Below are 228121 nucleotides of genomic sequence, written 5' to 3'. Positions count from 1 at the left end.
GCAAAATGAAGTGAAAATGAAAAGTGAAATGGCTTATTCAATATCCGTTTTACCTTGTGCAAATCTCCCACTTTACCAGCACCAAAGCAACCCCAGACCATCGCATTACCTCCACCATGCTTGACAGATGGCATCAGGCACTCTTCCAGCATCTTTTCAGTAGTTCTGCGTCTCACAAATGTTCTTCTGTGTGATCCAAACACCTCAAACTTGGATTCGTTTGTCCATAACACTTTTTTCCAATCTTCCTCTGTCCAATGTCTGTGTTCTTTTGCCCATATTAATATTTTCCTTTTATTAGCCAGTCTCAGATATGACTTTTTCTTTGCCACTCTGCCCTGAAGGCCAGCATCCTGGAGTCGCCTCTTCACTGTAGACATTGACACTGGCGTTTTGTGTGTACTATTTAATGAAGCTGCCATTTGAGGACCTGTGAGGTGTCGATTTCTCAAACTACAGACTCTAATGTACTTGTCTTGTTGCTCAGTTGTGCAGCGAGGACTCCCACTTCTCTTTCTACTCTGGTTAGAGCCTGTTTGTGCTCTCCTCTGAAGGGAATCTTTAGTTTCTTGGCAATTTCTCGCATGGAATAGCCTTTATTTTTAAGAACAAGAATAGACTGTCGAGTTTCACATGAAAGTTCTTTTTTTCTTGCCATTTTGAGAGTTTAATGGAGCCAACAAATGTAATGCTCCAGATTCTCAAATAGCTCAAAGGAAGGTCAGGTTTATAGGTTCTCTAATCAGCCAAACTCTTTTCAGCTGTGCTAACATACTTGCACAAGGGTTTTCAAGGGTATTCTAACCATCCAATAGCCTTCTTACACAGTTAGCAAACACAAAGTACCATAGGAACACTGGAGTGATGGTTGTTGGAAATGAGACTCTATACACCTATGAAGATATTGCATTACAAACCAGACGATTGCAGCTAGAATAGTCATTTACCACATTAACAATGTATAGAGTGTATTTCTGAATCATTTAATGTTAGCTTCATTGGAAAAAACTGTGCTTTTCTTTCAAAAATAAGGAAATTTCTAAGTGACCCTAAACTTTTGAATGGTAGGTAGTGTAAATCTGTCATCTTTGTAATCACACTAACCCGAAGAATAAAGTCGTCTAATCCCTTATACCGCACGAGGAATGGCATAAAAAATAAATAAAACCAATTCTTCATCTGCTGTTGATTTTTTCATTCTGCCTCCCAAAGATCGCTGAGCACTTGCACCAGGGTTTTCGGGTAAATTTCTGAAATATGTGATTCAGATGGAACCTCTGTCAGAAGATTCCCCATAATAATTGCCATGTTCAGTAAAAATCGTGGTACAAATTTTTCGTGCCATTTTTTTACCCACTTCTTGTATGAAAATGTAAAATCTGGGGCTAAAACAAAATTTTGTTGGTAAAAATGTAGTTATTTTTTCATCACTGCCCAATGGTATAAATTCTGTGACACACCCATAGTGTCAATATGATCACTGCTCCCCTAGATGAATTAATTGAGAGGTGTAGTTTGTAAAATGAAAAAATACTTTTCTGGCACCTCATGGTCTCTCCCAGTGGGTCTTGTCTTCTGAGCTTTGCACTGTGCCTGAAAAATATTCCCGATTACATGTAGGGTATTGGCGCACTCAGGATACAAATGGACCTCAGATTGTTTTACATAAATTCCCTATTAGCCCTTACAAAAATTAAAAACTTGGGACAAAAAGAATATTTTAGTGGTAAAAATGTAATTTATTCTTTCTTCACCGCTCAGCGGTATAAAATTCTGTGAGGCACGTGTGGTGTCAATCTGATCACTGCACCACTAGATGAATTCATTGGCGAGTGTAGTTTGTAAAATTAGTTCACATATAGGGGGTTTCTGTTCTGGCAGGGGCTCCCCCACATATGGGGTATCGGCGTACTGAGGAGAAATTGCACAACAAATTGTATAGTGCAATTCCTGTTACACTTATGAAAATGCAAAATTTGGGGCCAAAATAACATTTTTGTGGAGAAAATTTGATTTTTTTTTAATTTTCACAGCTCAACTGTATACACTTCTGTGAAACACTTGGGGGTGCAATGTGCTCACCACACATCTAAATAGATTCTTTAATGGGTCTAGTTTCCAAAATGGGGTCACTTGTTGGGGGTTTCCACTGTTTAGGCACATCAGGAGCTCTCCAAACGTGACATGACGACCCTTAATGATTCCAGGAAATTTTACATTCAAAACATCAAATGACGCTCCTTCCCTTCCGAGCCCTGCCATGCGCCCAACCAGTAGTTTTCTCCCTCATATTGGGTATATTGGGTATCGGCATACTCAGGAGAATTTGCACAACAAATTGTATGATGCAATTTCTCCTGTTACCCTTTTGAAAATGCAATATTTTGTGCTAAAACCATATTTGTGGGGAAAATGTTTATGGCTCAACGTTATAAACTTCTGTGAAGCACCTGAGGGTTCAATGTGCTCACCAAACATCTAAATCAGTTCCCTGAGGGGTCTAGTTTCCAAAATGGTGTCAGTTGTCGGGGATTTTCACTGTTTAGGCACATCAGAGGCTCTCCAAATGTGACATATCGTCCACCAATTGTTCCAGGAAATTTTGCTTTCAAAAAGTCAAATGGCGCTCCTTCCTTTCAGAGTTCTGCCGTGCGCCCGAACAGTGGTTTTTTCCTTCATATGGGGTATTGGCATGCTCAGGAGAAATTACACAACAAATTTTGGGATCCATTTTTTCCTGTTAACCTTGTCAAAATTTAAAAAAATTGGATCTCAAGTAATTTTTTGTGGGAAAAAAAGATAAATGTACATTTTTTTTTACACATTCCAAAAATTCATGTGAAGCACATGAAGGGTTAATAAACTTCTTGAATGTGGGTTTGAGAACCTTGAGGGGTGCAGTTTTTAGAATGGTGTCACTTTTGGTCATCTTCTGTCATATAGACCCCTCAAAGTGACTTCAAATTTGATGTCTTCCCTAAAAAAATGGTTCTGTAAATTTCATTGTAAAAATTAGAAATTGCTAGACAACTTTTAACCCTTAGAACTTCCTAACAACAAAAAAATGTTGTTCTAAAATTGTGCTGATGTAAAGTATACATGTGGGAAATGTTACTTATTAACCCCTTCATGACCCAGCCTATTTTGGCCTTAATGACCTTGCCATTTTTTGCAATTCTGACCAGTGTCCCTTTATGAGGTAATAACTCAGGAACGCTTCAACGGATCCTTGCGGTTCTGAGATTGTTTTTTCGTGACATATTGGGCTTCATGTTAGTGGTAAATTTAGGTCGATAATTTCTGAGTTTATTTGTGAAAAAAACGGAAATTTGGCGAAAATTTTGAAAATTTCGCAATTTTCACATTTTGAATTTTTATTCTGTTAAACCAGAGAGTTATGTGACACAAGATAGTTAATAAATAACGTTTCCCACATGTCTACTTTACATCAGCACAATTTTGGAAACAATTTTTTTTTTGCTAGGAAGTTATAAGGGTTAAAATTTGACCAGTGATTTCTCATTTTTACAACAAAATTTACAAAACCATTTTTTTTAGGGACCACCTCACATTTGAAGTCATTTTGAGGGTTCTATATGGCTGAAAATACCCAAAAGTGACACCATTCTAAAAACTGCACCCCTCAAGGTGCTCAAAACCACATTCAAGAAGTTTATTAACCCTTCAGGTGTTTCACAGCAGCAGAAGCAACATGGAAGTAAAAAATGAACATTTAACTTTTTAGTCACAAAAATGATCTTTTAGCAACAATTTTTTTATTTTCCCAAGGGTAAAAGGAGAAACTGGACCATGGACGTTGTTGTCCAATTTGTCCTGAGTACGCTGATACCTCATATGTGGGGGTAAACCACTGTTTGGGCGCACGGCAGGGCTCGGAAGGGAAGGAGCGCCATTTGACTTTTTCAATGAAAAATTGGCTCCAATCTTTAGCGGACACCATGTCGCGTTTGGAGAGCCCCCGTGTGCCTAAACATTGGAGCTCCCCCACAAGTGACCCCATTTTGGAAACTAGACCCCCCCCAAGGAACTTATCTAGAAGCATAGTGAGCACTTTAAACCCCCAGGTGCTTCACAAATTGATCCGTAAAAATGAAAAAGTACTTTTTTTTTCACAAAAAAATTATTTTAGCCTCAATTTTTTTCATTTTCACATGGGCAACAGGATAAAATGGATCGTAAAATTTGTTGGGCAATTTCTCCTGAGTACACCGATACCTCACATGTGGGGGTAAACCACTGTTTGGGCACATGGTAAGGCTCGGAAGGGAAGGAGCGTCATTTGACTTTTTGAATGAAAAATTATCTCCATCGTTAGCGGACACCATGTCGCGTTTGGAAAGCCCCTGTGTGCCTAAACATTGGAGCTCCTCCACAAGTGACCCCATTTTGGAAACTAGACCCCCCAAGGAACTCATCTAGAGGCATAGTGAGCACTTTAAACCCCCAGGTGCTTCACAAATTGATCCGCAAAAATGAAAAAGTACTTTTTTTTCACACAAAATTTCTTTTAGCCTCAATTCTTTCATTTTCACATGGGCAACAGGATAAAATGGATCCTAAAATTTGTTGGGCAATTTCTCCTGAGTATGCCGATACCTCATATGTGGGGGTAAACCACTGTTTGGGTGCACGGCAAGGCTCGGAAGGGGAGGCGTGCCATTTGACTTTTTGAATGAAAAATTAGCTCCAATCGTTAGCGGACACCATGTCGCATTTGGAGAGCCCCTGTGTGCCTAAACATTGGAGCTCCCCTACAAGTGACCCCATTTTGGAAACTAGACCCCCCAAGGAACTTATCTAGATGCATAGTGAGCACTTATAACCCCCAGGTGCTTCACAGAAGTTTATAACGCAGAGCCGTGAAAAAAAAAATAATAATTTTTCTTTCCTCAAAAATGATTTTTAGCCCAGAATTTTTTATTTTCCCAAGGGTAATAGGAGAAATTGGACCCCAAATGTTGTTGTCCAGTTTGTCCTGAGTACGATGATACCCCATATGTGGGGGTAAACCACTGTTTGGGCGCACGGCAGGGCTCGGAAGGGAAGGCACGCCATTTGGCTTTTTGAATGGAAAATTAGCTCCAATCATTAGCGGACACCATGTCGCGTTTGGAGAGCCCCTGTGTGCCTAAACATTGGAGCTCCCGCACAAGTGACCCCATTTTGGAAACTAGACCTCCCAAGGAACTAATCTAGATGTGTGGTGAGCACTTTGAACCCCCAAGTGCTTCACAGAAGTTTATAACGCAGAGCCATGAAAATAAAAAATAATTTTTCTTTTCTCAAAAATGATTTTTTAGCCCACAATTTTTTATTTTCCCAAGGGTAACAGGAGAAATTGGACCCCAAAAGTTGTTGTCCAGTTTCTCCTGAGTACGCTGATACCCCATATGTGGGGGTAAACCACTGTTTTGGCACACGTCGGGGTTCGGAAGGGAAGTAGTGACGTTTTGAAATGCAGACTTTGATGGAATGCTCTGCGGGCATCAGGTTGCGTTTGCAGAGCCCCTGATGTGCCTAAACAGTAGGAACTCCCCACAAGTGACTCCATTTTGGAAACTAGACACCCAAGGGAACTTATCTAGATGTGTGGTGAGCACTTTGAACCCCCAAGTGCTTCACAGAAGTTTATAACGCAGAGCTGTGAAAATAATAAATGTGTTTCCTTTCCTCAAAAATATTTTTTTAGCCCAGAATTTTTTATTTTTGCAAGAGTAACAGGAGAAATTGGACCCCAAAAGTTGTTGTCCAGTTTCTCCTGAGTATGCTGATACCCCATATGTGGGGGTAAACCACTGTTTGGGCACATGCCGGGGCTTGGAAGGGAAGTAGTGACGTTTTGGAATGCAGACTTTGATGGAATGGTCTGCGGGCATCATGTTACGTTTGCAGAGCCCCTGATATGCCTAAACAGTAGAAACCCCCCACAAGTGACCCCATTTTGGAAACTAGACCCCCCAAGGAACTTATCTAGATGTGTGGTGAGCACGTTCAACCCCCAAGTGCTTCACAGAAGTTTACAACGCAGAGCCGTGAAAATAAAAAAATCATTTTTCTTTCCTCAAAAAAGATGTTTTAGCAAGCAATTTTTTATTTTCACAAGGGTAACAGGAGAATTTGGACCCCAATATTTGTTGCCCAGTTTGTTGTGAGTACGCTGATACCCCATATGTGGGGGTAAACCACTGTTTGGGCACACGTCAGGGCTCGGAAGGGAAGTAGTGACATTTGAAATGCAGACTTTGATGGAATGGTCTGCGGGCGTCACATTGCATTTGCAGAGCCCCTGATGTGCCTAAACAGTAGAAACACCCCACAAGTGACCCCATTTTGGAAACTAGACCCCCGAAGGAACTTATCTAGATGAGTGGTGAGCACTTTCAACCCCCAAGTGCTTCACAGAAGTTTATAACGCAGAGCCGTGAAAATAAAAAATAATTGTTCTTTCCTCAAAAATTGTTTTAGCAAGTAATTTTTTATTTTTGCAAGGGTAACAGGAGAAATTGGACCCCAACAGTTGTTGCCCAGTTTGTCCTGAGTACGCTGGTACCCCAAATGTGGGGGTAAACCACTGTTTGGGCGCACGTCGGGGCTTGGAAGGGCGGGAGCACCATTTGACTTTTTGAACGCAAGATTGGCTGGAATCAATGGTGGCGCCATGTTGCGTTTGGAGACCCCTGATGTGCCTAAACAGTGGAAACCCCTCAATTCTAACTTCAACACTAACCCCAACACACCCCTAATCCTAATCCCAATTGTAGCCATAACCCTAATCACAACCCTAACCCCAACACACCCCTAACCGCAACACACCCGAAACCCTAATTCCAACCCTAATCCCAACCGTAACCCTAATCCCAACCCTAACCACAACTGTAACCCCAACACACCCCTAACCCTATCCGTAACCCTAACCACAAGCCTAATCTTAACCCTATTTCAAACCCTAGCCCTAATTCCAACCCTAACTCTAATTCCAACCCTAACCCTAAAGCTATGTGCCCACGTTGCGGATTCGTGTGAGATTTTTCCGCACGATTTTTGAAAAATCTGCAGGTAAAAGGCACTGCGTTTTACCTGCGGATTTACAGCAGATTTCCAGTGTTTTTTTGTGCGGATTTCACCTGCGGATTCCTATTGAGGAACAGGTGTAAAACGCTGCGGAATCCGCACAAAGAATTGACATGCTGCGGAAAATACAACGCAGTGTTTCTGCACGGAATTTTCCGCACCATGGGCACAGCAGATTTGGTTTTCCTTAGGTGTACATGGTACTGTAAACCTGATGGAAAACTGCTTCGAATTCGCAGCGGCCAATCCGCTGCGGATCCGCGGCCAATCCGCTGCGGATCCGCGGCCAATCCGCTGCCAATCCGCTGCGGATCCGCAGCCAATCTGCTGCAGATCCGCTGCGGATCCGCGGCCGATCCGCTGCCGATCCGCTGCCGATCCACTGCGGATCCGCTGCGGATCCGCGGCCGATCCGCTGCCGATCCGCGGCGGATCCGCTGCCGATCCGCGGCCGATCCGCTGCCGATCCGCGGCCGATCCGCTGCCGATCCGCGGCCGATCCGCTGCCGATCCGCGGCCGATCCGCTCTGTGTGCACATGCCATAACCCTACCCCTAACCCTAACCCTACCCGTAACCCTAACCCTACCCCTAACCCTACCCCTAGTTCTAACCCTAGTTCTAACCCTAACCCTAGTGGAAAAAGAAAAAAAAATATTTTCTTTATTTTATTATTGTCCCTACCTATGGGGGTGATAAAGGGGGGGGTTTATTTATTATTTTTTTATTTTGATCGCTGTGATAGAACCTACCACACCGATCAAAATGTACTTGTAATGAATCTGCCGGCCGGCAGATTCGGCGGGCGCACTGAGCATGCGCCCGCCATTTTGGAAGATGGCGGCGCCCAGCGAGGAGACGGACCGACACCGGGAGCCTCGGTAAGTATAAGGGGGGGAGATCGGGGCACGGGAGGGGCGTCGGAGCACCGGGGGGTGACATAGGAGCAGGGGGGGAGCGGGCAGGAGGACGGGGGAGCGGAGCACAGGACGGAGGGGACCGGACCCCATAACGGAGCACTGGGGGGGCGATCGGTAGGGTGGGGGGGGTCACTTCAGGTTTTCCAGCCATGGCCGATGATATTGCAGCATCGGCCATGGCTGGATTGTAATATTTCACCAGTTTTTTAGGTGAAATATTACAAATCGCTCTGATTGGCAGTTTCACTTTTAACAGCCAATCAGAGCGATCGTAGCCACGGGGGGGGGTGAAGCCACCCCCCCTGGGCTGAAGTACCACTCCCCCTCTCCCTGCAGATCGGGTAAAATAGGAGTTAACCCCTTCACCCGATCTGCAGGGACGCGATCATTCCATGACGCCACATAGGTGTCATGGGTTGGATTGGCACGGGTTTTCATGACGCCTACGTGGCGTCATGGGTCGGGAAGGGGTTAACTACTAGATGGTGGCCTGATTCTAACACATCGGGTATTCTAGAATATGCATGTCCACGTAGTATATTGCACAGCCCACGTAGTATATTGCCCAGCCACGTAGTATATTGCCCAGACACGTAGTATATTGCCCAGTTATGTAGTATATTGCACAGCGACGTAGTATATTGCCCAGCCACGTAGTATATTGCCCAGTGATGTAGTATATTGCACAGCGACGTAGTATACAGCACAGAGCCATGTAGTATATTGCCCAGCTACGTATGTCACAGGTTAAAAAATAAAAAAATAAACATACTCACCTTCCGATCTGAGGGCGCCTTGTAGTTCTGTCGCCTGTGCGCGGTGCAGGCGGCAGCTTCCGGTCCCAGGGTGTGATGACGTCGCGGTCACATGACCGTGACGTCATGGCAGGTCCTTCTCGCGCAGGCGCGCAGGGCCTGTCATGACATCGCGGTCACATGACCGTGACGTCATGACAGATCCTTTTCCCGTACCATCGTTGGCACCGGAACCTGCCGCTTGCATGGAGAGGTCACCGGAGCGTCGAGAGGAGCGGGAAAGGTGAGTATATAATAATTTTTTATTTTTTAAATTATTTTTAACATTAGATCCTTTTACTATTGACGCTGCATAGGCAGTGTCAATAGTAAAAAAAACTTGGTCACACAGGGTTAATAGCGGCGGTAACGGAGTGAGTTACCCACGGCATAACGCGGTCCGTTACCGCTGGCATTAACCCTGTGTGGTGACTGCGGGGAGTATGGAGCGGGCACTGACTGCAGGGGAGTAGGGAGGGACTAATCGGACTGTGGCCGTCGCTGATTGGTCGCGGCAGCCATGACAGGCAGCTGCCGAGACCAATCAGCAAATTAATATCCATGACAGAAAGAAGGACAGACAGAAAGAAGGAAGTGACCCTTAGACAATTATATAGTAGATTTTCATGACTTATCTCTGTGATTTAAGGGCATGAAAATTCAAAGCTGGAAAATTGCTAAATTTACGGCAAATTTCCATTTTTTTCACAAATAAACACAAGATATATCAAATAAATTTTACCACTGAAATAAAATACAATATGTCACAAAAAAAATCCCAGAATCACCGGGATCTGTTGAAGCATTCTAGAGTTATAACCATATAAATTGACAGTGATCAGAATTGTAAAAATTGGCCTGATCATTAACACGCAACCTCCCTAAAGGGGTTAATAGTTTAATTTTATTAATAAATAAAATGCAAAGTGTAGTAAACAAAAGAAACATTTAAATCACATCATTATTTGGTGTGACTGCCCTTTGCCTACAAAACAGCATAAATTCTTCTAGGTACATGCAGCGCCCCCACTGCCGCAGGGCCAAGGGGTACCCGGTACCGGGCCTCTGAGTCTCTGCTCTGGGGTTGTCACGGTGGCTAGGCCCGATCCGTGACCCTGCCGAGGGGCGCACAGTGAATGATGTGACGGATGTAGATGGTGCGGTGCAGTAAATAACGAGGACACCAAGTTTGCAGTCTCTTTACCTCTTTACTGAAGATCTCTGGGTCCTCAGTCCGGAATCTGGATAACCAGGCTGCGCAAGTCCGGCCGGCCCAATGGCACCTCCAGAGTTCTCTTAGCAGGTGGAAATCTGTGCCTTCCTTCTAGCGCTATGTGTTGCGGTCCTTCCCTGCTGTGCTTACGGAAAGTCCCCACAACTGTTGTGTCTGTTTCTTAAGTTCCCTCACAACTCGATTAGATGATGTTCTGCTAATCCTCCGTCCCTCCCTGATGTTACGGTTAGGACGGCACCCGTTTGACGGGTAGGCTCGGAGCTCTTCCGGGACCCTAGAGTCGCCCCTCTCCACAAGTTGCCCCCCAAGACTGCATAGGTGATTTAAGTGAGACAGCCCGCCTTAGACTGACTGTCCTGCCGCTGTTTAGAGTATTACTTGAAGCTGAATATTGTAATACTCCCTCGGCGTTCCGGGCACCGGTTGTGCGCCTCAGTAGGATGTTGCCTCGGTCTTACAGCACGACTCCTACTGGTGTTCTCCTTATTGCTTTGATCTCGTTTCTCACTCAGCACAATCTATCTCGCTTCTGATCCTTCCTTGGGCACCGCCGCTATCCTGAGCAGGCACGGTCCCGTTACGTTCGCTCAAGTCGCCAAGTCTCTGTCAGGATCCCACCCCCGACAGAGACCCTACTGTATCTTCCCCCCACAACACCCTCTGCCACAAGGTGTTGCCTGGTTCCAACCCAGTCAGCTTTCTCCAAACTTCCTGCCTGACCCCCAGTTTTACCAGTGTGTGAGGAGTGGCCTAATGAATAGAACCCTTAGCTCCCCCTGGAGGCCCGGCGGTGAAATGTATTGGTGTCTGTGATACCTGATCAGATGAACTCCTTCAGTGCCATCAGACGTACCATAGCTCCCCTTAGTGGCGGAGCCACAGTACTGCAACGACCAGGACTCTGGGGCGCTGCACTCCCCCCTGGTTAAACACAGTACTCCGGGACTGGGAAGAAAACAACAATACAAGTTAGCAAAAAGACATACAGTTTTGTTGAGTGCAATAACAATAAGTATATTTGAACAAAGCTTCCCTTTATGGGAGGTGAGGACACTTGAACGTTACAAACATGGTTAACATGATAAATTACAGGCTATAAATAACTCCTGTTACCCAACCGGGTATTCTACTTAGTGCAAACTTTTGAATAATAAGTTAACGTTGTCCTTAAGGATGTACACTCTGAATCCGCTAAAGACCTTCTTATAATCACATTATAAGGCAATTTAACTTTTACATTCTCCTTCTTTAAATCTGCAGGACCGCCTGTCCTAACGGCACCAGACCTACTGCCTCTCCTTTCTTACAGGACCGCTCCTTTCAGCCCGAGCCTTCTGTCTTTTCAACTACTATACACAGTATAGAACATAACACTACTTTCAGTTTAAGAGCACTGAGCCATCTCTATATGGCTCCTAGGAGGACTCAGGGTTCACCTTCTGTCCTCGTTGTCTATCAACATTATCAAATATTTTCTATATAACATTAAACCTTCTCATTACTTTCTTACTAACACGTATGCAGGACACTATGTCTACCCCTACGGGCCCACTGCATCCTTCTTCTAGCTTTCACTTTCTTTCAGGGAACATTATCAGCATTTCTTTACAATTAACTAGTTGGATACATATAACTTTCTCATACAAACATTATCATCACTTTCTTTTCGTCAAAACATTATTGCTACCTGTCGTAAAGCAATATCACCATTTAAGTGCAACAAATGAACATCCCCTTTAAGAGGGGACCAAGTCTCTATGAGGTAGCATATCTTCTCAAGCTACCAGTCCGTATTCATCAAAGGTTCCAGTGTGGTATCTTCACAAAGAGTTCTTTTTGAAGTAAAACCAGCAGGAAGCACCTTTAAGAAGGTGCAAACTATTTACAAGCAGTTTGTATCATGCACTGTTCATGATTCAGCAGTTCTTTTCAACAATGAGGAAACAGGAAACAAAAGCAAAAGCAGAGGAAGGGATCCCGGGTAAACAAAGGGATCCCTTTAAGAGTTAACCCTAGTCGGGTTTAAAGCAGCAAAAAGCAGGGAAACAAACAGTTAACTATGTACAGTTTCAGGTTTCCGAGGTTTAGTGGGACGGCTTCCAGGGCTGCACCTGGCACTTAACCCTTCTTGGCCTGGGAAGAGTGAGGTCCAGGGTTACACCCAGTGCTGGACAAACGCCGTTAATCCGTCTTGCATGTACTGTTAAATCGTGCGCAGCGATGGAGATCTGCGCAGCTTGAGTATGGACATTTGCTGCAGCAGAGGTAGCGGCTGCTGCAAGATCAGTCACTGGAACGGAGTCAGCAGCTGTGGCACTAGCAGTCGCGGGAGTGGTGTCAGTTGTCAGGGCAGGGTCGTCCTTCATACCTGCTTCAGATGCGGTCCCTCCGGTGCCGGTCTGCTCTGCCTCCGCTGGGGTCTGGAATGCTGGCTGCAGGGCCTCGTGCTGCGACGTTGTCATCTCTGCTCGCAGCATCTCGCTTTCCGGCAGGGCCTTGCTTTCTGGCTTCGGAGCGCTGGAACTTCTTTCTTGCTCCGGACCAGACGAGACTGCCGAAAGATGTCTGGCGAGGCTCCCGATGATGGTCTTCTTCCACCCGGCCTCAGTGCTCAGCTGCGTCTGCGGGAGTTGGTGGATCAGCTCGTCCGCTCCGGTCTGCAGGAGGTCAGCGTCAACTATGGAGGTCTGGCTGCGGTGCCTCTCCGGGTAGCTGGGGGAGTCCTCGGCTCCGACCCCACGCTCCGGCTCCGGGCGACTGGCCATGGCGTCCTCCATGTCGCTGACTTCTTCTTCCTGGTCCTTTTCTCGCTCTCTCCTTCGTGGGCGGTTTCGCTTTCGTTGTCTCCGCCCCCCATTGAGGATCAGTAGGCGGATCTCGGCTGCTGACGGACACGTCCTCAAGGGGCTGAAATATTTAGACTGGGCGGCCATTGTTTTTCGCGCTCTCCAGCTTGTCTACGCCCACTCCACGCCCTTCTTCTTCTCCTGCGCTCTCCTTAGCGCAGCAATGGCGGCGGATTTTGGCGGCAAATGGCGCGGCACAGTCTTTACAACAAAGTACAGTCCAAGCACAATAAATCACAGTTCCAAGGCACACATGACCTGATTCTTCAGGCTTAAGTAGATCCTGTTCGTGACGCCAAGTTTGCAGCGCCCCCACTGCCGCAGGGCCGAGGGGTACCCGGTACCGGGCCTCTGAGTCTCTGCTCTGGGGTTGTCACGGTGGCTAGGCCCGATCCGTGACCCTGCCGAGGGGCGCACAGTGAATGATGTGACGGATGTAGATGGTGCGGTGCAGTAAATAACGAGGACACCAAGTTTGCAGTCTCTTTACCTCTTTACTGAAGATCTCTGGGTCCTCAGTCCGGAATCTGGATAACCAGGCTGCGCAAGTCCGGCCGGCCCAATGGCACCTCCAGAGTTCTCTTAGCAGGTGGAAATCTGTGCCTTCCTTCTAGCGCTATGTGTTGCGGTCCTTCCCTGCTGTGCTTACGGAAAGTCCCCACAACTGTTGTGTCTGTTTCTTAAGTTCCCTCACAACTCGATTAGATGATGTTCTGCTAATCCTCCGTCCCTCCCTGATGTTACGGTTAGGACGGCACCCGTTTGACGGGTAGGCTCGGAGCTCTTCCGGGACCCTAGAGTCGCCCCTCTCCACAAGTTGCCCCCCAAGACTGCATAGGTGATTTAAGTGAGACAGCCCGCCTTAGACTGATTGTCCTGCCGCTGTTTAGAGTATTGCTTGAAGATGAATATTGTAATACTCCCTCGACGTTCCGGGCACAGGTTGTGCGCCTCAGTAGGATGTTGCCTCGGTCTTACAGCACGACCCCTACTGGTGTTCTCCTTATTGCTTTGATCTCGTTTCTCACTCAGCACAATCTATCTCGCTTCTGATCCTTCCTTGGGCACCGCCGCTATCCTGAGCAGGCACGATCCCGTTATGTTCGCTCAAGTCGCCAAGTCTCTGTCAGGATCCCACCCCCGACAGAGACCCTACTGTATCTTCCCCCCACAACACCCTCTGCCACAAGGTGTTGCCTGGTTCCAACCCAGTCAGCTTTCTCCAAACTTCCTGCCTGACCCCCAGTTTTACCAGTGTGTGAGGAGTGGCCTAATGAATAGAACCCTTAGCTCCCCCTGGAGGCCCGGCGGTGAAATGTATTGGTGTCTGTGATACCTGATCAGATGAACTCCTTCAGTGCCATCAGACATACCATAGCTCCCCTTAGTGGCGGAGCCACAGTACTGCAACGACCAGGACTATGGGGCGCTGCATACACATCCACAAAGTCAGGGATTTTATAGGATCGTAGTCAGATGTATGAGAAACAAATTATACCAAACAGGTGATAATGATCATCATTTTCATATGTAGGTTGAAACATAGTTCTTAACTGGAACAGAAACAGCTGTGTAGGAGGCTGAAAACTGTGTGAGGAACAGCCAAACTCTGCTACAAAAGATGAGATTGTGGAAGACAGTTTCACGTCACAGGTCATACTCCATGACAATAATGAGCACAGCAACAAGACACAAGGTAGTAATACAACATCAGCAAGGTCTCTCCCAGGCAAAGATTTCAAAGCAGACTTGGCTTTCAAGATGTGCTGTTCAAGCTCTTTTGAAGAAACACCAAAAATTGGGCAATGTTGAGGTCCGTGGACATAGTGGTTGGCCAAGGAAACTTAGTGCAGCAGATGAAAGACACATTTTGCTTACTTCTCTTTGAAATCTGAAGCTGTCCAGCAGTGCCATCAGCTAAGAACTGGCAGTAAGCTGTTATCAGCGCACAGTTTCTGCATCTCTGCTGGTATGGGGTTGAACTAGTGCCTATGGCATGGGCATCTAAGGCTACTTTCACACATCAGGTTTTCGCTGTCAGGCTCAATCCAGCTAAATAAAAAAAAAAAAAAAAAAGGATCAGGCGAATATTGCCGCCGGATCCGTTTTTTCCCATAGACTTGTATTAGTGCCGGATGACATTGCGTTTCGTCGTTTTTGCCGGATCCAGACAAAGAATTGACATGCTGCAGAAAATAAACTGCAGCGCTTCTGCGCAGAATTTTCCGCAGCATGGGCACAGCAGATTTGGTTTTCCATAAGTTTACACGGTACTGTACTTCGCATGGAAAACTGCTGTGGATCCGAAGGGCCAAATCCGCTGCGGATCTCCAGTGTGTGCACATACCCTTAAAATTTGACCAGCGATTATTCATTTTTTCAACAAATTTTATAAAAAAACATTTTTTAAGGGAGCACATCACATTTGACGCCACTTTTTGGAGTCTATATGAAAGAAAATACACAAAAGTAACATTAAAAACTGCGCCCCTCAAGGTACTCAAAATCACATTCAACAAGTTTATTAACCCATCAGGTGCTTCACAGGAATTTTTGGAATGTGTAAGGAAAAAAATAAACATTTACTTTTCTTTCACAAAAATTTTTCTTTAGACCTAATTTTTTTTTACTTTTGCAAGGGTAAAAGAAGAAAATGGATAATACATTTTGTTGTGCAATTTCTCCTGAGCATGCCGATACCCCATATGTGGGGGAAATCTACTGTTTGGGCACACGGCAGGGCTCGGAAGGGAAGGAGCGCCATTTCACTTTTTAAAGCAAAATTTGATGGAATAATTAGCGGTTGCCATGTCACGTTTGGAGAGCCCCTGATGTGTCTAACCAGTGGAAACCCCCAACAAGTGACACCATTTTGGAAACTGGACCTCTTAGGAAACTTATCTAGTGTGTATTGAGCATCTTGAACCCACAGATTCTTCACAGAAGTTTATAGCGTAGAGCCGTGTAAATTATAAAAAAAAAAAATCAAATTTTTCCCAAATAAATCTTTTTAGCTTCAAATTTTGCATTTATATGAGGGTAAAAGGAGAAATTGAACCATATAATTTGTTGTGCAATTTCTCCTGAGTACGCCAATGCCCCATATGTGGGGAAAATCTACTGTTTTGGAACACGGCAGGGCTTGGAAGGGAAGGAGCGCCATTTGACTTTTTAAAGCAAAATTTGATGGAATAATTAGCGGACACCATGTCACGTTTGGAGAGCCACTGATGTGCCTAAACAGTGGAAACGCCCCAGAAGTTACACCATTTTGCAAACTAGACCTCTTTGGGACCTTATCTAGATGTGTATTGAGCACCTTGAACCCCCAGGTGCTTGACAGAAGTTTATAACGTTAAAACGTTAAAAAAAAAAAAATCACATTTTTCCCACAAAAATATTTTTTTAGCTACAAAGTTTGTATTTTCACAAGGGCAAAAGGAGAAAATGGACACCAAAGTTTGTTGTGCAATTTCTCCTGAGTTCACCGATAACCCATATGTGGTCAAAAACTACTTTTGAGGCACAGTACAAAGCTCAGAAGGGAAGTAGTGCCGTATTACAGTGCAGATTTTGCTGCACTTGTTTGAGGGTGCCATGTTACATTGGCAGAGCCCCTGAGGTGCCAGAACAGCAGAACCCCCCATAAGTGATGCCATTTTACTAACTAAACCTCTCAGTGAGTTCACCTAGGGGTGCAGTGATTATATTGACACCACAGGTGTGTCACAAACATTTATATCATTGGGCAGTGAAGAAAAAATAATTTACATTTTTACCACCATAAAAATGGCATCAGAATTTGTCCCATAATTTCTGCTGAATGTAGAAATACCCCATATGTGGCTGTGCAGTATTACTTAGCCATACGGAGTGACTCAGTAGTGGATATTGCTGAGTGAAAATTGCAAACTGCCGTTGCAGTCACCAGTACACTATGCCCAGCTCAAGTTTCTGGAGACACGCACCTGTAAATTAGGCGGCTCTCATCACTAAAAAATGCCAAACGTGGGCACTATATGTGGTTTACGCACACTGGGGCTCAGAAGGGAGTGGAAAATGTGCTGAATTTCTTTTGGTGGGTGAGGAGCCATTTCGCTTTTCCACAGCCTTTGTGCTAACAGTAACTTGGAAGGCCCCAATATTTCCGTTAAGAGATGACAGATCTGAGTGGGGACTTACTTTTTTTGTGGATTAAATGTAAGCTTTTATTGGGAACATTTTACATAACATTTGGGATAACATTTATCCGGTGCTCTACGCTGACCACTTACTTTGGGGCTTCCATCTAAATCTCTGAGTGACATGATTCAGATGAAACCCCCAATTAATTCATTCCCTATAGTGAGACAGCAGAGATACTCTAGACTCTGTCTGGCCTCTGTTCTGTGGCCGACGACACCTTTATGCAATCCTAAAAAGACGGACACCGCCAGATCACAGGTCAGATGGCGTCCACAGTGCCTCCGTCTGCCTCATTATAGGGAATCTTCCACCAGAGGTTCTGTCTGAATCACGTATTTCAGAGATTTACACGGACACCTCACTGTTAACACTCAACACAGCGCAGGATAAATGTGCGCCACAAGCCTTACTGTGATCTTTGGGAGACAGAATGAAAAAAATCCACAGCAGGTGAAGAATTGGTTTTATTTTTTATGCCGTTCCTCATGCGGTATAAGTGATTAAGCGACTTTATTCTTCAGGTTGATGCGATTACAGCGATACCAGATTTATATCGGGTTTTTATGTTTAGCTGCGGTCACACACTAAAAGATGCTTTTTATTGAAAAAACTAGCATCACCATATTTTGAGAGCTATAATTTTTTCATATTTCAGCAGACAATCATATGAGGGCTTTTTTTGAGGGTCGTTTTTATTGTTACCATTTTCGGCACATGACATTTTTTGATCGCTTTCTATTCCAATTTTTGGGAGACAGAATTAACAAAAACCAGCAATTCAGGAATTGTGTGGGTTTTTTTTATACCGTTCCGCGTGTGATAAAATTGATAAGGCAGCTTTATTCCTCAGGTCAGTACAATCACAGTGGTACCTCATTTATATCATTTTTTTTACTTTTATTAGCTTTTACGCAAAAACTATTTATAGAAAAAAAATATTATTTTTGCATTGTTTTATTCTGAGAGCTATGACATTTTTTTTTCCTCTGATGGAGCCTTATGGTGGCTTGTTTTTTTTGCGGTACAATTTTTATATGATAAAGCATTGTTTTTTGCCTCTTTTTTTTACGGTGTTCACTGAAGGGGTTAACTAGTGGAACAGTTTTATAGAGCGGGTCATTACAGATGCGGCGATATCAAATTTGTGTCCTTTCGTTTCTAGTTTTTCCATACAAATACTTATTTAGGCCGGTTTCACACGTCAGTGGCTCCGGTACGTGAGGTGACAGTTTCCTCCCGTACCGGAGACACTGACACACGTAGACACATAAAAATCAATGCATCTGTTCAGATGTCATTGATTTTTTGCGGACCGTGTCTCCGTGTGCCAAACACGGAGACATGTCAGTGTTCGTGGGAGCGCACGTTTTACACGGACCCAATAGAGTCAATGGGTCCGTGTAAAACACGTACCTCACACGGACATTCTCCGTCTGGGGTCCGTGTGCGTGCAGGAGACAGCGCTACAGTAAGCGCTGTCCCCCCCACATGGTGCTGAAGCCGGTATTCATATCTTCCCTGCAGCAGCGTTTGCTGTAGAGAAAATATGAAGAATAGTGTTAAAAATAAAGATTTAGGTGTCCGCCGCCCCCCCACCCCCTGTGCGCCCCCCCCCCGCTGGTCAGAAAATACTTACCCGCTCCCTCGCTCCTTCCTGGTCTGGCCGCGCCTCCTACTGTATGCGGTCACGTGGGGCCGATCATTTACAATCATGAATAGTCGGCTCCGCCCCTATGGGAGGTGGAGCCACATATTCATGACTGTAAATGATCGGCCCCACGTGACCGCATGCAGGAGAAGCCGCGGCCAGACCAGGAAGCAGCGAGGGAGGCGGATAAGTATTTTCTGACCAGCGGGGGGGCGCACAGGGGGTGGGGGGGCGGCGGACACATGGATCTTTATTTTAAACACTATTCTTCATATTTTCTCTGCAGCAAACGCTGCTGCAGGGAAGATATGAATCGCAGCTTCAGCACCATGCAGAGTGGGTACCACACGCTCCGTGTGGTACCCACTCGCCATACGGGCGGCACACGTGTGCCACACGTATGGCCTCCGTGAGTTCCCAGGCACACGGACACGGATAACTCCGGTACCGATTTATTCCGGTACCGGAATTATCTGGACGTGTGGGACAGCCCTAATAGATACAATATTTTTTTATTTTTTGTATTTTTAATATTGTTTTTTTATTTACATAAATAAAAATACATTTTTTTTCTCTTTATTTAGGGATTTTTAAAAATATATTTTTACTTTGTGACATTTTTTTAACTTTTTACCTTGTCCCAGGATTGGACATTACTATATTACAGCAGATCGCTGAGCTGACACTCTGCACTGCAGAGTATCAGATCAGCGATCTGACAGGCAGGGAAAGAGGCATGCCATAGCCTGCTCTCAGCAGGCGCTCACAAGCCACCTTCCCTGCAGGACCCCGTGGCCATCTTGGGGACAGAGGTCTCCATGAGACCATCAGGACAATGTGATCGCATCACATTGTCCTGATGGAAGCGCACAGCCCCCTCCCTGCGTGATGCCCCTCTATGTTGAGGTCACTACTGACAGCGGCATCAGAGGGGTTAAATGCCCACAATCAGTGCTAGCACCAATTATGGGTGTTGCTGCAGGCTGTCACATGGTGTAATTTGGAGATTCCTCAAATAGTTTTTTTGGATAGAAGCAGAGCAGATTCTTCTGCCATGAGTTGGGCAATGTATCTATGCAAAGGACACTTATTTTTAAGCTTTGCACTACATTTCTTAGGTCTTTCCTAATAATTAAAAAATACAAAAAGGGACTTTATTACCATGGTGAACTTTCACAAAGATCACTCACCACTCAGTCACTAAGTGTACCGGATTGGGACACTGGATGAAATCATACGATTTTTCTCCCCCTGGAGGCGGTGGATCTATCCCAATCCTCTCAGCTTATCTGGCTGGCCTTACTGTCGCTCCATCACTCATGCGACTGCTGCATCCTCTCTGACGCTGCCATTGTTGCTGCTGCTCCTCCATAACCACAGTGGAAAGGAGAACCAGAGCAAAACTCGCTCTCTGGCGGTTAGAACCAGCCAACAGCTTCCCCTCCACGTGGACGCTTCCTCCGGATCCCCAAGAAGTGAAGCTACCAGCATGCTAGTCATCCGTGCACACCCCATGCATGCGCAGACCGGGGATGACGCATGGAAGATCACCACTTGTATCTGCATTCCAGCACAAGCCCACCATTGGAGCTGTGGCGGCGACTCCAGAACTACTAGCATAGTGCCTTTCCTCCAGGTAAGCAGTCTGAGGTCTTTCTTCTGTTCTCCAGATACATGTTGCCCTGAAGGACAGGAAACCAACTAATGCTGGGGAGATGTTCCTCCCATTTATTCAGTAGGTTACTGTTCTTGATGGGTAGATCCCCTCACATGTGGTGCCATAATGGGGGAAACTAAATTAGGAATTAGTCCTACTTATATTTCCAGGAGTCCATCAAGACAGCACATCAGAGGATAGTCCTACTCAGCCTCTGGGGAAAGGAAACACACGAGGTTAAAAGCCTTCCCCACCTCACCCTCAGTGTCTTAACCAATCAGCACACCAGGGTGGATGCAACTCTATTTTATTGAATTCTTACAAAACAAATGTTAATCTCACATAGTTCTCAGAATTCAGAGAAGGGAATGTAATGGTGTGGTCATGATGGAGTCCTGGAAATATAAATACCGGTAGGATTCATTCTTAATTTCCCAGTATGTCCCCCATAACAACACTTCAGGAGAAATACCAAATCAATGGCATCTCAGGGCAGGATTTCTGACTGAAGGACTTTCCGTCCGTAAGCTAGCTGTTGACCTGATATTATGTCTAGCTTGTAGTGTTCACACAATGTTGCTATATTTGACCAAGTTGCGGCCTCACAGATTTGGTCTATAGCTGCTACTGCCCTCTCAGCCCGGGATGCTGAAATTGCTCTAGTAGAGTGTGCATTAATGTTAATTGAAGGCTTTTCCCCCCCCTCAGATTCATAAGCCAGGGAAATGGCCAATGTAACCCATCTGTCTAGGGTTGTCTTTGAGGCTTTTTTTTGCCTTTATTCTTTCCTGAATGCTGCACGAACAGGTTTGAGTCTTGTTTCCAGGCCTTAGCCGTTTCCACGTAACACGTTACTGATCTCTTTACGTCCAGGATATGAAAAAGTCTCTCTTTATAATTGCTAGGATTTTGACAGAATGATGGGAGGACAATCTCCGGGTTCAAATTTGCCCTTTAAACTACTTTTGGGCGGAATGAAAGGTTAAGTCTCAGTATTAGACGGTCCTCCAGGATCTGCAGATAAGGATCTTTTACTGATAGTACTTAGATCTCCCCTAATCGCTTTGCAGAGGTGACTGCCACCAGGAACACAGTTTTCATGGGCAGTAACCTAATGCTAGCCTCTTCCTGTGGTTTGAAGGGTGATTTACAAAAGGCACTCAGCACTAGATTCAGATCCCATGGTGGAACAGTTTTCCTAATCGTGGGTTTCAACCTGGTAAATGCTCTAAAAAAATCTCATAACCCATCGGTGATCTGCTAGAGGGCAGTCTAGAAATGCGCTAAGGGCCAAGGTCTGAACCTTTATCGTGCTGGGTATCAAACCCATATTGAATCCTATCTGGAGGAACTCTGGGATATTAGGAATATCCGGACAGGATGATTCTGTGATGGATTCTCCCATATATGAGCAGTACCTATTCCATATTTTGGAATAGATGTCTGACGATACTGGTTTCCTGCTTGCATAGTTGTTTAGTTGTTATTACCTTATGTGATAGCCCCTTGGAGCTCAGGATCCAGGCTGATAGGTGTAGAAAATGCGTGATCTGATGTAGAAGGGGACCCCGAGACAGCAGGTCATACCTGTCCGGTAGAACTGGCTCATCCAGGGCCATGGGGCGTAACATCGGGAACCAACTTTTCTTGGGCCAAAGGGGGGCCACCAATATCACTGTGGCTCGGTCTTCTTGAGTATTTATTAGGACTCTTGATGTAAGAGGGAATGCATAGAGAAGATCTGCTTCCCCACTTCGGGACAAAGCATCTACCCCTTCTGGGCTGTCCCCTCGGTTTGAAGAAAAAAATCTCAATACTTTTGCATTCTTCCATGTTGTGAACAGGTCTGTGCATGGAACCCACACCTCTGGGTTAGCTGGACAAATACTTCTTGATATACTTCTTATTCGGGTGCCCAAAATCTTTGCTGAGAAAGTCTGCTACTTTGTTCTTGGAGCCCTTGCGATAAACTGCAGAGATGCAAAGAACACTTTTCTCTGCCTATTGAAATATTTGACCTGCCAGGGGCCTGTAGGAATCAGCCTTTCGGATCTCCCTGGCAAAGCAGAAAGGACAATGTTGTGACGTTGTCTGAAAAGATTTTGATATGGCAATACCTGATCATATCCTGACATTTTTGCAGAGCTTCCCATACTGCCTTCAACTCCCTGTAGTTGGATGATTTTCCTCAATCTTCCGGGACCCATGTACCCTGAAGGTACTGACCTTCCATTTCTGCTCCCCAGCCTATCTGGCTGGCATCAGTGGTAATGCTGATGAAAGGGAACAGAACCCATGGCACTACTTCCTGAAGTCTTCTGTATGATGTCCACCATGATAAGGACTCTCTCAGGCTTGAGATCTTCATGTTTCTGTCTATCCCTGACGGACATCTGACAGGATCGTTTCTTGTAGATGCCTTGAATGGGCTTGTGGTGAAATATGTGTGTGTCTATATATATATATATATATATATATATATATATATATATATATATATATATATATACACACTGTGTATGTGTATATATATATATATATATATATATATATATATACACTGTGTATGTGTATATATATATATATATATATATATATATATATATATATACACTGTGTGTATATATATATATATATATATATATATATATATATATATATATACACTCACTGGCCACTTTATTAGGTACACCATGCTAGTAACGGGTTGGACCCCCTTTTGCCTTCAGAACTGCCTCAATTCTTCATGGCATAGATTCAACAAGGTGCTGGAAGCATTCCTCAGAGATTTTGGTCCATATTGACATGATGGCATCACACAGTTGCCGCAGATTTGTCGGCTGCACATCCCAAAGATGCTCCATACAAGGCAGGATGGATCCATGCTTTCATGTTGTTTACGCCAAATTCTGACCCTACCATCCGAATGTCGCAGCAGAAATCGACTCATCAGACCAAGCAACGTTTTTCCAATTTTCTACTGTCCAATTTCGATGAGCTTGTACAAATTGTAGCCTCAGTTTCCTGTTCTTAGCTGAAAGGAGTGGTACCCGGTGTGGTCTTCTGCTGCTGTAGCCCATCTGCCTCAAAGTTCGACGCACTGTGCGTTCAGAGATGCTCTTAGGCCTACCTTGGTTGTAACGGGTGGCGATTTGAGTCACTGTTGCCTTTCTATCAGCTCGAACCAGTCTGCCCATTCTCCTCTGACCTCTGGCATCAACAAGGCATTTCCGCCCACAGAACTGCCGCTCACTGGATTTTTTTTCTTTTTCGGACCATTCTCTGTAAACCCTAGAGATGGTTGTGCGTGAAAATCCCAGTAGATCAGCAGTTTCTGAAATACTCAGACCAGCCCTTCTGGCACCAACAACCATGCCACGTTCAAAGGCACTCAAATCACCTTTCTTCCCCATACTGATGCTCGGTTTGAACTGCAGGAGATTGTCTTGACCATGTCTACATGCCTAAATGCACTGAGTTGCCGCCATGTGATTGGCTGATTAGAAATTAAGTGTTAACAAGAAGTTGGACAGGTGTACCTAATAAAGTGGCCGGTGAGTGTATATATATATATATATATATATGTGTGTGCAGTGACCTATGCATAGGTATGGTGTGACTAGGAACATCTGTCCTGAAGGCTGCAGGTTCTCACCCAGGTGTTAATATGTATTTTCCTGAGACAAGCAAACTTCTGTCTCCAAATCTCACCAGGGGGTCTAGCTAGGACCAAAGAAGAAAGGGAACATTTGACACCTCCTAGCTCTTGGAAGAAAGATGTCAATTACGGCCAGTCTACATTTTGGACCTCCTGTACCTGACCCTTTGATTTAGGGGTTTAGATTTACAATGGTAAGGTATTTGCCCAAAAACTTTTTGAAAGGGATTGAGGTCTGGTGATACGAAATTGTTGAGGTGGGAAAAATCTGTCCGTAACCTTCCCCTCTGGTTCGCAGGATCCATTGGTGATTTGTGATGGTCTGCCATTGCATCAAGAAATCCTACAGTTAAGACCCCCCACACCACAGCTTTCTGGCGTCAGGGTCTTCCCAATGGGATGGGAACTCCCACCTTCTCGTCTTCGCTTTCCCCTTATAGTCCTGTTTATAGGATTGATATGGGATATGTGGCCTACGAAAGGAATTATATCTTTTAGATTTTTCCTCCGGGAACCCCTTTTTTTTAACATCATCAGAGGCCCTCTGTAGAGGACCAAAGACATGTGCCTGAAAATGGAATTGAACAGGTTGCTCAGGCTATCCCCTGACCATGTCTTGAGCCAGTGGCCTGTCATGCGGAGATAGATAATACATTGCTCTTAGCTTCAAACCTTACTGACTCAGCTGAGGAATCAACCATGAACTGTGTTGCCATCTTTAACATAGGGAGTCCACGATGACCTCTCTAGGGGTATTGAGTTTTTAGCTGGGTTGTCAACTCATCAATCCATATGCATATCGACCTGGCTACAGAGGTGGCGGCTATATTAGCTGATGGCTGCTGAAGATTCCCAATTTCTATTAAGTAGCCCCTCTGTCCATAACATCCCAGCGGCAGGAGGAATCCTCAAAAGGTATTGAGGTTTGGTTTTTTTTAGCCACTTTGGCAGTGTAAATATCCACTTTTGGGACTTCCTCCAGGTTGAAGGGAAGCCGGGCCTTAATTTTTTGGGATAACCAGACATTTCTCTGTCTTCCCACTCTTCCAGGATCATTGCCTGTGCTGTCCTGCTAGGGACAGGAAAAACAGTGATGTGTGTGTGGCTATTAACCTCTCATGTTTCCCGTCCCTAGAGGAGGACTACCTCCTGATGTGCTGTCATGAGGATCGTCCTGGGAAGCTTTGCTTTACCAACCTAGATAGCCTCTTGTATTGTAAGGGTATGCTCAACCGTGTTTTGCCACAAAAAAATATAGTTCTTACCGATAACGGTATTTCTCTGAGCCCATGACGGCACCACGGAGAGAGGGGATCCGCCCACCAAGGACAGGAAACCTACAGATAAAAAGACGGTACCTCTCTCCCGCATCAGTTGTTTACTAGAGAACGATGGGAGACTATGAATAGACTTGCTTTTAACATTACTTAAAAACTTAACTGAGATACCGCGTGACTATTTATGCTATTAGCATAAGGCACTATATTAATGTGCACACCCAAAAAGTGAAGGGAGGGAATGTACGGGTGCCGTCATGGGCTCAGAGAAATACCGTTATCGGTAAGAACTATATTTTTCTCTGACGCCCATGACGGCACCACGGAGAGAATTGCAGAGATTTGTACATTAGGGAGGGACCACCGCTTCCAGAACCCTTTTACCAAAGGTAAGGTCCGAAGAGGAGATAAGGTCCAATCTATAGTGCCTATAGAATGTGGACGGTGAAGACCAGGTAGCAGCTCTACATATCTGATCAATTGAGGCTCCGGCCTTCTCCGCCCAAGAGGTTGCTACTGCTCTCGTTGAGTGCGCCTTGATATTTCCTGGGACGGGTACGCCACTCGATGAGTATGACAGGCTGGTGGCCTCTGTGATCCACCTTGCCAGGGTGCCTTTAGAATGCTTTCTTCCCCTTCTGGGGACCCTGAAAGCATACTGTCATGTCGGACGCTGTTCACACTAGGGCGTCCGACAGACAGCGGTAATTCCTCCTTCGTCCACTATATGCTCAGTGGCGCCGGCTAGATTGATCCAGATTGTCCGGGGTTAATCTGGCTGGTACTCGGGTTGGAGGCTTAGTCACGCCCATTGCCTTTAAATAGTTTTGCTGGGCTTTGGGCGTCGCCGATTATAGCTTGTGTCTTGTGCCTGGTGATCTCGGTCTGGAGTGGTGGTCTAGGAGAGGAAATATTGTATCTGGTGGTGTATTATCCTTCGTTATATTTCTCCTTCCTATATTTGTATTATTTTTGCCCTGTGCACATTATAGTGTTTTCCTGTGTGTCTGCGGCGTGGTGCGTTGTTTAGTTTTCCCTGTCTGTGCTTTCTGTAGGGGTTGGTGTGAGGTTTTATCACTGGGTGGTGGGTGGAGGTTTCAGCTTAGTACTGAAACAGGACTCAGGGTCAGGCCTGGCGGCCCAGACATGCACACCTTCAGTGTAAACTCTGGGAGAGGGACAGACATGGTTTCCCTAGTTTGAGAGATATTGCAGGGGCCCGGGTAATCAGCTGTAGTCTACCCAGTACCCCCGTGACACATACAAAAAGAGAGACATCCTCCCTACTCTCCCTAGTGGCTTCTATGTAATGCATCAGGCATCTCCTCACATCCAATGTATGTAATGACTCTTCCTCTTTGTTTTTAGGATTAGGACAAAAGGAAGGGAGACTTCTTGCGTCCTATGGAAAACGGATGCTACTTTTGGGAGATATGCCGGATCAGTTTTTAGGATGACCCTATCATCGAGGAATTGCATGAAAGGGGGGTTAGCGGATAGGGTCTGAATGTCACTGACCCTACGTGCAGAAGTGAGAGCGAAAAGCAAGGAAGTTTTAAGGGATAAGATTTTAATTGGAGCATCCGCTAAGGGTTCAAAGGGAGGTTTAGACAATGCTTTAAGGACCAAATTTAAATCCCACTTAGGGGTAATCTTCACAGGGAGAGGCCTTGATCTACCGGCTGCTTTGATGAATCTAGAAATCCATCGATTTCCTGCCAAATCATAGTTGAATAAAGCTCCTAAAGCTGCTACATGGACTTTCAGGGTGCTTGTGGCCAAACCAATCTCTAATCCATTCTGCAGGAACTCAAGTATGGCTTTAAGAGGGATGCCCTCCTCTATTTTGGCACCTGAGGTTGAAAGGAATTTCTTCCATACTTTCCCATATTTTTTGGTTGTAACGGGTTTTCTGCTTTGTAGCAGTGTAGATACCAGCCCTGGAGAAAACCCTGTTTTCTAGTAACTCCCTTTCAAATGCCAGGCTTTCAAGTGTAAACTTGCCACCTGCGGATGATGAACTGGGCCCTGAGAGAGGAGGTTTGGGAGGTCCGGTAGTACCCATGGATCGGAGATGGACGTCCTCATTATCCAGGAAAACCAAGGCCTCTTCGGCCAGAACGGGGCTATTAAGATTATGTGAGCCCCGTCCTCCCGAATCTTCCTCAGCACTGCCGGAATCAGAGCAATAGGAGGAAAGGCATATGCTAGTTGATGGTACCAGGGAATCAGGAACGCATCTAGTGAGACAGGGCTCCCCAATGGCGTTATTGAGCAAAAGGTATCCACTTTTTTGTTCAGATGGTTTGCGAAAAGGTCTGTTTGGTACGCCCCACTTTACTGAGATCTGAGTGAACACTGATTGATTTAGCTCCCATTCCCCCTGTTTCAAGCGAGAACGACTCAGGTAATCCGCTCTGTAGTTGTCCACCCCCTTTATATGAAGGCCCGATAGGGATTGAAGGTTGCTCTTGACTATATGGAAGATTGATTTAGTTATCTCCATCAGACTCCGAGAACGGGTACCCCCCTGGTGATTTAGATACGCTATCACCACTTTGTTGTCTGACATAATTCTGACGTGGTGGGACCGAAGGGGATCCAGGAACTCCAATAGTGCAAACTTGACTGCTAGTAGTTCCTTCGTATTGGAGGACACTTTTTTTTTTTAGATATGGTGGCCAAGCCCCCTGAGCTAACAGGTCGGTCAGGTGTGCCCCCCACCCGCTGGGACTCGCATCTGTTGTTACTATTTGTGAGACTGGAGTTACCCACGGGACTCCTTGAGAAAGATTGTCTTGCGATGTCCACCAATCTAGTGACCGAATCGTGTTTGGAGATAAATTTAGCCGACTTTCTAAATTCCCTTTTAGAGACTTCTTCTGACAAGATTTGCCATTGAAGGTCCCTTGAATGTAGTTGAGCCCATTGGACTGCAGGGATGCAGGCCGTCATGGATCCCAAGAGGGACATCGCTTGGCGGAGGGTTATGGAGGGGGCGTCTCGCCTTCTGGATACTAGTCCTATGATGTTTTGATTTTTTTCCCCTGGAAGACGGCATTCTTGTTTTATAGAGTCCAGAGTAAGCCCCAGGTACTCCTGGATTTGGCACGGTAACAACCTGGAATTTTTTAAGTTCACTAACCAGCCCAGTTTTTTCAATGAATGCATGATCATCTGTAGCTGTTTTTCGCAGTGTTGTGGAGAGGAGCCGATTACCAAAAAGTCATCAAGGTATGGCACTATCAGGGTATCTTGCTCCCTCAGGTGAGCCATTACCTCTGCAACTAATTTTGTGAAGACCCTAGGGGCTATAGCCAGCCCAAAGGGGAGGGCTAAGAATTAAAAATGGTATATCACCCCCCTGATGTAGACTGCTATCCTGAGGAATTTTTGGTGATCTTTGTGGATAGGGACGTGATAGTAGGCATCCTTTAGATCCAGGACTGCCATGAAACAGTGGAAAGAACATTTTTATCGAGGTTTTTATTGTTTCCATTTTGAATGACTGGACTTCCAGGAATTTGTTTAGACTTTTCAGATTTATGATAGTCCTGAAAGATGCATCCGGTTTCTTCCTCAGGAACAGAGGGGAGTAATATCCTTGCCCTTTTTCTTGTAGGGGAACTTCCATGAGAACCCCTTTGCTCATTAGTCCCATGACTTCTTTTTCTAATGCTAGTTGTTCTTCCTCCAAAGACCTTAGCGATGTCATCAATCATGAAAGAGGGACGAGGTTTTGAAATTTCAGCTTTAGTCCTGATTGTATTATATTCAAAACCCAAGGACTGCTGGTAATTTTCTCCCAGGCTGAGTGGAAGAGGGACAGTCTTCCCCCCACCTGGGGCCAGCATTCATTGGGCAGGTTTTTTGTTGTCGTTAGGGTTCTTATTGAATATGAAACCCTTGTTTTTGTTTCGCTTGTCTTCCCACTTATCTTAGTTTTTCCCCGGCTTCCTTCGGAAGAACCTCTTGCTCCGAAAGGGCCTCCTGTATGAAGGGAAACCAAGGGAGGGGAATGATTTCTTTTTATCACCCGCTTTCTCTAAGATATCATCTAGAGTGGGCCCGAATAGGAATTCTCCTTCACATGGGATGGTACACATTTTAGACTGTCTGGAGATCTCCCGACCAACATTTTAGCCAAAGGGCTCGTCTTGCGGCATTAGAAAAAACCGCTGACCTAGCAGATAGTCTGATTGAATCAGCAGAAGCATCTGCTAAGAAGGCAGCAGCTCCACGCATAACTGGTAAAGTATTTAAGATTGAATCACGAGATGACCTGTTTTTGAGCTGGCTTTCTAATTGGTCTATCCATATCATATTAGGGAGCGGGACGTACATGCGGCAGCAACTGCTGGTTTAAGGCCTCCACCAGCTGCCTCCCATGAACCTTTGAGGAAGGCATCTGCCTTCTTGTCCATCGGGTCCTTTAAGACCCCCATGTCCTCAAATGGAAGGGCATATTTTTTGGATGCCTTAGCGATGGCAACATCTAGCTTAGGCGCCTTATCCCAGAAGGAACAAGATTGGTCATCAAACGGATATTTCCTTTTTGGCGTAAGTAGTGTCTTTCTTATAGGTTTTTTCCACTCTTAATTAAAGCCTGGATTTTCTCATTAAGGGGAAAGGCCCTTCTCTTTTTTTGGTCGAGACCCCCGAACATTATGTCCTGAACTGATCTTTTTGGGTGAGGGTCTGTCAGCCCCATAGTGCTCCTAACTGCTTTAACAAGACTGTCCGTTTCCTCTAAAGGAAAGCAACTACGACCTCCCGAGGAAGATGATGAAGATAACGAGGAGGAAGAATTAGACGTGTCCGAATCCATATTTTCCCCCGAATCACCGGACTCAGGAGACGGAGATCTGTGCTTGGTCTTCCTTCGTTTTTTTCCCCCCTTTAAGAGATCTAAAGGTCTCTTCCACATGGACCCTGATCAAGATTTTAAAGGTCCGCTGCGAACCCGGGAAGGCCTTGACACTGTCTGTTGAATACAAACACTGCAGTCTCTTTTCCCACGAAGATGGAAGATCCTCTCCACACAGGGCACATATCTTATTCTTAGATTTGCCTGTGCTTTTCTTCCCCTATAGTAAGAAAACCCAAAGATACGCCCTCACTATCACTAGCTTTCACAGTGATCACTTACCACCTTATGGACCCATAAATACCGGTTGGGGACGATCCTTGTCTGTTATCGGTTTATCCCTTGAGCCGGACGTTATACTGGACTCCTTGCTGTGTAGCGATCGAGCGCCCTTTGCCGGTAGTATCCTGGTGTCCTTTTTGGGGTCTTCGCTTCTGCTGCTGTGGCGGTGGAGATGCCCTGGACAGGGAAGATGCCTGCTCTGCATCGCTCATGGCTGGTGAGCGCTGGCCGGTCTCCATTGGAAGCGTTTTCACCCAGGTGTGCCTTTGTTTAAATATCAGTGGATGGCGCCATTTTTTCTGCCCACGCATGCGCAGTTGCCACGCAAGATCGTGCACAAAATCCCGCGCAGAAGTGAGAACTGTGGTGCGCGGAACTTCAGCTGGCCGCGCGTGCCCAGAATCCCTGCGCCACGCAAAATCTCGTCCGATCTCGCGCATGCGCAGATGGAACCAATATGGCACTGCGCATCACCGCATGTTGCTGGATTCCCGAAACCCCCGGGAACTACAGCCCGTAGACTGACGCTAGAGGAGCAAAAGAATGTATTTAACCTTCTAAAATGTCATGCATGTTATTTCATGTTACCTATTTTTCCTGCAGAAAAGTCTGGAGAACATACTTCAAGAGAATCAGTAAGAAGGTTTTTGCTATAATTTGACAGCAGCATGATGTAGGGCAAGAGATCCTTATACCAGAAATGTGTTAGTTTACTGGGAGCAACAGAATAGTTTTTCCGACGCAGAGCTTGAATGTTGAGCAGCTTGTAACTGTCCGCACCGCTTTGCAACTTTGTGTCTACAATCCGTGATGAGGGCATGGTTAAACCAAAACATTCAACTACTCTAGTTAATCTCCTGCTGATAAACACTTTTATTATGATTTATTATTATTATAGTGCCATTTATTCCATGGCGCTTTACATGGTATACATTATAAAAACAAGTACAATAATCTTAAACAATATAGGTCAGAACTCGTACAGGAGAGAGGACTCAGCCCGCGAGGGCTCACAATTTACGAGGGATGGGGGCGGCGAGGATACAGTAGGCGAGGGTAGAGCTAGTCGTGCAGCGGTTTGGTCGATCGGTGGTTACTGCAGGTTGTAGGCTTGTCGGAAGAGGCGGGTCTTCAGGTTTTTTTTTTAAGGTTTCGATGGTAGATGAAAGTCTGGTATGTTGTAGTAGAGAGTTCCAGAGTAGGGGTGATGCGTGAGAGAAATCTTGAATGCGATTGTGGGAAGAGGAGATAAGAGGGGAGTAGAGAAGATCTTGTGAGGATTGGAGGTTGCGTGCAGGAAAGTACCGGGAGACGAGGTCACAGATGTATGGAGGCAGGATGTGGATGGCTTTGTATGTAATGGTTAGGGTTTTGTACTGGAGTCTCTGAGTAATGGGGAGCCAGTGAAGGGACTGACAGAGGGGAGAGGTGGATTAGTCGGGCAACAGAGTTTAGAATAGATTGGAGGGGTGCGAGTGTTAGAGGTGAGGCCACAGAGCAGGTTACATTTGTCGAGGAGATGGTGAGGGCATGGACTTGAGTAATAAGAAAAATAAAGATTTGCAGATTCTTGGTTTATGAATGTACAGATCCGTGAAATATTTTTGAGTTGAAGGAAGTGGAAACGTCTTGGATATGCGGTTTGTAGGACTAGGGAGAGTGGGCAGCCATTTACTGTAATGGATAGGTTTGTTGGGGTAAAGACAATGAATTCTGTTTTGCCCATGTTGTTTTAGAAATCTAGCGGAGGATGAAATAGCGGACACACATGGAGGGATTCTGGTTAGTAGGGTGGTGATATCTGGTACAGAGATGAAGATCTGCATGTCGTCAGCATAGAGACGATACTGAAAACCGTGAGATTCTATGAGGTGTCCCAGGCCAAAGGTGTAGATGGAGAAGAGCAGGGGCCCTAGAACTGAACCTTGCGGGACTCCGACAGATAGGGGGCGAGGGGAGGAGGTGGTGTGTGAGTGGGAGACATTGAATGTCCGGTCTGTTAGGTATGACGAGATCCAGGATAGGGCCAACTCTGTGATGCCAAGAGATGAGAAGGTCTGTAGTAATAGGGAATGGTCCACTGTATCAAAGGCAGAGGACAGGTACAGGAGGAGGACAGAGTAGTGTTGCTTGCTCTTGGCGGTTAATAGGTCATTGGTGACCTTAGTTAGGGCAGTTTCAGTGGAGTGGTGTGACCGGAAGTCAGACTGTAATCGGTCGAAGAGGGAGTAGGAAGAGAGATGGGAGGACAGTTCAAGATGGACATGTCGTTCCAGTAGTTTTGAGGCATAGGGTAGAAGTGACGTAGAGCGATAGCTAGATACAGAGGATGGGTCAAGAGGGCTTTTTGAGGATAGGTGTGATTGAGGCATGTTTAAAGCTTGAGGGGAAACCACAGTGGTAGATTGAATAGATGGGTTAGGGTTGGGATGAAGACTGTGTCGAGGTTTGGGATGACATGGGAAACTTCAGGACAAGTGCACGTGGTGAAATGCGATCTTGAGAGTAGAATTGATCTTCTGTAATGGTAGAGAAGTTGGTTTTGGAGGTGGAGGGCTGGGCAGTTGGGAAGAAGGGCTCTGGGGGTTGTCGACTAAAACTGTCTCTGATGTTATCAATCTTCTGCTTGAAAAATGAGGCAAAGGCTTTCGCTAAGTGGGGAGGGAGGAGGTGCTGGGGGACGGAGGAAAGAATTGAAAGTGTTGAATAACTGTTTAGGGTTGTGAGACAGGGAGGATATGAGATGAAAAGTAGGTTTGTTTAGCTGTGGCAAGTGTGGTCTTGAAAGTAGTGAGGGACTGTTTGAATGCAATGATTTGCTCGTTGGAGTGGGATCTTTTTCATCTCCGCTCAGCAGCCCTGGAAGCTTGCCTCAGTTCTTTAAAATAAACCTAGGACCAGGTTTGGCCTATACAAGATATGACCAACTTTCTACAGCATTATAGACTGCCATAAATCTGCCTCCAACTGATGAGGGCAGAAATGGTAATAAAATGGAAGGCGCCAGCCCAGGAACGTGTGCATATATATAGTTAATCTTCTTACAGATCAGGATGGCAGGTTATATACAGCATTATAGGATGCTGTTCAGCTCATTACCAAAACCTGGCGACAGGTCCGCTTTAAACAAAACAGCCTAGTATAGTCATACATTAGAGTGCTGTCTGCCAGACAATGCTTCAGCCGATCACTCAGCTGACTCCCATACAAAGGAGCGCTCATTCAGCCAAACATTTGTGTTGATCGACTCTCGCCAGGTGGCAGCTTATCATTGGGAGAATAGTATCAGCATTCGGAAATCAAACATGTGAAATCCATATCTCCCTTTATCAGTGGACACAAGTGGGGGCAGCCAACATTAGCCTAATGTAGATAGAGAGCCTTTAGCGACAGGACAGTGAGCAGCATTCGGTAGGATCTGATTAGAGCAGATGCCATAGCAAGATACTAGCTGACAGTTTGCCTTTAGGCTATGTGCACGTCAGGATTTCTAGCAGAAATTTTCCTGACAAAAACTGGACATTTCTGCCAGAAATCTTCATACGTTTTTACCACGATTTTGACACGTTTTTCATGCGTTTTTTCCAAATGCATAGAATTGTGGGAAAAACCGCAAAATTAATGAACATGCTTTTTTACCGCGATGCGTTTTTTTTTCACACCATGTGCACAAAACATGCAGAATGCATTCTAAATGCTAGGATGCATAATGTATGCGTTGAGTTTTTACCGCGAAAAAACCTGAACGTGTGCACATACCCTTAGGGTATGTGCACAAGTCAGGATTTCTTGCAGAAATTTTCCTGACAAAAAACGGACATTTCCCCGTGTTTTCACGTTTTTGCGGTTTTTCCCCAATACATAGAACAGCAGGAAAAAAACCACAGAAAATCTGCAAAATTCATGAACATGCTCTTTTTTTTTTTTTTTAACCGCGATGCGTTTTCGTGGAAAGAACGCACCATGTGCACAAAACATGTAGAATGCATTCTAAATGATAGGATGCATAATGTATGCTGTTTTAATGAGTTTTTATCGCAAAAAAACCTGAACGTGTGCACATACCCTTAATGTGTGCACAATTCCCAACAGGCCATTTGAAACCCAAGAAGGGCTTATATAGCTATAGGCTTTTCAGAAATAAAGACCTTTTAGGGCAAGTTCACATTAGGCTTTTTTCAGCACTTTTTTCTCTGCAGCAAAACCTGGTATCTTGACAAGAAAGCAGCTTAGTTTTTAGTGTTTTTGTCTCTTGCGGATGCTGATAAAAGTTTAGTATGGGGGGGGGGGTAAGGGTCATTCCATATCAAGTGATCCAAATATGAATATTTGTTTTACCTTACGTCTTTAGATTTTTATGAAGTACAACTTTAGTTAATTACAAATTAAAAGTTTAGAATTTTTTTCTTCATCAGTCAATTTTTTACAGATTTTTAAAGTTTTGAAAAAGCGCGGATTTTGGCCTGGCATGGCTTTCCATTTTTTATCATATCTCAGGCTAGAATTAAGATATAGAGGTGGGAGAAGCATCATTTTTCTCAGAACGGTACCGGCTTTCATTTGATATGTCACAAGACTATGTTTCTTTATATTTTGTTTTGGAGAAATCAAATTAAAAATGTTGATGCGCAATTCTGAAAAAAACGTATGTTTTAAAATTGTGAAAACATGCATGTGTGTTACTTGTGTCCTTGTTTATATTTGTACAGGGATTCAACTTGGGATCTATCACATTTGTATTTTTTTTTAAGCCTTGAATCATCTGAATTATGTTTGTGTGAGCTTCTTCCTTTTTTCTTTTCAAATTACAACTTACTGCATTCAACATTTATATGTAACAATAAAGAAACACAAAAAACAAATACCGAAGTGCCAGAATAAATACATCTTAATCATCATAACAACTTGCTCAGCATTTTCAACCTGAATTCATTGAACAAGCCAACAGATAAAAGGTGATCACATCCTCAAGTGTGCTTTTCTAAATACAGTCTCATCCTAATTATATGTTATAAACAAGATTAAAAGAACCAATATTTTTACCACCTATTTATACATGGAACAATTTTTTTTCTACTATATCACTAAACATGTCATTTATGAAGTGTTTAAGAAGAATAGTCCAGTAGTTAAATCCTCGTACTATAAAATATGAACTAATCAAACAATTAATAGTAGGTTTTTACACTGGCCTGTTATCATCAATGTGACCCTTCTAGTGGGTGAAATGTCATCCTGTCCATAAGCGCTAACTAGCAATGGCCGTTTCCTTCTGTGTCAGAGTATGTGCGGCTGTCATGGTGCTCGGCTCCACCTGACTTAGGCTACGTTCACATTTGCGGTCGGCGCCGCATGCGTCATGCGCCCCTATATTTAACATGGGGGCGCATGGACATGCGTCGCACTTGCGTTTCGCGCCGCATGCGTCACTGCAGCGCACGCATCCGGAAAATCAATGAAAAAAAAGGACGCATGCGGCGCAAAACGCAGCGTTGTGCATGCGTTTTTGTTTGCGTTGACGCTGCGGCGCACAACGCAAATGTGAACGTAGCCTTATATCTGATTTTTGTTCACTTTTACATGTCTGATTTTCTTGGATACACAAAGGATGGCGCTGGACCAGGAGGTGCAGAAAAGTCACTTCTACGTCTTCATTTTCACAATCTTTGGAGAGTCCAGTAGCCGCCAGAGCCAATCATATTCACAGGTCACATAGCCAGTTATGTCATCCATTGCAGATCTTGTGCCGCCTTCTACCACTTCATGGACGTCACTGTCTTTATTTCCACTACATGGGATGACAGTGTGATATTGATGAGTCCCTGTGATGGGATCTGCTTCCTGTAACCGATGTTATAACAAACTCTCCTCCTCTTCGTAGTCCTGGTTTGTACAATACATGAACTGGATGTTAAGAGTATTTTTCTCCCTCCATTTGAGGAGTTGCCTAGGTGTTCAGATTTGGTGTGAATACAGCCTCTGGAGACCCGAGCTGCCGGCCGGTCATCAGCTCTGCAGTCACCGTCTACCCCTGGTCATTCTCAGCCCTAACAAAGCTTCTCCTCTGCCCTCTCCTGCTTCTAAAACTCTGTAACATAATAAATAATACAGTAATATCTAGCAATCATGGATTATTTGGTAAATCTAGACCCCACACTGTTAGACCACAAGCTGAGCAGATCTGAAATCAAGATTTTTGAACTGACACTGTAATAGTTTTATTTTTTAAAATATGATCCCATCTTGTGTTTTGGTACAGATGTGAATAGGAGCATAGCAGGCAAATGTGCAGTTTTTGAAATTTTTAAATGAAACGTTTTTTTTCGGAAATGCATTTTAAAGTTTTGTGCTTGCGTTCGCATAGGTAAAATATTATCAAAGATACTCTTGTGACATATCTGGTGAAAGCCTGTACAGTTCTGAGTAGAATGGTGTTTATTTTGTTTCTCTATCTCTTTTCTAGCCTGAGTTATGGGGAGAAATGTAAAGGCAGACAACACCGAAATTCGCACTTTTTCCGAACTTTGAAAATCAATAAAAATCTAGAATTTTTTTCTTGACATTTTGCATTCTCTGACACACTATTACCAAATAACAAAATCTCAAAAGAATTAAAAATATAGTGGTAAAAATCATTGGTTCACTTGACATAGAATGACCCTGTAGCTGTATATGCTATATAGAGCTTGTAGCACCACCATTGTATATGAGCTGATGCTATATTGGTATCCAGTGGTTTGGCAGTTTTTATACAGATTATAGATGTGTAAATTACCGTTATTAAAAAAAAAATGCAAGAAGTTTGTTTTTTATTTCAGACATTTTATTTTACACATCAGGATAATAGATAAACCTCCACCCAAGCAGGCAGTAATCTTTGGTTCCTCATCAGAAGCAAATTTCCACCAAGTAGGTAGATCCAAAGCTTGAAAACTCCACTGTCCCAACACAGGGTGAAGAGAACCATCAGCAGGGGGGTGGGGGGCGCAAGTCTGTTTTATTGCATTCCTACTGCTTCACTAAATACTCTATGAATTTAAATAAAAGCCTATATTTCAAACTATAGTTTTTTTTTGTTTTAACTTGTGGTCTTTTCCAACAGGACTCTGCTCACAGTAATGTAGAGCGCCCTAAAGACATCCCAGAGGAACATGTGAGCCGCACCCCCTTAGTAAAAGGCCAAGAGTTAGCAGCACTAAGTAAGGCCCATATTCCAAGGGGAGGAAAAAAAAAAATAAAAAAAAAAAGCTAGCCACTTGGCGTGGCAACAGGCCAATTCATTCCAACACATGAAATTATGTTCTTAAATATACATTGAGGGAAATCTTTTGATTTCCAATTCGTATTAGTGATAGTAAAGTGAATGAAAAACCTAAGGTCAGCATGGGGCAGATAATTCTATTTAACACATGAATGTAAATTGAGCATTACATTCAGATTTTGTTTTAATCGACTCACTAGACTATAATGGGAGCATTCACATTTCTCAATTTAATCAAAATCAATGAATTCATTCACCAATATAACCCAGTGGGCAGAAATAGGCAAAACATTTCTTCTCTTACAACTAGGAGCACAATCTGACTCACTATAATAGATATTGGCCACTTGGTGATATTGTGTATTAAGTTCATTTTGTAGTCCAGCTAATAAGTTTGGTACAGTTCCTTCAAAAAGGTTAGAGAGGCTGCAAATTACTCAGTCAACTGCTTCTTGAAGAATACAATACCAATAAAAATACAATCCTGAAAATACACACCCTCAGCACCACATCTCCCTGGGCTCACAATATTGACTTCAGGCCTCCCTGCAACAATGTCACCGCACCAGATCTCCCCAGGAATTGCTGGAGCAGCACTGGTATGGAGGAGTTTGAAGTTGGTGGATTTTATTTATAAAGGCATTGTCTGAGAAGTGGACAACATTTTTAATCTAATCTGCGAAAGGACATAGCGGTTTGTAAAGGGTAATTCTGTTTCTCCGCACACTAAAGTGCGACCAATTTGACTTTTAGGGTACCGTTACACAAAACGATTTACCAACGATCACGACCAGCGATACGACCTGGCCATGATCGTTGGTAAGTCGTTGTGTGGTCGCTGGGGAGCTGTCACACAGACAGCTCTCCAGCGACCAACGATGCCGAAGTCCCCGGGTAACCAGGGTAAACATCGGGTTACTAAGCGCAGGGCCGCGCTTAGTAACCCGATGTTTACCCTGGTTACCATCGTAAATGTAAAAAAAAGCCCCAAACCGTACATACTCACATTCCGGTGTCCGTCAGGTCCCTAGCCGTCTGCTTCCCGCACTGACTGAGTGCTGGCCGTAAAGTGAAAGCAGAGCACAGCGGTGACGTCACCGCTGTGCTCTGCTTTCACTTTCCGGCCGGCAGTCAGTCAGTGCGGGAAGCAGACGGCTAGGGACCTGACGGACACCGGAATGTGAGTATGTACGGTTTGGGGCTTTTTTTACATTTACGATGGTAACCAGGGTAAACATCGGGTTACTAAGCGCGGCCCTGCGCTTATTAACCCGATGTTTACCCTGGTTACAAGCGAACGCATCGCTGGATCGGTGTCGCACACACCGATCCAGCGATGACAGCGGGAGATCCAGCGACGAAATAAAGTTCCAAACGATCTCCTACGACATACGATTCTCAGCAGGGTCCCTGATCGCTGCTGTGTGTCAGACACAGCGATATCGTATGGATATCGCTGGAACATCACGGATCGTACCGTCGTAGCGACAAAAGTGCCACTGTGAGACGGTACCCTAAGTTATCCGCAAGAACTACATCCAGCAGAAGTCTCGACTTCAGCTTTTTAAAGGCCAGACCCACTATCACTAAGGGAGGCACGTTTTCCAATTAAGAGACAGGTTTTATATTTTGATCTTATTTTACCTCATGAAGTATTCCAATACGTGGCAGTCTCACAAATGCAAAGATGTGCAAAATTTAACTGGGTCTCTCCACTGACCTGACTCCAGTCTCCTTAACACTTGAAATCTAGTTTGTGTAGGGATTGCAAAAATTACACTTGTTTGTGGTTTAAACAGCAAGTCATTGTTTAAGGGAAAAAAAAAAAACTAGTGAGTTTTTGGAGGCAGGCTCACCAACAATGATTTACCTTTACTAATTAAATCCAGACACTCTTCAAAGTTTTATTTTTTTATTCAATTTTCTTGTTTCTTTACACACAATTAAGCGACAGCAGTTAGCTTAGGTGTTGTACTGCTGAAAACAAAATTTAAGCCCTTTTAAAAGAAATAACCCATCAAACAAAAGCTTTGCTCATTCACAGGGCAACTGCCAGCCCGTTTACACATGCTAATAATTGGGAAACCATTGTTTCTAGAAATATGTTAGCATGGGCCCTTAAATGGGTTTTCCCCACAAAGTACATTTTAATTAATAGATTTGAATAAAAAAAAAAAAAAAAGTTCCACAATTGGTAAAAAATAAATATATATATATATATTTTTTTTTTCCTGCGCTGAGATTATCTTATAAATGTGACGCTGCTGTGTAATGTAATGGCTGTGTCTGACCATACAGAGACATGTCTGATCATACCACAGCTTCTGGGAAAGGGAGGAAGCAAAAGTATACAGACCGGACAGTATGGATTCACGGCTGATTTTTTTGTGAAGTAAAACACTTCACTGCTTGTTTTAAAGCCATTTTACCTCAAGGAAATATCTGTGCTGTCCTATCTATATTCTCTTTGCATCCTTCCCTTGCCAGGAGCTGCGATATGATCAACCCATGTTCCTGTACATTCAGAAACAGCCAGTACACGGGCATGTTTGTAAGATTATCTTTGCACAGGAATTTAACACCAATTATGGAAGTTATTATTACGATCTATTGGATTAGAATTAAGTTTGTGGGAAAACCTTAAAAAAGGTCACAATATTGTTAGCCAGCTAGTTTTTCCCAATATGGCTGCATTTTTCATATAGACCGTGGATCTTGTGACCTAAAGTAAAAAAGCAATATAGTAAATTGCTGTTTGTTCCCAGACCAAGCAAGTGTGATGTGAACTGTATCAGGTAAGGTTCACATGACCTACTCTAGAGAAGTCATCAAGCCATACCAGTTATAAAATCTAAAAATAATGAAAATGTTGCATTTAACTCCTTCAAAACCTTGCCCTTTCATTTTTTTGTTTTTCGCTCCCTTTCTTCCTAGAGCCATAACTTTATTTTTGTCAATAAGGCCATGTTAGGGCTTGTTTTCTGCGGGACAAGCTGTGCTTTTGAACATCATTGGATTTAGCATGTCGTTTACTAGAAAACAGGAAAAAAAAATCCAAGTGTGGTGAAGTTGCAAAAAATAAAAGTAAAGGCCCACACTTGCTTTTTGTTTGGCTTTTTTGCTAGGTTCAATAAATGCTCAAACTAACCTGCCATCTTGATTCTCCAGGTCATTACAAGTTCGTAGACACCAAACATGTCTAGGTTATGTTTTATCTAAGTGGTAAAAATTCCAAACTGCTATAAAAATTGCACAATTTTACGATCTCCGTAGCATCTCCATTTTTCATGATTTGTGTTAGGGTGAGGGCTTATTTTTTGCATGCCGAGCTGATGTTTTTAATGATACAATTTTGATGAAGATATGTTCTTTTGATTGCATTAAAATGCAATAATGGGCAATGTCACGGCGACCAAAAAAATTCTGGTGTTTCAAATTTCTCGCTACGCCGTTTAGCGATCATGTTAATCCTTTTTTTTTTTTATTTTGAAAGATCGGGCAATTCTGAACACTGAGACTCCAAATATGCTTATGTTTGATTTTATGTTTTATTTTGAATGGGGCGAGGGGGGTGATTTAAACTTTTGTATACCTTTTTTTTTTACTTTTGCCATGCTTCAATAGCCTCCATGGGAGGCTAGAAGCTGGCACAACTCTATTAGCTCTGCTACATAGGAGTGAAGCTCAGATTGCTCCTAGGCAGATTTACTGCATTGCTATGAGCACTAACCACAGGGTGGCGCTCAGCAATCCGGCATCAACAACCATAGAGATCTCAAGGAGGCCTCTGGTTGTTATGCAGATGCATTGCTGACCCCCTATCACATGACGGCAGTCAGTGATGCGCTCATTTCCGGCCCAATAGCCAGAAGCACTAGTTAAATGCCGCTGTCGGCGTTTGACAGCGGCATTTAACTAGTTAATAGCAGCAGTGAATCGCGATTCCACCCACTGCTACTGCGGGCACATGTCAGCTGTTCAAGACAGCTGATATGTCCTGGCTTTGATTGGGGGGGTTTGAGAGATTTTGGGATATCTTCATCATTTACAGTTTAAAGGTACAGAGAAGACTAGTTAAAGGGGAACCTGTCATTTTTGGGTCATACTAGCTAAAAATACAATCTCTCGGTGTCTGCTATGCATTCCACAAACACTTATGCAACCCCCTGTATAGTGTAAAAATTTTTTTTTTTCTCCAGCGCTGTATTTTAACCCCTCTCTGACCTCGGACGGGATAGTACGTCCGAGGTCAGATCCCCCCTGCTTTGATGCAGGGCTCCGGCGGTGAGCCCGCATCAAAGCCGGGACATGTCAGCTGTTTTGAACAGCTGACATGTGCCCGTTAAAGGTGCGGGCAGAATCACTATCTGCCCGCGCCTATAACTAGTTAAATGCCGCTGTCAAACGCAGACAGCGGCATTTAACTACTGCTTCCGGCTGGGCGACCGGAAAGGAGCGCATCGCCGACCCCCGTCACATGATCGGAGGTCGGCGATGCTTCTCCATTGTAGCCATAGAGGTCCTTGAGACCTCTACGGTTACTGCTGCACGGTAGCTGTGAGCGCCACCCTGTGGTCGGCGCTCACAGCACACCTGATTTTCTGCTACATAGCAGCGAACATAAGATCGCTGCTATGTAGCAGAGGCGATCAAGTTGTGCCAGCTTCTATATAGAAGCATGGCAAAAGTAAAAAAAAATGTGAAAAATAAATAAATAAATATATATATATATACACATATACAGGTCCTTCTCAAAAAATTAGCATATAGTGTTAAATTTCATTATTTACCATAATGTAATGATTACAATTAAACTTTCATATATTATAGATTCATTATCCACCAACTGAAATTTGTCAGGTCTTTTATTGTTTTAATACTGATGATTTTGGCCTACAACTCCTGATAACCCAAAAAACCTGTCTCAATAAATTAGCATATTTCAACCGTCCAATCAAATAAAAGTGTTTTTTAATAACAAACAAAAAAACCATCAAATAATAATGTTCAGTTATGCACTCAATACTTGGTCGGGAATCCTTTGGCAGAAATGACTGCTTCAATGCGGCGTGGCATGGAGGCAATCAGCCTGTGACACTGCTGAGATGTTATGGAGGCCCAGGATGCTTCAATAGCGGCCTTAAGCTCATCCAGAGTGTTGGGTCTTGCGTCTCTCAACTTTCTCTTCACAATATCCCACAGATTCTCTATGGGGTTCAGGTCAGGAGAGTTGGCAGGCCAATTGAGCACAGTAATACCATGGTCAGTAAACCATTTACCAGTGGTTTTGGCACTGTGAGCAGGTGCCAGGAAGCATGAAGTGCTCCAAAATCTCCTGATAGCTAGCTGCATTGACCCTGCCCTTGATGAAACACAGTGGACCAACACCAGCAGCTGACATGGCACCCCACACCATCACTGACTGGGTACTTGACACTGGACTTCAGGCATTTTGGCATTTCCTTCTCCCCAGTCTTCCTCCAGACTCTGGCACCTTGATTTCTGAATGACATGCAAAATTTGCTTTCATCAGAAAAAAGTACTTGGGACCACTTAGCAACAGTCCAGTGCTGCTTCTCTGTAGCCCAGGTCAGGCGCTTCTGCCGCTGTTTATGGTTCAAAAGTGGCTTTACCTGGGGAATGCGGCACCTGTAGCCCATTTCCTGCACACGCCTGTGCACTGTGGCTCTGGATGTTTCCACACCAGACTGAGTCCACTGCTTCCTCAGGTTCCCCAAGGTCTGGAATCGGTCCTTCTCCACAATCTTCCTCAGGGTCCGGTCACCTCTTCTCGTTGTACAGCGTTTTCTGCCACATTGTTTCCTTCCAACAGACTTACCATTGAGGTGCCTTGATACAGCACTCTGGGAACAGCCTATTTGTTGAGAAATTTCTTTCTGGGTCTTACCCTCTTGCTTGAGGGTGTCAATGATGGCCTTCTTGACATCTGTCAGGTCGCTAGTCTTACCCATGATGGGGGTTTTGAGTAATGAACCAGGCAGGGAGTTTTTAAAAGCCTCAGGTATCTTTTGCATGTGTTTAGAGTTAATTAGTTGATTCAGAAGATTAGGGTAATAGGTCGTTTAGAGAACCTTTTCTTGATATGCTAATTTATTGAGACAGCTTTTTTGGGTTATCAGGAGTTGTAGGCCAAAATCATCAGTATTAAAACAATAAAAGACCTGACAAATTTCAGTTGGTGGATAATGAATCTATAATATATGAAAGTTTAATTGTAATCATTACATTATGGTAAATAATGAAATTTAACACTATATGCTAATTTTTTGAGAAGGACCTGTACACACACACATATATACAAATACATACATATATACACACACGTTTAAATCACCCCCCTTCAAAATAAATCAATTAAAAAAATTTTTTTTTACACATATTTGGTATATTTTGGAATTACTTTTTTTGGTCGCCGCGACATTGCATTAAAATGCAATAACGGGCGATCAAAAGAACGTATCTGCACCGAAATGGTATCATTAAAAACTCGGCACGCAAAAAATAAGCCCTCAACGGACCCCAGATCATGAAAAATGGAAACGCTACAGATATCAGAAAATGGCGCAATTTTATTTTCTTTCTTAGCAAAGTTTGGAATTTTTTTTCACCACTTAGATAAAATAGAACCTAGTCCTGTTAGGTGTCTATGAACTCGTAATGACCTGGAGAATCATAATGGCAGGTCAGTTTTAGCATTTAGTGAACCTAGCAAAAAAAGCCAAACAAAACAAGTGTGGGATTGCACTTTTTTTGCTATTTCACCGCACTTGGAATTTTTTTCCCGTTTTCAAGTACACGACATGGTAAAACCAATGATGTCGTTCAAAAGTACAACTCGTCCCGCAAAAAATAAGCCCTCACATGGCCATATGGACGGAGAAATAAAAAAAGTTATGGCTCTGGGAAGGTGGGGAGCGAAAAACGAACACGGAAAAATGGAAAATCCCAAGGTCATGAAGGGGTTAATTGGTTCCATCCAGTCCGATGGGTGTTTTGTGCCACTCCACCCCGCTGCTCACCATCCTGGATGTTGACAACACCACCTGCATCATGATCATCGCTGTGAGAAACTTTGCGCTTGTGCAGTATGCCACGTTTAACTGTGTGCAAAGCCAAAAACCATGTGCAAAAAGCGCATGTGCCAGCAAACATATTTCTGGTACATGGAAGTAGTTCCAGTACATAAGCCGCAAATACGTTTGCCAGCGCAATGCATGCGCACTTCTGCTTTTTGGCTTTCCTCGCAGTTCGGTACAGCATACTGCGCAAGACACGATTAGTCTGCGCAGTCACAAAATTTCTCATGGCGAAGATGATGCAGGAGTCATCCGCATCCAGGAAGCCGAGCTGCAGCTGGAGAGGAGTGGACTGGAGCCATGCCCATCAGACAAGACGGACCCAATTAGAATACATAGCTGGAGAAAGTTTTTCTTTAGGGCTATATACAGGGGGTTGCACAAGTATTTTGGGAATGTATAGCAGATGCGGACCATGATTATATTTTTAGCTGGTATGAAAAATGGTGACAGGTTCCCTTTAACAGCTTTCTATATCAAGGCATCCAACCAACTTGTCTATGGAAACATGATGGCTCCATTTGCAGCTCATGGGAATAAAAAGGTATTCTCATCTTCAAGATCCTATCCCAATATGTAGTAGGTGTAATATTAGCAAATACCTCAAGTTATTTTAATTAGCCATGTTGCTTACCCCATGTGCAGGGAATTGCAGTAGCTTGCACATCAATGTTTACAACCACTCTAACTGCTGTTAGTGGTCATACCCATGGATACCCAAGCTACTGTAATGCCCTGCACACGAGGTAAAGCCATAGCAACAAAGAAGAACTACACTACATTTCCAATCAGAGGCAATATACCTACTCCATAGTGGGATAGAATCTTTGAGACAATACCCCTTTAACCCCTTCATGACCTTTGGATTTTTTGTTTTTCCGTGTTCGTTTTTCACTCCCCTCCTTCCCAGAGCCATAACTTTTTATTTTTCCGTCAATTTGGCCATGTGAGGGCTTATTTTTTGCGGGACGAGTTGTACTTTTGAAAGACATTAGTTTTAGCATGTCGTGTACTAGAAAACGGGAAAAAAATTCCAAGTGTAGTGAAATTGCAAAAAAAAAAGTGCAGTCCCACACTTGTTTTGTGTTTGGCTTTTTTGCTAGGTTCACTAAATGCTGCCATTATGATTCTCTAGGTCAGTACAAGTTCATAGACCCCTAACATGACTAGGTTATTTTTTACTTAAGTGGTGAAAAAAAATTCCAAACTCTGCTAAAAAAATAAAATAAAAAAAAAATTGCGACATTTTCCGATACTCGTAGCGTCTCCATTTTTCATGATCTGGGGTCAGTTGAGGGCTTATTATTTGCGTGCCGAGCTGACGTTTTTAATGATAGCATTTTGCAATGTTGCGGCGACCAAAAAAACGTAATTCTGGCGTTTCTAATTTCTCGCTACGCTGTTTAGCGATCAGGTTAATGCTTTTTTTTATTGATAGATCGGGCGATTCTGAATTGCGGCGATACCAAATGTGTAGGCTTGATTTTTTTATTGATTTATTTTGATTGAGGCGAAAGGGGGGTGATTTAAACATATTTTTTTCACATTTTTTTTTTTTTACTTTTGCCATACTTTAATAGCTAGAAGCAGGCACAGAGCGATCGCCTCTGCTACAGAGCAGCGATCTGCTGTTCGCTGCTATGTAGCAGAAAATCAGGTGTGCTGTGAGCGCTGACCACAGGGTGGCGCTCACAGCTGCCGGGGATCAATAACCATAGAGGTCTCAAGGACCTCTATGGTTACTATTCTGAAGCATCACGGACCTCCGATCATGTGACGGGGGTCGGCGATGCCATAATTTCCGGCCGCATGCGGTAGTTAAATGCCCCTGTCTGCGTTTGACAGCGGCATTTAACTAGTTAATAGGAGCGGGCAGATCGCGATTCTGCCCACGCCTATTACGGGCACATGTCAGCTGTTCAAAACAGCTGACATGCCCCGGCTTTGATGCAGGCTCACCGCCGGAGCCCGCATCAAAGCAGGGCTTCTGACCTCGGACATACTATCCCGTCCGAGGTCAGAAAGGGGTTAAGCCGTCAGGCAAAGGTTTATACCTCCATAATCTTGAAGCGTCATTGATCGGGTATGCATAGCTCTGTATCAGCCTACAGCTACACTTGTCAAGAATAGGCTCCACTTCCGCTAGCACATTCAGAATTCATTTTAAAAGGAGGCCTGAAGAGTCAGCGCAATACTTTTACCCATCATATGGTGGGGGAAGACCACTTACTAGGTATCCCCACAAAATTAAGACCACACCTACATCCTTTCAAAGGGATAGTTCTTCACTTTGAGACTCCACATGTCAAGGTCACTCTGCAAAAAGTAGGGAAAAAATGATTTTAGGATGGATCCTCTGCAACATTGATTACTGTGACCCACTAGCTTGCTTTTGAGAACTTGTTCACATTTAGACCACCTATTTTCCTATTAAATCCCCATAAAACTATTTTCTAATATACTTGAGTTAAAGATTCCCTATACTTTCCCCAACAGCTTTATTTCTGCCCCACCTATTTTGTCGTAACAGCTAAAACCATCACCTTATTCAGCACCTGTGCTGCATTCCATAAGTGCTTATATAACCCCTGTATACCCCCAAAACCTTTACATTCTCCTGCGTCTCCTACTCCCCTCCCCCCGGTGGCTGCTTGCCACCCTCCGATAGACATGGATGACTCATCAGCCACATTGCCAGGTGAAATCTTGCACCTGCGCTCAAAATCGTGGCTCACGCCTGTGCACTATGCTTTGTCTTACTGTGGGAACATGCTCAATTTTCAGCTTTGCTTGCAATAGGGAAAAGCCTAGTGTGCAGACAAGCTGCCATTTCTGTGCGCAAGATTTAGCCTGGCAGTGTGGATAACAGCAGGCCCAAAACCACGCCCACTGGACAGGACAGACCTGATTTCTATAAGGTGCGTGAGAAATGAAAAGTTTTTTTGGAGTTCTACAAGTTTTACATTCCATGATTACAGGCACTGAATAAAGTCACAGTTTTAGTTATATGAAGAAAACAACAACAACAAAAAAAAAAAAAGAACTGGTGACTGGTTCCCTTTAACAATTGTTTGGAGAATCTGTGCATGCCAACATCCCCTGAATGACTCTTCATTTGAGTAAGTGGCTGGGGTAACAGCTGCAGCCCCCTCCCTGTAAATGGAGTCCAAACACTCGTTTCAGCATTTTTCTTAGTCCCTGCATGATGTGCAGTGACAGCAAGCTCTGCTGCCAGCTCAGATCAACAGTAATGAGCTGGCAACAGAGTGCACTGTCAAGAGGATCCTATGTGCAGAGACCAGCACACCGCCCCCACAAGTGATGTCACTGGCCTCAATATGCCAAGTATTAACGGTGCGCTCTGCTGCCAGCTTGTTACTGCTGATCTAAGTTGGCAACACAGCGAACCATGTTTGTGCACATTGTGCAGAGAGTAGCCCAGCCCCTAAACATCATAACTGATGAAGCTTTGTTTCAAGGAAGGGGTTGCAGCAATGAAAGCCTCTAACCCCTGATGTTGGGATATGAACACAAAGCATCGTGCACTGGTATTCTCAAACCAAGAGTCAAAAAGTAGAAAAGCAGCAGTTTGGGATTTTTAAATTTAAGGGGTGTTTTTTTTTTTTTTTTAGAAAATAGTTTAGGATTATAGCTCTATAGGGTTTTAGGATGAAAAGGTTTTTGAACCACCTCTTTAAGGAGCATGGAAATTAAATTCGGAGGTTTGACAGTAAAGCTCCAGCCAGTGCCATATGGATTTGAACTAGTCCTTGGTATTAAATATATGCACAAAGCCACAGTATGTTTTTTTATTAGAAATACAGGTATATTCACACTTGGCAATTGTGGCGGAAAAAAAAAAAAAAAGTTCACTTTTCATTGAACAGACTGTCATAGGTGCCAGGACAGGCACCGTATATACTCGAGTATAAGCCAAGATTTTCAGCCTTTTTAGGCTAAAAGCTACTCTAGTCACTGTCCCGGGGGGGGGGGGTGGGGGTGGGGGTGGGGGGTCGGCAGCTGTCACATTACTCACCTGCTCCCGTTGCGGTCTCTGCTTCTCCGATGGTCTCCGACACCCACAGCTCTTCCTGTGCTCAGCGGTCACGTGGTACCACTAAGGCTACGTTCACATTTGCGTTGTGCGCCGCAGCGTCGGCGCCGCAGCGCACAACGCAAACAAAAACGCGGCAAAACGCACGCTAAAACGCTGCGTTTTGCGCCGCATGCGTCCTTTTTGGCCGAAAGTTGGACGCAAAAAAAATGCAACTTGAAGCGTTTCTTGCGTCCAACGCTTGCGGCCATGCGGCGCAAAACGCAGCACAACGCATGTCCATGCGCCCCCATGTTAAATATAGGGGCGCATGACGCATGCGGCGCCGCTGAGGCGCTGACCGCAAATGTGAACGTAGCCTAATTAAAGTTTTCAATATGGAAGACTCCACTCCCATAGGCGGAGCACATGTTACTTTAATGAGTGGTACCATGTGACCACTGAATACAGGAATAAGCTGCCGAGACCATCAGAGAAGCAGGGACTTGTAGAGACTGCCAGGAGGGAGTGTATGAGCCATGCGATATTCACCTGTCCCCGTTCCACTGCCATGCTGTGTCTTCCGAGTCTTCTGGCTGTGACGTTCAGGTCAGAGGACGCAATGACGTATTTAGTGCGCGCCCTCTGCCTGAACTGCAGAGACCTGGAAGACACGGCAGTGGAACAGGGACAGGTCAATATCGCAAGTGCCAGAGGCCTGAGCCAGCGTAGACACCAGCACCTCGCCCCCATATCGTGCCAGTGTCCCTGACTGCTCAGGACCCTGGCACCCAGCCCCCAGCAACAAGAGGAGCATGTTTTTTGCTTTTTTTAATCGCAGCAGCATATGGGGCATAATATTCTATGGAGCATCTTGCGGGGCCATCATCTTTTTATGCAGGATTATATGGGGCATATTTTAATATGGATCATCATGAACTTTATGGAGCATATTATATGGGGCTCCTGATTCAATATGGATATTCAAAAACACTTTAATTGAGACATCAGTAGGTTTACTTTTATTGGTATCTATTTTTGAAATGTACCAGTAGCTGCTGCATTTCCCACCCTAGGCTCACTCGAGTCAATAAGTTTTCCCAGTTTTTGTGGCAAAACTAGGGGTCTCAGCTTATACTCAAGTATATACGGTAAGCTGTAATGTAGCAGACACTGCCAAATCCTGTATTGCAGAGGACTGCAATCTGATGAACATGCAACAGCATCCATAAAAGTCCAAAATGCAATTAAAAAAGTGATAGCATGACATTTAAATCCAGTGAATTGCAGAAAAAAAAAATTATCTAATACAGCACCAGTAAAAAATATAGCACATCAGAAATGTCAGTTGGGGATGGGGTAAGGGATACAGCTTTTAAGGAGCAGAAGCTATCAGAAAAGCACCACACAGAACAAAGATGACTGCAGCTTGATGAAAGCCCTTCCCAGCTGAGTGCTTCTGCCCTTCAACCATCAGTTGTGAAACAGGTTCCCATCTAGAAGCTGAACTAGGCAGAAACTTTTTTTTTTTTTTAGTAGCAATAGTGCACCAAATAAAAATTATAAAAATCATACCTCAAGTACTCCTGGATGACACAAGGTCTGTTCACATCCAGATGCTCTCACGAATGTTTAACCTGTAAGAAAACCGTTATAAGTAGGTGTTTAAAGGCCACAGCCCCAAACCAAGCACCCCTATCTGTAGCTTCAAATGACATCCAGGAGCCACTTGTTTGGAAAGGAACATTGGGATGACTTAAAAACACGTAGCTTCCATTGTGCACTGCCATGATTAGAGTAGGCTTTTTTTGTAGATCTCCAGTATATTCAAGTTTGAAATGTCAAAAGTTGATGTGTCAAAACATATACATGTGGCAATAAGCTGCTTTTTTGGTTTAATTTTTTTTTTATTAAACAAATCTAGGCGGGCGCTGGTGCTTGAACTTCCAAGGCTAAAGGAGAGCCAGAGAATTTCACTGCTAATCATTAGTTTAAGTGAAATCTCCCCTATTGAAAAAGCTGGTGTCCATTTCCACACTAATTGATTTATGTTACTCCGAGCATTACAGGGTTTGTATTTAGTTATCCAGCAGTGCCTTTCCAGGTTTAATTTCCATAATGTAAAGAACTCTGTACCAAGAGACATATGCAGCGCAAGTTTGACTTAAGACTGAAAAACAAAAAGGTGTTTGTCTTTGCTTACCCTCAGCAGTCTCTCAGGAATATGGTGGTTTACAGTGGAAAGATTCACTTGTTTTAGGTTCTCATGTTCTTTGAGAAGAGACATCATTTGGTTCTTCATTAGCCTTTAGAGTCAATCCTTTAAAAAGTGACACTACAGATTTGCAAACAAATTGAAACAGTAAAAGTACATTTGGTTTGGAAGCTTCTTTGAATGAACGGACTATGTTGTTTAACCGTGTGTCAAATTCATTAGGGTGGGTGTGCAAGGAGTCCTTTTTGGTTTGACAATTGTTGGCAAGCTGGGTATGCATTATCCAGGCTTAGTGTATATCTTAAGATCCTTTATATACCCATTTGACATTAGTTTGGAGAGACAGGGTTTGTAGTGTTAGCAGCACTCCTTTACAATTATACAGATGAGCTGCATTATTTCTTATTTTGTAGTTTCCATTGCATCTGGTGTGTGCTCAGATATGGGGGAGGTATGAAATACGCTGAGATGGGGGCGTTTCACTGAAACTTTACTTGTTGAAAAAAAATTACAACACTAATACACAACTTTCACTACACATTGTACATTTCAGAGAAAGGCTAACAAAATGTGAAGATTAAGCATTTCAACTTCCTCTAATGAACACAAGATTCATGGGAGGATGGAAAAAAAAACTTACAGGTTAAAAAAAAAAGTAAAGATAAATAAAAACCAAACAAACTCCTTTATAGTCGTCCGCTGGTGGTAAAGGCAAAGCATATGCCACATGTCATTCAATAAAATGTCTTTGGTCCATTGTTTAGGATTTGTTTTTACTTTAATATCGGCTTCTGCCACCTCCTCTATCAGATCTGCTTCCACCTCGCCCGGCACCACGGGGGACACCGCGACTTGAGCTGCTGTATGAATCACGTGGAGGTGGGTAACCTCTATCCATTGGTGGTGGCATGCCACGTTCCTGTCTGCCAGCTCGTTCCCGTCCACCACTTGAGTAGATGTCATTTCTGCTGCTGGAGTAACTGTCTCTGCCTCCGTATCCATCTCGAGTGCTGCTGTAATCATCATAGCGACTGCTGCCACCATATGATGGAGGGGGGCCTCTGGCAGGTGGGGCACTACGTGAGTTACCTGCAGGGTCAATGGTCAGGCAATAGGGCAATACTTTGTTACATATCACATAGAAATTTGATATTTGCAGCTTATTTACGTTTGCTTGTATTTTTTTAGTAGTTTGACTTTGCATTGTCTGCCTGGTTCAGGAAATTTCTATTGAATAGATCTGAAATGTGATTAATTTAAGGTTGCATATAACTGTAAAGGCACAAATCTCATTTCTCCCCTCCTTCCCCCGCATTTCTCACATGTCCTGCACGTCTAACCTTTGTCCATGGCACGTATGTGAATAAAGGACTTTTGGATTTATCTTCATGCTGGTGAGTGCTACACTTTTTTCGTTATACTGTACAAATCTCATTTGGGCACTGATCTCCAGCTCAGATTGCAGATTCTGCCACATGTTATCCATTGAGTTGTTTTTGCTTCACAGATTTATTGTATTTATTTATTTTTTTAAATCTTGCTGTAGAGCAAATTGGCCTTCCATGTAGGAGAGTATAATTTGACTGCCCCAAAATAGACTAGAATTTGTTCTTAATTTTATCTTCAGCATGGGGCAATTATGTATCCTGAAAGACAGAGCAATGTGCAAAATGACACCTTACCGTAAGGCTCATAAGAGTCTCTGTATGAACCACTAGCATGATCCGAATAATCTCTATCTCGACCCCCGTATCCATCACGATCACTAAACAAAGTGAAACAAAGTTAACCTTCCATGTTTAAAAAACAAACAAAAAAACTTGCGATCATCTAAGTAAACATACCCATATCCTCTGGAGCCATAATCGTCACGGGAGCTTGAGTGGCCATAGTCCCGATATGCATAGTCTCTTGGAGGTGGTGCGTAATCTCTGGAGTCCCTGGAGCTTCCATAATCTCTGCCAGAGTAACTAGACAACAAATCTCATTAACTGATGTGTAAAGTTTTGTCAGTCTCTAACCCAGGTATAACAAACCCTCTCTTACCCGTCATACCGGTCTTTACCACTGTAGCCATCATCTCTTGGTGACAAGTACACATCTCTACGAGATGGCATAGAGTCTCTACGAGGAGGTCCTCCATAGCCGTCTCTTTCACGTGATAGCTGTGCTACAAAGAACAAAGTTATTGTTATTTTGATTTAGTACAAAAATGTGAAGTAAAATATGTAGTGTCGTGGCCAAAACTGACATGTGGAACCTAAACATCCCCCACAAGAGAAATTTCTCAGAACAAGTCAGGAGCAATTTGCTCAAAGAATGTCCCTACTTCACCCTGTTTAAAACCAACACTAGCCAGCTGGATAGATGACCCATGTGTCAGGGGAATTCATACAGGGAATATAGGACTTACATGGACTATACAGTATAAGCACCAAAATATACAGGCAAACACCCAACTGCTAGGGTGCCAAGTTAAAGCAAATTGGCATCAGGATTTCACCAACTACAGGCACTGTCAGATTGGTGTTACACTGATTAAAATGATAACCGGGTTGAAGAAATCGATCTTGTGGCTCTTGTATAATCTGCGTTCGTAGTTTTCAGTTAATGAGATGCCACATGACTGAACCTTTAGTGACCTGCCTCCCAATTTTTTTTTTTATTTAAACAAAATGGCACCAGCAAGGACCACTGCAGGAGGGTTGCCATATTCTGTAGCGACCATTTCCTCTTCTTGTGTGCACTCCTGCACTGGTCCTTAACACAGTGGGTGTAGTGTGCAGATTGAGAGAATCGCTTGCCGATAGATACTTATGAGCATGAGCTGCCATTTTGAAGACCAGAATATTAAGTGCACAGGCGCAGTATTTAAAATAGGAGGCAAGTCAATGAAGGTTCAGAGACCTGTTGCGCAAGCACAGGATGATGAGACCAGAAAAAAAAATAAATCCAATATTTGTGTCAGTCTCAAGACTTGGCTTTGACTACACATACGTTCAGTAATTGTACTACTAAAATAGAGTTAGTTTATAAAATGTTATCCATAGAGTAAAAAAACTGGCACTACATATACTAATATAAAGCCACAGTTTGGACTTAAATGTAGATAGCTGATGAAGTGAACAATTCAAATATAAAAACATTTTATTGATAAATATTAAAACATAATAAAACTCTCAAAAACAGAGTGCCCAGGAGGAAGAACCAGTCAACCTGTAAATATTAGGTAGGTTACGTAATAATAAGAGTCACAAGACCGGATAGAGTATAAATCAAAACAGACTCAGTCAGCTTGCGCAATGTATGGGATCTGGCAAAATTTCATAAGGTCCATATGACCAATGAAATAATGATTAATGTAACGCTAGAATACCAAGCAAGATGATAGAAAATTTCCTAGGCAAGCGCAGACAAAAGGTGTATATGTACATCAATATTGCTTTGGTAACATGGACATTATGCCTTTGAAGTTTTGACAGATCCCATATATTGCGCAAGCTGACTAGAAGAGTTTTTTGACTTGTATGCTAGCAGGTCTTAGGACTTTTATAAAACAAACCTCCCTCATTTAGTGATTGGCTGGTTCTTCCCTTTTGGGAACGGAGAATTTTATTATATGTTATTTTAATCTTTATCAATAAAATACAGTTTTATATTTGCGTTCTGTGTTCGCTTCATCAGCGATATACATGCAAGTCCGAACTGTGGGTAAAACAGACAAGCAAATACATACTTCTTCCACCCATGCCACTGCTTCGAATAGGACCAGATGGTGCAGATCTCTTTGGTGGTGGACCTCCACTTCTGGGTGGGGGCCCTCTTTTCAGAGGCATTTGCCCCCTTGATGATCCACCTATGAAAAACCCCAACACACCATGAAAACTTGTACTACTGTTCACAATGAGAAGGCACAAACTGCCCACTTCACAAAGGCCTCAATTATTCAGGTATACTGTACTACTGCTACAGAAATCGGGTCACAAAGTACACTTTCAGTTGCAAGCTCATCTCACACATGCAATGCCATACAACCTATTACACTATTTTGGAAGCAGACTTTCTGGATAATTCACTGACTCACTAGTTTGGAATGATGATTACAGCAACAAATCTACAGGGTTAGTAGAACACAGACTTGATTCAGCGCTCTGTTATGTCCTTATGAGAGAACATTTATAGGGAATTTATCACTTGATTTATACTGTACAAACCACAGGCAGCATGAATCAGGCAGATTCAGCAGGGAGACTATAGAGGCAAGTCAGGCACCATCCTACACCAGCTTCTCCAGATGCAGATGTTGAGAGGACTCCTATAGTGAGACCCATCAGCTCTAGCAGAAAATTGATTTTTTTTTTTAAGCCAATAAACTTTAAAATGCTGAAGTGTTTTAGAGAAAAACTACACCAGATTGCAATCATGCAGCCAGGTTCTGAATCAAGCTGTCCATGGTGTAATCCAGGGACAGCACACAATAGACTCAAAACATAATGTTTAAGTGGATAAACCTCCCTTCACCCTTAGGGTACCGTCACACTCAGCAACTTTCCAACGATCACGACCAGCGATACGACCTGGCTGTGATCGTTGGAAAGTCCTTGTGTGGTCGCTGGGGAGCTGTCACACAGACAGCTCTCCAGAGACCAAAGATGCTGAAGTCCCCGGGTAACCAGGGTAAACATCGGGTTACTAAGCACAGGGCCGCGCTTAGTAACCCGATGTTTACCCTGGTTACCATTGTAAATGTAAAAAAACCAAAAACACTACATACTTACATTCCGGTGCCTGTCACGTCCCCGGGCGTCCGCTTCCCTGCACTCCTCCTGCATCCTGTGTAAGCGTGGCCGTAAAGCAGAGCGGTGACGTCACTGCTGTGCTCTGATGTACGGCCGGCCGGCGCTGACACAGGATGCAGGAGGAGTGCAGGGAAGCGGACGCCCGGGGACGTGACAGGCACCGGAATGTAAGTATGTAGTGTTTTTTTTTTACATTTACAATGGTAACCAGGGTAAACATCGGGTTACTAAGCGCGGCCCTGCGCTTAGTAACCCGATATTTACGCTGGTTACCAGTGAAGACATCGCTGCATCGGCGTCACACACGCCGATGCAGCGATGTCAGCGGGTGATCCAGCGACGAAATAAAGTTTCAAGCGATCTGCTACGATGTACGATTCTCAGCGGGGTCCCTGATCGCAGTAGCGTGTCAGACACAGTGAGATCTTAACGATATCGCTGGAACGTCACGGATCGTGCCGTCGTAGCGACCAAAGTACCCTTAAAGGCAAAGTGTCATATCCCCCCCCCCCCCCCATCAGTTATCACTGCGTATGTAAACACCCTGCTAAACAGTCACTTTATTACACAAACAGCTCTTTAGAAAAAGCACTTCAAGAGTGAGTGAATTAGATTACGAGGGCCACATATTTAAGATCTCCACTACGCTAACAATACTCATGTTTCCACCTTGTAAGGCTAAGTCCACATTTGCGTGTGCAGCATCGGCGACGCAACGCACAACGCAGCATTTTGTGACGCATGCGTTCATTTTTGACGCAAAAAAAAAACCTGCATCATGCAGCGTTGTCTGCGCCGACAGTTGCGCCAAAAATGACGCATGCGTCACAAAACGCTAGACAACGCATGTCCATGCGCCCCCCCATGTTAAATATAGGGGCGCATGACGCAAGCGTTGCCGCGGCTGCGCCCGACGCAACGCAAATGTGAACGTAGCCTAAAATAAGAACTATGCTCACCTCCAGTGTCGCACAGGCTCACCCAGGGAATATGAGAATGTCACCCTATCCCTGCAGCCAAATGGTGCCATTTTCACTCTCCCTGCCTTTGGGCAAATCACATACATCTAGAGGAAGTGAGGGAGCTGCCGCAACTCTTACATGAGGAAACATAGGTTTGAGAAGGGATTGTTTAAGTAGTGGACAACCTCTTAAGATCTTAGATTAAGAGGCTTTTGGCATTTATATTTCAAGTACATTCAACAAGGACTAGCCAACCATGTGGAGGGGGAACAGCATTTTCATACAGTATATTTTAGTCTTGCATTAGAAAGGAGTCAAGTACTTATTGTAGTATAGGCATGGCTTTAGTATTTTAGCCAAGAGTTACCTCCTCTAGACCCTCTTAGACCTCTGGGAGCACCTCTGCTTTTAGGTGGAAGGGGTCCTCTCCTACTGTCTGCACCAAAAGATGGCTTAATGGCTTGTTCAACCTTAATTGGCTTTCCATCTAAAGCCTAGAGGGGGAAGAAAAAAAAAAAAAAAGATCAAAAAACCAAATGCAGCCATGCACAGTTAGGGCAAAACCTTATTAACAGCAATGTCCTGGTGAAAGATGGAGGGGAGAATAAACTGCTGAAATATGGATCTGCTTAGATAAAGATTAAGGGTATGTACACACACTGCGGATTTTGCTGTGGAACCGCAGCGTGTCCGCAGCGGTTTCCCATGAGTTTACAGTACAATGTAAACCTATGGGAAATGAAATCAGCAGTGAACATGCTGCGGAAAAAAAACGCCCATAGGGGTGGAGCCGCATATTCATCACTGATAAGCGGCACCACGTGACCGCTCATACAGGACAAGCTGCGACGCTGAGAGGACGCATCGTCGAGGGAGCTGGATGAGTATTTTATTTCCAGGGGGTGGGAGGGGGTTGGTTACAGGGTACTTCATTTCAACCGCAAAAAAAAAAAAAAAACAAGACGATTTTTTCATTCCTTCTCTCCAGAGAACGCTGCTGGAGAGAAGAAATGAATGGCGGCTTCAGCACCCAAAGCAGGGGACAGCGTGTCTCCTGCACGGTCCGTGTGGTACCCAGTCGGCACACGGCTGCCGCACGTGTGCCACGTGAGCTCACGGACACGGATAACTCCGGTACCGATTTTTCCGGTACCGGAATTATCTGGACGTGTGAGACTGGCCTTAGGGATAAGTTTTCCAGCACAAGCATGTTAAATGCTGCTGTCAGATGACAGCGGCATTTAACACAACAGCTGGGGGTGGATCACGATTCCACTTGAGGCTGTTAGGGGCACATGTCAGCTGACATGTGCTGGAAAATTTGCAGGCTCAGCAACGGAGACTGCAAGCAAACCGGGAGTGCCAAACTTATACATCTAAGATGGTAAAGGGCTTAAGGGTACAAAGTGTTTTGCCTTTACCCAAGTCAGACTGGTCTTACAAAGCACATGCAGTTTGGCAAAGCCCTCCCATCAATTTCAGAATTTTAGGGCACAAAAGTCAGTAATATTTCAGGTGAAGGTGCACACCAGTTATGTAAAATGCAGAAAATCCATTAAGAATGCACGAGTCGTAAAGAGAATGTTACCATGTTCCATATGAAAAAGGCACCACCTTTCAGCCCTGATATACAGCATACTTATATGCTGTATATGTGCCCCAAACCAGGCCTGCAAGACAAGAAAAACACTACAATACTCACCTACGGGGTGGTCCGATGGGCGTTTCCATCTTGGTCCACTGCATTGTTTTGCGATGCTGTGTTGTGTTGATGACTTGTCCTACGTCATCCACTGTCCAGCATAACGGGCTCCTGTGCAGGTGTACTTCTCTTCACTGACCAGGGCAGAGAAAAGTAGTGCAGTGCACACAAGTCCTTTTTGGCCTTTTCCAGCACATGCACACTGCAGGTTTGCTTAGTTAGGGCAGAGAAGAATGCCTGCGCCAAAGGGCAATGCCAGGGACACACTGGATGACATAGGACATATCCACGCGAAGCACAGGAGGACGGCATCGCAAGAAGACAGGAAGCACCGGACCAAGACAGCAACGCCCATCAGACCACACAGTCCCGTAGTAGCATACACCAAAAGCTTTTTCATGTCTTGCAGGCTGGAGAGGGTGCATACATACATCATATTAGAATGATGTCTATCAGGGCTGATTTGTCCCAAATGAGGTAAGGCCAACCTGGCGACAGGCTCCCTTTAATGAATTTGGCACATATTACAACAGCACAGTGTCCACAGCAGTCATTAGCAGGAATTCACATGGGCCAAGCACTTGCTCTACATACCTGTAGAGTAAGTGTTGTAGAGAATCAGCACATTACCAGAGCTCACCTCTGGGACCTTACAGGGGTTGTCCACTAATGGCACCCCCAACTGGACTTAAGTAGCCCGTAAAACAAAAACAGATACTAGTCTTGCACAGGGGTGTCATTCCTGCACTGACTGATGCTATTCTCAGCAGATCTGCAGCCTTCATTATTCCACTTAAAGCGGACACCTGCTGTTGTCATGTGCCCATCGCAGGCCGTCCGTACTCTATGTTATGTGAACCAAAGACTAGCAGCACTGACGCTGCAGGAAGAGTGGATCAACTTGTTTTTTTTTTATGGGGCACTGAAGTGACTAAGGGTTGTCCAGTAGTACACAATCCCTGTAATAAAACCTGCAAAGCAGATAAAAATCCCAATTTTGGATACATATACCTGCAGGATATGAATCTCACAAGCAATGCAGAAGCCCAGGGATTAGTAGATTGCAATGAATTTATCTACCTTTCCATTCAGTTCCCTCGCTGCATCCTTGGCATCTGCTGGGCTCTCAAATGTGACAAAGGCAAAACCTCTGGACTTGTTTGTCTCCCGATCTTTCATCAGAAGAACTGGCAGGAAGAGAATGCTTTGTTATACATGCTTTTAGGAAGGCCCAATTTATAGATCACCACTAGAAACGCTCAGAGCTTCTTAGAGGACAAAAAGGCTTTATCAGCTCAAAACTTGATCACAGCCAAAAGAATTCATCACAGCGCTTTCAGTTCCATCGATTACACAGGCCAACAAAAAACAACTTTTTTTATGTTTCTTTGATGAAAATAGGCAAATATTACTAATTTTGGGTCGAGAAACTCAAATATACCCACAGAATTGTTTAATTAGCTCTCGTTTTTTAGATACACGCCATGGAAGTATGTGCTGTAGGTAGCGAGAAGAATTCATTACAAGAGTATAAATTGCACAGTACAGTACACATATTTAGTATCGCCGCGTCCGTAACGACCCAACCTATAAAACTGTCCCACTAGTTAACCCCTTCAGTAAACACCGTAAGAAAAAAAAAAAAAAACGAGGCAAAAAACAACGCTTTATTACCATACCGCCGAACAAAAAGTGGAATAACACGCGATCAAAAAGATGGATATAAATAACCATGGTACCGCTGAAAACGTCATCTTGTCCCGCAAAAAACAAGCCGCCATACAGCATCATCAGCAAAAAAATAAAAAAGTTATAGTCCTCAGAATAAAGCGATGCCAAAATAATTATTTTTTCTATAAAATAGTTTTTATCGTATAAAAGCGCCAAAACATTAAAAAATGATATAAATGAGGTATCGCTGTAATCGTACTGACCCGACGAATAAAACTGCTTTATCAATTTTACCAAACGCAGAACGGTATAAAGAAATTCATGAATAGCTGGTTTTTGGTTATTCTGCCTCACAAAAAACGGAATAAAAAGTGATAAAAAATGGTCACGTGTCCGAAAATGTTACCAATAAAAACGTCAACTCGTCCCGCAAAAAACAAGACCTCACATGACTCTGTGGACCAAAATGTGGAAAAATTATAGGTCTCAAAATGCCACGTATATAAGTGCCACGTATTTAAGTGCCACGTATAAGTGCCACGTATTTAAGTGCCACGTATAAGCAAAGTAATGATGGTAAGCAGTCTTCACAAGTGGAGTAATTGGTCTTCTTTGGTTGGCAAATGTCACATAACCACACACGTAACAAAAATTGTTAACAATATTTGCACATTTACGAGGCATTTTCAAAGTGTAAATTCTCTCCACAAAATTACTGCAACAAGAGAAAGAGACTTCAATTAGTACAAACTATGCAGACACAATTTATAAAATGGCTGACATTGGTTCAACAGGTCTGTAATCAGGTTTACCAATACACATTTGTTGAAAATTCAAAATTTCCCTATTTTCCTGCATAATAATCTTAAATGACCTGTATCTCAGCAACAAGAGCTAATAATGATTTTTAAGTAACATATTCGTTTTTAGGATGCTAAAATTATTACAAACCAGCTATTTTCATTTCAGAAACATTTTCACTGTTGGCCAGTGTTATCACATGTAAAATAACTCACCTTCTACAATGCGGCCATATTTCCCGAACACCCCTTCCAGAGCCTTGTCTGTGGTCTCAGTGTTCAGACCACCAATGAAGAGCTTTCCGGGGCGATCTGCTTCAAACATTTTCTAACCTAATATAAGTAATATTACAAATCAGTCAAGTTAACAAAGTCATACAGGTGAAATTCTGCAGCATGTATCTGGGCAATTGTTTAGTTACAAACTTTTGTATCAAAAGTTACATCAAATTACAAAATCACCTTTATTTCTGGGACTTAGAGCAGATCAGGGGAGTGAGAATTGCTGAGACCAACATGGTTACAGGACCACCTCCATTCATTGCACAGTAGATTAGTACAAGGGACAGCAAGCTGCAGAAAACCCATTGCCAGGTGCAAGGCAGCCATTTATCTCCTATAGCAGCAAACACAGGAACACCCAAGAGACTTTGGGGATGGCCCATGAAAATAAATTCTCTGTTACAGGGTAAATGACAAATTGATCACCCATCCCCATAATTAACACCTTGATGGAGGTATTTTTGCATATACAATTTTTGCTCCCCTTATTCCCAGACTTTATTTTTCTGTCAAAATGGCCATGTGAGGACTTTTTTTTGCAGGACAAGTTGTGCTTTTGAACATTAGTTTTAACATATCGTATACTGGAAAACAGGCAAAAATGCAAAGTGCAGGGAGATTACCTAAAAAAGTGCAGTTAGTTTTTTTTTTTTTACCATGTTCACTAAATGCTAAAACTGCACTATGATTCTCCAGGTCATTACGAGTTCATTGATGCCAAAATGTCTAGGTTATTTTTTATTTAAGTGGAGGAAAAAAAAAAAAAAAAAAAAAAAAAACTCTGGAGGAAAATCAAAATGGAGCAGTTTTCCATAGAGTCTCCATCTCTATCGCTTCATTGAGGGACACTGATAACCATGGGTGTATGGTGCTGTCGCTAGGAGACTGACAATGCAAAAAAAGGAAATTGTCTCCTCCTCAGCAGTATACACCCACTGACAGGCACAAAGCAGTTAGTTTTAAAGCAGTAGAAGCAGCCAAAACCTCAACCTATCCCAACCTACCAACAAAGGCACGTAGGCCCAATATAGGTACAACCAGTTAGGGAGGGTGCTGTGTCCCCCAATGAAGGCGCCAAGAAAGATTTTACAGCGAGTGCCGAAAATCCCTCTTCATTGGGGGACACAGGTAACCATGGATTGTCCCAAAGCGGTCCCAAGAGTGGGAGAAAAGATCCCAAGATATATTACAGCGAGTAACGAAGATCCCTCTGTTTCATGATTTGGGGCTGGGTGAGGGCTTTTTTTTCGTGCGCTAAGCTGACATTTCTACTCCTACCATTTTGGTGCAGGTACAATCTTTTTATAGCCCATTATTGCAATGTAATGGAGACCAAAAAAAGCGCAAATCTGACTTTTTGAATGTCTCTCGTTATGCCATTTACCGATTTAGTTAATTTTATGTTGCTTGGGAGATTCTCAACGCAGCATACCAAATGTGTATGTTTGATTTTTTTTATTTTGAATGAGGCGGGGGGCGATTTCCACCTTTATACATTTTTAAAAACCTTTTTACATGCTTCAATAGTCTTCATGAAGGACTAGAAGATGCAGTTGTCACGAACCACTGCTCCATTAATTTTTCAAAAAGGTGTTTAGGACACGCTTTCCATTGACTAATAAGGGGTTGACACATTAAAAACAGTTACCAATCCACAGAACAGACAGATGCATAGTCTGGGAGCTCAGCACTCAGCTCAGTGTCAGACGTCACCGGGGGCAGTAGTGCAGTCACACACAGGCAATGAAAACTGAGGGGTGGGTGCCAAGACAGAGTGACCCATATAAATGCAGAGTTATTAAAAGGATTTGTTCAGTGAAGGTAGGGATAAGCTGATAGAGGGTCATCATAGAGAGATCACGGCAGAATGTGCCTCCTCTTACGACTGTAGAAGTTGTGAGCACGTGCGACCTGCAAGCCATTTGTACCTCATGGGGCAGACGGGATGGTCACCAGTCCGGCTGCCGTAACTGGGATAAGTTCGCTGATCAGCACTGATGCCAGACATCAAGCCACAGTGGATGAGGGTCTTTTTACTGAACACATTTATAGAGCTGTGATAAAAGGGTTCTTGCGTGAAAGCCTGAACAGAGGCCTGGGAGCTAGAAGAGACCTCCATCCAGTCTCCTCAGAGGCTACCATTGTACTCATCAGATGCTGCTCGTTTTCGGGTACATGCCCATGATCTGGAATAGCAGCGGTTTGGACACAGCTCACTTGCAATGGATTTATAGTAATCCCATGCCCACGGTGCTTCTATTTGATGCCGTGTGGTTTTACAAGACGCAGCATGTACATTTCTGCTGCCAGTCTCCTTAACACAAGCTTCCACAATAGAATGCATTGGATGCAGTAAACACATACGGATATACCTGTATGATAAGAATGCTGCAAAAATACGTTGAATCCAAAGCGCTGGTGCTTCCTGATGGAAACCTAGCCTTACACATGGAGGTGAAGGGTTAATCGCACCCCCGGTAACCAGTCACTTGACTGCACGCCGCAGGGCACCATGAGTGCCAGGCTCGGGTGTAGCGCCCATAATTCCTCACCTAAATTATGCATTTACTGCCCAACCTAATAATTAGGAGTCCAGAAATGTAACAGCCTGACAGGACGCAGAACAGAGGATATCTGCACGGAGGCGCAGGCTGACAGAAAATGGCGGCTGGTGGGCGGCTAGACTGGCGGGAAGAGGCCTCAGGCGGGCGGAGGCGTCACACCGTGACAGAAATTAGCGGTAAAAGCTCCCGCGATGCCCCAGTCCGGTACACCGCCATCCGACCCGAGCACATGGTCCGCCAGGTCTCATAGAAAGGGGAAGCTGCGCTAAGATGGTCACCACGCGCCGTCACAAAATGGCGGCTGTAGCCCTCAGACTCGTGCCCCGCGCTCACTGAGGCGGGAAGAGGCGCAGCCGCACACACGAGAAGCGGAGGAAAGCTTCTAGAGCGAGTATGAGCCCAAACCAGCGCCGAGCGAGGCCCCGAGCTATCACTCACCGATGTGCAACCAGTCCTCACGCTGCTTCCGAAAGAAAATGACCGCGGACAAAGACGGCGCCCGTTTTATATAGCTCTGACGTCACCAAGTCAAAGCGAGGCTCCAGTGCCCGTATGTTCAGGGAGCCGAATAGCAGGAGGTCACGTATAGAGTCACGTGACAGTCTGGAGTTCAGCGCCGAGATTCCTTTATCGTAAAGTGGTGTAAATTGCTGTAAAAGCGTCGTGTATGCGGGGAGGATGCAGGCGACGCCATGTTATTGGTGGGACGGCTGGCAATTACTGCAATAACAAATCCCCAATACGTGAGGTCCAGTAATGCCATGTACATGGTCTCATGTGGCTGTATGATCACATTGGTGTCATCTGGTGATAAAATGTGGTCGTGATTTAGTGGACATTGTAATGTTTGGGAATGGTGGGTACCATTGGGATAGTAATGTTATGTACGAGAGAGTACGGGGCTGGTAACCAGTAGGCAGCCATGCTGGTCTATGAGAGTGCTGCTATGTTGTAACATCTGGACTCTGCACAAGTACACCGCGTCCAGCCTGCAGCGTATGCTGACCAGGTGTACATACGCTTAGCGTCGGTGCACATGGATTTTCAGGAGCCGGTCCATCGTCCACGTCAGTAATCTGGAGTTGTGACTTCCCGGCATCCGCGGCTCTTCCCGTCATTAGCCGGCCAGATGCACGTGTGTTTAGTCACATCAACCCGTCTAACCAAAAGAAGAGCCGCAGATGCCAGGAGGTCAGAGGAGGCTCTCACAACTCCAGATTACAGATATGGACGATGGACCGACTCCTGCAAATCGATTGGCACAAACCGTAGTCTTCATAAATGTGGTGCAAGTTATGAGCCTTCGCGGGCAGGGTCCTCACTCCTCCTGTACCAGTTATGACTTGTATTGTTTAAGATTATTGTACTTGTTTTTATTAGGTACACCCCTCCTCACTTGTAAAGCGCCATGGAATAAATGGCGCTATAACAATATAACAATAAATAATAATAATAATAATTGACACTTTTTGACTCATTTATCACATTTTTCTTCTTTTTCTTCTTTTTTGCCCTTTTTATAGGACAGTACAGTTTGCAGAAAAAAAACCTGCACAGTTCCATAAGGGTAAGTTTTTGGAGAGTCTTCCCCAAAGAGGTTTCAGAAACCTCATAGTGGAAAATAAGCGACATCCCTTATTTGAGACTGATGCCATTGTGTAAATTCTTTAAAAAAACAAACAGATTTTCCCCCTCCAAAAATCTCCTTTTTTACCTAACCTGAACCATCTTGGCACCCTGACAGCAAATAGGTGACCCACGATACATGTAGAAATGTGTTTGTTTGCATAATGTAAGTCTATTATATCGCTAATGAGAGAATCTGCTGGTGGAAATGGGCCTGAATTCACACAGCAGATTTGTTGCCAAAAATGGCAAATTGAATCAAGTGAACTACCGTACTCGCCCTATGTCATGTGTCTGCTGCAGTCAATCAGCGATTGCCCAAGCAGAATATTGCTGAGCTAATTGGCTGCAGCAGGCAGAGCGGCCGCTGATTGACTGCAGCAGACACATCAAAGTCACATCACCCCCCAGGAATAGCAGCGCCAACGTCGCTGGAATGGCGCTGTAGGAGGTGAGGTATTCTAATTAGGCAGGAATGCTGATGACCAGCAGAGCGCAGACTTGTCCATTTCATGGGATCAAAATGAAGAATGAATGGCGCAGCAGTGCGGATGATTGACCACCACGCTATTCTGTGGATCGCTGGGGGCCTCAGTGGTCAGACCCTCCTCAGTGATTGGAAAGTTATCCCCTATCGAATGAATAGGGAATAACTTTGAAACCTGAGAATATCCCTTTAATGCACTTTTAGGCCGCGTTCCCACATAGCATAAACTACATTTTTTTATTGTGCAGAAAATCCACAAAGTGGAGTTGATGTCATTAAAACTCATTCCCGCCATGCTTTTAAAGATGCTACATTTATAAGGGAAGCCTAACAAAAAATCATTTAAAATTGCAATTGTGTTTTTAAGGCCCCTTTCACACATCAGTTTTTTGCTATCAGTCGCAATCCATCGAATTTTGAAAAAAAACGAAATTGGTGACTGATGCCTCCGGATCCATTTTTTTCTTATAGACTTGTATTAGCGACGGATTGCGATGGATGGTCTCACGTTTCATCCGTCGTGCACTGGATCCGTAGCAAACTGTCCTGCAGCCGGAGACAACAGTCAAAGTAATGTTTTTTGTGTACATCGACAAATCGGACAGCAAAGGATCCATCACCGTCCGTCGTTTGCTCGAATGGAAGCCTATTGGTGCTGGATCCTTCAAATGACGGAATCCGGTGACGGATTCTGTTTTTTTTAACTGAGCATGCTCCAAAATATTTTGGATCCAATTAGCCTGATCCGTTAGTCGGATCCGTCAAAAAAACGAATCCGTCGCATCAGTTTTTCACAATCTGCGACGGATCCGTCGAGCCAAAGGATTGTGACTGAGGGCAAAAAACTGATGTGTGAAAGGGGCCTAAGTGCGAACTTCCTAAAATGTTTGCAAAATCCATAATAAAAAAAAACGCACCAACAAGGTGGAAACTCATTAAAATAAACGCAATTGGAGTAAATGGATATTATGTATTTTGCTATGGACAAATGAGGAAAACATGTAAAGAAAACCCAGCGGAAAAAATGCAGCATTTCCACATGTGGGAACGTGGCTTTACAAGAGCATTCGGAGAAGTCTTCTCATCTAAACCTTCCTTTAGCTTCATTGTGTTTGTAGATCTTCCTTCTGTTTTCCTCTGGGTGTAGCCACAGTTCACACCCTGAATACAAATGTGGGTGAGAAAATAGTCTTGATTCAATTGTGACACTTGACAGTATGTTGGAGCGCAGCCCAAAGAAACCTGATAATACCTGATAGGGAAACAGCACATATTTTAAACCTATACGTCTACATTTAGGCAGAATCTTAAGGCTGCCGTCACACTATCAGTATTTGGTCAGTATTTTACATCAGTATGTGTAAGCCAAAACCAGGAGTGGAACAAATAGAGGAAAAGTATAACAGAAACATATGCACCACTTCTGTATTTATCACCCACTCCTGGTTTTGGCTTACAAATACTGATGTAAAATACTGACCAAATACTGATAGTGTGACGGCAGCCTAACAGTGTCCCTCATTAGGATGTGTAGTTGGTTTTGTGTTTTCCGAGCCATGAAGCCGGGCAATATCTGCCCTATGAAAGATCTGTAAGGTCATGTAAATCTAAGATACCTACATTATGCCCCAGGCGGTACTAGTGGGCGACACAGTGAAAATGCCTTCTTTTATGCACCACATAGTAAAATTGTACCATAGAAAAAAAATGTCTCCTTTGGGGACCCAAGAAAGTAACAGTGTGCCTTTTTACACTCAAGTAAGAATGTGCCCAGTGGGTCCATATGAAGTACCGTATATAATTTCCTGAGTGCCCTGATATAAAGAAAAAAATGTCAAAAATGACATCTAAAAAGTACAAATGATCCGAGTGCAAAGTAATATTGCTCCCTGTGTGCCCCTTTATAAACTTAGAATTCCCTTTCAGTGTCCCCTTAAAAAGTATTAAATGGGTCTTCTACTACTTATCTTTAGGATGGGTCATCGATATCAGATAGGTGGGGGGCCGAGATCTGTCAGCCCAATCGGTCAGTTGCTACCAGTTCTGGCCGGATGTGATCGGTGTATGAAATAGACGAGCTCGGGTCCATTTTGAAGATTATAATTCTCTATTCAAAAGTAAAAATGCTGCCAGCGCCCCCTTGTAATATTAGACTGTGTGGCCTCCTAAAAAAAAGACCTGCCAAAAATTAATAATGGCCAAATTGACCACTAATAAGTGGAAATGTACAGAATGCCCCCTAAAAAGTAATATTCCCAACTTGAGTGCCCACTTAACAAATAAAAATGCCCGATTACTTATAAAGTATTAAAGGATTTGTCCACTATTTTGATATTGATGACCTATACTCAATATGGGGTCATCAACATCAGGTTGGTTGGGGTCTGACACCCAATACAATTCTCAGCAGCGGCCATTAACCAGTGTGACGGAGCGGTGCTGTTCTGCTTCGTAGTTTGCACTCAGCCGCTGGAGCTGATGACAGCTAATTGGTAGGGGTGACATGTCAGACCCCACTGATTTAATATTGATTACCGGTCATCTTTATCTGAGTAGTGAACACCTCTTTTAATCCACTGGTAAAAAAATGATACTTGTCTATAGTCCCTGATGAACAGAAGAGCAGAGTTCTCTTCTATTCAGTTAGCATCCAAGTACTGGCGGATACCCTGCAGTCATTGATCTCAGACTCTGTGTGTGCCCCACCGGTCCTGCATGCCATGGGTCTAAAGTGACCGACAGCCCCCGAGAGTGCCAGTGCAGGGAGCTCATGGATTTACCTGTATCAAGTTGAGAGTGGTACTTGCCCAGGGATTCGGGTAGTTGAGAGCCCCTCTGCCACTATCTATACTTTTGCTACTAATGCTCACCGTGGTAGCAGCAGAGCCAGGTACTATATTTCACATGAATTTTTTGGACACAAGTCAAAGCAGTAGAGGATTTACATTAATGTAATTGCACAATGTCATAAAGAATTTGCTTGGCTCGGGGTGCTAACACACGTTCACAGGCGAACCACGATTGCTACATGCGGATTACTGCTAATTGCCATCCAGAATTCGTAATTTAATCCTATTGACAATAACAGGCGCAAAGCAGCACTTAGCGTAAAACTGCATGCACACTGAATGAATGAAAATCTGCTGGACCTTATTAACCAATTAGCTAATATGTGTAAGTAAAGATGCAGATGAGCGTATTTTCAAACCAAGTGCGATCCGACAAAACATCGAATTGCACTCAGACCAATGTTATGCTATACATATGTCCAATATTTTCCTCTCCATGGAGAAAATCAGGGCATGCTCTATGATTATCCGATATATTCAGTTCACACTCAGCCATGTAAGTCTATGAGTCTGTGGAAACATCAGCCTGTGCTCGGATGACATCTCAGTTCTGTTTTCTGCGTTCTCACAGAATGGAGAAGATGCAGGCATTTTTTCTCCATCTTCTTCTGAGCTCAAAGAATGAGACTACATTATGCTTACTCTGATCAGACTCTAATCAAAATGTCATTTGCATAATCAACCCAATTCTCTCAGGGGAGAAAACACAGGACCATCTGCTCCTGCCCTAAGGCTGTCCCGACACTCATGCAGTTGCAGATTTGGTGAGTAAGAGATTGGGAATGTTGCAAAGCAATGTGCCTGATTCTTTGTTCTTGTCGAAGATGCTGTAAGTTGTCACCAAAAGTGTCTAGCAGAATTGCGTTCCCCTCTCTCCATCTGGCAAAGTCAGGAGTAATAGCTGTATGTGGAACAAAAATTGTAAGGTCTGTTCTCAGGGATAAGAAGGATCTAACATTTTTCATTTTAACGAGTCGAGTTCTTCTGTCCCCATGTTTGGAATATGTCACTACATATACTGTATAAAGGAGTGTTCTATTTTTCTTTCTTCAGAAGCACAGGGCTCCTCTGCCTCCTGGCACCCTTCTTTCCAGTGGGTGGTGTGCTCCCAAAGATTGACAGCCTGGTAGTACTGTTGGTCTGATGTGTGTGTTCTCCATGTTGCATGTTCTGTCTTCTTACACATTCTCACGGTGTGCAATCTGATATACAGCATAAACTTTTTCTGTCTTCAAAAATAAGCAGACCGTTTTTCAGACTATAAAATATACAAATTTGGGGGGAAAATGGGGGTGCGTCATATAGTTGGAATGTACTTACAGTTAGCGTGGTGGCAGGAGTCGGGCGATTCTTCTGGTGGTCCGACGCTGCAGGGTGATGATCTCGCTCCCAACCTGGTTCGGCAGGTTCGGTGGTGCGTCGTGGTGCGGAGGGCTCCAGCGATATTTTGTGAAAGCCCGGAGCCCCCGAACTTCTGTTGCCTCGATGCTGTGGCCTCCAGGAAAATATCCGCCGGAAGCAGCGCATGCGCAGATTGAGATCTAGGCTCCGAGATCTCATCTCCTGAGAGCTCGTTGTCGAGATCTCAATCTGCGCCTGGGGAATCAATCTGGCCTCCAGGAAAATGGACACCGGAGGCGGTGCATGTGCAGATTGAGATCTTGGCTCCGAGATCTCGGGATGAGATCTCGTTGCTGAGATCTCAATCTGCGCATGCGTCGCCTCCTGCGGCCATTTTCCCGGAAGCCACAGCATCAAGGCAATAGAAGTGCAGGGGCCTCAGGCTTTCACAAAATGTCACCGTAGTCCCCACACCACCGAACCTGCAGCCCCTGCCGTATCAGGCTGGGATGGGAGCGAGATCATCGCCCTGCAGCACAAGACTTGGATGGGATTTTCCGGAGACCACCGCATCGCAGCAAGGGATGTGCGGGGGCTCCGGGGTTTCACAAAATGTCGCCGTAGCCCCCCGCACTGCCGAGTCTGGCGCATCTTATAGTCCGAAAAATACGGTAAGTATCGAGCTTAGAATATTACATAATTTACAACAGTGAAAGCAGCACACAGCAAGATGGAGATTGTACATGTGAACGCATGACCTAGTAACAATCACCATCTGATTTGACAACAGTTCTGAATACACAATACCACAGAACAGAGATAGTTTCCTTAGCATATATACTTTATCCAGGATAGTGGAGTTTTAGTAACATAATGCAGGAGAAAGTTTTACAAAACTGTTCTGCTAGACTCTTTCTTACAAAGTGACTGTTTTACCAGGACCTTCTTACCCAAAATGCATTAGATTCTCCCATAATACAACAGACGGCTTAACAGACAAACATGTAACATGTAGCGCCGGCATCCCCACATGCTGCCCCTCTCCCCCAGAAAGACCAGCAGGATAAAATCCTCTCCTACCTGCGAATGGTAACCACCTGTCTAGAGATGTTGACTACTCAGGCCTCATCCCCACCTACCCAAGCTGCGACCATCTTAGCCATGAACTATCAGCCTGCCAGCTATGTGCCGGATTCCAGACCCTGTCTGTCAGCTCCTCCACGTTATGGCAGTACCCCTGCCGTATGTCAGGGGTTTATTAGTCAGTGCACGCTGCACTTCAAACTCTTGGCGCATCAGTTTGTCTCAGATCGGGCCAATGTGGCTTTCAACATGTTCGATCTCAATAGCGAAGCTCTGGTGTGGCTCAATCCGCTTGTGTCAAACCTTCAGCCATTTCTTGATGCCTTTTATAAGGTCTTTGATGAACCCAGCTGTGTCTCCTCCACAGCATATTCTCTCCTCAGACTGTGCCAGGGAAATCTCACAGTGGGCCAGTGCGCTGTTTGTTTCTGTACACTGTCGCCCGACCTCGCCTGGAATAATGAGGCTCTCATGGCCACCTACTGGGAGGACATTTTTGGGCAAATCAAGGATGAGCTGGCCGGTCATAATATACCCACCTCACTGGATGACCCGGTGTCTCTGGCAACTCAGATCGACAACATGTTTCAGGAGCAGTCCATGGACGTGATCTGTGAGAGAAGACCTGCGGGCTTGGCTACTTTCAAAGGCTGATTTTACAGCAAGTCTCAGCTTCGGTATCCTCAACACAGTCCATGTAAATTGATCAGGTGAAGATGGCCAAGATTTGTCAGGATTCCCGTCGTGCCGAGGGAAGGTGCTTCTACTGTGGCAGTCCTGAGCATGTAATCTGCCTCTGTCCACAGAAATCTGGAAACTCCAGTTCCTAAGGTCAGTTAGGGAGGCCACCCTGGGCGGGAGTCACTTCTCTCCATCGCTGAGTCTGATGGTATCCGTTTCCTGGGACAACATCCGTTTTGTCGAGTCAACCTATTTGGACTCTGGTTCCGCAGGTAGTCTCATCCAACAGGCCATTGTGGAGCATTATAAAAATCCAAATCCAACGTTTACAGGATCCGTTGGTGGTTTCATCGATGGATGGAAAACCTTTCAGAGACCATCCTTTTCGTTACTTAGGCTGTGAAACTTTGGGTGGGAATGCTACCCTAGGAGAAGATTCCTCTCTACGTGCTTTCGGATCTGTCTCACACTCTGCTTCTAGGTCTGTCATGCCTGCGGAGCTTATCTTGGACTTTAAATCTCAGTTAGGGACAGGAATGCCAGGAGACTTCTCTCTATTCGTCCTGCTCGACCTCCGGCTTCTCCATCTAGTTTACCTGGCTTGCCTGCTTCATATCGAACATATGCAGATGTCTTTGATAAAAAGGAGGCTGAGACCCTACCACCTCATTGGCTGTATGACTACCCTATCAATCTTCCTGGTGCTTCTCGACAAGGTCGAATCAACCCCTTGTCACAGGCTGAGACCCAAGCCATGTCCGACAATATTGAAGAGAATCTTGCCAGGGGATTTATCCAGATGTCTTCCTCCCCGGCTGGAGCAGGATTCTTTTTTTGTGAAGAAAAAGGACTGTTCTCTTCGACCTTGTATCGATTATAGGGGACTCAACCAAATTACGATCAAAAATAAATATCCCCTGCCTTTCATCTCCGAACTGTTTGATCATCTCAAAGGTTGCAGAGTCTTCACGAAACTCCACATCCGGGGGGGCGTATAACATGATCCGAATACGCCAGGGAGATGAATGAAAGACAGCATTTAATACCCATGATGGCCATTATGAGTATCGTGTAATGCGGTTTGGACTCTGTAGTGCCTCTGCAGACTTTCAAGAACTGGTGAACGACATCTTCCAAGATCTTCTCTACATGTGTGTGGTAGTTTACTTGGATGATATTTTGGAGTTCTCTACTAATGTTCCATCCCACCACACGGATTTTCACTTGTTTTTGCAGAGATTAGGAAGAACCGTTTGTAGCCAAGTATGAAAAGTGTGTCTTTGAGCAGACTTCTCTTCTATTTGTTGGGTACATCATCTCTGAGATCAACCTGAAGATGGCCCTGTCCTGGCAGTCTGTAAGCTATCCAGTGGTTTCTCAGATTCGCAAACTACCCCCAGTTCATTCTGCATTCTTCCTCTCGTACTGCTCCTATCTTAACCTTGACCCGCAAGGGGGGCCAACCCTAAGATAAGGACTCCCGAGGCAGAGAACGCCTTTGTGTCTTTAAAATATGTCTTCTCCTCAGCTCTGATGCTGCATCGATGGGACAATAATAAGCAGTTCTACTTGGAAGTGGATGCTTTTTCCTCAGGGGCGGAACCGTTCTTACCCAGAAGTCTCCTTCTGGCCTTATGGCGACCTGACCTGTGGCTTCTTTTCCAAGATCTTCTCAGGTCTAGGATGCGACTGAGAACTATTAGCTTTTAAATTAGCTGTGGAGGAGTGGCGGTTCCTGCTTGAAGGAGTGATGCAACCGGTCAGAGGTGTATCCAGGTTTTCTGGCACCTGGGGCAAGAACTCAGTTTGGCGCCCCCCCCCCCTTCCTCAGCACATACGCGATTTGTACACTTAGTCACGCGCCAACGAGCTGCTCTCCCTAATTCTCTCAATGTTCAGTGAAAAACTGAGAGAAGCAGGAAGAACACCTCATTGTCACATGACAGCAAATATGAAAATCACATATGAGTGAAGTGGCCATGTGATGACTGCTGGAACCTGAAAGCAGAGCTTAATCCTGACAGGATATTACACGTTGTTAGGACTGGCTACAGGGCTTCATTTTATAATTAAAGGGTGCGTCCAGGTTTGAGATGAAAGTCTGCAGTCATTCTATGTGACTGCAGGCTTCTGAATTCTCACAGCGCAAGCACTGCACGCTTCGGATTCTCCCTTGCCGGTGGTCAGAGTGGACGGTCATGACAGCACAAGTATGTGATTTGTATACTTCTGGCCACATTCCAACTAGACGTGTCCGGCCTCAGTCAATTCATTTTCATTGAATGAGGCCACACATGTCTAGTCAGCAAGTGACCGCATGTATGTAAATCACCAACATCAGAGAATTATGATAGCAGTGTGCACTGTGAGAATTCAGAAGTCTGCAGTCACATAGTATGACCGCAGACTCATCACAACCTTGGACATCCCCTTTAATGTTCCTAACATAAATACAAATATGAGAATTAGTATCACAAAAAAAACACATTCACATCCAGGTACCTGATTGATGACGTTGTGTGTGGAGTTGCCTCTTTCTTTTCATCTTCATCTTGTCCAGATGCCATGATGACTCTTCTCATCCACCGGCAGAGCTCGTTTCTGCAGACTTCCATCTTCTCCTGTCTTCTGCAGCACATCCCGACACAACACCCTTAAAGATAGTAGTGTTATTATAATGCTCCGGAATAAAAATATCTGCCCTAGGCTGAGCCCCTGAGTAAATAATTGCCCCTCACTTTATTCCCAGCACATAATATGACCCTCACTGTCCCTCTTATGGTACATGCCATCCACACTGCCCTCTCTCTTTTCCATACTTCACACTGACTTCTCATACTGTGTCCCTCCTAGAGAGCCCAGTCTCTCTACTGTGCCTACTTGGCATACTGTCCTACTTGGCATACTGTCTCCTCCTGGCTGTTACCCTCACACTACTCAGTATCTATTCTGTGCCCACTCACACTTTCCTCCCCCCATACTGTCTACACACATTTCTAATAGCCTCCTCATGTTCATCCCCCCTGCTAACATACCCCTTTGCTCTCCATATTTCCTCCTCACACATTCCCCCGACTCCCCATACTGTCCTCACACATCCCATCACCCTTGCTCCCAATACTGTGTCAGCACACATTTTTCCCCTCGCTACTGTGTCCACCCCCATCTCCCCACTCACCCCCACAGAATATATCCACTCCCCTTCTGACAGAATAAATCCATCCCCCTCCACACAGAATAAATGTACCCTGCCCCACACATGCTAAATAAATTCCCGCCCCCCCACATACACACTGAATAAATCCCCACACACACTGAATAAATCCCCACACTGAATAAATCCACACACACACTGAATAAATCCCCCCACACACTGAATAAATCCCCCACACACACACTGAATAAATCCCCCCCCACACACACTGAATAAATCCCCCCCACACACACTGAATAAATCCCCCCCCACACACTGAATAAATCCCCCACACACACACTGAATAAATCCCCCCCCACACACACTGAATAAATCTCCCCAACACAGTGAATAAACCCCCACACACACATTGAGTAAATCCCTAACCCCCCAACACACTGATTAAACCCTGACTCCCCAACACACACACTAAATAAATCCCCCACACACTGAATAAATCCCCCCACACACTCTGAATAAATCCCCCCCACACACTCTGAATAAATCCTCCCACACACTCTGAATAAATCCCCCACACACACTCTGAATAAATCCCCCACACACACTCTGACTAAATCCCCCTCACACACAGTGAATAAATCCCCCCTACATACATTGAATAAATCCCTAACCCCCCCAACACTGATTAAACCCTGACTCCCCAACACACACACTAAATAAATCCCCCACACACACACAGAATAAATCCCCCCCACACACTGAATAAATCCCCCCACACACTCTGAATAAATCCCCCCCACACACTCTGAATAAATCCTCCCACACACTCTGAATAAATCCCCCACACACACTCTGACTAAGTCCCCCTCACACACAGTGAATAAATCCCCCCTACATACATTGAATAAATCCCTAACCCCCCCAACACTGATTAAATCCTGACTCCCCAACACACACACTAAATAAATCTCCCCCCCAAACACTGAATAAATATTCCCCATAAACCCACCCCACGCTGAATCTTTGGTGTCTTCAGCTCCACAACTACAGGAGCACTTACCACAGAGTCTCTTCTTTCTCCTGCACGCTGGATAGTGACATCAGCAGCGTGATCACATGACTTGATCACGCTGCTGGCGTCGCTCTGACTCAGCGGTCAGAGCCTCAATTGTACTCGCAGCTGTTAGATGTGAGTACAATTGATCTCCGGGAGCCGGCGCGCTGCAGCTTCTCTGTGCCGGCTGTCAGCTTGACAGCCGGCACAGAGAACAGCTGACTCCCAGTCCAGGGGGCGGCAGAAAGCAGCCTCAGGGGGAGACACTTTGGACCGCCACATTAGGCGGCCCAACTGCGCCCCCCTGCCGGCTGCGCCCGGGGCACATGCCCCGGCTGCCCCCCCCAGATACGCCACTGCAACCGGTGATCATTTACATAAGCCAGATTCTTGTGGTCAGTCTGCCGTCTGCACAGCGGTTGAATCCACACAAGCCACGTGGTCTCTGTTGTTCGCCTGCTTCAACTTTATTCTTTATTTTCAGCCGACTGATAAGAACATCAAGGCGGACACGCTCTCCAGATCTTTTCTGTCTTCCGACCAGGAGGAGGACTCTCTACAAATCATTGAGCCCTCCAAAATAATTACGGTCGTTCTGTTGGATTTGTCTTGGCTTCTTTCCAGAAAGACTTGCGTTTCTGAACCAGATAGGAAGCGGGTCCTTCTATGGGGTCACTCATCTAAGTTGGCTGGCCATGCCGGACAGAAGAAAATGGTTCTCCTCATTTCCTGACATTATTGGTGGCCAACACTACACAAGGATATTGCGGATTTCGTCTCTGTCTGTCCCTCTAGTGCCCAGAACAAGACTCCTAAACAGCTTCCAACTGGTCGGCTACCTTGCATACCATCTGCTCCCTGGCAGCATATTGCAATGAATTTCATCACTGATCTTCCAGTATCGGCAGGGTGTTCAGTCATCTGGGTCTTTGAGGATTGCTTTTCCAGTCTGTATACCAGCCGAACCCGCATGCACCTGCCTTGCCAGTCTGTGTATCTAATGGACCCACCTGCACCTGCCAGTCTGTATATCAGCCGGTTTCGCCAGCACTTGCAGTGCCAATCTGTATCAGTCCGACCTGCCAGTGGTGGTCTGTATCTGCTGTCCTCTCCTTCTGGGCAGTTCCAGTTTCCAGTCCATTGGGCATCAGCTGTTCTTGTGTTGGTGGTCTGTCCTTGACTTGCACCTTGTGTTCATCAGGAGCCAAGCCTAACCCCACCATCAGGGCCTCTATTGAAAAGTCAGGTGGTCACCTAGGATCTCCTTGGACCACGGCACAGTCGTTCCACCACTCCCATTACATAGTAAAATTAAACATGACCTGATGGTGCTATTACCACATTAGACATCACTAACAGAATATTACAGCTTATTAAAGTGACAACAGTAATTTTAACCTTGTCTTTTGCCCTAATGGGAAGAATTCTCCCCACTTGGCATCAACTGATGCCACTGCTAGACTCTTTTGGCGAAAGGAGCAAAACAAGTTCCGTTACTGGCCTGAGGAATAGATTACTTTCACCAGACTTCCACACTTTGACTTCGACTTGAAGAACATTCCCATCCTTACTTGGGAACGTTTTGGTGATGAGGCCTATTAGCCAGTTATTCCGGTGCAACGAGCTGTCTTTCATGGGTACAACATCACCAGGTTTGATGTTCGGTTTGTTAGTCTGCACTTCTTCCTTGGTTGTAAGGTAGAGAGATACTGCTTTCTCCATCTGTCCCAGAAAACATGAGAGGCACAAGTTCTTTGTCACTGAATTCTCCAAGCAGAGCACTCAGCTCGTTTTTTGAGTAACATAAAAGAAGTGAGAATAGTAGGATCTCCAGAGTCGCCAGAAAGTGCAGTCAATGGTCTAGCATTCATGATAGCTGAAACTTCTCCCAAAAATGTAGTCAGAGTTTTGTAGTCAGAGTAGTGTGAGTTTTGCACTTCCTGCTTGCATGAAGCCAGGATTCTGCATGCTATTCCTATCATTCTCACCCAAACACCTCCCATGTCAGAAGAGTGTGGTAAATTAAAAGCCCACGTGCAGCTTTGCCTGCTTAAATATCTTTCCACATTAGTAGTGTCTAAGTTTTAAGAAATTTGAAGTTCCTTTACTGCTCCAATAAAATTTGTGCCTCTATCAGAGCGAATGTGCTTCACTGGGCCTCTGATTGCAATGAAACGTCAACTACTTAAACATTTACGTGGTGATGTTGCACCAGCAGAGTCGTGAGGTGATGTCCAGGAATTACTACAGAATGTTTGTCCATAAATTCTACTTCAGTTTCTTGAATACAGCATCCTATTCTGAACAGCCCATCCTCATTTTCTTCATCTTTGAATGAACTATCACCCACTTTGTTTGAGTTGCCTTCATGACTTTCAACAGGTTTATCATTTACTTGTGCTTTAGCTGCAAAAACTTCCTCTTTATCTGATCTTTGCTCTTTCTCTTATGTTGCCTCTAGTTCTTTGCTTGGATCTTGCAGGTTTGACCACTGTGAGGGTTTGACTTAGGGTACCGTTACACAAAACGATTTACCAACGATCACGACCAGCGATACGACCTGGCCGTGATCGTTGGTAAGTCGTTGTGTGGTCGCTGGGGAGCTGTCACACAGACAGCTCTCCAGCGACCAACGATGCCGAAGTCCCCGGGTAACCAGGGTAAACATCGGGTTACTAAGCGCAGGGCCGCGCTTAGTAACCCGATGTTTACCCTGGTTACCATCGTAAATGTAAAAAAAACAAACCGTACATACTCACATTCCGGTGTCCGTCAGGTCCCTCGCCGTCCGCTTCCCGCACTGACTGAGTGCCGGCCGTAAAGTGAAAGCAGAGCACAGCGGTGACGTCACCGTTACAAGCGAACGCATCGCTGGATCGGTGTCACACACACCGATCCAGCGATGACAGCGGGAGATCCAGCGACGAAATAAAGTTCCAAACGATCTGCTACGACGTATGATTCTCAGCAGGGTCCCTGATCGCTGCTGCGTGTCAGACACAGCGATATCGTATGGATATCGCTGGAACGTCACGGATCGTACCGTCGTAGCGACAAAAGTGCCACTGTGAGACGGTACCCTAACTCGGCTGCTTGCAGTGGTAGAAACAGGAATGCTTACTGGGTAAATCACCTGCTTGTTTATTATAGCACAGCATTAACCATTGCAGGGTTGAACAAAATAAACATGGCCTTTCTGTCTTAACAGCAAATCAAAAGATAAAATCTAACAGATATAAGAGTCCTTATATTGGCGAGATTCGCCTGCAGAGAACACCGAAAGTCTCCACCTGGAGCTACTGTCTTGAGACTTTCCTCTCCAAACACACATCACAGAAAAAAACAGTGGCTGCACATTTAACTGCTATAACCACACCCTTGAGTTGGAGATATTGTGAGTAGGCCTCCCGCCCATATCTCACCTACTCACAAAAAACCCAAACCCTTGTAATGGCTTAACCCCTTCAGCACATAGCATGCTGGATTGAAACCTATGAGTTTCATATCATGGAAGAAAGCAATCTTCATGACACATATCTCCCCTTACATACAGCGCCAGTGACCCTGTCACATATCCTCCCCCCCATTCAAAGCTGGGGGTTTTGGCACCTTCAGACATCAAACAGGGAGTTTGGGAGAGAGCATGCACGTTACCGTCTAACTTCCCAGGTCTATGCTCTACATGGAAACTGAAATCTTGGAGGCCTAAAACCAACCTAGTCATCCTGGCGTTCTTACCCTTCTTTTCCCTTAACCATCTCGGAGGGGGGGTGGCATGATCTGACACTAGTTTGAACCTATGGCCTGGTAGGTAATATTTCAGTGTATCCACGGCCCATTTTATGGCTAAGCCCTCCTTCTTGACAATGGTATAGTTTTTCTTGCAGGAAGAAAGTTTCTGACTCATCTACAGGATGGGATGTTCTTCCTCATTTATTTCCTGAGACAGCACGGCTCCCAACCCGACTTCTGAAGCATCTGCCTGGAACATGAATTCTTTGCTGAAGTCCGATGCGACCAGTATCGGATGTTTACACAGAGCCTGCTTCAGCTCCTTGAATGCTATCTCTGTCTCAGCAGTCCATTTAACTATTATCGATTGGCTGTCCTTAAGGAGATCTGTCAATGGTGCGGCAATTATGGTGAAACTTCAGAAAAACCTCTGCTAATATCCCACAATTCCAAGAAACGCCCTCACTTGTTTCTTGGAAAGCGGTTGCGGCCACTTCTGAATCGCCTCGACCTTGTTTATCTGTGGCTTGATTTTGCCTCTCCTGATGATATAGCTTAAGTACTTGGCCTCTTCCTTCCGTATGGCACTTTTTTTGGGATTTATGGTGAAACCAGCTTTCCTCAAAGCATAAAGAACAGCCAGTACCTTTGGTACATGACTACCGGCTGCGGCATACTTCTTATGCGGAGCTAAGATCCGATCCATAGCCCTCTGAAAGGTAGCTGAGACCCCTGCAGTCCACTAGCACAGTGAAAAAAGTCTCATGGTACAGAAGCGAGTTCATCGCAGTTCCCCAGAATTTCACTGCAGTGAATTTGAACTGTGGTGAACTCACCTCTGCACCATGAGACTTTTTCTCACTGTGCGAGCGGTGTTTTCACGGAGGTTACCGCAGTTCTTTGGCTGAGAACACAGTCTCAGTGACCTTCGGTAACCTCAATGTCACCGCTGGTCACTGATGCTGCGCTCGCAGAAGCTCAATCAAAAGTGGTTCTCAGCCTGGACAGTTGCATTTTGGCACTGTCAGGATGAAAACTATTTATCTTCCAGACATGGATGACGACGTGGGACAGAACGACGGACAGGTGAAGGATATTGTTGTTTTTTTATTTTTATTACAGGAGACAAGGGATTCAATGGAATGGGTGTTAGGTGAGTATAACTGTGTTTGTTATTTTTAAATAAAAAAGTAAAAGTGTGTTTTATTTTATTTCAAATAAAGGACTTTATACTGGCTGTGTCTTTACAATATACAGGATTAGGAATGGAGAGGTGTCTTATAGACGCTTCTCCATTAGTAATCCGTGGGCTTGATGTCACCTGACAATACAAAAATTACATGAACCCCACAAACATGAACCCCACTTGCCACTGCTACAGGGCAAGTGGGAAGAGCCGGGCAAAGCGCCAGAATTTGTGCTGCTGCAGGCTGCTATTTTTAGTCTGGGGGGCAATATCTAAGGGCTCTTACCAGCCTGAGAACACCAGCCCCCAGCTATCTGCTTTAGCTGCCACGCACAGTGTGGGAAAGACTAAAACACAAAGGGATAAGGGGAAGGGAGCCCAACACTAGGGAAGAGGGGAGTGGAGACCCCTAGGCAGGTCTAAAGTCACCCTGTCTGACCTAAACGTCCCTATATAGGTTCTTCACCTAACGTCAAGCAGGAACCTAATCCCTGCCTGACCCTTAGGGAAGGACGAGGTAACACTAGACAATCCCCACTACAACTAAAAACAAATGAGATAGACAAACAAGGGGAACACTTATCTTGTGTAGACTACAACAGAACCAAAGAGGAAGATAGATGACTGCTATACGTAGTTGCAAGCCTGAACAGGGGGAAATGTAAATATCACCGGCGATTCCCAGAAGCAGTCAAGAAGTCTATAAACACCCAGGTTCAGGTGTGTCAATTAGAGCGGGGGGGGGGGGGGGGAGGTTGCCACTGGTTCCAAGAGTCAGAAGGACTAGAAAGGCGTCTAAAAAGCCAACCACAGAGACCTTCTGCAGCCAGATGCTGTGCGACTGTCTGTCCAACAGATTTCAGATCCAGACTGGGATTAACCTTTCAGCCTTTCTTGGGAACTACAAGCCCGATATAATTGAAACTAGGAAGCTATCTGAGAAGGAGTAGGATAAACTTCTCAGTAAAACAGGAAGCCAGCAGGAGAAAAGGAGTTCTGGAGGACAGATAAAAAAAATCATTCTAGCTTGGGGACCTCTCTGATCCAGACATCCGAAACTGCAGTGAGCCGTCTTAGAAGAGGACTACCTCCCACCTGAAAAATGCTCAATCATAAAAAACTTGTTAGTTTGGTGCGTGGGAACAGGCCTCGGAGGCTGATTGAAAGAACTACAGAAGGTAGGTTCCGATAAGGCTGAGAGAAACTACTGTGATAGGCTAAGTTACCTTCGCAAGGAAATGTGAAATGAGTCCATGGCGTAAAATCCTTGAGTAGGTTGAAAACCACAGCCTCAGTGACCGAGGCAGCTGCGGAGGGTGGAAGGGACTCACTGTATCTAAAAAGTAGCTATTTGATCCTATGGAAGAAGCTGTGCAGGTGTCATACCCTGGCCAGATCTATGGCTTGTAAGGTGCTGAAGTTGCTGCGCTTCACTTAAAAGAGATGCCTTCTAAGGGAGGAGTAGAGTCAGGTCCCTTAAGGGTATGTCTCCATGGTACGGATGGGCGGCGGTATCGCCGCAGCGGCGAAGCCGCTCGGCGCTAAGCCCCGCCCCCTTAATGGGACGCGATCATGCCGGATGTGTTAACTTCACATCCGGGATGATCGCTCTCTCCCGTAGGGCCCTGTGATATGCCTTGCGGGGACGCTGCGTCCCCGCAAGGTGTACGGGCATGCTGCGATCTGAAAAGACGCGCAGCATGTCCGTAGTCGCAGGGCTGCCGCGTGCGGGTTGCCACGCATAGTGGAGACAGGATTTCATCAAATCCCCTCCACTATGCAGGAACATCTGGACGCTGCTTGTTTGACGCTGCAGCGCTGCGCAGCGTCAAACAAGCAGCGTTTCCTGAACGTGGAAACATACCCTAACTGAAAAGTATGAAGCTGTAAAATATTTCTCCATATAAGAGGAATGCGCCATCTTAAGATTGGAATCTGAATGGGAGTTATCTTGCATCAAAGGATTCTTAGGCTATGTGCACACGTAGGAAATGTGGTGCAGAATTTTCTGCACTAAATCTGCATCTGCAGATTTGATGCAGTTTCTGTGCAGTTTCTGTGCAGTACAATGTAAATCAATGTGAAAGAAAAAAGCTGTGCACATGGTGCAGAAAAATCTGCACAGAAACGCAGAACTGCACAAAAGAAGCGACGTGCACTTCTTTGAAATCTGCAGCGTTTCTGCGCAGATTTTTCTGCACCATGTGCACAGCTTTTTTCTTTCACATTGATTTACATTGTACTGTAAATCACAGTGCAGTTCTGCAGCAGAAAAATTTGCTGCAGTTCTGCACCAATTCTGCACTAAATCTGCATCGTGTGCACATACCCTTAGGCTGGGTTCACAGTGCGTTTACAGCAGCCCGTTCAAAACATACGGTAACGGGCTGCTGTAACGCAAGTGCCGACGTTTGCAGCGCCCTAGCGCAGATGGAGCATCTACTAGCTCTATCTGCGCTAGCAGTGACGGACCCGGAAACGCTGCAGCCCGCGTCTCAGGGTCCGTCACTCAATGACGGCAAATCCCTAGCGCTCGCCCATTGTGGGCGGGCGCTAGTGATGCATCCGACATTGGAGTCAATGGCGGCGATAACGGACTACGTTACGCCGCGGTGTAACGTAGTCCGTCTAACGGACGAGTTCAACGCAATGTGAACCCAGCCTTAGGGTACATTTCCACTGGCGAGGAAAACGGACGAGTGCAATCCGATAAAAAATCGGATTGCTCTCGGACCAATGTTATTCAATAGGTGTCTTTTCATTTGCGATTTTTTTCTCGGCCGAAATCGGACTGAGAAAAAAATCGCAGCTTGCTGCGATTTGCTGCGAGTCTCGGACGAGACTCGCCAATGCAAGTCAATGGGTGTGAGAAAAAAATCGCACAGCACTCGCACCATGCGAGTTCTGTCCGATTTTTACGCACCGGTGTCCTTTGAAAAGCCGGCAATTCAGCGCGGTGTACAGTAAAATCACACTGACAGGTTAGAATAGACTAGATATATACACATAGAATGTGCATATATACATATATATATGTCAGTGAGACACCTATATATGTATATTTATATTTAATGCAGCGCTAGATAGCATAAAAGCCGCTAATTCAATTGCCGGCTTTTGCTCTCTCCTTCACAAACCCGACATGATATGAGACATGGTTTACATACAGTAAACCATCTCATATCCCCTTTTTTTTTTGCATATTCCACACTACTAATGTTAGTAGTGTGTATGTGCAAAATTTGGCCGCTGTAGCTGCTCAAATAAAGGGTTAAATGGCGGAAAAAATTGGCGTGGGCTCCCGCGCAATTTTCTCCGCCAGAGTGGTAAAGCCAGTGACTGAAGGCAGATATTAATAGCCTAGAGAGGGTCCATGGTTATTGGCCCCCCCGTGGCTAAAAACATCTGCCCCCAGCCACCCCAGAAAAGGCACATCTGGAAGATGCGCCTATTCTGGCACTTGGCCACTCTCTTCCCACTCCCGTGTAGCGGTGGGCTATGGGGTAATGAAGGGTTAATGCCACCTTGCTATTGTAAGGTGACATTAAGCCAGAGTAATAATGGAGAGGCGTCAATTATGACACCTATCCATTATTAATCCAATTGTTTGAAAGGGTTAAAAAACACACACACACACACATGATTTAACAGTATTTTAATGAAATAAACACAGCGGTTGCTTTAATAATTTATTGCTCTCTCAATCCATTTGCAGGCCCTCGCTTGGCAAAACAATAAACACACAAGATACATACCTTCTGCTGACCCGTCACGTCCCACGAAGTAATCCATCTGAAGGGGTTAAAATAATTTACAAGCAGGAGCCCTGCAAATGCAGCTGTGTGCTCGTGCTTGTAATTCCCCGGCGAATAAATGAAATGTAGGTCATTGACCTACATTTCCTTCAGTCGCGGTGATGCGCCCCCTGGTGGATGTCCTCATCTGACCTGGAGCGTGGGAAAAAGTTCCCAGGCTGCAGTTCATGAGAACATCCACCAGGGGGCGCATCACCGCGACTGAATGTAAGTATAGATCACTCTGCTTTCCTTTCAGCACCCGGGGATTACAGGCACGAGCGAGTGGTTTATCGCAGCTCCTGCCTGTAATATTAGTTAACCCCTTCAGATGGATTACCTCGTGGGACCTGACAGTTCATCAGAGAGGGTATGTATATTGTGTGTTTATTGTTTTGCCAAGCGAGGGTGTTGCTGATGGATTGAGAGAGCAATAAAATACTAAAACAACCTGTTTGTTTCTTTCATTAAAATACTTTTAAATCATGTGTGTGTGTGTTTTTTAACCCTTTCAAACAATTGGATTAATAATGGATAGGTGTCATAATTGACGCCTCTCCATTATTAATCTGGCTTAATGTCACCTTCCAATAGCAAGGTGGCATTAACCCTTCATTACCCCATATCCCACCGCTACAGGGAGTGGGAAGAGAGTGGCCAAGTGCCAGAATAGGCGCATCTTCCAGATGTGCCTTTTCTGGGGTGGCTGGGGGCAGATGTTTTTAGCCACGGGGGGGCCAATAACCAAGGACCCTCTCCTGGCTATTAATATCTGCTGTCACTCACTGGCTTTACCACTCTGGCGGAGAAAATTGCGCGGGAGCCCACGCCAATTTTTTCCGTCATTTAACCCTTTATTTGAGCAGCTGCAGCGGCCAAATTTTGCACATACACACTACTAACATTAGTAGTGTGGAATATGCAAAAAAAATGGGGATATGAGATGGTTTACTGTATGTAATCATGTCTCATATCCTGTCGGGTTTGTGAAGGAGAAGGAAAAAGCCGGTAATTGAATTAGCGGCTTTTATGCTATCTAGCGCTGCATTAAATATAAATATACATATATAGGTGTCTCACTGACATGTATATATGTATATATACACATTCTATGTGCATATATCTACTCTATTCTAACCTGTCAGTGTGATTTTACTGTACACGGCTCTGAATTGCCGGCTTTTCAAAGGACACCGGTGCGTAAAAATCGGACAGCAATACGGATGTCATACTGATGTCATACGGATGATGCGATTAAAAATCGCATTGCACTCGCATGACAATCGCATACGCTACATCCGTTTTTTCGGTCCAGATTACGGACCGATTTGTCTCTCGGCAGTGGAAATGTACCCTTAGGGGAAGAGTGGGATGAAGCAAGCACTATGGGAGAGTAGTACACCAATAGTGGCCTGGAAGAAATGCTGGAGCGAGGTTACCTGGTAGGATAGCAGAAATGCCATGTTAAGATGTCTCTGGTGAGTCTGACTCACCCTGTGAAGAGGTCAAAGTACCGTCTGGTTGGCATGCGGGATTTGCCGTACTGAGATGTCTTTGCTAGTGGGTCTGACTCACACTGGGAAGGGATCACATCAAATGTTTGATTCAAAACAGGGACTTGTCATTCTAAGAGATCTCAGCTGGTGGCCTGACTCACCCTGGGAAGTGATCAGAGATGTTGAGGGACCTGTGCTGATGGGTCTCACTCATCCAAGGAAATGGTTTATAAGGTGTTAGTTTAGGATATAAGCAAGTGCGCCATAATGGTAACCAATAATTGAGAAATCACAGCTAATTCTGTTGATGACTGAGATATACAATGCAAATTGGCTCTTCAGAGAAAAAGAGGACTTGATCTCTATAGCGCCATATATTAGTCCAGAGCCTCTCACCCAGCCAAATCAGTTCTCATGCTTCGCACTGAGGAGGGCCAACAGCCCGAAACACCGTGTCTGCGAATTGAGATACTGATTTGGCTTTTATCCTAAGGCTGGAGTCACACTCAGCGTAAGACAATACGGTCCGTTTTTTACGGCCGTAATACGGAGAAATGTTCCTAAAATAGTGATCCATATGTCATCCGTAGGCAGGGTGTGTCAGCGTATTTTGCGCATGGCATCCTCCGTATGTAATCCGTATGGCATCTGTACTGCGATATTTTCTCGCAGGCTTGCAAAACCGACATCTAATGGATTTATGTGCTCAAATGTTCGGTAAAACATATATACAGTATATATATATATATATATATATATATATATATATGTCATTGAGACACACATATATATATATATATTCTGTATTTATATTTAATTCAGCGCGATATCTGTGAAAAGCCGGTAATTCAATTGCCGGCTTTTCATTTCTCCTTCCCCAACCCGACAGGATATGAGACATGGTTTACATACAGTGAACCATGTCATATCCCCCTTTTTTTTGCATATTCCACACTACTAATGTTAGTAGTGTGTATGTGCAAAATTTGGGCGCTGTAGCTGCTAAAATAAAGGGTTAAATGGCGGAAAAAATTTGGCGTGGGCACCCGCGCAATTTTCTCCGCCAGAGTGGTAAAGCCAGTGACTGAGGGCAGATATTAATAGCCAGGAGAGGGTCCATGGTTATTGCCCCCCCCCGTGGCTACAAACATCTGCCCCCAGCCACCCCAGAAAAGGCACATCTGGAAGATGCGCCTATTCTGGCACTTGGCCTCTCTCTTCCCACTCCCGTGTAGCGGTGGGATATGGGGTAATGAAGGGTTAATGCCACCTTGCTATTGTAAGGTGACATTAAGCCAGATTAATAATGGAGAGGCGTCAATTATGACACCTATCCATTATTAATCCAATTGTTTGAAAGGGTTAAAAAAAATACACACACACACACACATGATTAAAAAGTATTTTAATGAAATAAACACACCGGTTGTTTTATTATTTTATTGCTCTCTCAATCCATTTGAAGACCCTCGCTTGGCAAAATAATAAACCCACAATATACAAACCCTCTGATGAACTGTCAGGTCCCACGAGGTAATCCATCTGAAGGGGTCAAAATATTTTACAGGCAGGAGCCCTGCTAATGCAGCTGTGCTCCTGCCTGTAAGCCCCGGCGAATGAAGGAAATGTAGGTCAATGACCTATAGTTACCTTCAGTCGCGGTGATGCGCCCCCTGGTGGATGTCCTCATATGACCTGGAGCGTGGGGAAAAAGTTCCCAGGCTGCAGTTCATGAGGACATCCAGCAGGGGGCGCATCACCGCAACTCAATGTAAGTACAGATCACCCTGCTTTCCTTTCAGCACCCGGGGTTTTTACAACCACGAGCGAGTGCTTTAGCGCAGCTCCTGGCTGTAAAATGATTTAACCCCTTCAGATGGATTTACTTAGTGGGACCTGACAGTTCATCCGAAGGTATGTATATTGTGGGTTTATTATTTTGCCAAGCGAGGGTCTTCAGCTGGATTGAGAGAGCAATAAAATACTAAAACAACCTGTTTGTTTATTTCATTAAAATACTTTTTAATCATGTGTGTGTGTGTTTTTTAACCTTTCAAACAATTGGATTAATAATGGATAGGTGTCATAATTGACGCCTCTCCATTATTAATCTGGCTTAATGTCACCTTACAATAGCAAGGTGGCATTAACCCTTCATTACCCCATATCCCACCGCTACACGGGAGTGGGAAGAGAGAGGCCAAGTGCCAGAATAGGCGCATCATCCAGATGTGCCTTTTCTGGGGTGGCTGGGGGCAGATGTTTGTAGCCACGGGGGGGCCAATAACCATGGACCCTCTCCTGGCTATTAATATCTGCCCTCAGTCACTGGCTTTACCACTCTGGCGGAGAAAATTGCGCGGGAGCCCACGCCAATTTTTTCCGCCATTTAACCCTTTATTTTAGCAGCTACAGCGCCCAAATTTTGCACATACACACTACTAACATTAGTAGTGTGGAATATGCAAAAAAAAGGGGGATATGAGATGGTTTACTGTATGTAAACCATGTCTCATATCCTGTCGGGTTGGGGAAGGAGAAATGAAAAGCCGGCAATTGAATTACCGGCTTGTCACTAACACCGGTGCGTATTTCTCGCAAGTCACACTGCTGGTCAGTGTCGAATCCGTATTTTTCTCGCCCCCATTGACTTTCATTGGCGTATTATTTGCGCAATACTCTGACAAACGCAGCATGCTGCGATTTACTACGGCCGTAGAAAGCCGTATAATACGTCGCCGTAATATACGGCTGATAGGACGAGACCCATTGAGAATAATTGTGCCGTTTGTTTGGCGAGTTTTACGGACGTATTTTCTGCGCTCATACGTCCGTAAAACTCGCTAGTGTGACTCCAGCCTAAGTCATATTGCAAGACTCGTTAAAGGGTTGATTGTGACTTGTAGGATCACTACTTCCAACAGGTGGCGCTATAGAGTTCAAGTCCTCTTTTTCTCTGAAGAGGCAATTTGCATATGAGATATACAAAACACTCCTTTAGAAAGAAGGGGGTGCGGTAAATTCACTACCCTCCAAACAGAAGAGGGGTTGTGTGAGCCGTCTGCAGCTGGAGAGGGTGAGGCAAAGCCACAAAGCTCAGATTGGTCTGTTGAACTGCATGCAGAGCAGATAGGAGATGGAGGACCTTGTTAGGCTACGTTCACGTTTGCGCCTTGGGGCGCAGCGTCGTTGACGCATACCGACGCATGCGTCATTCGCCCCTATCTTTAACATTGGGGGCACATGGACATGCGTTGGTATGCGTTTTCAAGCGTTTTATGACGCATGCGTCGTTTGGGCGCACCTGGCAGGGCGCGGCCGACGCTACATGTTGCAGTTTTCCAGCGTCATATTTTTAAAAAAAAACGCATGCGTCGCGCTTGCGTCGTAAATGCGCCAAAAAACCCATTAATGTTTATAGAAAACGCATAGGGCGCAAGTGCTTGCGTCGATGCGCGTTGTGCGACGCATGCGTCCTTTAATAAAAAACCAAGTGAAGTGTCTAGACGGTGTCTAGACACTGACAAAACAACCCATATATATAAAAAAAGTGTTTTGCATTGTATTTCAATTGCCTGCAGGATAGGACACAAGAAAAAGCTCTGCCTTCAAGAGATGTAAGTATATAATTTCTCTGCGCATTATTTTTTAATTCTTTGCAATGTTTTTTTTATTTTTTTGTGTGTGTTTTATTTTTAATTTTTTTATTGCAATTTGTGGAGGTTTAATTTAATGTTTTTAGTGGGTTGTTCTGTACTTTAATGCGGCTGTGCCATTGTGGTTTTTTAATTGAAATTGGTGTTTTTTTTATCTGGTTGTGATGTATTTCTGGCGTTATATTTAACCGTATGGCGTTTTCTTGTCTCCGGCCTTGTTGTTTTTTATTGTAAAGTATGGCGGTTTATCCTGGATTGCCTTTTCTTTGCCCTTTTTTTTTTTTTTTTGTATGCTTTTTTTTTTTATTTTTATTTTTTAGAATTTATGGTGGTTTATTTAATTTATTTTGGGTTGTTCTGTACTGTAATGCGGCTGTGGCATTGTGTTTTTTTTATCTTGTTCTGATGTATTTATGTCGCTATATTTTACCGTATGGCGTTTTCTTTGCTCCGACCTTGTTGTTTTTTATTGTAATGTATGGCGTTTTATATCTTGGATTTCCTTTTCTGTGCCCTTTTTTCTAAAAAAAATATTTATATATGTGTCTCTTATTTTTTACATAGGGGGTTGTTGTATTGCAATTGATTTTTTTTCTTTTCTGGGACTGCTATTCTGCTTTTGCTATACTCTGGCATTGTGTCGTCTCTGTCATTGATTTTTATTTTAATGTATAGCGGTGTGGTTTATCTGCAATTGCTCAGCGCTTGTTCAGTTGCCATTGTCCTATGAGTGCATATAGTGGTATTTTTGCTGTTTTCTTCTATGTGGCTGTGTATTGTGCATTGTGTAATTTTAATCATTTTTTCAACTTTTCCGTGCAGAATTATCTTGGTCAACCATTATGGCCACAGAGTCAAGCCACACGTCACAGGGGAGTACAGTGAGTACATTATCTACTGTTGGTCACTATTCTGTGTCATTTGTACACGTGTCACTTACTTTTTTTTAAATTTAAGTTCTTCAAGTGAGGAGGAAGCAACCCAGCAGGAGCAGCGACCTCGGGGCCAAGCTGCGGTGGCAAGACGGCGAGTAAGTATTGTTTAAAACAAAATTAGAAATGTTCTTATGTATTTTTAATTTTTATTTCAGTATTTTTTTTTGGGGTGGGGTTGCCAATTTTTATTTAGCTTTCAAACATTAATGTCTTTCTATTATTCTAGGTTTCACAACGGGACCAAGAGGAGGGGGTCGACATAGATCTCCTCATCACCTGTATCCAGGAGCGAGGCCCGTTGTGGGACAGCCGTGACCCCCAGCACGCGGACCAAGTGGTGTTGAGGCGGCTGTGGAAGGAGGTGGGCCAATCGCTGTGGGATGGCTTTGACAGCGCTTTAGCAAAGGACAAGGCAGACTTTGGTAAGTATTGCTGAAACGCCGCTCTGACCCATCAGGCCAGGATAACACAACCCTGTGTGATGTGATCAACTCCTGCAAGTTTGTTGCATCGCACACGGTTGTGTTATCATTGGAAAATGTACAATCTCTAACCTTTTTTTGTTTGCTTTCACAGTCAAAAAATTGAAGACAAGATGGCGTTCCATGAAGGACCGTTTCAATCGGGGCCTGCGAAAGGAGGAGGAACAGGCTCGAAGTGGTGCTGCTGCGGCAAGGACGACTACCTATAAATATAATAGGATGCTGAACTTCCTGAGACCGGTCCTTGGCCGCCGAACGTAAAGTATTTTATTATTATATGGTGTACCGATTCTAACGCATCGGGTATTGTAGAATATGCATGTCCACGTAGTATATTGGACAGCCACGTAGTATATTGCCTTTTCACGTAGTATATTGCCAAGCGACATAGTATATTGCCCACTGACGTAGTATACAGCACAGAGCCACTTAGTATATTGCCAAGCCACATAGTATATTTCCCAGTGACGTAGTATACAGCACAGAGCCACGTATGATATTGCCCAGCCACGTAGAATATTGTCCAGTGACGTAGTATACAGCACAGAGCCACATAGTATATTGCCCAGCCACGTAGAATATTGCCCAGTGCCGTAGTATATTGCCCAGCCAGGTTTGTCACAGTTTAAAAAAAAAAAATCACTTTTCCGCGGGAGACCTTGTAGTCCACGGCAGTTTCCGGTCCCAGGGTTGGTATGATCGCATTGAGCGCAGGACCTGTGATGATGTCTCGGTCACATGACCGTGACGTCATGGCAGGTCCTTCTGCCACCGTAAAAGATGGCGGCCGTCGCAAACGGCTACGGAGGGCGAGTATAGCAGGGTCTTTTTTGGAATTTAATTTTTTACATTACATTTTTTAAGATTGATGCGGCATAGGCAGCGTCAATAGTAAAAAGTTGGTGACACCAAGGTTTAGCGGCGGTAACGGAGTGCGTTACCCGCGGCATAACAAGGGGCGTTACCGCCGGCCTTAACCCTGTGTTTATCGATGACATGGGGGAGTATGCGGGCGACAGGCACTGACTGCGGGGAGTAAGGAGCGGCCATTTTATTCAGGAACATGCCCGTCGCTGATTGGTCGCGGCAGCCATGACAGGCAGCTGACGAGACCAATCAGAGAATGAATAACCGTGACTGAAGGACAGACAGACTGCCAGACGGAAGTGACCCTTACAATTATATGGTAGATAATTTCATAGTGTTTTGTGATGTAATGTTACTTTTATATTCCACAGGAGGTGGCGAATGTGAAATGTTATTTTTTGTATACTAATGTTTTCCTTATCTTTTCTCAGAACACACAGCAGCACCCTCGAACCTGTTCGTCCATCTGTAGCGGTCCTTCATGAATCGCCATCGGACCCGTCACAGCCATCCCACATCGAGAGCAGGCATGCACCACATTCTGGAGAACCGGCAGCTGGTCCACCTGGTGTTCCCCTGGTTGAGGCCTCAGGCGCTCCTTCATTCGGGTATTCCCGCCAGCGTCAGCGGGCCTCGGACAGGCCGCTAATGCTCGAATATTTTCATTTGGGCACGGTTTTCCAAAATTGTTTCAAGGTGCTGGGAGATAGGATGGACACTGCTCTGGCCACTATCGACTGGCGCCTTGAATCAATGGAATCCGAGCTCATGAGGCCGGCAAAACATTTTTTTAGTGCCATTGCTAAGGGCATGGTGGAACACCTTACACCGGAACTCCAGATTTCGGTGATGCAGGCCTGCAACAACGCCTACGTGAGTGCTCTGCAGCAGGCTAGGATCATGCAGTCAGCGACTACAATGCCAGTAGTACCAACTCTGGCTAGCATGACACCTAGTCCTGCTGCACAGCAACTCTACAGAGGTCCGGGTGCTGAGGGACGCCGCCACCGATACCATCGCACCGAGCCGCCGAGTCCTGCTCCTGCCAGGACCTCCAGCACAAGACGACGCCAAACGGAAGAACAAGAGGGAGAGAGGCGCAAGAAAAAAACTCGTACAGCAGCGGCTGCTCCGGCTGCTCCAATCCCAACACAAAGCTCTCTGTCGGGGTCAAGCCGGAGCAGGAGTAGCCAGAGCCATTCCAGCACCCGTAGACTGTTGGTGTCTCCTTCCTCCCCTCCAGAGGTGGCAATATCCCCACCGTCGGCAACTGGTTGGTCTGAAATTCCATCCAGTATTATGGAATACGGTTCCTCACCCTCCTCTACCCACTCCCCAACCGGAAGCTATCATTCGCCACTGATCGCTGACGTCCCTTCCCCTTAATCTTTCCCTTTTTTTTGGGGGGGGGTTATTTGTCACAAATAAAAAATGTTATGTTTCAGACTGTTTGTATTTCTATTGGTCAAAAATCGTTGCCGGCAACTCGCGCCGTGTACACAAATCTTTTTTTTTTTTTTTTACACCTCATATCTCCAATGTCTGACACTATTTTATCAATTGTTTAATCGGCAGTTTTTTTGTGTCTCTCATGGAACTATGAGGTGTTAAAAACACAAAGAGGATTAAAAAAAAGTTATATTTTTAAACATACTTTAAAGTAATGGGTCAGGTGAGGTGGTAGCAATGGTCACGTGGCCAAGTGTCTCCACTATTAGACTCAGGATGTATTTCAGCATCCTGAGTTCAATAGTTTTAACTCACTAGAGTTGAGCGAACATGATTGGCTCCCTCCTTGGCAAGCTATAACACTTGCCGACTACTTGCATATGGAACCCGGCTTCCTGGAGTGCGCTGGCTGATCTGCATTTTTCCGCCTCCGCAGCTGCATGTTCCGCGGCTGTGTGACAGGCACAACACATGCACAACCCAAGCCTATTTGTTGGCCTCGCCATGCATGTGTAGTGCCTGTCACACAGCCGCGGCACATGCAGCTGCGGCAGCAGAAAACAGCTGATCAGCCAGCGCGCTCCATGAAGCCGGGTTCCATATGCAACTAGTCGGCAAGTGTTATAGCTTGACAAGGAGGGAGCCAATCATGTTCGCTCAACTCTAGTGAACACACGGCCATGTGAACATAAGTGGGGTGGTTTGGCATAGTGTATTTGGGAACTGGTGATCACCTGAGTACATTTTTTGTGGTGTTAGACACTTTGACCAGTTTGTAGAAAAATGGACATTGGAATAGTTTAAACATTGTTTTATTGACATTTGAAAAAAAAGGGGAGCAGGTTTTGAAAGTAAAAGCACAATAAAGTAATTTTATTCAAAGCACAAGACAGTAGAAAATCTAGTTACATTACAAAATTGAAAGAACATTACATTAGGCCCCTTTGAACTGGTTTTACCTAACATTTAATGAACACAATAGTGGTAAAGTCTTTTATTGTCATTATATTCTTTTATTCTAAGCACAATAAAGTTATTTTCAGTTAAAAGCACGATAAAGTATAACATTAAAACCTAAACACTACACCATTTCATCTTGCCATGACATGCGCCCAACATCAGAAACAAAATAGGAAGCAAATCGATCCCTCATCTGCCCAATTTCAACAGTTGTCCTCAGAGGATGATGTTGGTAATCGGGCAGTGGGTTTGATATGGGTTCATCTAGTTCGACGTTCAGTCTCTCTTTGGCAATAATATAATTGTGTAGAACCACACAAGCCTTCACCACCTCATCCACTGTCTCAATTTTGAGATTAATGGCGGATCCCAATATACGCCATTTGGAAACCAGGATACCAAAGACGCACTCCACAGTTCTTCTGGCCCTGGACAGTCTATAATTAAATACACTTTTGGTGTGGTCCAAGCCCCGACTGGAGTAGGGTTTCAGTAGGTTAGCACACATTTTAAATGCCTCATCCCCAACCACAACAAATGGCATTGCCGGGCCTTCTGTGTTGGGAAGAGGTCGTGGCTGGGGGAAATTAAAATTGTTCCCATATAACCTTTGGCCCATATCAGACTCTTTAAATGTCCGCGAGTCATTTGTACGGCCAAACGCTCCAATGTCCACGGCGATAAACCTGCAGTCCGCACCTGCAATTGCCATGAGCACGGTGGAAAAGTATTTTTTATAATTAAAGAACTGAGATCCAGTTCTTGCAGGCTTTGTAATCCTAATGTGCTTCCCATCCACAGCTCCAATGCAGTTCGGGAAAGAACAAATTTGGTCACATTTTTGGGCGTTGGCCTCCCATAATTCAGTTGTAGGGAGGGGTAAAAATTCATCCCGGAGATTGTCCCACAAAGCACGGCATGTGTCGGCAACAATTCCTGAAAGTGTGGAGACTCCAATCCTAAATTGAAAATGCAGGGATCTTAAGGTCTCTCCGGTAGCCGGGAAACTGCCAAAAAGATAAATAAAAAAATTTAATTAAATACATTGAAAAAAAATAAAAAATAAAAAATTACATTGCTGAACATGACAGGCGTTCACATTGCAAGATAACATACCGTAGAGTCACCAGCAGCCGTTCCTCAGCAGAAATTGATCTCCGTAGCTGTGTGTCCTGCCTGGTAATGGATCCTTCCACAAGACGCAGCAGATAGCGAAAGCTGTCTTGAGACATCCTGGTAAATTAGAAATATTTTTCCAGGCTGTCATTCAGCTCGCCAAACAAGCAATGGTAGGCTCCACGGCTCTCCCAGACTTCCACTATAGGGTGTAGCCAAAAGCGCCGATGACTCCTCCGTTTTTCTCTTTTCCTTTGTTCGTAATAGGCAATAGCATAAGCATTAGCCAAGGCAAAATCCAACTTCATATTCATGTAGATACTCTCCATGGGACGCTCCATCATGATGCTGGAAACACAAGCAAAATGGGAGGAATTCATCTCTTCCCAGGGTATATATACACAAATTCCATTACACCCACCCTCTTCTATCCATTGGTGGTCTTTATCTAGTGTCTACACACTTATTGGGCCTTTTTTTTCAGCAATTGTTTAAAGAATGAAATCATTATAGGACAACGCATGTGTCCAAAAAAGCTGCGTTTTTTGCAAAAAGCGCAAGTTTTTTTGCAAAAAAACGCTGCGTTTTTCGACGCGTGCGTTGCACGCATGCGTCAAAAAATGCTGCGTTTTGTATGCGTTTTACATGCGTTATGCGTCCAACAACGCAAATGTGAACATAGCCTAAGCCGTCTTTGTGCGCAATACCCTGGGGTCTGACGTTGTGTGAGAGTGCACGCAGCAGAGAACGGTTAGGGCCAGCCTTTAGAGCTAGCAGTGCCTACCAGTTGAGAGACATCCAGGGTCGGGTCATCTAAGGAAATAGCTCCTGCAGTTATTGGTGTAATACATCACAGTTGTGGTCTGTGCCTGGACAAGCTGTGGAAAATGAGGATGCTTAGAGAAAGCGGCCTGTCATAATCTGCTTATAGATGTCACCACTATTCTGTTTGCCTAATCTGAGGATGAGCATGGCCGGAAAAGAGCAACCTGTGAAAAATATCTGCGCAGTGCTGTATAGATAGGACTAAGGCTACTTTCACACTAGCGTTAACTGCATTACGTCGCAAATGCGTCGTTTTGCCGAAAAAACGCATCCTGCAAAAGTGCTTGCAGGATGCGTTTTTTCAGCATTGACTAACATTAGCGACGCATTTGCGACGCAATGACACACGTCGCAACCGTCCTGCGACGGTTGTGCCGTGCTGTTGCGGACCGTCGGGAGCAAAAAACGTTACATGTAACGTTTTTTGCTCCCGACGGTCCGCTTTTTCCGGCCGCGCATGCGCGGCCGGAACTCCGCCCCCACCTCCCCGCACCTCACAATGGGGCAGCGGATGCGCAGGAAAAATGCATCCGCTGCCCCCGTTGTGCGGCGGGGACAACGCTAGCGTCGGGGACCTCGGCCCGACGCACGGCGACGGGCCGAGCCCGACGCTAGTGTGAAAGAAGCCTTAGTCTTTATGGCGTAGGTCAGAAACCAGGGGCTAAATATGCGGCTGGAGTCCAGCAGTGGAAAGAGGGCCACCACTGGGGAACACCAAATAGGGTGTTAGAGTGGGCTCACAAGGGGGCCAGGTGAATGAGCAGCTGCAGTGACTGAAGTGGAGAAGAGCTATGGGGGAGCATGCTGCAGGGAACAATATATTGGCCTAACCTCAAGTCTGGTCTTCAGTTTCTTGACCATCTTAACGTGCTGCTACGTGTCACATCTTGGGAGGTGAGTGGACTATGGGGCATGGACCAGCAACTTGTAAACTTGGAGGACTTGTAAGCACAGGTGTCCTGGCTTTGTCTTCAGGAAGAGAGGGAAGACAGTGTGAATGTTTCTGCACTTTTCTTCCTGACGAGGGGTTTACAGAATGGTCTTTCCAACTTTTCCCCAATCCAGAATGAAATAAGGGTTAAACTAAAAACAATCTCTCTAAGGGCTCGCTAACACTGGCGAGTAGCACCCGATGACTCCCTCATACGGAAGAATCAGATGCGATATGCAAATAACCCTCGGCTCAAACTCTGCTTTGAGCATGATCCGAGTGTCATCTGTGATCCGAGTGTCATCTGACTGTGATCCGAGCGTCCATCTGACTGTGATCCGAGAGTCCATCTGACTGTGATCCGAGAGTCCATCTGACTGTGATCCGAGCGTCCATCTGACTGTGATCCGAGAGTCCATCTGACTGTGATCCGAGAGTCCATCTGACTGTGATCCGAGAGTCCATCTGACTGTGATCCGAGAGTCCATCTGACTGTGATCCGAGAGTCCATCTGACTGTGATCCGAGCGTCCATCTGACTGTGATCCGAGCGTCCATCTGACTGTGATCCGAGCGTCCATCTGACTGTGATCCGAGCGTCCATCTGACTGTGATCCGAGCGTCCATCTGACTGTGATCCGAGCGTCCATCTGACTGTGATCCGAGCGTCCATCTGACTGTGATCCGAGCGTCCATCTGACTGTGATCCGAGCGTCCATCTGACTGTGATCCGAGCGTCCATCTGACTGTGATCCGAGCGTCCATCTGACTGTGATCCGAGCGTCCATCTGACTGTGATCCGAGCGTCCATCTGACTGTGATCCGAGCGTCCATCTGACTGTGATCCGAGCGTCCATCTGACTGTGATCCGAGCGTCCATCTGACTGTGATCCGAGCGTCCATCTGACTGTGATCCGAGCGTCCATCTGACTGTGATCCGAGCGTCCATCTGACCGTGATCCGAGCGTCCATCTGACTGTGATGATCGAATTTCCGGAATCTCATCCTGTGAGTCGGCGTATATCAGATGACGTCAGAGTGCAGTCCGATGTTTTGTACACACCCATAGACTTGTGTGGGTGTGCATCGTTCGATATACGTTCCCAATCGCAGCATGCAGATTCTTTTTCTCATGCCAACTGGGCATGAAAATAAACGATACTGCTCCACAGTATAATATTGGAATGAGTGCTATGCGATGAAACATTGGAGTTATATGCTGACTTCTCACCAGTGTGAATGAGCCCTTAGGGGAACAGACCTGGAGAACCCAGACCGGTGTCTGCCTCCTATGTGACACTGCCAGCCTGCATGGTTGGAGCCAACTTGTTCTTTGTTGATACCTCCATAGTTCCTGTCTTCCCCATTCAAGTAACCAAATAATTTATAGGCAGGAGTCACACTGCGCATTTCTCCTGCGAGAATCACATTGTAAAACTCGTACTGGCTGACAGCTCTCCTGACCTGAGCTTGACAGCTGCATAGTAACCCATCATGCTGTCATGCTCGGGTCAGGAGAGGTGCTGGCCAGTCCGTGCAGTGCGATGCGATTATCGCACGAGAAGTACAGCAGTGTGACTCCAGCCATAAAGTGATGCTGTATAGCCGGAATATGTCCTCACTTTATGCTTCTGAGAATCAGTGTTCCCAGTTTGTCCCAGTATGTTGGTGGCCTGACCACCTCTGTACTGGGACCTGCAACGCGGCCTCATGAAAGCCATCTCTCATAGTATGAATACTGTAGACTTGGTGAGGGCTAGTGCCGCCAACAGCTGCCAAACCACTGGCACAATTGGTACTAACTCTGCTGTATGTAACATCACGTCATGGGAACCATACGGTGTCCTCGGGCTGTCAGCACACTATGGCTCAGGATGGCATGAGCCCTGGCGCTGACACCGTGCTTGGACAGCCGGTAGCTCTGATCCCGGCCAGTAGTCTCTGGACACATGGAGGCGGCCCAGAGTCACCCCACTCCCCCATGCACAGGGGCTGGGTGCTGATGGATGAATAATGGCTCCCAAGTTTGTCATTTCGGTGGCAGAAAAACCCATGCTGCTTTGTGCCAGGCTGCACAGGACGCGGCCACCGATTAGCAGCAGCGGTACAGAGATCACAAGTGGCGACCCAAGATTTGTTGGCCACACCTGGAGCGTCATGTGTCTCATGTCTGCAGGTGACCTTCTCGTCTATCACCCATGTGTTGTGGCATTGCCGTGGTGCCATCCCTGGCTGCGCTCTCTGTAGTCTCCATGTTGTCCCCTTCCCACCATGCCAGCACTGCAGCTCCTATCACCCCTGGCTGCGCTCCCTGTAGTCTCCATGTCCCCTTCCCACCATGCCAGCACAGCAGCTCCTATCACCCCTGGCTGCGCTCCCTGTAGTCTCCATGTTGTCCCCTTCCCACCATGCCAGCACTGCAGCTCCTATCACCCCTGGCTGCGCTCCCTGTAGTCTCCATGTCCCCTTCCCACCATGCCAGCACAGCAGCTCCTATCACCCCTGGCTGCGCTCCCTGTAGTCTCCATGTTGTCCCCTTCCCACCATGCCAGCACTACAGCTCCTATCATCCCTGGCTGCGCTCCCTGTAGTCTCCATGTTGTCCCCTTCCCACCATGCCAGCACTGCAGCTCCTATCACCCCTGGCTGCGCTCCCTGTAGTCTCCATGTTGTCCCCTTCCCACCATGCCGGCACAGCAGCTCCTATCACCCCTGGCTGCGCTCCCTGTAGTCTCCATGTTGTCCCCTTCCCACCATGCAAGCACTGCAGCTCCTATCATCCCTGGCTGCACTCCCTGTAGTCTCCTTCCCACCATGCCAGCACTGCAGCTCCTATCACCCCTGGCTGCGCTCCCTGTAGTCTCCATGTCCCCTTCCCACCATGCCAGCACAGCAGCTCCTATCACCCCTGGCTGCGCTCCCTGTAGTCTCCATGTTGTCCCCTTCCCACCATGCCAGCACTACAGCTCCTATCATCCCTGGCTGCGCTCCCTGTAGTCTCCATGTTGTCCCCTTCCCACCATGCCAGCACTGCAGCTCCTATCACCCCTGGCTGCGCTCCCTGTAGTCTCCATGTTGTCCCCTTCCCACCATGCCAGCACAGCAGCTCCTATCATCCCTGGCTGTGCTCCCTGTAGTCTCCATGTTGTCCCCTTCCCACCATGCCAGCACTGCAGCTCCTATCACCCCTGGCTGCGCTCCCTGTAGTCTCCATGTTGTCCCCTTCCCACCATGCCAGCACTACAGCTCCTATCATCCCTGGCTGCGCTCCCTGTAGTCTCCATGTTGTCCCCTTCCCACCATGCCAGCACAGCAGCTCCTATCACCCCTGGCTGCGCTCCCTGTAGTCTCCATGTTGTCCCCTTCCCACCATGCCAGCACAGCAGCTCCTATCACCCCTGGTTGCGCTCCCTGTAGTCTCCATACTGTCCCCCCCACCATGCCAGCACAGCAGCTCCTATCACCCCTGGCTGCGCTCCCTGAAGTCTCCTTCCCACCATGCCAGCACTGCAGCTCCTATCATCCCTGGCTGCGCTCCCTGTAGTCTCCATGTTGTCCCCTTCCCACCATGCCAGCACTGCAGCTCCTATCACCCCTGGCTGCGCTCCCTGTAGTCTCCATGTTGTCCCCTTCCCACCATGCCAGCACTGCAGCTCCTATCACCCCTGGCTGCGCTCCCTGTAGTCTTCTTCCCACCATGCCAGCACTGCAGCTCCTATCACCCCTGGCTGCGCTCCCTGTAGTCTCCATGTCCCCTTCCCACCATGCCAGCACAGCAGCTCCTATCATCCCTGGCTGCGCTCCCTGTAGTCTCCATGTTGTCCCCTTCCCACCATGCCAGCACAGCAGCACCTATCACCCCTGGCTGCGCTCCCTGTAGTCTCCATGTTGTCCCCTTCCCACCATGCCAGCACTGCAGCTCCTATCACCCCTGGCTGCGCTCCCTGTAGTCTCCATGTTGTCCCCTTCCCACCATCCCAGCACTGCAGCTCCTATCACCCCTGGCTGCGCTCCCTGTAGTCTCCATGTTGTCCCCTTCCCACCATGCCAGCACAGCAGCTCCTATCACCCCTGGCTGCGCTCCCTGTAGTCTCCATGTTGTCCCCTTCCCACCATGCCAGCACTGCAGCTCCTATCACCCCTGGCTGCGCTCCCTGTAGTCTCCATGTTGTCCCCTTCCCACCATGCCAGCACAGCAGCTCCTATCATCCCTGGCTGCGCTCCCTGTAGTCTCCATGTTGTCCCCTTCCCACCATGCCAGCACAGCAGCACCTATCACCCCTGGCTGCGCTCCCTGTAGTCTCCATGTTGTCCCCTTCCCACCATGCCGGCACAGCAGCTCCTATCACCCCTGGCTGCGCTCCCTGTAGTCTCCATATTGTCCCCCCCACCATGCCAGCACAGCAGCTCCTATCACCCCTGGCTGCGCTCCCTGTAGTCTCCATGTTGTCTCCTTCCCACCATGCCAGCACAGCAGCTCCTATCACCCCTGGCTGCGCTCCCTGTAGTCTCCATGTTGTCCCCTTCCCACCATGCCAGCACAGCAGCTCCTATCATCCCTGGCTGCGCTCCCTGTAGTCTCCATGTTGTCCCCTTCCCACCATGCCGGCACAGCAGCTCCTATCACCCCTGGCTGTGCTCCCTGTAGTCTCCATATTGTCCCCCCTACCATGCCAGCACAGCAGCTCCTATCACCCCTGGCTGCGCTCCCTGTAGTCTCCATGTTGTCCCCTTCCCACCATGCCAGCACAGCAGCTCCTATCACCCCTGGCTGCGCTCCCTGTAGTCTCCATGTTGTCCCCTTCCCACCATGCCAGCACAGCAGCTCCTATCACCCCTGGCTGCGCTCCCTGTAGTCTCCATACTGTCCCCCCCACCATGCCAGCACAGCAGCACCTATCACCCCTGGCTGCGCTCCCTGTAGTCTCCATGTTGTCCCCTTCCCACCATGCCAGCACAGCAGCACCTATCACCCCTGGCTGCGCTCCCTGTAGTCTCCATGTTGTCCCCTTCCCACCATGCCAGCACAGCAGCTCCTATCACCCCTGGCTGCGCTCCCTGTAGTCTCCATGTTGTCCCCTTCCCACCATGCCAGCACAGCAGCTCCTATCACCCCTGGCTGCGCTCCCTGTAGTCTCCATGTTGTCCCCTTCCCACCATGCCAGCACAGCAGCACCTATCACCCCTGGCTGCGCTCCCTGTAGTCTCCATGTTGTCCCCTTCCCACCATGCCAGCACAGCAGCTCCTATCACCCCTGGCTGCGCTCCCTGTAGTCTCCATGTTGTCCCCTTCCCACCATGCCAGCACAGCAGCACCTATCACCCCTGGCTGCGCTCCCTGTAGTCTCCATGTTGTCCCCTTCCCACCATGCCAGCACAGCAGCTCCTATCACCCCTGGCTGCGCTCCCTGTAGTCTCCATGTTGTCCCCTTCCCACCATGCCGGCACAGCAGCTCCTATCACCCCTGGCTGCGCTCCCTGTAGTCTCCATGTTGTCCCCTTCCCACCATGCCAGCACTGCAGCTCCTATCACCCCTGGCTGCGCTCCCTGTAGTCTCTATATTGTCCCCCCCACCATGCCAGCACAGCAGCTCCTATCACCCCTGGCTGCGCTCCCTGTAGTCTCCATGTTGTCCCCTTCCCACCATGCCAGCACAGCAGCTCCTATCACCCCTGGCTGCGCTCCCTGTAGTCTCCATGTTGTCCCCTTCCCACCATGCCAGCACAGCAGCTCCTATCATCCCTGGCTGCGCTCCCTGTAGTCTCCATGTTGTCCCCTTCCCACCATGCCGGCACAGCAGCTCCTATCACCCCTGGCTGCGCTCCCTGTAGTCTCCATATTGTCCCCCCCACCATGCCAGCACAGCAGCTCCTATCACCCCTGGCTGCGCTCCCTGTAGTCTCCATGTTGTCCCCTTCCCACCATGCCAGCACAGCAGCTCCTATCACCCCTGGCTGCGCTCCCTGTAGTCTCCATGTTGTCCCCTTCCCACCATGCCAGCACAGCAGCTCCTATCACCCCTGGCTGCGCTCCCTGTAGTCTCCATGTTGTCCCCTTCCCACCATGCCAGCACAGCAGCTCCTATCACCCCTGGCTGCGCTCCCTGTAGTCTCCATGTTGTCCCCTTCCCACCATGCCAGCACAGCAGCTCCTATCACCCCTGGCTGCGCTCCCTGTAGTCTCCATGTTGTCCCCTTCCCACCATGCCAGCACAGCAGCACCTATCACCCCTGGCTGCGCTCCCTGTAGTCTCCATGTTGTCCCCTTCCCACCATGCCAGCACAGCAGCTCCTATCACCCCTGGCTGCGCTCCCTGTAGTCTCCATGTTGTCCCCTTCCCACCATGCCAGCACAGCAGCACCTATCACCCCTGGCTGCGCTCCCTGTAGTCTCCATGTTGTCCCCTTCCCACCATGCCAGCACAGCAGCTCCTATCACCCCTGGCTGCGCTCCCTGTAGTCTCCATGTTGTCCCCTTCCCACCATGCCGGCACAGCAGCTCCTATCACCCCTGGCTGCGCTCCCTGTAGTCTCCATGTTGTCCCCTTCCCACCATGCCAGCACTGCAGCTCCTATCACCCCTGGCTGCGCTCCCTGTAGTCTCTATATTGTCCCCCCCACCATGCCAGCACAGCAGGTCCTATCACCCCTGGCTGCGCTCCCTGTAGTCTCCATGTTGTCCCCTTCCCACCATGCCAGCACAGCAGCTCCTATCACCCCTGGCTGCGCTCCCTGTAGTCTCCATGTTGTCCCCTTCCCACCATGCCAGCACAGCAGCTCCTATCATCCCTGGCTGCGCTCCCTGTAGTCTCCATGTTGTCCCCTTCCCACCATGCCAGCACAGCAGCTCCTATCACCCCTGGCTGCGCTCCCTGTAGTCTCCATGTTGTCCCCTTCCCACCATGCCAGCACAGCAGCTCCTATCATCCCTGGCTGCGCTCCCTGTAGTCTCCATGTTGTCCCCTTCCCACCATGCCGGCACAGCAGCTCCTATCACCCCTGGCTGCGCTCCCTGTAGTCTCCATATTGTCCCCCCCACCATGCCAGCACAGCAGCTCCTATCACCCCTGGCTGCGCTCCCTGTAGTCTCCATGTTGTCCCCTTCCCACCATGCCAGCACAGCAGCACCTATCACCCCTGGCTGCGCTCCCTGTAGTCTCCATGTTGTCCCCTTCCCACCATGCCAGCACAGCAGCTCCTATCACCCCTGGCTGCGCTCCCTGTAGTCTCCATATTGTCCCCCCCACCATGCCAGCACAGCAGCTCCTATCACCCCTGGCTGCGCTCCCTGTAGTCTCCATGTTGTCCCCTTCCCACCATGCCAGCACAGCAGCTCCTATCACCCCTGGCTGCGCTCCCTGTAGTCTCCATATTGTCCCCCCCACCATGCCAGCACAGCAGCTCCTATCACCCCTGGCTGCGCTCCCTGTAGTCTCCATGTTGTCCCCTTCCCACCATGCCAGCACAGCAGCTCCTATCACCCCTGGCTGCGCTCCCTGTAGTCTCCATGTTGTCCCCTTCCCACCATGCCAGCACAGCAGCTCCTATCACCCCTGGCTGCGCTCCCTGTAGTCTCCATGTTTTCCCCTTCCCACCATGCCAGCACAGCAGCTCCTATCACCCCTGGCTGCGCTCCCTGTAGTCTCCATGTTGTCCCCTTCCCACCATGCCAGCACAGCAGTTCCTATCATCCCTGGCTGCGCTCCCTGTAGTCTCCATGTTGTCCCCTTCCCACCATGCCGGCACAGCAGCTCCTATCACCCCTGGCTGCGCTCCCTGTAGTCTCCATATTGTCCCCCCCACCATGCCAGCACAGCAGCTCCTATCACCCCTGGCTGCGCTCCCTGTAGTCTCCATATTGTCCCCCCCACCATGCCAGCACAGCAGCTCCTATCACCCCTGGCTGCGCTCCCTGTAGTCTCCATGTTGTCCCCTTCCCACCATGCCAGCACAGCAGCTCCTATCACCCCTGGCTGCGCTCCCTGTAGTCTCCATGTTGTCCCCTTCCCACCATGCCAGCACAGCAGCTCCTATCACCCCTGGCTGCGCTCCCTGTAGTCTCCATGTTGTCCCCTTCCCACCATGCCAGCACAGCAGCTCCTATCATCCCTGGCTGTGCGGATTTCCGGCCACCACAGAGGTGGCCGGGACTCTGTCTCTCCTGCCCTGCGGTGACGCACTGCTGCACTGTCTACACCGCGGCGGCAGGGGGCGCCCTCAGCTGCAGTGATAACTCCGTCCGGCACGTTTAGAAGGACGTGGACGCGCACGCTACGTCATGACGTAACATCACGTAGAGCCGAACACCTAGCAGCGGCGCGGCGTCACGGGCGGGTAACGCCATCATCATCATCATTTTCCCAGTGTTGTGTTCTCGGGCCGGCCGGTGCAGCAGGATGGCGGCGCAGTCAGGGCGGAGGCTCCGGGTCCCGGCGGCGCTGGTGCTTCTCCTGTGCACGGGATGGGGCTCCGCTTTCTATCTTCCGGGTCTGGCGCCTGTGAGTTTCTGTGAGAAAGATAAAGAGACGGAGACCTGCAAGGTGAGTGCGGGGGGGGCGGGGCGCAGGTGCGGGGCTGGCGGCCTGGAGCGGTGGTAGAGCTCTGTAGCAGCGGTGGCTGCGGACAGTCGGGGGCGCTGTGCTCTTCGGATGCAGCAGAGGATAAGCTCTGTCTTGTAGCGATTCTGTGTGGTGTTTTCTCTAACAATCCCTGTAGTTGCCCCAGGGTTGTGTGTAAGTTGTCAGCTGGACATTACTAGTTGGGGGGAGGGGTCCCTACAATCTGACGACGTCCAATCCGTGCTGCCGGTGTCAGACTCTGTAGGACGGTGATCTCCAACCTTCCTTCCCCTAAGGCCACGGGGGTCACACAGCAGAATTTCCTCTGATCAGACTGTGATCTAAGAAGAAAGTGATCAAAGAAAAAGTTTCTCATCTCCTCCATTGTCACTCCATGAATATTGGACTGCACTCGGATGTCATCTGACTGCAGTCCAATGATTTCCACGGACTCATTGTCGTGCATGGCGGACAAAAGCGATCCTAATATCAGATCTGACTCTGCCATGCTGCAATCCCCCCCCCCCCCCCCCCCCCCCCCCCTTAGACTTATATAGGAACTTCCTTATACTGGGTAGGTAAAGTCCAAAGTGTAACTTACAAGTGCGTGAGTAGGCCGGGAGGTGATGGCGTGACTCACGTGGCAGTTATCTGAGCCGCAGTGTGGCTGGAGGTCACTTCCTCTATAGGATGAGGCTATACAGTTTTATTGTGGTTGTGAGGGCTCCTAAATGCTCTGGTTGCTCACGGACAGGTTGTCGTGTGTCATAGAAGTATATTCTGTTCATTTTTTTGCCTTGTGCTCTTTATTTTGGCTCAGTTAATATTAGCAATTCCAGTGAAAAAGTAACTTTTAATTAGATGAATCTAAAACAATAGATCACACAGCAAAAAAAGAAGTGCATGGACAAACAGATATATCACAGTTATAACTAAGCTCAAACTAGAATTAACAAGAGGGTGGCTTAGTGTACAGCAGTGTTCCCCAACTCCGCCGGGTCATTCCATGTCAAGTGAACCAATTATTTTTACCTCTATATTTTTAATTCTTTTGAGATTTTGTTATTTGGTAATAGTGTGTCAGAGAATGCAAAATGTGAAGAAAAAAAAAATTCTAGATATTTATTTTTTATTGATTTTCAAAGTTCGGAAAAAGTGCGAATTTCGGTGTTGCCTGCCTTTTACATTTCTCCCCATAACTCAGGCTAGAAAAGAGATGGAGAAACAAAATAAACACCATTCTACTCAGAACTGTACAGGCTTTCACCAGATATTTCACTGTATCTTTAATAATATTTTACCTATGCGAATGCAAGCGCAAAACTTTAAAACGCATTTCTGAAAAAAAAACGTTTAATTTAAAAATTTCAAAAACTGCACATGTGCCTGTAATGCTCCTAGCCACATCTGTACCAAAATACAAGTTGGGATCATGATGGGATCATATTTTAAAAAATAAAACTATTACAGTGTCAGTTCAAAAATCTTGATTTCAGGTCTGTTCAGCCTGTGGTGTAGAAGTGTGGGGTCCATATTTACCAAATAATCCATGAATGTTAGATATTACTGTATTATTTTATTATGTTAGAGCTTAGAAGCAGGAGAGGACAGATGAGAAGCTTTGTTAGGGCTGAGAATGACCAGGGGTAGACAGTGAATGCAGAGCAGATGACAGGCCGGCAGCTCCAGCCTCCAGAGGCCACATTCACACCAAATCTTAACACCCAGGCAACTTCTCATATGGAGGGAGAAAAATATTCTTAACGTCCAGTTCATGTATTGTACGAACCAGGACTAAAAAGAGGAGGAGAGTTTGTTATAACATCAGTTACAGGAAGCAGAACCCATCACAGGGACTCGGCAATACCGGACTGTCATCCCATGTAGTGGAAATAAAGACAGTGACGTCCATGAAGTGGTAGAAGGCGGCACAAGATCGGCAATGGATGACATAACTGGTGATGTGACCTGTGAATATGATCAGCGCTGACGGCTACTGGACTCTCCAAAGATTGTGAAAATGAACACGTAGAAAGGACTTTTCTGCACCTTCTGGTCCAGCGCCATCCTTTGTGTATCCAAGAAAATCAGACATTGTGGGGGTATGTGTCCACGTTCAGTTTTGCTTCAGGATTTGGTCAGGATTTTATGCAGGTAAAATCCTGACCAAATCTTCTGCACCTGAGGTCACTGGCAGGTCACCTGCGCTGTCCTTGAGTTTTTTCTGCAATGTAAGGACATGCTGCGTTCTGAAAAGACGCGCCGCATGTGAGTTTTCTCGGGTGTGCCGTATGCGTCTTTTACTGCATAGTGGAGACAGGATTTCATGAAATCCCCTCCACTATGCTGTAACATCTGGACGCTGCGTTTTTTATGCATGCTGCTCAATGCTGCGTCAAAAACGCAGCATTTCCTGAACGTGGACACATACCCTAAAAGTTACAAAAAACAGATATTACTCAGGTGGAGCCGAGCACCATGACAGCCGCACATACTCTGACACAAAAGGAAATGGCCATTGCTAGTAATACACTGTGTTCCAAATTATTATGCACATAGAGTTTAGGAGTGATAAGGTTAAAAAATTTTTGTTTGTCATTTAAACTCATTGATGGTGATGTGTGTCAGGGCTCTTTATATCACTGAAAGCAATTGCAGATACCTGTGCAAATTAGTTTGGCAGGTGTGTCCAAATAAAGGCAAGACTACTTAAAGGCCCCGTCTCACTAAGCGATTTACCAACGATCACGACCAGCGATATGACCTGGCCGTGATCGTTGGTAAGTCGCTGTGTGGTCGCTGGGGAGCTGTCACACAGACCGCTCTCCCCAGCGACCAACGATCAGGGGAACGACTTCGGCATCGTTGAAACTGTCTTCAACGATGCCGAAGTCCCCCTGCAGCACCCGGGTAACCAGGGTAAACATCGGGTTACTAAGCGCAGGGCCGCACTTAGTAACCCGATGTTTACCCTGGTTACCAAAAAAAACAAACAGTACATACTCGCCTTTCGGTGTCCAGGTCCCTTGCCGTCTGCTTCCTGCTCTCACTGAGTGCCGGCCGTACACTGAGAGCAGAGCGCAGCGGTGACGTCACTGCTGTGCTCTCACTTCTCACTGTACGGCCGGCACTCAGTGAGAGCAGGAAGCAGACGGCAAGGGACCTGACGGACATCAGAAGGCGAGTATGTACTGTTTGTTTTTTTTTACATTTACGCTGGTAACCAGGGTAAACATCGGGTTACTAAGCGCGGCCCTGCGCTTAGTAACCCGATGTTTATCCTGGTTACCAGTGAAGACATCGCTGGATCGGTGTCACACACACCGATTCAGCGATGTCAGCGGGGCCTCAACGACCAAAAAAAGGTCCAGGCCATTCCGACACGACCAGCGATCTCGCAGCAGGGGCCTGATCGCTGGTACGTGTCACACATAGCGAGATCGCTATGGAGGTCGCTGTTGCGTCACAAAACTTGTGACTCAGCAGCGATCTCGCTAGCGATCTCGCTATGTGAGACGGGGCCTTTAGAAGGCTGTTCCACATTATTAAGCAGCCTACATTTTTTGCCAAAATAGGAAAGAAAAAGGATGTGTCGGCTTCTGAGAAGCAACAAATTGTGGAGTATTTAGGTCAAGCCATGACTACTATCAACTTTGCCAAGACATCGTGATCATCGCACAATCAAGAAGTATGTAGCTGATTCCCAGCACACACGTGTGCGTGCTGATAAGGAAAAATTGAGGACTCTTTCCAACAGGCAATTGTGTAAGGTTAAAAGAGCAGCTGCAAAAATGCCTTGTCATAGCAGCAGACAAGTTTTTGAAGCTGCTGGTGCCTCCAACGTCCCCAAAACAACAAGATGCAGGGTCCTTCAGAGGTTTGCAGCTGTGCGTAAGCCATCCTGTCGACCACCTCTATCCACTGCACACAAGCAGAAACGGCTCCAGTGGGCCAAACGATACATGAAGACTGACTTCCAAACTGTTTTGTTCACCGATGAGTGCCGTGCAACGCTCGATGTTCCAGATGGATGGAGTGGAGGATGGACACCCCATGAAAACACGGCTAAGGCGCCGACAAGGAGGAGGTGGAGTAATGTTTTGGGCTGGAATCATGGGGAGAGAGATTGTCGGCCCCTTTATGATCCCTGAAGGGGTAAAGATGAACTCCATAATCTATGTGGAGTTTCTAAAACAACACTTCCTGCCATGGTGCAAGAGGAAGAACCGTGCTTTCCGCAGCAAGATCATTTTCATGCATGATAATGCACCGTCTCATGCTGCAAAAAACACATCTGCATCTCTGGCTGCTATGGGCATAAAAGAGGCCAAACGTATGGTGTGGCCACCATCTTCCCCTGACCTCAACCCCATTGAGAACCTCTGGAGCATCATCAAAAGGAGTGTCTATGATGGCGGGAGGCAGTTCACATCTAAGCAACAGCTCTGGGAGGGTATTCTGTTCACATGCAAAACAATTGAAGCAGAAACCATCCAAAAACTGACAAATTCAATGGACGAGAGAGTTCAGAAGCTTCTTTCCAACAAGGGGTCCTATGTGCAAATGTAACATCACCTAAAATAAAGTTTTCACTTGAAAACTGTTTGATTTCACTTTGTAATAAGCTGATAATGCTTATAACTTCACAATTGACCATTTTTTTGTTCAAAATAAAAAAAAAAAGGTTGAAAACTTTGCTGTGCATAATAATTTGGAACGTGCAATTTGAGTGTTTATTTTTTTTAAAAAGATACTGTTTTCATAGGCAGTTTGTTCCAAAACATTGCAATTATACTAGAATAGTAGATGACTGGAAAATAACAATGACTGCAATTCAGATAGGTAATTTAGAGAAAATATGAGGAAATATTATTTGCATAATAATTTGGAACACAGTGTATAGACAAGATGACATTTCTCCCACTAGAAGGGACACAATGATGATAACAGGCCAGTGTAAAAACCTACTATTAATTGTTTGATTAGTTCATATTTTATAGTACGAGGATTTAACTACTGGACTATTCTTCTTAAACACTTCAGAAATGACATGTTTAGTGATATAGTAGAAAAAAAATTGTTCCATGTATAAATAGGTGGTAAAAATATTGGTTCTTTTAATCTTGTTTTTAACATATAATTAGGATCAGACTGTATTTAGAAAATCCCACTTGAGGATATGATCACCTGTTTTCTTTTGGCTTGTTCAATGAATTCAGGTTGAAAATGCTGAGCAAGTTGTGTTATGATGATTAAGATGTATTTATTCTGGCACTTCAGTATTTGTTTTTTGCGTTTCTGTATTGTTGCATTTAAATGTTCAATGCAATAAGTTGTAATTTGAAAAGAAAAAGGGAAGAAACTCACACAAACATAAAATCAGATGATTCAAGGCTTAAAAAAAAAAAGTACAAATTTGATAGGTCCCAAGTTGAATCCCTGTACAAATATAAACAAGAACACAAGTAACACACATGCATGTTTTCACAATTTTAAAACATACGTTTTTTCAGAATTGCGCATCAAAATGTTTAATTTTATTTGACCAAAACAAAATATAAAGAAACATAGTCTTGTGACATATCAAATGAAAGCCGGTACCGTTCTGAGAAAAATGATGCCTCTCCCAACTCTTTATCTTAATTCTAGCCCGAGATATGATAAATGTAAAGCCGTACCAGGCCAAAATCTGCACTTTTTTAAAACTTTAAAAATCTGTAAAAAATTAACTGATGAGGAAAAAAATTCTAAACTTTTAATTTGAGATTAACTAAAGTTTTACTTCATAAAAATAAAAAAAATCTAAAGATGTCAGGTAAAAAATATTCATATTTGGATCACTTGATATGGAATGACCGACCCTCAAGAGCCACCAACAGGGCGTTTTCAGGATTTCCTTATAATTGCCCGTGCAGGTGATGGAAGTGTTGCCCGTGCAGGTGATGGAAGTGTTGCCCGTGCAGGTGATGGAAGTGTCACCTCTTCAATAATAAGGAATTCCTGACATGACCTGGAGTTGAGGAACACTAGTGTATAGGGTCAGGACCACTGATCGGGTGTATTCACAGTAGGTCTGATAAATGCAGCCTCAATGTCTATCTGGTGGCCTCACCTTTTGAAACCCACAGTTTGCTACTGTAGACAAGTCAATCAGTTCCTCTGAACACGGTCCTGAGTACACAGAAAGTACATAAGGGTTAAGCGTTATACCAAATCAGGTCCAAATACCCAGCATACTTGTATACAGGGCTGTGGAGTCAGTAAGCCAAACCTCCGACTCCTAAATTTCCATGACACCGTCTCCTTGACTCTGACTCCACAGTCCTGCTTATGTATGTGGCTCCTTAAAGGAAAGGTGCCGCAATTTTGTTTTTGTATTAAAAATGATTGTTTATATAAACAATTATCTTTAACCCCTTCACCCCCAAGGGTGGTTTGCACGTTAATGACCGGGCCAATTTTTACAATTCTGACCACTGTCCCTTTATGAGGCTATAACTCTGGAACGCTTTGACGGATCTTGGCGATTCTGACATTGTTTTCTCGTGACATATTGTACTTCATGTTAGTGGTAAAATTTATTCGATATAACTTGCGTTTATTTGTGAAAAAAATGGAAATTTGGCGAAAATTTCGAAAAGTTTGCAATTTTCCAACTTTGAATTTTTATGCCCTTAAATCACAGACATATGTCACGCAAAATACTTAATAAGTAACATTTCCCACATGTCTACTTTACATCAGTACAATTTTGGAACCAAAATTTTTTTTTGTGACGGAGTTATAAGGGTTAAAAGTTGACCAGCAATTTCTCATTTTTACAACACCATTTTTTTTTTAGGGACCACATCTCATTTGAAGTCATTTTGAGGGGTCTATATGATAGAAAATACTCAAGTGTGACACCATTCTAAAAACTGCACCCCTCAAGGTGCTCAAAACCACATTCAAGAAGTTTATTAACCCTTCAGGTGTTTCACAGGAATTTTTGGAATGTTTAAATAAAAATGAGCATTTAACTTTTTTTCACACACAATTTATTTCAGCTCCAATTTGTTTTATTTTACCAAGGGTAACAGGAGAAAATGGACCCCCAAAGTTGTTGTACAATTTGTCCTGAGTACGCTGATACCCCATATGTGAGGGTAAACCACTGTTTGGGCGTATGGCAGAGCTCGGAAGGAAAGGAGCGCCATTTGACTTTTCAATGCAAAATTGACTGGAATTGAGATGGGACGCCATGTTGCGTTTGGAGAGCCCCTGATGTGCCTAAACACTGAAACCCCCTACAAGTGACACCATTTTGGAAAGTAGACCCTCTAAGGAACTTATCTTGATGTGTGGTGAGCACTTTGACCCACCAAGTGCTTCACAGAAGTTTATAATGCAGAGCCGTAAAAATAAAAAATCATATTTTTTCACAAAAATGATCTTTTCGCCCCCAATTTTTTATTTTCCCAAGGGTAAGAGAAGAAATTGGACCCCAAAAAATGTTGTGCAATTTGTCCTGAGTACGCTGATACCCCATATGTGGGTGTAAACCATTGTTTGGGCGCATGGCAGAGCTTTGAAGGGAAGGAGCGCCATTTGACTTTTCAATGCAAAATTGACTGGAATTGAGATGGGACGCCATGTTGCCTTTGGAGAGCCCCTGATGTGCCTAAACATTGAAACTCCCTACAAGTGACACCATTTTGGAAAGTAGACCCCCTAAGGAACTTATCTAGATGTGTTTTGAGAGCTTTGAACCCCCAAGTGTTTCACTACAGATTATAACGCAGAGCCGTGAAAATAATTTTTATTTTTTTTCACAAAAATGATTTTTTAGCCCCCAGTTTTGTATTTTCACAAGGGTAACAGGATAAATTAGACCCCAAAAGTTGTTGTCCAATTTGTCCTGAGTACGCTGATACCCCATATGTGGGGGGGAACCACTGTTTGGGTGCATGACAGAGCTCGGAAGGGAAGGAGCGCCATTTGGAATGCAGCCTTAAATGGATTGGTCTGCAGGCGTCACGTTGCATTTGCAGAGCCCCTGATGTACCCAAACAGTACAAACCCCCCACAAGTGACCCCATATTGGAAACTAGACCTCCCAAGGAACTTATCTAGATGTGTTGTGAGAACTTTGAACCCCCAAGTGTTTCACTACAGTTTATAACGCAGAGCCGTGAAAATAAAACATCTTTTTTTTCCCACAAAAATGATTTTTAGCCCCCCAAATTTTTATTTTCCTAAGGATAACAAGAGAACTTGGACCCCAGAAGTTGTTGTTCAATTTGTCCCGAGTACGCTGATAACACATATGTTGGGGTAAACCCCTTTTTGGGCGCACGGGAGAGCTAGGAAGGGAAGGAGCACTGTTTTACTTTTTCAACGCAGAATTGGCTGGAATTGAGATTGGACGCCATGTCGCGCTTGGAGAGCCCCTGATGTGCCTGGACAGTGGAAACTCCCCAATTCTACCTGAAACCCTAACCCAAACACACCCCTAACCCTAATCCCAACGGTAACCCTAACCACACCCCTAGCCCTGACACACCCATAATTCTAATCCCAACCCTAATCCAAATGTAAATGTAATCCAAACCCTAACCCTAACTTTAGCCCCGACCCTAACTTTAGCCCCGACCCTAACTTTAGCCCCGACCCTAACTTTAGCCCCGACCCTAACTTTAGCCCCGACCCTAACTTTAGCCCCGACCCTAACTTTAGCCCCGACCCTAACTTTAGCCCCGACCCTAACTTTAGCCCCGACCCTAACTTTAGCCCCGACCCTAACTTTAGCCCCGACCCTAACTTTAGCCCCGACCCTAACTTTAGCCCCGACCCTAACTTTAGCCCCGACCCTAACTTTAGCCCCGACCCTAACTTTAGCCCCGACCCTAACTTTAGCCCCGACCCTAACTTTAGCCCCGACCCTAACTTTAGCCCCGACCCTAACTTTAGCCCCGACCCTAACTTTAGCCCCGACCCTAACTTTAGCCCCGACCCTAACTTTAGCCCCGACCCTAACTTTAGCCCCGACCCTAACTTTAGCCCCGACCCTAACTTTAGCCCCGACCCTAACTTTAGCCCCGACCCTAACTTTAGCCCCGACCCTAACTTTAGCCCCGACCCTAACTTTAGCCCCGACCCTAACTTTAGCCCCGACCCTAACTTTAGCCCCGACCCTAACTTTAGCCCCGACCCTAACTTTAGCCCCGACCCTAACTTTAGCCCCGACCCTAACTTTAGCCCCGACCCTAACTTTAGCCCCGACCCTAACTTTAGCCCCGACCCTAACTTTAGCCCCGACCCTAACTTTAGCCCCGACCCTAACTTTAGCCCCGACCCTAACTTTAGCCCCGACCCTAACTTTAGCCCCGACCCTAACTTTAGCCCCGACCCTAACTTTAGCCCCGACCCTAACTTTAGCCCCGACCCTAACTTTAGCCCCGACCCTAACTTTAGCCCCGACCCTAACTTTAGCCCCGACCCTAACTTTAGCCCCGACCCTAACTTTAGCCCCGACCCTAACTTTAGCCCCGACCCTAACTTTAGCCCCGACCCTAACTTTAGCCCCGACCCTAACTTTAGCCCCGACCCTAACTTTAGCCCCGACCCTAACTTTAGCCCCGACCCTAACTTTAGCCCCGACCCTAACTTTAGCCCCGACCCTAACTTTAGCCCCGACCCTAACTTTAGCCCCGACCCTAACTTTAGCCCCGACCCTAACTTTAGCCCCGACCCTAACTTTAGCCCCGACCCTAACTTTAGCCCCGACCCTAACTTTAGCCCCGACCCTAACTTTAGCCCCGACCCTAACTTTAGCCCCGACCCTAACTTTAGCCCCGACCCTAACTTTAGCCCCGACCCTAACTTTAGCCCCGACCCTAACTTTAGCCCCGACCCTAACTTTAGCCCCGACCCTAACTTTAGCCCCGACCCTAACTTTAGCCCCGACCCTAACTTTAGCCCCGACCCTAACTTTAGCCCCGACCCTAACTTTAGCCCCGACCCTAACTTTAGCCCCGACCCTAACTTTAGCCCCGACCCTAACTTTAGCCCCGACCCTAACTTTAGCCCCGACCCTAACTTTAGCCCCGACCCTAACTTTAGCCCCGACCCTAACTTTAGCCCCGACCCTAACTTTAGCCCCGACCCTAACTTTAGCCCCGACCCTAACTTTAGCCCCGACCCTAACTTTAGCCCCGACCCTAACTTTAGCCCCGACCCTAACTTTAGCCCCGACCCTAACTTTAGCCCCGACCCTAACTTTAGCCCCGACCCTAACTTTAGCCCCGACCCTAACTTTAGCCCCGACCCTAACTTTAGCCCCGACCCTAACTTTAGCCCCGACCCTAACTTTAGCCCCGACCCTAACTTTAGCCCCGACCCTAACTTTAGCCCCGACCCTAACTTTAGCCCCGACCCTAACTTTAGCCCCGACCCTAACTTTAGCCCCGACCCTAACTTTAGCCCCGACCCTAACTTTAGCCCCGACCCTAACTTTAGCCCCGACCCTAACTTTAGCCCCGACCCTAACTTTAGCCCCGACCCTAACTTTAGCCCCGACCCTAACTTTAGCCCCGACCCTAACTTTAGCCCCGACCCTAACTTTAGCCCCGACCCTAACTTTAGCCCCGACCCTAACTTTAGCCCCGACCCTAACTTTAGCCCCGACCCTAACTTTAGCCCCGACCCTAACTTTAGCCCCGACCCTAACTTTAGCCCCGACCCTAACTTTAGCCCCGACCCTAACTTTAGCCCCGACCCTAACTTTAGCCCCGACCCTAACTTTAGCCCCGACCCTAACTTTAGCCCCGACCCTAACTTTAGCCCCGACCCTAACTTTAGCCCCGACCCTAACTTTAGCCCCGACCCTAACTTTAGCCCCGACCCTAACTTTAGCCCCGACCCTAACTTTAGCCCCGACCCTAACTTTAGCCCCGACCCTAACTTTAGCCCCGACCCTAACTTTAGCCCCGACCCTAACTTTAGCCCCGACCCTAACTTTAGCCCCGACCCTAACTTTAGCCCCGACCCTAACTTTAGCCCCGACCCTAACTTTAGCCCCGACCCTAACTTTAGCCCCGACCCTAACTTTAGCCCCGACCCTAACTTTAGCCCCGACCCTAACTTTAGCCCCGACCCTAACTTTAGCCCCGACCCTAACTTTAGCCCCGACCCTAACTTTAGCCCCGACCCTAACTTTAGCCCCGACCCTAACTTTAGCCCCGACCCTAACTTTAGCCCCGACCCTAACTTTAGCCCCGACCCTAACTTTAGCCCCGACCCTAACTTTAGCCCCGACCCTAACTTTAGCCCCGACCCTAACTTTAGCCCCGACCCTAACTTTAGCCCCGACCCTAACTTTAGCCCCGACCCTAACTTTAGCCCCGACCCTAACTTTAGCCCCGACCCTAACTTTAGCCCCGACCCTAACTTTAGCCCCGACCCTAACTTTAGCCCCGACCCTAACTTTAGCCCCGACCCTAACTTTAGCCCCGACCCTAACTTTAGCCCCGACCCTAACTTTAGCCCCGACCCTAACTTTAGCCCCGACCCTAACTTTAGCCCCGACCCTAACTTTAGCCCCGACCCTAACTTTAGCCCCGACCCTAACTTTAGCCCCGACCCTAACTTTAGCCCCGACCCTAACTTTAGCCCCGACCCTAACTTTAGCCCCGACCCTAACTTTAGCCCCGACCCTAACTTTAGCCCCGACCCTAACTTTAGCCCCGACCCTAACTTTAGCCCCGACCCTAACTTTAGCCCCGACCCTAACTTTAGCCCCGACCCTAACTTTAGCCCCGACCCTAACTTTAGCCCCGACCCTAACTTTAGCCCCGACCCTAACTTTAGCCCCGACCCTAACTTTAGCCCCGACCCTAACTTTAGCCCCGACCCTAACTTTAGCCCCGACCCTAACTTTAGCCCCGACCCTAACTTTAGCCCCGACCCTAACTTTAGCCCCGACCCTAACTTTAGCCCCGACCCTAACTTTAGCCCCGACCCTAACTTTAGCCCCGACCCTAACTTTAGCCCCGACCCTAACTTTAGCCCCGACCCTAACTTTAGCCCCGACCCTAACTTTAGCCCCGACCCTAACTTTAGCCCCGACCCTAACTTTAGCCCCGACCCTAACTTTAGCCCCGACCCTAACTTTAGCCCCGACCCTAACTTTAGCCCCGACCCTAACTTTAGCCCCGACCCTAACTTTAGCCCCGACCCTAACTTTAGCCCCGACCCTAACTTTAGCCCCGACCCTAACTTTAGCCCCGACCCTAACTTTAGCCCCGACCCTAACTTTAGCCCCGACCCTAACTTTAGCCCCGACCCTAACTTTAGCCCCGACCCTAACTTTAGCCCCGACCCTAACTTTAGCCCCGACCCTAACTTTAGCCCCGACCCTAACTTTAGCCCCGACCCTAACTTTAGCCCCGACCCTAACTTTAGCCCCGACCCTAACTTTAGCCCCGACCCTAACTTTAGCCCCGACCCTAACTTTAGCCCCGACCCTAACTTTAGCCCCGACCCTAACTTTAGCCCCGACCCTAACTTTAGCCCCGACCCTAACTTTAGCCCCGACCCTAACTTTAGCCCCGACCCTAACTTTAGCCCCGACCCTAACTTTAGCCCCGACCCTAACTTTAGCCCCGACCCTAACTTTAGCCCCGACCCTAACTTTAGCCCCGACCCTAACTTTAGCCCCGACCCTAACTTTAGCCCCGACCCTAACTTTAGCCCCGACCCTAACTTTAGCCCCGACCCTAACTTTAGCCCCGACCCTAACTTTAGCCCCGACCCTAACTTTAGCCCCGACCCTAACTTTAGCCCCGACCCTAACTTTAGCCCCGACCCTAACTTTAGCCCCGACCCTAACTTTAGCCCCGACCCTAACTTTAGCCCCGACCCTAACTTTAGCCCCGAAATACGTGGCACTATGACTGTCAGAAAATGTTCATTAAACGGTTAGGGGTGAGGTTAGGGGTAGAGTTAGGGTTAGGGTTTGGATCCCTTTATCACCTTGATGGTGGTGGGTGGCTTTTCAGTGTGTTTTCTGTTTTTTTTTCGAAAAAATGCATGCGTTTTTAACGCAAACAAACGCATGTGCTTAAAAACGCAAGAAAATACTGCAGGCTGTATTTCTGAAAATGAACACATGCAGAAAAAAAACGCATGCGTTTGAAAACGCGACCAAACGCGTACAAAAAAAACGCATGCGTTTTCAATGTTAAATATAGGGAAAAAACGCATGCGTTTTTTTGTGCAAAAAACGCTGCAGACAAAAACGCAAGTGTGAAACCAGCGACGCTTTTTATAGCAAAAAAGTTTTTGCGTCTCCACATTTTGAGACCTATAATTTTTCCATATTTGAGTCATGTGAGGTCTTGTTTTTTGCGGGACGAGTTGACGTTTTTATTGGTAACATTTTCGGACACGTGACCGTTTTTGATTGCTTTTTATTCCGATTTTTGTGAGGCAGAATGACCAAAAACCAGCTATTCATGAATTTCTTTTGGGGGAGGCGTTTATACCGTTCCGCGTTTGGTAAAATTGATAAAGCAGTTTTATTCTTCGGGTCAGTACGATTACAGCGATATCTCATTTATATCATTTTTTTATGTTTTGGCGCTTTTATACGATAAAAACTAAAATATAGAAAAAATAATTATTTTGGTATCACTTTATTCTCAGGACTATAACTTTTTTATTTTTTTGCTGATGATGCTGTATGGCGGCTTGTTTTTTGCGGGACAAGATGACGTTTTCAGCGGTACCATGGATATTTATATCAGTCTTTTGATCGCGTGTTATTCCACTTTTTGTTCGGCGGTATGGTAATAAAGCGTTGTTTTTTGCCTCGTTTTTTTTTTTTTTCCTTACGGTGTTTACTGAAGGGGTTAACCAGTGGGGCAGTTTTATAGGTTGGGTCGTTACGGACGCGGCGATACTAAATATGTGTACTTTTATTGTTTTGTTTTTTTTATTTAGATAAAGAAATGTATTTATGGGAATAATATATATATTTTTTTTATTATTTATTTAGGAATTTTTTTTTTATTTTTTTTTTTACACATGTGGAAAAATTTTTTTTTTACTTTTTTACTTTGTCCCAGGGGGGGACATCACAGATCATTGATCTGGCAGTGTGCACAGCACTCTGCCAGATCGACGATCTGCTGTGCAGGGCTGCAGGCTTACCAGCGCCTGCTCTGAGCAGACACTCGGTAAGCCACCTCCTTCCCTGCAGGACCCGGATGCCGCGGCCATCTTGGATCCGGGACCTGCAGCCAGGAAGGAGGTAGGAGACCCTCGCAGCAACGCGATCACATCGCGTTGCTCCGGGGGTCTCAGGGAAGCCCGCAGGGAGCCCCCTCCCTGCGCGATGCTTCCCTATACCGCCGGTACACTGCGATCATGTTTGATCGCGGTGTGCCGGGGGTTAATGTGCCGGGGGCGGTCCATGACCGCTCCTGGCACATAGTGCCGGATGTCAGCTGCGATATGCAGCTGACACCCGGCCGCGATCGGCCGCGCTCCCCCCGTGAGCGCCGCTGATCGGTGATGACGTACTATCCCGTCGGTGGTCATACGGGCCCACCCCACCTCGACGGGATAGTACGTCAAATGTCGGGAAGGGGTTAATACAAAATTATTTTTTTTAACCTTAATATCTTTTTTAATATTAATAATTTTTGCAGCCACTGGGCGCCGCCATTTTGCTTTGCAGGAGTGTAAGAGTCCCAGCACGACATTTACACTCTGCATTTACGGCAGCCCTGTGCATAGGACTCAGCAGTCGGGAGCCGACCGCGTTATCTCCTGCTCTGATCTGGCCACGCCCCCTGGGCTGTCTCCACATCACAGCAGAGGCAGGAGGTCGGCGCCATGTTTCTTCAGCCCACAGTGTGTGAGCTCCACTGTGACTGAGAGCTGTGCTGTTGGAGGGGCAGCTCCAGCTGCCTCTCCTTTCACACTGTCAGCAGTCGGCCGTTCCCTGTCCTCTGCTGCCTGGTGCCCTGGCTCAATCTCTAGAATCGCTAGAGAGGGTGAAGTGCTGGGGTCTGATGTCCTCTATCAGGAGCTGCAGAGAGGTAACGGGGGGGGGGGAGGGGGAGAATCTCTGTGCTGCTCCGACCCGACCCTGCCTCTCACTGCAGCCACTGATCAAGGACATCAGACCGTGTATCTATCACTACACTGTGCTGAGCCATGTATCTAATCCTCTCCTGTATGATAGTCTGCTGTGCCATGTACCTAATCCTCTCCTGTATGATACTGTCTGCTGTGCCCTGTACCTAATCCTCTCCTGTGTGATACTATGCTGAGCCGTGTATCTAATCCTATACTGTGTGATACTGTCTGCTGAGCCATGCATCTAATCCTATACTGTGATACTATGCTGAGCCATGTATCTAATCCTATACTGTGTGATACTGTCTGCTGAGCCATGCATCTAATTTTATACTGTGATACTATGCTGAGCCATGCATCTAATTCTATCCTGTGTGATACTGACTGCTGAGCCGTGTATCTAATCCTCTCCTGTGTGATACTATGCTGAGCCGTGTATCTAATCCTATACTGTGTGATACTGTCTGCTGAGCCATGCATCTAATCCTATACTGTGATACTATGCTGAGCCATGCATCTAATTCTATCCTGTGTGATACTGACTGCTGAGCCGTGTATCTAATCCTCTCCTGTGTGATACTGACTGCTGAGCCGTGTATCTAATCCTCTCCTGTGTGATACTGTCTTCTGAGCTGTGTATCTAATCTTATCCTGTGTGATACTGACTACTGAGCCGTGTATCTAATCCTATCCTGTGATACTGTCTGCTGAGCTGTGTATCTAATCTTATCCTGTGTGATACTGACTGCTGAGCCGTGTATCTAATCCTATCCTGTGATACTGTCTGCTGAGCCGTGTATCTAATCCTATCCTGTGATACTGACTGCTGAGCCGTGTATCTAATCCTCTCCTGTGTGATACTGTGCTGAGCCGTGCATCTAATCCTCTCCTGTGTGATACTGTCTGCTGAGCCGTGTATCTAATCCTCTCCTGTGTGATACTGACTGCTGAGCCGTGTATCTAATCCTCTCCTGTTTGATACTGACTGCTGAGCCATGTAGCTAATCCTATCCTGTGTGATACTGTCTGGTGAACCGTGTATCTAATCCTCTCAGGCACTCCTCTCCCCCCTGCATATCTTTCCCCATTACACACACAACTCAATGCATGCGATAACAGGAGCTGCAGGGGTCATGCTGTATTATGGCATTATGTGAGATCTATATGACGGTATTATGTGATCTGTATGGTGGTGATTATGCTTGATCAGTATTGTGAGAATTATACGGTGGTATTGTGTGTGATCTATATGGTGGTATTATGTGAGAACACTGGCAGTATTATGTGTGATCTATATGGCGGTATGTGAGAACACTGGCGGTATGTGTGATCTATATGGTGGTATTATGTGAGAACACTGGCAGTATTATGTGTGATCTATATGGCGGTATGTGAGAACACTGGCGGTATTATGTGTGATCTATATGGTGGTATGTGAGAACACTGGCGGTATTATGTGTGATCTATATGGTGGTATTATGTGAGAACACTGGCGGTATTATGTGTGATCTATATGGCGGTATGTGAGAACACTGGCGGTATTATGTGTGATCTATATGGTGGTATTATGTGAGAACACTGGCGGTATTATGTGTGATCTATATGGCGGTATGTGAGAACACTGGCGGTATTATGTGTGATCTATATGGTGGTATTATGTGAGAACACTGGCAGTATTATGTGTGATCTATATGGTGGTATGTGAGAACTGTATGATGGTATTGTGTGTGATCCATATGGCTGTATTATGTGTGCTCTATATGGTGGTATTATGTGAGAACACTGGCAGTATTATGTGTGATCTATATGGTGGTATGTGAGAACTGTATGATGGTATTGTGTGTGATCCATATGGCTGTATTATGTGTGCTCTATATGGTGGTATTATGTGAGAACACTGGCAGTATTATGTGTGATCTATATGGTGGTATGTGAGAACTGTATGATGGTATTGTGTGTGATCTATATGGCGGTATTATGTGTGAGCTATATGGCAGTATTATGTGAGAACACTATGGCAGTATTATCTTCAGAAAGCGGACCCATTCTATGGTGGTTCTGGCTGAGCACCTGCTCGCGGGTCTGGGGTAATAGAGGGGGCAGCATGACCTCCAGTTAGGTGCAGTCAGGGCTGGTCAGGCTGCTGAAGAGAGGGGTCTCATTTTTATTGTTACTATATGGCTAAATTTCCTTCCCAGCGTCACCCCGTACTTCGCCTGTCGTCTCACTTTCACACATCACCAGGACAGGATGGAGAAGACAGGATCTGAGGAGGGGAATGGGGTCTTAGCATGCAAAGTCTGGATCAGAACAGGCCATCAATCCGCAGAAATGTTTCCTGGATTTCTGTGGAGCAGACGGTCCATCCATGTGTATAAAAGACAGTGCTCTATGTACAATCCCTGGCTGCTCCGCGCACCAAACAGGGTGCCCCCCATAGACCAGCACACTGCTCTCCTGAAATACTCTGCGCTGCGGTCACCCTGCTCCCTCCACCACATATCTCCCAGAATCCTTGCTGGCTGCCATCCTCGGTGACTGTCTACTTGTCAGTGTAAGGCTGCTTTCACACTAGCGTCAGTACGGGCCCGTCGCAGTGCGTCGGGCCGACGTACCGACGCATGCTGTGAAAGAAATGCCCGACGTGGTAGCGGATGTAGTCTTACGACGCTTCCGCTGCCCCATTGTAAGGTCCGGGGAGGAGGGGGCGGAGTTTCGGCTGCGCATGCACGGTCGAAAATGGCGGACTCGACGCACAAAAAAACCGTTACATGTAATTTTTTTTGTGGCGGTGGTCCGCCAAAACACGACTCAACCGTCGCACGGTGGTTGCGACGTGTGGCAATGCGTCGGTAATGTTAGTCTATGGGGAAAAAACACATCCTGCAGACAACTTTGCAGGATGTGTTTTGCAGGATGTGTTTTATCTCCTGAACGACGCATTGCGACGTACAGCCAACAACGCTAGTGTGCAAGTAGTGTGCCGTCACACATTCAGTATTTGGTCAGTATTTTACCTCAGTATTTGTAAGCCAAGACCAGGAGTGGCTGATAAATGCAGAAGTGGTGCAGATGTGTCTGTTATACTTCTCCTCTAATTGTTCCACTCCTGGTTTTGGCTACAAATACTGAGGTAAAATACTGACCAAATACTGCTAGTGTGACGGCAGCCTTACTCTGCAGTCACCAACAAAATGGCCGCTCACTGGGTTCCTGAATATCATCCTCTTATCCCTTAGCAGACACCCAGAAGGGAAGGAGAGGAGACATCACACACGTCAGCAGACTCCGCCCATAATTACTGCAGTGCTGTAATGTGAGCTAGTTGTACACGAGGTTTTTCTGAAATTTCAGCAGCTGCTCCCCCTAGTGTTTAAAAGTGGAAATTCCAAAACTTTTCAAATTATTTTTCATATTTTACTAAATTATAAACAAATGATAATAATTTTTAAGAAAATGTAAACATTAATTCTTTACATTTTTACAATTTCTGTAAAAAAATTTTTTTTGATGGCACCTTCCCTTTAAGTAAAAGAAAAAAAACAAAAGGGCCAAAAAACTGAAAATTGCAAGGTCATGAAGGGGTTTAAAGTGCAATATGAAAAAAAACCCAGTTCTGCCTACTATATCCTTTATGGGCACTGGAAACGTAGAAATGGGGATCCACTTCCTGCAACCACAGATACACTTACATGTTTCTCCACCCGCCTCTAGTGTAAATGAATGTGAGCGGGCTCCTAAACGGGAATGACGAGTATTTAATGACACTTGTGCTTGTTGGCTGGCGTAAGATTAGTTACAAAGTGAAGCGACTGCTCCTGGAAGGAGAAGTAAACCTAGAAAATGGCGTGAAGGGATTAAAGGGACACATGTACTTCCTCGCTGTTGGTTGGGCCCATTCTCAGTCAGTTAGAGAGCTGCAGTATTTATGAAGGGCGGTCTTCAGCTTTCTGTTTTACATTGGCTGTTCTAGTATCTAAATTATGTGATTTTTTTTTTTCTTTTGTATTTTAGTCTCAAATTGAGCTTTTTGTAAACCGCCTGGACTCCGTGGAATCTGTTCTACCATATGAGTATGACGCGTAAGTAATTCTTGTTAGTCTGTGTCTTTTGTGTCCCTTGATGAATCTTATATTATGTTTTTTTTTTTTTTTCCAACTTTAGTACCCCCCCCCCCGTGGTGCTTTCACATTGCATTTAGTCACCCGGTCATTGATTTACATGATTTGAGGAAAATATATATAATCTAAATTGTTTCCCTCATTGGACCGTTAAAAAAGAAGAAGAAAAAAAAATCTAATATATTAAAATAACTTCTATGGAAAGGGGAACACATTTTAACAATTTTTTAGCTGTCATAAAGCGTGAAATATAAACATGTTTTTTATTTTATTTCATTTTCACTTAATATCAACAGCAAGAAAAAATAAATAAATAAAGAAACTACCTAAACATTAAGCAACAAGTAATGTGTTTCTTTTTTTTTAAAGCGCATGTTTGGGTTTTAGCATACATGTGCCTGGTCAGGGCCAGGTGTAAATGATCTGGTCATGAACTTGGATATAGGGGCTGCGTTGACAGACATTTATAGCCTAACTCCAGGAAGGGCTGTAAATGTGATACATGAAAGTCCCTTGATCGATCCTCCTTTCCATCTGGTGACATGGTTGCTGTGAATGGAGAGATGGGAAGCCTCGTGCCTCTTTCCATATTCCTTTTTAATTTCTTCTTTGGAAATTTTTTAGAATTCTCATAAGTAAATAGAGAGCTCTGTGCATACGAGACCCTCTCTCCATATACAGGGAATGCATCATCAGTTGGAACTGGACGCACATCTACCAGTCATTTGACACATCCGTGTATATATGATAATGTGGGGTTTTTTTTTTGTTTTTTTTAAAGAATTAGACCTGAGGTTTATAGCTCTATTTATAATTTGTATGATGGCTCAGATGTAAATATATAATCGGGTTTTTTTGTGTGTTCTACAGCTTTGACTTCTGCAAGGAGGCGCATGAGAGACATTCTTCTGAGAATCTTGGCCAAGTGCTTTTTGGAGAAAGGATTGCATCATCCCCATACAAGGTTTGCACTCTGTTCCCTACGACATTGGTGTAAGGCTACTTTCACACTAGTCCGTCGGTACAGGCCGTCGCAAACCGTCGGCCCGATGGACAGTGTGTTAATGTAGCACAACATGGGCAGCGGATGCAGTTTTACAATGCATCCGCTGCCCATTGTGATGAGCGGGGAGGAGGGGGCGGAGTTTCGGCTGCGCATGCGCGGTCGAAAATATCGGACCCGACGCACAAAAAAAGTTACATTGAACTTTTTTTGTGCATCGCGGCCGCCAAAAACACAACGCGTCCGTCGCACGACGGATGCGACGTGTGTCCATACGTCGCAATGCATCGCTAATGCAAGTCTATGGAGAAAAAACGCATCCTGTGGGCAACTTTGCAGGATGCGTTTTTTCTCCAAAACGACGCATTGCGACGTCCGTCACACGACGCTAGTGTGAAAGTAGCCTAAAAGAGGTGAATTATTGTGTAAAGGATCGATGGCCGCTCATGTACAAAAGTCACAATGTGAAAGTCCTTCAGATTGGAATAGGAATCTCTTTATCGGCGTGCTGAATCCTCGTACAGGCTGTAACTCTACATTTCCATTTCAGTTCACATTTAACAAGAATGAAACCTGCAAAGAAGTGTGCCGAAAGGAATATGACAAGAATATTAATACCACTTATCTGGATTTTATTAGAAAAGGAATACAGCTGAATTATCAGCATCACTGGTAAGTGCACGGAGCTCAGCTTTGGCTGTTAGCTGCAGGTGCTATATATGTAGTATAATGGGTAGCTGCCTTGTGTGACAGGTGCCCAGCTCCTGAAAACTCTACGCATGTGATCACCCTCCTCCGCAATTACTTACATGTACCTGATAGCGCAATATCAAGTTAAAGGGAATGTATCGTCAGAAAATAACCTACTGTTTAAAGGGAACCTGTCACCAGGCAAACTGTGCACATCGTCTTTTAAAATCATGTAAATCAGAGACCAGCAGCGCAAAGTCAAGTAATGCGCTATCTTCATCAGCTCCGTGGCTGTTCAATAGAGCAGAGTTGAGCACCCCTGCGCAGGTCTCTGATTCAACTGCACAGGCGTGAGACTTTGAGCATTGTGTGAATGACATAGGAGACGTCATTCACTTCCATCCAGATAGAAGAGGCATCGGGGCGGCGCTGATGTTCTGGATTCACCCATCGGACCGAACTATACAATTTTGTATTTAGCAAGGAAGCACTTTTTACGAAGGTATGCAGGGGCTTCACTGAGGCTATAACTGGGTTGTAGGAACCGCATTGACATACTTTTAAAGGTGATGGGCATGGTTTATATTATAAGGCAAAAAAAAACTGGTCACAACTTCCCTTTAAATGTGTTGTTTATACTAAAGGTATTTTCATATGACCATATGAAGTAAAAAAGAAAATGTAGAGATCTTACAATTTCCACTTGAACCACTGGGGCTATTTTACACTCCTTCTTTTTGTTCATGTCCATTAGCAGCGAGAGTCTGAACCATTCATCTAATGAGGGTGCACGGGTCTTTGAAGTAAGTAGCGGGGTCCGGTGTGACCTCACCAATTATGGACGGACGATCCAGTGTTATCTGACTTTGTGATAATAATGGGATTTGTGAAAATGATTCCTGAAGGAGCATAAATTACGAGTCTAGAATAGCTCCAGTGGCCAGTGTAAAAATTAGAAGCCTTCTCATAACATTTTATAAGTTTTGTTTACAGAAATTGATATTTAAATTAATGTATTTTTGTTTGTTTGTTTTTTTTTTTTACACACAAATCTGACTTCAACAATAGGTCGATTTCTGATGATCCTTTCATTTAAAAATGTTAGAACACTGGAGCAATAGCATATCTACAGAAGGGCCCTTTCTTTACCACCCCTATGGTATAGAATCCAGTACACATATTGCTTTTTTTTCCCACACGGATTTGGTGCAGAAACTGTGCAGTGTTTTACAGCACCAGCAAAGTGAATGAGATCCTGAACGTGTGCACATAGCCCTAAGAAGAGCGAAGCTTGCTACCAATGTGAAGTTATGCAGCTTCGCCCCATAATATGTTGGCATTTTCTTTTTATTATGAAATATTAAGGGTACTTTTGCACAAAGCATTATACAGTACATGCACCCTACTGTTTCATTCATACAATGACACGGGGCCCCTTTAATCGTGGTGGTCCCAACGGTTCCCCTGTAGATTATACATTTATTGCCAGTCGGTGCTATAATAAAGTACAATACATACACTGGGGAACACACTAATATTGGATTTTCATTGTAGCTTAGTGATGCCAATAATTTGTTCTGCAAAACAAATGTGGGAGATCACTGTACTCTAACCTTTTACTATGATTTTCCAACTAATGACTTACAGACAGTAGCAACATAAATCTCATATACATATTTGAGAAACCGGGGTAGCGACACAAATTGTCCGCAACCCCTGTTCAAACAACCTCAGCTCCAATAAACATCAGACAAAAATAGGAGAAAAAGGAGCAAACTGATTACATCCGGTAAAAATAGTCATATAACTTTATTAATTCGTAGAAAAGATAAGACATCTCAACAGTACATAAAGAGCCATAAACAATGCAGATTGCTATATACCCCACCTATCACCACCTCACATTGCACATACGTCCCTGAAAAAATAACATAAAGGTCCAAAGACCACAACCCTGAGGGAGCAGTGCATCCAAAAGTGGACACCTGGAGGTCAGCATTCATCCATAAAGTGACTAAGGATAAAGTAACAACTGTCTCTCTTTCATATAAAGTGCGGAAGTAACTAGCAAAAGGTGCAATGCTTACCAGCAGATGAGTGGGAACAAGGGGGGTCGGATGGAGGGTCCCAACGCACGTTTCGCGGCTACTTGGGGCCGCTTTCTCAAGGGATTATACCTCAGGCCCTTACAGAACCTTCAAATAACCCAGTGAACTTGGTCACATGACCAAATGTGGCCAATCAGGATGGCTTTCGTCAGCACATGCGCACTGCGGCCGCCAGGTCCTGGAGTGCAGGTAAGGCGTCATTGAAAGATCCACGGAGCGATGCGCACACCATAAAGACACCCACCCGCAGACAGGAAACGGCAGGTCACAGCGCGATGCGCACAACCATCCAAACATGCAAGTGAGCAACAGCCAGAATGGCAAACAGAGGACCCACCACACATGATATGGCATCAAGGATAACATTAACAGATGGCAAATATTCAGTTCATCCGCAATCACTGTGGTGGCTGTGCTTTTCCCACATAACGTAATGGAAGTCCAGGGTCATTTTCTGATCCAAAGGAATGGTCGGATAAAGAAGTATAAGAAAGCGCTATAGATCAGCAGAGTCACAACCACTAGATAAACAAAAAGACAATCATATGAAAATAAAATTAAAAACACGAAAACACATCCGCGGGGTTAATAGACCCCCGCATGTGGGAACAGGAGGCTGAAGAGCCAAGAGATATGTACTGGAAACACTATAAAAAAGGGGCAAAACTCAGATTCATTGAGACCTTTCGGTGTCATGGTATCTAGTTGGACGATCCACCTTGTCTCAATTTGTGCGAGGAGTTTTTTATTGTCACCTCCTCTTATGCCCAAGTGAAGGGCATCGATCCCCCTCACCTTCAAAATTCTTGCATCACTATTGTGATATAACTTAGTGACGGGGGATTGTTTTCAACTCCGAAATATCGGACACTGTCTTGGCCGCGCCAATGTCCCGCACATGCTCACGCACCCGTATTCTCAGTTCTCTTGTGGTAAGACCCACGTATATCTTGGGGCACGAACAAGTGGTGTAATATACAACATTAGAAGTACCACAAGAAATACGTTGTCTGATTTTTAAATTCCTTCGACCCATCTAATGAGACAAAGGAAGAGCAGCGTAGAACATTGGCGCAGGCAAGACAGTGCCCGCATGAAAAAAATCCAACCTGAGGACCACTAGTGCCAAAGGGATTGCATGGAGCCGGAACGTAGTGGCTCCTAAGCAGTAAGTCACCAAGATTTTTGGATTTTTTGGGAGTCATCAGGGGAGAGTTACCCAGGGAGGCCCTCAGGGTGGAATCAGCCCCCAAGACGGGCCAGTGTTTATTAAGAATAGCACGCATACTGTGCCAATCATGGTTGTAGGTGGAGATGAACCGGATTGGTCCATCGCCACCCACATCCTTACACCTCTTCACTGGATGTAACAAACTATTACGTGAGGTTTTCCTTGCACGATCATACCCAGTTTTAACACATCTGTGACTATAGCCACGGGCCAAAAAACGTTGTTTAAGGTCCGAGGCCTATACCTCAAATTTGGAGTCAGTGGAACATATTCGTCACACCCTAAGGAACTGTCCGACCGGGGACGGCTCTCACTCTGGATGGATGATGAGCTGAAGAAGCATGTAGCAAAGAATTAACAGAGGTAGACTGAATACGTCTGTCTGGATGCGCCTTTCACCATCAACCTCAAGACGGACGTCCAGAAAGTCAACCCTCCTCTCATCAAAAGTATATTTAAGTCGAATGTTAAAGGTATTGTCATTTAACATCCTCATAAAATCCTCGAGCTGACAGGCCAGCCCGTCCCACAACAAAATGATGTCATCAATATAGCGGTACCAGCACAGCACATGGGAGATGGCCAGTGGGCCCCCGTCGCCGAAAATATGTCTCTCCCAGGCGCCTAGGAAGAGATTTGCATACGAGGGCGCACAGGTCGCCCCCATGGCTGTGCCCCGCTTCTGCAGATAAAAATTGTCTTTAAAGACCAAAAAGTTGTGGGACAGGACATAGCTCAGCAGCTCGAGGATCAAACCGCATAGATAGCCGTCCAGGTCGGAGGTCCCCAGGAAGAGACGAACAGCCTCCAGACCCTGGGCATGATCGATGCAAGTATAAAGGCTCTCGACGTCAATGGTGAAGAGGAGAGTATTGGTGTCCACAAGGATGCCATCAACCCGCTTCAGGGCGTCCGTCGTGTCACGGATATGGGAAGGCAGTAATTCCACAAGGGGTTTTAAATAGAAATCTATAAACTGACATAGAAAATCACAAATGCCCCCTATTCCGGACACGATAGGACTCCCCGGGGGGTCGAGGGCATCCTTGTGGATTTTTTGCAGCAAATAAAACGTTGGTACCTTTGGGGACCTAACCATCAATCCATCAAAAACTCTCTTATGCTACGTTCACATTTGCGTTGTGCGCCGCAGCGTCGGGCGCTGCAGCGTCGCCGCATGCGTCATGCGCCCCTATATTTAACATGGGGGCGCATGGACATGCGTTGCGTTTTGGGACTCATGCGTCCTTTTTGGCGCAAGCGTCATGGCGCAGAGGACGCAGCATGATGCATTTTTTTGCGTTCAAAACTAGAATGCATGCGTCGCAAAACGCAGCATTGTGCATGCGTCGCCGACGCTGCGGCGCACAACGCAAATGTGAACGTAGCATTAGTGATGATGTTGGCCTCAAGGGCCTTAATCAAAATGAACTGGAGTTCGTGGGCAAATGAGGCCGTAGGATTAAATGACAGTTTGCAATATGTTGTAGAGTCTCTCATTTGCCGGAAGGCTTCCCGCTCATACCTATAACTAGGCCAAACCACTATGTTCCCCGCCCCCCCCTTGTCTGCTGGCTTGAAAACAACGTCCTGGTTAGGAGCCACTACGTTCCGGCTTCGTGCAATCCCTTTGGCACTAGTGGTCCTCAGGTTGGATCTTTTTCATGCAGGCACTGTCTTGCCTGCGCCAATGTTCTACGCTGCTCTTCCTTTGTCTCCTCAGATGGGTCGAAGGAATTTAAAATCAGACAACGTATTTCTTGTGGTACTTTTAATGTTGTATATTACCCCACTTGTTTGTGCCCCAAGATATACGTGGGTCTTACCACAAGAGAACTGAGAATACGGGTGCGTGAGCATGTGCGGGACATTGGCGCGGCCAAGACAGTGTCCGATATTTCGGAGTTGAAAACAATCCCCCGTCACTTTAAGTTATATCACAATAGTGACGCAAGAATTTTGAAGGTGAGGGGGATCGATGCCCTTCACTTGGGCATAAGAGGAGGTGACAATAAAAAAACTTGCACAAATTGAGACAAGGTGGATTGTCCAACTAGATACCATGACACCGAAAGGTCTCAATGAATCTGAGTTTTGCCCCTTTTTTATAGTGTTTCCAGTACATATCTCTTGGCTCTTCAGCCTCCTGTTCCCACATGCCCCCCATGTCTATTAACCCCGCGGATGTGTTTTCGTGTTTTTAATTTTATTTTCATATGATTGTCTTTTTGTTTATCTAGTGGTTGTGACTCTGCTGATCTATAGCGCTTTCTTATACTTCTTTATCCGGCCCTTCCTTTGGATCAGAAAATGACCCTGGACTTGCATTAGGTTATGTGGGAAAAGCACAGCCACCACAGCGATTGCGGATGAACTGAATATTTGCCATCTGTTAATGTTATCTGTGATGCCATATCATGTGTGGTGGTTCCTGTTTGCCATTCTGGCTGTTGCTCACTTGCATGTTTGGATGGTTGTGCGCATCGCGCTGTGACCTGCCGTTTCCTGTCTGCAGGTGGGCGTCTTTATGGTGTGCGCATCGCTCCGTGGATCTTTCCCCGGCGCATGTGCACTTTCCATGACGCCTTACCCGCACTCCAGGACCTGGCGGCCGCAGTGCGCATGTGCCGATGAAAGCCATCCTGATTGGCCACATTTGGTCATGTGACCAAGTTCACCGGGTTATTTGAAGGTCTTGTAAGGGCCTGAGGTATACTCCCTTGAGAAAGCGGCCCCAAGTAGCCGCGAAACGTGCGTCGGGACCCTCCATCCGACCCCCCTTGTTCCCACTCATCTGCTGGTAAGCATTGCACCTTTTGCTAGTTACTTCTGCACTTTATATGAAAGAGAGACAGTTGTTACTTTATCCTTAGTCACTTTATGGATGAATGCTGACCTCCAGGTGTCCACTTTTGGATGCACTGCTCCCTCAGGGTTATGGTCTTTGGACCTCTATGTTATTTTTTCAGGGACTTATGTGCAATGTGAGGTGGTGATAGGTGGGGGGTGGGGTATATAGCAATCTGCATTATTTATGGCTCTTTATGTACTGTTGAGATGTTTTCTCTTTTCTATATGCAAATTGCCTCTTCTGAGAAAAAGAGGACTTAACTCTATAGCGCCACCTGTTGGAAGTAGCGATCCTACAAGTCACAATCAACCCTCTAACGAGTCGTACAATATGACTTAGGCTACTTTCACACTAGCGTTAACTGCATTACGTCGCAAATCGTCTTTTTTCAGAAAAAACGCATCCTGCAAAAGTGTTTGCAGGATGCGTTTTTTTCCCCATAGACTTGTATTGGCGACGTATTGCGACGGATTGGCATACGTCGTGTCCGTCGTACGACGTATGCGTCGAAATTTGGCGTCACGTCGTCTGCAAAAAACGTTGATTGTAACGTTTTTTGTCTCCGCCTAAAAAACGTGTCGCGACGCATCCTGCGGCATGCGTCGTTGGCTACAATGAAAGCCTATGAGCGACGGATGCGTCGGGTCGCGTCGTACGACGCAATGCAGCGCTGCAATACGTTTTTTTACACTGAGCATGCTCAGAAGCTGGATTTTGTTGCCAATTGGCCAGACACCCCCAAATCTATATAAACCTGGCCTGGGCCTTCAACCCCACATATGCCAGCAAGACACAGAGAGGAGAAGACTGCCAGCAAGACCCCAGTCAGCCACAAGACCCCAGCCGGCCACAAGACCCCAGCCTGCCAGAGGAGCCTTCCACAGGAGCTTCCACACCTTCCATCGCTGCCACAAAACTAAAACCCTCAAAGATGGGCTGTAAAAACAGTAACTATATAGTTTTCCATATTTTCCAGTAGACAATCAAATTTGGGAGCCTCCCATTTTAAAAACGGATCCGTCGTAAAAACGGATGCAACGGATGGTAATAACGGATGCAACGTATGCAACGCATCCAGTGTTTCGACGGAAACGTTTAGCGGATTTGCGATGGATCCGTCGAAATGCTGTATGCGTTGCATACGTTTTTCACTTTTTTGGCGCATCCGTTTTTTCGGCAAAAAAACGGATTTGCGACGTAATGCAGTTAACGCTAGTGTGAAAGTAGCCTTAGGATAAAAGCCAAATCAGTATCTCAATTCGCAGACACGGTGTCTCGGGCTGTTGGCCCTCGTCAGTGCGAAGCATGAGAACTGATTTGGCTGGGTGAGAGGCTCTGGACTCGGGTCTAAGGGGTAACGTTTCTCCTTATGGAGAGTGACATGCCAGTGACATGCCAGAGATGGTATGTCACTCTCCATAAGGAGAAACGATACCCCCTTATCTTTTCTAAGAATTTAATAAAGTTATATGATTATTTTTACCGGATGTAATTAGTTTGCTCTTTTTTCTTCTATTTTTGCCTAATGAATTACAGACATAGTGGAAGATTTCGTTTTTCTGCAGAAAATTAGAAGTTTGTAGAGCCAAGTTTTCCATAAAATCTGTGTTTTCCATAAAATACCGTATATACTCGAGTATAAGCCGAGATCTTGGCTTAAAGGGCCACTGTCACCCCCACCAGCCGTTATAAACAACTAAAAGAGCCACCTTGTGCAGCAGTAATGCTGCATTCTAACAAGGTGGCTTTTTTAGTTTTTGCTTCTGTTATTCCCTCAATAAAGCGTTTTATAATTTTCCCCAAATACCTATCTTTGTACCTGGAGGCAGGTCTGAAGCCTCCTCTGTGAAGCGCCCAACTGCCGTCACTCATCTCTTCTGGGGCGATGGTCGCCGCCCCCTGCGCGCTGTTTCTTTTTAAATTCGGCGCCTGCGATGCGCGTGCCTGCCTGGGGCAGGCGCAGTGTTCATTGTCCGTCATAGGTCAGATGCAGGGTGCCTGACTGTGCCTGTGCGGGCAGTGCGGCCACCCTGTTGCTGAATCCCCGCCCCGCACTGTGTTATGCATTATGCACAGTGCGGGGCGGGGATTCCTGGGCAGATTCCTGCACAGACCGACGCTGGAAGGCGGGGAACCTGTGGGAGCGTATGACAAGCGCAGTGCGCATGACGTGGTTATTGTGCGCCTTCTGCCTGAACAGTCACTGCAGAGACCCGGAAGACACAGCGGTGCGTGGCGATGGATCGGGGACAGATGAATATCGCAAGTGCCATGGACCTGAGCCAGCGGCAACACCGGCACCTGTCCCCCATAGCTCACCGGTGTCCCTGCCTGCTCAGGACCCCGGCACCTGGCTCCCAGCATCGAGAGGTGAGTATGATATATATTTGAATCGCAGCAGGATATGGGGCATAATATTCTATGGAGCATCTTATGGGGCCATCAACCTTTTATGCAGCATTATATAGGTTCATATTTTAATATGGAGCATCCTATGGGGCCATCATGAACTTTATGGAGCATTATATGGGACGTATTTTGTATGGAGCATCTTATGGGCCCCATCATGAACTGTATGGAATATTATATGGGGCTCCTGATTCAATATGAATATTCAAAAACACTGAACCTACTGATGTCTCAAATAATTTTACTTTTTTAAAATATACCAGTAGCTGCTGCATTTCCCCACCCTAGGCTTATACTCAAGTCAATAAGTTTTCCCTTTTTTTTGTGTGGCAAAATTAGGAGTTTCGGCTTATACTCGGGTCGGCTTATACTCGGGTCGGCTTATACTCGGGTCGGCTTATACTCGGGTCGGCTTATACTCGGGTCGGCTTATACTCGAGTATATGCGGTAGTTGTTTTGCAGCAGCTAGTGAAGACTGCGGTGACCTCCCGATGCCAACACCTACCAGTGCTTTGCCAGCTCAGTCTTTGACATGAGCACCATGAGTGGCACTTTGCTGTCATAGCCTGTAGTCACAGTTTCTGCGTTCTTACTGTAAAGCTGAGACGCTTGTTCTTTATTCTGTGTGCTCTAATAGGATCATTGATAACATGCCGGTGACCTGGTGTTACGATGTCGAGGATAACCAGAAATACTGCAGCCCGGGCTTTCCAATAGGATGTACAGTCGCCCAAGATGGCAGAGTGAAAGATGCCTGTGTTATCAATGTAAGCTAAGTAATACATAGTAACCAGTAATGTAAACTGATGATATATTAGTGATGTGCCAAACTGCCAAATTTTTGAGCAACTTTTGAAAAGCTTTTCCTCCAGTTCTCTGGGGTAAAAGCTTTGCTGAATCTGTCTCGTTTCACACTACAGAAGTTATTGTGATTACAAATTCATTTTTTTTTTGTCCAGAATGAATTTAACAAGAAAAATGCATACTACATATTCAATCACGTTGATATAATAATCACCTACCACAGTGGAAAAGAAGAAAATTGGGATGGCGCTCGACTGGTTACAGCAAGACTTGAGCCTAAAAGGTCGTTGTTTTTTTTTTTTTCCTGGCTTTAACTTTTTGTGATTAATGTTCATTATTAATCTTTAACTGTTATTGTGTTTTCATTATCATTTTAGTTCTTTTTTAAGGGATTTATGTTGTTCTCTGAGCCAGGTGAAGTTTGGGGCATGAGATGGGGCTAAGCGGGCTAGTTATTATTTCCTTGTACAGAATTAACCAAGTAACCATAAACAATACTACAATTTCAGTGGAGCCAAAATCTGTGTGATCGGCCGGAGAAAGATCTGGCCGGCTAAATTTCAATGTGGATCCTCTTATTCTCCGGTGACATAAGCTGTTGCTGGAGAAGTCTGTCGGTGACTCTCATAGACCACTATGGTGCTCAGCCGGGAGAGAGTGAGGCTTATCTCCCCAGAGAAAAAACGTTTCGGCCATTGGAATTCAACAGTTCGGATCTCTTTTTGCTCTTAAGGAACAGTCGGGAGGCCCCTGTACATATTAGACGGCTCGGCCAATTTTCATCTATGTATTAGGGCCTTGAAAAAAAACTGGGTACATTTCTATTTTTTTTTTTTTCTTTAATAACCTTGCCCCATTCCCCCACCTCCCAAAAAAAAGGGTTGGGATAAAATAACAAGACTCAGTACTGGACTAGTAAAGCCCCCTGCGCTCCTTTACGCCCCTGCTGTGTTTACTGTCAGGAGTGATATTCTGCCGTCCGCGCACATGCAGCCAGTCACTGACCTTTGTGCTGTACAGCATCAGACCGGAGATTGACTGCAGCGGTCACATGTATAGATGGTCAACTCAGAAAGAAATAAGAAGAACGGCACTAGATCCAACGGCAAAAAATATATAATGCTTAGTCCGATTTCAAATGAAAAGGTGGTATTTTACACGCTCCTTGCGGTGCTCAACATCATGTAGCAATCCATAGGCAACACATAAAAAAGAGAAAAGAGAAGATGCGGCACTCACCAAATCGTGTTGCAATAAGTCCTTTATTACACCATCATGTGGATTAAGGACATCATATCCTAGGCTACGGGTACGTGCGAGGGTGCATGGTGACCGAGGACGACTGCCGTTTCGCGCTGACTGCACTTCAATGGGTACAGGTATTATACCATACCTGGACCCGTTGAAGCGCAGTCGGCACGAAGCGGCCATCGTCCTCAGTCACCATGCACCCTCGCATGTACCCGTAGCCTATTATATGATGTCCTTAATCCATGTGATGGTGTAATAAAGGACTGCAACACGATTTGGTGAGTGCCGCATCTTCTCTTTTCTCTTTTTTATGTGTTGCACATGTATAGATGGCATATCGTCACTCCCGTAAACTGGACAACAGTGAGCATTGGAGCAGCACAGCTCGAGGAAAGAGGAATTTACCTACATAGCTTATTACTTTATTACATTCCCACTTGAAATCCTCTTTTAGGCAGTATTTAATCGATCTAGCAATATTTCCACCCTATATAGAACACTTGAATGTATTTTTTGTAGTTTGTGTAATCCTAAAGGGAATCTGTTGCACCCACACATTTTATACTACGCATAGTCCTATAGGACTCGTAGTCCCTGTAAAAGTCTTACCATAAGGGTACCGTCACACAGTACCATTTACATCGCTACGACGGCACGATTCGTGACGTCGCAGCGTCGTATGATTATCGCTCCAGCGTCGTAGACTGCGGTCACACGTTGCAATCACGGCGCTGGAGCGATGCCGAAGTAACCAGGGTAAACATCGGGTTACTAAGCGCAGGGCCGCGCTTAGTAACCCGATGTTTACCGTGGTTACCAGCGTAAAAGTAAAAAAAAAACAAACCGTACATACTCACCATCTGATGTCCATCAGGTCCCTTGCCGTCTGCTTCCTGCTCTGACTGAGATCCGGCCGTACAGTGAGAGCAGAGTGCAGCGGTGACGTCACCGCTGTGATCTGCTCTCACTTTCCGGCCGGCAGACAGTCAGAGCGGAAAGCAGACTGCAAGGGACCTGACGGACATCAGATGGTGTGTGCCCTGCGCGGCCCTGCGCTTAGTAACCCGATGTTTACCCTGGTTACCAGCGAACGCATCGCTGGATCGCTGTCACACACAACGATCCAGCGATGACAGCGGGAGATCCAGCGACGAAAGAAAGTTTTAAACGATGTGCTACGACGTACGATTCTCAGCGTGATGTCTGATCGCAGTAGCGTGTCAGACACTGCGAGATCGTAACGATATCGCTAGAACGTCACGAATCGTGCCGTCGTAGCGATAAAAATGCCACTGTGTGACGGTACCCTTAGGGCTCGTGCATGCGGCCGATTTATATTGGATGAATGCTATCTAGTGTGGAGCAAACGTGCTCAGATAAGGTGTAGGGGCATCCAGAGGACAGAATAGAAGACACGCTGCCGTACCAGAATTGCTATATGGGAATAAAGTGTTTTTTGCACCATGGAGGGACAGATTTGTACATTAAATGTTAGGATTTTTTTGGGCTAAATCTCTTATGTTACGATATGCTTACTTTTAAATTGTGCTTGAGCGTGGCGAGCTTATAAAGGGAGTCAATCATCGACGGTGTCAGAAGAAATGACTTCAGCTGAAGATCTAACGTATGGGGGCTTCTAACTCTACCCCTGGAATCAGACAGATTAAGGTTTTAGTATGTTGCAGTTCAAAGCCCAATCCTTTTGTTTCCAGGAAAGATGAGATGTATCTGGCCAAGACTTACTGCTCTCTACCCATTAAAAGCACATGAACACTAAGCTGTTGTCACCATCTCTCCCAACCCCAGTCATACTCATCATGCACTTTAATCCCCGCTATCCTATGTGAATCACTGACGTAAACCTGATTCTTTGGGAAGTATCCTAAATAAATTACCGTACGTATCATTTATAGCTATAAACACACCGGTGATAAGGAGTTAAAATGTGAAGGTCACCCAATGGAGATCCCCAAACCTCTGACCGGCAAGCTGCAGGTCGTTTACTCCTACTCCGTCTCGTTTCAGGTAAGCTTGTCACATCCTAGCGGGTTTATTTTTATTGAAGCTTTAAAACCTGCGCAGATGTTATGTTGTATCACGTGGTGGGGTTTGGGGGCTTTTCTCATGGCTTAGGAATTTGTGGCAGCCAATTTTCTAAAAAAAAGAAAAAAGAAAAAAAGCAAACAGTAGATGGAGGAAACCTGAGCTGTGCAACAATGTCGTCCTCGTATTAAAGCATACTGGTTTGTTTGTCAGTCACATTTTTAATTTAGGCTGGATAGTGACTTAAAGAATTCATTAGTTTATTTGTGAGTGAATTTTTGAAACCAGATATTTAAGGCCAAAGTTAGCCACTTTAACGGATATGTTGTCTCTTATTTTTAGGTAAACAATACTATTAAATGGGCATCTCGATGGGATTATATCTTGGAATCAATGCCACACACAAATATACAGTGGTTCAGGTAAGCGTGTGAGCAGTGCAAAGATTTGAGTTGAAGGACATTGTGGAGGAAATGTTATCATGTGTTTTTTATGGAAGAATTAAATAAAAGATAAGGTTCCCCTACCTCTCCATGGACTCCTGTAGGATATATATGAACAGTCTCTCAGTATTGTATACTTTACACTCATGGTGTTTACAGGTGCCTTAAAATGCTGCAAAAATAGTGTGAGGAGGAGACCTAGGGGTATGTGCACAGGTTTAGTGTTTGCAACAGAAAAACTGCTGCACCCCAAGGCTGCAGATTAGTGGTTTATGAAATATCACACACAATCTGCTTATTGTTTTGCTTGCGGATTATAATTAGAAGCCTCTTAATTTCTCCAGTAAGTCAATTCTTGCACATTTTTTAAGCGTTTTCACTCATTCAAATAAGTAGGGGGAAAACGCATAAGAAACATATATGCATTTTACGCATCTTTTACCTGCCAAGAGATGTTTTTTGTGCAGAAATTTCTGCTGCATATACTTAACGTGTGCACGTACCTTCTTAGTGTGACAGCACACAGAACTATAGGTATATGAGGGAAAAATGGCATTTGTCAAAACATACACATTTCTCGACAGCATGTTGGTAAAAGACTGAAAAATAAAAAATGAAATTCCCAGTCCCCCTCTGTGCTCTCCTCCTGAAGTCAGTGAGGGTTGGAAACAAATTATTTCCTCTAAGTTATTAAAGGGAAAGTGATACCTGGTTTTTGCTACCATCTGAGAGCAGCATAATGTAGGTCCTGATTCCAGCGAAGTGTCGCTTACTGGGCTGCTTGCTGTCATTTTGATAAAATCCTTGTTTTTTTTTCTGCTGCACGTCTGCCAGTGTTCGCCATGCTGATCTCTGTATAACCCTGCACACATCACTAATTGACAGCTTGCTGTGTACACTGCACAGGCAGAAAGCTGCAAATCAGTGGTGGGGGGCAGGGTTATACAGAGCTCATGAATATATAACTGGCAGGTTTACTTGTTTTGTAGTTATAATCTGCTGATAAAATTGATTTTTAGCAAAACTACAGCAAGCATCCCAGAAAGTGACACATCACTCAAATCAGGGTCTCTGCCCCTACACTGAAATTCAGTGGCAAAAACCCGGTGACAAATTCCCTTTAGTGCAAAATCACATGAATGTACAGTACCATGGGAAATGGTAAAAAAAAAAAAAAATGCCGCAGAGTAAGAAGGCTTTAAAAAATAATGCACAAAAGAGATATCTAAATGATATTTTTTTTCCTTGATCATCAGTATCATGAACTCGCTGGTAATTGTCCTCTTCCTCTCCGGTATGGTGGCCATGATTCTGTTACGTACCCTCCACAAGGATATTGCCCGATACAACCAGATAGACTCATCGGTGAGTATCCTGCACCTGCTTGTTGTCATGTGCTGCTATCCGCCATTGCCTGGGGCTGAGATTGCACAGACTGATAGGTTTCAGCCATGTATGGCACTCTAGCTGTTCTGTAAGTACCCTTCTGACTTGTGCTTTCAAGGCGTGCTGGGAGTTGCAGTTTCTCAGCAGCTAGAGCACTGTAGACTCTTAAGCTATGTATTAAGCTAGGGAAGGTCAATGAGTACAGATGATTCGGAAGATTTGTAGAGCACAAGATCACTGCTCTCATCAGATCATTCCATGGGCTCCATTCCTCTAGAGGACACGGACTACTTGCATGGGACGCAGAGATACTGTTGGTTGCTGCAGTGATGGAGCCATTTAACCGGTTTCACCCTTCTTGGCAAGTGTATGTTCAGATGCAGCATTTTTGCAGATTTTTGGAAGAGTGGAAGCAGGAAAAATAAAAACGTTTATGACATACTTTTGCATCGTATTTAATTTTGTGGTTTTTTTTGTTTTGTTTTCACCCATTTGTCTGGGTGCAAAAATGCTGAAAGAATTGACATTTGGGTGCGTATTTCAAAAAACACCAGCAACTCAAAAAGACGCAACGTGAGAAAAGAAACACATGCATGAGATTTTTTTTAAATCTTATTCTTTTTGCTGGTTCTATAAAATGCAGCAAAAAAAGCTGCAAGACGCCACGTATGATCATAGCTTAATGCACTGTATTTTATAGGCTTTGCTGTCAATTGGCGTTGAGTATTCAACTAAACGTGCCTGGGTGAGCACACATTTCTGCATGATCAGTAAGATATCACAAGTATAAGGCCACATGCACACATCGCACTGTCCCGCTTTACTAGCTACCATGGGGCCCTGCTGTACCATCTTATGGCTACCATTTTATATGCGGGTTAGAAGAAGAAACGTCCTGCCATGCTCTCTTGGCGATCTTCCCCCACACAAGCATCGCCTCTATAGTCCACCACCATATGGATGCATGAATGTACACCACCATATAACACACCACCATATGGATGCATGGAGGTACACCACCATATAACACACCACCATATGGATGCATGGAGGTACACCACCATATAACACACCACCATATGGATGCATGGAGGTACACCACCATATAACACACCACCATATGGATGCATGGAGGTACACGACCATATAACACACCACCATATGGATGCATGGAGGTACACCACCATATAACACACCTCCATATGGATGCATGGAGGTACACCACCATATAACACACCTCCATATGGATGCATGGAGGTACACCACCATATAACACACCACCATATGGATGCATGGAGGTACACCACCATATAACACACCACCATATGGATGCATGGAGGTACACCACCATATAACACACCTCCATATGGATGCATGGAGGTACACCACCATATAACACACCTCCATATGGATGCATGGAGGTACACCACCATATAACACCCCACCATATGGATGCATGGAGGTACACCACCATATAACACACCACCATATGGATGCATGGAGGTACACCACCATATAACACACCACCATATGGATGCATGGAGGTACACGACCATATAACACACCACCATATGGATGCATGGAGGTACACCACCATATAACACACCTCCATATGGATGCATGGAGGTACACCACCATATAACACACCTCCATATGGATGCATGGAGGTACACCACCATATAACACACCACCATATGGATGCATGGAGGTACACCACCATATAACACACCACCATATGGATGCATGGAGGTACACCACCATATAACACACCTCCATATGGATGCATGGAGGTACACCACCATATAACACACCTCCATATGGATGCATGGAGGTACACCACCATATAACACCCCACCATATGGATGCATGGAGGTACACCACCATATAACATACCACCATATGGATGCATGGAGGTACACCACCATATAACACACCTCCATATGGATGCATGAATGTACACGACCATATAACACCCCACCATATGGATGCATGGAGGTACACCACCATATAACACACCACTATATGGATGCATGAATGTACACGACCATATAACACACCACCATATGGATGCATGAATGTACACGACCATATAACACACCACCATATGGATGCATGAATGTACACCACGATATAACACACCACCATATGGATGCATGAATGTACACGACCATATAACACACCACTATATGGATGCATGAATGTACACCACCATATAACACACCACCATATGGATGCATGAATGTACACCACCATATAACACACCACCATATGGATGCATGAATGTACACGACCATATAACACACCACCATATGGATGCATGAATGTACACGACCATATAACACACCACCATATGGATGCATGAATGTACACGACCATATAACACACCACTATATGGATGCATGAATGTACACGACCATATAACACACCACCATATGGATGCATGAATGTACACCACCATATAACACACCACCATATGGATGCATGGAGGTACACCACCATATAACACACCACTATATGGATGCATGAATGTACACGACCATATAACACACCACTATATGGATGCATGAATGTACACCACCATATAACACACCACTATATGGATGCATGAATGTACACCACCATATAACACACCACTATATGGATGCATGGAGGTACACCACCATATAACACTCCACTATATGGATGCATGAATGTACACGACCATATAACACACCACTATATGGATGCATGAATGTACACCACCATATAACACACCACTATATGGATGCATGAATGTACACGACCATATAACACACCACCATATGGATGCATGAATGTACACCACCATATAACACACCACTATATGGATTCATGAATGTACACCACCATATAACACACCACTATATGGATGCATGAATGTACACCACCATATAACACACCACTATATGGATGCATGAATGTACACCACCATATAACACACCACCATATGAATGGATGCATGCACATTGACCACTAGATGCATGCATGGCGGAGGTTTGGCTTACCAACTCCACAGCCCTGGGTACACCATCTTATACAGCACCATATAATACACCCCATATGGATGCATGCAGATATACCACAGTAAAATACACTCCCAATATGATGCATGCAGATAAATCGGGGCACGGCATCGACACTGATCATCTTTATGATTCAATATGGTTTTCCAATTTGTTCGTTAAAAATAAAATTTGGGCTGTCTGTGATAAGTTGTCCAGAAAAAGAAAAAAATCTCCGGTTGGCACCCCTGCTTGGGTGCACCCTATTTGTACTGTATTGATATGTGTGATTTCATGTCTGCAGGAAGATGCCCAGGAAGAATTTGGCTGGAAGTTGGTACATGGTGATATATTTAGGCCTCCGAAGAAGGGAATGCTGCTGTCTGTCTTTCTGGGACAGGGAGCCCAGATTTTCATTATGACATTTATTACCTTATGTGAGTATAATGCGTCTGGTCAGGGTATGTAGTCTTGCACAAGCTGTAATTTCTGGGGTCTTAATCTTATGATGACGGGAGGTGTCCATCTTGTGATCTGTTTTTCCTATGATTGTCTAGGACGTTCATTTTTGTCATAAGTTGGTAGAAAAGTATGAAGCGGGCCCTGGAGAAAAACTTGCTTCATAAGCAGCATTTGCCCGCTGTGTTACATGGCCGACACCTGTCTGTAACTGCAGCGACTGGAGCTTGCTCCGATCACTGACAGCCCCATTTAATTGGCTAATTTACAATCTCTGAGAATAACCTCTAAATAATGTCATTGCTAGTGTGCGTGCACATCAGTCCTCCATGACGCGACAGCGGGGAGCCAATGAGTTGACATTGCAGCCAAGGGTCTGTGTACGGCCTCCATAACTGCTATGTTAGGCCTCCTGTGAAGCGCAGCCACTGGCTGTGTTTCATGGGAGAACTAATTTTGCTTTACACTTCTATACCATGGTATTACAGGAAATGTGATGAGATGATCACAGGTTCAAGTCCTCAAACTGGACTAAAACGTAACAAAAAAAAGTTTTAAATCGCATCTTTCTCCTTCGCCTCATTGGGAGACACAGACCGTGGGTTCATGCTGCTGCCACTAGGAGGTTGACACTAAGGCTACGTTCACATTCGCGTTGTTGGGCGCAGCGTCGTCGACGGATACCGACGCATGCATCATGCGCCCCTATCTTTAACATGGGGGGCGCATGGACATGCGCCGGTATGCGTTGTAATGCGTTTTACGACGCATGCGTCATATTGACGCACAAGACAGGGCGCAGGGGACGCTACTTGTAGCGTTTTCCCTGCGCCAAAATTCCTGATCTTTACTATCTTATGACAACGCATGCGTCGCAAAACGCTGCGTTGTGTACATGCGTTGTTGGTTGCATCGCAGACGCTGCGCCCAACAACGCAAATGTGAACGTAGCCTAAGTGATACAAAGAAAGTTCGCTCCTCCCCTGCAGTATACACCCTCCTGCTGGCTCTCAGCTAACCAGTTCTTGCTGTGTGTCTGTAGGAGGCACACGGGTCTGTTTCAGACCCCAATGTTTTTTATTTTATTTTTTACTTTTCTGTAAATTTTTATTTTTTAATTAACGGAGTGAAGGGGGCGACGGTTCCTTTCAAGGTTCCGATCTCCCCCGAACCATCAACAGGCGAGTATACCTCCCCGTACCTTTCCTGCGACGTGGGAAGCCATGCCTGAGCTCACCTCAGTATTCCCTGGTCTTAAAGGGCATGACCAGTATTGCCTGGTCTTAAAGGCACATGACCAGTATTCCCTGGTCTTAAAGGCGTATGACAAGTATTCCTTTGTCTTAAAGGCGCATGTCCAGTATTCTCTGGTCTTAAAGGCGCATGTCCAGTATTCTCTGTTCTTAAAGGCGCATGTCCAGTATTCTCTGTTCTTAAAGGCGCATGTCCAGTATTCTCTGTTCTTAAAGGCGCATGACCAGTATTCCCTGGTTTTAAGGGCGCATGATCAATCCGAGGAGCCCTCCGCCGCCGACCCCAGCTTATCCTCTAGTTCCCCTCAGTGGACTTCGTCACTGACCGCAATCCATGGTTCTCTGACCAAGAGATTGAATCCCTCCGCGTACCCTCTGTGGCTCGGAGTGCTCGTAGGACCGATACTATCCTACATGTTAGCCGTTGGCTAGCAGGGACCGCAAGTATTCTAGAAACGTACAGGCGTCTAGAAACATACAGACATCTATAAAACGGAAGTTTCCTTTTCCTGCTCCCTCACCAATGATTTGATGACAACAAGGCTCTGAATATGGATTGGATATTGCCTGAACTTGCCAGAGCTTCAGAGAAGAGTAACCAATCTCGGTACATTGACAAAGACTCTGGTTCTGCCACGCAGTGTCCCTCATAAGGAGACTAAAACTCCCTCGTAGAGCATTTGCCATTCAGTTTGGATAAGCGATTCACTGGACAGAAGCCTCTACGTGGGATGCCATGCCTGGCCTGATTTTTAAGGGCGACGGGTCCTTTTAAAGGGCACCGATCTCCCCACACCATCAACAGACGAGCACACGGAGTGTCGCCTCCATGTTTTCCTCTTCTGCATCCAGGCCTAACGCCAGAAAACCTGTCCTGTCCACCTGGAGACCTGAACTCTGTGGATGTACAGAGGCACCCTTTTTGGCATACGAGCACCCCCCTCTGCATCACCACTATTTAGCGGATGATGCAAGAAGGCGGACAATTCCTCTCCACTTCCCTGTTAAGAGGTTGATGGATCGAGGGTTCCCAATTTTTATCTCTGCACCATCAAAAGAGAGCGGCAATGGCAAGAGACTATGACCTGCTGGATGCAGCCGCACATTCTGCCACGGGGCAGATTAACCGGGTAGAATCTCCTGTGATATACCTACCAGTATCCCTACCCGATGGGTCATCAATTAAAAATACCACGGACTGTCAGATAGCAAATCTGGTTCGTTCCATCTTGCGGCTTCGGGTTCAGCGCTCTATCCTGCCTGGCCGCCGCATGGATTGCTAGAGCAATGGTCTCCTGGCTGGAGACCTTAACTACCTTGATGCACACCATTAACAACAGGCCAATCAAATCTTTTGAGCGGGAGACTGACAGAGGATTGTATAAGGATTGTCCAGCACAGTCTAGATCTAAGGGATCTTGGTTCCAAAAAGGGGACCGAAAAGTAAGATCGACCCTGGACCTCAAACTTCTAACAACCTTTGACATGGTTCTCCTTCTTCGGATGGAGTTCCTCCGCTCAGCCATTACTTCAACAGAAAAAGGTGCAGTTTCTGGCATCCATCGACATTCGGGATGCTTATCCTCTACAAAAATTCCTTCGCTTTTCCATTCGTCAACAGCATTTTCAAGTCACAACCTTGTCCATCGGCCTTGCTTCCGCACCCAGAGTGTTCGCACGGGTCATGTTTCTCTTGCACCCTAGAGGCGTGCTCGTCCTGCCCTGTTTGGTCGACTGTCTAGCCGCCCTTCCAGGACTACGCTGAGTCGTCTATATCACTTGCGATACCCTCTCACCTGGGCTGACAGCTACACTTAGACAAGTTCTCCTCATTTCCAGCCCAGCAGATGTCCTTTTTGAGGATGATCCTGCACACTTCTAGAAGGAAGGTAATTCTCCCTCAAGACAAGGTCATGGCCCTTCAACAGGGAGCTCGCACAAGGAGAGTTCTGAGGACTTGATTACTCACCCCCTCATTTCATTCAATTTGCTAGGAGAGTTCTGAGGAAAAATGGTGACGACAATGGAAGCGGTTTCCTTTGCTCCGCTCGTTTTCAGCAAGTCAAACAGACTATCAGACGATAGTCTCTGAGCTCCTTCTTCATCCAGGGCCTTTCTCCCGGTTCAATGGTTATTAGTAACTACCAATGGCAGCCTTCTTCTCCCTATCATGCTCTGGAGATCCGAACGGTAGTCCTACAGCAGGTCCACTGCCTTCTGGCGGGTCACCCTATCCGAATTCAATTGGATAATGCCACCACGGTGCCATAGGTCAATCATCTAGCAGGTACCCACGGTCAGGCGCCATGACCGAGGTACCTCACATTCTCTGGTGAGCCGAGATCTATCATTTGATGATCTCAGCAGTATATATCCCAGGAGTAAAACTCTGGACGGCAAACAAATTCAGCCGTCAGGGTTCCGCCTCAAGTCATTGGGAATTTCACCCCAAAGTCTTCCATCAGATCTGCCTTCACTGGAGCTCTCCAGTTGTTGTAGGTCGCATGCTGTCCAGACTGAAGGCCAATGTACTAGAGTTTGTAGTTCGTCCTCGTGATCCAAGAGCCATCGCACTCCATTCTCTGGTTCTGCCGTGGTACCAGTTTCCATAACTCCCCTTCCACAACTTCCGAAAGCCTTTCGGAAACAGAAAGGGGCCCCAGTGATCCTCCAAGATCCGCACTGACCATGTCCGTTTTTTTTGTTTGCGGAGCTAGTATCTTCCCGCCTTATCGCAGAAAAACTGCAAGTAGGGACTTTTCTCACAGGGAGTTTTCACACGTAGTTCTTCCCTATCGCATACCGTTAGATCATTGGGACCTTAATAGTCCTAGGAGCCTTACAGTAGACTCCTCCTTTTTCATCCGGGCAGACTTTACTATCGGGGAAAGTCACCCTTTTTTCTCTGCGATATCCTCACTCTGGCAGGTCTTTGGAGCTAGCTGCTCTGATCTTTCAGACTTTTTTTCCCTTATTACCTTCAAGGCAAGGTTGTCCTCAGGCCATCCCCATCCCTTGTTACCACGGTGGTACTATATTACCACTGTCATGAGGGCATAGTTCTTCCCTCATCTCTTTCGGCTCCAGTCCACAAAATGGAATGAGTTCCCCATATTCTGGACGAAGTGACTGCTCTGAGTAGGATACAGTATATACGTAATTGGAACAGAGGAATTATTACTATTTGTCTCACAGAAGTTTTCCCCTTATTATTAAAACCATATATCTTTATTATTTCTCAATAAAACCTTAATACAAAAATATCTTAATAGTATAGCACCAACACCACAAAAAGACAGAAATACAACCAGGGGGGGTGCCTATCCCTATACTGGCCTATCTCAACCTGCCTACTTGCGGAGGTTGGCACCCTAACCCTGCGCAGTGGCGCCCCCGCTCCTCGATGGCTCACCCTGCTACCCCTGTTGGGTCCTATAGTGGCAGGGGGTGAGAAAGAAGGTAAATAGGCAGGTGAGAAAGAAAGATGTGTGTGTGCGCAATGTCATATACGTGTTTAAAGGATTTCTTCTTAGCTGCATTAAACTAGGTAAATGCTGTATTATGCAGCTGTGCTACTAGATAATAATTCAGACTGCCCTAAGTTGTGTAGATGTCACTAATATGACCTTATAGAAGAAATATGTCTTAGCTGCTTAACCTGATGCTCTTTTTTGTAGGATGCTTTCTATGGAACCAATAAAGGATACTTTCTATGCCCTCACAATTCTTGGAAAATAGTGTAAAAGAAAGTTCTTGGGTTCAAATAATGCAGCAAAAGAGGATGCACTGCATATATAGTTATTTATCTATCTAGAGAGGCTATAGGTAAATCCCTTCAGCTAATATGTATAATATATGTCTATGGACCCACATACAGTGTACGATGCCCCATATTTATCATAATTTGTGCGTGCATAGTTAGCTGCAACACACACAATTAAGGCAGCAGAAAGACAATTGCACACTCCTAGGCCAGAAAAATACAAACAAAAACCAAAAACCACCACCCTAAAAAGCAATCACATGTATCATGGATGAATAGCAATTCACAATAATCCAAGCCCATTGGCCATGTATTCAATCCACTCAAATGTGGCTGCCAAGCCACACAACTCATCGGTACCTATATCAGGTTGAGATAAATATCTCTTTCTTTACCAAGACACATGTCTCATCAGTGTCTGTACCAGGTTGAGATCAATATCTCTTTCTCGACGCGTTTCCCCTCTGCCGAGGTTCATCAGGAGAAAATGAAAACCAGGGTACTTATCTCGTTGCTGCATATATTAGCCAGAGATGGATGAATGCCATTCAGTGGTAGGGACAATCCCCTTGCGGTGTGATGCCATAGAGCTCCTTTACCCACCCCCGCCTCTTATATACCTGTACTATTAGCCGTCTACAGCGTGTCCTGCTGTTCCTTGCCGCAATACTTCCGGTTTCCGATAGGACCGCCCCTTTGAGAAGGCGGTATATTACAGCGTGCGTGTCACCACCATGTGTCTGGCTTGTGTGCGGTTCAAACCTCCCCCTGGCATCTCACATATTCCTACCCGCAATGTGGGTGTACATATCTCTATCAATTATAACGCTGTTTCACAATTTCAAAGATGACTACTCCTTAGCGCTGCCAGTATTGTCCAAGAATCATACCGCAACCATATAAAGGTAGTTTTTTGATTATTATGCAGTCATCAATATAGAAGCAGTCATTAGGTTGCTCTGGCCACGCCCATTACTGACGTGGATGGTTACAGCCTGGCAACTCGTATGTATTTACCAGAAGTGCATACAAAGGTGAATGCAAAAGGACACACAGCTCATAGTGGAAACATAGATAGCCATAGATAAATGGCAATTAATGCCTATTGCCATACAGACATCCATATGTTTTGTTACCAACCAGACTATTATAACGGTATGGATATTTGTCATCAGATATAGTACACTCCTATAACAGGAAATAACTAGAGACGGTATATATATAAAAAGGTGATGTCAGAGGCTCCATCTTATTGTGAATATAACCTCCTTCCCATAAAAAGAGGAAAAAAAGAAAAATGAATAAATAGACTCTATAATAAGAGAAAATAGAAAATCATTTAGGGCCCTTTCCGGCCAATATATGGCATGGGCCACAGATACAAAGGGACCATCATAGACACTTGGGCAGGAGAGATCATAGGGATAGAGATATTATAAAAAGCAGCCAAATTGCATTTGCTCATTAAGCCCCCTGGGGGAGGTGGTCTCTAATCTATAAATCCACCTCAGTTCCTTTTGCAGGATTTTTTTATTCCAGTCACCCCGACGTGCTGATGGTACTATTACCTCAATCACCGAAAAAGACACAGCTTCAAGGTCCCCACCATGTACCTCCCTGATGTGTCTGGAGATTGGCGTATCCCTGGCATGGCGGATGTCTCCTATATGATCACCAATACGCCTCCTCAGTTCTCTCTTAGTTTTCCCCACATAACTCATCGGGCAGGGACACTGGAACAGATATACCACTCCGCTGGTTTTACAATTAGCAAAGTGTCTGCTCCAGTATACCCTCCCGGTTGTGGAGAAACTTTTACCAACCTTAATAAACCTACAGAATGAACAATGCCCACATTTGAATGTACCAGTCTCTCTTCTGTCTAACCAGGTGCCGGACTTAGGTGGTGGAGTGTACATGCTGTGGACCAATTGGTCGCCAATCGATCTCCCCCTTCTGTAGGTGATGGCCGGAGACTCACTCAGGAAATCACTGATTTCACTGTCTGCTTTCAAAATTCCCCAATATTTCTGGATAATATCACGGACTTCCTTTGAGCAACTGTCAAAATTACCAATAATGCGTGTATGTTTATCTTCCTTTTTCTCTCTCGGGTTTAGAAGGCTGTTTCTCTCACAGGACTCTACTTCCTTGAACGCTTTTTGGAGGACCTTAATCGGATAGCCCCTATTCAGAAACCTGTTCTTCAGGTCCCTCGCTTCCCCATAGAAATTAGTGGTGTTGGAACAATTTCTTTTAACTCTTAAGTACTGGCCCTTAGGGATCCCCCTACGTAGGCTGTATGGATGATTACTATCCCAGTCCAGTAAATTATTAGTAGCGGTCGGTTTTCTAAATAATGTAGTCTCTAAAAGACCGTCCTTGCCTTTCTTGATATTTATATCCAGAAAATTGATGGATCGTTGATCCACCTCTGACGTGAATCTGAGTCCCAAATCGTTCCTATTTAGATCCTGGATAAAGGTATTGAAGGACACAACATCACCTGCCCAAAAAACCAGAATATCATCAATGTAGCGCCCCCAGAACATGATCTGGGGGCACCACCAAGTAGGACCGTCTCCAGAAAACACAACTGTCTCTTCCCACCAGCCCAGGAGCAGGTTCGCGTAGGTGGGCGCACAGGGGCTACCCATCGCGGTGCCCCTGAGCTGGTGGTAATAGACCCCGTTGAAAAGAAAATAATTATTAGTCAATATAAACTCCAATAATGTACAAATGAAGACATTGTGTGGACTGAGATGTATCCCTCTCGATTTCAGGAAAAACTCTACTGCCTGTAGTCCCCTATTGTGGGGGATACTACTATAGAGTGCTTCTACGTCAATCGAGGCTAGAAGCACATTGTCATCAAGTGTAACTCCATCGATTTTCCTCAACAAATCTGAGGTATCTCTTACATAAGATGGCAATGCTGTAACAAATTGACGTAATACCCTGTCGATATATACCCCACAATTCTGGGAGATGGAGTCATTACCTGACACAATGGGGCGTCCCTTGAGTGGGGACACACCTTTGTGCACTTTTGGTAGTGCATAAAAAATAGGGACAGTCGGAGTTTTTTGAAACATGAAATCTTTCTCACTTTTTGAAATGATGCCAGATGCCAAAGCCTCCATGAGTATACTTTCAAGTTTTTTATTAAAAATATCTGTGGGGTCATGTCTTAATATAGCATAAGTATCTTTTTCACCCAGAATTCTAGTGCACATCTCCGTGTAGTTGCTGTGATTTAGAATGACTATATTGCCCCCCTTGTCGGATGACTTGAAAATCAGATCATTGTTTTTCGACAGATTCTCCAAGGCTTTTCTCTCCTCATATGATAGATTATTATGAGTCCTACATCTGTCCCTATCGTGTAGTGCCTTTAATTCGGCAGTAACAAGTTTAGAAAAAATGTCTATGCTGTTATTGTCCGACAAGGGGGGCATTCTCGTACTCCTAGGTTTCAAATCAGTGAAGGGGCCCATACCCTCCGGTCTTTGGCCCTCTTCCAACATATCAGCAAGAATCCTTACATCAGAGAGATCTTCAGTATCTATACCCATGGAGATGCATTGTGCTTTATCATGTATCTTAAAAAACCGCTTCCATTTCAAATTTCTACAAAATAGATTAATGTCTTTGGTCCATACAAAATCATCATACTGACTGGTGGGTACAAAAGAAAACCCCTTTATCAAAACTGACCTCTCAGCCCCTGTTAAGACATATGAAGTCAGGTTGATAATCCTATTGTCATCATTGGGTCCCCTTAATATTTGGGACTCCCGATACGTTCTCTCAGGTGGTATGAGTTCCCGAAGTTCCTTCTCTCTAAAAAATGTCCACCCGAGGCTCCCAATGAGGACCCAGAGGGCGCACCATCTAATGTAGGGAAGCTGTTGCCCCCCTTTCCATGTCGTCTTCTGCCTGATTTGGTCCATCTCTCCCGTTGAAATCTAATATTTGGAGCCCTCTTTTGGTCTCCTCTCTCACTATCAGAGATATCTGATGATGATATGTCTGTGCTCTCAGCTGTCTTAGAGCCTGTATCAGCTGTTAGATTTGTAAATACCTTGTTATTTTTAAAATCCCAGCTATCTCTATTGAATTGTTTTTGTTTTCTCTCTTTGATATCAATCTGAAAACGTTCTATATTAGTCTGTAAAATCGACTCTCTCCTATTAAAATCCGAATCACTTTTAAATTTTGAGATTTTTTCTATCAGTTCCGTCAATTTGTTACTACTTTTTTCAAATGTTACTCTTTCTTCAGCCAATAATATCTGCATAAACCTGATAGAGCTTTCTATCAGTTCTTTTTCCCATGCATGAATTAGCTCAGGAGTTCTACTCCTCCGTGCCGGTAAAATGTTAATTCGTAACCCTTTTGGTATGATTCGGTTTTTAATATAGTTTTCGAGAGATTGGACCTCCCACCATGATTTAATGTTATCTCTATAACACCCTGTTAATTCATGGAATGATTCCGCTATATCTGATGCCCTAGCGGGTCCTGTGTTGCCTATATGTTCAGAAAATGCATCCCTTGCATCTAGTGCCCACGTGTCTCTATTAATGGGCCCTGAAAGAAAGCCCGCCATCAAAAAATCAAAATCTAGAATACAGTATATACGTAATTGGAACAGAGGAATTATTACTATTTGTCTCACAGAAGTTTTCCCCTTATTATTAAAACCATATATCTTTATTATTTCTCAATAAAACCTTAATACAAAAATATCTTAATAGTATAGCACCAACACCACAAAAAGACAGAAATACAACCAGGGGGGGTGCCTATCCCTATACTGGCCTATCTCAACCTGCCTACTTGCGGAGGTTGGCACCCTAACCCTGCGCAGTGGCGCCCCCGCTCCTCGATGGCTCACCCTGCTACCCCTGTTGGGTCCTATAGTGGCAGGGGGTGAGAAAGAAGGTAAATAGGCAGGTGAGAAAGAAAGATGTGTGTGTGCGCAATGTCATATACGTGTTTAAAGGATTTCTTCTTAGCTGCATTAAACTAGGTAAATGCTGTATTATGCAGCTGTGCTACTAGATAATAATTCAGACTGCCCTAAGTTGTGTAGATGTCACTAATATGACCTTATAGAAGAAATATGTCTTAGCTGCTTAACCTGATGCTCTTTTTTGTAGGATGGTTCCATAGAAAGCATCCTACAAAAAAGAGCATCAGGTTAAGCAGCTAAGACATATTTCTTCTATAAGGTCATATTAGTGACATCTACACAACTTAGGGCAGTCTGAATTATTATCTAGTAGCACAGCTGCATAATACAGCATTTACCTAGTTTAATGCAGCTAAGAAGAAATCCTTTAAACACGTATATGACATTGCGCACACACACATCTTTCTTTCTCACCTGCCTATTTACCTTCTTTCTCACCCCCTGCCACTATAGGACCCAACAGGGGTAGCAGGGTGAGCCATCGAGGAGCGGGGGCGCCACTGCGCAGGGTTAGGGTGCCAACCTCCGCAAGTAGGCAGGTTGAGATAGGCCAGTATAGGGATAGGCACCCCCCCTGGTTGTATTTCTGTCTTTTTGTGGTGTTGGTGCTATACTATTAAGATATTTTTGTATTAAGGTTTTATTGAGAAATAATAAAGATATATGGTTTTAATAATAAGGGGAAAACTTCTGTGAGACAAATAGTAATAATTCCTCTGTTCCAATTACGTATATACTGTATTCTAGATTTTGATTTTTTGATGGCGGGCTTTCTTTCAGGGCCCATTAATAGAGACACGTGGGCACTAGATGCAAGGGATGCATTTTCTGAACATATAGGCAACACAGGACCCGCTAGGGCATCAGATATAGCGGAATCATTCCATGAATTAACAGGGTGTTATAGAGATAACATTAAATCATGGTGGGAGGTCCAATCTCTCGAAAACTATATTAAAAACCGAATCATACCAAAAGGGTTACGAATTAACATTTTACCGGCACGGAGGAGTAGAACTCCTGAGCTAATTCATGCATGGGAAAAAGAACTGATAGAAAGCTCTATCAGGTTTATGCAGATATTATTGGCTGAAGAAAGAGTAACATTTGAAAAAAGTAGTAACAAATTGACGGAACTGATAGAAAAAATCTCAAAATTTAAAAGTGATTCGGATTTTAATAGGAGAGAGTCGATTTTACAGACTAATATAGAACGTTTTCAGATTGATATCAAAGAGAGAAAACAAAAACAATTCAATAGAGATAGCTGGGATTTTAAAAATAACAAGGTATTTACAAATCTAACAGCTGATACAGGCTCTAAGACAGCTGAGAGCACAGACATATCATCATCAGATATCTCTGATAGTGAGAGAGGAGACCAAAAGAGGGCTCCAAATATTAGATTTCAACGGGAGAGATGGACCAAATCAGGCAGAAGACGACATGGAAAGGGGGGCAACAGCTTCCCTACATTAGATGGTGCGCCCTCTGGGTCCTCATTGGGAGCCTCGGGTGGACATTTTTTAGAGAGAAGGAACTTCGGGAACTCATACCACCTGAGAGAACGTATCGGGAGTCCCAAATATTAAGGGGACCCAATGATGACAATAGGATTATCAACCTGACTTCATATGTCTTAACAGGGGCTGAGAGGTCAGTTTTGATAAAGGGGTTTTCTTTTGTACCCACCAGTCAGTATGATGATTTTGTATGGACCAAAGACATTAATCTATTTTGTAGAAATTTGAAATGGAAGCGGTTTTTTAAGATACATGATAAAGCACAATGCATCTCCATGGGTATAGATACTGAAGATCTCTCTGATGTAAGGATTCTTGCTGATATGTTGGAAGAGGGCCAAAGACCGGAGGGTATGGGCCCCTTCACTGATTTGAAACCTAGGAGTACGAGAATGCCCCCCTTGTCGGACAATAACAGCATAGACATTTTTTCTAAACTTGTTACTGCCGAATTAAAGGCACTACACGATAGGGACAGATGTAGGACTCATAATAATCTATCATATGAGGAGAGAAAAGCCTTGGAGAATCTGTCGAAAAACAATGATCTGATTTTCAAGTCATCCGACAAGGGGGGCAATATAGTCATTCTAAATCACAGCAACTACACGGAGATGTGCACTAGAATTCTGGGTGAAAAAGATACTTATGCTATATTAAGACATGACCCCACAGATATTTTTAATAAAAAACTTGAAAGTATACTCATGGAGGCTTTGGCATCTGGCATCATTTCAAAAAGTGAGAAAGATTTCATGTTTCAAAAAACTCCGACTGTCCCTATTTTTTATGCACTACCAAAAGTGCACAAAGGTGTGTCCCCACTCAAGGGACGCCCCATTGTGTCAGGTAATGACTCCATCTCCCAGAATTGTGGGGTATATATCGACAGGGTATTACGTCAATTTGTTACAGCATTGCCATCTTATGTAAGAGATACCTCAGATTTGTTGAGGAAAATCGATGGAGTTACACTTGATGACAATGTGCTTCTAGCCTCGATTGACGTAGAAGCACTCTATAGTAGTATCCCCCACAATAGGGGACTACAGGCAGTAGAGTTTTTCCTGAAATCGAGAGGGATACATCTCAGTCCACACAATGTCTTCATTTGTACATTATTGGAGTTTATATTGACTAATAATTATTTTCTTTTCAACGGGGTCTATTACCACCAGCTCAGGGGCACCGCGATGGGTAGCCCCTGTGCGCCCACCTACGCGAACCTGCTCCTGGGCTGGTGGGAAGAGACAGTTGTGTTTTCTGGAGACGGTCCTACTTGGTGGTGCCCCCAGATCATGTTCTGGGGGCGCTACATTGATGATATTCTGGTTTTTTGGGCAGGTGATGTTGTGTCCTTCAATACCTTTATCCAGGATCTAAATAGGAACGATTTGGGACTCAGATTCACGTCAGAGGTGGATCAACGATCCATCAATTTTCTGGATATAAATATCAAGAAAGGCAAGGACGGTCTTTTAGAGACTACATTATTTAGAAAACCGACCGCTACTAATAATTTACTGGACTGGGATAGTAATCATCCATACAGCCTACGTAGGGGGATCCCTAAGGGCCAGTACTTAAGAGTTAAAAGAAATTGTTCCAACACCACTAATTTCTATGGGGAAGCGAGGGACCTGAAGAACAGGTTTCTGAATAGGGGCTATCCGATTAAGGTCCTCCAAAAAGCGTTCAAGGAAGTAGAGTCCTGTGAGAGAAACAGCCTTCTAAACCCGAGAGAGAAAAAGGAAGATAAACATACACGCATTATTGGTAATTTTGACAGTTGCTCAAAGGAAGTCCGTGATATTATCCAGAAATATTGGGGAATTTTGAAAGCAGACAGTGAAATCAGTGATTTCCTGAGTGAGTCTCCGGCCATCACCTACAGAAGGGGGAGATCGATTGGCGACCAATTGGTCCACAGCATGTACACTCCACCACCTAAGTCCGGCACCTGGTTAGACAGAAGAGAGACTGGTACATTCAAATGTGGGCATTGTTCATTCTGTAGGTTTATTAAGGTTGGTAAAAGTTTCTCCACAACCGGGAGGGTATACTGGAGCAGACACTTTGCTAATTGTAAAACCAGCGGAGTGGTATATCTGTTCCAGTGTCCCTGCCCGATGAGTTATGTGGGGAAAACTAAGAGAGAACTGAGGAGGCGTATTGGTGATCATATAGGAGACATCCGCCATGCCAGGGATACGCCAATCTCCAGACACATCAGGGAGGTACATGGTGGGGACCTTGAAGCTGTGTCTTTTTCGGTGATTGAGGTAATAGTACCATCAGCACGTCGGGGTGACTGGAATAAAAAAATCCTGCAAAAGGAACTGAGGTGGATTTATAGATTAGAGACCACCTCCCCCAGGGGGCTTAATGAGCAAATGCAATTTGGCTGCTTTTTATAATATCTCTATCCCTATGATCTCTCCTGCCCAAGTGTCTATGATGGTCCCTTTGTATCTGTGGCCCATGCCATATATTGGCCGGAAAGGGCCCTAAATGATTTTCTATTTTCTCTTATTATAGAGTCTATTTATTCATTTTTCTTTTTTTCCTCTTTTTATGGGAAGGAGGTTATATTCACAATAAGATGGAGCCTCTGACATCACCTTTTTATATATATACCGTCTCTAGTTATTTCCTGTTATAGGAGTGTACTATATCTGATGACAAATATCCATACCGTTATAATAGTCTGGTTGGTAACAAAACATATGGATGTCTGTATGGCAATAGGCATTAATTGCCATTTATCTATGGCTATCTATGTTTCCACTATGAGCTGTGTGTCCTTTTGCATTCACCTTTGTATGCACTTCTGGTAAATACATACGAGTTGCCAGGCTGTAACCATCCACGTCAGTAATGGGCGTGGCCAGAGCAACCTAATGACTGCTTCTATATTGATGACTGCATAATAATCAAAAAACTACCTTTATATGGTTGCGGTATGATTCTTGGACAATACTGGCAGCGCTAAGGAGTAGTCATCTTTGAAATTGTGAAACAGCGTTATAATTGATAGAGATATGTACACCCACATTGCGGGTAGGAATATGTGAGATGCCAGGGGGAGGTTTGAACCGCACACAAGCCAGACACATGGTGGTGACACGCACGCTGTAATATACCGCCTTCTCAAAGGGGCGGTCCTATCGGAAACCGGAAGTATTGCGGCAAGGAACAGCAGGACACGCTGTAGACGGCTAATAGTACAGGTATATAAGAGGCGGGGGTGGGTAAAGGAGCTCTATGGCATCACACCGCAAGGGGATTGTCCCTACCACTGAATGGCATTCATCCATCTCTGGCTAATATATGCAGCAACGAGATAAGTACCCTGGTTTTCATTTTCTCCTGATGAACCTCGGCAGAGGGGAAACGCGTCGAGAAAGAGATATTGATCTCAACCTGGTACAGACACTGATGAGACATGTGTCTTGGTAAAGAAAGAGATATTTATCTCAACCTGATATAGGTACCGATGAGTTGTGTGGCTTGGCAGCCACATTTGAGTGGATTGAATACATGGCCAATGGGCTTGGATTATTGTGAATTGCTATTCATCCATGATACATGTGATTGCTTTTTAGGGTGGTGGTTTTTGGTTTTTGTTTGTATTTTTCTGGCCTAGGAGTGTGCAATTGTCTTTCTGCTGCCTTAATTGTGTGTGTTGCAGCTAACTATGCACGCACAAATTATGATAAATATGGGGCATCGTACACTGTATGTGGGTCCATAGACATATATTATACATATTAGCTGAAGGGATTTACCTATAGCCTCTCTAGATAGATAAATAACTATATATGCAGTGCATCCTCTTTTGCTGCATTATTTGAACCCAAGAACTTTCTTTTACACTATTTTCCAAGAATTGTGAGGGCATAGAAAGTATCCTTTATTGGTTCCATAGAAAGCATCCTACAAAAAAGAGCATCAGGTTAAGCAGCTAAGACATATTTCTTCTATAAGGTCATATTAGTGACATCTACACAACTTAGGGCAGTCTGAATTATTATCTAGTAGCACAGCTGCATAATACAGCATTTACCTAGTTTAATGCAGCTAAGAAGAAATCCTTTAAACACGTATATGACATTGCGCACACACACATCTTTCTTTCTCACCTGCCTATTTACCTTCTTTCTCACCCCCTGCCACTATAGAACCCAACAGGGGTAGCAGGGTGAGCCATCGAGGAGCGGGGGCGCCACTGCGCAGGGTTAGGGTGCCAACCTCCGCAAGTAGGCAGGTTGAGATAGGCCAGTATAGGGATAGGCACCCCCCCTGGTTGTATTTCTGTCTTTTTGTGGTGTTGGTGCTATACTATTAAGATATTTTTGTATTAAGGTTTTATTGAGAAATAATAAAGATATATGCTCTGAGTAGGTACGTCTCAAGGACGGCGTCCTTCCGACGGTTGGACGCTTTATTTGGGCTTCCTGACGGTAGAGGAAGGCTTCCTGACGTTTTCAGGAAGGGTTTAGCCGTTTCATCGCCCATGATAACATGGTGAAATCGTTTCAGCATCCAGGAGTCCTTCCGTGCTAGATGTCAGCCTATCTCCCTGTCTATCGAGGGTTCTAGGCACCAGGCGTCGGCAAGGCACACCTGCAAGCTTGCGGATTCGTCCAGTCCGCATGCATTCTGGAAGCACTATAATTCCCACACTTCCACAGATGTGAGTTTGGGCAGGCGGACTCTGCAGGCCGCGGTGGTGCACTTGTAAGTGGCAGTTACACAGGGCCTGATCTGATGTCCCCACCCAGGGACTGCTTTGGGACGTCCCACGGTCTGTGTCCCTCAATGAGGCGAAGGAGAAATAGGGATTTTTGTGTACTCACCGTAAAATCCTTTTCTCCGAGCCATTCATTGGGGGACACAGCTCCCACCCTGTTATTAGCTTATGCTTGTTTTTATAATCTGACATGCTATACTCTCATATAATATGACATGCTATACGCTCATATGTTATTATTGATCTCCTACTGCTTTTGCACCGAACTGGTTAGCTGATAGCCAGCAGGAGGGTGTATACTGCAGGGGAGGAGCTAACTTTCTTTGTTTCACTTAGTGTCAGCCTCCTAGTGGCAGCAGCATACACCCATGGTCTGTGTCCCCCAATATGAATGGCTAGGAGAAAAGAATTTTACGGTGAGTACACAAAAATCCCTATTTTTCCCTGTTTGACATAAATGAATAAAAAAAGTAAATAAGCTATTATGTTTTGTATCGTTGTGAGAAAAAAAAAAGTTTATGAAAAGAAAATAATTATTTAGATCTTAAGTTATATGCTGGGGAAAAAAAAATAAAAACCTAGGTTATACCATTTTTGAACTGTCCCAAAAAATGCATTAAGTTGTGATCAACATGTTAAATGAATTCCAAAATGAATGGTGAGATTAATGTAATTTAAATCCATAGCTCGTCCTGCAAAAACAAGCCCTCATATGGTTATCTTGATGGGAAAATAAAGTTATGGTTTTAGAAGAAACGGAGGAAAAATGAAATCATCAAAGCTCATGTCTCTGCCTTTGATGTGGCCCCGCACTTGATGACTGATTTAATCAGCCATCAAGTGATTTTAACAGGCGCGGTTAGATCTGTGCTCCGCTCACTGCTGTTAACGTTAAATATTGCTGTCAATCACTGACAGTGGAATTTAACAGGCACCGACTGGAAGTGCGTCATTAGTCCCACATATTGGTGTCACTGTCACGTAATGGGGGCCACGGATAAGTTACCATGACAGCCAGTGGTCTACTGACTACTGATGCCCCCTCCCTTGCCTGTCATTACGATTCTCCTGTGAATACCGGCTCATGGCCGGCATTCTTTGATGTTTGGCATTACTGCTATGTACAGTACAGGCGATCGGATGATCGCAGCTTCAAGTTTCCTAAGGGGACTATTGAAGTCTGTAAAAAGTGTGGGGTAAAAAAGTGTTTAAAAAGATGAAAAGAAAACAAAAGACAAGTTCAAATCGCCTGCATTTTTGCCCCATTGAAAATAAAACCGTTAAAAAAATACAGATATCTGGTATTGCTGCTTTAAGAAATGTCCGATCTATCAAAATATAAAAATAATCAGATCTGTAAATAGTGTAAGAAAACAAAGCTGAAAACTCCAGAATTACGTTTTTGTTTTTGGCCACCACAACATTGCAATAAAATGCAATAAGAGGCAATCAAAACATCGTATCTTTCCCAAAATGGTATTACTAAAAATGTCAGCTCAAGCAGCAAAAAATAATCTCTCACAGCCCCAGATCCCGAAATAGGAAAATGCTACAGGTCTTGGAAAATGGCGGCATAAACATTTTTCTTTCTTACAAACTTCAGAATTTTTTTTCATAAAAACAAAACAAAAAAACTGTACATGTTTTATATCTGCATACTTGTACTGCCCTGGATTATCATAATGACAAGTCAGTTTTACAATATATAGTGAACAGGGTAAATTAAACAATTGTGAAATTGCACTCTTTTTTTCAAATTCACAGCACCTGGATTTTTTTCCGGTTTTCCAGTACACTATATGATAAAATCAATGGTGTCATTCAAAAGTACATCTTGTCCCGCAAAAACAAGCCCTCATATGGCTGTGTGAAAGGAAAATTAAAAAAAGTTATGGTTCTTGGAAGAAAAGGGAGGAAAAAACAAAAGCTAAAAAAAAAAGGAAAATCGCAAAGTCATGAAAAGGGGTTAAAATTGCAATATTAAAAAAAAAATTGTCACAACTATATCTTTTATGGGCGCTGCAAGCCCTTGGTAATAAATCGCGATCCTTATCTGTTACTGACATATTTGGCAACCATTTCATGTTTCACCACCCGCCTCTAGTGTAAATTAAGGGGGCTCCTAAAGGGGAGTGATATGGTTTTGACTACAGCTATGCTTATTGGCTGACGTAAGACTAGTTCCAAAGTGATAATTCACAGTATAACTATGTACGTGCCGACCTCACGATCACTTCACTGTAATAACCTCGGTAATTCCTTTTCCCTCAAGTCCTGGCCTGTCTTGGATTTCTGTCTCCTGCTAACAGAGGAGCATTGATGACCTGTTCTGTTGTGTTGTGGGTCTTGTTGGGGACCCCTGCTGGGTACGTGTCAGCCCGGATGTATAAGAGTAAGTAACATTTGATATCACTACATACTGAAATGTACGGTATATTTCCATTTGAAGTATGCAGTGCCGATCTGTGTTTAGTTCATAAAGTATAATGTGTTTTACATTGTGCTGTTCAAGGGTTATTTTTAATACAGTATTTATCCCCATTGCTAATCACTTTGGGAGTCCCAGCATTCAGACCCAATGACTTGGAGTAGAGGATGGGGTTCTCAGCGTTGCCGGCTCGGCCAGGGCTCTTGGCATTGCCGGATTGGCATCGACTCCATTTGTTGTCTATAGGAATAACATTAATGGCACTGTACTTGGCTATCTCTGGCAGTCACATAGATGATGAATGGTGCAGTGGTCAAGCCAAGAATGTCATGTTTGCATCCAAACTCAGAAGTTTCATTCAAAGTAACTGCAGTCTGTATCCTGTGTAACTGTACTTTCAATATCAGTCCCATCACTTACTGTTAAAACCTATTTAGGCAATTTACATGTGTATGTGATTACCAGTGATTTGATATTCAGACACTCAATTATTGTTAATTATATCTTTCAGCATTTGGTGGTGAGAAATGGAAATCCAACGTGTTGCTGACAGCCCTGTTGTGTCCGGGGTAGGTTGTTTCTATGATTTTCATAGGCTTTAGTATGAAGCAGTAAGTGAATACAACATTTTATCTCTGTAAAGCAAACTGAAGTCTTAAAAGAGGAATTTATCATCAGAAAACCACTCATTGGGTAAATCTGGTTTGAATGATTATATTTTCCAATTGTCAGGAAAAAAAACTATGTGCAGGAGATTTTTGAAATCGCACAGCATTTGCTGGTACTGGAAAACGGAGCTTTTCATTTTCTTTAAAAACAAAACGCAAAAACGCAATGTGTGACCATAGCCTTGGTGCTGTTTGACATATATCTAATATATAAAGCTGAATGTGTGTATGTGTGTATGTCCGGGGTTGGCATCTGCACCACGTTGAGTGTTTCTCTCCCTTCGCTTCTGTGGTTGGTGTTTCAGCAGCTAAAACCCATCAATCATAATGTTAGTTCTGCTTGAGGTAAGGTGACTTTCTTTGTAGGAATCTGATGTTCCCACTGACCGTGGGAACATACCCTAAGGCTTAGTTGTCAGTGATTATTCACAAGATTTCCAATTTTTGTTTGTAATATAGTAATATGGAAATTAAAATGGCATTTTCTGATTATGTATTCCCTGTAATGTTCTGTATCTGCTCTGGATGATTGCTGGGTGGATGGTGAATTTATCTTCTTGTTTTACAGAATTATTTTTGCTGATTTCTTTGTCATGAATGTAATTTTGTGGGCAAAAGGCTCCTCAGCTGCAATTCCGTTTGGCACGCTGGTGGCTGTCCTAGCCATGTGGATTGGCATCTCTGTCCCACTAACGTTCCTCGGAGCATATTTTGGATTTAAGGAGAGAGTAAGTATTCCACGTCACCATTTTTATATGCTAGAGATTACTATATAGTGCTGTGATTATAGAATGCACGAGATTGTGGTGGATTTCCAAACCAATGTAACTAAAGCTTTATCTGCACTGCAAAATCCAGAGATGGTTGGCTGTATGCCTGTAAGATCTATTGCCTCCCTGCACTCCTGGCTCCTCTTTTGAGCAGCCGGGCTGTCGTGAAATTCGTGCATCACACCGCAATCATGATGTAAGGAGATTCGCAGATCGTCCAGGAGTCAATTACTGACCTTGGCTGATGGACTGGAGTCCTGCAAACTTATCCTTCCACCTCTTATCTGGTATTTAGAATCTGCCCCTTTCTCCAGGCATCCTCAAAATGGCCAGAGTCTCCTGAAAGATTGCTCAGAATGTGCACCGGGATCGTGTCTCTGTGAATATGTACGGCCCACGAATCCATCACTGCGCTTGGGCTAGCTTGCTGACACATGTGTGAATATGCACCTAATGCTTATGCTTCTAATTTTGCCATATTGTTTTTACTTCACATGAAATGTTATTGAAGCGCTTTTTTGAGGGGCTTAAATGGCAGCACTATAGCCTTAACCAAGTTTATTGGTAAAATGCATCAACGCGTCTGTGCTGCTGCACGATTACAGCACAACTGGCCTTTCAGAAAATTACTGACCTGTCGGATCTTCTGATCAGTGGGGTCTGGGTGTTGATAGAGGAACTAGTGATGAGCGAGCGTGCTCACTACTTGAGTGAGCATTAGGATGCTCTGGTACGCAACAAGTAATACTGGTGATTGAGCGCCATGTTTGAGTTCGCGCCCTGCATGTTTTGTGGTTGATGGACAGCCAATAAACATGGGGGGAGGGGGCCCTTCCAGTGTATGGAAGGCAATCCCTGCATGTTTATTGGCTGTCCTAACAGCCGTTAAACATGTGAGGCTGGAACTTGAACATGGCGCTCAAGCACCAGTGATGCTCGCTGCGTACCCGAGCACCCCGATGCTCATCACTAAGAGGCAACAATTGCTGAAACTAAGGGACACAAGTGCTCAGTCGAGTGCCTTTTAAGTTGTATTAGAAGAAGTTGTTTCAACTTCTTGGCTAAAATTGCAAAGGGCTTTTAAAAACTAGCAGCTTTGCAGTTTACCTCTTATTAAAAACTTTCTGTGCTCAAGAAGGGATAGATTTAGTCTTGTAGTTTTACTGCTTATTGCATAGGTTTTCGGCCACCTCTACTGTCATTCAGAGATGTCCTGCTTCCTAGGTATGGAGCAGAAGGACATCTCTGATCCGGTCAGCTTAGATGCCCCGTGCTCCTCCAATGCTGAAGCAAAACTGCCTGTACTTACAGCATCGGAGGGAGCAGTTAAAGCCAGCAGTGCGAATGCCACCAGCCCCAACTGCACCCCTGAACTAAAGAGAGGATTAGTCCTCTCTAGGGTTGAGCGACTTTTATTTTTATAGGGTCGGGTTTCACGAAACCCGACTTTCTCAAAAGTCGGGTCGAGTGAAATCGGCCGATCCTATAAAAAAGTCGGGGTCGGCCGAAACACGAAACCCAATGCAGTGCAATTGGATACTATGGTTCCCAGGGTCTGAAGGAGAGCAAACTCTCCTTCAGGCCCTGGGAACCATATTTAAGTGTAAAATAAAGAATTAAAATAAAAAATATTGATATATTCACCTCTCCGACGCAGCCTGGACATCGCCGCTGGTAACCGGCATCTTCCGTTCCTAAGAATGGCGCTTGAAAGACCTTTCGATGACGTCACGGCTTGTGATTGGTCGCGGCCGCCCACGTGACCACTCAGCGACCAATCACAAAGCCGTGACGTAATTTTCAGGTCCTAAATTCCTCATTCTAGGAATTTAGGACATGAGAATTACGTCACGGCTTTGTGATTGGTCGCTGAGCGGTCACGTGGGCCGCCGCGACCAATCACAAGCCGTGACGTCATCGAAAGGTCCTTCACGCGCTCATTCTTAAGAAGGAAGGCTGCCGGAAAGAAGCCGAGGGTGAGTATATTCCTATTAGGTATATACTCACCCTCGGACGCGCCCTGCTTCTTTCCGGCAGCCTTCCTTCTTAAGAATGAGCGCATGAAGGACCTTTTGATGACGTCACGGCTTGTGATTGGTCGCGGCGGCCCACGTGACCGCTCAGCGACCAATCACAAAGCCGTGACGTAATTCTCATGTCCTCAATTCCTAGAATGAGGAATTTAGGACCTGAAAATTACGTCACGGCTTTGTGATTGGTCGCTGAGCGGTCACGTGGGCGGCCGCGACCAATCACATGCCGTGACGTCATCGAAAGGTCTTTCAAGCGCCATTCTTAGGAACGGAAGATGCCGGTTACCAGCGGCGATGTCCAGGCTGCGTTGGAGAGGTGAGTATATCAATATTTTTTATTTTAATTCTTTATTTTACACTTAAATGTGGATTCCGATACCGATTTCCGATATCGCAAACATATCGGAACTCGGTATCGGAATTCCGATACCAGATTCAGAAGATCGCCGACCTCATGGCCGACCCCGTTTCGCTCAACCCTAGTCCTCTCCATTAAGTTCTGACCCACTGGAACTTTGGTTAGCTGTGTTAGGGGCTCATGGAAAGAAATCATGCCCACGTTGAGTGTTTCTCTCCCTTCGCTTCTGTGGTTGGTGTTTCAGCAGCTAAAACCCATCAATCAAAATGTTAGTTCTGCTTGAGGTAAGGTGACTTTCTTTGTAGGAATCTGATGTGGACACTAGATGTCATTGTTCTTTTGGCGATTTGAAGTTTTCGTTCTTGTGACCCAAGTAAAATTTCCACTTCTGTTTATACATTTGATTGTACAGCTCCTGTTCAATGTTTGACAATTAGTAAGAGAATGTTTTGACAAAATTGTTAAATGGCGTATGCTACAAAAATATCAAAAGCACTTCTGGATATCGAGAGACAGGGACTGGAAACTCCCTGCAATCCCTCAAACCAAGGAGTACAAGGGTGATACAAAGTCTACGGGTCCATGCACTGCTTTGCATAGGCTGAATGCTTCCGCCCTGTGGTTGAGCGATCTGTGGGGGTCTCTGGTTTAACGGTGGGCTACTCGTTCAATGTTATGAATTTTATGTCTGGTAGTGAAATGGCAGCTTTCTAGTGTAGAGACCTGACTTTCATACTTGCATTTTCTTAGGCAGTCGAACATCCTGTTCGCACGAACCAAATCCCTCGTCAGGTTCCCACACAGTCTTTTTTTACCAAACCATTCCCGGGAATTATCATGGGAGGAATTTTACCTTTCGGATGTATTTTTATTCAGCTATTTTTCATTCTTAACAGCATTTGGTAAGTGCTTGCAATCTTCACTTGTATCAAAAGCACAATTGTATTTCTGTATATTGATGTATAATTGGTATCTTCAGCGTTGGGCACTGTGGGAATTAATGGCGACAGTCAGCATGTAACTCATGTATTGAAGTACTTTGGGTTAATTAATCACATTTACCTCTCCATCATTATTCACAGTGGGTGATTCAATTATTTTGGATAAATATTATTATTAAAAATGTAATTTGTATATTTCTAATACAGCTGCAATCAACCTTATTCATCCTCATTGCAAATTAATTTTATTAGTAACATTTTACAAACTTTCTGCTGTTCTTAAACCAGGACAAAGTAAATGGCTGAATGCAACTAATATTACAAGTGGACTCTCCAAATTACACACAAAATGACGCTTTTACTGACTACTGCTGTCTCAGAAGTATTCAACCCTTTATTGAAAGCATCTTTAATACTTAGTAAAGCACCTCTGGCTGTTATGAGCTGCTGCATCCGTGATGCCTAGCCAGACACCAGCTTCTGGCAGTGTTCCTGAGGAATCGTAGATTGTCTACAGCTCACTAATATTCTCAGGTTGTCAAGCGAGTGGTCCAAAAAGTTAAGCGATCACTGCCCTGTACAAGCAAGGGAATAATAGAATAATATTTATATAGCACCAACATATTCCGCAGCACATTACAATTCAGATGTTCATATACAACAGTAATTTGTAACATAGTTAATGATAATACAATAATTAAAGGTAAAGCAAATAAAGATACAAAGGCATTCAATGTTCCTAGAGACATATAGTTGGCAGCATCATTTGATGTTTCTCCTTCGCCTCATTGGGGGACACAGACCGTGGTTTTTCCTATGAGATTCTTTATCACTTGACTGCTGCAGCCAATCAAAGAACTCCCTGCCTACAGTGAAGCATGGTGATAGCTTGGTGATGCCTATAGTGAAACACTGTGTTGGCTCGGTGATGCCTACAGTGAAGCACGGTGCTGGCTCGGTGATACCTGCAGTGAAGCTCGGTGGTGCCTACTGTGACTCATGATGTTGGCTTTGTGATGTTCTAGAGCTGCTTGCTTCCTCTATCGCTGCAAACCTGCAGCATGTGGAGAACGCGATGGATTCAATCAAGTGTCAGGAAATCATGGGAGCTGTGAGGAAGCTGAAGCGTGTACTTCATGGGACCTTCTATCAGAAAAATCAAGCATACCTCAAAGTCCACCTCCGCTTGATTTCAGAAGTCCTGGAAAATTCTGGAGTGGAGTCGGTCGCCTGACTTAAAATCTGTGGAATTCGAATATTAATGAACTGGAGGCGAACAATGATTCCTCAGGAACGTGCCAGAACCTGGTGTTACGATGAGCATTACATTTGCAGCAGGTCAGAACACCCAGAAGATCTGTACAAAGTACTAAAGACGTTGGCATGAACAGATGAATAATTCTGAGAATGCAGTAGTCAGTAAAAATGGCATTTTGTGCTGAATTTGGAGAGCCCACTGGTAATTAGTTGTGTTCAGCTGCCTAAATGCTTTGTTTTTAACTGGTTTATTTGTAAATATTGCTAATGGGGGAGGAATTTGGTTGTTTTGGTCACAACTGTGTCCAGCCCTGGTCCCTGTCTATTGCTACCAGGGACTGCCGATGTACAGTGAGGGCTCTCTTTATACCCCCACCTATAGGGCTCCCATCCTGTATGACTACAGATTTGCTGGGCACATCCATGCATGGAGCGTGGCAGAGCGGCACAGTACAGCCTCCTATGTCATCGGCACTCATGCATAGCTGATCATTAATATGGTGTTTGTCATACAGCATAGCTGTGAAAATACCAGGCTCATTGTGCCACGCAAGCCCTGACTCATTGGGCACAGCAGGCCGCCGGCACGTCTCGGTGGAGCGATCGGCCCGGCTCTCCTGCAGCCTGCATGCATGTTACTGAGTTCTCGTATTTCTGTAGCTGGTTAGTGTCATCTGGGTAAATCCAGCTATCCATATGAGGTGTAGTTGTCCTGCAGGGCAGCGCACGTACTCGTAGTAAGTTTTCCGTCCTGTGTTTCACACTACAATATTCGCTGCATTATATCGATCTGCCTTGTGCCGTCTGCTTCACATCATGGTCGGAGTATGAGCACCATGGACTCTTCTGTGTTCGCTCTTATGTCTATTTCACGGTGTGTATTTTGTTTTGTAGGTCTCATCAAATGTACTATATGTTCGGTTTCCTGTTTCTGGTATTCATAATCCTTCTGATCACTTGTTCAGAGGCCACTATTTTGCTTTGTTACTTCCATCTATGTGCAGAGGTACTTTTTATATTCGTAGAGCACATTAAACTGTTGTGTTTTTTTTTTTTTTAAAGATTAAATGGGCCATTCGGCACCCAAACCAATGCAGGCTTTTACTGCATGTTACGTAAAGTCCAGCCCCTGGGGAACATTACTGCCCCATTACAGAATGGATGAATTTTTTTGGCTTCGTGTTTTTTTTTTTATTTCTATTATCTAGGCTGTGCCATTGTTGCCATAGAATAGCTTAGTCATTTTTTTAGTTTTACTCTTGGAATGACTTGGAGCTCATACTTGCAATTGATCAAAATAGGAAGACATGACTGGACTGATGGGAGTGTGTAAAAGCTGTATTAAACACTATTTGGTCAGATGAGCTGCTACTCTTTAAAACACTAAGGTCCTGATTCATTATTGCCTTTGTGCCTGTTTTTTGTCTATTTTTTTTTTTTTTTTGAGTAAAGGTACCTTCACACTGAACAACTTAACAACGATAACGATAGGGATCCGTGACGTTGCAGCGACCTGGATAGCGATATCGTTGTGTTTGACACGCAGCAGCGATCAGGATCCTGCTGTGACATCGTTGGTCGGAGCTAGAAGGCCAGCACCTTATTTCGTCGCTGGATCACCCGCTGACATCGCTGAGTCGGCGTGTGTGACGCCGATCCAGCAATGTGTTCACTTGTAACCAGGGTAAATATCGGGTTACTAAGCGCAGGGCCGCGCTTAGTAACCCGATATTTAACCTGGTTACCATTGTAAAAGTAAAAAAAAAAAAACAGTACATACTCACCTTCTGATGTCTGTCACGTCCCCCGGCGTCCGCGCTGCTGCTCAGAGCTTCCTGCACTGAATGTGTCAGTGCCGGCCATAAAGCAAAGCACAGCGGTGACGTCACCGCTCTGCTTTACGGCCGGCGCATACACAGTGCAGGGAAGCGGACACCGGGGAACGCAACAGACACCAGAATGTAAGTATGTAGTGTTTGTTTTTTTTTTACATTTACACTGGTAACCAGGGTAAACATCGGGTTACTAAGCGCGGCCCTGCGCTTAGTAACCCGATGTTTACCCTGGTTACCCGGGGACTTCGGCATCGTTGGTCGCTGGAGAGCTGTCTGTGTGACAGCTCTCCAGCGACCACACAACGACGAAAAAGCGACGCTGCAGCGTCGCTTAATGTGACGGTACCTTAACTCTCAGCAGAAAGGGGTTTTTTTTGTTTGTTTTTCTTAAGGTGCCAAATGGTGATGAACAAACTTGCTTGGATAAGGTGTTATCCGAGCATTCTCGGGTGCTAACTGAGTGACTTGAGCGTGCTCGAATAATATGTTTGAATCGCTGCGGCTGCATATCTTGCGGCTGTTTGACAGGTAATCCCTGCATGAGGCTAACAGCTGCGGGACATGCAGCCGCAGGGACTCGAACATGTTTTTCGAGCACGTCGAAGTCACTGTTAGCACCCGAGCATGCACAGATAACACCTTATCCCAGCACGTTCGCTCATCACTTGTCAAAGACAAAAGAAACTGATTTGAAGGATAACCTGCTATAAATATGGCCACTGCGAGGTTTGCAGTATAGCCGGAGCAGTTTCCGCATCCTGAGTCTTAGCTCCTCTGATCCAGTAATGTTTCTTACAACTTCCAGTCGGTTTGACCTATTTTGATTCATTGCTTTGTTGCCGGTCAGTCAGATGGCTCTATATCTAACTGGGTGATCTAGTTTCGAGATCTACCTTTATGTTCGCGTTATACCGAGCACTACATGCATCTGCATGTTTACATAGGTTAGGAATACACCAGAATAATTTTAATTTTTTTTGTAAATATATTGCGTTTGTGTGATTCTTTTTGACTCCTGTAATATTAAACAGCATATTTGTACATTTTTTGCTTTGACAGAATAGGCTTTATTTTATTATTCATTTATATATTCTTTTTATCTTCACAAACCTGTGGAAATAAACACCAAATTGTCTGTAACACCTTGTTTTTTTCCTTTTTCCGTGCAGGATTACCATTGGTGGTGGCGGTCCTTCCTAACGAGCGGATTCACCGCTGTTTATCTCTTTATCTACGCGGTTCATTATTTCTTTTCTAAGCTTCAAATCACAGGAACTGCCAGCACCATTTTGTACTTTGGGTACACGATGATCATGGTTTTAATTTTTTTCCTGTTTACAGGTAAGTAGCAATTATACAGAAAATTCCCAGAACTGTTTGTCTTATTTCAGTGTTCAGTCTCCTAAAATATGAGGGATGAACAAAGGACAGAAAAAATATCTGTGTGGTGCTTGGTTGGCGTTAACCTTTTCACTACCCTTGTTTTGTAGGAGAGTCACTTTGTACCTTATGACTGTAATTACCATATTTTTCAGACTAAAAGACGCACCCCAAATTTGCAGGAAAATGGGGGAAAAAAAATTAATGCATCAAATGGGGGTCCGTCTTACAGTCCTGAATTCAGCTTACCCCGTGGGGGGGGGGACCTTAAGCGCTGGTGGAGCAGAGTCTCAGGGGGTGTTTGGCGATATGACCCGGACTGGTGCGCAGGTGCGGTGGGGCTACGGCAACATTTTGTGAAAGCCCAGAGCCCCCGCACATGCATTGCTGCGATATGGTGGTCTCCGGGAAATCCCATCCCAGTGCTGCAGGTACGGCGGTGCTCGGTGGTGTGGGAGCTACGGTGACATTTTGTGAAAGCCCGAAGCTCCCGCACTTCTATTGCCTCTATGCTGTGGCCTTAGGGTAAAATGCGCAGATTGAGATCTCTGCAACGAGATCTCAGGAGACGAGAACTCTGAGCCGACATCTCAATCTGTGCATGTGCAGCCTCCGGTGGCCATTTTCCTAGAGGCCAGAGCATCAAGGCAATAGAAGTGCGGGGCCTCCAGGCTTTCACAAAATGTCGCTGGAGCCCCGCGCACCGCCAAACCTGCAGCACCAGGCTGGGATGAGAGCGAGATCATTGCCCTGCATTGTTGGACCACCAGAAGAATCGCCCGACTCCTGCTGCCACCACGATAACTGTAAGTACATTCCGACTATAAGACGCATCCCCACTTTCCCCCAAAAATTTTGGGGAAAAAATGTCTTATAGTCCGAAAAATACGGTATGTATTGGGTTGGTTCATGGCAGCAGACACTGCTATTGCTTTGGAAGTTATCCTTATAGAGGTATCTGATAATGGGAAGGGATGGAAATAATAAGATACAGGTCATAACTGAAATGATCTATGTACAGATGTAGCCATGGTATCCTATTGGGCATAGAAGGCTGCAGCATATTCAATGGCTTCTGTGTGTCATCCTGCGAGTTTAGTGGTCGATGCGGGAGGTAGGATTAAAGTAAGACGTCTGTGTCAAATTGGTGCTGCCATACAATTATCTGCACCTCATTTCTGGGAGCGGCACTTCTGCTGAGACTGGCCGTCCTGTCTGGTGATGCGGCCCCTCATCTAGTTAGAGAAATGACGGGGTGGTTGTACATTTGTGCGGCTCTCCTCTTCTGTTTTATAGGACTGGTGAAGGCAGACCAGTGAAATTCTCGTTTACTTAAAATGTTTCCAGATTCATAGTTCTCTGACAGTAGAAGCCCAGGCTCTGTGTTAGTTTTGTTTTTTCCCCAGGCTTTATAAAAAGAGTAAAGATGTCAGTTTAAGAAGTGGGATTGGCCAACGTCCCTGCTCAACTGCTGATTAGAGTTGATCACAAAGATTTCTAGGACTCTGTTCTAGCAGCTACTTGGGTAGATTATGGCGGTCAGACCTGAGTCCGTCTTCTCATCAGAGTGCCAGAAGAGGCGTTGGGTATGCTGCAGGTAAACGGTGGTTTGCGGGGCTCTCGTCCAGTGGCTACAAAATGCTGAAGTGGCTGCCCCAGGGACCTGCAGATCTTCTCTACTCTTGCTGTGTACAAGGCTTCCTTCTGCAGCACTAAGTGAGATGCAAGGTGTCCCTCCGCCCGGTTCCTGGCACTGATGTAGTGTAAAGTGTACAGTCTACAGCACTGCCTAAGTGTGAGGTGTACCACTGCTGGGGTGTGAGGAGCACAGCCTTACAGCTCTACCTGGGTGCGAGATGTCCCTCTGCCCTGTCTGCAGCACTGCTGGGGTGTGAGGTTGAGTCTGCAGCACTGCATGGGTGTGAGGTTATGAGCCTGCAGCACTGCATGGGTGTGAGGTTGAGTCTGCGGCACTGCTGGGGTGTTAGGCATTGAGTCGGCGGCACTGCTAGGGTGTGAGGTTGAGTCTGTGGCACTGCTGGGGTGTTAGGCATTGAGTCTGCGGCACTGCTGGGGCGTGAAGTGCTGAGAGGCGGCACTGCAGAAGTGAGGTGTCCCTTTGCCCTGCTGAAGCTTTCTCTTGTGAATCTACTTGAAGGAATGTCATCAGAAAATGACTATATATATATATATACAGGTCCTTCTCAAAAAATTAGCATATAGTGTTAAATTTCATTATTTACCATAATGTAATGATTACAATTAAACTTTCATATACTATAGATTCATTATCCACCAACTGAAATTTGTCAGGTCTTTTATTGTTTTAATACTGATGATTTTTTCATACAACTCCTGATAACCCAAAAAACCTGTCTCAATAAATTAGCATATTTCACCCGACCAATCAAATAAGTGTTTTTTAATACCAAACAAAAAAACCATCAAATAATAATGTTCAGTTATGCACTCAATACTTGGTCGGGAATCCTTTGGCAGAAATGACTGCTTCAATGCGGCGTGGCATGGAGGCAATCAGCCTGTGACACTGCTGAGATGTTATGGAGGCCCAGGATGCTTCAATAGCGGCCTTAAGCTCATCCAGAGTGTTGGGTCTGGCGTCTCTCAACTTTCTCTTCACAATATCCCACAGATTCTCTATGGGGTTCAGGTCAGGAAAGTTGGCAGGCCAATTGAGCACAGTAATACCATGGTCAGTAAACCATTTACCAGTGGTTTTGGCACTGTGAGCAGGTGCCAGGTCGTGCTGAAAAATGAAATCTTCATCTCCATAAAGCATTTCAGCCGATGGAAGCATGAAGTGCTCCAAAATCTCCTGATAGCTAGCTGCATTGACCCTGCCCTTGATGAAACACAGTGGACCAACACCAGCAGCTGACATGGCACCCCACACCATCACTGACTGTGGGTACTTGACACTGGACTTCAGGCATTTTGGCATTTCCTTCTCCCCAGTCTTCCTCCAGACTCTGGCACCTTGATTTCCGAATGACATGCAAAATTTGCTTTCATCAGAAAAAAGTACGCTTCTGCCGCTGTTTATGGTTCAAAAGTGGCTTTACCTGGGGAATGCGGCACCTGTAGCCCATTTCCTGCACACGCCTGTGCACGGTGGCTCTGGATGTTTCCACACCAGACTCAGTCCACTGCTTCCTCAGGTTCCCCAAGGTCTGGAATCGGTCCTTCTCCACAATCTTCCTCAGGGTCCGGTCACCTCTTCTCGTTGTACAGCGTTTTCTGCCACATTGTTTCCTTCCAACAGACTTACCATTGAGGTGCCTTGATACAGCACTCTGGGAACAGCCTATTTGTTGAGAAATTTCTTTCTGGGTCTTACCCTCTTGCTTGAGGGTGTCAATGATGGCCTTCTTGACATCTGTCAGGTCGCTAGTCTTACCCATGATGGGGGTTTTGAGTAATGAACCAGGCAGGGAGTTTTTAAAAGCCTCAGGTATCTTTTGCATGTGTTTAGAGTTAATTAGTTGATTCAGAAGATTAGGGTAATAGGTCATTTAGAGAACCTTTTCTTGATGTGCTAATTTATTGAGACAGGTTTTTTGGGTTATCAGGAGTTGTATGCCAAAATCATCAGTATTAAAACAATAAAAGACCTGACAAATTTCAGTTGGTGGATAATGAATCTATAGTATATGAAAGTTTAATTGTAATCATTACATTATGGTAAATAATGAAATTTAACACTATATGCTAATTTTTTGAGAAGGACCTGTGTATGTATATATATATATATATATATCTACGCACGCACGCACGCACGCACGCACGCACACACACACACACACACACACACACACACACACACACACACACACACACACACACACACACCGTATAAGCCGAGAATTTCAGCCCATTTTCTTTAGGCTGAAATTGCCCCTCTGCTTATACTCGAGCCATACCCAGGGGTTGGCAGGGGAGGTGGTGTGGCAGTTGTCTAAGCATACTCACCTGCTCCTGGCGCGGTCCAGCGCCGGCAGCTTCTTCCTGTAGTGAGCGGTCACATGGTACCGCTCATTACAGTAATGAATATGGACCCGACTCCGCTCCCATAGGGGTGGAACCGCATATTCATTACTGTAATGAGCGGTACCATGTGACCGCTCACTACAGGAAGAAGCTGCCGGGGAAGCAGGGACACCGCGCCAGGAGCAGGTGAATATAAGTAGTGCTCGATTTTCACCTGCTCGCCGTTCCACCGTCACCTGCCGCTGCTGCGTCTCCTGCATCCTCTGCACTGACGCTCAGGTCAGAGGGCGCGGTGACGTGATTAGTGTGCGAGCCACCCTCTGCCTGAGCAGTCAGTGCAGTGGACGGGGAACGTAGCGGCGGTGGAACGGGGAGCAGGTGAGTATAGCAAGTGCCCGGGGGCCTGAGCGACGAGAGGTGAGTATGTGATTTTTTTTTTTTGTTTGTTTTTTTATCGCAGCAACAGCATATTGGGCAAATGACTGTATGGAGCATCTTATGGGGCCATAATCAGCATTTATGGAGCATTACATGGGGCAAATGACTATATGGAGCATCTTATGGGGTCATAATCAGCATTTATGGAGCATTGCATGGGGCAAATGACTGTATGGAGCATCTTATGGGGCCATAATCAGCATTTATGGAGCATTACATGAGGCAAATGACTGCATGGAGCATTAATCAGCATTACATGGGCAAATGACTGTATGGAGCATCTTATGGGGCCATAATTAGCGTTTATGGAGCATTACATGGGGCAAATGACTGCATGGAGCATTAATCAGCATTACATGGGCAAATGACTGTATGGAGCATCTTATGGGGCCATAATTAGCGTTTATGGAGCATTACATGGGGCAAATGACTGTATGGAGCATCTTATGGGGCCATAATCAGCATTTATGGAGCATTACATGGGGCAAATGACTGCATGGAGCATTAATCAGCATTACATGGGCAAATGACTGTATGGAGCATCTTATGGGGCCATAATTAGCATTTATGGAGCATTACATGGGGCAAATGACTGTATGGAGCATCTTATGGGGCCATAATTAGCATTTATGGAGCATTACATGGGGCAAATGACTGTATGGAGCATCTTATGGGGCCATAATCAGCATTTATGGAGCATTACATGGGGCAAATGACTGTATGGAGCATCTTACGGGGCCATAATCGGCATTTGTGCAGCGTTATATGAGGCAAATGTCTGTATGGAGCATCTTATGGGGTGATAATCCGCATTTGTTGAGCATTATATGGGGCAAATGTCTGTATGGAGCATCTTATGGGGCCATAATCAGCATTTGTGCAGCATTATATGGGGTGTATTTTGTATGGAGCATCTTATGGAGCCCATCATAAACTGTATGGAGCATTATATGGGGTGTATTTTGTATGGAGCATCTTATAGGGCCCATCATGAACTGTATGGAGCATTATATGGGGGCTCCTGATTCAATATGGATATTCAAAAACAATTAACCTACTGATGTCTCAATTAATTTTACTTTTATTGGTATCGATTTGTATTTTTGACATTTACCGGTAGCTGCTGCATTTTCCACCCTAGGCTTATACTCGAGTCATTAAGTTTTCCCAGTTTTTTTGTGGCAAAATTAGGGGGGTCGGCTTATACTCGAGTATATGCGGGATAGATAGTGAGTTTTTGGCAAAGCCAGCTTAGGCTTCTTTCACACTTCAGTTGTTTGGCGTCAGTCAGCTCCGACATAGTGACGGATCCGTCACAATTGTTGAGAAAACGGTTCTAACTGATCCGTTTTTTTTGACGGATCAGTTACTTGGGGGTTGTCTAGGAAAAGTATCTACTTTTTGGAGCATGCGCAATTGAAAAAGCGGATTGGGGCGACGGATCTGCCGAAATGACGGTCGCGACGGATCCGTCGCCCATAGGCGGCCATTCTATGGAATGGCGGACGCGACGGATCCGTCGCGAACTGCCATTTCGGCGCAGACAAAAAAAACGATATAATGTCCGTCAATGTCTAGACAACGTCCGCCAAACTTCGACGGATCCGTCACATGGCGGATAGAACGGACGACCATCCGCCACAATCCGTCGCTAATGCATGTCTATGGGAAAATAGCGGATCCGCCCAAAAAAATGGCGGATCCGCTATTGGAGGAAAATGGCGGTTTCAGACTGACGCCAAAAGACTGAAGTGTGAAAGAGGCCTTACCGCTTTGAAGAAACAGGAATACATCCAACCTGTGGTTACAGTTCGCACGGAAAACGGATTGGGATAAATCCACACATGTAAAGAAAAAACTTTGTTTCTCCAGCGATCGGTCCAATGGTAGAGTAAAATATACCTTTTATTTATCCATTAAAAAGTTCCAGATTTCTTCAGTTAGAATATTGCATACATTCAATCCCTTATGGACGACATGTTTCGACACCACATGTCTTCCTCCAGGTCCACCATTGGACTGATCGCTGGAGAAACAAAGTGATCGATCTATCTATACACACACACACACACACACACACACACACACACACACACACACACACACACACACACACACACACACACACACACACACACACACACAAAACCTTAAGTGTGTTTCTACGGAGCCAGAAGTATGATTTTTAGATTTGTGCTTATTGTCCACTTTGGATATTACAATAATTCTGTGGTAATTGAAAATTGAGAAAAAATAGCTAAATGTTTGTTTATTTATTTTAATTGTGATGATTTAATGAGTGAAGTCTCGACACCTACTTCTGCACTGCATGTTTGCTCCTCGCTATGAAGGCTAGGCTAAAACAATAGCCTTCCCGATGTTTCATCCCGTCATTCCATGCTTGTGGTTTTATTGTGGGTTTGTTTTCTCCTGCCGGTCCATCACTGCCAACAATGGGAAGATTTCCCTTTCTCATACCTACCATCATCCATTCCGTTGATACAGCGGGGTGGTAATGTAAAAGCAGACAAGCTGGTTAAATTGCTTTAGTTGCTTTGACGACTGATTCGTATTTAGAAGCACGGTAAATATTTGTATGCAAAGCCAATTTTGTCTTTTGTAGACAACTGTAAAAAAAAAAAAAATTGCTGCCTGTCTTCTGGAGCACAAAAAGCCCACGTCATGGGGGGGAAAAATGTAAATTAATTAATTCCAATCTGCTCTGAAAATGCAGCGAGGCAGTTGTCTGCAAGTGTATGTTTTCACTTGCGTAATGTATGTTTAGACAGCTCCAACCTTAAACTCTGCTAATTTGCTGCTCATTCTGCCAGAGTTTCAAATCGAGTGGGAAACGTTTACAGAATTTCCTTTTTTATTATCACAAATGCGGGTAGATGACTGCATTTGCAAATTATTAAGGAAATGCTGCACTTACAGGATTTTTCCCGGGTTTTAAATGATTCTATGAGAGAATGGTGCTCTCATCTTGAAATGGAAACATTATTTTTTTCTTTTTTCAGTTTTTAGTAAAAGATTGTAAAAAGCCAAATAAGGAAAACTGTTTTTTGTATGTACTCTTTAACTCTTTATAGTTCTTTTATTAGATATATATTATTTTCCTATTTAAAAAAAACTCTGCACATGACCATCAAGCTTAAGGGGTTGTCCAGTCTCTGTGACTGCAGGCTTCTGAATCCTTACAGTGTGTGCGCTGCATGGTGTCAGGATTCACCGATATTGATGGTGAGAGCAGGTGGTCACATGCCGACTGGACGTGCTCCGCCTCACTCGGGACAAGTGAATTGAGCAATACTGAGCACGTCTAGTCAGAATGTGGCCGGAACTAAGCAAATTGCATAATAGCTGTCACATGACCACCTGCACGCGCCAGCAATATCCCCTTAAACTTTTCTCAATCAATTATAATTTTTCACTAGATTTATAATCCACACGACCATATGTTGAAGAAAATAAGCATCCAGCATTCTTTTATCTGCTGATCTAGTATCTCCCTTTACTTCTTATGGTACCACAGTCCAACTACTCTTAACTGTAAAGAGCCCTTTCCTGTATAGATGTTTAAATAGTCTTTCTTTCACACTTAAAAGGGTTGTATTGTGTTAATTAATGGCTAAACTTGCAGAGCAATAAAAACTAGATGGGCATTTCCTGAAGGAAATACATGGTGCTTGAACAGCGCTGCCAGCTTTACAGCAGCACTTTTCACACACGGGACCAGGGGGCCACTTACTTTTCCACACCCGGGACCGGGGCGCACTTACTTTTGCACACGCGGGACCGGGGCGCACTTACTTTTGCACACGGGGCCAGGGGCGCACTTACTTTTGCACACGGGGCCGGGGGCGCACTTACTTTTGCACACGGGGCCGGGGGCGCACTTACTTTTGCACACGGGGCCGGGGGCGCACTTACTTTTGCACACGGGGCCGGGGGCGCACTTACTTTTGCACACGGGGCCGGGGGCGCACTTACTTTTGCACACGGGGCCGGGGGCGCACTTACTTTTGCACACTGGGCCGGGGGCGCACTTACTTTTGCACACGGGGCCGGGGGCGCACTTACTTTTGCACACGGGGGCGCACTTACTTTTGCACACGGGGGCGCACTTACTTTTGCACACGGGGGCGCACTTACTTTTGCACACGGGGGCGCACTTACTTTTGCACACGGGGGCGCACTTACTTTTGCACACGGGGGCGCACTTACTTTTGCACACGGGGGCGCACTTACTTTTGCACACGGGGGCGCACTTACTTTTGCACACGGGGGCGCACTTACTTTTGCACACGGGGGCGCACTTACTTTTGCACACGGGGGCGCACTTACTTTTGCACACGGGGGCGCACTTACTTTTGCACACGGGGCCGGGGGCGCACTTACTTTTCACACACTGGGCCGGGGGCGCACTTACTTTTCACACACGGGGCCGGGGGGCACTTACTTTTCACACACACGGGGCCGGGGGGGCACTTACTTTTCACACACGGGGCCGGGGGGGGCACTTACTTTTCACACACGGGGCCGGGGGGGGCACTTACTTTTCACACACGGGGCCGGGGGGGGGCACTTACTTTTCACACACGGGGCCGGGGGGGGCACTTACTTTTCACACACGGGGCCGGGGGGGCATTTACTTTTCACACACGGGGCCGGGGGGGCATTTACTTTTCACACACGGGGCCGGGGGGGGGGGGGGGGGCACTTACTTTTCACACACGGGATGAGAGGGTGTCATAGTCACTTTATTCTGATGTTTGACTTTGATAAATGATCATGTCCTAAAATGGACACCGTACATTTGCATAGCTGCCATCTTTGGAAGGTCAAGTTGGGGGTAATGGAAAGTTCGCCATTATTTCCTATGGGAAATTTTTTTTTTAAATACGATTTAAATAAAATCTACATATCGGATCGACTATAAAAGTCATAGCACACCTGTCCCCACCGAGGCCTTCGAAACGCCGCCTGAACGGGGTCTCTGCGCCGAGCGGTTTGGGCCGCATTAATTGCGGAAAACGCGGAGAAGAATAATAACTAGATGGGCATTTCCTGAAGGAAATACATGGTGCTTGAACAGCGCTGCCAGCTGCCAATGAACCTCAGGAGCAAGTCTGGCATGCAGGGCCCTGCCCCTGGGTATCCAATTTGGCCCCTTGGTAGCCACTTTGATGTGCGGGGCCCCTTGTTAGCAACTTTTGCCCCTTGGTAGAAACTTTGATGTGCGGGGCCCCTTGTTAGCAACTTTGGCCCCTTGGTAGCCATTTTGGCATTTAGGAATCCTTGGTAGCCATTTTGGCATTTAGGAATCCTTGGTAGCCATTTTGGCATTTAGGAATCCTTGGTAGCCACTTTAATCGGAGGCCGGGGACCCTCGGCCTCCGATTTGGTGGCCGGGGACCCTCGGCCTCCGATTTGGAGGCCGGGGACCCTCGGCCTCCGATTTGGTGGCCGGGGACCCTCGGCCTCCGATTTGGAGGCCGGGGACCCTCGGCCTCCGATTTGGAGGCCGGGGACCCTCGGCCTTCGATTTGGAGGCCGGGAACCCTTGGCCTTTGATTTGGTGGCCGGGGACCCTCGGCCTCCGATTTGGAGGCCGGGGACCTCAGATTTCGTGGCCGGGGACCCTCGGCCTCCGATTTGGAGGCCAGGGACCTCAGATTTGGTGGCCGGGGACCCTCGGCCTCCGATTTGGAGGCCGGGGACCCTCGGCCTCCGATTTGGAGGCCGGGGACCCTCAGCCTCCGATTTGGAGGCCGTGGACCCTCAGCCTCCGATTTGGAGGCCGGGGACCCTCGGCCTCCGATTTGGTGGCCGGGGACCCTCGGCCTCCGATTTGGAGGCCGGGGACCCTCGGCCTCCGATTTGGTGGCCGGGGACCCTCGGCCTCCGATTTGGAGGCCGGGGACCCTCAGCCTCCGATTTGGAGGCCGTGGACCCTCAGCCTCCGATTTGGAGGCCGGGGACCCTCGGCCTCCGATTTGGTGGCCGGGGACCCTCGGCCTCCGATTTGGAGGCCGGGGACCCTCGGCCTCCGATTTGGTGGCCGGGGACCCTCGGCCTCCGATTTGGAGGCCGGGGACCCTCGGCCTCCGATTTGGAGGCCGGGGACCCTCGGCCTCCGATTTGGTGGCCGGGGACCCTCGGCCTCCGATTTGGTGGCCGGGGACCCTCGGCCTCCGACTTGGAGGCCGGATACTCGGCCTCCGATTTGGAGGCCGGGGACCCTCGGCCTCCGATTTGGAGGCCGGGGACCCTCGTCCTCCGATTTGGAGGCCGGGGACCCTCGTCCTCCGATTTGGAGGCCGGGGACCCTCGGCCTCCGATTTGGTGGCCGGGGACCCTCGGCCTCCGATTTGGTGGCCGGGGACCCTCGGCCTCCGATTTGGAGGCCGGGAACCCTCGGCCTCCGATTTGGTGGCCGGGGACCCTCGGCCTCCGATTTGGAGGCCGGGGACCTCAGATTTTGTGGCCGGGGACCCTCGGCCTCTGATTTGGAGGCCGGGGACCTCCGATTTGGTGGCAGGGGACCCTCGGCCTCCGATTTGGAGGCCGGGGACCCTCGGCCTCCGATTTGGAGGCCGGGGACCCTCGGCCTCCGATTTGGTGGCCGGGGACCCTCGGCCTCCGATTTGGAGGCCGGGGACCCTCGGCCTCCGATTTGGAGGCCGGGGACCCTCGGCCTCCGATTTGGAGGCCGGGGACCCTCGGCCTCCGATTTGGTGGCCGGGGACCCTCGGCCTCCGATTTGGAGGCCGGGGACCCTCGGCCTCCGATTTGGAGGCCGGGGACCCTCGGCCTCCGATTTTGTGGCCGGGGACCCTCGGCCTCCGATTTGGAGGCCGGGGACCCTCGGCCTCCGATTTGGAGGCCGGGGACCCTCGGCCTCCGATTTGGTGGCCGGGGACCCTCGGCCTCCGATTTGGAGGCCGGGGACCCTCGGCCTCCGATTTGGAGGCCGGGGACCCTCGGCCTCCGATTTGGTGGCCGGGGACTCTCGGCCTCCGATTTGGAGGCCGGGGACCCTCTGCCTCCGATTTGGAGGCCGGGGACCCTCGGCCTCCGATTTGGTGGCCGGGGACCCTCGGCCTCCGATTTGGAGGCCGGGGACCCTCGGCCTCCGATTTGGTGGCCGGGGACCCTCGGCCTCCGATTTGGAGGCCGGGGACCCTCGGCCTCCGATTTGGTGGCCGGGGACCCTCGGCCTCCGATTTGGAGGCCGGGGTCCCTCGGCCTCCGATTTGGTGGCCGGGGTCCCTCGGCCTCCGATTTGGTGGCCGGGGTCCCTCGGCCTCCGATTTGGTGGCCGGGGACCCTCGGCCTCCGATTTGGTGGCCGGGGACCCTCGGCCTCCGATTTGGAGGCCGGGGACCCTCGGCGTCCGATTTGGAGGCCGGGGACCCTCGGCGTCCGATTTGGAGGCCGGGGACCCTCGGCGTCCGATTTGGAGGCCGGGGACCCTCGGCCTCCGATTTGGAGGCCGGGGACCCTCGGCCTCCGATTTGGAGGCCGGGGACCCTCGGCCTCCGATTTGGAGGCCGGGGACCCTCGGCCTCCGATTTGGAGGCCGGGGACCCTCGGCCTCCGATTTGGAGGCCGGTGACCCTCGGCCTCCGATTTGGTGGCCGGGGACCCTCGGCCTCCGATTTGGAGGCCGGGGACCCTCGGCCTCCGATTTGGAGGCCGGGGACCCTCGGCCTCCGATTTGGAGGCCGGGGACTCTCGGCCTCCGATTTGGAGGCCGGGGACCCTCGGCCTCCGATTTGGAGGCCGGGGACCCTCGGCCTCCGATTTGGTGGCCGGGGACCCTCGGCCTCCGATTTGGAGGCCGGGGACCCTCGGCCTCCGATTTGGAGGCCGGGGACCCTCGGCCTCCGATTTGGTGGCCGGGGACCCTCGGCCTCCGATTTGGTGGCCGGGGACCCTCGGCCTCCGATTTGGAGGCCGGGGTCCCTCGGCCTCCGATTTGGAGGCCGGGGACCCTCGGCCTCCGATTTGGAGGCCGGGGACCCTCGGCCTCCGATTTGGAGGCCGGGGACCATCGGCCTCCGATTTGGAGGCCGGGGACCCTCGGCCTCCGATTTGGAGGCCGGGGACCCTCGGCCTCCGATTCGGTGGCCGGGTACCCTCGGCCTCCGATTTGGTGGGCGGGGCCGGGGGGGCACTTACTTTTTACACACGGGGCCGGGGGGCACTTACTTTCCACACCCGGGGCCGGGGGGCACTTACTTTCCACACCCGGGGCCGGGGGCGCACTTACTTTTGCACACGGGGCCGGGGGCGCACTTACTTTTGCACACGGGGCCGGGGGCGCACTTACTTTTGCACACGGGGCCGGGGGCGCACTTACTTTTGCACACGGGCCCGGGGGCGCACTTACTTTTGCACACGGGGCCGGGGGCGCACTTACTTTTGCACACGGGGCCGGGGGCGCACTTACTTTTGCACACGGGGCCGGGGGCGCACTTACTTTTGCACACGGGGCCGGGGGCGCACTTACTTTTGCACACGGGGCCGGGGGCGCACTTACTTTTGCACACGGGGTCGGGGGCGCACTTACTTTTGCACACGGGGCCGGGGGCGCACTTACTTTTGCACACGGGGCCGGGGGGGCACTTACTTTTGCACACGGGGCCGGGGGCGCACTTACTTTTGCACACGGGGATCGGGGGCGCACTTACTTTTGCACACGGGGCCGGGGGCGCACTTACTTTTGCACACGGGGCCGGGGGCGCCATTACTTTTGCACACGGGGCCGGGGGCGCCATTACTTTTGCACACGGGGCCGGGGGCGCCATTACTTTTGCACACGGGGCCGGGGGCGCCATTACTTTTGCACACGGGGCCGGGGGCGCACTTACTTTTGCACACGGGGCCGGGGGCGCACTTACTTTTGCACACGGGGCCGGGGGCGCACTTACTTTTGCACACGGGGCCGTGTGATAAATGATCATGTCCTAAAATTGATACCGTACATTTGCATAGCTGCCATCTTTGGAAGGTCAAGTTTGGGGTAATGGAAAGTTCGCCATTATTTCCTATGGGAATTTTATTTTTTTAAATGCGATTTAAATAAAATCTACATATCGGATCGACTATAAAAGTCATAGCACACCTGTCCCCACCGAGGGCTTCGAAACGCCGCCTGAACGGGGTCTCTGCGCCGAGCGGTTCGGGCCGCATTAATTGCGGAAAACGCGGAGAAGAATAATAATAATAACTAGATGGGCATTTCCTGAAGGAAATACATGGTGCTTGAACAGCGCTGCCAGCTTTACAGCAGCACTTCACACACCAGGGGAGCACTTACTTTTGCACACCCGGGACCGGGGCGCACTTACTTTTGCACACGGGGCCGGGGGCGCGCTTACTTTTGCACACGGGGCTGGGGGCGCGCTTACTTTTGCACACTGGGCCAAGGGCGCGCTTACTTTTGCACACTGGGCCAAGGGCGCCATTACTTTTGCACACGGGGCCGGGGGCGCGCTTACTTTTGCACACGGGGCCGGGGGCGCGCTTACTTTTGCACACGGGGCCGGGGGCGCGCACTTTTGCACACGGGGCCAAGGGCGCACTTACTTTTGCACACGGGGCCGGGGGCGCCATTACTTTTGCACACGGGGCCGGGGGCGCCATTACTTTTGCACACGGGGCCGGGGGCGCCATTACTTTTGCACACGGGGCCGGGGGCGCCATTACTTTTGCACACGGGGCCGGGGGCGCCATTACTTTTGCACACGGGGCCGGGGGCGCCATTACTTTTGCACACGGGGCCGGGGGCGCCATTACTTTTGCACACGGGGCCGGGGGCGCCATTACTTTTGCACACGGGGCCGGGGGCGCCATTACTTTTGCACACGGGGCCGGGGGCGCCATTACTTTTGCACACGGGGCCGGGGGCGCCATTACTTTTGCACACGGGGCCGCCATTACTTTTGCACACGGGGCCGCCATTACTTTTGCACACGGGGCCGGGGGCGCCATTACTTTTGCACACGGGGCCGGGGGCGCCATTACTTTTGCACACGGGGCCGGGGGCGCCATTACTTTTGCACACGGGGCCGGGGGCGCCATTACTTTTGCACACGGGGCCGGGGGCGCCATTACTTTTGCACACGGGGCCGGGGGCGCCATTACTTTTGCACACGGGGCCGGGGGCGCCATTACTTTTGCACACGGGGCCGGGGGCGCCATTACTTTTGCACACGGGGCCGGGGGCGCCATTACTTTTGCACACGGGGCCGGGGGCGCCATTACTTTTGCACACGGGGCCGGGGGCGCCATTACGTTTGCACAAGGGGCCGGGGGCGCCATTACGTTTGCACACGGGGCCGGGGGCGCCATTACGTTTGCACACGGGGCCGGGGGCGCCATTACGTTTGCACACGGGGCCGGGGGCGCCATTACGTTTGCACACGGGGCCGGGGGCGCCATTACGTTTGCACACGGGGCCGGGGGCGCCATTACGTTTGCACACGGGGCCGGGGGCGCCATTACGTTTGCACACGGGGCCGGGGGCGCCATTACTTTTGCACACGGGGCCGGGGGCGCCATTACTTTTGCACACGGGGCCGGGGGCGCCATTACTTTTGCACACGGGGCCGGGGGCGCCATTACTTTTGCACACGGGGCCGGGGGCGCCATTACTTTTGCACACGGGGCCGGGGGCGCCATTACTTTTGCACACGGGGCCGGGGGCGCCATTACTTTTGCACACGGGGCCGGGGGCGCCATTACTTTTGCACACGGGGCCGGGGGCGCCATTACTTTTGCACACGGGGCCGGGGGCGCCATTACTTTTGCACACGGGGCCGGGGGCGCCATTACTTTTGCACACGGGGCCGGGGGCGCCATTACTTTTGCACACGGGGCCGGGGGCGCCATTACTTTTGCACACGGGGCCGGGGGCGCCATTACTTTTGCACACGGGGCCGGGGGCGCCATTACTTTTGCACACGGGGCCGGGGGCGCCATTACTTTTGCACACGGGGCCGGGGGCGCCATTACTTTTGCACACGGGGCCGGGGGCGCCATTACTTTTGCACACGGGGCCGGGGGCGCGTTTACTTTTGCACACGGGGCCAAGGGCGCGCTTACTTTTGCACACGGGGCCGGGGGCGCCATTACTTTTGCACACGGGGCCGCCGGCGCCATTACTTTTGCACACGGGGCCGGGGGCGCCATTACTTTTGCACACGGGGCCGGGGGCGCCATTACTTTTGCACACGGGGCCGGGGGCGCCATTACTTTTGCACACGGGGCCGGGGGCGCGCTTACTTTTGCACACGGGGCCGGGGGCGCGCTTTCTTTTGCACACGGGGCCGGGGGCGCGCTTTCTTTTGCACACGGGGCCGGGGGGGCACTTACTTTTCACACACGGGGCCGGGGGGCACTTACTTTTCACACACGGGGGCCGGGGGCGCACTTACTTTTGCACACGGGGCCGGGGGCGCCATTACTTTTGCACACGGGGCCGGGGGCGCGCTTACTTTTGCACACGGGGCCGGGGGCGCGCTTACTTTTGCACACGGGGCCGGGGGCGCGCTTTCTTTTGCACACGGGGCCGGGGGGGCACTTACTTTTCACACACGGGGCCGGGGGGCACTTACTTTTCACACACGGGGCCGGGGGCGCACTTACTTTTGCACACGGGGCCGGGGGGCACTTACTTTTCACACACGGGGCCGGGGGGCACTTACTTTTCACACACGGGGCCGGGGGGGCACTTACTTTTCACACACGGGGCCGGGGGGGCACTTACTTTTCACACACGGGGCCGGGGGGGCACTTACTTTTCACACACGGGACGAGAGGGTGTCATAGTCACTTTATTCTGATGTTTGACTTTGATAAATGATCATGTCCTAAAATGGACACCGTACATTTGCATTGCTGCCATTTTTGGAAGGTCAAGTTGGGGGTAATGGAAAGTTCGCCATTATTTCCTATGGGAAATTTTTTTTTTTAAATGCGATTTAAATAAAATCTACATATCGGATCGACTATAAAAGTCATAGCACACCTGTCCCCACCGAGGCCTTCGAAACGCCGCCTGAACGGGGTCTCTGCGCCGAGCGGTTCGGGCCGCATTAATTGCGGAAAACGCGGAGAAGAAGAAGAATAATAATAATAAAATATAAGAAATCGGATTACAATATGTTGCTTGAACCTAGGAGGTTCAAGCACCATAATAAGAAAATATAAGAAATCGGATTACAATATGTTGCTTGAACCTAGGAGGTTCAAGCACCATAACTAGATGGGCATTTCCTGAAGGAAATACATGGTGCTTGAACAGCGCTGCCAGCTTTACAGCAGCACTTTTCACACACGGGACCAGGGGGGCCACTTACTTTTCCACACCCGGGACCAGGGGAGCACTTACTTTTCCACACCCGGGACCAGGGGAGCACTTACTTTTCCACACCCGGGACCAGGGGAGCACTTACTTTTGCACACGGGGCCGGGGGCGCACTTACTTTTGCACACGGGGCCGGGGGCGCACTTACTTTTGCACACGGGGCCGGGGGCGCACTTACTTTTGCACACGGGGCCGGGGGCGCACTTACTTTTGCACACGGGGCCGGGGGCGCACTTACTTTTGCACACGGGGCCGGGGGCGCACTTACTTTTGCACACGGGGCCGGGGGCGCACTTACTTTTGCACACGGGGCCGGGGGCGCACTTACTTTTGCACACGGGGCGCACTTACTTTTGCACACGGGGCGCACTTACTTTTGCACACGGGGCGCACTTACTTTTGCACACGGGGCGCACTTACTTTTGCACACGGGGCGCACTTACTTTTGCACACGGGGCCGGGGGCGCACATACTTTTGCACACACGAGGCCGGGGGCGCACTTACTTTTGCACACACGAGGCCGGGGGCGCACTTACTTTTGCACACACGGGGCCGGGGGCGCACTTTTGCACACACGAGGCCGGGGGCGCACTTACTTTTGCACACACGGGGCCGGGGGCGCACTTACTTTTGCACACACGGGGCCCGGGGGGGGGGGGGCACTTACTTTTCACACACGGGACGAGAGGGTGTCATAGTCACTTTATTCTGATGTTTGACTTTGATAAATGATCATGTCCTAAAATGGACACCGTACATTTGCATAGCTGCCATCTTTGGAAGGTCAAGTTGGGGGTAATGGAAATTTCACCATTATTTCCAATGGGAAATTTTTTTAAAAAAATGCGATTTAAATAAAATCTACATATCGGATCGACTATAAAAGTCATAGCACACCTGTCCCCACCGAGGCCTTCGAAACGCCGCCTGAACGGGGTCTCTGCGCCGAGCGGTTCGGGCCGCATTAATTGCGGAAAACGCGGAGAAGAATAATAACTAGATGGGCATTTCCTGAAGGAAATACATGGTGCTTGAACAGCGCTGCCAGCTGCCAATGAACCTCAGGAGCAAGTCTGGCATGCAGGGCCCTGCCCCTGGGTATCCAATTTGGCCCCTTGGTAGCCACTTTGATGTGCGGGGCCCCTTGTTAGCAACTTTTGCCCCTTGGTAGCCATTTTGGCATGCAGGAATCCTTGGTAGCCACTTTGGCCACATCCTCTTATATACAAACATCACTCCTATATACAGACACCACTCCTATATACAGACATCCCTCTATATACAGACACCACTACCATATACAGAGATCCCTCTATATACAGATACCACTCCTATATACAGACATACCCCTATATACAGACAGCACTACAATATACAGAAATCCCCCTATATACAGACACCACTTCTATATAAAGACATCCATCTATATACAGACACCACTCCTATATGCAGGCACCTCTCCTATATACAGACATCCCTCTAAATACAGACACCACTCCTATATACAGACACCCCCCCTATATACAGACACCACTCCTATATTCAGACATCCCCCTACATACAGACATCCCCCTATATACAGACATCTCTACTATATACAGACATCCCCCAATATAGAGACACCACTCCTATATACAGACATCCCTCTATATACAGACATCTCTCCTATATACAGACATCCCTCTATATACAGACACCACTCCTATATACAGACACCACTCCTATATACAGGCACCTCTCCTATATACAGACATCCCTCTATATACAGACACCACTCCTATATACAGACATCCCCCTATATACAGACACCACTCCTATATACAGACATCCCCCTATATACAGACATCCCCCTATATACAGACACCACTCCTATATACAGACATCCCTCTATATACAGACACCACTCTTATATACAGACATCCCTCTATATACAGACACCACTCCTATATACAGACATCCCTCTATATACAGACATCTCTCCTATATACAGACATCCCTCTATATACAGACACCACTCCTATATACAGACATCCCTCTGTATACAGACACCACTCCTATATACAGACATCCCTCTATATACAGACACCACTCCTATATACAGACATCCCTCTATATACAGACACCACTCCTATATACAGACATCCCTCTATATACAGACACCACTCCTATATACAGACATCCCTGTATATACAGACACCACTCCTATATACAGACATCCCTCTATATACAGACACCACTCCTATATACAGACATCCCCCTATATACAGACACCACTCCTATATACAGACATCCCCCTATATACAGACACCACTCCTATATACAGACATCCCCCTATATACAGACAACACTCCTATATACAGACATCCCCCGATATACAGACACCACTCTTATATACAGACACCACTCCTATATACAGACATCCCTCTGTATACAGACACCACTACTATATACAGACATCCCTCTATATACAGACACCACTCCTGTATACAGACATCCCTCTATGTACAGACACCACTCCTATATACAGACATCCCTCTATATACAGACATCTCTCCTATATACAGACATCCCTCTATATACAGACACCACTCCTATATACAGACATCCCTCTATATACAGACATCTCTCCTTTATACAGATATCCCTCTATATACAGACACCACTCCTATATACAGACATCCCCTATATACAGACACCACTCTTATATACAGACATCCCTCTATATACAGACATCCCCCTATATACAGACACCACTCCTATATACAGACATCCCCCTATATACAGACACCACTCCTATATACAGACATCCCCCTATATACAGACACCACTCCTATATACAGACATCCCTCTATATACAGACACCACTCCTATATACAGACATCCCTCTATATACAGACACCACTTCTATATACAGACATCCCTCTATATACAGACACCACTCCTATATACAGACATCCCTCTGTATACAGACACCACTACTATATACAGACATCCCTCTATATACAGACACCACTCCTGTATACAGACATCCCTCTATGTACAGACACCACTCCTATATACAGACATCCCTCTATGTACAGACATCTCTCCTATATACAGACATCCCTCTATATACAGACACCACTCCTATATACAGACATCCCTCTATATACAGACATCTCTCCTTTATACAGATATCCCTCTATATACAGACACCACTCCTATATACAGACATCCCCTATATACAGACACCACTCTTATATACAGACATCCCTCTATATACAGACATCCCCCTATATACAGACACCACTCCTATATACAGACATCCCCCTACATACAGACACCACTCCTATATACAGACATCCCCCTATATACAGACACCACTCCTATATACAGACATCCCTCTAAATACAGACACCACTCCTATATACAGACATCCCCCTATATACAGACTCCCATATACAGGTCAGAGTTGTGGGTCACTTACTTTTCACACACGGGGCCGGGGGGCACTTACTTTTCACACACGGGGCCGGGGGGCACTTACTTTTCACACACGGGGCCGGGGGGCACTTACTTTTCACACACGGGGCCGGGGGGCACTTACTTTTCACACACGGGGCCCGGGGGGCACTTACTTTTCACACACGGGGCCGGGGGGCACTTACTTTTCACACACGGGGCGGAACTTACTTTTCACACACGGGGCCGGGGGGGCACTTACTTTTCACACACGGGGCTGGGGGGCACTTACTTTTCACACACGGGGCCGGGGGGCACTTACTTTTCACACACGGGGCCGGGGGGGCACTTACTTTTCACACACGGGGGGGGGGGGGGCACTTACTTTTCACACACGGGGCCGGGGGGCACTTACTTTTCACACGGGGCCGGGGGGGCACTTACTTTTCACACACGGGGCCGGGGGGCACTTACTTTTCACACACGGGGCCGGGGGGGCACTTACTTTTCACACACGGGGTCGGGGGCGCACTTACTTTTCACACACGGGGCCGGGGGGGCACTTACTTTTGACACACGGGGCTGGGGGGGCACTTACTTTTCACACGGGGCCGGGGGGCACTTACTTTTCACACACGTGGCCGGGGGGGCACTTACTTTTGACACACGGGGCTGGGGGGGGCACTTACTTTTCACACGTGGCCGGGGGGCACTTACTTTTCACACACGTGGCCGGGGGGCACTTACTTTTCACACACGTGGCCGGGGGGCACTTACTTTTCACACACGTGGCCGGGGGGGCACTTACTTTTGACACACGGGGCTGGGGGGGGCACTTACTTTTCACACGTGGCCGGGGGGCACTTACTTTTCACACACGTGGCCGGGGGGCACTTACTTTTCACACACGTGGCCGGGGGGGCACTTACTTTTCACACACGGGGCCGGGGGGGCACTTACTTTTAACACACGGGACGAGAGGGTGTCATAGTCACTTTATTCTGATGTTTGACTTTGATAAATGATCATGTCCTAAAATGGACACCGTACATTTGCATAGCTGCCATCTTTGGAAGGTCAAGTTGGGGGTAATGGAAAGTTCGCCATTATTTCCTATGGGAAATTTTTTTTTTAAAATGCGATTTAAATAAAATCTACATATCGGATCGACTATAAAAGTCATAGCACACCTGTCCCCACCGAGGCCTTCGAAACGCCGCCTGAACGGGGTCTCTGCGCCGAGCGGTTCGGGCCGCATTAATTGCGGAAAACGCGGAGAAGAAGAAGAATAATAATAACTAGATGGGCATTTCCTGAAGGAAATACATGGTGCTTGAACAGCGCTGCCAGCTTTACAGCAGCACTTTTCACACACGGGACCAGGGGGGCCACTTACTTTTCCACACCCGGGACCGGGGCGCACTTACTTTTCCACACCCGGGATCGGGGCGCACTTACTTTTACACACGGGGCCGGGGGCGCACTTACTTTTGCACACGGGGCCGGGGGCGCACTTACTTTTGCACACGGGGCCGGGGGCGCACTTACTTTTGCACACGGGGCCGGGGGCGCACTTACTTTTGCACACGGGGTCGGGGGGCACTTACTTTTCACACACGGGGCCGGGGGCGTACTTACTTTTGCACACGGGGCCGGGGGCGCACTTACTTTTGCACACGGGGCCGGGGGTGCACTTACTTTTGCACACGGGGCCGGGGGCGCACTTACTTTTGCACACGGGGCCGGGGGCGCACTTACTTTTGCACACGGGGCCGGGGGCGCACTTACTTTTGCACACGGGGCCGGGGGCGCACTTACTTTTGCACACGGGGCCGGGGGCGCACTTACTTTTGCACACGGGGCCGGGGGCGCACTTACTTTAGCACACGGGGCCGGGGGCGCACTTACTTTTCACACACGGGGCCGGGGCGCACTTACTTTTCACACACGGGGCCGGGGGGGGCACTTAATTTTCACACACGGGACGAGAGGGTGTCATAGTCACTTTATTCTGATGTTTGACTTTGATAAATGATCATGTCCTAAAATGGACACCGTACATTTGCATAGCTGCCATCTTTGGAAGGTCAAGTTGGGGGTAATGGAAAGTTCGCCATTATTTCCTATGGGAATTTTTTTTTTTTAAATGCGATTTAAATAAAATCTACATATTGGATCGACTATAAAAGTCATAGCACACCTGTCCCCACCGAGGCCTTCGAAACGCCGCCTGAACGGGGTCTCTGCGCCGAGCGGTTCGGGCCGCATTAATTGCGGAAAACGCGGAGAAGAAGAATAATAATAATAAAAAAATATAAGAAATCGGATTACAATATGTTGCTTGAACCTAGGAGGTTCAAGCACCATAATAATAATAATAATAATAATAATAAAATATAAGAAATCGGATTACAATATGTTGCTTGAACCCAGGAGGTTCAAGCACCATAAATATAAGAAATCGGATTACAATATGTTGCTTGAACCTAGGAGGTTCAAGCACCATAATAAAATATAAGAAATCGGATTACAATATGTTGCTTGAATCTAGGAGGTTCAAGCACCATAATAATAATAATAAGAAAATATAAGAAATCGGATTACAATTTGTTGCTTGAACCTAGGAGGTTCAAGCACCATAATAAGTAGATTTGCTATTTACTTGCTGCTGGCACTTAGATCCCCTCTGCTGGAAGGAAGTGAACAGTATTCATCCCTGTAGCGTTCAGGTTCAGTCACCGTTCTGTGTATAGAGAGCACTGTAACTCCAGCCCCTGGACTGACTGACAGCTCTCTCATCATTAGTGCCAGCTGTCAGTCCGTGCGGGAGTGCAGTTACAGCCGCCACTCTCTATATACACGTAGTGGTGACTGAACCAGCACCACCCTTATGACTGAAACTAGCATGCTGCTGGGAGGAATAAAGGTAATTTTCTCCTGGCAGAGGGGATCTAAGTGCCAGGCAGGATCAGAACACTACTATCCTGCAGATTAAGCCCACATCTGCAGGTTAATAGCTTTTTTTCATGTGACAAGTTACTGTTTTAATTATGTAGTTTATTGCTCGTTGCCTAGGCAAGAAATGCTCACGTGCAGGCTGTTGACTTATTGAGCTTGCAAGCGCTGCTCAGGAGCTAGCCAGATGACTGGATGTAGCTAGCTTTAGTGCTCCTGCACTCCTCTAATGCTGTGGAGGAAAAGCTATCTCTGCTTGCAGCATTAAAGAGTGCATAGTTCAGACCAGCGGCATGACCATGGCAAGCCGGGAGGCAGAAGAGCGGTGTGCTCCTGAAGACAGAACATGAGCACATCTTTTTTAGTGAATGTCTTCTGTTTTTTTTTTTTTTTTTTGTTTTTTGTTTTTTTTTTTTCAAAGGTCCATGGAAAGAATGAATCAAGGGATGTTTTTTTGTATTTTTCACTTTGTCTAACCTCTCTCCTGTGTGATAATCTATTTGCATGCCTTTGAACAGACTTTAGCTCTCAAATATTGTTTTCAGAATGTGGAGCTCCAAGCAGGATTCCATATCCAAAATGTGACATTACAATAGGATTATAAATGGGTACATTGGTGTCACTGGGTGTATAATAAAAGATATATACAGTATATCTCTGTGCACACAGTAACTCTATTAGCTGCTTTGTCATGGAGTACGGTGAGGTCTGACTACACCCAGGGTTTGTTTGTAGTCTGTTACTAGGTAACCTTTGCTGCTTTTGTACTATACTTTTACTTGGTCACATTTTCATCTTTCGAACACAGTTGCATGGTGCAGTGAATTGGAATAACCAGTGTTATTTTTCTTCTTTCCAGGTACCATTGGTTTCTTTGCTTGCTACTGGTTTGTTAGGAAGATTTACAGTGTGGTAAAAGTGGACTAATCAAATATTGCAATGAAATTGTGACAAATAAAGCCAGAACATATGATTCCAAGAATAAGAAGATGCTACCTTTAGAGACTGGGACTAGCAGCATATTGTGGGTTCGCACAGTGAGGAGAGGAGCACTCTGGGAGACTGTTTACGACGTCCCGTCTTGTGCTCATCATCAATATTCTATTTTTTTTAATCACCATTTGCTGTAAATACACTAGTGAGATCCGTGGGATGTTGTCGGATTCATTCAGCAATGACTGGGTGTGTTTCTTACTTTCGCCCATGACCGGTAATAGAAGTCATGGCTGACCATGATGTTGTTTGATATCCCACAATGCTTATATAATTTTTGCTATTGTGCCTTCCAGACATTATACATAAGAGGTTTATTTGTACAGAGGTTCACTATGTTTTACATACACACTGTGTTCTATGAAGTCAGGTTTTTTTTTTTTTATTTAATAAGATCTGTTTGTTTTTTCTGTTTTTAACCTATTCTAGCAAGTCTGCTTTAACTGCTCCATGTTTCATTGATTTTGTTTTTTTTTTGCTTTTTATTGGTTCGATCAGAAAGCGTCTAGTCTGTATATACTAGAAGTGATGCCTTCATAAAGCCTTGGTGAAGTTCCAGGTACTAGGCTCCTGCGCTTTCTAGAAACAACAAACCAAAACATGTGGCATGTATTTTTCAGCCTTTTTGCCTATGTCTTGTCTTGTGCAATAAAGTTACGAAAACCACAAACTCTTCTAAACTATCTTATGAAGGTAAAACTTGACTTTTGTCTTGATTCATATGCCAAGTAGAAATGAGCAGCTCATTTCTACTTGGCATATCTTCTGGGTGGATTAGGGAAATGCTGTAGATATAGTATACCTTGACTTCAGCAAATCATTTGATAAAGTATCTCATACTATCCTCATTGAAAAAAATGGCCACGTATGGGATTGACAAGGCTGTAGTTAGGTGGATTCATAACTGGCTCAGTGATCGTACTCAAAGAGTGGTAATAAATGGTTACACGTCCAATTGGAAAAGATGGTTCCAAGTGGGGTACCACAAGGCTAATCATCTAGATAAGCGTATTGAAGGTAAAGTAATCAAATTTGCAGAATATGCAAAGATTGGAGGGATAGCTAACACAAGAGAAGACGGAGAAAGGATTCAGAAGGATCTAGATAAGCTTGAACAATGGGCAGAAAATGGTATTCAACAGGGAGAAATGCAAGACTCTACATGTTGGCAGAAAAACGAAAATTATATCTTCAGAATGTGAGGAATAGAACTAAGCAACAGCATGTGTGAAAAAGACTTGGGTATACTAATAGATCACAGCCTGCACATGAGTCAAGTGTGATGCAGCAGCAAAAAATTCTGGGATATATTAAGAGAAGCACTGAGTCTAGATCATGTGAAGTAATTATCACCCCTCTACTCCTCCTTGGTCAGACCTCATCTGGAATACGGTGTCCTGTTCTGGGCACCACATTTTAAAAAAGACAATGAAAAACTGGAGCAACTTCTGAGAAGAGCTCCCAGAATGGTTAGCAGACTGCAAATTATGTCATACGAGGAACGGTTAAAGGATCTGGGAATGTTTAGCTTTCAAAATAGAAGTCTAAGAGGAGACTTAATTGCAGTCTTCAAATATCTGAAGGGATGTCACAGTGTAGAGGGATCATCCTCATTTTCAAATGGAAACACGAGAAGCAATGGAATGAAACTGAAAGGGAGAAGATACAGATTAGATATATTTAAAAACTTTGCCAGTGAGGGTGATCAGTGAGTGGATCAGGCTGCCACAAGAGGTTGTGAGTTCTCCTTCAATGGAAGTCTTCAAATAGAGACTGGACAGACATCTGCCTGAGATGGTTAAGTGAATCCTGCATTGAGCAGGAGGTTGGACCCGATGACCCTAAAGGTCCCTTCCAACTCTACCATTCTATGATTCATGTTGCCCTGGTCTTCCATGGCAGCTGGTCTCCATGTCTATGCCCAGCAACCTGGGTTTCTCTATCTCTTACAGTCCTGTATGACGTTGCTTCAGGGGTGCCTATGGCATTAACTAAGCCCCACAGAGATGAAGACTGACTTCCACAGTGGACGGGATGGCAGTGCACTGCAAGTCGAATTGCTATTCTCTAATGCCAAGCTTTGTTGCATCTTATTCAACCCACCCCTTTGAGCGCCCAAAAAGCATCTTTATGCCCAGCCCTGCTTAAATAAAACAAAGAAACTGCTGATCAGCTTATTGTTAGAAGTCCAAGCATGGGAATTAGCATTTTAAAGATGTATTACTAAAATCTATAGGGGATGATTGCTGGAAATCCTGCTGCTAGTATTCCCACAAACTAGATCCTGAAAAATGGGCTCTATAGAGACCTTTCTTAGATGGAGTAGAGGTACACATGCTTAATCTGTGCTGCTGCATTTGTCTGTGGGACAATGCCAAAAATGTATGTGCAAATTAAACCAACCAATAGATTGTGTGAGGTTAAATGGATTCTAAAAAAAAAATGCCCCACATGTATCCAATGTGACAAATATGGTCCAGTTTGACTGAGCACCCTGAGGTCAGCGCATAAGGTCCTACAGCTGCATATCACTGCATTAGGCTGGAGTCACACTAGCGAGTTTTACGGACGTAAGAGCGCAGAAAATACGTCCGTAAAACTCGCCAAACAAACGGCACAATTATTCTCAATGGGTCTGGTCCTATCAGCCGTATATTACGGCGACGTATTATACGGCTTTCTACGGCCGTAGTAAATCGCAGCATGCTGCGTTTGTCAGCGTATTGCGCAAATAATACGCCAATGAAAGTCTATGGGGGAGCGTAAAATACGGAATGCATACGGACCATGCGTGTGACTTGCGAGAAATACGCTACTCACTGGCAGATGTCCGGAAATGTCCAAAGGCCTCAATCAGGCAGGTGAGACATGCTAATTAGCTGAAAAAGCCAGACAGTGAACCCGGAAGTCTGCTGCACGCCTCCACGGAGTGAGATCTTCAAGATGGCACACATCATAAATGTTGATCTCCTCATCATATTGGTGCAAGAAAGGCCTGTTATCTGGGATCAGAGGGATCCCAACTATGCCAACAGGGCCCAAAAAGATGCAGCATTGAGGAGTGTGTGTGGGTCCCTCTTCCCACATTATGAGCAGCAGCCACGTGAGGCACAGCGACAAATAAGTAAGTACACTCATGTTTTAAATTTAATGTTCTTGTTAACCAGCAGGACCTTACTACTTTGAATTTGTAAACATGAATTTATTAATGAATACCGTAATTAATTGAAAGCACACCAGTACGTACATTGTGTTGGACATGATAAACGGATTTCACTAATGTTTGTAACAGATGTCCCTTAATAACATTGTTTTCCAGTAATTGTTCTTTCTGGGATAGAGGGTAGCGGACTCTGTCCTTGTGGCCTTACTTTAGAATTGTCTTATGTTTTCAAATTAACTAATAAATGTATTCTACAAATGCATATTCCTATGCTACACTAAAATATGTGTAGTCAATTACACCTTGTGAGACCACTCTGCATAATGGGCTAATCAATGTGTGTAATATTTGTTGTTTCAGTGGGTGATGTTACAACCAGATGGCGGAGCATCCGCGACCAATATAGGAGGGAGAGGCAGCAGCGGGAGAGGAGTGGGGCAGGCGCACCTCCCAAGAAAAAAAAATATATTTATTTTGACCGGCTCACTTTTTTGAACCCCAGCATGGACCTCAGGCTGTAAGTACAAACATCACAACCCCTTTTTAAAAAAAAAAATGGTAAAACTTAAACATTTGTACTCAAAAAAATGTTTCTTTACAGAACACCGTCCAACCTCACTGACAGGGAGACAGGGTCTGACTCCGAATTGGTCATAGACCCAGTTGGTGAAGAAGAGGTGGCTGGTCCATCTTCTGCTCCCTCAGGCTCCATCCCTCCAGGATCCTCCTCATCTCGCCAGCCAGCTCCAGCAGAGCCAGAACAACATCATGAGGCCCCACAGTTGGCATCTGCAGCAGCACCACCACCACCTAGCCAGGATGACCCTGGAAACAGCAGCAGCCCTACTGTTGCCCTGGAGCGCTCACCACAGGCTGCAGTCTTGTCACAGCGTTCTCGCCGCAGGAGAGAGCTCCTCCAAAGCAGGAGAAACGTTGATGCTGGGGTGATGAACTATCTGGCAAGGGTTCGTGAGGATGATGGGGAGGAGGGCTTTACAAGGAGCCTTGCCCGGTATTTAAGGCCCATGGAACGTGAGTTGCGGCTTCGTGTGAGAGGGTGCTTTCAGATCCTTATTGATGCAGGCACCCCCCAAATAACCCATACCAACTTATGGAGCTTATTGAACGGTGCCAGATGTCACCTCAAAATATCCTGTGGCCTTAGAGATTACAAGGCATGCATGCTCAACACGGATCTGAAGCACCCCCTCCACGTCAGCCGACACCTCAACCCCAACCCACAACCAACCCACCATGGCAACCTCAGTACCATATGGCCGGATATCGTCAACCATCCCAATATGCCCACTTGTCCACACCCAGTGCTGGAGGCTGGTCCCAACCTGGGTTTGGACAATATGGCCATTTTGGTTTTGGTTATGATTCCAGGCCATATGGGCAGCAACATCAGGGGTTACCTCCAAATCCTTACCAAAATATGCCAACAGCCCAGCATCATACCATGCATAATGTTTCGACAGCCACTACCTCATCCTCACAGAGTACAGGACAATTGGGCCTACAAAGGCCACCTGATGAGGACCCTGAGCAATCCACATCTCCACCACCTACCTACCAAGACTTGTGATTTTTTTGTTTTAATTTTCTTTTTTTTTTTTGTTTTCTTTTAAACATTTTGTTTATTTTTTCTTTTTACGTTATACAATCTTGAGGTTGTTTGTGCTGACATAGCACTTTGTTATGCTGATGTTGGATGTTTATATTGGCTAAAAAAAAATGTGTTCAGCCAAAATCTTTATCAAAAAAGGTTATGACAAAACAATAACCACCCTAAAAATTGGCAGTTAAGTAAAAAGTAATTTTCCCAAAAACAACATCTGGTTGTGGACAATTCCTTATTACATCACACACACATGATAGGCTCATAACCATATGTAAATTAATTAAATACAACAGACAGATTTTTTTAAAGGGTAATCCAAATCTTTAAAAATATTCAAAATTAAACATACAACATTGCATATTCTTGCCAGGGAGTCGCACCTTGAGGACTCAAAAAATAATTGGTAAATACATCCCGAACTTTGAGGCCAGAAAGTGGACGACGCGGAGGAGGGACATATGGGGTAGGCCTAATCACATTGTTCATGAGGTCATCATCAATATTAGGTGAGGAACAATCATTTATGCGTGTAAAATTATGTAAAATAACACAGGCTTTGATAACTTCATTGATTGTAGCCTCACTGAGCTGAATGGCAGACTGAAGAACACGCCATTTGGCAACAAGAATCCCAAAGGCGCACTCCACCAGTCTCCGCGCCCTGGAAAGTCTCAGATTAAAGACCCTCCGCCGGTGGTCCAGGTTGTGCCTGGGATAAGGCCTCATGACGTGCCTCGTCAGTTGGAAAGCCTCATCTCCAACCAAAACAAAAGGCACTGCTTCTGCATTGGATCCTGGGAGTTGCTGTGGTGGTGGGAGGTTTAACTGGTTGTCACGTAGCCGCCGACCCATTATGGACGAATTGAAGACCCTACAGTCTCCTGTTCGCCCATAGGCTCCAATGTCTACAATTATAAACCTGTAGTTACTGTCAGCAACAGCTAACAGAACTACAGAGAAAAACTGCTTATAATAGAAGAATTGTTAACCAGAGTTCGGCGGCTTACGCACCCTAATATGTTTCCCATCCACAGCTCCAATGCAGTTAGGGAAGTCACAAGTGTTCTGGAAACCACTGGCGATTTTTAGCCAATCCTCCTGTTTGGGCTCAGGCATAACAACTTCATGAAGTTTGTCCCATATTTGGAAACAGGTTGTACGAATAATGCCTGAAATGGTGGAACGCCCAATAAGGAACAAGTGTAGGCCCGCATAGGACAAGCCTGTGGCCAGGAAGCTGAAAGACAAAACCCCCAAAAAAAGGTATTAAACATGAGTACAAAGAAAACATGAAGAAACACAAGTGTATAGTATATTTACAAACACATTATGTACAATATAAAAATGTACAGTTCCCATGGTTACTTTAAAACAACATTAACCACAGTTTGGGTCATGTGCTTGTGCCATATTATCAACCTAAACTTACATAACCCTACTAGAAGCCAACACATAAAAAAATATATCATCAACATACAGTATGTGGAATACATACCGTAAGGTTAGGGGCAGACGCTCCTCAGCAGAGATGGCTTTTCTCATCCTGGTGTCCTGATAGGTGATCCCAGGACGGAAGATCTCCAACAAGATATCAAAAGTCCGGATGGTCATACGACTATACAGGTAAAACTTGGCAGCATGTGACCTCAAAGCTGAATATAGCCTCTGAAAATGTCCTTTACTCTGGCGTTGGGTCAATAGAGGATGCACCCACAATCTTCGTCTCCTCCTTCGCGGATCCGCATTGACCGGATGTGGCTGTCCAAAGCGACGTGACAACACCCAGTGAAGTATCACCCGCTGAGTTGTGCTTAAATACACATGGTCAGACATGTTTGTAAGGTGAAAGCAACACAGCCAAAAGAAGCTCCAGAACAAATAGGGCAGATGGGAGGGTTATACCTGTTGTAGAGGGCTTTAAATAGTGTTGTTAATGACGATTACCGTTAAACCGTTAAATGTCCATTTTGTGATGCTGCGTGATAAATACGCCATACGGATCACATACGGATTACACACGCAGCAGCACATGCGCAAAATACGCGACCACACCTAGGCAACGCATTAACTACGGAACTAGATTTCTGGGACATTTTGGCGTATTACATGCGTAGTACGGACATATAATACGTTCCGTATTGTCTTACGCTGAGTGTGACTCCAGCTTTACGGAGCACCTATTGAAATCTGTAACTCCCTGTGTAGGACATGGACTGGATCTCTTCTCCAGTGGGATGGCTGTTATAGTAGCAGTAGTTTACCTGTCCTATTTTTTAAATCTGATCAAGTTTTGACATTTTGGATAAAGCTTGAAAACAAACAAACAAAAAAAAACCATACCCACCCTCAGCCATATCCCTCCCTTCCTGAACATAACAGCTCTGGGTAAAAAAAAAATGCACTTTGGATCACCATATGGAAAAGACCTGTGTGAAGAAACCAGATTGTATCTTAGGCTACTTTCACACTAGCGTCGGGCTCGGCCCGTCGCGGTGCGTCGGGCCGAGGTTCCCGACGCTAGCGTTGTCTCCGCCGCACAACGGGGGCAGCGGATGCATTTTTCCAGCGCATCCGCTGCCCCATTGTGAGGTGCGGGGAGGTGGGGCGGAGTTCTGGCCGCGCATGCGCGGTCGGAAAAAGCGGACCGTTGTGAGCAAAAAACGTTACATGTAACGTTTTTTGGTCCCGACGGTCCGCCACAACATGGCGCAACCGTCGCACGACGGTTGCGACGTGTGTCAATCCGTCGCAATACGTCGCTCAATGTTAGTCTATGGGGAAAAAACGCATCCTGCAAGCACTTTTGCAGGATGCGTTTTTTCGGCAAAACGACGCATTGTGGCGGATTGCAGTTAACGCTAGTGTGAAAGTAGCCTTAATTACCCAGACAGCTACGTTTTTGCAAACCAATAAGAACTGAATTTTCATCTGTATATTGGCTTGTGCATTTAAGTGTTTGGTGGTTCAAGAGGACAGACTTGCAGACTGATACCATTTAACGTACAGTGTAAAGGTACCGTTACACTAAACGACTTACCAACGATCACGACCAGCGATACGACCTGGCCGTGATCGTTGGTAAGTCGTGTGGTCGCTGGGGAGCTGTCACAGACAGCTCTCTCCAGCGACCAACGATCAGGGGAACGACTTCGGCATCGTTGAAGACAGTTTCAACGATGCCGAAGTCCCCCTGCAGCACCCGGGTAACCAGGGTAAACATCGGGTTACTAAGTGCAGGGCCGCGCTTAGTAACCCGATATTTACCCTGGTTACCATTGTAAAAGTTAAAAAAAAAAAAAAAAACAGTACATACTCACATTCTGATGTCTGTCACGTCCCCCGGCGTCCACAGGGTTAAGGCTATGTTCACACTTTGTGGCGTCCCTCTGCGGGTTCTCCCGCAGCGGATTTGATAAATCTGCAGGGCAAAACCGCTGCGGTTATCCCTGCAGATTTATCGCGGTTTGTTCCGCGGTTTCCGCCTATACTATTGATGCCGCATATGCAGCAATATGCAGCATCAATAGTAATGTTAAAAATAATAAAAATTGGTTATACTCACCCTCTGATGTCCGGATCTCCTCGGCGCTGCACCCGGCGGTCCGGTTCCAAACATGATGTGCGAGAAGGACCCTTCGTGACGTCACGGTTTGTTCCGCGGTTTCCGCTGCGGGTTTCCGCCTATACTATTGATGCTGCATATGCAGCAATATGCAGCATCAATAGTAATGTTAAAAATAATAAAAATTGGTTATACTCACCCTCTGATGTCCGGATCTCCTCGGCGCTGCACCCGGCGGTCCGGTTCCAAAGAAGATGTGCGAGAAGGACCCTTCGTGACGTCACGGTCATGTGACCGCGACGTCACGGTCATGTGACCGCGACTTCACCGCAGGTCCTGTTCGCACAGCAACTCTGACCGGACGGCCGCGTGCAGCACTGAGGTGAGTATAACATGATTTTTTATGATTTTTTATTTTTATTCTTTTTTTTACCCCAAATATGGTTCCCAGGGCCTGGAGGAGAGTCTCCTCTCCTCCACCCTGGGTACCACCCGCACATTAGCCGCTTACTTCCCGCAACGTGGGCACAGCCCCATGCGGGAAGTAAGCGGTTCAATGCATTCCTATGGGTGCAGAATCGCAGCGATTCTGCACAAAGAAGTGACATGCTGCGGGTTTTAAACCGCTGCGTTTCTGCGCGGTTTTTCCCGCAGCATGTGCACAGCGGTTTGCGGTCTCCATAGGGTTTACATGTAAATGGAAACGCTATGGAAAATGCTGCGGACCCGCAGCATCAAAATCGCGGCGGTTCCACGGTAAAAAACGCAAAGTGTGAACCCAGCCGAAAACTGCTTTCGGCAAGAGCGTTGCTAATATGCACGTGCTGCTGCCGAGAGCTTCCCTGCACTGAATGTCTCAGCGCCGGCAGTAACAGCGGTGACGTCACCGCTGTGCTCTGCTTTACGGCCGGCGCTGCCACAGTCAACCCTGTGGATGCCGGGGGACGTGACAGACATCAGAATGTGAGTATGTACTGGGTTTTTTTTTTTTTACATTTACAATGGTAACCAGGGTAAATATCGGGTTACTAAGCGCGGCCCTGCACTTAGTAACCCGATATTTACACTGGTTACAAGTGAACACATCGCTAGATCAGCGTCACACGCCAATCCAGCGATGACAGCGGGTGATCAGCAACCAAAAAAAGGTCCTGATCATTCCCATCGACCAACGATCTCCCAGCAGGGGCCTGATCGTTGGTCGCTGTCACACATAACGAGATCGTTAGCGGGATCGTTGCTTACGTCACCAAAAGTGTGACGTTGCAACGATATCGTTAACGATATCGTTATGTGTGACTCAGCCTTTAAGGTACCGTCACATTAAGAGACGCTGCAGCGATATAGACAACGATGCCGATCGCTGCAGCGTCGCTGTTTCGTCGTTGTGTGGTAGAGCTGTCACACAGACAGCTCTCCAGCGACCAACGATGCCGAAGTCCCCGGGTAACCAGGGTAAACATCGGGTTACTAAGCGCAGGGCCGCGCTTAGTAACCCGATGTTTACCCTGGTTACCAGTGTAAATGTAAAAAAAAACAAACACTACATACTTACATTCCGGTGTCTGTCACGTCCCCCGGTGTCCGCTTCCCTGCACTGTGTAAGCGCCGGCCGTAAAGCAGAGCGGTGACGTCACCGCTGTGCTCTGCTTTACGGCCGGCCGGTGCTGACACATTCAGTGCAGGGAAGCCGCCGGCGGGGGACGTGACAGACATCAGAAGGTGAGTATGTAGTGTTTTTTTTTTTTACTTTTACAATGGTAACCAGGGTAAATATCGGGTTACTAAGTGCGGCCCTGCGCTTAGTAACCCGATGTTTACCCTGGTTACCAGTGAAGACATCGCTGAATCAGCGTCACACACGCCGACTCCGCGATGTCAGAGGGTGAGCCAGCGACGAAATAAGGTGCTGGCCTTCTAGCTCCGACCAACGATGTCACAGCAGGATCCTGATCGGTGCTGCGTGTCAAACACAACGATATCGCTATCCAGGACGCTGCAACGTCACAGATCGCTATCGTTATCGTTGTTAAGTTGTTCAGTGTGAAGGTACCTTTTAAGGTACCTTCACACTAACCGACTTTGCAACGATAGCGATCTGTGACGTTGCAGCGTCCTGGATAGCGATATCGTTGTGTTTGACACGCAGCAGCGATCTGGATCCTGCTGTGATATCGCTGGTCGTTGCTGAAAGTTGCTGAAAGACTTTATTTGGTCGTCAGATCGGCGTGTATCGTCGTGTTTGACAGCCAAAGCAACGATGCCAGCGATGTTTTACAGTGGTAACCAGGGTAAATATCGGGTTACTAAGCACAGGGCCGAGCTTAGTAACCCGATGTTTACCCTGGTTACCATTGTAAATGTAAAAAAACCAAACAGTACATACTCACCTTCTGCTGTCTGTCACACGTCCCTCGCCGTCTGCTTCCCGCACTGACTGTGAGCGCCGGCCGTAAAGTGAAAGCCAAGCACAGCAGTGACGTCACCGCTGTGCTCTGTACTGCCGGCGCTCACACAGTGCAGACACAGGATGCAGGAGGAGTGCAGGGAAGCGGGCACCGGAATGTGAGTATGTGTTTTTTTTTTTTTTTTTACATTAACGCTGGTAACCAGGGTAATCATTGGGTTACTAAGCGCGGCCCTGCGCTTAGCAACCCGATGTTTACCCTGGTTACCAGGGGACTTCGGCATCGTTGGTCGCTGGAGAGCCGTCTGTGTGACAGCTCTCCAGCGACCACACAACGACTAAACAGCGACGCTGCAGCGATCGGCATCGTCTGTATCGCTGCAGCGTCGCTTAAGGTACCTTCACACGAAACGACATCGCTAGCGATCCGTGACGTTGCAGCGTCCTGGCTAGCGATATCGTTTCGTTTGACACGCAGCAGCGATCAGGATCCTGCTGTGATGTCGCTGGTCGCTGAATAAAGTCCAGAACTTTATTTGGTCGTCCGATCGCTGTGTATCGTTGTGTTTGAAAGCAAAAGCAACGATACCAGCGATGTTTTACACTGGTAACCAGGGTAAACATCGGGTTACCAAGCGCAGGGCCGCGCTTAGTAACCCGATGTTTACCCTGGTTACCAGCATAAAAGTAAAAAAAACAAACAGTACATGCTCACCTGCGCGTCCCCCAGCGTCTGCTTCCTGACACTTACTGAGCGCCGGCCCTAAAGTGAAAGTGAAAGCACAGCGGTGACGTCACCGCTGTGCTGTTAGGGCCGGAGCTCAGTCAGTGTCAGGAAGCAGACGCTGGGGGACGCGCAGGTGAGCATGTACTGTTTGTTTTTTTTACTTTTACGCTGGCAACCAGGGTAAACATCGGGTTACTAAGCGCGGCCCTGCGCTTAGCAACCCGATGTTTACCCTGGTTACCCGGGGACCTCGGCATCGTTGGTCGCTGGAGAGCGGTCTGTGTGACAGCTCTCCAGCGACCAAACAGCGACGCTGCAGCGATCGGCATCGTTGTCGCTATCGCTGCAGCGTCGCTTCGTGTGAAGGTACCTTTAGTGTGAAGGTACCTTTAAGGTACCGTCACATTAAGCGACGCTGCAGCGATAGCGACAGCGATGCCGATCGCTGCAGCGTCGCTGTTTGATCGCTGGAGAGCTGTCACACAGACCGCTCTCCAGCGACCAACGATGCCGAGGTCCCCGGGTAACCAGGGTAAACATCGGGTTGCTAAGCGCAGGGCTGCGCTTAGTAACCCGATGTTTACCCTGGTTACCAGCGTAAAAGTAAAAAAAACAAACAGTACATACTCACCCAGCGTCCCCCAGCTTCTGCTTCCTGACACTGACTGAGCTCCGGCCCTAACAGCACAGCGGCTTTCACTTTCACTTTAGGGCCGGCGCTCAGTCAGTGTCAGGAAGCAGACGCTGGGGGAGGTATGACGCTGGGTGAGTATGTACTGTTTGTTTTTTTTACTTTTACGCTGGTAACCAGGGTAAACATCGGGTTACTAAGCGCGGCCCTGCGCTTGGTAACCCGATGTTTACCCTGGTTACCAGTGTAAAACATCGCTGGTATCGTTGCTTTTGGTGTCAAACACAACGATACACGGCGATCGGACGACCAAATAAAGTTCTGGACTTTATTCAGCGACCAGCGACATCACAGCAGGATCCTGATCGCTGCTGCGTGTCAAATTAAACGATATCGCTAGCGAGGACGCTGCAACGTCACGGATCGCTAGCGATATCGTTTAGTGTGACGGTACCTTTAGTCTGTAGTGGTGACTGTACATTGAGTGTGTTGAGCTTTGTTTGTTGATGTGTGCTTATATGCTAATATACTTAATCCCATCACCATTGTTTACCTTATCTTGATGTTGGACTGAAAGGGTATGTGCACACGTCCGGATTTCTTGCAGAAATTTCCTGAAGAAAACCGGAAATTTTCAGCAAGAAATCCGCATTTTTTTTTTTGCGTTTTTTTTCCGTTTTTTTCGCGTTTTTTTTAGCATTCTGCAAGCATAAGTAGCTTGCAGAATGCTAAAGTTTTCCAAGCGATCTGTAGCATCGCTTGGAAAACTGACTGACAGGTTGGTCACACTTGTCAAACATACTGTTTGACAAATGTGACCAACTTTTTACTATAGATGCTGCTTATGCAGCATCTATAGTAAAAGATAGAATGTTTAAAAAAAATAAAAAAATGGTTATACTCACCCTCTGCAGCCTCCGTTCCTATAGATGCCAGTGTGGTTCAGGACCTTCGGTGACGTCACGGCTTGTGATTGGTCGCGAGCGGTCATGCGACCAATCACAAGACAGTGACGTCATCGCAGGTCTTGAACCACACCATCTATAGAAACAGAAGCGGCAGCATGCAGCGGTGAGTGGCGGGAACACTCCGGGGACATCGAAGGTGAGTATATGACTATTTTTTATTTTAATTCTTTTTTTTTTGACCAATTATATGGTGCCCAGTCCGTGGAGGAGAGTCTCCTCTCCTCCACCCTGGGTACCAACCGCACATAATCTGCTTACTTCCCGCATGGTGTGCACAGCCCCGTGCGGGAAGTAAGCAGATCAATGCACTCCTAGGTGTGCGGAATCCCCGCAATTCCGCATTTTTAATGAACATGTTGCTTTTTTTTCCGCGATGCGATTTTTTTTCGCGGAAAAAATCGCAACATTTGCACAAAAAATGCGGAATACACTGTAAATAATAGGAGGCATAGGTTAGCGTTTTTTTCGCGTTTTTATAGCGAAAAAAACGCGAAAAATCCTGAACGTGTGCACATGGCCATAGACCCTGGGTAATTCTAAAAATAGCTTACATGCCTTGGGTATAAATTGACTCAGAGATCAGATCCTGGAGTCTGAAGTAACACAGAGCTACCAGCCAGAGATTCTGCAAACCACCCAACAGACAAGAGAAAGGACTGCAGCCAATTCATCATGGCACCATTACAAGAAGGGACACTGATCTAGGATTCTATACTATACAACCTAGGGGTTTTCTGCTCCGGTTGGAAGGACACAGATATGATCCAGTGACCATCTCTGAACCATGGATATGTTTGGAGAAAGCCATGGAGATGGTCAGATAAGCCAGGTGGTGACTCTCGTGTCAACTGGCTTTGGACCTTGTATGGACTCTATGGACAGTTCTTGGTCATCCTTCTATGCTTTTCGTTACCCCTTCCCTGTGCATTCATCCACAGATGGAGTAGCGACCCTGGGAGCTCTGACATCGTGTCATACTGGAAATACATGGAGACGCAGTGATATTTTATATGCGCCCATGTGACCCTGGGAGCCCTGACATCGTGTCATACTGGAAAGACGTGGAGACGCAGTGACCTTTTATATGCGCCCATGTAACCAAACAATTCCAGCCATGGTGAGATTGTTCTGTTTGCTACTGTGTGTTATGGTTCAATAAAGTATTGCCACACTGTTTTACCTTAACCCTGTGTTGTCTGTGTAATGTATTGCCCACTGGGAGATAGAGCGGGCGTTCAGTGGTATGAGCCGTGGTCCATGCAGTCTTGCTAAAGACAGCCGGGCCAGCGGACGAGAGCACCCACTGACCCCGCATCTCCGTAACATCCTGTTCACTCACTTTAGAATGTGATTTGACACTGAAACATTTACACAAGCGTTCTTCACAGGTGACATCATACTTAACGCACGTTACATTGCAGATATATGGCTAAAATAGAGCAAAATTAATAAAAAGTGCAGAGATAAGATACCACCTTACCAACACCAGGTCAGATTACCAATGCACTCTCAGGCTGTAGCAGACCCCCATGATATAGGGGGCAGCACAGGTGCAAAATACTGATGCAAACAGCCACTCACAAACCGGTCGATTCATGGAGGGGGTGGCTGTGTAAGATGGAACATGCACCCCGAGCAGTCACGCAGATACGTGTCATGCACTATGGCTTATAGCCTATTGATGACACCCATGTTATTAGATCAGATGGGCGTTCCAGCACTATATAATGGCACCCCAAAAGATAGACGCCTCAATTAACCCAACTAACTTTAAAGGACCTGGCTGCATCCTGCAATAACTTCAATAAAAAGATGAATAAATACATGCGGTATTGGTTGAAATTTTGGGCAAAATGGGTAAGCTTGCAACCCATGCCAAGGGTCCTCCACTTGCAAGTCTTAACCATTTTTAATTTTAGTGTTAACCTAGAGCAAAATTTCAAAAAGCATCACAGAATTTTTAATTTTTTTACCGTAATTTTGCTCTGTTAGCCATTTTTTATGTTCGTGTTAGGACTCACAAGTGTAAGGACCCTTGCCTATTCTGGCCAAAATATCGACCAATACCTCATGTAATGTATTTATCTGGCACATTCATCATATTTCATCTCATGCAGCCAAGCCCTTTTAATGTTGGTTGGGTTAATTAAGGCATCTGTCTTGTGGGGTACACTTAAGGCGGGCTGTCCAGCACTATATATCTAATACTTTGGACATCATCAATAAGCCAGACACCGAGAATCCCATGTATCTGTGTGACTGGGATCCTATGCAAGCCTCATCTGGGTGCATGTTTCATACTACACAGCCTCCCCCTCCATGAATTGGTAGGTTTGTGAGTGGTTGTTTCATTACTATTCTGCACCAGTGCGGCCTCCACCTATATCATGGGGGTCTGCTGCATCCTGCTAGTGTAATCTGACCTGGTGTTGGTAAAGCTGAATCTTTTTTTTTTTGTGATGTTTATTGTAGATATATACAGCAAGTGCAATTCAATCCACATCAGAGGACGTCCTAAACCATGACAGTTGGTATACATGAATCCCCATGAGTTTCTCTACCCACCTTTTTTACTCCTCATTTTTACCCTTCAACCAAACGGCCCGACCGCTTTATCTGAAATAAAAAACTGACCACAATGGTATTTGGATAAGTTGGCCACAGCAGCCGTTTATTAACACATAATAACAAACAGTTTATTTATTAAACATTAACCACGGGGAGGGTGGTCCTCGAAGCCCCAAAATGTAATAAACTTGGCCTCCAGACCATAAAAACTTGTCTTCCATAACCGTAAAACTTGGCCTCCAGGTCACGTCTTGCCTCTAGCCGCTACGCTCCAGCTCAGAGACGCCCATAGACTCACCCGGCCAATTTCCTCCAAAATTACCCATATATCCTAATTATCACCTCCATGTGATCTTTTTGTTCCATTCCAAATTTGTTCACCCACGGGGGAGTCCAGGACCTTAGAGATCCCCCCCCCTCCGATCCACCATTTCCATCACCACCAACCTCGAGGACCTCCCCCCCCACGCCTTGCTGCCGCGACAAAACAACAGAAAACATAACGCAATAATTCGAGCAATACAACGATAATAACCCCTTTTTCTTAACGACCTTGACATCACCTATGAACGTTTCCAAAGCAACCAACAAAAAAGGGAGGGTGGGTGGGAGCTTGTTTCTAGTACGGTGGGGGACCTAAAATGGTTGCCCCACTGAGATGGCCGTTGCCCCTTATACTGCCCGCCCTTACTCCGCCTCTTCTCCCCATTCCCCCTCCCCCTAGCCATACATCATTCCCCTGATTCAAATTTATTAACCCTTCCCCACCCAAAATTCCCTCAACCCAATGCTTTCTCATGTATTATCACTTAACCCTGTCATGGCGTCCTCCCTTTGAAGGCCTGCGGCCCAGTACGGCCTTACTTGACAGTTGGTATACGTGAATCCCCATGAGTTTCTCTACCCACCTTTTTTACTCCTCATTTTTACCCTTCAACCAAACGGCCCGACCGCTTTATCTGAAATAAAAAACTGACCACAATGGTATTTGGATAAGTTGGCCACAGCAGCCGTTTATTAACACATAATAACAAACAGTTTATTTATTAAACATTAACCACGGGGAGGGTGGTCCTCGAAGCCCCAAAATGTAATAAACTTGGCCTCCAGACCATAAAAACTTGTCTTCCATAACCGTAAAACTTGGCCTCCAGGTCACGTCTTGCCTCTAGCCGCTACGCTCCAGCTCAGAGACGCCCATAGACTCACCCGGCCAATTTCCTCCAAAATTACCCATATATCCTAATTATCACCTCCATGTGATCTTTTTGTTCCATTCCAAATTTGTTCACCCATGGGGGAGTCCAGGACCTTAGAGATCCCCCCCCCCTCCGATCCACCATTTCCATCACCACCAACCTCGAGGACCTCCCCCCCCACGCCACCAGCATAAATGTTCTGACCCCTCAAACATTTATGTCACGCCATACCAAAATACCTTTCTCAATGCTCTCTTGAATCGCCAGACACCACAAATCTAGACCTATCGCATTTAAATGGACCCCATCTTTCCTCCAGTATTCCCCTTGCCCAGACTCCAGATCCTTATGCCGAACCACAAGTGCCCCATTTCTCACCATAAAACGTGAAATCGCTCTGTTTAACTTAATCCTCGCCTTGTTCACACCATGAACAGATCTTGCCTCGCGCCAAACCTTCCTGGGCACAATGTCCGACCAAACAACCAACAAACGTGGAAACATAGACCAAAGCCGTAACATGTCAAACTTGATATCCTTAATTAGTTCCCTACAGGGACGTTTGCCCAAGTCATTGCCCCCCAAATGAACCACCAACAAGTCTGGCACCCGATCCAATCGAACAAATCTGTGGAATTCCGACAGCAATTGCTTCCACATCATACCCCTTTTTCCGATCCACCTCAGGGTTCCACGCGATCGGGGCACTCCCAGTTGTCTCCCGTCCGGCCGAACGTCGGCCCTCAATGCCGCCCAGAATACAAATGAATGACCCATGATCCAAATAAGCAATTGCCTCGGCTCTGAAAATAGAAAAGGAAACATCAACACCGTATAACTGAAAAGGAAAACTGTGGTCAATTAGATCAATCCGTTACAACAAAGACGGGCGAATGTAAGAACGAAATCTTACTGATTCCCACCGACCGATCCTCTGAACCATTTCATCTCCTAGACCCCTCCTGGCAGCCTCCGTTGCCGCCCCAATCCGGAATGAATGCCCACTAAAATTCTTCGCTGAAATGCCCCCTTTTTCCAAACAACGTCTAAATACAGTCAAAAATTGAAAACGGGAGAGAAATGACCCATCCTTATGCACTAACAATGGGCAATCCCCCGAACCTGGACCAGACAGGAACTCCCTCAAACATTTTACCGGGCAAACTGGAGAGCCGTTTACCTCAAAAAGAACCACTCGACAACCTTTACCTGCAGTATCCGTTTTGGAAGAACGCACAATTATTACTAGCCTGTCCCCAAACATGTCCACATCCTGCCTCAGTATACCACCTTTCTTACACTTGGAAGGACTAACCAATTCACCTAACCGAAACGCACCAAAAAATGCTAGAGAAAATGCTAATCTAAACAAAATTACTTCCCCCATATCCGAACACACAGCCTCTAACTGATTTTCCAGATTTAATAAAACTTCATATGACACCGGCCGCCTACCGTCTGACACCTTCCAGCCTTTACGACAGCCTTTTACCACCTGCCGGACCAGAAACGATTTTGTCAAATCCTGCAACCCTCTAAGTTTAAAGCCAAAAGCCAAGCCTGATAACGAATTATTGATTTTTGACACTGACCAACCTGACTCCCAGATATGACCGATAAATAAAATCAATTTGCTTTCGTCCTCTAAATCCGCACCCATCTGATTTTTCCACCGGACCCAAGAATCCCAGGCCCTCGTATAGTGCGACCAAGTTCCAGCCGACAGCGATCTGGCCAACAAGTCTCTCACTGCCCCAGCGGAAGATTCCAAAGCTCCTCTGAACAAACCTTCCCCGTGGGTTCCACTTGAGGTGCCAACTCCCGAACACGATCCCACTGCGAAGAAGAAAGAGCTTCAAGAATTTTGTTATATTTCAAAACCCCAAGCTCCGCCGTGACCCACAAATTAAAATTCAAACCAGCCCAAACCAATTGTTGTAAAACTCACAGAAGAGAGTGTTTTGATGATGACAACGAATTAATAGCCTCCATGGCCCCAACTGAGCCGCAACAAAAACATATTTTCTTGTCTCGAACATTGCCTCCCCATAGTGTCAAAGCTACCACGATAGGAAAAACTTCGCGTAGTGTAATATCAGCCACTAAACCGTTCTCTTTCCACGTTTTTGGCCACTCGGCCACTAACCATTCGTTCCGAAAAAACAAAGAAAAACCCGATTCGTCCGCTGAACCGACCAAAATGCCGAGAAACTCCGCCGACACCACCGGCGCAATCCAGAGTGACTTTCCATTGTATGAATCCAGAAAAAATTCCCAAACTTTCAAATCATCCTTCAGATCCCTTCTAAGCCGTATGAAATGATTTGGCGCCCTAATCCCAACCGTGGCCAATGAAAGTCTACGACAAAAGGCTCTTCCCATTGGCATGATCCGACATGCGAAGTTCAGTTTACCAAGCAACGACTGGACCTCACGAAGTGTTACCTTCTTCAAGCTACCCACACGCTTCACCTCCAATCTCATGTTCACCAGTTTGTCCTCAGGCAATCTACACTCCATTGCCACCGTGTCGATTTCAATACCCAGAAAACTCAAAGATGTAACAGGCCCAACCGTTTTTTCCGCTGCCAATGGAACGCCAAATTTTTTAGCCACCCCTTCCATCGAGTGAAGTAAAACCGAACAATCCGAAGAAAAGGCCGACCCAACAAACAAGAAATCATCCAGATAATGAACACAAGAACCGAGTCCTGTCACGTCCTTAACTACCCATTCTAAAAACGTACTAAATGCTTCGAAATAGGCGCATGACAATGAACACCCCATCGGTAAACAACGATCCACAAAAAATCCCCCGTCCCAAAAACAACCAAGCAAATGCATACTGTCCGGATGAACTGGTAGCAGTCTAAACGCTGCCTCAATGTCCGTCTTTGCCAACATGGCCCCTTGTCCACATTTTCTAACCCATGACATTGCCGAATCAAAAGAAGTATATAACACAGAACACAATTGGGGGTCAATTCCATCGTTTACCGAAGAGCCCTTCGGAAATGAGAGGTGATGAATCAACCTGAACTTGTTAGGCTCCTTTTTTGGTACAACCCCTAATGGCGACACTCTCAGGTTAACCATGGGGGCTGTGTCAAACGGCCCAGCCATTCTACCTAAAGCCACTTCTTTTTGCAATTTTTCAGTGACCACTTCTGGGAATTCCCTGGCTGATTTCAAATTCCTGGTTGATAACTTTCACCTCCATGTCAACAAAAGGGATCTTGAATCCCTCCCGAAAACCATCACGCAACAATTTTGCAGCCTCTTTGTCAGGGTATTTATTTAGGAAGTGCTCCATCTCTTCCAGCCGAACCGGTGTCACCCCTTTTTTCAAAACCCTCAGATCCCTTCTGTTTTCCTCCCTTGAAGCACTTCGACACCCCATGATTACCTCTGCAGGCGGAACACTCGTGTTTGAATTTGCACTTGGCGCCGAACCTGCATGCGCCGTCATTGTATGAGAAGCACAGTCCTTTCTGTACTGCCACCGAGTGCCCTGACTGCCCTTAACCCCCGGTGCCCCCAAGAAACGATTGTGAACCCGAACCCCCTTTTCCAGGGGCCGTCACTCTCATCCATAGAGCTATGTCTTTATGTTCCCATCTAATGTTTGGACGAACTGCTTTCCTCTGGCGGAATTGTTCATCATATCTCAACCATCCTTGTCCCCCGTATACTCTATATGCCTCCCCTATGGTATCCATATAGCAGAATAGGGGCGAACAATTTTCTGGCGCTTTTTCCCCAATCACACTAGCCAATATAGCGAAAGCCTGTAACCAATTGTTGAATGTGCGGGGTATCAAACGAAAACGTCTCCTCTCCTCGTCTTCCTTTTTATACTCATCCCGTCTGACCCTGTCTAAATTAAAACGTTCGAGTGGGAGAAGTGAGAATATCTCCACGTATTCCCCCTTCCAAATCCTATCCCTTACTTCCTGCTTTAAATGTGTTCCCAGAGGCCCCTCAAAACAGACATACACTTCACATTTTGCAGCATCCCCTAAACGCACTGCTTCATCTTTATCTTTGCCCCCGTTATCAACCGCCGTGGATACCTGACCCGTTATTGCGTTGCCCGAAGCCGCCTCGTCCCCAGCCGCCGCAGTAACCCCCGTTACCTCGCTCTGTACCACAGGACGTGACTCCAGACTTCTTTCTCCATCCCCTATACCCCTTCTATTACCTAACCAAGCCGCCGAGGGAGATAACGTACCCTGCGCACTCCCCGCCTCCCATAACCGCACTAAATCTTTAAGACTTTGTAATAAAACACCAGAGCCGCCACTAGCCCCCCCAACAGATAATTCCTCCCCCCTTGCATTCACATTTGAGGCTAGTGCAGGTAAGTAAAAAGAAGTGCAGTCTCGCTCACCTGGCTGCCTGGGTGCTGTGTTCCCAGCAGCCGCCAATCCGGCGTCCTGACGCGATCTCTCTGGGCGCGTGCTTCCTCCATCCTCGTGCTGTCCCATGGAAGTTGATGCAGTGTGCAGCCAGCCTGACTCGACCGCTGCGTCCCCAGTGTCCATACGTCCCACATGTCCTGGTTCAAATCCATCTGATGATCCTCTTCTTCTAAATGAATGGCCTAATCCATGCTCCCCCCTCCTCTCCCCCTCCCCAGTGGCCAGAGATTCCCTCCCTCCTACTACACAGCGATCTCCTCCATGCCTGCGGTCAGCTTCGCCCCCCTCCCCCTCCCAGCTGCAGCACAGGGACGTCCAGCTCTGCTCTCTGTAGCAGCAGCAGCAGCCGATGAGCAGGAGGAGACTCCCCACTGCCACTCACCAGCCGCCCTGCGTGCTGATGCTCGCCCCGCCGACTCCTCACTGCTGCTGGATGAATGCCGAGCCTGGGGCCGAACCGAAGGGGCCCCAGCCGTTCCTGACCCCGGATCCCTGGCTCCTTCTGCTGCTGGTGAGTGCTCGCGTTGCCGGCTTCCCCCCTGCGCTGAAGGCACCTGACTAGCAGGCCCTCATGTGCTCTTCAGTACCTCTCTGCCCCGCCGAGCCGAGCCCGTTCCTGATTGGGCAGCGGCCGCTCCTGCTCCTGGATCCACGCTTCCTCCAGACGCCATCGCTGCAGGGGAGGCCGACACCTCCCCCTGTTGCAGGCCCCGCCGGTGTTGCGGATTCCTCCCAGCCGCAGGTTTACGCGCCGGCTGCCGACGCTTCGTGACCGCGGCCGGAGGGTCCCTAGAGGGGCTCCTTATACGGCGCCGGGCCCTGGGGGTAGCCTCAGGGCTGAGGCGCTCCGGAGGCCTAGACCTCCGAGTCCGTCGCCCTGCACTTAAACCTTGGGGTTGGTCGGCTCCCTCATCAGGCAGCAGGCCCTGAATGGATGCCTGCAGCCATCCCGCACCTCTGGTTCCTGCAGCCGCTCTCAATTGCTGCAAAATCGCCTCAATCTCCATAACTAAAATCATAACTCCATAACTCTGAGCTTGTTTCTAGTACGGTGGGGGACCTAAAATGGTTGCCCCACTGAGATGGCCGTTGCCCCTTATACTGCCCGCCCTTACTCCGCCTCTTCTCCCCATTCCCCCTCCCCCTAGCCATACATCATTCCCCTGATTCAAATTTATTAACCCTTCCCCACCCAAAATTCCCTCAACCCAATGCTTTCTCATGTATTATCACTTAACCCTGTCATGGCGTCCTCCCTTTGAAGGCCTGCGGCCCAGTACGGCCTTACTTATCCGTTATATGGAAGCTACCCCAGGGGTCTCCAACCACAGGGCCTATAGTTTTTCAAATTGTGACAGTCTATTACGCTAACAGTAGTGTTCAAAATGATAGCAATGTGTTAAAAAACATGTTAATCACCAGATCTTTATACTAGTAAAAAAATAAACATTATGCTTGTTCATCACTATTCACAAGATATACAACTATGCCAAATTATAAATGTCAAAAAGTAGAGAATGGAGGAACATGACAGTTCCTGGGCTGGAATAACAGTTTCTACACGAGGGAACTTATGGATCTAAAGCTCGAATAATCCCCTATTTGGGGGGTTAATGCCTTTAAATATAAAAATAACAAATGCTACTGACCATAATTAGTTTTGCTGCCTAGCCAGTCTGTTCCTCCATCTCATGCTTTGTCAGGGAGTGATAGAGCGAGGAGGCAAATTGTTGCACGGGTATGAAAAAAAAAAGTTATGCTGCACTCACCATTGAGTCCTTTATTCCATCAAAAGGTTGCTGGACATAAAAAGTGACGTGCAGGTTACAGAGGCATGCGGGGAGAGACCAAATATTTTTTCAGATACTGTTTGACATTTATGCAGAGCACCTTGAATCATTCGATCAGCTGCTGAAGCACTTCCATGGGGAATCCATCCTCCTTGCATGGGATTTGCAATAGGGTGAACTGGTACCGCATCTACTCTTCTTTGAACACTTTGGTGCATGTATATGCAGGGCAATGTATTGGTTCAGTTTTCAAGTTCTGACGACTGCAGAGACATGTAGAGCTGGGATAACTATAGAGACATGTAGAGCTGGGATGGCTGAGGACTGAGCAGTAAAGATTTATCCTGCACATGGTGTATGGTCACAACCAGCTGAGCTGCACATTGCATACCATAATAGTCATATCCAGTCACATTAAAACATCTGAGATGATGAATGTAGAGTGTAGTGTTAGGCAGAACCCGTCATGTAGACTGCTCACAATCTAGGCATTTTTAGTCTCTAGTCAATGAGAAAAGTTAAAATCACTTTTATTTCGACTTCATTTGATAACAATAGTTCTGTGCATGCATTGGGATTTTTTAAAAAGGATAACTGTCGATATAAATTTTATTTAATAAATATATTTAGGGAAAACAGATTTTTCCCTACTGATATAGGAAATGACAGTCATTACTGATAAGATTCCATGGAGTTAGGAGGAGAAAGTGAAGCCAGAGACAGATACAGTCTGCTACAAGTTTACAGGAAACTTTAAAGTGTAAGGCTACGTTCACACATCAGTTTTTTGCCATCAGTCGCAATCCGTCGAATTTTGAAAAAAACCCGGATCCGGCGACTGATGCTGCCTGATCCGTTTTTTTCTCAGACTTGTATTAGGCTACTTTCACACTTATCCGTCGGTACAGGCCCGTCGCAAGGCGTCGGGCCGATGTACCGACGGACGCTGTGAATAACTGCAAGACGTGGGCAGCGGATGCAGTTTTACAATGCATCCGCTGCCCATTCTGCAGTCCGGGGAGGAGGGGGCGGAGTTTCGGCCGCGCATGCGCGGTCGAAAATGGCGGATGCGGCGCACAAAAATGTTACATGGAACGTTTTTTTGTGCCGACGGTCCGCCAAAACATGACGCATCCGTCACACGACGGATGCGACGTGTGGCAATCCGTCGCAATGCGTCGCTGATTCAAGTCTATGTAGAAAAAACGCATCCTGCAGGCAACTTTGCAGGATGCGTTTTTTTTCTCCAAAACGATGCATTGCGACGTACGTCACACGACACTAGTGTGAAAGTAGCCTTAGCGACGGATCCGTTAAATTGTCTGTCCAGCAGCCGGAGACGACGGACAAAGTAAAGGTTTTTGTCTGTCGAAAAACGCGCAGCGACATCGTTTGCTAGAATGGAAGCCTATGGCGCCGGATCCGTCAAATGACGGAATCTGGCGACTTATTCCATTTTTGTAAACTGAGCATGCTCCGATTTATTTAGGATCCAATTAGCCGGATCAGCTAGTCGGATCTGGCGAAAAACGGATACTTTTTTTTCAAAATTTGACGGATTGCGACTGGCAAAAAACTGATATGTGAAAGGTGCCTAAGGCTACGTTCACACGCAGCACGTTTTGGAAGCATTTTTTCTGCAGCCCGAACCTGCTCTCTTGGCAGTAAAACCGCTGCTTTCAAAGCACAGGTTTTGCCTCTTTTTTTGCAGTGTATTTTTTGGGGGCAGAATACATATGTGATTTGTCTACAGTACATGTTTTTTTGATAACGTTAGTTTTGTTCAACAAAAATGCAGCAAAACCTTTTTGGAGTGTTTTTGCAAAAATTGACCTACTGCAAATTGGAAAAACACTGAAGTTCTCAAATTCAGTCAGGAAAAACAAAGTGTGTGAGTCACTGCAAAAATGCTGCATGTGAACACAGACTAAGGCTGGTTTCACATTTGCGGTTGTGGCCGCAGTGTTTGTTCCGCATATAACCGCATGCGTTGTGTATTCCTTTATTTAACATTATCGACGCATGCGTTTTTGTTTGTTCGCGTTTTGCCGCGTTTGACGACGCATGCGTCGTCTCGTCGTTTGCGGCTTGGCGCGGAAATGCAACATGTAGTAATTTTTAGAGGCGTCTATTTGCCGCCTGGAAACGCATGCGGTCAATTGCGCAAGGTTTGCGACAAAAAAACGCATTGCTGTCTATATGAACGCATGCGTTTGCAAGCACATGCGTTTGGTTGCGTTCTTGAACGCATGCGTTTCAATTGAGAAAAACATGTCTAGACACTGATAAGCCACCCCCCATCATCAAGGTGATAAAGGGAGGGTGTGGACAGTTGCAGGTCACTTCTCAGCAGACAGCCAAGCAGAGCAGACGGGCCACAGTGGACAGCCAAGCAGAGCAGACGGCCCACAGCAGACAGCCAAGCAGAGCAGACGGACCACAGCACCTTGGAGCAAACAAGCCTCAGCAGGGCCGCCATCAGGGCATTACAGCCGTGACTGGCGTATGGGGCCCGGTGGGCAGAAAGGGCCCGCATCGGGCCCCGTCTCATCTACCCACCGGGCCCCTACCGGCAGCCGCAGGCTGAACCGGGCCCTTAGCTGCGGCCGGCGCTGCAGCGCTACTGACGTGCGGGCCCGTGCCCGCACGTCAATAGTTAACAGCCGCCAGCCAATCTGAGGCTGGCAGCTGACGTCAGCCGCAGCGTGCATGTCGCCGGCGTCTGACGTCATTGTCAGTCGCCGGCGAGTGCACGCTGCAGCTGCTTGGAGAAAGCAGGAGCGCGGGAGGTAAGTAGAGCTTGTTTTTTTTTTTTTTACTGAGAGCGGCGATCCGGGGGGGGGGGCCCAGGGCAGAGCGCTGGACACAGGGGGGCAGAAAGCTGGACGCGGGGGGCAGAAAGCTGGACACAGGGGCAGAGCGCTGGACACAGGGGGGCAGAAGGCTGGACACAGGGGCAGAGCGCTGGACACAGGGGGGCAGAAAGCTGGACACGGGGGGCAGAAAGCTGGACACGGGGGGCAGAAAGCTGGACATGGGGGGCAGAAAGCTGGACACAGGGGGGCAGAAGGCTGGACACAGGGGCAGAGCGCTGGACACAGGGGGGCAGAAAGCTGGACACGGGGGGCAGAAAGCTGGACACGGGGGGCAGAAAGCTGGACACAGGGGGGCAGAAAGGACAGGGGGCAGAGCGCTGGACACGGGGGGCAGAAAGGACAGGGGGCAGAGCGCTGGACACAGCGGGGCAGAAAGCTGGACACGGGGGGCAGAAAGGACAGGGGGGCAGAAAGCTGGACACGGGGCAGAAAGCTGGACACGGGGGCAGAAAGGACAGGGGGCAGAGCGCTGGACACGGGGGGCAGAAAGGACAGGGGGCAGAGCGCTGGACACAGGGGGGCAGAACGCTGGACAGGGGGCAGAGCGCTGGACACGGGGGCAGAACGCTGGACACAGAGGGGCAGAACGCTGGACAGGGGGCAGAGCGCTGGACACAGGGGGGCAGAACGCTGGACACGGGGGCAGAAAGGACAGGGGGGCAGAAAGCTGGACACAGGGGGGCAGAAAGCTGGACCAGGGGGGCAGAAAGCTGGACACAGGGGGGCAGAAAGGACAGGGGGCAGAGCGCTGGACACGGGGGGCAGAAAGGACAGGGGGCAGAGCGCTGGACACGGGGGCAGAAAGGACAGGGGGCAGAGCGCTGGACACGGGGGGCAGAAAGGACAGGGGGCAGAGCGCTGGACACGGGGGCAGAACGCTGGACACGGGGGCAGAGCGCTGGACACAGGGGGCAGAGCGCTGGACACGGGGCAGAGCGCTGGACACAGGAGGGGGCAGAGCGCTGGACACAGGAGGGGGCAGAACGCTGGACACGGGGGGCAGAACGCTGGACACAGGAGGGCAGAACGCTGGACACAGGGGGCAGAGTGCTGGACACAGGAGGGGGCAGAGCGCTGGACACAGGAGGGGGCAGAACGCTGGACACAGGAGGGCAGAACGCTGGACACAGGGGGGGCAGAACGCTGGACACAGGAGGGGGCAGAACGCTGGACACAGGAGGGCAGAACGCTGGACACAGGGGGGGGCAGAACGCTGGACACAGGAGGGGGCAGAGCGCTGGACACAGGAGGGGGCAGAACGCTGGACACAGGAGGGGGCAGAGCGCTGGACACAGGAGGGGGCAGAGCGCTGGACACAGGAGGGGGCAGAGCGCTGGACACAGGAGGGGGCAGAGCGCTGGACACAGGAGGGGGCAGAGCGCTGGACACAGGAGGGGGCAGAGCACTGGACACAGGAGGGGGCAGAACGCTGGACACAGGAGGGCAGAGCGCTGGACACAGGAGGGGGCAGAACGCTGGACACAGGAGGGCAGAACGCTGGACACAGGGGGGGCAGAACGCTGGACACAGGAGGGGGCAGAGCGCTGGACACAGGAGGGGGAAGAGCGCTGGACACAGGAGGGGGCAGAGCGCTGGACACAGGAGGGGGCAGAGCGCTGGACACAGGAGGGGGCAGAGCGCTGGACACAGGAGGGGGCAGAGCGCTGGACACAGGAGGGGGCAGAGCGCTGGACAAAGGAGGGGGCAGAGCGCTGGACACAGGAGGGGGCAGAGCGCTGGACACAGGAGGGGGCAGAGCGCTGGACACAGGAGGGGGCAGAGCGCTGGACACAGGAGGGGGCAGAGCGCTGGACACAGGAGGGGGCAGAGCGCTGGACACAGGAGGGGGCAGAGCGCTGGACACGGGGGCAGAAAGCTGGACACGGGGGGGCAGAAAGGAGAAACAGGGCTTGATTGGAGACCCGGGGCAGGATGACAGACATGGCGGCATGACTGGAGACACTGGGGCATGACTGGAGACACTGGGGCAGGAATGGAAACAGATGGGGCAGAATTGAGACACAGGGGGCATGATTGCAGAAATGGGGGCCTGATTGGAGACGGGGCAGAATGGTGATACGGGCATGATTGGAGACACTGGAGGCAGGATTGGAGACAGATGGGGCAGTATCATGGGGCAGGATGGATACGATGGAGACAGATGGGGCAGGATGGGGAGATCATATGGGGCAGAATGGATACTCATTAGGGCAGGATGGGAGAACATATGGCTGACCCCAGTAATGAGACACACGGGGCCAGGATCGCGAATATTATTACCATAGGGGCTAATTAAGGGATATTATTACTGCAGTGATGTATTTATTTTATTTTTTGAGTATACTGTTTTAAATGGAGGGGCGGTCCTATTACTGTGTAGATTGACACTATGTCGCCTTCTTCATGTGGTGTAATGTAGAAGTTGGGAAAATTAAGTAATGTGTTCTGCAAGTGGAACTCGAGATAACTGTTATTTCCTGCAGAAACGAGTCCTGGCTGCATGAAGTGATGGTGGTCTGTGCGGGATGAAAGATGAAGGACTTCACCTAGAGACGTCACTGGTGAGTCAGTGTGTTACCTATACATTGACACTATACACTGTATACTATATACAGAGGTCCTGTGTATAATATCACCAGTGATCACTGGATTACCTATAGACTATATACAGAGCTCCTGTGTATAATGTCACTGGTGATCACTGGATTACCTGTACACAGACACTGCATACTAAGTACAGATCTCCTGTGTATAATGGCACTTATGGTGATAGTATTGTGTTTTTTTTTATTATTGATCAGTATTGTAGTATTCAGTCACTATGTGGTGGTAATATGTGGTCTGGTCATGATGTTGTCGTATTTGTTCCTTGTATTTGATATTATTCGATCACTGTGGTGGTAATATGTCATCTGGTCATGGTGTGGCGGTATTTGTGCCTTGTAGATAGTATTATAGGTCACTGTGGTGATAATATGGTGTCTGGTCATGGTGCTGTGGTATTTGTTCCTTGTATGTGGTATTATAGGTCATTTTAAAAATTGAAAAATAAAAATATACCTAAATTGTACTGCATATTTTAACAAATATTTAATAGGTTACAGTAGAGTAGGGCCCGGCCAAAAGTGTCTACCTTGTCATTTTGGTGGCTTAAAAAAATCTATTGGCCAAAAAAAAAACTGCCGGCTACATGTGTGATCTGGTGATGGGAACTGTCAATGTGTGATAGGTGAGAAGTGGAGATTTTCCAAGAGAGAGCGGTGGGACTGTGGACAGTTTGAGGGGTGGAGCGTGGAGGCGGGGCTGGGGTGGAGCCTGGGCGGAGTCTCAAGGGGGCCCCGGAAATTTTGCCAGTATGGGGCCCTGAAATTTCTAGTGGCAGCCCTGAGCCTCAGAACAATGTGAGTATATCCTAGCCAATGCCTTTATTTTCTATTTTTTGTCTCTACATGTCCTAATTTCTTGCATTTCTTTCTTTCTACATGCATCAGAATGTTTTCTTCGGATTCTTCTTCTGGTGAGGAGTTTCGTCCACGACAGTCGGAAGTGGAGCATGTCAGGTGAGTACTTGCCTCGTCAGATTGGTAAGTATTCACTGTCACATCAACACATGTGACAATTAGATTTTTTCTTTTTTTTAGAGCTCTTCTACTGTGGCTGAGACAGGGCAGGAGCAGCGGAGTCAAGGTCCGGTGGAAAGACGGCAGCGGGTACGTATACAAGGCTGACTGTCCTCAGTGTAATATTCTTGAATCTTCCTTTCTTTCCACTTTACTTTTTTCTTCTGGAATCCTTTTGTATGTTGACTTTACTATTCATGCCATTTCTCAGCATCTTTTTTCTTTCTTTTCCTTATGTTAATTGAGCATGAGCATGACTTTCTTTAATTTTTAGGTTTCACAACGGGAGGATGATCTTATCGAGAATGACCTCCTCATCTCCCTGGTCCAGGAGCGAGTCCCGTTGTGGTACACCCGAGATCCACTGCACTCAAACAACGTCACGATCCGGCACCTATGGAATGAGGTGGCCCAAGCGATGTGGGATGGCTGGGACAACGCCCCGACACGGGTCCGAAATGCATTTGGTAAGTATTGCACTGCAGTGTGAAGCAGCAGAGACCTTGGCCGTGCTCACTCGATTGTGTGTGATGAAAGAAACTCTCAGGAGTTTCTGTCATCACACACAGTTGTGTGAGCACGGCCAAAAGTCCTTTTTCTGACCACAATTTTTTTTTAACAGTGTCCAAAGTTAAAACACGTTGGCGTTCAATGAAGGACCGCTTCAACAAGGACCTGCGTCAAGAGAGCCGTGTTCCCAGTGGTTCAGGAGCAAGGATCCGAAAATACAAATACCATCGCGTTCTGGCATTTTTAAGACCGGTCCTTGCCCAGAGAACGTAAGTATTTTCCCCTTGCATTTGGTTGTATTGTATTGCCATAATCTGTATTTTTATATTCCACAGGATTTTGCGTCTGGTTAATTTTTGGTATTAATTGTCTTTTTCCTTTTTTCACAGCACATACAGCACTATTGTTGGCCCAGGTTCTGGAGCGGTCCTTCATCCGACAGCCACGGACCCGTCCCAGCCATTTAGCAGCGCTGCAGCAAGTGGGCCTGCCACACTAACTGGAGACCAGGGAGCTGGTCCATCAAGTCTTGCCCTTTCGCAGTCCTCTTCTACTGCCCCTTTTTTTTGGGGCTCCTCCCGGCAGCGGCAGAGGGCTTCGGACAGGTCACTCATGCCCGAGTTTTTGCACTTGAGCTCGGTTTTACACGAAGCAATCAAGGCTTTGGGTGACCGAATGGATGTTTCACATAACCTCTTGAATGCACGTATCCAGGAGGTCAGCAAAAGCCTTGATCAAGTGAAAGCCGACCTCCAGAGGCCAGCACATCATTTTTTTAACCAAATTGAGCAGGGCATGTCAGAACACCTTACTCCTGATCTGCAGCAGAGTGTCATGCAGGCCTGCAATGC

General features: G+C 46.5%; 3 protein-coding genes, 1 long non-coding RNA gene and 1 other non-coding gene across 6 annotated transcripts; 2 read left to right on the top strand and 3 right to left on the bottom strand.

The window, feature by feature from the left end:
• Window positions 1-47000: 47000 nt before the first annotated feature.
• On the bottom strand, window positions 47001-51190 carry LOC143805711 (uncharacterized). The gene is made up of 3 exons (XR_013221308.1): window positions 51054-51190; window positions 50426-50487; window positions 47001-47133 (listed from the first exon to the last, which is right to left on the bottom strand). It is a non-coding gene; the product is annotated as an uncharacterized LOC143805711 (long non-coding RNA).
• A 348-nt stretch (window positions 51191-51538) lies between these two features.
• On the bottom strand, window positions 51539-64414 carry RBMX (RNA binding motif protein X-linked). The gene is made up of 9 exons (XM_077285274.1): window positions 64284-64414; window positions 61216-61332; window positions 59609-59715; window positions 57194-57320; window positions 54802-54921; window positions 53112-53235; window positions 52910-53035; window positions 52748-52830; window positions 51539-52154 (listed from the first exon to the last, which is right to left on the bottom strand). Exons 2-9 carry the CDS (start codon window positions 61322-61324, stop codon window positions 51844-51846), a joined length of 1107 nt encoding a protein of 368 aa, XP_077141389.1. The 5' UTR covers window positions 61325-61332; window positions 64284-64414; the 3' UTR covers window positions 51539-51843.
• On the bottom strand, window positions 59784-59860 carry LOC143810818 (small nucleolar RNA SNORD61). The gene has a single exon (XR_013223200.1). It is a non-coding gene; the product is annotated as a small nucleolar RNA SNORD61 (small nucleolar RNA).
• Window positions 64415-64494: 80 nt separating the features above from the next.
• On the top strand, window positions 64495-197874 carry LOC143805709 (transmembrane 9 superfamily member 2-like). 2 transcript variants are annotated; one of them, XM_077285273.1, is made up of 18 exons: window positions 64495-64701; window positions 65369-65412; window positions 125244-125311; window positions 126221-126314; window positions 126904-127025; window positions 136281-136410; window positions 136603-136730; window positions 139612-139723; window positions 140084-140163; window positions 141441-141549; window positions 144895-145027; window positions 163592-163711; window positions 164259-164316; window positions 164984-165143; window positions 168327-168478; window positions 170669-170780; window positions 172779-172950; window positions 197071-197874. In XM_077285273.1, exons 1-18 carry the CDS (start codon window positions 64689-64691, stop codon window positions 197136-197138), a joined length of 1875 nt encoding a protein of 624 aa, XP_077141388.1. In that variant the 5' UTR covers window positions 64495-64688; the 3' UTR covers window positions 197139-197874. The 2 variants fall into 2 exon arrangements, with proteins under 2 accessions (XP_077141388.1, XP_077141386.1); XM_077285271.1 differs by lacking the exons at window positions 64495-64701; window positions 65369-65412 and adding an exon at window positions 105730-106088.
• On the top strand, window positions 86302-93658 carry LOC143808940 (uncharacterized). Its single transcript, XM_077292118.1, has 6 exons — window positions 86302-86310; window positions 90807-90865; window positions 90942-91014; window positions 91146-91341; window positions 91496-91658; window positions 92700-93658. The coding sequence occupies exons 1-6, from the start codon at window positions 86302-86304 to the stop codon at window positions 93652-93654; spliced, it is 1455 nt and encodes a 484-aa protein (XP_077148233.1). The 3' UTR covers window positions 93655-93658.
• Window positions 197875-228121: the final 30247 nt, after the last annotated feature.

This window comes from Ranitomeya variabilis, chromosome 2, assembly GCF_051348905.1.
Source record: "Ranitomeya variabilis isolate aRanVar5 chromosome 2, aRanVar5.hap1, whole genome shotgun sequence".
In the NCBI taxonomy this organism is placed as follows: Eukaryota; Metazoa; Chordata; class Amphibia; order Anura; family Dendrobatidae; genus Ranitomeya; species Ranitomeya variabilis.
Note: the sequence above shows the minus strand (reverse complement) of the source record. Positions and strands in the feature narration are given on the sequence as shown.

Coding starts and splice junctions, on each gene's coding strand:
- RBMX (XM_077285274.1), bottom strand. CDS start 61,324: ATGTTTGAAGCAGATCGCCCCGGAAAGCTCTTCATTGGTGGTCTGAAC. Junction 54,922..57,193: donor TCTAAGAGGGTCTAGAGGAG/GTAACTCTTGGC, acceptor GGTTTTTCATAG/GTGGATCATCAAGGGGGCAA. Junction 52,155..52,747: donor AGACTCTTATGAGCCTTACG/GTAAGGTGTCAT, acceptor TTGACCCTGCAG/GTAACTCACGTAGTGCCCCA.
- LOC143808940 (XM_077292118.1), top strand. Junction 90,866..90,941: donor ACACGTCACAGGGGAGTACA/GTGAGTACATTA, acceptor TTTAAATTTAAG/TTCTTCAAGTGAGGAGGAAG. Junction 91,659..92,699: donor CCGGTCCTTGGCCGCCGAAC/GTAAAGTATTTT, acceptor ATCTTTTCTCAG/AACACACAGCAGCACCCTCG.
- LOC143805709 (XM_077285271.1), top strand. CDS start 105,945: ATGGCGGCGCAGTCAGGGCGGAGGCTCCGGGTCCCGGCGGCGCTGGTG. Junction 106,089..125,243: donor AAGAGACGGAGACCTGCAAG/GTGAGTGCGGGG, acceptor TTTGTATTTTAG/TCTCAAATTGAGCTTTTTGT. Junction 125,312..126,220: donor CTACCATATGAGTATGACGC/GTAAGTAATTCT, acceptor TGTGTTCTACAG/CTTTGACTTCTGCAAGGAGG.